Genomic DNA, 288,358 nt, shown 5'->3' with positions numbered 1-288,358 from the left:
CTGGATGTAAGGGTCTGAGTTTTAAAATGTTTAAGTGTCTGTCTTAAATCCAAACTTGCAAGTGTTTTATGTATTTCTGCCCTATTCAATTGCAACATTTCTCTAGTAGAAGAAACATCTCAGAGAAGCAGGAAGTGAATTTAACTCTGGGGTTTCTACATGGAGGTTTTTCTGATACAAGAAGTAGCAAACATGAACTTCACAGCAATATTTGGAAGCTGGGGCATCTTCTGCCTTCAGCAGGAGCATAGGGATGTGTTAATATTTTGCTCCCCAATATATTGTGCACCCTAATAAACTTACCTGAGGTCAAAGAACAGAACAGCCACTAGATAAACACAGAGGCCAGAAAATGGTGTCGCACACACCTTTAATCCTAACATTCAGAAGGCAGAGATCTATCTGAATCTCTGTGAGTTCAAAGCCACACTGGAAACAGCCAGGCATGGTGACATACGCCTTTAATCTCAGGAAGTGATGGCAGAAAGCAGAAAGATATATAAGGCAAGAGGACTAGGAACTAAGCTGTTAAGCTTTTAGGCTTTAGCAGCAGTTCAGCTGAGATCCATTCGAATGAGGACACAGAGGCTTCCAGTTTGAGGAAACAAGATCAGCTGAGGAACTGGCGAGGTGAGGTTAGCTGTAGCTTGTTCTGTTTCCCTGATATTTCAGCATTCACCTCAATATCTGGCTCCCAGTTTTTTTTATTAATAAAACCATTTAAGATTCGTGCTACATAGGGACTCATCTTAAAACTTAGAACGATAGATATAACGACCTATTGAACCACAGGCTATGACAACCACAGTCTCGGAGTTCCTTGTTAGTGTCCAGCAGAAGAGAATTACCTTGAGGAGTGAACAAAGGTAGATGAGAAATGTGTGGGCTAGAAAGCTTCTTGCCTCATATCTTGGATTTTGAAGGCTCAGCAGTGAAGGCACCTGCATGGCAGAAGTCACCTGTCTTCCAGTCTGCAGCTGCCCTGGGAGCAGCATCTGTGAACCCAGAATGAACAGCCAAGGAGAATCCACAACAGTGAATGCATAATGACAGGGTGGATATGAAGAAAATGAGATCAGGTTCCTACCTTACCATCTCCACATCTGTTGTCCAAATGCAGTAACCCCATACTGCATCCCACTGCAGGTACCTCCTGACTCTCACCACTGCTTTCAGCCTTCCCCCACTCCTATCCAAACTCAACCTCACCGCTAAAGTCATATTTCTAAAATGCAAATCTGATCATGTCACTTTTCTACTAAAAAACTGTTGCTCCCTACTGCCTACAGGCTAGAGTCCAAACTCATTAAAATGGAAGTCAGTGCCCTTGAAAAGCTGGCACTGACCCACCTTCTGGCCTCATTTCTCAATGTAATATTTCCAGACCCATCATGTTTCCTCCTATCTCTCTACAAGCCTTTGCATGGGCAGCCCTCCTGTCTAGAATTCTCTGCGGTTAGCAGAAACCAAAAGCCTAAGCTCAGACAGATTTCAGCAGTGGAACATCAGTGTGGGTTCATGTAGTGAAGAGTCTAGAGGTTGACAAGACTCATATTTGGATGAACCAATGTCTTGCTGGCATTATTAAGGACCCAGTTATTTGCCATCTGCCTTCTTTGCCTTCTGTAGTATTTATTTCAGAATTTGAGAGGATCATCTCAGAGTTGCAGGATGGATGTCAATAGAAACTATGGGGTAGAATATGGCATGTATGCATCGAGAAAAGGAGGAGATGGGAGATCAGGTTATTCTTACTTCTGTTTAAACAATTCTGAAAGTTCTTGTCAGACCCAACTGAAGTGTATTGATATCTGAGGGGAACATCTCTATTGTGACAGCAAATAGTTCCTTCCTTAATTTATATCTGATGCTTGTATCACAGTCCTTTTATTAGCACTCTGGCAACTTAAAACAGTATTTATATTGACCAATGATGTGCAGAACATTTGGTACACATTAACTATTTATCACTAATTGTAACATTAATATAGATATTGCTATCTATGTCCTATTTGTGAAGAAAATGTGAATCTGAGAAATGAAATAACTCCCACAAGGTAATGCAGAATTGATATAATTCTCTAACTTATGAATTCATATGTCATGGAGATAAAAGTATATTTGAAAACATCTACCATACAGTGGTAACGACAAAGGCACAGTGGAGAGATCCTAACAGTTACCATACTGCCTTATACTTATGGATCTCTCTTCCACATCTTAAATCCTTCTTTTAAAAGTCCCAGTTGAAATTCCCAATTTATTTTGACTAAATTCAGAATCTCTAGTGACAAGTCAGCTGGCTTATCCCTGAGTTATTCTACTCCCTGTGGACAAATTCTGATCTCTCCATATCTCAGTTTCCCCACATATCAAAACAGTGTTAATAACAGTTCATATATCATAGAGATGCTCCTGGGGTTGAATAAAATGTACAAAATCTCAAGAACTGTGCTTGAAGTATTTAAGTACCTCAGTAGGTACACAAGCCTGGGGGTCTGATCACTCATGGTAGAAGGAGAGACACGACTTCTAAAAGTTGTTTAGTGACCTCTATATAAACACTGTAGCATGCGTGCATCTGCACACACACACACACACACACACACACACACACACACACACACACACACACACACGGGGGAGAGGAAGGGAGGAGGAGAGGGGGAAGAAGGAGGAGGAGGAGAAGTCCTCAATAGATAATACTGAAAATGTACTGTTATTAATACACTATCCTCTCAGGATACTGATTGATATAAAGTAAGTAGCTGATTAAGTATATTCATAGCCACAGATAAGCAAGCTCCTTAGTGTACAGAAAACTTACCTCTTTTCCAAATCTCCCCTCATTGCCTTCTAGCTCTAAAAATAGTTAATATTTGAGTGGCAAAAATAAAACAGACCTGGTTAGCATGGATGATCTATCAATGTTGTAGACAAGACTCCATGGTGGAGGATAGCAATCATGTTGTAGCAACATGGAAATTAAACACAGTTTGGTAATCATGAGGTTTAGGTTGCTATGATATCTTCTTACTGCTTATGTGAAGCATCATCGAGATAAAATTTGTACCATTTAGTGACTATCTGAATCTGATGACTGAGAAACAAAGAGAAACTGAGGCTCATTCTCCCTATAGGTCGTCATCCAGTCTGTTCCTGTCCCTGGCCTTGATTTCTGACCTGCAAAACAGAACAAGGTATAATCAGCTTTCTCATTCCAAGAGTCACATAAGCTTTGGGGAAGAATGGCACCCACTGGGAAACAGGCAATGAAAATGCTGGCGTGGAAGGGGCTGAAGTGCCCATGGTGGGCAGCACATTACTTCTAGGGCTTTGGAATCCGTCCAGGTGTTCAAGGAAGGCAGTAAAGAGCCACACACAGGAGAACGGCAGCATATCTCTACGATAAACAGTTCCCTGATTCTGTGTGATCACACTTGTAGGAAGGCAAAAACAGAGAAACCAACCAGGACTGATTTTAGAAAGCTAAGCAAGAAATAAGAGGAGACAAGACTGGGGCTGTAACAGTGGGAAGGAGGAAAATGCATGAATATGAAACAGACTTCAGAGTAAAATCAATAGAACATGGTGACGGACTTATGTGGGATGGATGGAGAAAGCAATTGAGCATAATTCTCACTTACTTTTATCGAGCTGTGTGAACACAGTCCTTCTTTTAATATGAGAAAAGAAAGTTGGGGATAAAATAATCATTCTGTTCAGAAATCAGAACATGGAGTAGGAAAGACCCTTAACTGGTTACAAATTTTCATGTAAACACACATTTTCGTTGTCAGCCAGACATGTGCTTTTTTGTAAATCATTATATGGTCTAGTGTGGTGAATAAGGACGTGAAATTAATAGCTGATGAGAAAAACTGGATGAAGGTTCTTGTACCTGGGCAGTCACATCACAGCAAGTGTAGACACAATAGTTAAGGTGATAGGAAGATGATGTTCTAGTGAAGACAAAGTACCTAATGTAACACGAGGGGGGACGTGAGATGACGGCAAATATTCTTCATTCCTATGGAAAGCTGATATAATAATAAAGAGCAGGGTTTACATCCTCGCCGTGATATGAGGAGACAGCATCTCTAACAGAGGTGGCACACAGATAATCACTGGTCAAAATAATAAGAGGAACCAGAATGCAATCATCCCTTACTGGGAGAGGATATATATATATATATATATATATATATATATATATATATATATATATATATATATATAGAGAGAGAGAGAGAGAGAGAGAGAGAGAGAGAGAGAGAGAGAGAGAGCCAGTAGACAGGTATGGTGAGGCCAGTCAGGACCATAGACTAGCACCCTGTTACAGGAACAGGGAGAAAAACAGGTGAGGAGAGAAGTCCAGACAGAAGGGAGTAGTCAGAAAAAAGGACCCATGGCTGGCAAAGTTGCTTATCTTCTTCATTCCACCATAGTGACCAGTGGGAAGGGTGCTGTAGACAGGGGCGGCTCTCTGCAAAGAGAAGACAATAGAGGGGAAAAGTGTGGAGTAAGGGGCTGGGAGAACATCAAGATACTCTGCAGTAGGACTTGAAGGAGATCCACAAGCGTACCAGGAGGTAGATATCTGTCTCCTCTGAGGCAGAAGAGAGAAAAACAGAAGGTGTGCCAGAAACCCAGAAAAGGCATCCATATTGATGTTTGGTCTCATTTTGAAACTTATTTCCCCTTATAAATCAGTCCTTATCAATAATTCTTTCATTTTGAGTTCTGTGTAGTAAGGAGGTGTTGGGATTCTATGCTCTTTGAGGTGGGGAAAGGGTTAGGGGTGGGGATGGGGGAGTGGCGGGGTGGGGGAAGTCTTCAGGTCTTCACTTATAGGAAGGAAGTCAAAAGAAGCATCGACAGAGGCTTTTTCGGAGAGTGGAGCCTTGGGAGAGGCTCGGCCTGAAGAAGACATGTGCTGGGGGTACATAGAGAAATGGCTGTGCAAACTCATTAACCAGAATTAGTAGGGATATCGTGAATAGTTGAAAAATAGCACGAATGACAACTGGTTCTTTTCAGAAATGAGAAAATCCTGGATGCAAAGAAATGAGAGGCACTGAGGAAAAAATTGCCACGTGGGGTGTGGAAACTGTCTGAACACTGCAGCAAGGCCATACTGCTACTTCTTCCCTTTAACTGAGTGGGGAGTGCCCTTGCTCCTTAAACTTCAAGTGCTTCATCTGTGTGTAGGAATGATGGGAAAAGAAAATGGCAGGGACTTTGGAGAAGGTCATATCAACTTTAAGAAGCTAAAGGCAAACAAATTGGTACTTAAAGAAAACTTGCATAAGCAGATGTTTGCCTGCACATATGAGCTCGCACGTGTATGCTTGCATGCACACACACACACACACACACACACACACACACACACACACACACACACACACCACTGTACAGCTGACTCAAGTCATCAAGTGGCGAGTGGTTTGAACAAGAAGTGAGAGGAACTAGGGGGATCCCGAGCAAGGCTGTCAAAACCAGTGGAAGAGAGTAGAGAGCCAGAAGCAGGCCCATGGCATATATGAAAATTTGATGAGCGACTGAGTGGGTGCTGCAGATAGACAGAGAAAGGATGGGCTGCTCAATAAGTGTTGCTGGGGTAATTTACTATTTCTTTATTTTTAAAAAATGTGCACCACATAACCATACACAAAAATTAAAGTGAAAGGCAATGTTTAAAAGTGTCAAAATTATTTAGAAATTAATTTTCATCTTAAGGAAGTGGTTTTCAGTGATTAATAAGGTAGATGGCGCGTGGAGGAAAAGAGTGATAAAATTGACTATTAAACAATAAACATTAGTTCTTCCTAATAGTCTTCAAAGAAAGGGAAAGGAAACTCAAAACCTGAGTAAGATACACAGAGACATCTAGATTACAGCTACCCTCATCACTATTTTACCATTTGCTCATTATTCTTTGGCTTTTCTTTATAGATTTATCATATGCATTTGTATGTATATATTTATACATAGATGTCCCTACATAATGTACTATAGTTTGCTTAATTTTAAAATATGAACAAATAGAACCATATGTTCTTTGGGGCTGTGGAAACTTGTATTATGGATTCCCATCAATTCATGTTGGCTTAGCTACTTCATTTTCATAGTTGTATTTCATTGAACAAATGGAGCACAGTATGGTTGTCTATCTCCTGCTGGTCATCTTTAGAACTGCATTGAGCAGCTTTGTGCTGATAAACAATGGTATTGTGCACATTCTCATACACACATCCTGCTGCTCACAGGCAGTATTTCTTTATAGAAAAGGTTCCGTGGATACTTGCCAATGTGACTTGGCAATTTTACTAACTCCTCCCTGTCTTAGGTGCTGCAGTTCAGACACAACAGTCAAACCTACATTGCACAAATACAGTTTTAACACGGAGATGATGGATGAAAGTAGTTCTCAGCTAATATTATATAATCAAGGTCACAGAAAATATGATCCAAGAAATGAGCAGGAAGATAATAGAAAGTTTGTTTTGGCACACTCTCAATTAATCCTGTCCTTTTCATTCTTGCTGAGGAGAAATATCTACCCCGATGCCCAAAACTGTATCTTTTATTCCAAGCCTGAGGCGAGAGCAGTAGGAGGAAATCAAGGAAGGAGGAAAGAGGGAGAGAGCTGGCTCACAAAATTACACTGCATTTTAACACAACATAAACCTCACTGAACATGTTTCCTGCCCATTAGCATCACACCCTGCTTTCCCTCTAAGTAGTCTGCCCAAGTCCCTAAATGTATCTGGACCATGCATAAACTTCATTTTCCTCTCCTCTTCTCTTCACTTTTCACTGAACTCATCCACCCACATCATTTTCCCTCGGTGAAAGCCACCGTGCTCATCTGGAAAGATATTAAGCTCTCAGTTCTGTCTGTCACTGGGAAACATTTTCAGATATTCGGTATGAAGATTGCTGAAGAAAAACAAATTGTGTTTTCTCATACCTGCCAGAACCGCTGCGAGTACACCAAATTTAATGAAAGATTGCCATCAGGTGTCTAAACGCTTAAGCTATTCAAAGGTCGGAGACTGCCTTATCCTCTGTCACACAGGTAACACACATCACAGTCTCATACTGCACAAGGGCGGGGACAGGAAATTGCACATTGTCACAAAGCTCCTGTCCTGGTGTTCTTTTGTCCACATTATTCTGTTTTTTTAAGATATTAAATAGTCATATAAAATACAAAAATATTAAAAATATTGTACAATCCAAAATATCTTCTTTGATAAAATAGGAACTTAAACGTTAATCTTTTTCACAATTAAATGTTTTATACTTATTTGTGTGTTGTCTATGTGTGTACACACATCATGGTGCCCATGAGGAGATGAGAGCACAGCTGTAGGAGTTGGGTCTTTCCTTCTACCATGTGGGTCCCAGCAATCAAATTCAGGCCACAAGTCCTGACAGCAAGCACCTTTATCCACTTAACCAGCTTATTGGCCCATTTGCTATATTTCCTGAAATTTAATTATTTTTCATATTACTATGAATAATCTCTTAACCACAATGGTATTAATTAACCATTATGATTCTTCTTTTTGATGGAAGGTGAAATGATAAGGCATTGAAAAAGTTTCAATTTTATGAAATTACAAAGATACCCTTCAGTTTCAAACCAAATAATTTATTTAATTATCTATCATTGAATAAGTATCTACTAAGGACTAGAAACTGATAGACTCCAGAAAAGGATCAGTCAATTCAAGAGACAAAATCTAGCCACATTTGGGGTATGAATTATCTATGAGGCTCTGAGTTCAAGATGTGTAGTGAACAATAGACCAGAATACACACACAGCAGCATGGGCCTCCAGATTCAGAACCCAAAACTTCTTTCAAACAGAGTGGACACTCAGAAGACCAAGAGTCAGTGTTATGAAAATGAAACAACTCCTCTTAGAAGGATATGCATGAGCCTTCAGCTTATGCCTGAGCAAAAGGCTTTGTTTAGTGAGATTGACACATAGAAAATTCTGGCTAGCAAACAATATGGTGTTTCCTGGGCACAAGATGAGTCAGTTACTATCTACAAGAATATGGAAAAGATATGCATGCCTCTGTTCACTGAAGCCATACAAGAGCCAAGATATGGAAATATCCTAAGTGACTGTCAATTTGCAAGTGGATAAAGAACATGGCACACCCTTACACACAAGCACACAAGAATAGTATTTAGTTTATAAAAGATAAAATTTATGCCATTTGTAGCAACACGGGTGAACATTTAGAACATAATGCTGAATTCAAACAGAAAGGCAGATATTATTTGATAGCACTTAGGGAACACTAAGTGCTCAGCCCTAAATGAAACATCTATATCATCCACTCTGTGACCCAGGGAACATCACAGAAGATATGATAGAAAAACTTCAAGACACAAAAGATGAGGAGGATTGTCATAAAATACCATCTACTGGACATGCCATGGCTGTGGCCATCATGAACACTCAGCAGCTACACAAGACTGACAGAGTGAGGGGTGGAGGGATAAAAGTAGGAAGGGGACTGAGGACAAGTTGGGAACAGTAGCGTGTCAGAAGAGCAGATGGGGCTAAAAAAACAGGGGTGAATATGATCACAGTAGATCTGATAAAAGTAGAAAATAGCCAAATTTTTAAAAGGTAGTAAAAAACGGGAAATAAAGACCAATATCACATGTTTTATGTGCATATTCTAAATTTTACTCTGCACGATATAAATATGATATGAAAGCAGAAGGGGAGCTATTTGGAGAAAAGAACTAGTATGGAGAGAGATGAGAAGGTAATGACAGGTAAACATGAGCCAATATGGCTATGACATACAAAAACACCATAATGAAATTTGTTGTTTAATACAACAACTGACTAATCATTTAAAAAGAAACATACACAAATGGTGATTTAGAGGCAGATATTTGGGGAAAGACTATCATCAAAAAGTGCCAATTTATGTGTAATCCTTGTCACCTAATGTGCAGGGTGGTGACTGTCACCAACGATAATGTGTTGTATATATGATATTTGCTACAAAAGTGTATCTTATGCATTCCCTCAATACATATACACTATATGAGATGACAGACATTTTAATTAGCTTGACTGCAGCAATCATTTTGAAATGTATATCGAACACAAGTTGTGTGCCTTTAATGTGTTGATATTTTATTTGTCAATTGCATTTCAAGAGAACAGAAAAAGAAATGAAGAAAGCCAGCAGATGGAGAGTATAGTGCAGAGAAGAGAATGTAGGAGACATAAGTAGAGCTGTACCTGATGGCTCAGAACTAGTGGAATCGACAACCAACAACTGGCCCAACTTGAGGCCTGTGCCATGAGAAGGAGTCCAAGTCTAACACTGCCTGGATAGCTAGGAACTAGAAGCTGGATATCTCAGAGACTAGCATAGTACCAAACACAACTGACCAAAAAAGTCAATGAAATCATTTCTAATATTCTTCTGTACTCTGTACTCATAGATCAGTACCTAGCCCAATCATCATCATAGAGGCTTCATCCAGCAACTGATGGAGGCAGATGCAGAGACACTAGGTGGAGCCAGGGGAACCCCATAGAAGACGGGAGAAAGGATTGTAGGAGCCAGAGGAGTAGAGGACACCACAAGAACACAGCTCACAGAATCAGCTAAGCAAAGCTCACAGGGGCTCACAGAGAGTGAAGTGACACACAGGGACCCTGTATGGGTCTGAGCTAGGTCCTCTGCACATATCTTATGGTTGTATAGTTTAGAGTTGGGAGTTGGGGGGATGTATCTGACTCTTTTGCCTATGCTTTGGACCCTTTTCCTCCCCCTAGGTCGCCTTATCCAGCCTTGATATCATGATTTGTGCCTAGTCTTACTGCATCTTGTTATACCATGTTAGGCCCAGGAGGCCTGCTCTTTTCTGAAGGGAAATAGAAGAGAAGAGGACCTGGGGGAGAGGGGAGGTAGGAGAGGAACTGGGAAGAGTGGATGGAGGAGAAACTGCAGTTGGGATGTAATGTATGAGAAAGTGTGTGTGTGTGTGTGTGTGTGTGAGAGAGAGAGAGAGAGAGAGAGAGAGAGAGAGAGAGAGAGAGAGAGAGAGAGAGAGAGAGAGAGAGAGAGAGAACTGTAACTGAAAAGCCACAATGGCTAGGAAAAGGAAAACATCCCAAACCAATCTATTGTGCTCAATCAAGGAAGAAAACTCCTACTACAACCTTGTTGTTCTTATGATTTCTTCATTTTGCTACCCATACCTTCAGATTGATCAGGGTTAGCTTTTCAATATTTTCTAAACTAGCTGTATGCTCCTTACAGAAGTCAGGCCTCAGTATCTTTCACCAAGCCCACTGATGGAGACCTGGACTCTGGGTTCCAAATGTCTCCCCTCTCCCAGCCTAAAATTGCTCCATTCACTTCAAGGTAGCTTGGTAAGTAGCTCAGGACACTCCAGATGTTTCCAAACATTCTGGCTGATGAATATGTAATTGAAAGGTTCTCATGGTCAAGCTTTAACTCCCAGTTCAGCTTTGCTTCCTGCAGATAATTTCTAGGGCTTTCAAAACAAAGTGCCACAGACTGGGTGACACATGCAACAGAAATGCAATGTCTTTCAGCTCTGGAGGACCAAGTCCAAAATCAAGATGTTAGCAAGCCTGGTTGCTTTGGCAGGGCGGCGGTGGAGGGGCATGAGGAATATGTTTTTTTTTTTTCAACATCTTCTCTTGGCTTATAGGTGGCTGCCTCACCCTAAGCCTCCTCCACAGTCTCCATTACTTGTGAGTTTGACTCCATTTACACTGGAATAGAGTCCACTTATGACCTCACTTTAACTTACTTCCCTTTGAAAAGACCTTTATTCTAATAGGTCACATTCTAAGACACAGGGCTTATAATGTCAACATATAAATCTTGAGGCAACACATTAAACCTGTCACATCTTCCTTCTCTCACCCAATACTCACACTGTGTTCTGATTCTACTTAACACTCAGTTTCCAGAATGCTTCCAATGTCATGCCTTTCCTCATCTTTACACCTCTGTATGTGGCAGGTCCTTGGTTCCACACTCAGATGAGTGAACTTTTCTCAAAAATATCGATCTGAAAATTTAGGATCTCTGTAAATTCCCCCATATGCATACTTGTTTTTAAAGCAGTTCTAGCCTCTCATGTTTATGTACAACTTTCTTACAAGTAGAAATGCTGTGGTGTAGTAAGTGGCTTGAGCCCTGTCCATCCCCTGCATGAAGGGTGCTTAACTTTTCACTTTCATGCACACAACAGACATTGTGCACTTTCTTGTCAGACCATGCTGTATGGTGTTGCCTTCTGTGTTAGCCTGTTGATTTTCCTTTTAGACTGTTTTTGTTGGAGACATTTGACAATGACAAATGACGTTATCAAAGTAATGAAGAAGGCAGTGTGATGGATCATGTTGTGAGACTGTAACTTCTTCTATACAGGAGGTACTGACCAGCTATGTGATTGAAAGGAAATAAAAAGTATTATCCATTGGGTGAGTGGTTGGACTCACAACTTCAGAGTTTTCCACGACCTGTGGCATGTGATGGTACAATGTTCATTTGGGTTAAAACTACTGCTTAATTGCTAATCCTTCTCATTCCCACCCCATAAGTAATACTTTGGTGCACAGATTTTAAATTTGCATTTCAGTAAAAAACAATCCATTGGCATAGCTCATGAATAAAGGAATCCCATGGTCAAATGCACTCAATGAAAGCTAGATTCCAAATATCCCTTTTGAAGATGACAGTTCTGAAGTATCTAACAGCAAAGAAGCTTTGCTTTTGAAAATATTTCCAACATTTCTTCCATCTTAGTTCAGAAACTCTGTATTTAAGCACATGTAGATATGCATACATAATACATGTTTCTAAAATATGTATATATATATATATACTTATACATTTAATAAAACATGCTGTATATAAATTCAGACAGAAAATTGACAATCAATATATCACTGATTGAGAGAGATTATAAATGATAGATGATATGTAGATACATACGTATATGCATAAATGATATATGATACTACATTTAACTAGGCATTTTATTCTAAGATAATTGCATTCCATAAATCCTACTTTAGAAAATATTAACTCAGTAACCTTTAATGAACCTAGGTGTCTTTTATTCAAAATGCCCATTTATATTTCCTTTTATTTTAATATTCTTGCATTTTTCCTCCCTATTCACATTATTTTTTTTCATATTAAAATTTATTGGACCTCAGACAGAGTAAAAATATAAAACCATACAAAACCAATTACTGTATTGCTTAGAGATGGATTCATATATTATAAAAACAGTAACAGCACCAGGTTTACCAAGATCCAAGAGTGGTTACATCTCTGGAGGATAAAAAAAGACTCAAATGTATAAACGAATTCTTTGACTCAAGTGACTTAAAAAGGCAAATTGTTCTTTAAATTTATTCTTTAAATTGCATCATAGATACAAACTTTCAGCTGAGGGTGTAGCTTGGTGCTAGCATGTTTGGCCAGCATTACTAAAGCCCTGGCTTTCCTTCCCAGCATCCACCCAGTGTAGCTGGCACACACCTGCAATCATGGCATTTGGGAGATAGAATAAACCAAACATCATCCTTGGTGACACACTGAGTTCAGAGCCAGCTTAGGCTACTAAGGCCTTGCTCATACAATTTTTTTTTTCATATATGGGGCTGCAACGTGGCTCAGTGGGTCATAAAGTTGCTTGCCACCAAGCCTGAAGACCTGAGAATCAAACCCCATTCACATTATTACAGAGTAAAAACAAAATTCCAAACAAAATTCCATGCTAGAGATGTAATAGAAACAAGAGTGCAGAATCTTTGACAGCATAGTAAAACTTGTGAGTGTATGTAGAGATTAAATTTTTAGCACTGAAAGGAACAGTTTCCTAAATAGGTTGTAATTCGGGGAGAGCTCTAAGTTACATCTCTGATTGACAAAGATTTTGCAGTTGATGACTATGATGGTATTTTGTGTCATTGTGGCTACTCTTGCTCAATCAAACACTAACCTAGGTGATATTATCAAAGTATTTTGAAGATGGGATGAAACTCTATGATCAGTTGATTTTGAGTGAGAAAATTTGTTTTAGATAATTTCATTGTGAGTGAATCAATCTATTGAAAGGCCTTGAGAGCTGCTGTGACTTTCCTGATGGTGGGAATATTCCATCTATTGGCAGCAGTTTCTACTGAAGTCTACAAATTTCAGCATACCCTTCCTGATGACCTGCTCTGTGAAGATTAGCAGAGTTGAACCCATGAATTCAACTTGAATGAGATAATTAATCAATAGAGCCCTAACCATGGCAATAGCACATTTAAATAGGCTTCTTTGGTGTTTCTACATAATTTCATAATAATTCACCAAGGCTATATTTTTGCTGATAAGCAAAAAGAATTCTATTATCCCCTATCATTATATACAATGAAAGAAAAATATAAAAGTACTGTAAACACAAGCCTTGGCCAATTATTAGAGAAATTACATGAAGCAGGACCTGTAAACAAAGTACTTTCAAGGGTAATAATACAGTGGCATTTTTATAGAAGTATAGAATTTTGTTACAAAAAATATTCCTTATGCATCTTATAAATACAGTCCAACAATTTTGCAAATGAGGAGTTTGATTTTCTTGGGATGATTTTATCACACTCTAAAATGCAAGTATATCATAAAGGAAAGTGCAGCATTCCAGTGGGGCTCTGTTGGTAAGGATCAAGGAAGTATAATTTTCATGGAGTGTCTAGGTGATAGATGGAACACTGGGTAATTTGCATTCCCAACAAAACCTACTCCTTTCTCCACAATAGGTCAAGTGATTATGACGAAGTGAGAGAATGCTATGGAAGAACAGAAGATGTGCTTGTGTGGGAGTGTAGGGTGAATATAAATAAACATTACCTGTTCCACAGGAGAGAAATGAGGAAAATAATTCACAGTTGAGTTCTACTATATGCCTCCTCAGTGATATAGAGAGATAATGAAGTAAGGTATATATCTCATCTTATTTAATCTCTACAGCCCTCAGAGATAGGTTTTGTTACAAGAAACTCACATAGATGAATAATTGGGTCAATAACTAGTTAGGCAAGGAAACAGGATTTGAATCTAGAGCTATCTGCTATATCCAGGGTTGATGTTGTCATTCCCTACATAAACGTTTCCACTGTGTTTATTCCATCACTATGCTGCATAAACTCTTTTGTATATGAGTGGGTTGGTGATGGTAAACAATAAGACATATGTCTGAAATGGTCAAAAAATGGAAGGAACAGAACAGTTTTCTGTAGGTAAAAGTGGAAGAGAAGCAGCTCAATGTGTAGTCACATTGGGGCCTTCCAATGCTCTAACCTATACTTTACATCTGTCAGTTTCTTCTCAATGTGACAAAGCTAACATCATCTGGGAAGAGGAACCCCCAACTGAGAAAATGCCTCCATCTGAATGGCCTATAGATAAGTCTGTAGGGGCATTTCCTTATTTAGTGATAGTTGTATGAGTGCACAACCCACTGTTGTCAACACAAACCCTCAGCAGTTAAAAAGAGGAAAAAGAAAAAAAGCATGCTGAGCAAGCAGGGGTAAGCAAACCACTCAGCAACATTCTTCCATGGCCTCTGCTTCTACAGATTCAAGCCTTGAGTTCTGCCCTGACGTCCCTTTGTGATTATAAAGTATAAAAATAAATAAATCCCCCCAAGTTACTTGTAGTCACAGTCTTTATCACAGCAGTAGAAAAAACTAAGACAGTGCCCCAAAAGTAGACCTTGGTCAGACCCAACTAAGGCAGACCAAACACTTGTTATTAATGAGAATTTTGAACACCATTTTTTCATCCATATTATCAGGAAAACTCCAGTCCATCCTTTAGAATCAGGCTGAGAGACAGATCCACATATATGCTAGCCATCTGGAAGTGTCAGGCTATAGGCAACTTGATCCAGAAAGAGAAAGTGGAATGGGTTTGTTAATGCATGAGCAATACCTACTTTCCATCTTGTGAACAAAGAAAGTCTTGCTTCTTCAAAGCAGAAGTCCTGGAGAAATGCTCACCATGACCTTCAAATCCCTCTTCCAGGAAATGAAATGTAGTGAGACCCCCATCCCCATTCCCCCTTACCAGACTAGTCATAAAAAAAATTGAAGCCATTTTTGGATTTTGTCTAATATCTTGCATCTATATCATTCAGAAGATAGCTACCTCTCTGGATGAAGTTTGGGTAAGAGGTAGATATTTGAATTTTCTTGAGAATGCTTTTACTGCTATATTAATGGAGTAGTTCTTCCCTGTCACTGCCCTTAGGAAAGTTAGATTTTATCTAATACTTTACATCTATATTAATTAGAATATAGCTCCCTCCCAGGATGAAGTTTGGGGAAGAATTGGAGATTAAAATTATCTTAGGAATCCTTTTACACTTGTTTTCATGAGGTAGTCCTTCCATGCCATTGACTCTTTGTGGACACAGAGGGCAGCTGAGCTAGTCCCTCCAAAAAGCTCCAAACTAGATCAGCACAGTTAATTAACACCAAGGCTAAATATTAAAAACACTTCTTGATGTTGTTCTTAGGTTTACCTGGAGCATCTTGAATTTGGTTGGTCTGCTTTCCCAGCTTTTCACATTTATTCCATAATCTCTAGATTCTGAAAGAAAGCAATCAAGATACAAAGATGTCTTTGATAAATGTCTTCCTGCTTCTTGTTCATGTGTCGGGGATGATTTCATGCTATATTTTCTTTTTGAGTATTCAAAGATTTTTACAATGCATTAATCATCAATATAAAAGCCACCCTTCTTCCAAGACTGAAGCTAGAATTGACATATCATAAACATGAAACTGTTATCAGAATATCCATAATTGACAAGTCAAAAGACAAAGAGAAATAATGCGGGAAAGCAGGAGGGAGGTACTGACTCGGGCTACACGATGCAGCCACCTGGAAGGAAGACTTCCAGAGTCTTATCAGTGACCCTCTCAGAGATGAGTGAGGGAGAGGGAAAAGAAGGGGGAGATATATGGAGAAAGAGGAAAGGGATTGAAGAGAGGGGAAGGAAGTGAGGAGGAGGAGGAAGGTGCTGGAAGGGGTGAGGAGTGGGGAGGAAAGGGAAGAATTGAAGTCATGGAATCCATTGCTTTTTATATCTAGTAGGAACAACTTAAAGACACAAAGCTAAAATAGTTTATTTCTTGTGTTCCGGTGGAGGTCAGCACCCCCCCCACACACACACACACACCCTGCTTGCGTTTTCACAACCTATTTTGAAGTCTCAGATGAAATCACAACAGAGCAACAACAATAAGGATACTGGTATATATCCTAATGTTTAAAAAGTCATATTGTTATTCTGCTCATTTTGAAATCAGCTATAAATGGAAATTAAAAGAAATAATCCTTTCCGTGTAACCTAATTGCTATTTCAGCTAATCCTGTAAGGTCAAATTCAAATGCAGAAGTCCATTTACTCAGTCTCAAACAGACTAGGCACTGCATAGCCCCAGTGAAATTAAACACCACCAATCCTAAGAACAGAACAAAGCTACACAATAAAAATCATTTGCTTATTGTTCTTCCTGCATCATACTATCTCAAAGATATGAGTTCCTTCTAAAGGAACCAAGACAGGTGGAAGAAATAGCCAATGCCACTCTCGGACAACGTGAGATTGTCATCTCAATTTTTTAAGTGAGAGACAACATCGTTGTATGATATTCTGAACATGCATTGATTACTCTCAGGATACGCAAAATCTGCACAGTCCTTTGTTTTCTCTTTTAAAAGTGAAAGGATTTTCTTCCATCAGCAATTGTGTTAGCCTCTGGGGAACATGTGGAAAAGATAGTCCGTCAGGTCCTTTTTATTCTGTGACTCTATGCATTAGTAATTTCTGTGATCCACAACAATTAGAAGCAGGTTCCAAAGCAAAGCTACAGGTCAGCCAATAAAACCTTCAAGTAGAGGAACAGCAAAGGTTTCAAGGTTGAAATAGCAGTTGAAATGGCAAGAGAATTGGTGAGTGTTTATATACTTTGACTCGTACAATTATTTTTATGTAAAAATGCAGCTATTTTTGAACAATTCAAATTGCTTAGGAGCCTTAATTCCTACATTCAAACAGATTCAATGTTACCATAACAAGATTTTTCCGTGAGTTTTATTTAGAATTAATTTCTACCAGGTTGAGTTTCTTTTGATGGGAGCAACTTCCCAGAGCTTTGGCTCTGCTATATGACAATTTCATCTGTCTTCAGCATCTCAGCCCACATTTTCCTTTCCTTTCCGTAGTCCTTTAGACTTGATCTAAAGTCCCAGGGGAGGTACTTGCCTCATAGTACCAGGCAGAAAAGAAGTTTCCAGTTCTGTTTTGCCCTTGGACACTCCTCCGGGTCACAGGATAGCTGTGCCAGAATGCACTGGCCTATGGATGAATTTGTCTAAATTGTTTGGACAGGGCACGGCACGTGCTACTAGTGACCTGTAATGCTTGACCTTTGTAAATAGACTGCTTCAACCCCTGCCCCCGCAACACAAGCCCACATCTTCTCCACTGAACTATTATTCCTCACAAAATTTCCAGTAACCTATGAGGGCTTAAAATTCCATACTGCTGTCCCCAGTTCTCACTGAGAGGTCTTAAGCCCCTACCTTAAATGGGTCACTCAACTGTAACTATGGTACTGGCCACACAGGGGAAGACAAAAATCACATTCTGACCTCATGTCTTAAGTTCTTTTGTTCCTCCCTTCACCTCTTCCCACCTCTCTTCCCTCCTTCTCTCTCTTGGGCTTCTATGCTGTCTTTTCTGCTGCCTTCTCCTGGCCCCTTCTTCTCACCTGACTCCTCTCATCTCCCTCCCTCTTTGAATCTCTGGCCTATTAATTCTGGAGCTCAAAAGACTTTGATATGCTTCCTGGGAAACTAAATCATCCCCCTCAGTCATGTTACAGCCAGACTTCTCTATAAACTACAAACACCCTTGCCTTTTCGTGTGAAAAACCATCTTCGAAAGCCTATGCATAAACAAATTTTCTCTTTCAGCCAGACTCCTGATTACAATGACCCTAGTTTGTGGCAAGGGGACCAGAAATACAGAAAAAAATATATATACAGGTGAGTGGCTCTTTGGGGTTTCACGGGGTTTAAGGAAGCTTGCAATGTATGGTTTCCATGGATGACTGGCCTAACAGGCATAAGTCAGTGATGAGTTGTATCTATATCTATAGATAGATAGATAGATAGATAGATAGATAGATAGATAGATAGATAGATAGATAGATAGATAGAGATAGAGATATAAAGATGATGTCATTTCAATTCAATTTCACTTCAAAGGGGGCACAGATTCAATATGTTGACTACTTGAACACTGGAAAACAAGCAGCCCCCTTTATTATGCATAGTATGTATTACTGAAATCAAGGACTTTAAAATGGAAAGAGAAGAAGTATCTAACAGGCTCTAACCAAACAGCATGTAAATAGACCTATAGAAATGAAGAGTCGGTGTTCTGTTTGCCACCTAAAACCCCAAAAACTCCTCATCTTTTTACAGCAGTTTATCTCTAGAAGGGCTACCTCTTGACACAAAGTTGTCAAAACATTCTGGAAGGCACTGGTCTCCTCCCTTCCTATTTTGGGTCTGACCTGGTCTTTTACAAAATATTCAAGTAACACTATGAGAGAGCTTATGCTGGTACTAAAGTATAGTGATAGGAACAGCCATTGTGCAGTTGAGAACAGAGAATATAGAGCAAAGAGAAGCAGGAGAATCTGGCTGAGGGCAGCTTTTCATCATTACTCTGAAGAATCTCAATTGTTGAGTTTGCTCAATGGACAAAAAGAGAAAAATTCCCACATTCATGTTTATAAGTAATATAACTGAACCAAGTCTTTTTTTCAAATCCATTTGAAAATGTCTTCCTGAGGAATTTAGAGCATGTGTGATTTGGGGGAAAAGATTATCCTAGAATAATGTTGCTATCCTAAAATCTGAACCAATATCTTTTCCCAAAAAGACCATTGAACTCTGTCTAGTGAAACCACTTATTTGTGTTACTAGAAGTAGACACAGCCAGGCTGGAAGATCGCTCAGCAGGTTTTAAAAAGCATTTGCTATACCAGCCTGATTACCTGAATTCAGTTCCTAGAAACCACATAAAGACAGAGGGAGAGAGCTGACTCTCAAAGGCTATCCTCTGACATCTATGTATGAACCCACATACAGACACACCATATAAACACACATAAACACCATATACACACAGAGAGATGGACTTAAAAAAAGACAAGACAATCTGAATAAGCACAAAAATCAAAATCATATCAAGGTAATTTTTAAAGAACAATAAATATAGGTCATTCTCAAATTCCCCAAGCTGGTCACACAATATGCTTTACTGACTTACAGTATGCTAGCCTAGTTGTGACTCCTGAGGTGGCAGTAGCTGAGATGGGCTTTAAAAATAGGTTTCCTTTAATTGAATTCAAAATCAATTAAAATCCCATTAGAAATATAATTGTTGTGATATAAATCACGAAGTGATATCTTTAAAATAAATGGGGGGCTTCTTGCATTATTAATTCTCTGGATCACACAGGCTGCATCATGCTTTTCTCTTCTCACCTGTCCTGATTTAAGTCAAGGCTCCTGATATGAAAGAATATTTGCAAAAGCATGTCAGAGGCAAATGCAGACACCAGTAAAATACACTAGTCACCACCGAATATTTTCTAAGAGCGTCAAAAGCCTGCAGACATTCCCCTGCAACTGAAGACACTTTCCAATCATTCATGAAAAAATTAAGACATACTGAGTGTGCTGATTAATACTATCAACTTAACAGGACCTGGAGCATCCTAGGAGAAAAGCTTCTGGACATTCTTATGAAGTACTATCTGTCTTAGATGAATTGATGTAGAATGACCCACAGTAACTGTTGATAGCACTAACCCTCTGGCTCGAGGTTTGGACTGAATGAAAAGGAGAACATGAGCTGAGAAACAGAACCCACTGTCCTTTGCTTCTTGACAGCAGCTGCAATGTGACCAGCTGCCTCAAATCCCTGTTTCCATGCCTTCCAGTCCATGGTGGCCCCTTAAATAGTGAGTCAAAACAAACAAACCCTTGCTCACATGGTTTTGTTTTGGTTTTGTTGTCTTTTTAAAAAAAAAACAAAAAAACAAGTAACTGATACACCAAGTGAGCCCTCTAACACACACTTCTGTTCAGTCATTATCAAAGACCCAACTCAAAAGTCACTATTTTGAAGTGGAGCATGGTGGTGCACACCTTTTATCCCAGCACTCAGGATTCAGAGGCATGCAGATGTCCTAGTTCAAAGCTAGCCTGGTCTACAAAGTGAGTTCCAAGACAGCCAGGGCAACACAGAGAAACCCTGTCTTGGAAAAAAAAATGTCACTACTTTGAAAAAACATCTCTGCTTCTAAAGCTGCAGTCACTCACTGAGTTGTCAGAACAAGTGTGATCCTTTTGGTCTTTATCACTTGAAAATTGTTCTAAATGTAAACACTATCCTTGTTCACAAAGTGCAGTCCTCAGATCATCACTTATGACCTTTTGAGAACTATGGACTCTCAGGTCACACCCAGACCAGATGAACACAATCTGCAGTGTGCCAAGATGACCAAATGCTTTGCACACACATCGGTTTGAGAAGCAGTGAATTTTGTCTTCTTCCATGAGCTCCTGGCAAAAGTCCCAATATGTGAGAACTTTTTAAATAAACAGATGACTTAAAAAGTTTAAGGTATTAAAATGAATGGAAGCACAGGATCTATGAACCAAAGGCTGAGGGGCCCCCAACTGGATCAGGCCACCTGAACGGGTGAGACAGTCATTTGGCTTGATCTGTTTGGGAGGCAGCTGTGCATTGGTGCCAGGTCCTGGGCTCGTTGCATGAGTTGGCTGTTTGAATCCTGGGACTTATGCAGGGACACTTGGCTCGGTCTGGGAGGGGGGAATGGACCTGCCTGGACTGAGTCTACCAGGTCAACCCCGGTCCTCGGGGGAGACCTTGATCTGGAGGAGGTGGGAATGGGGGGTGGGCTGGGGGGAGGGGTGGGCGAGAGGGGGAGAACAGGGGATTCTGTGGCTATTATGTTGAACTGAATGGTGTTATAAAATAATAATAATAATAATAATAATAATAATAATAATAATAATAATAAAAAAAACCAAAAAAAAAAAAGTTTAAGGTATTAACACAATAATAGTCAAGTTGAGTAAGCTTTTCTGAGTGGGAGGAAGCTTTTGCTCGTGAATAGTAAGGCTTAAATGAGACATATAAAGGGCACATTCAAGGCAATCACATTTAGCTACTCAGAGTGAGTTGCATACAGTTGGGTTATGAAATGTTAGTTAATCTCAGTGTTACCTGCATTGATAAGCCAACTGGCTTCTTTACCCTTATGGACATGTCCCCATGCTTTGGTTGATAACCTCTTTGACTGGAGCTTGCATTGTGGGTCAAGAAAATGAAACAGTATTGCAGATCCGTTATGACAAGCAGGGTAGGATAATGGGGGACATCGAGCATTTTCTCTTGTAGCAGAAGGACTATGAGCTTTAATGTGAGGAACGCAATTATTAGAGTCATTGTAGAGAACAGTTCTTAAGTAGCCACTGGGTGCTTGGGGAAGCTCAGAGCCCACTAAGGGCATATGTTCTATTTGGCAGAGTGTTAAGAGAATGAAATGGCTTTGTTGTTTTGTTTTAGTTTTACATTTCTTTCAGCCAAAGGAAATTCCAATTTTCTTCCATTTCTTTGTTAATCTTGCTTTTTGGAAATCTCTTCAAAAGAAGGCACACGAAAGAAGCCAAAGGAAACACCGCGTTCAGAAAACTAGACACTTCCAGTTTTTGAACTGGTACTTGAAGCCAGGCTCTATAAAAAGATGAAGTGCAGTGTTTAATTGTCCTTTTATCAGATGGTAGGTGTGTGTGTGGGGGGGGGGAGTAAGTATCTTCCCTTCAGCAGCCTATTGACTCTTTCAACCTTGCCTCTTGAAATCTCTCCTACCATAGGAGCTGATACTGCAGGTTTTATATTTATAATGATTAATTAATTCTGCACTAAGCAATGTTCTTGACTGCAAGAATAAAATCCACTTTAGAGAGCCTAAATGACAGCTTGCCTAAAATAATTAGCCCCCATACTGATCGAATTGAAATGTTCTTCTTCAAATTTACACAGGAAATTTTCAGCAATTTAATAACAGATATTTCTGACTGTTCTAGACTTACAATAATAATGAGAAGGGGTTGACAAAACAATGGTTTAGATGGGGAGGGGGAAACCCAAGCAAAGGCTATTAAATAAGGAAGTAACATTTAAATGTGGCTAGAACTAAAATTACTTCCCGCCGCCCAGTATTGCAATCAAATACTTTGGTTAGTTGGGCTATGAACTTACATACGGAGCTGGCTGTGGCTGGATCTGGGAGGAGGCTTTCAGAATGCCATTACTGCCCTCTGGAAATATTGAAGACACCAGTGAAATATTATGTAATTGTGGCTTCTGAATGTCAGAGGTTTAGCATTTCTTTGAAACTCCTTGACTCATGCTGTCAAATTTAACTATTATCTAGTTTATTGTGGGACTTAAAAGTCTCTAAATTTAAGAGTTCTGACATAAGGTCCGTGTGACATAAGTAAATAGGAAAGGCAAATGCACGTGCTGCAGTCTCTGGGCTTCATCTATGCATTTCAGAGTAATTTCATAAAATTACCTTACAACAAGAGGCTCTCCACCAAAGCAAACTCAATAGAGTGCACGTCAGATGACAGCTTCTCTATAAAGTGACAGCTTCAGTGATAAAAGGCTTTGATGACTTACCCCAAATCCTCATTTTCTCTTCTCCTTATATTGTATTCTCTACCCATTTTGCAAATGAATTCTCAATATTTCCCTCTATTTCTCATGAAATCCAACTATTTTAATTTTTTTTAAATTTGCTTGGGGAAAGGGGAAACTAACGAGGTTTGTGTTTTGGGTGAAAAAATTACATTTCTCTTAAAGGCAAAATAAGTTGGGCTATTCTTTGCTTTGTAGATTTTCCCAGGGAAGTCCAAATTTTTACTGACAGGATTAACTCATAAAATCTTTGATCATATTTTCCTTTCTCCTATGCTGTGACAACTTTTCTCTGGTTACTGACTTCAATAATTTCTACAGCTGGAAGAATCAGAAAATCTGGCCAGTCACCTGTAGCTGAAGTTTTCACTGGTCCTGCCAAGCCCCACAGACCCTGTAGCCATTTATAAAATAATCACTCAGAAGCTTATATTAATTAAAACTGCTCAGCCATTAGCCAAGGCCTACCACTGACTAGCTCTTTCTTTTAAACTCAGCCCATTTCTGTTAATCTATATGTTGCCACGTGTTCAGTGGCTTTACCTATATACCATTACATGCTGCTCCCTGGACGGCGGGCTGGCATCTGCTTTTCAGTTCTCTTTTTCCTTCCCAGAATTCTCCTTATCTGCTTATCCAGCCTATACTTCCTGCCTGGCTACTGGGCAGTCAGCATTTTATTTACCAACTGATCAGAGCAACACATTCACAGCATACAGAGTAATATCACCCATCAGTCACAGGAAGCGCTGTGATCAATATGGCAGCCACTTTTCTCCTGTTGGCTTATGGACATTTGAGGGGCCAATGAGAAGAGAAGACTCGATGAGAGAAGGCACTATCCACCAATCCCTGGATACATGTGATGGAAAATCATTCATGACTCCTGCATGCTCCCCTCTGACCTCCACATGTGTGTGGTAATACATGTACACACACACACACACACACACACACACACACACACACACACACACACACACCAATGCACTAAATAAATAAATATAATTTAAAACATTTTCCAAAAAAATTGAGAAAGGTCATTAGTCCAAAATGAGATGTGCTATGAAAGAGAAGTACTAAGTGTAAGGGAAAGAAAGACCATAAAATAAACCATTAGTGATTTTCATACTGATTATATATTTAGGTGCAATAAAAATAATGGGGGTCTGTGGGGTTATATAAAATACATTACCAAAATTAATTTCACTTACTTTTTTACTTTAGAAATGTGACTTCTAGAAAATTTAAGTCACATACCAACTAATGTATTTTAACCCTCACCATGTGTTCATTATCCAGTCCTGTACAGCAGAAAACTTCATAATAGTTATACTTTATCTGTGGAACACACATTTAAATATCTCTAGGTGGAGCTGGAACTGAGCACAGCACCAGTTCTATAATTTAATGTCACTTCCACCTTAACTAAGCACATACCACATATTGCTCATGACTATAGGCTTGCAGTATGACAGCAAAACTAACACAGATTTACTTCCCTTGTTTACAATTTCACTGCCAGAAGTTTTGTTCTTACTACAGGTATTAACAACCTCAACTTACACATTTGTTTTCCCATTAACCTGAGAATTTTAACTACTTTACTTAAAATGGGTAATTTATGGCTTTCTGGCCTTATTCTAACTGAGACAAGTGCTAGTCTTGTATTCTGAAGGTGTCATTAAGTAAAATAAGATTTGCTTGGACATAAAAATTGTGATACTCAGCTAGTTTGGCTGATAACAAAGCTGATAACCAAGTAACTAATGGGAAAGTAGCATATACATTGTGGATACCCTGAACAAAGGATTATTTATATCCCAAGAGGGATAGAGCAATATGGCACAAGTTTCATCATGTTACTTGAACTAGCATACAAAGTAGAATGTAGAAACTGTTTATTTTGGAATTGTCCAGTTTAGGTTTTCATATTGTATCTGACTGCCAATCATTCAAACAATGTAAGCGAAGTATATAAATGCTGCTGTGCATTTAACAGCTCACAAAATATCTATCCATATGTTCTTACTAAAGAGGGTGAGCATTGGAATCTGAGAAGTATAAGTCTAGATCACTTTCTGGAACATCCTTTAAAGTAAAAATCGATACTTACCTATCATAGTTATCATAAGCAAAAAATAAATATAGTGTGAGTAGTAAAGAGCCAAAGTATTGCCTAGTAAGTTGCAAGTGAAAGAGCATCTATCTACACAGGTCAGATCTTGGACTCTATCCTCTTCCCAGATGCATAGTGTAGCCCGTTTAACTTCCATGCCTTTCTGTTTTTCACTCATTAAGTGGATTTCAATATCTGGCTTTCTAGTCTGTGGCAATGACAGTGTGGCACTCAACAAATGGAAGACAATATTAATAAACCCTTACTAAATGTTTGTAATGCTGACTTTTTTTGTCCCTCCCATTTACTGCTTACCAGGTGCCAGGGATGTTTTTGGAGAATTTCACAGACACTGGACTATTGAATTCTTCCAACAGCAGCAGTAATATATTAGAAAGTTCATAGAGATTTCACGAACCTCCAAACATAAAATACCTTCCTACCCGTGTCCCTTCGTATAGCCCAACAAAGATTTCCCACTGGAAAGGAAGTTATCACATGAACTTCCTCTCCAGAGATAATCAAATGTCTACTCACAGGTGGAGCACCAAAAACAGACCAAAGGAATCATTCCACCTAGGTCTTGCTCGGTGAGTAATAAGTTTATCGAGCTTGCTTGCAGTGTGAGTAGGGGGTTACTTACAGGACCAGGAGTGACCCCAAGACAATCACGTTACCACAAAGTCTCACTCCAGCAGGGATGAGGACTCCTCATCACTGCATAAATGGATTCTCTTCTTCAGGTAACCCTCTCCTCCTGTACACTCTGCCACTTTCCTAGAATTGTGCAGCTGGGGCAGAATTACACACAGCTGATAAGGGGGTGTAAGCGGGAGCAGCTGAGATCTCAGGTGAGGCTCTCGTGAACCTCTCTCTACCCTCTCTTTCTATAAAGGAATAGTAACAAGTCCAAACTTGAGGTTTTCTTGCTTGCCATCACAGCTCTTCTGATGAAGTTGGTAATGGTTGTTATACTTGGAGGAAAGTGTTCCATAGCAGAAGCTGAAACACTGTGTTTATTAGCCCCATTTATGGATGGACAAACTGAGCATCAGAGAGACACACTACCCAAAGCCACACAGAGCAAGACAGATCTGAAAGTCACATCAACTCTCAGAGTCACTAGCCCCTCTTCAACAGGTCTGTTACCACCATCTCCTCCTTCCTATTATTCCCTTCCTTCTTACCTCCTAATTTTTTTATTCGCTCTTGTCTCCCCCACTTTCCAGACTCCAGCTTTTATATTCTAATTATAATATTTCCCTATAATGTCCTGTTTAATATTGTGTTATTTAGATGAATTGTATCTATTTAGATGTTCTGTTTGAAGAGTTGCTTTTTAAGCTTCTTATCCATCACTGTCTCTGTGATACTACATTTGTACCAAGCTGCATATCAGGGTCCAGTGTAGTGCCCTTGGGGATGCTCCTCCTCTGGTACAATAATCACTAAGTTGTTAGCACTGAGGAGGTGCTGTCAATAAAAAGAGGGTCACAATCACCTTTCTTCTAGACCCCAGGGAGTGTCACTATACATCACAGCATTGAGTATCAAGTGTCAACTGGGATATGAGCAAGCCTAGCACTCCACATACCGAAAAGATGGACATTCTGTTCTAGAGAGGTTTTAACTTTATTTTGATCCTCACATAGCTTTTCACCTATTAAGTCTAGATCCAATCCAATGTGCTTTGTACCATGCCATCCTGTATCCCAAATGTATTTATCTTTAATAAAAGTTAAAACTCCACTATTAAATTGAAAGTCCCATTTTAGAAAAGAAAATCTCAAGAGCAGCAAATCAGGATTTATCTCTGTCCCTTGATGTTGTTTTAGATTGCACCCATGTTCTCATGCTCAACTTCTACTTGGTTCAAAACTTAATTGCAGAGAACAACTTGCCTTTTTCCCCAACACTTGAACTTTCAAAACTCAATGGAAGAAAATGCTTAGCTTCAGAGCTACAAACACAGTACATATACTATTATGAAACTAAACCTAACAAAAGACACCATCTTAGTTCTTGGTCTGTTCAGATGTTATAACAAAATTCCATGCATGTACTGGGGCATTTATAAACAACAAGTTTGTCATTCTTGGTTCCAGAGGCTGGAAAGTGCAAGATGAATGATCCAGAACATAGAGTTGTTATCTGGTGAGAGCCTATTTCCTGGCTCAAACACAGGCATCTTTAATGTGTTCCCATGGCGGAAGAAAGTTCTCCACAGCTCCTTTATTTCCAAGGCTCTGCGTCCTAACACTACCAGCCTGGGTATTAGTATTCAGCACATACATTTTGGAGAAGGCACAAACATTTGGTCCTTGTATGTGTCAAATTGTTTGGCTGATTCTGTTATGTCTATCTACTACTAAAATTTAAGCCCTTAATACACGTTAGAGGGATTATCATTATATTTCAGGACTGGAATTTTATCATTTTAAAAATCGCTCTGGGGAAGCCAGCAAAGCTCATTGAAACTCAAAGCATTGCAGATCCAAGCTTACTAATCATTCTCCATATACCTGCATCAAAGGTTTCCAGACTCTGGTCCATAAATTCTAGTTTCATTGATCCTCAATAACAGTGAATCCTTGTAAAACACCAAGGAAGGGTGATCATTGAAAAAAGCTTTTGCAAGTAAAGTTTTCTCCATATAGGCAAATATTCAGACTCTCACTCTTAGCAACTACTCTTACCATAGGTCGTGTGATTCCCCCTCCACCATTATTTGTCATATCTGGGTTCAATTATTGCCATCATTTCCATGACATAGCCAAGACAAAATGATCACTTATTGCTTACATTTACAATGTGCCAATGAAAAACAAACAGCGAATTTAGTGACCTTTATAAGAATACAATAAGCTTGAAGGAATTATGTTTATTTCTAGCAGTCACAGTCCATGCCTGAATCTTCTCTAAACACAAAGGGCAGTTATAGTCCTTCTGGTTCATCTTTTAGGGGAACCTTAGCCTTGTTCCTAGAAGAATTACGTATATTTTCCAAATGCACATGTTTGGGAATGTCTGAAAGAAAGCCATAAGCACTGTAATCATCTAGGAACATCAGTAGAGCAATGAGTCCTTCTGTACCCTACAGGATTTGTATCAACTGTATGCAAACACCAGATAATCAGGCATGACATTAAATAGTTAACTGGAGTCTGGACATAGATTTAAAACCCCTGTGCTTCTAAGTGCTGGGTTGAATAACAAAAACATTGGCTGTTAGTAACATTTCTGCAATTCATATTCATTTAGCAAATCTTTAAGAATGACACTAGATAGCCTCCAAAGAAGATACAATAGGTTTTGAAAACTTGTGTTGACTATCATTTTGGATCAAGCTAGAGTCATAAATTCAATTTGAATTATAACTTGGTGCCTGTCTACAGCTTCTACCTCTCACATCAATCAAACTTTGGTGCAAGGATGCAGATTTAATAGGAATGTGGGCTAGATGCCTCGGGAATAAATACTATGCATTACAGGTGATGTATTCCTTCCATAAACTAGAATCATTTAATTGAAACATAGATAGATAATAGATGATAGAGATAGATGGAATGATAGGTAAATGATAGATAGATAGATAGATAGATAGATAGATAGATAGATAGATAGATAGATAGATAGATAAGATGCGATACAATATAGACAGTTCTCCTATTTCCTCAGGTCTAAATCAGTAGGTTTGAGATGCCTCTTTTGAGAGAAATCATCTGGCCTGGAAGTCTGGCCTCTTCTTCATATTGAAATCATCCTACATGTTACAGGCCTCCTGTTTCCCACCTTTAAAATGTCCTTTATTATTTTTAGAGGTGTAGAAGCATGCAACATGCCCTGCGTAGGGTTTTCATGTCTCACTTTGGTGATTGCAATCATGTATCAGAAGCTACTCCACATTGCTGGCCCTCATTCTCACAGCCTCCAGAATCTTCCATGAGAGTAAAGATGATCAATGGAGACTAAAGACAGGGTATCCATCATCCCAGAATTGTGAGCTCAGGGTTGAGGTCCCATCAGGATCTCCGAAGTGGGGCCACCACATTATGTTTTCCACAGAGTGAAAAGTCCACTCCCCAGAGACTAGTCATAACACACTTTGAAATCAAACTATTGAAGCCACAACTTTCCCAGAATCCTCTCACAAATCCAGAAAGTTCTGTCATGAGGTGAAACTATCCCATGTGGGTAGTTTCTTTCCTCCCTGTCTCTTACATAAAACCAGAGTTTGAGAAATAAATGGCCACCTCCTGAACCAGTGAACATGGCTATCAGAAGTTCCTAGTAAAGGGCAGATAACTAAGAGGTTGGGGTTTTTGTTTGTTTGTTTTTTGAGTGTCCAATAGGTTCAAGTCCGGACTGTATCACTGTCAGCTGTGTGACCTTGGAAAATTTCTAAACTCTTCCGTGCCTCCTTTTCTGGGTCTATAACATAGGGACAATAAGGTAACAGTAGTAAGTACGCCTTAGCGATGCTCTCAGAACCACAGAATTTTGGCCTAAAGAACTAATAAACAGGGTATGGCTTTTAGCTATGAAACTCACGGCAGTCCTCAGAGGTCTATCATCATTCCTAATATACAGATGAGGAAACCCAGGCACAGGGAAGCAATGAAATGTTTCTAAGGTAACTAAACAGCACAAGAGAGCACTGGACAGAGATTCCAGAACTACAGATCCCACTCTCTCCCTCTTTGTGTTAAAAAATGTTCAGAACCATAAGCCTGGTTCTGAACTACCGACCAAAAGGCTAATATATTATTTCCTATTTGAGCCTTCTACATGATTAACTCCAGTTTTCTCTAGACAAAGAACAGCAAAAAAAAAAAAAAAAAAAAAAAGCTTCACTCGTCTTTCAGCAGAAGTACCTTCTGTACAGATACCCCCTACTCTAAAGACGTTTGTCACCAACGTCTAAATAACTACTGCTTCATCTCTTCCAAAACTTCCCTACCTATCCTCTCGGGATTTTTCTCCTGTGTTGTCCTTTTGTTTTTTTGTTTTTTTTTTTAATGCTCAGAGTTTAACACCACCTTCACCTTCCACTTCACTGAGGCTACGCCTCTTGCCCATGTGTTCCCCGCCCCACCCCACCCCCTTCAGACAGCATTCCCTCATGTGAGTGAGCTGTTCCCAAAATTCTGAAGCATAAAACATGAGTAGCCCGCCCCCTCGTGGGGATGCATGGAATAGTCTAAAATTGCCTGGCGAAAAATAAATCGCTCCATCCAAGCCTACCTACTCCTTTGGAAAGCTGTTCCAAAACGAAGCAGCAGGCAAGTGGGGAGCGGCAGATGACAAGACTGAAACGGGGTTTCTTCGCTCCCTAAAAACTTAGGATAATAGAATAGCAAGCGTGGGGAAGAGGGGTGAGGAAGACTCGGATTTACAAGAAAGGCATTTGTATACTCCAAATCTAGGCAAATAAAGCAAGTGGTATAAGAAAGGACACGGGAAGTAAGGAACACGTCTGTGAGAGCTGGAGGGCAGAAAGGTGAGATCATTGGGGGCAGGCCAGCACACTGGAGTCTGTCTAGAAACAGTGAGGATAAATTAAAACAATGTGATAATTATATTTAATTCGGTCCTTCCCATCAATGTCGAAACACACCAGGATAAAAGTTAGAAATCATCTGACTCTGATGATCTTTTTGCTCTTCTCTTCATGTCATAGTCCTGGGCACAGGCAAGCTTTCACCAATAGCATCCGAGACCTGCTGCCTTAACAAAGACAGGAAAAAAGAGAGATGCTTTTCCTGGGAACTGGGGGATATTTCTAAGTCAGTGCTCCCTCCAGGGTAGCTGTCAGCTCCATCTGGAAATAGCTGAAGTTACTGATCAGAATATGAGTTTAGGAATTCCTTGGTGATCTTCCCCTCTGTGAAGGGGAAAACAATGAATGCTTCTGTGTGCTTATAATACACTTTCTTATCCATTTACTTAGCCAAATGGCGTGGGAGCCCCCAGAGAATCCTGAACTTTGATGTTTGCAAAAAGCTTTACCCATTTTTAAGTCTTCTGCCATGAGATCTGCCCAGCTGTGACCAGACTCTCCCTCCTCAGCACCTGACATCACTTTCCAGTCAAATCCCATTTAACATGAGAAATTGTGAGTTCTGCCCCTGTCCAACAACCTGCTCACATAGAGAGAGTATAATATGGAGATGAAAGGAGAGATGAGGTAATTTTCTACCAGACCAGGGATGTCAAGGATCACTAGCAAGCCACCAGAAGTTGAGAGAGACGCTGGGTTGGCTGCCCAGCACTAAGTAATACATAAGGAACAGAAATTTATTTCTCATAGTTTTGGAGTTGGGGCAGTCTAAGATCAGGGTGCCTGGCAGGTTCAGTGGCCTGATGAGGGCTGCTGATGATGAGTGGTGCTGTACCTTCATGAAGGAGTAATGGGAGCAAGTGGATGTTGCACAAAGCAAGTTTCTCACTGCCATATATCCATTGCCCATAGTTATAAGCTTATAAAAACATTTTCACTGATGCATATCATGTACCATATTCTACTCCTCTACTCTACCTTTTCTATCCTGCTCTTTCCTTTCCAAGACCTTCATGTCTTTATATATGACTCTGTGTGTCTGTGTGTTTGTGTGTGTGTAAAATATCTAAGTTCCACATATGAGACTAAACACATTTTCTGATTCTCTCTTGTTTTGTTTAATACAATTATCTCCAGTAGCATCCATTGTCTTGAAAATGACATAATTACACTCTTCTTTGTGACTCATGAAACTCCATTGTGAGCTTATGCCATATTTTCCTTATCCATTTGTCTGTAGGTAGATGCTAGATTATTCCATAACGTGCTACTGCAAAAAGCACAATGATGGACATTGATTGCAAAATTCTCTTTAGCACACTGACTTCAGTCACTTTAGACATCTTTCCAGGACTGGCATAGCCGTGTCATGTGAGAGTTTTATTTTCAACTTTTTAAGGAACCTCCATACTGAATTCCATAGAAATCTTACAAGGGCTTTAATCCTGTTCACAAATGAGACACCTCATGGCCTAATGGCCTTTCATGAGCCTCACTTCTGAAGTACTATTATTTTGATGACATCTTAGTTTTTGAAGAGACATATAGCAAGCAGGAAACAGATTCACCTTCACACCATGAGAAGACTCAACCTGACTGACAGGTATTTTGAACTAGAACTTCCGGCCTCCAAAGCTGTAATAACAAATTTCTTTGGTCCAAGACCCTCATCCATGCAATGTTGTAAAAGCAGTCCCCAAACTGATACAGATTTTGGCATCAGTTGTCCACATCTAAGAAAATGCCGGCATTGTTTCAAAGAAGCAATGCCATTAAGCTTTGGCCTTACCAATTATATACATGCACACAAGCACTCTACTTGATTCAACCCATCCATGACTAGCGTTGTTCCCTCTCCTGCACTGGTATCTCTAACACACCATTTAAACTTTCCAGTGATGTTTGAGTTCAAGGAGAAATATCTTCCACAGTCTCATGCATTTAAACAACTGATTAATGGTTGTGAGACATTTAGAAGGTGGGCCCTGGCTGGAGGATGTGGGACAGTGTGGATGGGCATTGAAGCTCCACTTTGCCTTAGATATGTCCCTGGTCCTCTCTCTCCTTACTGATGTGAGCTATTTGCTTTTCCATCCTCTCTGCCATGATGAACTGAACCCTCTGAAACTGTGAGCAAGATACATCCTTCTTCCTTTCAATGGTTCATAGCAGTTATTTTTTTTTCATTTTGCTGAGAAAAGTAACTAATATAAATGATTTGTATTGCATTTGAAAGTGATGACCTAATAGGCCTCTTGGTACCTTGCCTTGCTCATCTGCTATTCTGTATGTGAGTCAGCTTATACAGCTCATTACTTCTCATCACAATGTCTTTTCTACTGATGAAAACCACCAAGCCAACTCTGACCTCACATTCTTTGTGTTAGCTGTTCACTTTTGTTCAGAATGTTCTTTTTTCAGATAGTTACACAGCTCATTCATCTTAGCTTTCAGACCTCAACTCAAATTTAAGACTCTTCAGTGAAGTTCTCACAACCACCTGACTGGAAGTAACCCTTTATGCATTCTGTACCATGCATTATTTTACTTACTACTCAGTACTTTGCTTACTGTTTTGCATTAGATAGACAACCTTATTGATCACTGTCCTGCTAAGAACTTTCGTTAGCATTTACAATATGGGTGTAAGAAAATGAATGAGATTATTGTTCTTAAGAAGCTGACATTCAAATAGGGGAAAATGAGTTAATCATGTGACCCATATTTTTTCTGGTTTGGTCTTTTTAATTCAAGATCAGGTGTAGACCTTTTTCCCATTAGAACCAGAACCACAGCAGATCAAATCTGTTTCTGCTTTCTTTACTTCTATAGCTCCATGGACTTTCAGATTTAAGTAGATTCCAGAGCTTGGTAGGTCCTTGGGCAAGTACTTAGTGAATAAATTAAAGGAACAAAAATAAGTGATGCATTTGTAACCTGGCTCAGCACACTTAAATCTCAATGGTTTTAATGTCTGAATCTCCTTTAATTCATTCATGAATATTGAAATAATTATAACAAACTTTGGCATATTGACCAACAGAAGAAATTCTGTTATTATATTTGGGGGCAGGGCATACAGCAAATAGCTAATGAATTAAACTGTGTGAGAGCAATAAGGAGTTTCTCTTGGAAACCTAAAAATTACAACTAGGTTCCAAGGTATGTTTTTAGTTTTAAACAGTATAATAATTTTGCTGGCATCATGATTTCTCTGCACTCCGATGCAGTCTCTTCCTCATAGCCCTTGAGATTTTTGTACTTAAATTATAAGTATTCCAGCACATGCTTCATCTGTAATGAGAAACTCCTTGAGGGCAAGTTCCACTTATTTGTACAAAGAATTACATGCAACCTGGTATTAATTAACTGTTGCTGTTGGTTATTTACCATTTCTTCAGCTCTATTACAGTCCTCCTGGGAAAGGAAAATGATTCACACCTATTCTTTGGCTGTCATGGCCAACTCTTTACTGCCTCACAAAAATCTCATCAATTCTGAGCACATAGATGGTTGTCAATCAGACATTCCTTATTGATGCAGTGGGACTGGTTGTGGCAGGCAGACTCTCTGATGTAGTTCAATACTCTCCACCTCTTGCTATCCCTGGACTTGTGTTACCTCCTACCCTTGACTATAGATTGGAAGAGGAGCGGCCCCGTATCATGAGTCTGACATTTCCAACCAATGTTCACCCAGACCTGAGCTCCACACCATCATGTGAATAAGCTTGGAAGTGGATACTCTCAGGTCTGCCAGCATCTATGCAAATGACTTTAAAGTAATCTCCCTTAAAGTCTGAGCCTCACAAGGACTGAAAACTCAAGCATATGTTTACCATACTCTTGTCTTGTGAGCTATGTCAAATCAGGGCAATCAATTAATGTATTCTTAGAAACCTAATCTACTGAACCTGATGCTGAACATGTGTTATCACAAGGCACTAAGTTTGGAGATAACTTATTAAGTAGCAGTTGATAGCTTCTATAGAGTACTCAGTAATTGTTCCATAAATATTTTTGAATACCCAAGTTAATATTGTCTACTCCTGTTGACAGTTAAAATACCCGAATTTGGAGACTTGAAAAAACATCTCTTTTTGCTTTATTCTGCATTCTGAAACTTTGGAAACATAAATATAGAAATCAGTAATTAATTCTTTACTCAACTAACAATTTTTGACAGCACTTTGTGTCAGAAAGGAAATGTGAAAATAGAGCCTCTGATATGGAGGATGCACACCTGTCTTCCTGCCACTCGTGGGTGTTCCCACGTCAGTCATATTAAGTCTACAATCCTGGGTGCAAAAACAGAATCTAAACGAAAATATGATCACTAGTTTTAAAGGAGTATTGAGCCAGACACACCTCGATGGTAAGTCCTAGCTGTCTGTTGACTGCCAGAGAGGTTGTAGAAATGAACAAGTCTGTCCAAGTCCTCAGTTTACTCAATAGTTAAACAAACATCATTTTATCTATCTTGCTAAGAATTTATAAGGTCCAAAGCCCCAGCTACAGACTCCAAAAGAACTGACAAAACAGATTTCCTCTTATCCACTGTGTGGCCTTCCATGATTTCAGTTTCCTGGGCCAATTATGATCCAAGGTATTAAATGAAAATTCCAGAGATAGTACATGTTTTAAAATGTGTATGGCTCTTGGTACCATGGTGGTATCTTGTTTTAAGTAATATGATGAAATGACAAGCCATCCAGCTCTGTCTCACCTGGACCTTTGGCCCTGAGTATCCATGTTGTATATGCTGCCTGCCTGTAAATTGGCTTAGTAGCCTTGCATTCATTAGGTTACCTACTATGCTACCACACTGCTTTTCTTCAAGTAATCTTCATTTTCCTTAATAATGGTCCCATAGTGCAAAAGTACAATGCTGGCAATTTTATTGCAGTATGTTGCCATAATTATTCTACCTTATTAATATTGGTTATTGTTGATATTTTACTGTGCCTAAATTTATATGTTAAAACACATCATAGGCATGCTTGTATCAAAAACAATGACAATATGTGTGTGTGTTGTAGAATATTATTTTAAGATGTGCTACATTTGTTTATGCTGTGGAATATTTGTTTACTGATGCAAAGATGTTTTGTATTCTTTTATGTTGCTTTTGTTTAACTCTGTGAAGCTGTGTTACTTTGCCTGTCTGAAACACTTGATTGGTCTAATAAAGAACTGAATGGCCAACAGCAAAGAAAAGTAAGGCCAGGCATTTATAAGTAATAATAAGACTCCATGTGATTTATTTGGGAGCTGAGTGGTGGGCCCCCAAAGAAGAGTAAAGAGTAAAAAAACAACAACATGTATGTTAAATACTGTACATGGATTCAGACATATGTTACATTTCTTGGTTGGGCCCAATCAGATAAGGGATGACACAGTGTTTTTTATCTCATTTACCACACCTTCCAAACCAAAGCCATCAATAAAAAGGAAAAGAGAAGGTCAACTACAAGGATTCCAATGAAAAGCAACTGATTCCTGTAGATGAATGAAACTCCACAGGCCGGAATTCATAACTATGACTGTCACTAACCAGGGTACATATTGCTTAATTTTTTTCTCCACATCTTTGAAAGCAGGAGTTATTTAAACTCTCTAAGAAGTTATATGTAAAACATTGCCTCACAAAACTGATACCACATGGAGTGTGTAAGCCTAAGAAATGGAAGTGGGTTAATGGAAACTTACAAATAAATAACTGAAAGATGTTTTCAAAACTGAAAGCCCAGCTGATTACTATTTCCAAATAGTATAGTAAAAGAAAATATTGGCTTTAAAAAGGTTATTCATGAAAACTTGTTTTGTAGCCATTCAAGGGCTCCTTTATCATATACCTAAGACAATTCTAGTGAGTATAGAAAATTAGTTTGTAGGAGAATCTTGTGAGGATGAGCTTAGGCATCTACATAGTAAGAGAACTGAGAAGAAGGACTAGAGTGGTAGAAAAACACAACTGACTACAAACTAAACAATAACAAATTAAAATAGCCTAATGAAAACAAGGAAGTCCCATATTTCTCCAAACACTAATGCGGCATTACCATTGCAGAGAACTGCTTACCTGTTCTCAATTATTTTTGTATTTTAACTGTCTAGACTTGGACATTTGTCATGGTTGTTAAAATTAAGTTTATTACTATTTGGCATTAAAATTATATATTATTTGATGCTTGAATCACCAACTGAATTTGTCTAACTTGGTGACTGCAGGCAAATAAAGTATAAAATAAATACTTATACAGGGAACATGGGCATTTAATACATTACTGTGAGGCATGCACTTTGTGAAGGATCCCTTCACATTTAATCTAACATTCATGAAGGTAGGAGGTTGGTCACATAACCATTAGGGTATCCCATAGAGAAGGAACCTGGGTATTTTATAGTCTCATTTTTCAAGTCTCCAAAAGCAGTAATTAAATGGGAAAAATACAGGGACAGTCAGAATGCCACACAAAAGCAAATGATTCACATTAGCATTGGTTCACTACTGAACACAGGTGCAAACTCAGGGTTTGTTTTCTGTGAGCACTGAGAGGAATCAAAGGGATCTACTGTGGGTGATGCTTTTACCACGTTGCTTTACTCTTTCCTAGCATAACGAAAGACCCTCAATCAATTTTCTCTAGGTAGCCAACTGAATCATTAGTAAGTCTTTCAATCAAGAGATACTTTCCTATGTAATGTTAATATTTTTCCTCCATGGAGGCTCTTTAATGGTCTTACACTCATGAGGACACTGCTGGATCATCTCCTCTTGCTACTGCAGATCCACTTCTTGTTTTATTCTGGGTCAGAAAGACTGGCCTCAACAATGTATTATAGATTGCCGTTTACCTTGCATCCTAGGTAGGAAATCCATGGGAAACAGCAGCAGATTCTCGGAGAGTGGAAGGCAGGGATAGTGACATCTTATTTGCCTAGTTTCTTCTCTTTGGACTACATTTTTAAGTTACTTCACAATGTGTTTAATGAGCTTTATTTTCACACAGTCAAATGCACTGCACTGACCTTGATCAATGAATTTTAGCAAATGTATACATCTGCATAACCATGACCATAGTCAAGAAAGAAATGCCTCATTCCACAAGATGCTACTGAGTTCATTCTTACCATCAGCTCAGACCATAGCCCCAGGCAACCTCTGATTTCTGTCCTTATAGATGAATTTTACCTTTATTAGAATTTAATATAAATGGAATCACAGAGTATGAATCCCCTTGTTCCACATAATTATTTGGAGATTTGTCTATGTTGTTGGTTCTATCAATAGCTCACTCTGTTTTATTGCTTTGTAGTACTGCTTTGGATGCCAGTGGCACCAGAGACCATGAATGCTGCTGTGGGTACTCTCCTAATCCCAACATACTCCAAACCTCCATTGCTCTTGTTCGTTTCTCAGCTCCCACTTTTGTGAGCATCCTCTTCATTAAACTCATTTCCTTGATCACTTCTGGACATTCTTTGGGTGACCAGGCATCACTTAGGAAACACGATATTATAACTGTATACAAACTTTTTGTTCTCCAATACCATTAAAATTTTTATGTGCCCTGACTTAGTCGGTTAGTGCTGCTATAACATAAAACTGCTTTGTGGAAGTTTATAAAGAACAGCACTTGATCGCTCGTGGTTCTGAAACTTAGGGAGTCACAATCCAAGGTATCAGCTTCAGTTAAAGGACTTCTGGTATAGCCTAACATGGGAGAAGGCAGAAGGGCAAGACTTGGGGACTTGGGAACACTTTTGTGAATCATCTTTTATAAAGCCCTGATCCCATTCTTGAAAGACAAACCCTCACGGGCTAATTACTTCTTACAGGCCCACATTTTCAAACCAGAAAGACCTGAATTCTGAAGGGGACACATTCAAGTCACAGAATTTTGTTATTCTTCATTAAGCCCCCTCAGGCAAAAAAAAAAAGCATTACCATTTTTTGTTTATTTGTTTGTTTTTTTTTTTTTTTTTTTTTTTTTTTTTTTTTTTTTTTTTTTTTGGTTTTTCGAGACAGGGTTTCTCTGTGTAGCTTTGCGCCTTTCCTGGGACTCACTTGGTAGCCCAGGCTGGCCTCGAACTCACAGAGATCCGCCTGGCTCTGCCTCCCGAGTGCTGGGATTAAAGGCGTGCGCCACCACCGCCCGGCTGCATTACCATTTTTTAATTACAAAATGCAAAAGAAAGAAATGAGAGATGAAGTAATAATAGAAAATAGGTAAGAGTACTGTCTCAAATTTCTAAATCCATAATGTCCCTTAAATTTTTAAATTTTTTTTTTAATTTTGAAATGTGTGTGTCGTTTATGGTGTGGGTATACCCACAGGAGTGCAGCATCCACAGAGGCCAGAAGAGAGCATCACATCCCCTAGAAGTGGAGTCACGGGCATTTGTAAGACACCAGAAGTGGAACCAATCTTGAAAGACTGCCCAGCACTCTTTAACTCCAAGCCATCTCTTTAGTGCTGAAGTTTGATTTTAACAGCCTAAGAAAGAGATATTGAATAATGGACACCAAGAAAGCAAACCACCCCATCGTGAGAGATGCACAGTGTGTTTCTTTCCAATCTTTTTTCTCTTTGCTGCTGCTGACCCATTGCAGCAATTTCAAATCTAATTAAATTCCCAGTTAATTTCTGTTGTCTGCCTTGTTACGCCTAACTATATTTTGCCAGGATATTCATTGGCGTTCAATATTCCTCGGAGGCATTGTTCTATGACTGTGTAAATCTGGCATCTGTAACACCTGTACCCTCTGCAGTCCCCATTGTTTGTGATCTATGCTTCCAGCGGAAAGCTCAAACTTGAAGAAAGCAAACTGAGTTTTAGCTCAGAAATTGGTCATTATGATGGCTTTCTTTGACATCCAGGGCCAGCCTAGCTTCTAAATATAATTGAAAATCAAGGGGTTTAACATTGAAAGAAAGGTACTTGACAGCTAATGGAGGGGAACAGTCACTTGCAGAATATTCACAAGACCTAACAAGGAAAATAGTGGGGTGCTCAGTCCCCACCTCTGGGCAAATTCTGAAGCCTACCCTGTTAAGGCTCAATTAAGATTAGAAAGATCAAGTAACTTTGCAGGAAGAACATAATTCCTGCAATAAGAAATGTCAAATGTGGCCATTTTAGCTGTTCTGAGTGACGGCCTTGTTATTTCTGGGGGTTTTAAGGGTAGTATTTGTCAATGGCAGTATGGCAGACTTTTCAAAGTAATTAACTCTGTGTCCAAAAATAACCATAATTGTTTAACTACCGGTGTATGAGGCACCATGGGAGAGATGTTCCATTTTCTTTGGAAATAAATCTGACTCCTTCAGTGTCTCGATTTATTTCTCCAGGAACCATGTTATTGTCTTGTAAAATGGCCCACCCCTCCCATTATCTCCTAAGTAGCAGTTAGCTAGGGAGAAAACAGTTATATTGATATATGAAGGTGCAGGCAGATGCCAAGCTAATTGATCTGAGTAGGTTAAATGGGAGAAAATACTTCCCAGAATCAATAGAGGTGCTAATTCGGCTAATTGTTGGATACTGTTTCTTTTTTAAGTGAGTGATTTTCTCAATTACTGTTTATCACATCATTTTTTTTGTCCTAAGTTTATCAGTTTTTAACTTTACCAAACCTTCTAAGATATTGGTTTCTGATCTGTCTTATTCTCAAAGTTTTTATTGCCATTCCCATGACAGGTACTTTTCATAAATATAGTGACCTTCAGTACAGAACTAGACTTGGTCTTTTTCTAAAATGACTTTAGCACAGGCAATTTTCTACAAGTGGCATCATAAACAAGATTCTCCCATCTTACTAAAGTTGATACAGCAATAAATGAAAGTCTAAGCATAGTATTTAAAGTTACCAAGGTAACCAGTAAACAAGATTAAAACTTTCAATAGTTCCTTTTCTCTTCCCTGTGACAAAATACCTCCCAGAAACAACTTAAGAGAAGGAGCATTTACTTTGGTTCACAGTTTCCATGGGAGCTTGATTCATCCTAGTAGGAAAGCCATAGCAGGGCTCATGCAAACAAGAGCTTAGAGTGGTGACTCTTCCCTTCTGACAGAGCAGCAAGGAGTCTGGAACGAAGCACCAGACACAAGCATAACTCTCACAGACCTTTCCTTAGTGACACAGTCCTGTCAGACAGGACTACCTGTCTAAAGATTCCAACAGCCGTCAAAATAAGCACTACCAGGGCTGAAGAGACGGCTTAGCAGTTATGAGTGCTTGTACCTCTTGCAGAAAAATGGAACATGATTTCCAGCATCATTGATGGTGCACAACTGCCTGTAATTCCAGCTCCAGGAAATCTGATACCCTCTTATGATTTTTATAGGCACCTGCACTAACATGCCCAAACACACAAATAAATATTTGTTTTTAAAAAAAAAATTGACCAAGAAAGAAAAACAGTGTTTATTCTGTGTCATATGTGAATCCTAGCTTTGACTCTTTAGTTTTGTGTCTTTATGGTTTTTATTAACTTTTTCTCATACAATGCAATCTGAATACAGTTTCCCTTCCTTCTATTCCCCTCCCCCAGTTCTTACCCTCTTCCTTTCCCATTTGGATCCACTCTCTTTTTGTATCTCATTAGGAAATAAACAGGCTTCTAAGAGATAACAACAAAATAAAGTATAAGATAAAATGAAAATCATCATACTAAAGTTGGACAAAACAAGACAAGAGAAAAATAAAAGTCCCAAGAAGAGGCACATTAGGAATCTCATAAAAGTACTAAACTAAAGGCTATAGTATACATACAGAAAACCTAGTGCAGACCTGTGTAGGCCCAGTGATTGCCACTTCAGTGTCTGTGACTTTATATCAGCTCTACTCAGTTGTTTTAGAGAGAACTCTTGAACTCCTGTCCCCTCTGTCTCCCCAATTCCTTGTGCCTTCTCTTCCATGGGATTCCCTGAGCTCTGAGGAGATGGATTTGATGGAGATAGCTTAGATAGGTGTCCTTAAATTGGAGTACTTGCAGAAACCAGGAAATCCAAAAGTAGGCATGAAGAAATTTCAAGAGGTGGTCATAACAGAACAAATGGGTAATTAAGAGAGAAATTAAAATAATGACGGGTCAAGTGAGTGGGGATACAGGAAGGATACCTAACACTAAAGACCTTTGAAAAAGCCATATGGAAACCTACTCTGGTAAAAGCTTCTTAAAATATATACATATACATATTTTAAAAGAGTTTAAATGAAGTTACCCTATATGAAGGGCAATGCCTCTTCTAGACATTATAGGCTATAAAATTCAGTGTCATGTAAAGGTAACTTTCCTTTGTTGGCCAGTAAGGTCCATGGACTCCTAAAACAATACAAGTTGTTGCCATTTCTCTTAATTCCCTGTCAGAACTCGAAAGTAAGATTTTATTGCTGAAGACACCATGTATTAGAGTCATACACTATGGAGATATTAAGTTGGGCTGACCTAAAAGCTTCACCCCTGCTGGTTAACTTTACAGTACTACAAGGTGGCTATGTAAGCTACTGGGGAGAAAAGTAATCAACGGTCTTACACAACTGTGAACCCTGCCAGCTACAATAATAACTGGCCTGGAAAGATGTGTTCACTAGGTGACAGTGACATAAATGTTATGGTAGTATCCGACAACTTTCTGATTGGGCTTAAAGCCTGATCAATAAAGCATAACTCAGGTCTTGTATGACTAACTGGGCCAAAAGCCCATGGTTGGATAAGTGATAGGTCCTAAGGGAGAACTTGCAACTATTGTTCTGCTAAATGTACACAGTATTAAATTACCTCGAAATACTTGTCTTTACTCATAGGTTAGTGGGACATTCATCCTTTATCAGAGAGGCTTCTTTTTCCAAAAGATAGTAATTAATGCAGAAATGCATAACTAGTCAAAGTGCAGAGAATAAGAAACTGGGGTGCTTATCCCTAAATGGGACAGCTCTATCTCACTTTCTTCCCCCGGAACTCAGGGATCATTGAGAAACCAGAAAGAAGGTAGTTAAGGGCTGCTGCAAAACAGTGTTTTCCAGATATAACACAGTTGCTGAAGTCATGGATTCACAGTGCCTGTGAAAACACACACAAGATCTACACAGGATCAAGCCAGCTAAAATATCATGCATGGATATAGAAAAGAATCGGGAGTAGCTGAGGAGGTATGGCCAACTGATTGCTGCTGAGAGAATGGAGAGTCAAGTTCTTCAGCTGATGCCTTTAATAGGCTTCTTCTGTTCCAGTGGGAGACAGACCCTATGCCCATGTCCATACTGGAAGAACTAATAGATTCAGTGGTTTTAAAAAAGAACATATTAAGTGGGGAATGAAGAGTAGTGGGTAAAGTACAGGAGGAGATGGAGAGAGAGAATAGAGGTAGATTTGGTAATATATATATATACATATATATATATATATACATATATATATCATATTCGTCTTTAAAATTCTCAGATGTTTTTCTTTTAATTCAGAAAAATAATCACCAAACTGGAGGATAAAGTATTCAAAATATGCATCTGTTGGGGACATTTCAGATTCAAACAGTAACACCACCCTACTTTAAAACTAAAAAGAACATGCAGAAGGGGGGATAATTACCTAACTTCTCAGATACCAGAGATACATATGCAAGGTTATCACCCAAGGTATTATGTAAAATGACAGATGGACACATGGTTGATGACAGATTCAAAGAGTGGGAGGGAGAAAGAATGCAGAGTAAGAAAAGAGACTTTTCATTCCCTCCTTATAAAACTCTAATATAATCATCTTCAATATTATTAGTCAGTAACAAACAGAAAAGAGCATTGAGTTTCTGATGGAATGGTGGATGAGTAAGAACAAAAAATGAATCCCAGGATCCAATAGCATAAAGGCTGGAAGAACCCAGGAGATCACGTCTTACTTTGCACATTTACAGATAATAGAGTAAGAGGCAGTTGGATAACAGAGATTACTGCAACTCAATCAATAAAGGGGAGTATATCCAATCATTATGTGTGGCATTTCCTTGAAATAACACTTAGAAAGTTCCTGCCCACCCCTACCCTTACAAATCTCTCAAACCTGCCCACTCATGAATGACTGAAAATTTTCCAAGGTGATAAGTCATTTTGTCCAAAATGAAGGATACCCTAGGGGGAAATTTACACATTAACTCTGGCTCTGCTTGAGTAAATTTGACCTAATTTGGAGCAAAGGTTTGAGTGTCTGATATTAGAATAGTACAGAATTCTTGCTGATGGCATGGAAGCCCCATCAACATGATCTCTGAGAGGGATGATTGAAGGCATCGCGTTCGGATACTTCACACCATTGCAGTTTCCTGCTGTGGCCCTGCTGTTTCTGATCTTTTGCTGGCTTTCTTCTTTCTTTCTGTGCAATGGTCCATGATGTAGCTTTGTGTGTGTGTGTGTGTGTGTGTGTGTGTGTGTGTGTGTGTGTGTGTGTGTGTGTGTCTAAAATCAGCATCAGAACTGGAGTGTCAAATATTCATTGTCATGCTTTGGCTGAAGTTTTTGGCATCTCTCCCTGCTGGACTGTTCAGAGTCATATCAGAGCAGTAATGGCAAAATTGAGCCCAGTCAGGTGCTGTGGGCAAATTTAAGAAAGGGAAGAGAGTCTCTAGGTCTTCCCCGCAAGAAGGTTGAAGAAACAACCTATAAAAGCATCATTGACACTTGAAGATTCTCCATTGGAGAATGACTGGCAGTCATGGACATTGCCACTACCACCACCACCAGCACCACTATCATCATCATCATCATCATCATCATCATCAATACCCTTAAGCTACATGAGAGCTGGAACAACTGTTTTGGTTCTGTGATTATCAGTATATTCTTATATAAAGTGAGAATGCAGAACTTTACTTTGTTCATGTTGTAGAGAAAAGAGACATAACCATGGGAGGCAGACATGGAGACAGAGAAAAGCCATCAGGGATCACTACAGAAATATACATGTCATCAGAAAACATTCTAATATCATCATCTTTTTGAGGCCAGAGATCCCAGAGAGGATTCTATTCACTATTAAACATCACAGGCATTATTATGTGTCTTATGTATGTATAGCTAAGCGCTAAGCAAACAGGGCAAAAAAAAAAGTCAAAAATTGACTCTGATGATACAGCTGATTCCATAAAGCAGCATATGATTAGAGAGGAATATGGACAGGTAGCACTGTGTTTTCAGAGGACAGAGTCGTTAAGAGAGATTCTAGTATAAATCTCTGACTAAGAAACATCCGTTGAGTCTTGGAAGTCAGGGTGAGTTCATGTGACAGGAAAACCACCGAAGATAGGGCCAAGATATAATTAATAATCCATCAAGCATTTATAACACAGTCTGATATGGTAGTCTAGGATCCCTTAGACTTTAACGCTTAGTTTTTCTCACAAATTCTCTGAAAGGTAATTGTAGATTGTTGTTAAGGACTGCTGGGGAATAGCTCAACATGGCTAGCTCTAAGCAAAGATGGGACCCCAATGGGAATAAAGGCTCAAATTGCAGCCAAAGAGGGAGGAAAAGGGGGCAAAAGAAAATGGTGATGAAATAGGACACAAAACACATCAAGTTAATGGAAAATGTTGAATAGAAAAGTAAACCAGAGTGTGGTGGATAAAGAATGATGGCAAAAGTGTACTACCACCCAGCCTCGGGTAGCTTGGTCAGAACTCCAGATTATTAATTATAAAACAAGAGATTTGACCCACTATGCACCCAACTAGTGAGCGAGGTAATCTTCACCAACATAATCACCCTCTAACTATGTCAGGCTGTGCTTCTGTCTTCCCCTAGCCCACCTCATCATGGCACTAAATGTAGAGAAGTGGAGAATGTGCCGTACCATTTAGGAATACAAAACATGTGTCAGGTCGAGCATTTGCTTGCACTTACAGTAAATACTGTGCATTAATCAGCCTCTGTAAATAGTGATCCAAAGATCAGTAAGACTTGGTCTCTACAAAGAATTCATAAGCCAGCAGTAGAGGCAAGACACGGTAATGAACTCACTGTCAAACATTAGGCAGGTGTGACCAGCAAGCATATTTGAAGAGCATACAATGGCTAACTCTAGCAAGGAAGGTCAACAAAACATCATGAGTGGAAAATGCAGGCATCATTTGGGGTTTTATGAATTGTTTTAAAAGAGGAGAAGAAACAACAGACAAGAATGTTTTGAAGTACAGCTTTTAAGTTCCTCATTCGGTGTCGAGGGAACAATGTATTTGCTAATGTCCAACTTCCTTTCTCTGAAATTCTAATTGAATCCAAAATTATATCTGTGACACCAAATCACTACCCACAATACATTGGCACAACCAGGGAAAGATGGACTATTTGAGCCTCCACTGCCTGAACAGAACAGACAAACCAATTTTACTTTGGAAAAAAAAAATCAACAGGTAGAAGCTTAACAAAGGTCATATACTATGAGGCTGCAGATGGAAATCCTGCCTCTGCAGTTACGTGACATAGTTATTACTGTTATTACAGGTAAGCCTCCTCATTCCCTTGACATTATTAACCAAGACAAACGTGGCCCTGCAGCTTTATTTCAAGGGGCAGATCACCTATTAAACCAGGAGCAATATCCATTGTCTTTTTGTAGCATTTCCAAAGTGGTCTCCTCCTTCTGAAATGTTTCCTGGGTTTTCTTCCCTTCACACTCAGAACACACACGATACATCTTGTTGTATGGCCAGATTATGTTTTGTGTAGCCCTGCTTGTTACCACTGTACCCCTCTGTGAAAAGGTACATACTTTGACCATGTATGACATCAGCAGAAAAGTTCTGGCAATCTCATGTTGGTGAGCAGAGTCAATCAGCTCTTTATGAAGTCTACACCCTCTCTGGGCATTACCCGCTCTAACCACCAAAGAATGCTCAGATCTATGAGTAAATTTCATTGAAGAATCTGAGAGGCCTCCCTGAATCAGGAGGAATGAACCAAAAATCTCAGAGAGCTTATATAATCCTACCGACATTATGTGCCTTTAGGTGACCAGACAGGAATTGAATCTGAAGTTATATTAATATGTTAACCTATTTTTTTCTGCTGGGAAACAGTTATCCTTTCTGAGAGATGATGGCAAATCACTATGACATGGGTGGTAAACTAAAATTTAAGCACTTTCATTTGGCTTATGAGATAGGATGATTTTTGCATAGAAATTTCCATCATTTAATTATACCTGTCTTACCACAATTAATTTCCCGAGTAAAAGTGAATATCATTCCCACATTCCCTGTGCTTTGGATTTATTTCAGTCCAATAATGTTACTGTATTGTCAAAATGGGAACAAGCCCCTTCTGAAGACTAATATTCATAGAACTTCACAATAGGCTGTTTTTCTTTTTAGTGCTGGGACTCAAACTAAGGATCCGTGTCAGTTAGGCAAGCACTCTATCACTGACCTCTGCCCCCAACCATAGGACAAGCACATGCTGGACTTTAATTCATTATCTTATTTCTGGTCCTAAATTGTAGGGTTAAAAGAGTTTACTACCATACCTGGTACCTATTAAGTTTTTTATTGAACCCTATGTACACAATGTAATTATGATTGAAAACTCAAAGTGGAATAATTATGTCAAGCACAACACTGTTCTCTGTTTCCTCGTGAATAGTAACCAAGGAAGTAGAGTCTACAAGAAGTTTGATACAATATAATTCTTAGGAAACGGATCTTAGGTTTTGCAAAATTCCAAAATGATCAAGGCCATACAAGAATAGTGGTCACATAATTTGGGGTTTTAATTGTCTCTTCTTGAGTTTTCTTTTCTGTAAAAAAAAAAAAAAAAAAAAAAAAAAACAGCAAAATCCTTTGCTCTTGAACAACAACAAAATAGCAGGACTCAAGATGCAATGGCATTGAAGTCAGAACCTGAACCTACAAGGGCCTCTGAGATTGTTGCTCATTCTACCTCCACTCTCACAGCCAGTCTGGCTGAGAGAGGAGGAGGTGAACAGAGAACCGCCTGGTCTGGGTGGCTGCTCTGGTCTGTGGGCAGTCAGACTGATCCAGGACCAGACCAGCCTCCCCAGCTTTCTGCCTGTTGGCAACCAGCCACCTGGAGTCTGTTCAAATGAACAAGCTGCCTTTTCTTCCTACATATTGGTTTCTCCTCCATTTGAAAACAAAACTCTTCCCCATCTGCTTGCCTCTGGGATCACCATAATTGCATGGAGGATAATTGGCGGCAACTCAATCTGAGGAAAACCCTGTTGATTCGAAACACAGTTTCAATAAACGTTTGTGTTTCATCGTTTTTGCTAAATGGGGCCTGTGTCTCAGCCAGCTCTGCAAATGCAGGAGTAGAAATTAACCAGAGGCATACGAGGAGGAGGAGAAGTATGCAACAATACTGTCATGAACCCTTTGTTTCTAAGAATTCTCTGCTATCCGGGGACCCATTGACTTGTCTGGATTGTTCCCCAATCCATAAAGCACCAAAGTAAATGATGCCAGAAGAAAGCCCTTGAATCCAATGAGACTGCCAAGCATAGGGCCATTTCCTAACTCTATGTGCTAAGCCGTGGCTTCATCTGATAACTGATCTGGTCAACTCCCATGAAACAGAAAAGACCATTGCCTTCATACTGCACACTTGCTTGCTGACACTATCACTGCCTGCTACAAAAGAGACCACTCGAATTTGTGTGCAATCTGTGAGCAGAGAATATAGTGTTGAGGACAAACCAGTCATCCACACACCTGGGTCTGAGTCCTGCCCCTGACACAGCCTATGTGACCTTGACATGTCCTATAATGTCATTTTTCCTCAGTGTCTCATCTTTACCATGAGGATTAAGATTATTTCTAATTCACAGGGATGGAGTGAATGACATCACTGATGTTCACCTCAGACGAACAGCTGATGTGTGGCAGGCTCTGGAAAACTTGTCTGTTACTCCTAAGTTTGTTTTCATTCATCCAATCCTTATTTAGCATTAATTGTCTATCAGACATTAACTTATGTGCTGGAAATTCAACAGAGGAAAAAATATAGACAATGCTTTCTTTCTCCTGAATCTCAGGGACTTGTAAGAGAGACAAACAATAAATAAGGACACGAATTAGAAATACAACAAAGAGGCTGGAGAGATGGCTTAGAGGTTGAGAGCACTAGGTGGTCTTCCAGAGGTCCTGAGTTCAATTCCCAGCAACCAGATGGTGGCTCACAACCATCTATAATGAAATCTGGTGCCCTCTTCTGGCCTTCAGGGATATTACAGGCATAACACTATACACAACAAATAAGTATATATTTTTTAAAAAAGAAATACAACAAAGTCTATGATGAAAATAAAGCCAAAGACCCCACTTGAGTGAAGACAGGGGTGTTTTGACGTCAGGCAGGTTATCCTGAAGAGAAATTGTCTGAGATGCCACCTCAATGTTTACGCATATGAAAGAGCTGGCAGAAAAGTGAGAATTGGGAATGTTCTTGATAGATTCAAGGGGGGAAGCAAAAATATGAAGCTGTAGGATAAGGAATAAGGTTAGTGGCTACAAGAAATTAAGTCAGAGGGCTTGTTTGCAAGACATTGTGGTTTCAGGTATTCCATAGATGCTCTGGATAGAGCTCCTATTGTGTGAATCAAATGTTTAGATAGTCTGGCTAATCTTAGAAGAGGATGGCATATGCAAGGCCATGCAGTCACCCACAGGAGGCTGTTGGCATGGTTCTGTTGAGAGTACGTGGTGAATTGGACTACAGTGAAGCCAGTGGAGATGGGGTATGGAGAACAGTAGGTAAGTCCCTTTGTCTGTGTGCCTCAATAGGACACCTGTTTGCCTATGCTGATCGTAGATGATTTGATTTCAGTCCTGAGTTCAGATTTGCAAAAGCCTAGATATAAACAGTGACAAGGACTGAAATGAGTTATGTCCCAAAGACTTCTTGTCTATGTGTCAGGCAAACAAGGTAGAATACAGAATGTGAGGGTTTTAGTCAAAAGAACAAAAAATGAGCTCCGTCACCTGGTAGCAGAGTCACTTTGATCAAATCCCTTGATGTCTAGCCTCAGGTATCTCCCCTGTGAAATAAACAGGTCCACACCCCACTCACAGCTCTGCTTCTCTTGATTTCAATGGCCAGACACAGATTACATCTTATTTAAGTTTCTACATTAGTTTTCTGGGATTGCAGGTGCAAATTATATAAATCGAGTGCTCAAAACAGAAGAAATATTCTCTCTCACTGTTCTCCAAGCAGTACAAAGATGAGGTAGTAACAGAACCAAACTCCTTTCTAAACCTGTGGCTATGAGTCCTTTCAACTCCAGAAGCTTTTCTTTGTTCCCAGACATGCACTACCATTTGAAGCATGACTCCAGTCTTGGACTCCATGACCCAATGCCATCCTCCACCAGTCTGTGTCTCTGACCCTCTATGGTATCTCATCCTTGCTTCTCTCCTCTCTTCTTGTAAAGAAGCCAGCCATCTTAGATCAGGAATCAGGATGATTGAACATAGCACAGTTTTAACTTGATTGCTTTTGTACAAAGACCCTATTTCTCAATAAGGGGCTCAGACAGTACAGATTAAAGCTTCAATATATCCCTTTGAAGCACACACACACCCACTTGGATTCTGATTTTGTATTTCTAAGTAAAAAAGCAATGATCAGTTATAAGTTCTAGAAGCTCTTTGAGCAAAATCAAAACTCCAGAGGAAAGAACCATAGGGAAATGAAGTAAGTTTGATGTTAAAACTAAAACTTTAGTTAGAGGTATATGCCATCCCCAGGATGTTTGTCAGGTTGGAGGGAGGTGAGGAAAAGGGAGAACCAAGAGTGAGCCAGCCATATCAGGAAAGGAAGAGTTAACCTGATCCAATTAGGAGTGACTGGGGCAGAAGGAGAGCTCTTACCAAGTACAGTTAATATTGGCTTGGCATTCGATTGCTGGGCAAGGAGTAGACTGTGTGATAATTAATAAAGAAAATGATTCATGAAAAGCAGGCTCTGGTGCTGTAGCTCTTTAATTGTTCACAGGTGGAAATCCTAAAGAAATGAGCCTGTAAGTCACTCCAACTTGTACATGTGTTTAGTAGAGGCTGGCTCTGACAAGCACCATGTTCTGAGGCAGACAAACTTGGGAATTAAAATGATTTCTTCCTGTTTGTTGTCTTTTTTCTTGCTTGTTTGTTTTAATACAAGTTCAATTTAAACCTTTTGTAAGTATGCACTTAATTTCACCAAACATAAATGGTACATAAAAATGCCAGTTTATTAATATTTTTCTCCTTTAGGTGTGGAGGAGCTAATCCTGCAGTTAATCAAGTATAGTTTTGAAATGTTCAGATGGAAGTTGGTGGGGGGTGTCTTCTGAGGAAATTAATGCAAGCAGTGTTGAATTGTGCGAAGAAAGGAAGCAGCATATTTCCCTCCATAGAAATTGCAGAGGCTTTCGAAGGGGATCAAAGTGGTAGCAAACCATTATCCTAGAGCGAGTGAAGTGCAACGTAGACTTTGAATCCATAAAGTGGAACTGACAGTGCCTCTTTCATGGCATCGAGTGCTGCCCTGCGAATTTCCCTATTCATAATTTCATCCTCACATCAAACCACATTAGCAGACATTTATTAACGCCAGCAGTGTGTCAACCTTCTAGGGAAGGATCAGTGTGTTGATAGAATCTTGCCTCTTAAGACTTGGTTTACTCACTCATTCATCTCCCCCCTCCCCCCCCCAAGTTGATAGACCCCTCCAAATCATGGTCTTGCCTTTTATATCCTTATCTCTGGTTACTGCATAATTAAAACACACGGAATGAATGCACCTAAGGTATAAATGTCTCAATTTCCTATAAAACTATGATTAAAACAAAGCAAGTGGCATTGGGGCTGAGACTTGAAAGAAGACCTGAAAGACATTTAAAACAGGAAAAAATGAGATGGTGACAGAAAGCACAGAGATAGGGAATTATTGAGTGAAAATTAGGAAGCAGCAAATTTGAAGTTATTAATTTTTTTAATGAGCTGGAGTTGAGAGGAAACTTAGACTGTCTTTAAGATTTCAATACAAGTTGGAATTCAATCAAAAAGGAAACCAGGTATTTCAGTCAGGAAAAAAATTAGGGTAGGGAAGTGAGTACCTATTACATTCCTACTGCTGGTTAATAAGAAGATCCTAGGTTGCCCCTCTATGACCAACTTTGGAATCAGCAACAAACTAAACTACCAGCCGAACTGTGATATCTGAGGGCCATGGAGTCCGGCCAGGGTCCAGAGGCTGCTGCAGTAGGAGGATAATGTTGGACAACAAAACACACGGCAACACCAACATCCACCCACACTTGCCTGCCCCAAGAAGGGCAGAGACACGGGTTCCTCTCCATGAGTACTACCCAAACATTACACCAATCGGTGGAGCTCAACTTAAACCAAGAGCCTCATCTGGAAAGGATTCTGGGAAATGCAGGTTTAATCTAGCTTTCAGCTTTTGAACTTCTCTCAGTTGAAAGGCAAAAAGGTGGAGGTATAATTGATTCAAGCCACAAATATCAGAAAAGCAGTTGCAATATTATAGTGGATGAGGAAAGTGATGGTTTAAGACATTTTTGCTTGGCAGCCATATGTAGGAAAAATTAAAGTCATTAGTCAGAGAAACCAAAATAAATTTCAAAAACAAGATTTAATTCATATGATGAACGAAGTATGAATGAGATATTTTGTTAGTAAGAAAAACATTATATCGTCACTACTGTGTGTATGGAGAGAGAGAGAGAGAGAGAGAGAGAGAGAGAGAGAGAGAGAGAGAGAGAGAGAGAGAGGTGGTGTGTGTGTGGATACCTGTGTATTCTAAGGAAACTGTCTTATGACTGATAAGAGCACTTATCAGTACGGACCAAAGAAACACTGATAAAGGAAAGGCATCCCTAGGCTCAGAAGGTCAGCCTACAGTTGTCATCCTCTGCTAGGCTGAATCATAGAGCCATCCATGGGGTTTCTGAATTAATTTGGCATTTCAAAAATATCAGCTGCAGTTTTAGGTCAAAAAAACAGTTTATATTTCTAGGCTGGGCGTGGGGGTCTTCAACCCAGTGTCTTAAGTTTGGGTATTGGCAGACTGTCATTGTAAATGTGCCTCTAATTCGATGTGACTTCAGTGTGTTCCTTTCTCTAAAACCTGCTGAGAAGCTTTCAGAATCCTTGATTGGTTTAGAGAAAGAAAAGAAAAACAATTTCTCCATTAAAAAGAATGAAAGAAAAGTGGTCTGACTGGTAGGGAGACTCTCGCTGTTTGGGAATGTGTGAAGACCCGATCTGGGTCAGTTCTTGGCTACATTTCAGCTGAGCTTCTCTCCTGCATGCCATCAAGGTGACAAAGGCACACACATTTCACATGAGCTAAAACCCAGAACCCTCGTTACAGTCTTCACTCCTGTATGTCTCAGTTTTATCCTCTGTGAAATGGGCATGACACCTACTATACAGAGTAGTGAAGATTCCTGGATATGTAAATTCTAGACCATAGTACAGTGTAGTATAGTATACCTTTAGTAAAGTTCTCTCTCTCTCTCTCTCTCTCTCTCTCTCTCTCTCTCTCTCTCTCTCTCTCTCTCTCTCCCTCCCTCCCTCCCTCCCTCCTTCCCTCCCTCCCTCTTTCTCTCCTAATTAATCAAATGACTAGAGTACACTTTATGTTTATTTCTAGTACCTGTCTATTTTCCTGGCACAGAGTAGGTTACTCAAGCCTAATGTAAGGAGATAGTTAATAATGGGATGAATAAACAAATGAATGAATGAGCAAATGAATGGACAGAAAGAGGGGTAGAGGGGTTTTTCATGCAATCATCCTATGAGCTATTTGGGGCTGATCACCGGGGCTCTGTCTGTACTGTCAGGCTGGGTGCTAATTTTGTGATGCAGACATTGGTCCTTACTTAACAAGAGAACCGCTGCTCTTTTCATTCCTGACTAAAGCCAAGCAGGACTATCCTTCTCACTGCCATGGGAGACTTGACTTGCATTTGAGATCCTAGGAGTAATTGTCCTTTTGAAGGGACTTATTTCACAGTCAATTATGCTGTGGCAGACCCAGACATCCCATTTTAAACATGTACAACATGTCCTTGAAGAGCCAAATCACTTCAACAGGATGTAGTTACTCAAAATATTAAATATCACTCAATCTTCAAAGCAACTTATCATATCATCCAACCTCTCCCATTGCAAGTCTGCCATTGTCAAAGCATAATATACAATAAAAAATAACATGACTCAAGTACCAGGCTTGAAGATGCACATCGTCAGTCAATTATGGAGGTATCTCACAGTGCCAGTCACATTCAAGAGAATCTTGTCTGTAGAAATGTTCAGACACAGTCCTTTGCTAGCCTGAATCCAAATAAGGACTTCAAACCAAATTCACATAGGGTCTGATTGGAACCTGCAAGAACCTCCATATATTTGGTAGGAGCCCCATGGCTCATGGTCACCCCTCAGGATCTCCAAGCAGCTGCTAAGCCATCCTTGAGATCATTAGTGACTACAGGAAGTACCACCCTGTGCCTGCCTCTGCTTCTAGCCCACAGGCTACAGGAGAAGCATAGTTTGGAATACTCCTGAGGAGCAGCCTGCTAGAAGAGGATTTCTCTCCCCTGGAGAAAGGAAATTATATGAGACTTTGATCTTACTTCTATTTCCTTCTCTGAAGTGAATTTATGCCTCTAGAAAGTGCCAACCTGGCAGGTCAGGCAAATAAAGGGTTCTACTTTCTAATAAAAATGATCAGAGAGAAGAAAGGACCCTGGCCTCAAGGGTCATTCTGTCTTCTCTTGTCTGGGGTGGGTGGGGTGCTCAGGAGACAGCAGTACAAGAATTTCATTTTCTTATCCTTGCTACATTCTAATTTGAAAGTTTGGCCAAATCACTTGCCTAGCTTCAGTTTCCAATCCCATTGAGTGGGGTGTTTGATGAGTGTCTCAGAGTAAAAGGAGAATAGAGGAGTTTTCACACTTGAAGAGCTTATGAGCCTACCAGGACTCAAGTGTGACAACCACTCAGTCAACTGACAACCACATCCTTTTCCAGAAATACGGACCAGATGCAACAATTGAGCAGGTCCCCATTGTGCTCTCTAGATTGTGCCCACCATGGAGCATCTGGAAATACAGATGTGGCATGTTGTCATCACTCAAAGAATGTCTGCGAAGTTTCTTGATTCCTTGAGAAATGGCAACACAAAACTACCACAGAAAAATAAAGCTAAGTAAATGCATAGTTGACCAGGAACAAATGAAAGCAATGGTGGCTATATATTCATGTCTATCATATGGAGGAATTGGCACTGATGAGGGAATAAGTGGAAATGAGAAACTGTGGAGTCTTAGGAAGATAGAAATTGTACCAAGTAGATGGTGCACCCTAAGCCTGAGAAATCTAAGCAAGAAAGTTGTTAACATTAAACAAAGCAGAAAGACCCAGTGAGGCCAAAGTTCAGGCTTGGGGAGATGAAGGGACCGATGTTACACAGTTGGGACTGCTATGATAATGGTACATGAAGAGGCTAGTCCTATGGATGTTGGGAAAGCATGTACTCATCTGTTAGAGTAAAGAGTCGTCCCCTGGATGATACTGACAGGGGGTGAATTTGAACAAAACAAACAGGAAGCAACACTTTCAGTGGTGCTCACATAGTCTTTCTTCCGCTGCTTCTCCTTGGTATGCCTTAGGGGAGAGTGACAAAGAAGAAAGGTGACTACAGAGCCCCAAAATCACAAAAGAATGAAAATCAAGGAGAAACAATTGATTAATAACTGGCACTGGAAATAATGAGGGCAGAGATGAGTGAGTGCATCATGTTTGAGCTGGGGCTCTAAAGAGACAGGAAGAAGTAGAACCAGAAGCAGAAAATGTAAACAAAGGGTGGTTGAGGAAGAGAACACATAAGCCTTTGGGATTCGCAAGCAAACCCTGAAGAGAGATTAAAGGTGACCTTGGGTGTGAGATCAGGATGGAGCACCTGAGACTCAAGTTGAAGGTCCTGAGTAAAGCATCTAGAACTGGACTCTGGTTTCAATGTAAGTGACACCAACCATTTAATACTTGACCTTGGACAACATAGATAAACCATCTGGGTTTGTTATCTGCATCTACAGAATGGGGATAATTTTGCATTTACATGATATGGCTATTGTAAAAAGTGAATGAGATAATTCAGTGAATATCTTAATGGAGTGCCTGCATGGAACAAGAGCTCAACTTTTATCTCATGAATCTATTTATACCTGTTGGTCTCTTAATAACTTGCAGAGTTGTACAGAATAAAAATGGCAATGCTTGGCCATTCTAGATTCTTTAGCCAGATGTCCATGTCTCAACTAGCATATTAAGCCAAGAAGTATGTATGACTTCTAGGCTATGCCTTTAAAAAGAATGTATTCCCATACTTTCTTTGTCCCTTTCTGTTATCTGGGATACAGATATGGTAGAGAACCATCTTGAACTTTAGAGATGAGGACAGCTTCTGTCTTAGTCACTGTTCTATTGTTTTAAAGATTTATCATGACCAAGGCAATCCTTATAAAAGGAAGCATTTACCTGGGGGCTTTAAGAGGTTTAACCCGTTATCATCATGGCTGGAAGCATGAGGGCATGCAGACAGGCACTAGAGCAGTAGCTGAGAGCTATATCCTGATCCATAAGCAGAAAGAAAGAGACTGATGTGAGATTTTGAAACCTCAAATCCCACTCCCAGTGACACACTTCATCCAACAAGGCCATATCCAATTCTGCTCAAACATTTCACCAACTAAGGACTAGACATTCAAATATATGAGCCTGTGGGGGCCATTTTTATTCAAACCACCACAGTATTCTAGAGCAGATCAAGGTGCTGGAGGGATCCTGCTTACATGCCAAGACATGGCCCATCAATTACTATCACAGCAACTCAGACTGAGTATAAGAAAGAAATAAATTTCTATCATATTTGAGACACTGTAATTTGATATGAATACTTGATCCTTGCCCTAATAAAGCTCCATTCTGAAAGGAAGGTTTCAGTATTATGAAGTTATGCCAGATGACTTTGATTTCAAGAAACAGAATAACTGAAGAATAGAAGGCTCACATAAAGGTTGATATGTTTCAAACAAAAAGGGTCTGAATGTAGTTAGGGTTCATACAGCCACTCAGCAACATCAGTGCTCTGTGTGGCTTCTTTGTGATGCTCCTGAATTCATCCTCTTGGTTGAAGATGGCTGCTATAACTCTAGGCAACTCATCTTCATACACATGCAGAGCAATCAAAACAGAGAAAATAGGAAAGGGTATGTTCTTCGATTGCCTTGTCTTTTATAAGTATCCTCAACAGGTTAATGAGTAGGTTCCAAGAGCCAGTGTGGGAAAAATACATTGAGGTCCCACCAGTGAGGGAAGGCAAGCAAACAGGAAGTGCTGATAAAGGTGGGCTCTACCAAACAGAAGATGGTAGGCTGACAACACCAACACTGATGGTTAGGCATGGGTCATTTCAGGAGCCTTTTTCATTTCCTATCATTTTCCTGTGCTTATATTAGTGACTGAAATTCTCTACTAAATACATATTTATTGTCACCTACATTTTATCAAATCACCACCTTTTATTACAGAGATAGTACAGTAGTAGAGTGCATTCATTTCAACAAAATGGCTGTAACTATTATTTAACGCATTTCTACAATATGTCAGATTCTGAGCTGAGGACATGTCTGACATCTTATCAATTTAATATAAAGCACAGTCTGAAAATGCCTGCTGTCTCCATATTGCATTCCAAAGTGCTGCATTCTAGTATAAATAAAAATAAAACAGGGTGATAGCAGGGGCTGTGAATCAATTTTCAATATGCCCAAGAATCAACATTACAGAAAGCAGATATCTTATTATCTTGGCCAAACTACGTAAAGTGTTGGTTTAGCTTTTAGCCATGGCTTCAAATTGATTCTGAAAATGGTGACAGAAACCACAGTGGAAAACTAAAACATATGTAGCATTTTCCTGTTGAATGAAGTAACTACTCAGGAAATGAAACATTCATCAAGAATTTGGTCAATTCACCAAGACAATTCTTAGAAATATCAAAATATCTCCAAGTCCTGACTTACATAAAATTTTTGTTGGAGAAGCCATTCATTTTGCCTCTTATTCATAATACATATACTGTCATATATTCTACATGTACCATTGGATGGCCTGTAATTTTGTCAAGTTTGAGAAATTAATATTTAGTAACTTTACTTATTTAATTTTAAGGGAAAGTCCTATTGTACAACCATGACTGGACTGGAACTCACTATATAGTCCAGACTGGCCTCAAACTCAGAGATTCACCTGCCTCTACTTCCTGTGTAGTTTCTAGCATGCCTGGCTAGAAACTGTGTTACATCTGTTGCTAACATAGCCTCTCAAACTCAAGCAAAAGGTTGGGTTACAGCTACGATAAAATCTACTGTGATCTCAGTGATGAAAGTTAATGGAAAAATTGTCCAATGAGACTTGGCAGATTCCACTTCACACAACATGGACAAGAGTAGTCAGGTCGGTTTAACCAGTTGTGAAAGAATTCAAAATCTGGCTACCACAATGTTTCTAGAGGAATAGCAGACTCTAGAATTATTTCTTTCTGACTTGCAAAGTAAAAAAGAATGACCAAAGAAGTATGACATATATAGACATATATACAGGTTCTACTTACAGTGAGTAGCAGTTAGTGTAGAAGCTCATACATGGTCAAAGACCTGATATCAAGGGACTATTGAGTGTTCAGCTCTAAATGAAACCCCTCACCAAGGCTCAAGGAACCACAAAGAATGTAAGATCCAGAAGATGGTGAGGAGTGCCATAAAATGCCTTCCTCTGAACATGACATGGTTGCTGTGCTCATGAGCTCACAGCAGCTTTCAACCTTCACAAGACCTGAATAATACCAAGCCAGTCAACATTCTAGAATGCATACAGGAGAGTCCACAGTTAGATGAGGAGCTCGTGACAATTGATAACTACTTGGAAAGGAAATTCAATTTTATTCAAGGATGTGGCCCCTGGGAGGTTGCCCATGCTCCAAGAGATCATCCCACACTCTTGTGCATATCTGCAGCTCTAGTTGGAAACAGTGAGCTTTGGTTAAAAAAAAAAAAAAAAAAAAAAAAAAAAAAAGTAAGAATGAATGTGTGTTGGGGCATGTTAAAAGGGTGACTAGAAAGAGAGGGAAGAGGAAGTGGAGTATGGATATTATCAAGATACATCATATATATGTATGATATTGTCACAGAACATATTAAAAATATGCAGTTTTAGAGATTTGTACCTGTGTTGTTTGCCCCCATTGCTTTGAACCCATGGGTAGGCAATACATCATGGCAGGGATTTTGTGAAGGCAGGGTGTTCAGCTCCGGGCTGAGAAGGAGACTGGCATCCCACCATCCTGTTTCAGGTAATGTCATCCAATGACATAAGAACATCCTCACTTCTTAAATGTTCTACCACCTCCCAACAATGTGAAAGGCTGAGGACCAAGTATTACACAGAAACTTTTGGAATACACTTTTCCAACCCTATGACAGCAAATAAAAACTGGATGGGAGCTTGGAAGAAAAGTAGAAATTTGTCCTGTTTATGGTTTCCTTAATAACTAGTATTAACACTTAAATAAAGTGGTCAAACTGTTACCTGTGGCCATTCAGCCTTCAAATACTTGCTCATGCTTTTAACTTCATCTGAAAACTACCCTCCTTTCTCACATCTGTCCAGATGATTATATCCATCTTATAACATGATGCACATATATGTCACTCATTAGCCAACTCTCATTTTAGCAGAATCTGATTTTTTTTTACTTCGTTGAAAGTTATTATGCTATTGTATACAGCCATAAAATAATCAGAAGGGTTCTTTTATGCTACCGTGTATTGTTTTCTTCACTGAATTCACATTTCCTTAAGATGGTAACTCTGCTTTGAATAATTTTATCAAGGCCTTATAGTGTGTAGTGGGTAATACAGAAATATCTTCACATATGAACTTTTGGTTTACAAATGTCAATACAAAGGTTCTTACAAAAAATGAAGCAATCTCTCAGCCATCAGCAAATAATGTGCTTCTGTCCCCTAAAACATAACCATCAAGTAGTTTATTAGTCAATTGCATGTCTAAAGAAATACCATGACACTCATGTGTAATTTGAAAAAATCAAAATGGAAACATCTTTGTATATGGAAACCTACTAGTTTATATGTTAATTAAAAGCCTTAGAATGAGAGTGCCCTTCATGAATGAATAATGCCAATCCCAGAAACCATTGCTTATCAAACAAAAGTACCAGTGCCAGGTGTGGAATACCTCTAAATGATTTGGTTAGAAAGGCTCAAGATGCCACCCAAATAACACTGGCTATTGAAACTGTTCTTGATTGCTCACCAAAACTAGATGGTAAAACCATATTGCTAAAGACATCACACACATTGGTTGCAAGATAGAGAGAAATCAAGCTCAAACTGAACTGGAATCTCCTTCCCTGCTCACTTCCAAACATAGTGTCAGAAGGTACTATAGAGGTTGCTGAAAGAGAAAACTCATCAACACTTCACCCAGCTGTGGGCCTTTAATGTTATAAGACTTATACGCCAGGTAAGAAGATATACCCATTTATGCAATAATGGTATAACTGCTGTGGTGGGAACCAAGGCACTCAGATTAAATTCATAACCTGACAGATTCAGAGACCCATGGCCAAACATTGGGCCTAGTTTGAGGAGTTCTGCTGAGGAGAAGGGGTTGTAGGAAATAGGGAGGTCAGGAACATCGAAGGAAAACCCACAGAAACAGCCTGGTTCAGGAGAACTCACAGTCTGAATCAACCAGGAGTCTGTATGGGACTGACCTAGGCCCTCTGCATATGTGTGACAGTCGTGTAGCTTGGTCTATTTGTGAGACTCCCAGCAATGAGAGCAGGGGCTGTCCGCGGTGCTTTGACTGGCTCTTTGGAAACTATTTCTTGTGCCGGATTGCTTTGCCTTGCCTGAACATAGGGGAAGGTACTCAGTCTTATGGCAGCTTGATATGCCATGCTCTGCTGAAGCCCATGGAGGCCTGCCCCTTTCTGAGTAATTGCAGAGGAGGGGTGGAGTGGTAGCGGAGGGAGTAGGAGGAGAGGGGGGAGGGAATGATGATGGTCAGGCTATAAAATTAATTAATTAATTAAATTTTTAAAGATAAAAAAATGATGATCTGAACCATAGGAAAAAGTTCATGCCTTGTTCTGTAAACCTTTTTAATTAAAAAAAATAAATAAAGTAAATAAATAACTTCATGACATCACTTCATTCATCACGGTCCTAGAGGGGAACTTACTGCTCTGTTTTGCTAAATTGGTATGGGACTAAGCCCTTTCTAAATATTTATATTTGTACCCGTAGACAAGTGCTACTCTCAGCCTTTATTAGAAAAGCTTCTCTTCATAGTGACTGCTGGTCAAGGTAGGAACTTGTGGCTGCTCAACTTTGATGCTAAGGACTTTGATGCTGAGAAAAGTGACTAACTGGTGCTCAACACTCAACATGATCTTTACACCATCCCCTCTAAGGCTTAGGCAACATTGTGAATGAGTGAACAGAAATGATGCAAACGTCTGATAAATAGCGAAATGGCTGACAGACAGTCTTCAGAGAATGCCATTGTCATTGCAAGGGAACCAGTCAGCAATAGATTGTGGGTGGGGGAGGGACTTATGTAGCCTTTTTTCTACCTAAGGAACTGTTAGGTACTGATGGAGACTTCAATTGTGTATCCACTGTTCAGCCACTACAATCATGCAGCTGGCCCTCTTTAAACCTGTGTGTCAGGAGGTTTTTGAAAAGGCACGGATGTGAGAAAGGGATTTGTTGAAGGAGTGACAGGGTGAGTCTGCAATGAGGGTAATCAGAATGCATTATACACATGATGAAATTGTCAAACAAAAAAAAGTTAGTTTAAGAACATCAGAAATTTCTAATAGTCACAAGACTTTTGTAAATCTTAACTTCACCTAGATAGACTCACAAATATTGCTTACAAATCTAAGTAAACTTATGAACACCACTTGGGATCTGTCTCAATAGTACTTTATATTTGATGTAGCAATTACTCAGCAAATTCTGATAGGATTCTATTTCACTACTTTAATTCTTACAAAATCCTAACATTTTAAAGGCTGAACATATCAAGTGCTCTTTTTTTTTTTTTTTTTTGATATCACCTGATGCTGAACAGCCTTGTTAGGCCTGAACAGAAATCAATAAATCACTATCAAAGAATCCCACAGCATGCAGTGTGAGACTCTATTTGATAATATAAATAACTTCTTTTCCAGAAAGTTCCCCAGAAAAAGAAAAGAAAGAGGGAAAAGTCATACAAGTTCAGACTTCCATATTCATCAGTTTGTGGAGTATGGGCCGACGGTCTAGTTTATTCAGATCAGGGAGCCCATTCCACTTTTCTTAATCAGTTTATACATCACTGTGACAAAGTATCTAAAAGCAACTTCTCGGAGGACTGGACCACTGTAGCTTCCTATTGCATGGGGTTACAGTGCATCATGGAGGGGAAGGCATGACCCCAGGAACATGCAATCAGATGGACACTGTGCATCCAGTCAGGAATGAGAGAGAGAGAGAGAGAGAGAGAGAGAGAGAGAGAGAGAGAGAGAGAGAGAGAGAGAGAGAGAGAGAGAGAGAGAGAGCAGGAAGTAGGGCTGGCTTTAAAACCTCAAGGCCCACACTCCATCAGGCACTTCTTCCTCCAGTAACTCTACCATCTATAAGGTCCTGAATAGTGCCACAAGCTGAAGACCAAGCATTGAAATGCATGACTCCATGGGGGAACACTTCACATTAAAAGCACACTACCATGAGGAAGCTGGAATAAGCTGCCTCAACTTAGCGTGACTTGGTTCATCCTTCCATGAAATGACAATGGCAAGAATAAGAGGATCAGCCTCATTTTCCTTCTAGATTGTTGAAGAGTTTGCATCTTCAACGTGCTGGGAGCTTTTGGTTGTCATTGGCAAGAGCTCTATGTTAACTATCCTGTTGGTGCTTTTGGGGTTAGACTCTAGTCCTGGCTATTTAGCGTTTGAGCCCTGGGACTTTAGGTTAATTCATCTGGGCAATGGAAATAAGCAAATCAGATGACCTACACTTTCAACTCCAACTTGGTGATTCAGTACAGATAATATATATATAACACTGGGGGAAATATGGGCAAGAAAATAAAAACGAAGCACACAAAAATATTTGACAGAAAGAATTACGACTTCTCTTTCAAAATAAAAATCAGCTAAGAAATGGAATGAGATAAAAGACACAAAATAAGAATAACGAAGAGGCAGTGTTTCACTCTATGCTCTATTAACTGGGAGACAAATTCACTGTGAATGTCTAATTCATGAAACAATAAGCATCATACACACCATTACCTGTTTGCTTGTGACTGTAATGCTCTCTGATTCTTCAGCTTATAACCACAGCCTTCAATATTACAGGACAAGGATGGAGTGAGGGGGGTTTAATGCAATTCAACATATTCCAAGGTAAAAAGCAGCCAATGAAAATGATCACAATGAGCAAGAATAAAATTATTATAAAACTGTCACATTTCTAATATTTCATATCGCTTCTGACCATAAGCTCCCCAGCTATAAAAGCAATATCTTTAACTCCCTGGTGTGCAGCAGTGATGGTTTGCATTCTTCAAGGCTTATAATGTTAAAATGCCTTTAATTATGTTCAGGATAGCTATTCGGAAGGCGTTCTTAAACCTCTCCAAGGTCAGCATCTTTCTTCTCACTGATTCTCAGATCATCATTCTCTGATTTTAGCTTCATTGACACGATGTTCATTTTATCCCCAGGAAAGAGACAATTGCTGAATTGGTCACACTGGCATCCGGGACGGGAGCAGCCACTGTCCCAAAAGCTTCCTTTGTTGGGCATTTGATGTCTCCTCTGCCGTTCTTTAGAGGTCAGCCAAAAAGAAAATTCAGATTGGGACTTAATGCAATTCAAAAGTCCGAGCACTGCAAACAGCCACCACCTTTTGGGGCCATTTGGAGACCCTGAGTACGAAGCAGATGGTAAGCGCCAGTTTCTTACAGATCTGTGTTTCTGGTGACACCTTGTCACAGGGACAAGGAAGCAGTATTGAGTTGCCAATCACAGTGTTAAGTAGGCACCTTGGAAACTGAAAGTGTAAGTCTATGCATAGTTTATTGTGTATTTAAACAAATAACTGGCTGTGCTACATAGCAATAATGGACTCTATTTTGAAAGCATTCATTTAAAAGCTGGGACCTTTAAACCCCCAAAAGAGTCAACTTTGTAGATAGCTAGTCCTGTCAGCAAGTGGCAAATGGGATAAGTTATATTTCAGGAACATCCATGCACCAAGTTCTTGCTAAGGGAACAATGTTGGAAATGTGTGTCCAGAGATTTCCTGTTCATGTAAAAAAAAAAAAAGAGAGAGAGAGAGAGAGAGAGAAGAGAGAGGAAGGGCAAAACCCCTTCCATCTACTTCCCAGAGGGCACAGAAGAGTAAGAAGGAATGTCTCACAGACAAAAGACCAAGAATGGGCTAGAATATAGATCAGTAACTGTGTGAGGAATGATTGTATTATCTTCTTAATGTTTTCAATGATAATTTTACCAGCATTTTATGCTTTTCAGAGAAATTTTCGAAAATTAAAAAAAAAAACTATAAAATAAGTTGTCCTACCTAGAGCTCTCCACCTGTGACATTTTTCTGTACTTTAACTAATTTCTTTCCCAAGGATCGTTAGGTTGTTGATTTTTCATCTCCAGCCTAGCCCTAATCACAGTATTTACTTTGTCTATTAATGGTTTAATCATCTATCAAACCAACTGAGCCGCAAAACCCTCCTACTACCCTAGGAACTGTGCTCCAAAAGGAAGAATGTGATCACACTCTTTGATTTTCTAGGACCTGGAAGAGACTCATCATTCAATAGACTACTGAAGCATGAATTGATCAACATTCAATTGAGCATAGAACTGCATCTCTTATTTTCTTCTCACAATATTTACAGTGAAATGAGCAGTTTAGCGAGTACCTCGTGCAGATTTCCTTTCAAACATGAAAGTATCTGGTTCTACAGACTAAGAATCTCCTGGTGATTCGATGTTTAAATTGGAGATGCTTCAGGAGGCCAATATTGATCAATGAGGGGCCAGGGCCAGTAAATAAACATGTCCATCTTCAATAATTGAGAAAGATGTTTCTCCAAAGATCCTAGTATGGTTGATTTCTTTTTTTTTCTTTTTTTTTTCTTTTTTTGGTTTTTCGAGACAGGGTTTCTCTGTGTAGTTTTGCGCCTTTCCTGGTACTCACTTTGTAGACCAGGCTTGGTCTCGAACTCACAGAGATCCGCCTGCCTCTGCCTCCCGAGTGCTGGGATTAAAGGCGTGTGCCACCACCGCCCGGCTTAGTATGGTTGATTTCTATCTATCCACAAACAAAAACAAAACATAACCTTGTGTTGTTTTTTAGTGTCAGCACCCTGATACCTACGCACTCACTGTATTCTCTATCCTAAAGATATGACCCATACTTGAACCTTCCTCTCAGGTTTTGCCCCATATAAACCAACCTAAACAAAGGAGAACTGCTACACATTACTATAAATCATTCCAGATATAATTTTTGAAGGTTTCATGGTATCCAATTGATATGTCTGTGTAATATTTCTGGACATTTAGGTAGTTCAAAATTTCTACTCTTAAAAATAAAACTGTGACCATTTTCACATGTAAAGCTTTTTCTTCTTCCAGGAAATGAGACTAGTGATTCAATGGTAAGAATATGGAGTTTTAGTCAGACTTACAAATTATATTTGAAAAGACAGCCATGGGCTTGTTCTTTCCATAGCAGCATTTATGATTATCTATAGGATCTATATGCATGGATGTCAGGGACCAAACATGAACCATGGAAAAGTACTAGTTAGGCCAGAGAACAAGCCACAGGCCCTAAACCAGATGCCCCCAAAGATAAAGAACAGGTCAGGTAGTATAGCAACAGAACAATGGGCCCTGACCAGTGACCTTACCACCTAGCACAACACCCTGCAGCCTCACGACTTGCACGTCTCCCTTCACCTGCACGTCATGCACCCCTTCCCTCCTTCCTGCCCCCTCCCCCTCCCATGCTATATAAGCCTTGCTGAGGAGAATAAAATTTGCACCTTGATCAGAATCCTGTCTTGCTGTCTTGCTTCATGTCTCCCTGTCCCTTTCATTCTCTCCTACAGGTGGGGCACATGGACTCAACCAATTGTGTTTGAAAATATCAGGAATGCATTCAATATGCCAAAGATATATAGAGTTTCTCTAGTCAGTATTTCCTTAACAACACAATACAATTCTTATTTGTTTACTATATACATGATATTAGGTATCATGCTTATTATGTGTCTGTTGCTGTGATTAACTACCATGACAAAAAGCAACCAGTGGAGGAAAGGGTTTATTTAATCTTACAGACCTCAAGCAACACTCTGTCACTGAGGGATGTCAAAGCAGGAACTCAAGGCAGGATTCTGGAGACAAGAACTGAAGCAGAAGTTGTTGAGAAATGCTGCTTACTGGCTTGCTCAGCTTGCTTTCTTAAACACCCACAGACCACCTACCTGCCCAAGGGTGATACCACCCACAGTGAACTGAGCCCTCCTGTATTAATAATTAATGAAGAAAATGTACCAGCAGACTTGTCTACAAAACAATCCATTAGGAGAATTTTATAAATTTAAATTTCCTCTTCCTAGATGGTTACAGCTTAGTAAAAGTTGACACAAAACTAACCAGCACAAGGATTCTAAGTATTCTGGTTACGACAACATATATAGAAGTCTATATGTTGCCGGGCGGTGGTGGCGCACACCTTTAGTCCCAGCACTTGGGAGGCAGAGGCAGGCGGATCTCTGTGAGTTCAAGGCCAACCTGGACTACCAAGAGAGTTCCAGGAAAGGCGCAAAGCTACATAGAGAAACCCTGTCTCGAAAAACCAAAAAAAAAAAAAAAAAAAGAAGTCTATGTGTGTCAGGGTTATATGCAAATATAATATAAGAAATTTGATCCTGTATAATATTCTTGGAACCAAGTCCCACAGAACACCAAGGGACAACTGTGTTATTTTTTTTTATCTACATGTAAAAATTTCAGAGGTAGGAGATCACTTTCATTTTAACTTGTATTTATTATTTTAGTGGTTCTGTTAGTAACTGTCTCTTTTTAAATAGCAAACATTTTAGAATTTTGTGAGAATACTAACTTTCTATACCCAATGACATGAGAGAAAAGTTACCCTGGGAGATGGTCACTAGGGTGAATATGGGTAGGGAAATTTCTGGGAAGTTCTGAAATGAACTGAAGCAGAGGATGAGCTCTCCAGTTTAACAAATGCAGATCCCTGCAAATATAAAGGGGGCAATGTGGAGAGATATTGGAGATCCCAGACAAATAAACCACAACACTGGCATGATGAGGCTAGCATTGAGGTAAGCATGCCTGATGGAAAGTCATGAGCAGCTACACTGCTGGATGATTATAGGTGATGATTCATTAAATTTGGTTTGACTGGAAAGAGGAAAAACTATTCAAACTCCTCCTACAGTAGATTAGGAAAAGTAGATTATTTACCCTGTATGTAATAAGCTCTAAATGAAATTCTGCAATATTGGCGATTTAAAGTTAGATATAAATTGGATAGGCTAACATAAAACCAAGAAGGGTACATGTGCCCTAAGGATGTAAAGTGCCTGCATTAAATAAAGTATTCACTATCACATTTGATCATGACAAGACATACAAAAGGCCAGAGTGCATCAAGAAGGATTCCAGAAGGAGGAAGCTATCCTCTGGGATGCAGAAATAGAAACAAAACAAATATGTGAAGAAAGAAAAGCTGATTGTATTAGTTATTTTGCTGTTGAGGTGAAGAATACTAAGTGTTCTTTTCTACAGTCAGAGCTAGTTTATTGAAAATACATTTTATTGAGGAATCACAAGCATAATACATATGTACTGTTAAATTACATTTGGCCCAAGGTTGACTCCATTTCTCCACAATCTATGTCATGAGCTATAAGGTAACAATGTACAAACTAGCTAGAGAAGAACCAATCACAATAGCTAAACTTCAGCCAATCACAGATGGCCAAACACCCAAACCATCTCCAAATTATGTAAATTCTGGGATGTTTAAGCAATTGAATTCTTCATCTTGTCATTTCTGTTGTCTGCCACCTTGCTGGGGGAAACTTTCTGAACTACTGCCTAAATCTAAGAATAGTCCCACTCATATGTCAATGATTGTTCAAAAAACAAAAGTAACAAAAACACACTCTTTAATTTGTCAAAAGAATTTTAGAATCAATAAGTTAATACTTACTGGTTGATCTTGAGTTTGTATCCAATGTATCTAGTGAAATTTCCTGAGTGAAGTACTTTGCTCTCTTTCTTATATAAATTATAAATGAAATGCATCACTTTCAATTTTAATTTCTTTAAAGTAGAATAAGAATGAGAAATGGCTGCAAAGGAATCTGAGGTCAGAGTCCTCATAGAGTCTTACAAATTTTTCCAAATCTTTCCGTTAATCTTCCCTAGGTTTAATACAGTCCTTCACCGCAAGGGATTGAAACCTACAAGAATATTTTATTAGACATCTTTGTAAGACTTGCTATCATTATTTCATAACAAAAACACTCTTATACATTTAACCAAACTAACATCTCTACAGATGGGTCATAATGTAGAAAATTATCCCACATGAACTTGGTAACAGATGCCTTTAACTTCAGCAAGCATGTTGTTTAAGCAGCAGAGCTGTGTCTGGATGTGTGCATTTTCAAACTGTGGCTAAAGTGACTTTTTTTTTTTTCCAAGCAGGGTGACAGATTAGATCATTTTGAGAAACCTCCTGATGGAAAGAACTAAAGTGTTGGATAAAACATATATGTTCAATCTTCTAAAAGGTGTTGCTGAGCTGGCACAAAAGGAAGTAATTCAGAGGCCAAAGACAAAGTGAAAGAAGGTGCTTTGTAAGATAAGAGGGTACCAAGTCCGGATTACATGGGAGGGTTTCTCTGTGTTTCTGCTGCTTCCACTTTGAGGCTTTCAAAGGTACAGGCGCTAGAGTTTATGCCTGGAGTCTTCACAAAGAAGGAGCCTATGGAGATAACCTCCATAAAGGCAGGCACACAGACCATAGCCTCTAGCAAGAATTTTAGAGAAGGAAAAGAAATGCATACCTTGTTCCTGTACTGAATGAAAAGAGAAAAACAGCACATCTGATCATTTTTACCATTAGGCATTATTACAGAATTTTGCAGTCCAAATTTAACCTTCTACTTTGACATGTCAAAAAATAAATAAAGTACATGTTCTGGGATTTTGGGGGTCATGCCTGCAATTCAAGCACTTGAGATACTAAGATAGGTAGATAGTTCAAGACTACCTGGCTAGATAGTAAATTCCAGGCTACCTTAGCCTTCAAAATGAGACACTATGAGGCTGAAGAGATGGCTCAGCCATTAAAGGCCAAGCTTACAACTAAAAGAGAGAGGGGAAGAGAGAGAGAGAGAGAGAGAGAGAGAGAGAGAGAGAGAGAGAGAGAGAATCTCAAAATATAATAATAATAATAATAAATTAATAAATAAAAAGGAAGAGAGAAAAAAACACAAGAATATAAAAATAAAAGTCCCAGTGTAAACAGTGGTCCTAAGTTGACACTGCCACCACTCAAATGGTCCAAACACGTACAGGTGCATTTCGAAGGTATGTGATAGCATAGGTCTCAAGAAATTCCCAGAAAGCACCAGGAACAATCAGCAGACCACATCTAAAAATGACAAAACAGAAACACAGAAGAGACCGTATGACAATAAGGAGAAATTGAAAGATTTTAATGGTGGAATTGAAATTATTCTTGATTGTTATATCAAGTAAGAAAATGGTTTTAAAACTACAGGTTTGGCATACGTTTAAAACAACTCAGAGATGTTTGAAAATGGGAGTGGAGAGAAAGGATGACTATATTAACATATATACATATGTATATGTATATATATTTATATATATGTATATATATATTTGTAGGAGACCTCATTTGTACTCCCATACATGAGAAATTGATTACAGTTAAACATATAATGGGCCAGTTAAACAGAAAATTGGAGCTAACTTGGAAATGTAACTGACGTGAAAGTAGATGTGGACAAATGACCTAGACTGTATCTTAAAAAGAAAGTGAATGAAAGCCTGAGAGAGGGCAAGTGACATGGAGATGAGAAGGCTGATGTCTGGCACAGAATAAGCCAGTCTGGGTGTTGCGGTTTAACAAAATAAATGTGTCTATTTTCTACACAAAGACCAACATGAGTCAGGCAAATCATAGAGAAATATTCCTATTTAAGATGTCCATAGAACTGGTAGATTGCCAGTCTCCACAAATGATCTGTAGAGTTGCTGGATGAGGGATAAAGATGAAGATTCTCAGAAGAAACAGAAATGATATCCTGAATCTTATCTCTACATCTGCTTGTCCTTCAGCTGAGCTGTCAAATGAATTGTTGTATACATAGAAGGCACTGAATCCCATCACTAAGTATTGTCTAGCCACTGGTTTTGGCTTAGCATCTAGGCATTCCAAGTGGTGTAAGCATCTTCAGACATAGTTTATCTTGGTCCCTGGGACCTATGAGCCATATCCAACAAGGGTAAACCAAGAACAAATTAATTGCTATATTATGATTCTGAAAGACATATTGAGAAAGGACATTGAGAAAGACACAAACAACATACAGTTTCTTGATATCTACTGAGCAGACAGAAATAATTGGTGGTCTTTAATCAAGTAAAGTGAAAGTCCCCCCTTATTATTAGAAGAATCTCTGGACATTAACGTCATGGTCCTTGGATCCATCTTCTGTTCAGTAAGTCTTTTCCAATTATCATCCTTGCCTGGATACAGAATGGATTTGAGGATGTTTTCATTCTTATGGTCTTTTCACGTTTTGCAGCTAAAATTCCACTTATGGTAAACTTGACACCAAATGGTTCTTATTCATAATTTTGTTATTAGTTGTTTGGTTTTTGGCAATAGAGGTTTCCTAAAAACTTAATAGACTTCTAATCTGGTTATGCAGCAACCAGTACTCTTGGGAACCTGTTTCCAGGCACAATTTACTTCTCTCTTTTATAACCCAAGCAAGCCTTCTTCACTTTCTTCTAGAGCACATGAAAAGAACATTAATGTGATTTTTAACCTGAGTATATGTTTTTCTGCCTGCTGTATTTTTTCTTTCCCAGTTCCGTAAAGTGTTTAGTTTCCGGATAAGTTTCTAAAGACTGCCTTTTTTTCACTTACACTGTGACTGTATTGTCCTAGAATAGATTACATTTTTATAATAGTCACAGGCTTGTTCACCAGAAAGCAGACTTCAGTATGGTGTTTAGTGAGCTAGATGCTTACTAGTGCATGACATTAGAACCTGGGAAAGGAAAAAGTAGGTAGCAGGTTTGAACAGAGGAAGAAACTTGTAGAACAGGTCATTGAATTCCATGGCTGTTCTCACAGGAAACTCTGGAAAGAAAATCATTCAAGAGAGCTGTCAATTGCTGGAACAAAATGTCTGGCTGCTTATGTGTCTGCTTTGATCAATGAGTATGAACCATGCCATGAAGAGTTTCCCTTTGGGCAAAGTAGCTGTCTACCGTCAAGGATTCTATAAAGACTGCCATGGTAACAGAACAACAGAGACATACACCTAGAAAATAGCCCATGCATGGTTTGGTGGCGTTCTCTTCCTCTGGATGGTTAGTGGGACAAATGACAGCCCCTACGTTGCAGATGACCTCAGAACCACAACTGATGTGTAAGGCCTCTGCTCTCCACCTGGAATCTAACCTGTGGACCTCATGTCTTTAGACCCACTCATTTTTTCTTTGCTGTAAAGTAGCTCCTCTACTCTGACATATGGTATATATATTATAGACTTGGTGAGTGACAGATCTAGAAGCACTCAATAATACTGTAAGTTGAAGATAGAAGTATGTGTATCATTTGTGAGAATAAGTCTCTAAAATGCAGTAGTAGAAAAGGAAGATTTCTAGAGAATGTACCTTAAGTGGGAGAAAGGTTACCCAATTGACACCAAAGCATCTAAGAAGGAGTACTGATAAACATTATTACATTGGGACATGTGTCCCAAAGCATGGAATACATGCTCAAATATAAATCAGTATATATTTTTCAAAATAACTGACAATCTTTTGTTATTTTTAAATTGTGTGCATGAAGGAGGGAGATTGTGTGAGTTCAGGTACCCACTGAGACTAGAGGCCTCTGTTTCCCTCGGAGATAGAGGGAAAGGCAATCACTTATTCCCAGACTACCTAAGTTGTCTCTTCATGAAATGGTTTGGTAGCAGATGCTCATCAATAATGTGCTGTGATCATTGAACACTTAGCTGTAGCTATTTTTGTGGCAGCCTTGTTGGGGAAGCACCCATAAGGAGAGTACAGTTGTTACTTGTGTTTGCCATCCATGTCTGTCTGGTCAAGGTCAGTGTAGCCAAAGATAAAGGCTGATAATATCAACCAATTGAATCATTTCGATCCCCTCTTCCAAGGCAGACTCTCTGGGATGTGATATTTTTGTAACATACATTACAAAGATCTTTGCACTTAGCACCACTCCCCAATATTCACTTCCATGCCTCTGTCTCCAACCCTTATCATTAGTCCTCTGCTTTTCTTCCTTTCTAACATCTCACTAGATATCCAGGCCATTTCCAACAGCCAGAGGTTATGTATGTACTTTTTTTTTAAACTCTCATTGACCACTCCTTAGACCTCATGGTTGATACCCAGTGTACCAATGTAGTCTGCCACATTAGAACAGTACAGGTGTTCTTTCCACTCACATCCCTTTGTCCACACTCTGTTCTATAGTCTCATACTAATGAAAGGGGAGATTAAGATATTTCTAGCCCTGGAATGTGCAAAACAATGCCTCTGCCCTGAGATAGTAGAGCATGGGACTGTATCAGTAATTTATTTTTACTGTGATAAAATTTCATGACCAAAAACAGCATGTGGAAGAATAGTGTATAGCTATAGTTCCAGAAGAGGAGTCCATAATGGCAAGGGACACACTGTCATAGGTGCTGGAACAGGAAGCTGAAAGATCACATTTCTGTCCGCACATAGGAAGCAGAGAGCAACCTGGAAGTGAAGTTGGGCCCTAAACTCTCAAAACCCTTCCTGCCTTACGTCCTCCAGCAAGCCTGCACCTTCATAATGCCCCAAATAGTGCTACCAGCTCGGGATCAATTGTTTACATATCTGACCTATGGGGTCATTTCTTATTCAAACCACCACAGGGTAGAAAAGTAATGTTTGATAGAAATAATTGTTAAGAAATTTCCAGGGCTATTTACAGACATCAGCACTCAGAATTGGAAGAAATTCCAAGGATACTAAATGAAAAGATTTCTATACTTTGATAATAACATGAAAACACCAAGCAGTGGTTTCTTAAAAGACAGATTGTCTACAAAGGACAGAAAAACTCTCCAACTGATGATTTCAGCAGCAACAAAGCCTCATGATATTAGAATAGCACTGCCAGTATAATGAGAAAATTTAAAAATTAAGTTATTATTAAGGGACAAAGTAAAGACATTTTCAGAAAAACCACTTATGAGAAGATGAAGGTTGCACTCAATGTCCTTAGAAGACATTTAGAGAAGATCTACTTCAAGCAGAGGTAAAGTGATCCCAAATATAACATGGAAGGGAATAAGAGCTTCTCCTCTTTCAGGCTGAATAGTGGGGTATCCAGCTCTCCAAGTATTAATTTTAATGAAGCAAAAGTATTTTAGTGATTCATATATATGTTTTACCAAAAATAAATGTACAAAGAACTGACTTTTTAAAAAGGTTACTGAAGTGTTTAAAATGCCTTACGTGTTAGTGTGGGTTGTTGAGGCATCCATTTCAGAGACAGAATAGTGAGTGTCAATCAACACAGCGAATAAATCAATTTAGAAAAACATGACTATGATTAAGTAGGCATCAGTTAAGAGTGGTCCCACTGTGCATATACACATCTATTTGATAAGATCTCCCTGAGAAGAAGGGAGATGAAAGAATTGTTTCTCCTGACTTCTTGGAGGTTGCACTGGCTCCTGACTATTGATAAGACTAGCTGTGGCTCCTCCATTGTTAATTCATGGCCCTGTGACTGTATTAGCACTCATATACATACCAAATTTCATTCTTTATGGGTAATATTGCTCCCTATACACCATTTTTCCATGAAAGGAGAGCAACAAGTTATTGTTTAATAAAAATGATGATGGTTAGTAAGGTGTGTATTTCTTCTAACACTACTTGAATAGTATCTGCTCAGCTCCCTGATGAAACCTGAGTAAAATAATGCTATCCATTTTAATATAATACATAAGGAGTTTGAGTACAAAACTGCCATTATCAGTATTTCTATTATCAGTATTTCTATTATCAGTAAAGAAGCTGTGTATCTAATTCTCCATACATTATGTGAAAAATTGAAGTATTATAACTAACACAATGTCAAAGACAATGTTAATACAAAAATTAACTACAGAGAAGTAGAAAAAGTGAAAAAGTGGAATTCTAAAAAAACAGACTTCAAAGAGTGGTAGGACCATATCTTCAGCCTCTGGAATGAACACATACAGCTTCCTAATGTGGTATCCTGAAAATTTCCATCCATGGAAGTTCAGATGAGTTACAGTCCTTAGTTGTGAAGATGGACCATAGTCATTAATATCATGACAAATTAATAAAAAATAAATCTCCAAAGATGTGTTCACTCAAATATCCTGACTGGCCAGACTACCCTGCTTTGTGGAAAAGAAACAAGATCAAGAGGAGAGGATGAGTGAAGCAAACAAAACCATGGATAGATTCCTTGCTCACATAGTACTTTCCTGACTCCATTTCCCTGACTCATGGTTGGTGCTCATTGACATGGTATGAGGATGATGACCATTCAGTGTGTTTTGTCACACTGCTTTTAGGATGCCAAAGAGTGGGTAGTCTTTGAGCTGAATCTTAATGGAGGGCTGGGTGCTTCCAAACAAAGAAATATTCAGCTGGTGAGGATAAATGAAGAGAAAGATTTGTTTTAGATTCCAAGGTGTAAGATAACAGGTGGCTATGAGAATGTAATGGTGGAAGGAATAAGGGTAGAGTGAGGCTAGGATATTGATTAGGTCATGTGATGGAGACTTACCCCCAAATGCTAGTATTCCCATTTTCTCCCACACAAAATCCAGAGGAGGCTTTTCTATAGACAAGTTTTGCATAGATTGTAAATCTCTGGTAGAGTCATAGAGGATGGATCTCAGGCACGATACAACACCCCAGGCCCTGTGTGTGTGTGACCATTCCAGGATGCAGGAAGCACACGAACAGCTTTCAAAGCTGTTCAGAGCAAGTAAAATTGGGGGGGAGGGGCATAAAATTGCCATACAAATCTGTTGAGAAATCTAGATTGACTTTGTGAGAAAGATCTGAATCAGTGCCTTAGGAGCCAGTTGAGGATCACCAACCTCCACGAAGTCATCAAGGAGACTCTGAGGATGATGTCTCAACAGAGCTGCCCCTCGGGGCTTAACCAACAAAATGCAGGTGTTACAGTTTCATCCTTTGCTCACGCCATGTCACAGGGTTATGAAATCACAATTGATCTTGATCTAATTGTGCGTGTGTGTATTGTGGAACATGGTAGGATATAAATAAAAAACTAATTAATTTAATAAATCAATAAAGTCATAAGAACAGTATTTAATCTTGTTAGGCATGAGAAATGCTTAATTGATTCATCATTCACAGAGTGCTTATCAAGGGCCTTGGCGACAAAGAAGCTGCAAGAGAATTCTTAGAAGGACTCACAGTGTGGCCAGAGGAGCCCTCCAGCAGGAAAAGCATCTTCAGGTAGAGCTTACTTCGCTTGGTGTCTTTCAGTGCCGAGCATTTTTCAAACCTCTGGCCCAGGAAGCTTATAAACTAATTAATGAGACTAATTTCCATTGGAGAGAAAAAAATGAAAACAAAGGAAAAGGGCTAACACAAGCCTCATAAAAACAGGAGCAAGTAGTTTAAAACAAATTGAAACTTTCATAGGATCCGAGAAGTTAACCAAGAAATATGGACTAAGCCATGGACAGCCAGGGACGGAACAGGTGAGTCAAATATACAGAAACACACAAAAGCCTGGCTTTCTGTCCATTTCTATACCTCTTCCTTCCTTCCTTCATAGCTACCCCCCCCCAATCCTTCCTTCCTTAATTCTTTCCTTCCTTTTTTTCTTTCTTTCCTCCTATTGGTATCCATTTAACCTAGAAAAAAATCCATATGCAGTATGTGTTCATGTCTACACATGTGTTTGCATGTGTGGGGGTATGTGTAGTGTGTGCAGAAGTGCATACTCCTGTTTGTACATTCCTGTGGAGCCCCAACACTATCACGGAGTCTATCTCCATTGCCCTTCACTATTTTTATTGAGGTAGGGTCTCTTCATGAACCTGGACTCACTTCTTCCAGCTAATCTAGCTAGCCAACACATCAGAAGATCCTGTGTCTGCCTCTGCTCCGGGAGGGGGGGGGGTGTCGGATTACAGGTGACTTCTTTTTTTTTTTTTTTTTGAGACAGGGTTTCTCTGTGTAGTTTTGCGTCTTTCCTGGGACTCACTTGGTAGCCCAGGCTGGCCTCGAACTCACAGAGATCCGCCTGCCTCTGCCTCCCAAGTGCTGGGACTAAAGGCGTGTGCCACCACCGCCCGGCTCTACAGGTGACTTCTATGCCTGCCTGGTTTGTATGGGGCACTTGGGATCCAAACACAGGACCTGCACAGGATCAAGACAGATGGGGTCCCAGTGCTGAGAGGGGAAAGTGGGCATGAGCTCCCATCACTAACCAAGGAGCTATCTCCGGTTGACAGCCACTTGCAAAGAAAAAGTTTTCTCCAGTGGAGGGTCACTGGATATATGAACCACACTTACAGGTAGGTCCAGTTCCCAGATGTAGGTGACAACACAAAATAATGTCAAACCAAACAAACTAGTGTAGGTCTTAGTGCTTGTACACAACCACTATGTCCACTGAGCCATCTCCCCCCAGTCCCAAACTTACAACAAACAAACAAAAATCTCAAAACCCAAAGCCTATTCCTCTTTACCAGAAGTCCAATGAGGGAATATCAAAAGTTGGACACTGTTTGCCTCCTAAATCTAGCTCCACCTATAGTAATCAGCAAATGCATTTCCCAAAGAGTAAATATTCAGACAAAATCCTGTAAGAGCCTCAAAGATTTTCTCAGCATTGAAACAGCTCATGCCAAAGAAAGAGGCACGGTGAGACCTTGTTGGGGGAATAGCAAGGATTCAAAGATGATGGAAGCTTTTTGGAGCATGTGGGGAAGGCCTGTGGGGAAGGAACGCCACAGCAGTGGGGTGATGGCTCTCCAGACGGGGCGTTGACCAGCTCAAGATAGAAACAGTAGGAAATCAGGTTGACGGGTCACTTAAGGTCGCCATAGCTAGAAAAAGGCAGATGGACCATACATAAAAGCACTTCCTGATAGTCCTTCAGAACTGTGGCTGCTAAGCAATTTTGCATACTTGAAAGCAACCTGGGTACATCCAGTCCTTCTCCCTCTAGTCTGGTACCTGTAATTATTATTAATGAAGGCAGAGGCCTGTGTATATGAAAGGAGTATGGAAATCTACAGGGTTCATTTTCATATTTGTCAACTTTTATTTGAAAACAGCAGGTGAAATTCTGATGTGAGCAACGTTTAGCCTCAAACTATCACACAGACTGTTTTGCTATCTATGTAATTACAAAAGACTGCTTTGGTCAACGCTCCTGAACACTTTTTATTGCTAATTTTGGCAATAAACCTGTTAATTAGTTAATTGTAAAACATTAGTGAATCAAGCAAAAAGAATCCATCTGTTTATAAAATTTCAAAGATCTCTTCTGGGCATAACATTTAAAAACAAGAACTAGCTTTCACTGTATTGCCTACTAACTGAAAACCATTTCCTTTGAGTATTTGTACAGTCCCCTCTCAGGGCTAAGTGTGATATTTTAATGCAGTCTTTTGCTGTACTTTTAGGCAATTTCATGAGTATGTGGTGTTGCATACAATTTGTTTGGGAAACTGCTGGAAATTAGAAAGCTGATGAGGGATATACAAGTTGTTCATCTGTAACACAGGTTAAACCTGGAAATAATTAATGAGGTAGAGACAAACAAACAAGAAATAAAATAAAAAATATAATAGCAGAATGGCATTCTACATAACAAATCAGTTCTTAAAGCACGAAGAGGGAAAAACTCAGAGAATGGCAAAAATTCCTCAACAAAGAATACCTGTTTATACCCAAGAAGGGGAATGGGCAACTTCTGAGCTGAGTGGGTACCAGACTATGAAGAATCTGAAATTCTGTGTTAAATTCACCTTCAGAGTCTTGGGAACCCACTAAAAATCATGCACCAGAGAATAGAATGAAAACTGTGCTTTGAGGAATACTTTTCATTAAACTAATCTTCTACTTGAAAAAAATATAAGGAGAATTTAAAGATCCTGAACCTGCTCTCAGTGCCTCAAAAATAAAAACACCATAGACACACCTGGATGAGCCCAGGCACCACCAGAACAGGACAAAGAGAAATGTCACCTAAGTAGAAGGCAGGTATGAGGTTCCAGTTCTCGCCACCTGCTAAATGGCTGACATGCAATGCTTTTTAAATTTGCCTTTCGTGGTTCTCTGTTGTTTTATCTTCTTGTTTACTTATCTACTTATTCATTCATTTGCTCATTTATTTATTTTTAGTGAATGGAAAAGTATTTGGGAACACACTTAGTCTGAACTTGAGGTAGGAGATATATTTAAAGTTCTATTTGTTCATAATCATTTCAGCTATAGTTGAGTTATTTACAGACACCAGAATATGAGAATGACATTAAGACTTCTCCCTACTTAAGTACTGACCTATTTGACTTCATAACAGGAAAGATGTTGGGATAGAGGTCACCATAGCAATACCAGCCAAGGCAGCTATACTGGGAAATATGTAGGTGCTGTATATGAGACAGGGATTGAAATGTATTACATAATGCCAGAGTTATTCACTGAAAATGTTTACCAATCACCACACATGGAAAATCATAAGCGGAGAACTAAATTGTGCTGTGTGCCTCATTATAATAGTGTTATAGCATTTATGTAATCTGAGGATTCTTCTATGATTTTCTTCTCAAAGCCAGAGTGATTTTTTATTACTGCTGATATTCATGGCTTTTGCTTTATATTTCATTATTTATATTCCATTAATTACATATATAATTAATTATATAATATATATTTATATTCCATTAATTATCTGAATTTTCTCTCAGATCTTTCATAAATAAATGTAAAGATTTTTTTTAAAAAAAAAGGTACCAGGTATCATTCAGAAATATCTGTGTGCAAATGATTTGTTTCTTACATGATTAAAAGTATCTTAAATACCTTTGGGAAGTGTGGTTGATGAGAGGCCAGGCCTCAGAGCAACAATACTGGGGGACCCACCGCTGCAAGCATTGTCTCTCCTATCTGTGCTATCATTATGTCCTATTGCAACTGGCGAGTTGAAACAGTGGAGGACTCAGCTGCTGAGAGGGCCCAGACTAAAGATCTACTTATTTGTAAATGAGTGGATTGTTTTTTGCCTTTACCAACATCTACTTATTTGTAAATGAGCATCTCAATTCCATCATTCGACAAACTACTCCTCTAGCCTGTAATATTCTTACTTGTCTTAATAAATATGTTACCCAATCCTGTGATTCACTCACAAAATACATACTTGGTAAGCTATGGAAATTTCCCAAAGAGATGGTGTGATGACGGGATGAAGTGGAAAGGACCCCGACAACCTGACCTCTAATTGAGCCCTACTGAGAACCAGGACCTCTTTCACTTTCATCTAAAACCCTTGAGCCCTGCTTTCCTCAGCCACACAAATAAGAAGTTGGACAAAATATCATTAGATTCCGTCTGGTTAAAATGTTGGGAAATGTGATGTTCTCAGCTGCTTTGAGGTGGGGTTGGAGGCTATCTATCTGCTTCCACCCCAAGCTAGTGGAGGCCAATGTTGCTGACCTGCCAGTTGGAGAGATAGACACAGAGTTAAAGCCCCACTGCTCTTTGGATCTCTCCTTTGTAAGGAATGAAAGGACTTCATTTCCAAAGCAAATCACAAGTCACAGATGTCATCTTTTTCTTAATTCACGGAGAGGTAAAAAGAAAATAGCATTTAAAAATATGCCAGCATGTAACATTTCATTTATTCTGTACTATCTGATTTTAGGATAAAGTTCTTTTTTTTTTTTCAATCTAGAAAGCAAAACCTCCAGGATTCATCTGGTTTACAGGATCATTTACATACCCAGTGGAACATTTATTTTATCTGACCAGAAATAAAGATGATACAACCTTCCTGGCTGAGATTAAAAATATATAAGGATGGAATATTGATAGCAATACATAACATGGAGAAGAGCAGCCTGATGATGAATTGTGGGTACTGATAAGAAAGGAATGGTTGTAGCCAAAGTGAAGCGATAACCTCAAAAGATACTGATTAATGACAATGATTTTCAAGATTGAAAAAGAACAGACAAGGATAAAAGAATATATTCAAGCATTTCAACAAAGGATGGGAAAATGTAAAGGGTAGTGTTAATTGAATTATGTGTTGTAACCAGATAATATTCTATTATACACAGATGAAAGCCACGGGTATATCAAGCCATCTAGTACAAAGATGTCAACTTGATCCACCAGGGTTATTTTTAAAGTGGCAGGTTTTAATATAAATCTGAATCTCAGAAGCACAATTTTAGTTTAATCTTCTTAATTTATAATGGTGATAAACTTAGTCTGATTGCTCATGAGGACATGTCCAGATTTATGGCAACCTTAAGATAACGGATGACATTGTTGCCTTTTACCCACATTTCACTGATTCATTATACAGAGATTGACTTCCCTTCTCTGTGTCCATAATCACAAATGGGTCAAAGAACTCTGTTTTTTCAATCTTCATTCACTCAATAAATCTTGCTAAAGTACCTCCTGTGTGAAAATACCATGCTTAAGTTCAGAGCCTAGAATAAATCAGTTTGCTTTTTGAGAACAAGAGTTTTATAAAATCCATGTTGCCATGCCTAACAAGGAGGACTGGCCTAGTGGATGGAGATTGTTAATGCTTGTTAAACTGAACGGGACATAGAGGTAAAGATCCAGGAAAGTATCCATCAGGAGAGCTAAGCAACAGCCTTGACATCTAGAGACAAGAGTTCTACAAAATGGAACATCTCTTCCCTGTGAGTTCGCTCATTTTGCCTAAGAGAGTCCCATAAAACAATGTCAGTGGGATTACTACAACAAAAGAGAGGAAGAGAATCTCATATCAAGAGGGTTTGTGTCCAAACAAAATCAAACATGTTTTCTTCTTGGAAATTGTGACCTATTAGTATTTGGCATTTTTCTCTTGGAATCAGATATAGTCGATGCATTCATCCAGTCAGTGTTGTTCTTGAGCCATGGCTGAAGCACAGGCTCTCACCTGGAAGAAATCAATTTGGAAGAGCTTCATTGGTCTGTGTTACTCTCTGGGTCCTTCCATCTCGACTACCCTTTTCCTGAGCTAACCATGTACCTGTTTCAGTGAATCCCCGTGCTGTGGACAAAATGGGTCTGTTATAAAGTGGTCCTTTAGAATGAGTGCTGGAAGAACATGGTAGGATAGCTGCCTGGCCAGTAAGCCCTGGATGTCTGTCTGTCTGCACATCCCCAGAGCCAAGATTCCAAGCATATGCTACCATGCCTGGCTTTTTCAAATGGGTCCTGAAGCACTTCGAATTAAGCTATTTTTCTAGCCTTTAAAATTATTTCTTAAAAATATGAAGAAAATTCAAGAACATGTAAGGACTCTGGGTAATTCCAACACATTTATAATCGGAAAATTCAGAGAAAAGAAACTGCCTATGTAACCAGTAGGTTCAAATGGTCTTGAATTTTTTTTTGAGCATGTCTTCCATGGTAAGCAGTTTCTAAAGGCTTCTTTGAAGATCTTTTTGTCTTTGCAGCCATGACCTTGAATCATTCCCCTTAAGCAGGTTCTGGGTTTAGAGTTATACTCTGTGCTCTGCTATGCTATTGAGAAGTCTTACTTACCTTGATCCCCCTACATAGAATAGAGCAAAGTCACAGAAATTCTGTTCTAAGATTAGATTACAAAAGGATTTTGGCTTTTAACTTTAATGTCTCATCTCCCTCTCTCATTTACCTTTTCTACAGGAAGATATGTCCATGTTGGGAGCTACTCTATGGCAAGGCAAGTCAAAGAGAGAAACTTGCAAACACCAGCAAGGGACTAAGGCTGTCAGACCAACAGACTATAGGGACTGAGTCCTGTGAAAATCCAGGGCAGCCAGCTTGAGGAAGGTCCTCACTTCTGGCCCTTCAGTGTCTTATCCCCGGCTTATAAAGGAGCTGGAGCAGGAAGCATACAGACAAATTGTATCTAAAATCATGAACCAAGAGAACTGTGAGATAGTTAATGTGGGCTGAGAACACTGCTATTTTATGGCAATGGTCACATATCAACAGATGACTCATGTACACTCCCATGAAAAATATTTGATGTATACATTCTCAATACAGTTATACTTAATTATGGATTATAGGCATATACTTCTTTAAACCTTTGTTTTATTGTCAGTAACGTTCTTATTTCCTTAATCCTCATTTTTTTCCAAATTTACTAAAGTATTGTTGACAAAAAAATTATAAATCTAAACTATACTGTTTAATGATTTTGTGCATGTATATATATATACATATATATACACATATATGTGTGTGTATGTGTGTGTGTGTGTAGTCCACAATTAAGTTTCTTAAAACATCTTTTTATTTTGTTTAGTTCTTTTTTTTCTATGTAAGATATTGTTTTTGTTACTTTTCTATTGCTGTGAAGAGACACCATGACCAAAACAACTCTTATAAGAAAGTATTTAATTGAGATCTTGATTACTATTTTTAGAGAGTTAGTCCATGATCATCATGGTAGGAAGCAGACAGACATGGTACTGGAGTAGTCTCTGAGAGCTTTACATCCTGATCCACAAGCAGCAGGCACAGAAAGGGACACTGGGCATGGGGTAGGCTCAAAGCCCACCTACTGTGACACACTTCCTCCAACACCACCACCCCTACACACACACCTCTTAATCCTTCTAAACCTCATCAAACAATTTACTCCCTGGTGACCAGGCATTCAAATACATGAGCCTATGGGGGCCATTCTCATTCAAATAACCACTGATATAAAAAATTAAGATCTACCATTTAAAAATATTTTCTAGTGATATTCTTCTGTACTCATAGATTGTTGCCTAGCCAAATTGTCATCAGAGAGGCTTTGCCCAGCAACTGATGGAAGCAGATGCAGAGAACCACAGCCGAACATAAAGTGTACCTTGGGGAATTCTGTGGACAAGCAGAAAGAAGGATTATGGGAGCCAGAGGGGCCAAGGACACCACACATAAACCCACAGATTCAACGAGCCTGGACTCAGAGGGGCTCACAGAGACTGAACTGCCAACCAAAGAGTTTGCATGGAATAGTTTGCATGCAGAGACTTACTGGAATATGGTATGTCATGGCTGGCTCATATACATGTGAGGCCTGAACTTTTCTGAAGAGAAAGGAGAAGGAGTGGATGTGAGGAGGGATTGGGAGGAGAGAGGGAAGGAGGAGAAATTGTGATCTGATTGGGAAAAAAATTAATTAATTTTAAAATCTACTATTTCAGGCAGTTTTGAACATACAATAGATATTAAGTGCAGTCACCATTTCACACAGTAGCTTCCCAGAGATTGTTTTATCTTGAAATGAAAAATTGTCCTTGTTCTACAACTTTTCCCCATCTTTCATAGCAACCATCATTGTATGCTATTTCTGTTAGCTTCATTTGTCTTTATTTCACATATTTCAAGTAACATAATAGCCTTAAATTTCATCTAGGATGTTTCAAATGCCAGAAGTTCTGTCTTCTCCATGGCCCAATGACATTTCATTGTTTATCCACCACATTTCTTTCTCTATCCACCTATGGACTTTGGTAATTGACACATTTGGGCATTGTGGATGTTATTGTAGTGAGCATGGGGATGAGAGTATTTCTTCTAGCTACTGATTTTATCTTGCTGTGCATGTAGAGCCAGAAGCAGGATTACCAGGTCATGGGATAGTTCAATGGAACCTCCATCTCTTTTCCATTTGACTGCTCCTATTTCCAGACTTATAAACAATACACACTTCCCCAGTCTTGTAATTATTATTATTACTAAACTTTGTCCTCTATTGTGGTTTATTTTATAGTTATTTGTATTGTTTGCAAGGAGAAATATAGTCTCCTTATGTAACTCATGCTGTTCTCAAACTTTCTGCAATCTTCCTGCATGGGTTTTACAGGGATGGACTGCCATGACTGGTGACTAGTAGTGACTTTGATACTTTCCATTTTAATGGATTTGAAATAATATTTCACTGTGGTTTGTAAATTTGCATTTTCTTGATGATTAATGATGATGTTTTTGTTGCTGTTGTTGCTTGTGCTTTTTGTTTGATTGATTGTTTTAGTTGGGGTATGCCTATCAACCATTTATTTATATGTCTCCTTTAAGGAAAAGGTCTTCTCAAATCTTTACCCAATATTATCTGGATGCTTTTGTTTTGCTTTGCCTTTATTATTACATTGTCTCTGTTACTTATACTTTTTTCTTAACTTTGTAATAACAACAAGTGTCGAAAAGCTCAGACTATTTACTGAAATGTTTTTCTGTCTGGATGAGAGCAAATCTATAATATTAGGACAAAATACTGTCCCAAATCATAGACATATGACAATTTTGTTTACCTGATCACTATATTCTTTTAATAGGATCAGACTATCTGTCAAAATCTTTTTTTTTTCTGGAGAGTTGATTATTTATGTTAACCATAATTTGGTTTCTCTTCAGATCATATATTAGCCTTTTACTTATGCTAACCAATAGAGGACTCGCCATTGATGTCACCTTGGAAGCCTGTGCTTAGGTCTGTAAAACCTTCAGATGTCTTGCAGAGTCTGCTCCTGTCTTAAGGGTTGCTTGGCTACTGAAAAGAAGTGCTAACAGCTGTGGGAGAAGCAATTAGTGTCCATTCTATCCTGATTGACAATTCCACAAAATGCCCAATAGCATTTTCTCTGGTTTTACAAAATGGCGACCTTCTGTTCCTGAGTGCTGGGTAGCTATTGAGTCCTGGCACAGTCATCATCATGCGCATGCCCCATGTGGTTCCCAATTAGAGAATCTAGCTTAATTTCCTTCCCCAGCAAGACTGAAATATAAAAGAGAAAGATAACAATTTCATCATGAGGTATGAACAGAGATTTCAGGCAAGCAGAATACATGAATATCAAGGTTAAGGGCATTTGATTTAAAATGCCCAGGCAGAGCCTGAGAAACTAGAGACCAGGAATGAAAGCAGAGAGATTAGCCAGAGTCTAACTATGAATGTGCTGTTTTCATACAATGCCCTCATCAGGGGGACAAGTGGCCCTTGTTATGAAGCAGGGAGGCTCAGAACAATGCCTTTCCCCAGTAAGCAGTCACTGCAAATCAAGGGCGGGAGATGGACAATGCGGACTTGTCCACATGAAAGAGAATAATTACATCAAGTATTTGCCTATCATCTGGTGACTCTTTTGATCCAAAACCAAAACAACAACAGCAAAAAACTGGAGTAACTGGGCACTCAGGGGTTATCTTCCTCTGGCTCCTACACTCCCTATTTTTCTCATCCTGGATTTCATATTACCCCAATTATCTAGGTTAGCGCATCAAGACAAAAATACTATGATCTTCCATTTTCCCTAATTAAGACTATTAGGAAGACATTTTATGCTCTTATTTTTTCTAATGAAATTCAATTTAAAGTCACTGTATCAGGTCTTATTAGCTGCTACATCATAACACACAATATTTCATGGGGGACAAAAATGCCTCAATCAAAAGTTAGATCCAAACTTCAAGAGGATGAACTGTGATGGTATAGTCATGGATCTTTGCATAGATTTAATCTTGCATTTTAAAAAGTCTTCTCAGTGTTAACTTCTAATCAATCGTATCCCCAGGACACAGAATGGCATGGAAGATCTTGAAAGAAATTTTACACAATGTTTCTTCACTTAAAAAGTATTTATAATCCATCTATACTTAAGGGAGAAGGGATATGTACTCATGAGTGCAGTGCTTGAGCAGGCCAAAGGGGACATCAAATTCCCTGGAGCTGATGTTTGTGAGCCACCTGCCATAGGTTCTAGAAATTGAAGTACAGTCTTCTGTGAGATCAAATACATTCTTCATCACTGGACCTTCTCTCTAGCCCCCTCATTCCATCTTCATAATAGAAGAATGCTAGGATTAAATTTGCAAACATTTTAAGGAAATACGAGAGGTGAATGGGGAGGTGGCCCACATCAGTCCACACTTGTAAGAAACAGTATGGAGAACCTGCACTCATGGATCCTGGAAGTATGTCCATGAAGCCAAACACAGTGTGATGGAACAACAGAGGAAACAGACATCTGTAAGGTTCAAAACATAGCAGGAGGTTGATATCAGACTTTTTTTTTAATAAACAGCTAATGGGGAGCAAGATTGCTTTTTTCTCTACCAGAACACACATCCTAGTTAATGTCAAGAGCTCTTCCCTCAGGAAATCTTTACTATTCACATGTGATCAAGAAAATATTTGTAAGCTAATTCTATGCAAAAGAAAACTGAGGTCCTGAAGGATATTTGCTGAATGCCAGAAAGTAGTGTAACAAGTATAGAACACTGTCTGCTGGACTGGACTCCAGGCTGTTAGCTTTGGCTTGTGTCTTTTAGCTGCTGATGGCTTATTGATCTGCATGCTGAGGACCACCTCTGTGATCTTGTCTTAGACCTTTAGATCTGGACTCTTCATATGTTTTTACTCATCTATTATTCTCCCCCTGGAAATGTTATAGAACAAGTCAGTCTCCTATGGGAAATCTTCCAGCTATAATTATTATAACACAAGTACACATGTCCCCTAAAGTTTAAGGGAAAGCTCATAATTCATGTAAAACTTGTAGGATACCTTGCAAGCCACTGGCCTGAACCCAGAAGTTGGAAGAAGCAGCCTCAGGACAACAGACACACAGATGTTTTCTGTGATATCTCTGGACAAGAGGCACCTTTCTCAATGATTTTCTGTCACTATGTGAAAGTGATACATTCTATGAAAAATTTAATGGCCAAACAAAAGATTATTTAATCCCCAAATGGAAGGGATTCTCAAATTGGCTGTTTTACCAATACATCTCAAAAATTTTCTTCCAGGACACATAGATGTTCACATTTCCACCAGGACTCACAGTTGTCCATCTCTCTTGGAACAGCTCAGCTTCAGCCACACTCAGCTGAGACTAAAGATAAAGCACACTGGACAAGTTGACAGTCAAGGGAGTATGGGCTTGAATTTTAGCTGATGGAAGTGAAAGGTGTCTTAAGATTTAACATTTTAAAGATAATTTGTATAAAAGATATTGTAAGGTTGTTAAATACATCATAACAAATTAGAATTGGGAATTGTTTGTGTGTGGTATATGAGTATGTAGTATATGTGTGTGTGACATATATGCATGTAGTGTATGTGTACACAATATGTGCGTATAATGCATGTGTGTATAGCATATGTGTGTGTGCATGTTCATGCACCTGTGAATGCAAGTGAGTGTATGCACATGTGGACATGGGTATGTGGAGGCCAGAGGATGATATCATATGTCTTCCTCTATTAATATCTATCTTCTTTTTTTGAGTCAGAATCTCTCATTGAACTCAGAGCTCATAGATTAACTAGAATGGCAGACCAGCTACATCTAGAAACCTAAATGCCCCTTATCTGTGATGGGGCTTTGCTATACATGCCTACACCTGCCTCCTATGTGGGTCCTGGGATCCAAATTTAAGTCTTTATGATTGTACCACAGGGCACTTTACCAGTCCACCTCCCCACCTTCTACCATTGGCATCTTTAACACTTATTGACAAAAGTTAGTTATTTCACACGCTGAAAATATCTTGTTACTTCCCTTTTCCCCTTTATTTTGTAGCATTTAGTATTTAAATGACACCATTGTTTCTTGACACATTCACTCTTGAAGTTTCAACAGCATTTGGCCATGAGACTTCTTCCATTCACCCAGAATGGAATCATTCTGAGAAAAGTGGCATCTCTGATTTCCAAACACTTGGACAGATGGATTGCCAATTGGGGAAATAAGGAGAAGCACAGAAGCACCACAGCACAGGGCTCAACCTAATTGCTTAGTTTAAACTGCTTTGAAGCATTGCAATGGGTGTTATTACATACATCCTGCATCCATCACTGTTGGAGGTCACAACTTTGCTCTTGGACACTCTGGGTACCTTCCCCAGTCTCAGGGCAATTATTCACTAAATACACTAGAGATATGTGATCATGATGGAAGATTTAAAAAATGAGAGTTTCAATGCCTAAGGTGTGTCTTCGGGTTATAAAACACTTTCAGATGTATCATGTCATTTATTTCTTGTGTCTTTGTTAGAACAAATTCTACAATTGAGAGAAGACTCGCCTGAAGAAACTGAATGACAAGACTAAGGTGACTGAGACATTCACTCAGTGAAGCTGGAAGACATGCTCGGGTCTTCTGCTTGCTGGGTCAGGGACATCATGTGACTGGTTCACAGCCAAGGCTCAGTGTGCAGGAACAGCAGCCGTACCTGGAATTTAGGAATATGAATCCTAATAACTCAAGCCAGAAATTAATCAGAAACTTCAGACTGAGCCACTGAGCCATATGTTAATGAGCTTCCCAGATGTTTCTGATGACTGTCAAGTGGGGAACCTGGCCTTTGCTAAACACCATGACCTGATAATGTGGTCACTGATGTGCATTTCTATCAAACTTTCTACAAATAATTCTGGTGGATTTCCGCTTATAGAAACACAAAATAATCCTAACATAGTCACTATGTCAAGCCTCCAGGAGAGCTCACAGCCATGAAAATCAGGGTTCAAGCTGATCCATGAATGGTAGACAAATTACAGCTTTCACTTCCTCCCTGCCCTTGGAAGATGCTGTTGCCAACATTGATTACCAGTTTGACAGGATCTAGACACACATAGGAGACAAAGCCCTGTGCGGGTCTGAAGGGAATCTCTAGGCAAGGGGACCAAACAAAATAAAGAAAGTGTGCTGAGCATAGGTATTCATCTCCTCCTGCTTCCTGACTGTGGACTTACTGTGACCAGCTGTCTCACACTCCTGCTGACATGACTACTTTGCCATGATGGACTGTACCCTCAAGGCATGAGCTAGGACAAAGCCTTCTTTCTTCAAATTGCTTTTGTTAGGTATTGTTGGCATAGCTGTGAGAAAAGCAGCAAAGACAAAAGATAAAGAAAATGATTTTTGTTTCTTGAAATCAAGATCATCTGACTAAAATTGTTGGAGTAAACACATCTTCATCCCATACAAATATTTCTCAAGATTTTTATTTTTACTCCTTTTTGGGTTTCTTCATCAATATTTTTGTCCATTTTATGGGCATCAAGAGTGACTACCTCTTTCTATTCATCACCCAGTTGTCAGTTGTAACAGCAGTTCTTTCAATTGCCTTCTTCCACAGCCATTTAGAATGTGCATGTTTTGGATTTCATGCAGAAACAGTGAAAGGAGGTACAGTCTCCCCCGTCAGATGCTCTGGAGCACTCTGCCTCTCTCCTTTACAGCAGTCATCACACTTCTAATTACTTGTTCAATGTCACTGCCTAATTACTTCTTCCCCACATGTTCTCTATTAAGACTTTAGAGGCCCTAAGCTCTGACAAGATAATGGTGTCTCCTCCACCACCAGATGGATTTTGAAATTTAAAAAAAAAAATCAAAAGTATAAAATAAGTTTAAGACAGCCAATAGAGTTTTACCCATCATGCATACTTTAGAGCTTCCATGACCTATGTCTTAGCCAGGATTTCTTGTAAAATTGCTGTGAAAAGACACCATGACCATGGCAACTCTTCTAAAGAAAACATTTAATTGGGATGAGTTGCTTACAGTTTCAGAGGTTCAGTCCATCAGCAGCATGACAGGGAGCATGGTGGCCTGCAGATAGACATGGTGCTGGAGCAGAGACTGCTACATCTTGCAGGCAACAGGAAGTTGACTGACCCTCACACTGAGGGAACCTTGAGCAAGACTTCAAAGCCCACTCCCACAGTGACACACTTCCTCCAACAAGGCCACACCTCCTACTAGGGCCTTTGGGGCCATTTTCTTTCAAACCACCACATTCCACTCCCTGATCCCCATAAGCTTGTAACAATATCATAATGCAAAATTCATTTAGTCCAACTTCAAAAGTCCCCATAGTTTGTCACAGTCTCAACAATGTTTTAAAGTTCAAAGTCTCTTCTGAGATTCATGCAATCTCTTAACTGTAATCACTTGTAAAAATCAAAATAAAAAAGCAGATCACATATTTCCAACATATAATGGCACAGGCTATATATTACCATTTCAACATGCAGAGAAAGAAGCATAGCAAGGAAATGCTGAACCACAGCAAGACCAAAAACGAGCTGAGCAAACTACAAACTCTGCAACTCCATGTCTAATGTCAAAATGCATTCCACATCTCCAACTCCATTAAACTTAGTTAACTGCAACACACTTCTGTCTCGTGGTCTGGTTCCACTCCCTGTTAGCTGCTCTTCTCGGCAGGTATGCCATGACTCTGGCATCTCTAACATCTTGGGTTCTCAATCCAGGCTTCAACTTCACAAGTTCATGCAATGACCTCTCCAGTAGGCCTCCATTCTGGGACACCCCTGACATATGCCTCAGCAGCATTCCTTAGGCATGAAGGCAATCTGCAATGAGCATGGGTATTCAACTATCTTAAGAAGTTAATCATTACATTTACTTTTGAGTACGTCTAAGAATCACTCCTAGGTTATACAGAAATCCTATTTCTAATAACTTCAGAAATTATCATACTGTTTTCATGAATGTCAGTAGAAATCTACATTTTTGTTGACAAACTAAGAATTTGTCTTTCTTTATACTTTCATTGTGTGTTTACCCTTATCTGTGAATTTCACATTTTATTTCTATGACAATAATTATCATTTATTTCTGATGGAAAAAATTCCTTAAGTCATTCTAGTAATGATGTCCCTTGGTTTTCACTTCATTTTTTTTTCTGGAAGACAGTTTTTCTGGGTATTGCAAGGATAGTGCATTCTTGACTGTATGCTCTTAGATTTTTTTTTTCAGCATTCTGAGTATATGATCCTATTCTCTTCTTAGTGCAAAGTTTCTGCTGAGAAATCCACTCATAGAATACTAGAAATTCTCTGTTTTTGTTGATTTAAAAAAATCTTCTTTGCCTTTGGATAATTTTACTGCAGTGTGGCTTGGAAAGGCCTATTTCAGCTAAAATTTATATGGAGACCTTCCAGCTTCATGGATCTAAACGGTTACATGCCTCCCAATACAAGAAGCTCTCGGTTGTTTCATTAGATATTATTTGTTCCTCCTCTCACTTGTTTTGTTTCCTTCTCTTGCTGAGTTTTCTTTTTTCTGTGTGGAAAATAGATGGAGTTCATTACAAGGTAATGTAAGGCACTCTTAAAGACTGGAGTGGACAGTGACTGAAAGAACCCTACAGAGGAAAATGCTCTCAAATGAATGGCCAATGTCTCAATGGGTTTTGTTTTTTTTTTTAAGATAATTATTTTGAACTCTCTTTCATGTAATCTATACACTCCCATTTATTTGGTGGTAATTACTGGGTTACTGTGTTCTTTTGGTTGGGCCATATATCTTTTTTTTAAATCATCCTTATGCTCCTACATTATTGACTGCACAAGGGAATGCTGTGTCCTTTTTTTTTTTTTTTTTTTTTTTATTTCGCACAGTGGCTTTCACACGGCAAGATTTGTACCCACAGATGTGCCTATGGTACCAGTCATGCAGTGTTCTATATTTCTTCCTGCTGTTGTGATAAAACACTCTGAGCAAAAACAACACAGGGAAGGAAAGGGTTCATTTGAGCTTCTAAGTTCCAGTTCATCACTGGGAGAAGTCAAGGCAGAGATTCAAGCAGGAACTTGAAGACAAGCTTGCCCGCTATTCTGCACAGACTTAGCTCTGTCCAAGAATCTGAATCCCAGCTGAGAAAGTCCAGCAGGAACCATGGAAGATGCTGCTTGCTAGCTAGCTGTCTTAACAGCCCAGGACCACTTTCCCAGGGAATGGTACTACCTACAGTGTAGCCATCAAGATAATCCCCCATAGACATACCCAAAGGCCAGTCTGACCTAGACAATTCTTCAGCTAATGCTCTTCCCTCAGGTGACTCTAGGCAGTGTCCAGTTAACAATTAAAGCTAACAGTATTTGCAAAGTGTAAGTTGCTCAGCTTCTATGTGGGTGTGTGGTGGAGTTTCCCTGAGGCTTCTTCAGTTGTCATTAACATTACAATGATTACATGTGCACATCTGCTTAGTGATATAGGCTACAGGACTAGTGATGGCAGCTTCATAATTCTAGTGGCAAGGACTTACAGATGTGGCTCTTGTTTTCCCTTAATGGAAGCCATATCAGAGGGGATGCTCCCCTATTAGAATTAACAGAGTTCACCAGCAGCCACAGTGGCTCAAGCCACAGATCAAGCTCTTGCATCCAGGGCAGGGTATTGGGAAGAGATACTATTGCAAGAACTTTCTCTGGGGGAATACAAACAAATACTCATTCACCCCAGATTGGACATCAAGCACAGATCCAAGTACAATTTTACCAAAGTCCATTTTTAAAAATTTATTGGTCTCACTTATACTGCATGTATGAAGGGTTACTTATAGGATCATAGAGGATCCCCAAACAGCCATATTCTCAAATATTTCTAACCCAGCCTGGATGACAAGTTCCCCATAGTGGCATAGACAGAATCTCCCTGCAGCTGCCCTTTCACACTCTATATATTATGACTTCAAGAGAATGAGAACACATGCAGCTTCACAAAATTATACTTAGCTTGGAAGGAGGTGTAGAAAGAAGTAACTGGAATCTCAGGTGAATGTCCAATGATCCTCCCTATGCCCTTCTTCTAGGAGGGAACATCAGCAGTCAAGATCATGTCAACATATCTGATATTGAAGGTTCTTTGTGATAGTTACACCTGCTCTGATGAAGATGGCCATGGCTTTTTGTGCTTGAAGGACAGTGTTCTGCAAAAGCTGCAGAGTCAAATCCCTGAGCTTAGGACCTTACAAAATATGCTAGCATATTTGACCTGAGTGCAAGTTTACATCCAAAGGCCCTAGTGGATATAGTTCAACACCTAAGGCAAGGTCAACATGCACTCTAATAGCTCAGAGCATCAGCTTGGCTCTGAGGACAAAAAGGTACTCCAAAGCCTTGGACCTTGGGAGCCAGGTCACAGATTTAATTGAAAACTGTGAGCAAATGGGAGAGACAGTATTTCAAGCTCTAGTGAACACACTACACTGGGGTGGCACTGGACCCTGGCATGATAAGACATGGAAGTAAATCCAGGTTCTGAGGCTGGGTGTAGCAGAAGCAAGGGCTTTGTAATGGCAAGTTGCTACCAGATACACTGAGATAACCGCAGCAGAGCAATACAATGGTGTCTCTACTTGGGAAAGGCAGGTGATCTTAACAGCACCACCTCCAAGAGGTCAGCACAATTGCATTGCAGATAGTTACAGCACTGTGATTGTTTGACCTAGAAGGTAAAAATAATAGAGGCCAGCCAAGGCACTGATGCCCTAGACTGCAAGGCACTGTATCTTCTCATGCTACTAAAGTGTGTGCATACCTTTTAGCAGAATCTGTATCTCCCTGAAGGTGAAATGCTTTATCAGCTGTGAATCCAGAAAAGTGTGACACTTTGTTGGTGTACCAGAATTTAGATTCCCTAGTGACTTCCTCCTTGTGCAGAAGACTTAGCAACAGAGTCCTCCCAAATGTGTCATTGCTCCAGGAGTTCAAGGCTCTGGGTCCTAAGCAATCAGGTGTCATCACAGCTTTTCTCAATAGGAAAGTACAGCAGAACCAAATGCTATGAGTGCTTGGCAGTAGTGGTAAGGTGCCAGTGGAAGCTCTGCTCAGGGACGGCCCATCGCATAGCAGGTGGAGGGGAGCAGAGCATCATGGAAGGAGGAGTGCAATGGCTTCTCATACTCAGAACAGAGTACATATGAGGAGTGGTGGAGCATGGGCTGGAAACACGGGGTAGTATCTGCTGGGAAAGCTCAGCTGATGAGCCCCAGGAAGCATCCTCAGCTGGGCTCAAAGACCCCATGAGTCTCCAGGAGTGAGGATTGTAAATGTCCATGGTAGTGATGGGAGCTGAGGCATCCCCTTGCTTACCTTTTCTTCACAGGGAAAAATTCCTCTAATCCCAACTTGACCTCACCTAGAGAGATGAGGAATCGGAGGTTTTGTATTCCTGTATTTTTCTTTACAGCCATCTGGGGTTTCTAGACTCTAGCCTAACTTTTGACACTGCAACACAATAATGTCATCTACAAATGTATTGGGCTATGTTCCCAGCTATCCTGGGATGCATATGGCCTGTACCTGCCAGGGCTGCTTATGATTTGTCGTTGTTTTCTTGTATATTCCTTTAGAGATTTGGGGGAAAATGTGGTTGTTGATTTTTCTTTTCTTTTTTTTTTTTTTTTTAGTTTTTTTTCTTTTCTTTCTTTCTTTTTTTTAAGATGGAGGAATGCTAGGATTTTCCAGTGAGCCACTTTATTCATGCCTAGCAACTTAATTCTTAAAGGAGGGATGAGACAGCATCTCCTCAGGGGTGCCCTGAACACAATTTGAACTTACTGGGTAGCCCTGTACCGTTACCATCTTGCAAGTGGCATGAAGACATGAGTGTATCTGTCTTGGTCACAGAATTGTGACAATGCCTGCACCATGCCTAGACCAAGAAGGCTCTTAATAAATGCCTGGTGAAGTTGGAGAGAGAGAGTAGAGGCACTGAAGGAAAGGGCAGGAATTGGTAAGAGAAGACAATTGATAAGAGAGAAAGAAAAGAGATGAAGAAGAGAAAGAAAGGCAAAAAAGAGTGCTGGAACATGGGCAGAAGATAATAACCTTGTTGGCTTCTGTCTTGTGTTATTGAAGAGAAATGCTGTGATATTGAACCCCCAGCCAACAATGAGAGTTCAAAGCATCATCTCTTTCATTGTTTAATTCTAGAGTAAATGCTGCCACCGTCCTTTAGCAGAATTATGAACTATGTTTTTATTTACTTACATGGTACAGTTCTTAAGTACTTAACATGTTGTCTTTCTCACAGAATTAGAAATATCCGTGAACTTTCAGTTCACAGCCACTGTCCACTGAATGAACAATTTGTGGGTAACACTGTGATATGTGACATTCTCTATTCAACAGTTGAACAGTCCTTAGGACTTCAGAATTCTGTCACCCTATAAAATGAATACCTTTATTATTATAGGATGCTTTCTTTTTTTTTAAACTATTCACTCTTTTGTAATGACCTATTCTAAATTGATGTGTGTGCTTAAATGGATTTCACATGCCGTATCAAAATAGCAATATTAACAATACTTGCCACAAAAAAATCTATAAAAATTACAGGGAATGTATGCATTCAATATACTTAGAAAAAATTATTTCTTTAGATGACATCAATTTTAAGAGGTATCAACATGCAACCAAGATGTACAGACTTCATTTTCAGCATTTTCTTGATAAGAAGCAATAGTATGTGTTGGTAAAACATTCAGATTCATCAAATAAGCCCTCAAGAACAGATTTATTGCACAAGCTAAAGTTGAGAAAAGGATACCAATATGCTATATAAAAAAAAAAAGACTATATCTTTAGGTCCCCAGATCCTAATGTGACAGGATATTATTATCCACTAGAGCCATAAAGCCTTTTATAGAGATATTTTCCCCTTTAGCCCTGTTATTTTAATTTGTGCACAGATTTTAACACAGGCAATTTCCCCCTGCAAGGGCTTTTCACTAATAGAATTATACTGTCTTAGCTCAAAATGGTCTTTGGTTCTTAGTCCACTGGGCTCAAAAGATTATTTTCTTGTGGTGGAGAGCTCTCCACACCGCCCAGGAGCGGACCATTATCTGCACTGAGCACCCCAATCCTCTCCATCCTTCAAGAGGCTCCACAGCTGGGCCCAGCATGAAAATGACAGGCATTAGAAAGCTCCAAGAGTTTATTTTCCTCTGGCTGGGCATCTTGGTTGCTGGATTCCCGTCAATGCCATCACAACGCATGCCTTTCAATAAAAAGTGATCCTAACAGGATTAAATGTAATTTAGAGTCAATAAGGAGAAGTTTGCCATCGGGCAGAATTATAATAGACAGTGTGATCAGAACATAGTGGATCTGGAAGGTTTTCAGGAATGCATTCTACTGTACAAAAATGAAACACAGAGGGCAAAGAAAATGTTTATTTGCTGCCAAACCTTTTCACTGGTTCTGTCTTCCATGCAAATCAATTCACAGTTTAATAAGAAGTGTGTATTGTAGTTTATAGGGAGGGAAAAAGAGAGGGAGACATTTGCACCGTAGAATGCAGAAAACTTCATTACTGATCTTCTTTATACGGATGGTAAATAAAATGTTTTTGGTTCTGCAGAACATGGAAACTGAACCCACAGAGTGCCCACCACAGAATTACATGTGATGAAGAGCAATTCTTAACCCATCTGGTGGCAAACAGTGCTTTGGAAAGTGGTCACTCTTCTAGAAAACAACCCTACATTCCCTGGGCAAGATGGATCTGGAAAAGTAATAGAGGAATTAAGATTGGGTTAGAATTTCAGTCCAGGGGAGAATGTGCCTACACTGTGAGAGGACATGGATGCTTTGTTGGACTAGCCAATGCATGCCACTCATGTAAGGCAATTGCTTTTGTTTAGATGAGAAGGATTGGAAAGTAAGACAGGTATGGAGCAAGGGCTGCTTAGCTAAATTTTTCTCCTTTCTGTTTCAATCTTTAACCAACACCAGCAAAAAATAGTAATAGTAACTACCACTATTATCATTAGTGAACTATAGACTTGGTTACTTTTCATGTATCATCTCATTTTTTAAATAACCCTGTATTATTTTAATACTCACTTAGTAGATAGTAAAAATGAAAAATATAAGTTGCTGGGGTCACATGTTCTAAAAAGTACAGAGATGAAATAAAATTCTGGGTTCCGTGTGCTTTCTTAACCATCATATCTTTCAACTGGAAGCCGAAATACAAAACTTGGATCATGGGGAAAATTTAGGTTTGGTGATTCATTTCTTGGAAAAGTACCAAACTTTAGGAGACACAATTCCAAAACAAAATGGCCTGAGTATGTAAACAAAGAGAATGTTTGGTATAGACGGTGGCTGTCTTTATAAGGGAAGAAGCTAAACATCTAGTACTCTATGAAACAGCCAGCTGGAAAGTATGGAAAATTGGATGAAGTTTCAGAGACACAGAGGAACTTATATAAAAGGGTCTGGGGTTAAACTGTATATCAGGGCAGCTGTCTGAATGTTTCTAGAAATCATTAGCCCTGGGCACTAGGCTTGAATCTCCTACATCATTGCCAGAAAAAAAAAAAAAAAAAAGTATGCTTGATATCCAAATAAATGTTGTATGGGTTTCCATACTGGATGTACTACTTGATATCTCTGTGATTGGTAAAAGTTATTTCCTCACTACCACAATTCATTTATGGGGGGGGGGGCAGGGAATCACTATAGAATATCTTATGGGACCTATTTCAGGATTACGGAAGTCATTTCACATCTGAAGTTTCAACTATAAATTCAAATCTGACTACATCAGATAGATTAAATCAAGAACTTTATACATTTATAAATTACTCACAGATCCTGAATATGACCCTAGGTAGAGAAAATATGTAGTAGGAAGATTTCCTGTGTCCCACCTGGCCCACAATTGGGACAGATTTCTCACCCATAGTCCTGCAGCCTTTTTATAATATAATCACACAGAGGCTTAATATTATTTATAACTGCTTGACCATTAGCTCAGGCTTATTACTGACTAACTCTTACACTTAATTTAACCCATAATTCCTATTTATTTTTAGCCAGATGGCTTGGTACCTTTTCTCAGTTCTGCCTTGTCATCTTGCTTCCTCTGTGACTAGTTGGTGACTCCTGACTCAACCTTCCTCTTCCCAGAATTCTCCTTGTCTGCTTATCCCACCCATACTTCCTGTCTGGCTACTGGCCAATCAGAATTTTATTTATCAACCAATCAGAGCAACACACATTCACAGTGACATTCCACAGCAAAAATACAAAATGAATAAAACCTGAAGTTACCACTGAACAAGTAAACACATGATTAAAAGTATTGTGGTTTTTATCAATTTGTTCCTGTTAAAATGGCTGTCATCAAAAAGGAGAAAAATAGCCATTATTGATGTGGACATGGAGGGAAAGGAACCCTTGAACATTGTTGGTGGGAATGTAAATTAGTTCAAATATTTTGATAACATTGTGGAAGCACCTTGACATTACAAAAAAAAAAAATAGAGCAATTTCACTGTTGGGCATTTATCTAAAATTAATTCAGTTAGTCAGTTTAACCTGAATACTCATCAATATATGAATTGTGTAAAAAAATGTATTCTTGTATTAAATGTTAAAAAAAAAGCATAAGATCTATCATTTAGAACATATGATGTGAAGGAATTTCTGATACATTTCTATCACTTAGGGAAACATATAAAGGGAGCTGAAGGACATGGTGTAAAGGAAAATAGGCCAAACACAAAAAGTTACCTGTCACATGATCTCACTTGGAGGTGAAAGCTAAACAAACCCAACTCTTGGTAGTGTGTCTTAGTTAGGGTCTATTTTTTTAACTTTATTTATTCTCTGTGGCTAACACATCATGTATCTTGATCTCATTCATCTCCTCATCCCTTTGTATCTGCCCTCTGCCCTTGCAAACCACCCCCCAAAATTAAAATAAGTTTTAAGAGAAAAGGAAATAGAGGAAAAAAAGAAAGAGAAAAGAGAAAAATCTAATCATGGAAATTGTAATATGACAAGGTGAGTCACACAGTAAACATTTTAGTCCATACATCTTCACTTGCAAGTGTTCATTGCAAAGAGTCATTGGTCTGGTTTGAGGCCTCTGGTTTCTGCTATACTATCAATACTAGGCCCTCACTGGGACTCCTCTTGAATAGCCTGTTGTTGCCCTGTGTCATGAAGATCTTGCAGCTTTGGATCTACATGACCAGCCCCTTTACATGTTCCAGAAGATTCATAGATGGGGTGAATTGGGGAGGTGGGGGAGCGGCAACTCATAGCCCTGGTTCTGGACCTGGGTGAGAGCTCCAGTGTTGCCCAAGCTAGTTCACCCTATGCACCAAGGAGCAAAAGGTGGGACTGGTTCTCTTGCTTTCACAGCCTCAGGGCAGGCTCACCCACATCTCCACCACCAGAGTCAGGTCTACTGTATTATACAGGCAAGGTGCAGGGGCCACTCTACTGAGTGCTGCATCTGGTGAGGGGCAGGAACAGCTCTCCCACTCTTATGGCCTCAGGGCCAGGCAGCTCTCCTATCTGCCACAGGTGGTGAGGGGTAGAGAGGGGCATCTCTCCCTTGCCCACTCCACCATATGGCAGATGAGGGTCAGGGCCAGGTCTCCCATACTCACATTCTCAGTGCCAGCTCACTCACACCCCCATCAGTAGAGTCAGGTCTAGTGTGCTGCCCAGGTGAGGTGCAGGGCCCACTTTCCCAAGTGCTGCAGCTGTTAAGGGGAAAGGATTAGCCCCTTCTCTTCCCTCAGGGGCTGAGAGGGGCATCTTTTCATATTCACCACCATATGCCAGATGAGGGGAGTGGGTCAGCTCTTCCTTGCTCACATTGTCCAGCCAGCTCACCCACTTACACCACACACAGGGTCAGCTCTATTGTGCTGCCTAGGTGAGGTGCAGGGTCTGCTCTCCCTGGTCTGCAGCTGGTGAACAGTACCAGTTTCCCTAGAGTTGCAGCTAGTAGGGGACAGAGCCAATTCTGTGCAGCTATGTTCTTTCCACCCTCAGTGGTAATAGGAGCCATAGACATTAACAGAGACCATGGCTACAGAAGGGTCACAGACCCAGACAAGGGTGTAGCAGCAGCCTAGGCCTGGACATCACCATGGCCCCCACCCACCTCAGTCCACTCATCATCACTTTCACCTCTTCAGATCTCCCTCTTTCCATGGGATATGAACCACCCTGTATCCCTCTTTCTCCCCCATAACCCACCTTATATTTGCTCACCATAATAGTGCCCAATCATCCAGTGACACAAGTTACCCAGTGGGCCAGTGTTTTCTCCTCTCAGCCCAAGGCAAGCTGCTATGGACAGGCTTGTGGGTCTCCTTGTCCCACTCAGTCATAATGGCACTCAACGGGGTCATGCTTTCTCATTGCTGCCCAGGGCAGGTTGCCTTAGTTAGGGTTTCTATTGCTGAGAAGAGGCACCACAAGCATGGCAACTCTTATAAAGGAAAAACATTTAATTGGTGTGGTTTATATTTTCAGAGATTTAGTTCATTATCATCATGTTGCAACATGGTGCTGCAGAAGCTGAGCATTGTATATCATGACCAACAGGCAACAGGAAATGGTCTGAGACATTAGGTATAGCTTGAGCATATATGAGACCTCAAAGCCTGCCTCTACAATGACACACTTCCTCCAACAAGGCCATACTTACTCCAACAAAACCATACCTCTTAATAAGGCCAGTCCCTATTAGTTTATGGGGGCAATTACATTTAAACTACCACAATAGTACAAGGTAAAGTAGTGGTTAATGAGGACCATCATTAGGGAGAACAAAGGGCTTGAGGACATATTAATTAGAAAAGGAAACCAGGCATTGGGGGAGTAGCCCAGTGGTAAAGCACTCATGTAGCATCTACAGAGATTTGGGTTCAATTCCCACCACTAGAAAAAAAGAGCTAGGAAGAAAAAGTCATGTACAACAGAAACACCAATTAATTACTCTAGACAAGAGAAAGTAATTAATCTTAAAACTGTAATCAGCATTTTAAAATCCTTCTTGTAGGTTGTTTTTCTGGTTAGAACAAAGAAAATGCTGGTCACTTTCTATCCATTGCATGATCGCTCCTTCACAGAGTCATTGTTGACTTATCTAGCCTTCATTACCCAAATGTCCAATAAGTCATATTGACCATTGAATCTATATCTGAGCTTTGTCATAAGAAGGTATGCTCTCATTGTCTAGTTTAGGGCTGAGAACTCCATGGTCTCTTATTCTCTTTACTCTCTGACTAGTTGCAGGCAGGACTCTGTGTTAATCACCATCTACTGCAAAAGAATCTTCCCTGATGATGGTTGAGAGAGACACCGATCTTCAAATAAAATGATGTCATTAGGAATCAGTTAAATACTATATCCACTTGGCAGAGTAACAGTAGTAGGTTCTCCCGATAGATTCTTGGCCACAATAAAGGTGCCAGGTATGAGGTTAAACTTATCCATTCAGAAAGTAGTTAGTTACTCTCATGACTTTAATCATTATTGTTCAAGTGGACATGTCTTTTGGGGATGATCATTATTGTAGCTCACAGGGTTAAAAGCTAGGCAATATGGATGATTACTTTTCTCCTCTGGTTACATGCATGCAGCCTGCCAGCGCCATGAAACTAGCCAATAAATAAAGATGAAGGACTCAGATGAGCACCAGCTTGATTTCTCCATGTTCAATGATTCAGGTATATGGGATCATTGTGGAAGAGGAGACAGAAAGATTATAGGAGCCATAGATAATGAATGACTGCAAGGAAGTAGTGCTTCTGGGTGTAGCAGGACAGTTGCACATATGAACTCATAGAAGTTGTAACAGCATTCACAATACCTGAGCAAGCTCAGGAAAGACATCTGATAGACACTGGGAGATGGGGGGCCAGTTTTCTTTAATAGCTTGACCCTTAGTAGGTCATCCAAGTGGAAAGTGATACATGGGGGAGGAGTTGAGTAGCACAAATTGTGCTTGCCTGGCTTCAAGTCGTTATGCAGCTTTGAACTCCTATCCCTCTGCCTCCACCTCCTGAGTTCTAGCATTACAAGCATTCATTACTACACTCAGCTTAGATGATATTCCTTTGACTGTGAAACAATATATGACCATCCCAGGTGACCAAAAAGATTGCCTCCTCTACATATGTACAATTAATTATCTCAAGTCTCTATCAAGCTACACAAAGTCCAGGTGATTCTTCAGAGCCACTGCATTGTGGCTCTTCAAAATTCTGTGTAGGTGAGTTTAGTAAACTTATACTGATTCAGTCACAGAACACCTCCAACTGCAATGATGATATAACACATGGAATCTTCTCTGTGCAGCACATCACTGAAGGAGCTTTGAAGTGTCATGACATGCCTACTAGCAAACAAGCCAACCAAACTAAAGAAAGTCAGCATCTTTTCTTGGGCCCATTGAAGAACTGAGATCTAGTGGAAAATGGCTGCCATGGACATTAGAGGAATAGACAGGCAGGGCAGTAAACCCCAAATTAATGGAAATCCATGCAAAGAAATTTCTGTGTGAAACAGACCCATGAAAGGAAACCTAAACAGACTCAATGAATTGCAGAGGTTTGACATAGACACATTCAAGAGTGAAACAGATGGCCCAAGCTAACATACCCTTCCTGTGTTCTAGGAACCTCTCAATACACACTGTATATTTACTTGCTGATGTGACTGTCTCGGCATTTTGCACATGGGGAAGCTGAGGCACATGGAATGTCAGGAAGTGGATGTATGTCACTTGGCTAGAACAGTTTTAATTTTTAATTTGGGTTAATGTTAGATTTACAGAAACATTCCCTCAGAACTCTTGGTGATGACAATACTGTATTTGCTGGATACCATCTACCAATTGCCATGCAGGCAAGAAGGTAAGCACTAGTCACTGAACAATACTCAGACATATGGAAAGTCAGTCCTCCTACTTCAAGAAATAACCCTTATATGGGAACCAGTGTGGGGAGGGCAGATAAGAGAATAATTACAGGGTATTGTCAAAGTGAACTTTTAGGCATATATAAAAATATCACTATGCAAATGCAACTCACTATCATTTAACACATGCTGATAAAATGTTATATAAAAACCCCACATTCTTCACCTCTCACAGTTAGGAATCATCCCTGCCCCCAACCTTAAGTAAACACTTTGATCTCACCCTCTCCACCCCACCCACTGCCTCTCTGTACACAGCTGTTGCCCATACCCAAAGGCCATGATAAGGTATGGCAGTCTTTTATAACACCATTATTTAGAGCTCATCATGCTTTAGGATTTGCACCACATCCCTCCCAGGACAACTCCAGCCTAAAACATTATGCTGAGTGATGAATATGTGTTCTCCAGGTGAGGTGTGCTGCTAGTAATTAAACAGTATTAATTCCATCAGCTTTGATTTACATTCTGAGCTCCCAGTAATAAGGCTCAGCATTCTATTTTCTTTCTGACTAACACTGAGTAATAGAATTGGTGTTTAAGGATTATCATATAAATCTATTTTTTTGGTCAGTCAGTATTGGGGAATTTTTTTCAATATATTACAAATGTATTCATTATTCTCAAGTTTGTAAAAATAATTAAAATCTACAGGCCACACACAAATTCCCAGGACATAAAAACATGACTGGCACTCTACTGCCAAACACTGAGGTTGCCAACTTCTTGGTTTGAGGCTTTAATGAGAAATTACTTCCATCTTTTCATGCACTAAAGGACTCAGGTGGAAACCCCTCCCTTCTCAGGAGTAAGGAGACAAACATTCTGCCTATCAGAATGAAGCAGCCTTGTCATTTTGTGTATATTTTTAGCAACCTGCCAATTGTCTATTTCAAAACATAAACTATAGGTTTAAAAACATAAAAAATTTTCTCAAATGTGATTATCAAGATGTAGACAAGATGTGTTCACATAACAAGAAAAAGAAAAATTCAAAAGTAAAACAATCAAGGGGGAAATGAAGGAGAAATTCAAGTTTGTCTAATCTATCACAGAGATCTGTAGGTCTCCCTTTATATAAAGCATGGCCATCACCACTATCAGGTGGCCTTCCACAATTTGAATGCCATGTCTATAGGTGCTAAGCATAATGAACAACTCTTGCTTTTTCATTTAAAGAATTGAAATTCTGATTCTCGGACAGGCAAAGCAGAACCAATCTTATTCTTAAATGCTAAGACAAACCATTAAGTATAACACTAATTGAAATACTATAGGGACTGTGAGAATTTTGTGGAGGGAAGGGGAAGTCCATCAGGGTTTTTATGTGTTCTTGTTACTGTTGTTTGTTTATACATCTTAACCCCAGGATAATTTATACTAAGTTATATGACTAATTGAGGGGCCCCACTAGTGTGGTTCACCTTTGGAATGAAGAGCTGCCCCGGAAAGCCATAAGAGGGATGCAAAAGACCGCAACTCTGGAAAGAAGCATGGGCATGTGCAATGCAAATGTTTATTTCACCTGGTAGACCAAATGTGACAGACTGTTCTATCTACAATGGAATATTAATTTTCTGGTTTTTGAAAGGAAAACACAGTGCTCATTTGTATTGTTGTAAAACTTGTGAATTTGCCCCACAGGATAAGTAATCCTCAAAGCAGCATCCTAATTAAAAGGAAAACTCAGTTGCCTTGCAAGATAATATAAGAGGGCATATAAATTGTAAACAAGATGCATGGTAAAAATGAAAAAGACAGGCTGGATTGGAAAGGAATGAAATAAGCTTTGGAAATGTGCTTCTTAAATGAACACAAATTGTAAGATAATGTCTCATTGAACAATAAAAATAACAAACCAGTGGCAAAGATGTAATAGAATTCCCCATGTATACCATTTTAATCTTAATATAATTTTCCCCAGTGCATCCATGTTTATTGAACTACTATGACCGATTCTTTCTCACTCTGTCCAAAGTTACTGAGATTGTGTTCTCCACTGTAAATAATTCCCTTATAATGAACACGAAAACGATCCAGAAATTGACCGGAGTTTATAAGAGGAAAAATGACATTTCATCTACTCACAGAAAAGGCCTTCCAAAGATGCCAAGTCTATACATATTTTCCTCAGGGAAGCAGCATGAGAGGACAGGAAATCCTTCCTGTTTCCTACTAGGTCATCAACTTAACACCTTTGTGTCTTTTCCTGTCCAGAAAATACAGAGAGGACTCCCAGGGGATCCTAACATGTAATGTGTTGGATAAAGAGCTGATGTGAGACATCCTTGGACCAGTTAATAAATATACATGTGATTTGGGCATATAGAGTGGACTGCCTCAGTTTCCCAATCTGCAAAAAGGTTAATAATAGTGTCTATCATCACATGAGGATCGAACTGCACATAGGATAGGTGTGCTGAAGGTTGAAATGAAACTCCCAAAGAAATCCTGTACCTACTACTGACTCCCACTGAAACAGCTCAGCAAACCACAGCTCCAACCAACCCCATGGGCATCTTTAACTTCTTAGTTTGCAGTGTAGTAAATCTCTGTCTCTCCTTTGCTTACACTCATGTTGGCCATTCAAAGAATGTGTTTATTTCACGAGATTTTAAAGTAAGTATTTATAGAAATACAACCAACCCAAGGCTCAGGAAACATTACAGAAGAGGGAGGAGGATGAATGTAAGAGCCAGAGGATAGGGCCCTGTATGATGAAATGCTGTCTTCTGGACATAACATGGAAATTGCACTCAGGAACTCACTGCAACTATGGTTACCTGCCCAGGACCAAGCCACCAAGATCAGTCAGTATTCCAGCATGAAATGCTAATTGGACTAGATGGCTTTGTTGTTGTTCTTTTTTTTTTTAAGAAGAAGAAAGGACATGAAAATGGTAAGGAAGGAATGGGAATGTGTTGGGAGAGTTTATGGGAGGGCAAAGTAGAGCATAGATAGAATCAAGGTACATTGTATACATGCATAAAATTGTCAATAATTAAATGTTTTAAAAATAAATAAATATTTTTTTAAAAAAAATATAATAACATGAAAGATGGAGATCATGTCCTGTTTATCACTTTGCTTTGAATTTGGTATTGCTGTGTAACTGGAATCTGGGATTTTGCTAAATATTACCCAAATACTGATTCTGGGGGTGAGGGTACAGCTTGGTGCTGGAGATTCTGCCTAGCAAACACAAAGTGATGTGTTCCATCTCTGACAATGGCATGCCAAACAAAGTAAGGCAAAGCAAAGTATTTTCCTTCCATTCAAGCTTAATTCATTTTATTATTTTCCAAAGTTCATTAGACAAAAGAAAGATATATATTTAACAAATCATGAACAAAATGTATTGTAAACACATTAACAAATACATTTCATTAAATATATTATCAGTTCTTTTGTTGGACAAAATGTATACTGTGGCTTTTAGTTTTGCTATTTTGTGCTAGATTAAATACTGGAAATTTTAATGAATCAAACACTAACAGAGATCTCCTAAGCAAAAATAACTATGCACCCAAAGTAAGCAGGTGCACAAATCTACCCTTATAGGAATAATTCTGCTGTTAGAGCCACAAGTCAACAGTGCATTATCTTCATAAACTTACCATTCTTTTTTCAGAAAATTTTTCTAAGAGTTAAAGTTGAAGTTTCCAAATATATCCAGTTTTTTTTTAATGAAAATCAATTTCTGTGACTCTCCATTTCACTATCTATAACACTTTGTAATAAAATGCAGATAACAAATAGAGATTCTCATGGCATACATTCCTAGGATCCAGGCTTTATAATCACAAAACACTGAGAACAGAGGCAACTTGAGGTTATCTGAGACAATATCACCAAAGTAGCTCTCAATCTTGCCAGCAGCAGAGGCTTCTGCAAAGGACACTTCCCAGTTGCCTTCCTTACAGAGGGCTTCCCAGGCCATTGTTTCGGATGACCTTGGCATATTCTTTGGCTGACCTGTACGGCACCCGAGGTCTAGCAGGATCTTCAAAATCAACATGGAAGAGGCCAAATCTTCTGCTGTACCCATTGTTCCACTCAAAGTTATCCAGAAGCGACCATGCACAGTATACTTGAAGGTTGACTTCATCAACATGGATAGCTGAAATGGTTTTTGAAAGAGTCATTAGCATTTCTGGGAAAGTTCTGAGAACAAATATCACTGAGGAGCACTGGGCACTCCTTTCTAGTGCCCAGCTAGGGATCTCAGTGGGGATAGACAAAATTCTTCTTTGTCTTTTTAACCACAGATACAACACTGAAATAAAGTTAGATTTGGGGTCTAATACCTATGTTGATTAGCTTAATTTAGTTATTCCACAGTATGTACCATCATCAAAGCATCAAGTCCTACACCAGAGCATAAATGAATATTTGTCACTTAAAATAATGCCCCTTTCCAGGTTTCTGTTTGACCTGAGCACGAGTTTCAGTTAAGGAGTTAAGTCACAGACAGGCATGGGTGACACAATACCCACAATCTCAGCATGAGGAAGTCTGACACAGGAGGGTGGATGCAAGTTCACAGATTGTTGGTTCTACTTAATGAATTGTAGATCATCCTGGGTGGCATAGTGAAGCCTTATCCCAAAATTAAAAGAAGTTACTTATTATTCTAATAATGTAATCAGTCATTTTGACATTTTTTCATTCTTTTGTTCTCTTAATGCACATTTTCAGTGCCCTTTCCAGTGTACACACACACACACACACACACACACACACACACACACACACACACACACACTTTCCTAGTACTCAGAAGTGTATTCAATTAAAAACACATCCACCATCACAGTATAGCTTCTAATAGCTAGAAAAATCTATTGGTCAGTTGGAAGAGATGATAGTAGCATTCCCAAAGAAGCCTGTCCCTTATATCCCCATGAGCAAACTGGTACATACATGTCTTATAACTCTGAAATCAGATACACCAGACTGAAAAAGGTGAGTACACAGCTCTGGCCATGTCTACAGACAAGTATGAAAAACTTAAAAATATCATAGCAACCTCTGTTACTGGCCACTGTAGCACTATAACAAAGACAGAGTAGCTTATAAACAATGGTTAATAATAATTTGTCATAGTTCAAAGAGACAAGAAGTCCTAAATCAAGATGATGTCAACTTCAACATCTTGTGGGGTGCTATGGATATCGCTCTGTATGAAACCAGTGCTATGGATATTGCTCTGTATGCTGTGAATGTGTTGCTCTGATTTGGTTGATAAATAAAATGCTGATTGGCCAGTATCCAGGCAGGAAGTATAGTATAGGCAGGATAAGCAAAGAGGAGAATTCTGGGAACAGAAAGGCTGAATCAGGAGATACTGTCAGCCAATGCCATGAGAAGTGAAGTGTAAAGATACTGGTAAGCCAAAAGCCACATGGCAAAGTATAGATTTAGAGAAATGGGTTTTAAGATTTAAGATCTAGCTAGCAGGAAGCCTACATCAATAGGCCATACAGTTTTAATTAATATAAGCCTCTGTGTGTTTATTTGGTCTGAGCAGCTGTTGGCCCAGGGAGGACTGGAGAAAACTTCAGCTACAGTGGGGGACTATATCCAGGTTTATTAATGGCACCTTCTTGCTGTATCTTCATGTGGCAGGAAGGGAAAATGAGCTCCTTCATATCTCTTCATATATTGTCATCAACCCCATTGATGATGACTTTTTCCTTACTACCTGATCATGTCACAAAGTCCTTACCTCATAGTACCATCATCTTGATAGCTAAGTTCTCAAGACGAATTTTGGAAAGACTCAACATGCTTTCTATATCTCCTTGCCTATGCCCTCCATCTAGACTGAGTGATGCTTCAGCCCTTTAAGAACCAAGGACAAGACTGTATGCACAAGACTTGCACAAGATTAAGCTGGACAAAATCTCAGCATGGATGGGGGAGAGGGGACTCAAGAAATCCCACCTCTAGCTGAGGAGCTATTTGCAATTGATAGCTTCTGGCAGATAGAATGTCAATTTTTTTCAGGTATATGTCCTCTGAAAGGCTATCCATGCTCCAATAGATTGTCTTAAACACATTTATATACAGGCAGCACTAAATGAATTCCGTGTTATGATAGTTTGACTATAATTGGCCCCCATAATCTCGTAGGGAGTGGCACTATTAGGAGGTGTGGCTTTTTTGGAATGAGTATGTCCTTGTTGGAGGAAGTGTGTCACTGTGGGGGTGGGCTTTGAGGTTTTCTATGCTCGGAATACCTCCCAGTGAGTCAGTTGATTTCCTATTGCCTGCAAGATGTAGCAGTCTCACCTCCAGCACCAAGTCTGTTTGCGTGCCACCATACATGATAATGGACTAAACTTCTGAAACTGTAAGTGAGCCACCCCTATTAAATATTTTCTTTTTAAGAGTTGCCATGGCCATGGTGTTTCTTCACAGCAATAAAAACTCTAAGAGAAGTGAGTTAAAATATAAAACATTGAGTTAGGAAGGGAAATGACGGAGTGACAGGAAAAATTAAGGAGAAGGGAATGGGGCTAGATTTGGTCAAAACACATTATAAATATGTGACTGAAATTCTCAAATAACAAAAAAGGAAAGAAAAGCTAAAATCATGGATCATTTGGGCCAAAACTGCACATGTACATAAATACAAAATAAATTCTCTAGAATTTATGTGTTCTCTAAGTTCATCATTTCACTCCATGCTAGGAGACCAAAGTGGGAGAAATCTCTAAATCATTTCCAAATAGTTTTCATTGTTTGGTATGGAGAATAGAGCTTATATTTTTAATTACTATTTTATGTCTCTCAGAATTTTGAGATCATGTGAATCTTTGCAAAAAAATCATATTATTTGTGAAAATCAGTCAGAAAACTGTGTCTATGACCCACTAAGAGACATTTCTCCATTTAGAAATGAAGTGAAAGGCTGGTTTTTTTTTTTAACAAGATGGCCATATCGCTCAATAAGAAGGAGAAAATGAACATTCATATAATAAATCAGATTTTAATTGCACTGGGGACTGCTTTCATCCAGAGCGAGTCCTGTAACTAAATATTTATCAAATCAAGCTCTACTCTCATTTTTTCTTTGGTATCAGTCTGTATTTTTCAAGTGTATTAAGAGCACTGTACATTTCTTCTACTATATATCTGTAGGTCTCCAAATCTTAAGAGTTGTGTTTATAGAGTCAAATACTATGCAGACAAAATATCCCTGACAGGCTATGTGATGCATGACCCCAGATACAGTTGTACCAAGAGACAAGCAACGTGTTTTGATTAGAGAGCTTTTTATAAATGGTGTAGGGAAAGAATTAAGCCAAGTTCTGTTGACGTTTTTAAATGAAATTACGCTTAGAAAATGAAAATACAGAACATTCAAACACATTAAGCCTTACAAGACTAAAAATACTTATGAGACATCCTTTCTTCTCTTATCTGCTGTCATTTGCATGTATGCCTCTGCCTTTGTCAAGTATAATAATATGGAAAATGCCCTTTCTTTTAATAATTTTTTTTTTTTAGGAATCCAATTTAAGTACAAAATGACACATCTCTGTCTAAAAACTACAAAAGCCCAATACTCAGATAGAAAACAGTAATCTCCTTTGCTTTGTAAATCAGTCTGGGGCTATGTGAGAACATGCATGTTTTCTTTCCCACTTGTAGAACTACTACAGCCCAACAAGAAAGCCTGCCAGGTACAAAGCCAGACAGTTTCTGAAAACACACACAGTCCCACTGATCGTATACAAAAGGACTGATTCATGTGCTAAACCAGGGGATAAAAATGAAGCCCTGCCTGCTTGGAAGGGAACAAAGGGAAATCGTGACAATTTCATTGTTAACTGCCAGGAGTGCAGCGGCAAGCACTAAACTGCCCGAGTGACACTGGTGGATGTCTCTGCATTTTCACTGCAGGAACACTCAAGTGGAGAATTACCTAGTTAGGTTCGGGAGCTAGCCTGCTGGAATCCTTCTCACCAGGCCATCACTGGGAAAAATTACAAAACCACACCGGAACCTGCACGCCTCTCCTCTCCCAATCTCCTCGGGAACGGAAAGAGACCATCATCACATTTCTTGTCACCATGATTTATGAGGTCCCAGATCTTGGCAGGGGAGAAAGCACTTCTGAGAATTTGCTTTCTTTTCTTTCTTTAACCAGAGTTGGAGGCAAAGTCAACACAGACCAATAGGAGTTTGGACAGCTACACAGCATGCTAGGATAAAAATGGTACCTATTGTAGAGTCAGAGTATAATATGGAACAAGACTGTTGGAAGATGCAGGGATAAAACTTTTAGGCTTACTTCCAGTTAAGCCCTTCTAGTTATAAGAACCCCACGTTAGCACTATATTCTACAGACTTGTACATTCAAAGCAACACACACACATTATATATATATATATATATATATATATATATATATATATATATATATGACTTTCTGTACATAAATGTCTGTGTATACTATACATACTTTGTCTAGAAAGAGCCAAACTAAAAAGAATGAAGGCAAACATTAACCCAAATAACCCTCATGTACTCAATATGCTTAACCAACAGCTCTCTAATTGGCTTTAAGGCTTTGTCAAGACGAAAACAATGCCTGGTACTTGCAACCTAGCCAACTGCCCATGGCTACTGTACTCAAAGGTCTTGGCAGAGAACCTACATCATAACCCCTAACTACATTCTAAATATTTGTGTCTTTATACCCACAGATAACTTTAGTTCTTCCTCCTCCCAAGTTGGAGTCTGTCTTAAGTTAAAGTCTTTATTGCTGTGATGAAAAATCATGACCAAAAACAACTTGGGGAGGAAAGGATTTGTTTGGTTTACATGTCCAAAGTCACAGTTCACTGAAAGAAGCCAGGTAAGAACTCAAACCAGGAGGAAACCTAGAGGCAGAAGCTGATACAGAGGCCATGGAGTGCTGCTAACTGGTTTATTTCTCACAGCTTTCTCAGCCCAGGAGTGGTACCACCCTCAATATCCTAAGACCTCCTCCATCGATCCACTAATTTAGAAAATCCCTATAGGCTTGTCCAAACTTAAGGAGGCATTTTCTCAATTGAGATTCCTTCCACTTAGATGACTCTAGGTTGTGTCAAGTTGACATAAAACTAGCTAGCAGAGAGCCCCATGCCCATTTTTCTATTTACCACTTCATAATACTTACATCCTGCTATTCCCTTCTCAAGCCCCCAACCTCACCTATGATCCTGTTATACTTTCCTATTCTCATGGTTACTCACATCTGAGAATTTTAAATTATGAACCACAGATTAGAAAGAACATACAGCATTTCTTTCAGGATCTGAGTTACTTCTCTCAATATATATTTTTTATATACCTGTCTATTTATTGCAAATTTCATTTTTTTCTTTAAACCTGGATAGCATTTCACTGTGCCTATGTGCCACTTTCATTATACATTTATCTGTTGAAGGACATTTAAGTTGTTTTCATGTCTTGGCTATTTTGAATAGGGCAGCTATGAACATCACTGAACAAGTATGTGAAAAATAGTGTACTCAATCCTTTAGGAATATGCCAAAAAGTGGTATAGCTGGGTTGCATGGAAGCTTTTTCATAGAATTTGAGAAAGACATTAGAAAACTCTTTGCTAAATTCCAAGGAGATAACAAAATTGCATCACTGATGTCCAAGAAAATATATATAAACAGCTGAATAAAATAACAAATATATCTAAAAGGATTTGAAAATTGAATTAATAAAGAAATAGAACTGTGGGTCTGCAGAGATGGCTCAGTGGTTAAGAGCAAGTTCAACTCCCAGCAACCACATGGTGGCTCACAACCATCTGTAATGAGATCTGGCACCCTCTTCTGTCATGCAAACATACATGCAGACAGAACACTGTACACATAATAAATAAATCTGAAAAAAAAAAGAAAAGAACAAAGAAAGAAAAGAAAAGAAATAGAACCGTGTGGTGGTATTGTGTTCCCTGAAATATTGTGCATGCTAATAAACCTGTCTGGGGTCAGAGAACAGAACAGACACAATATTCAACATAGAGGTTAGGCAGTGGTAGCACACGCCCTTAATCTTAGCATTCCAGAGGCAGAGATCTACCTGGATCTCTGTGTATTCAAGGATACAGCCAAGCATGGTGACTCACACCTTTAATCCCAGAAAATGAGCCTTTAATCCCAGGGAGTGATGGCAGAAAGCAGAAAGGTATATAAGGCATGAGAACCAGAAACTAGATGCTTTTAGCTGGTTAAGCTTTCAGGCTTTGGAGCAGCAGTTCAGCTGTGATTCATTCTGGATGAGGACTCAGAGGTTTCCAGTCTGAGGAAACAGGATCAGCTGAGGAACTGGCGAGGTGAGGTAGCTGTGGCTGGTTCTGTCTCTCTTATCATCCAGCGTTCACCCCAATACCTGGCTCCGGATTTGTTTTTGTTAGTAAGACCATTTAAGATTCATGCTACAGAACTGTAAGCTGAAATTAAGATGGAATCAAAAAATTCAATAGCCCAACTAGGAAACTCAGAGGAAAGTCTTCCAATGAGAAAGAATCAAGAAGAGGATAGAGAGCTGGGTGGTGGCGGTGCATGACTTTAATCCCAGCACTCGGGAGGCAGAGCCAGGTGGATCCTGTGAGTTCAAGGCCAGCCTGGGCTACCAAATGAGTTCCAGGAGTTCCAGGAAAGGTGCAAAGCTACACAGGGAAACCTTGTCTCGAAAAAAACAAAAAAAAAAGATAGAATATTAGGACTCAATGATGAAGTAGAGGATCTAGATGAACTAAACAAAGAAAACTTTAAAAAAAATCACAGGAAGGAAACACAGAGAAAATGTGGGAAACAATCAAAAGATCAAATCTTAAAGCTGGAAGGTGGTGGCGCATGGCTTTAGTCCCAGCACCAAGGAGGCAAAGGCAGGTGGGTCTCTGAGTTTGAGGCCAGCCTGGTCTACAGAGATAGAGTTCCAGGACATTCAGGGCTACACAGAGAAATCCTGTCCACAAAACAAAACAAAACAAAAGATCAAATCTTCAAATTATGGGCATAGACTAGAAAGAAGAGTCCCAGATAAACAGCATAGACTACATTTTTCACCAAGATTCTAAGAGAAAACTTTACCAAACTACAGAAAGACATACTCATACAGATTCAAGAAACAATCACTAACTATATAAGACCAAATAAAGACCCCGTGGCTTATTATAGTTAAAACACAACATATGTATAACTGTAAATTATTTACAGGTACAAAAGAAAACTCTAAGTCACATATAAAGGAAAGCCCACTAGAATAATAGTTGACTTTTCAGTGGAAACTCTGAAAACCAGAAGAGACTGGAGCAATGTACTGCAAGTTATAAAGAACAATGATGGCCAACCTAGGCTACTGGATGCAGCAAAAATGGCTGCCATACTTGAAAGAGAAAAATCAACTTTCCATGATCCAAACAGGAAAAAAAAAAAAAAAGAATAAGCATGGCAAAGAGACTCTGGAAAGAAAACAAATGAAGCTATAGTTTAATGAAACATATCGCAACTAAGAACATAAACCAAAAATAAATAAATAAATACATACATACATAAATAAATAAATAAATAAGACTGCAATCTACAAATGCCTTTCAGTAATAATTCTAAATATTAATGGCATTGCTTGTCTCTTAGATCAAAAGACACAGGCCAGCTGAGTAGATTAAGAAACAAAATTCACCTTTCATGGAAATGATGTGGGGGGGAAGAGAAATGATGGAAAAACATATTCCAAGCAAATGGAATCAAAGAGCAAGCAGGCACCACCACTCTAATATCTGGCAGCTGCTTTTGTCTGATAGAACTTTCCAATGTTAGGAAATGTGAAAATTTGTTTTGTTTTGTTTTCTGAAGCTCCAGAATCATGTCATGTGGAAAAGCCTAAAGTGCAATCCCCCACACAGAAAGCTATGACCACAATGTGGTAGTTTGCATGAAAATGGGCTCCACAGGCTCCTAAGGAGTGACATTATTTGAAAAGATTAGCATATGTGGCCTTGTTAGGGTAGGTGTGGCTTTATCTTATTCCACCATAATGATAATGGATTAAACCTCTGAACTGTAAGTCAGCCCCAATCAAATGTTTTCCTTAATAATAGTTGCCAAGGTCATGGTATTTATTGACAGCAATAGAAACCCTAAGTGAGACACACATTATTAGGGATAACAGTGACAGTGACTGGACTTAAGCTAGTTACTTGGAAGTATAGTCACTAATTACTCAGCAAATTTAAATATGGCTCTTGCATGAATGTACCCTGATAGTACCCAAGCAGATGGAAGGAAGGATGCACACCCAAATTCTTTTGAATGGAGGTACCAACATTCCACATCTCTAATTTCTATTATAAATATGTAAGTATAATCATACTGGATAATCAAACATAGTCAAACAGGTATAGAAAATAATTAAGAACAAGGAACCGACTGATAACACACACAAACTCACAAAGGTCTCAGTTGTTTGAAATGCTATCAGAATACACCATAGCCAGGTTTACTGAGATTAGGGCAGAGAGACGACTTTGAATGCTCTTTGGCATTAGCAACCCATAAAACTGAAGTCGGTTACCTGGGAAAGGGACGTTCTGTGAGTTGAAAGGAAACTTATTTCTTACATGCCAGTGGAGACATTGAGATCTGCTCCCAAGGCTGTTGTAAAGGTCATATGAGATAGCATGAACCCTAGCACAATGCTCAGCTAACACTGAGTTTCTCTTTTTCCCTCTATGGTCATTTGTTGGGAGAACACAGAACACATGCTGAAGAAAAAAAAAAATGACTGGGAGACAGAAAGGGCACAGAGATTTGGGATTACACATGAACAGGAGCATGACCATGTAAGGGCACAGTAATGAGACGGTTATCTGCAGTCTAAACAGAGGAACCTAGAAGAAGCCATGGCAACTGGAACCCACAGAACTACAAGAAAACAAATTTCTGCTCATTCTAAACCTAGTCACATAGACAATGAAGATTGATGGTCACAATACCTGATGGTTTTTTATATCTAACCAAGTTTGAGACTCATCAGATAGTGACATGCACCGGCATCTACTACGGTGTGCTTCAAACCTAGATTTAGGCAGCTTGAGGCCTACACATGTGTGAAACTCCAGCTAGGGAAGTACTATGCTAAGGGAAGAGTAAGTTCCATGAGGCAACTCCTTAAATAAATAAAAAAAAAAAAATGGATCACCACTGAAAGACCATAGAAATACTAAATGCTCGCTGTACCTGCATGCATTTCAGCCCACTGCTCAGTTGAAATCTATCTTCCTTCCCATTCAATCAAAGGAAATCTTCTCAGTCGCCACATAGAATGGGTTAAATAGGGGCATCCAAAGAGGGAGCGTAAGCACTGTATGTGATATTATCTGGATATCGGAGTCTTTTCAAATATAACTAAGAATCTCAAGATAACAATCTGGGTAATAGTGATCCCTGTGTGTCAAGCACCCTTGCAACAGAAGAGAAAGGGAGAAGCAATGCCAGGAAGAAGATGCAGAGGTAGAGGTGGAGACCGAAGTAAAAGGTTCGCAAGCCCAGAAATGACAAGGATTGCTAGCAGCCACCAGAAGCCAATTGAGAATCATGGAGAAAATTCTCTCCTCTAACCTCTGGAAGGGAGTACAGTTCCTGCTGACACCTTAACTTTGGAATTCTACTTCTGGAACTGTGAGAGGATATATTTCTGTTGTCTTTAAGTCACCAGGTTTAGGAGAATTTGCTAGCACAGCCGCGGGAAACTAATGCACCACGCTCTTTCATCGTGGTTGCCAACTGGGCTCCGAGTCCCAAACCACCCACCTGGTCTTGCTAGGGGCTTATGAGCATCTCTCTCAAAGTCTGTCAAAGCCAGAGAAAGAAAGCCTTCTGGGGACACAGTTTGAAGCCTATTTTCTGGCAATTGCCCACACACTAACTTTGAAAATGTGATTCTCCGAGTTTGGTTGAACAGTACAAGTTCATTACAATGGAAGGAGAGCATTAGCTGGGTAGCATCCTGCAGGAGACCTGGCACACCGGCTGCTTCCCCTTTCTTTGGAAAAATAAAGGCATCGGGATGATCTAAACCAAGAAAGATTCACAATAAGACTCTCCTCTCCTCTCCCCAAGTGAGCATTAGTAGCTGGACAGAGTTCGTGAAAATACCCAAATCACCCCAACATAGAAGGCCCCACCTACAGATAGGAACTCTTGGTAACAAGAGCCACAACTCTCTGAAAAGAGAGTCTTTGAATATCCGAGCTAATTTTTAAATATTTTATAGGAAAATGCCAATTAGCCAGAAATGAGCTCCACAGACTTCTTAATTAACTATTATTCCTACTCTTTCTATTACACTGGGGGGGGGGGTGCTGCAAATAGCAAGCAATTAAAAGGGATCATATAAAAATTCATAATTGTAAAGCTGATCTGAGACTAGGTATATGTCTGCATCACCTTCCACAATTTCTCCATCTATATTAATTACACAGTTACTTCTGCTCCAGCCAAAAGTTGCTATTAAAGGAACCAATGTTCTTCCCAGCCAGAGGAACATCAAAAGTGCTCTTTCTGTCCCCTAGTCCCTTTTCTACCCTCTTTCATGCCTTCTTTCCCTCTGGAACTTGGTTTCCTCTTCTGCAAAAAAATGGAGGTATTAGCATATCTTCATAGGATAACAGTGAGCAATAAATAAATTAATACAGATAGCTCTGGGAAGAAGGTTTGACTCCTAGCAAAGCCTAATACACACTACTCAGTGGCTGCAATTGTGGCTTTTATTGCTCTCCAAGTCTGGGAGGGTGAGGAGTGAAAATCTGTTCCATCTCTTCCTCCATCTGGTTTCCAACAGCTTTCAGAGGATGTACAGTCAGCACAAAGTGCTCAGTGCTGAGAAGCAGTGAAATTGGGTGCCAAGGGAAAACACAGCATCTGGGACAGGGTTATGCTCTGTGGGAATGGGTCAGCTGTGGGTCAGGACAAGAAGTCAGTACTGACGTGGAACTTTGGGTGATGCTCCCAGAATACCAGGTGGGACTGTAGCTCCTCTAGTTGAGAGAATAATGGGAATTAGTAGTATCCTCCTTGACATTTCTAGGACAGATGGTCAACATCTATCCTATATTTATGAAATAAATGTGTGTCAAGTAAAAAAAAAAAAAAAAAACAAGGTACAGAGTATATGATGACTTTTTAAATTCACAATTTCAGCCTATATGTAAGGAGGGTGTTCATCCAGTTATCACCCTGTAAGCATTTAATCATAGTCTCTGAAAAGTAGAATGAAAAGAGAGAGGGGACATAAACAACTGTAGCATTTCCTGAGTATTTGAATACCATCTCAAAAGTTCATTTGTATCAAGTCCATTCATCTTTGCAAAGAACCTATCAGATATTATCATCATCTATATTCTACACACAGAAGGGTGCTGATGTCTTGGTAAGATTCATACAGCAAGTAAGTGGGTTGAGACAGAAATACAAAAGGACAGTAGCAGTAAAGCCCACACGTGGAGTCTCCACAATTAGAAGACCTGTTTTAATCAGAAAGTATGGGACATGGCTAATGGACCACTTTGCTTAATGAAATAGAGCCCATGGATCCAACAATGAGCCAAGGTAATTCTTTCTTAGCAGAGTCTTACTCTGACTGGTTACCACTGATTGTTATAGTTTAAATGTGAAATGTCCCCCCCATAGTCTGGTGGGTGTCCCAGGTGATTTAGAGGGTGGGGCTTCTTGGAGGAAGTGTATCACTGTAGGAATAAGCCTTTGAATTTATCATCCCACCTACTTCCTGTCCTTATGCCTCCCTGATATATTGAGATTTGAGTAATATCCAGTCACCATGGGGCTTCCTGTCACCATGATGAATTTAAGTGCCTTCCAACTGTGAGCCAAAATAAATTCTTCCTCCCTTAAAGTTGATTTTTATCACACATTAGGTAACAACAACAGAAAGTCAAAAAGTACACTGATGGAGAATAAAGGGAGGTATGCTAGGGAAATGGACCGCAATGTGGCTTTCAGGAGCAGTGTTCAAACATATGCTTTGGAGCCAGTTGACTGAAGAAACCACCTTCACTGCTAATGGACCAATGGAAGCGGGTGCACTGTTTCTTTTGCTTCCAAAATACTAACTTTCTTTCAACCCCAGAAGCTACTTATATCTCAGCTTATGCTGTACCCTAGACTAGGCCTTACCACCACTGTCATTCTCAAGAGCTGGGACTCTGCTTCCTTCCTCACCAACATAGAAAGCTCTGCCTTTATCCAGCTGTTCACCTTTGAATCAGATTCTCCCATGCATGAATCCAACTGCTAGATCGTATAACACCCTGACCCAATGAAACTGGAGACCCAATGAAACTCATCCTGCACCTTGCAGAATTAAAACTGAGAGGTCTGAATGTCTCTGAAGTGGAACGAGTGTATTCAACCAATGCTGGGCAGCCAGAGATCGTGACAGATGTTCACCACTCTAGAACAAAAACAAGAGCAATCCAAAAGAAGGCACAGCATGTGTGGAAACTCAGATACGGAAAAGCCCATGAGCAAAACATTAAAAAGGTGATTGATTCAATGGCACCAAAAAGAATGACAGTAAAAATCACAAGGAAGACCCAAGACTAGTTGTCACCAAAACTCTAAGGATTTTGAGTTCTACTCCAACAGAGATAGAAAATCATTGAGGGATTTAAGATGAAGAATAATTTTAGCTAGTTCGCACTTTTAAAAGTTTCCTGTGACCTCTGGGAAGAACAGATCTGAGCATGGCAAGCATGGAATCAGAGCAAGCAGGTAGGAGTGATGGCATTCAGTCAGAGAGGGATGACAGAGTGATGTAAGTAAAAACAGAGAGAAGTGAGTGGCTTCCATATGGACTCAAATTAAAACACCAAGATTTAGCAGCACACTGACAATCGGTGATGAAGGAGCTATGAAAGCAAGAAATGACTTGGTTGACAACTGTGCCAATCTCTGGATTAGGGAACACTTGACAGAAGCAAGTTTTGGCACAGAAGCAAGGACAATAGAGTGAAGCTTGGTTATAATGACCTTAAGATGCTTTTCTCGACATCCAAATATAAGATAAAGGCACAGTCTATGACAGTGATTTTAATTTTAGAATCCTCACACAGAGATGGTAATTGAAATCATAACTGTTCACAGAAGTAAGAGAATAAGAAAAGCAAAACAAAACAAAATGTGGGCTTGAGGCTGACAGAATTCTAACAACTAAAGCTGAGGCTCTAACTCCAAAGCCTATGATCTCCACCCAGAAGGGCATGGGACATTGCAAATCTTGAACAGGAGGACTGTACAGAGCATAGAGAATCAGAACCACTGTGGGAAGTACATTGCCAGGTGGTGTAGAGAGCACAAGGTAGGTGGAAGTAGAAGCACCTTGTAATATCGGTCCCTTAAGAGCAAAACACATTCTTTCAGACCTCCATGAAAGACTCCACCTGCCGTCCTACATCCACCTTTCCTTTCTTTGCCGTTGTTCACAAACCCTGGCTTTCTCATTCTTCCTAGAACATGCTGAGTACATGTCTACCCCATGGCCTTTGTGACGTTTCCTTCCCTCTGCTGTTCTTTTGTCTCTGTTGACCTTCCACTCTTCACTCAAATCCATCCCCCTAACAGATCGTTCCCATTGCTCCAATTGAAATGATTCCCAAGTGCTCCATTCTTTTTCACATCTTCCTGTACTACAATTTTGTATAACTTATTAAATAGAAATGCCTTGCTTGTGCATTCATTTTCTATTGTTCATCTCAATGAGTAGATGGATGACTCCTGTGATTTAAAAAAAAAAAAAAAAAAAGGCTTTATCCTTTTTCTTCAAAATATACCACCATATGAATAGTTCTCCAATCTCCCAGGTAGATGATGAATGAGCACTTGTTGAAGGAAAAATGAGGGAAGGAAAAGAAAGAGAAGTATAAAGGGGAGAAGAATGATGTGTATAAAATAAAATGGAGAGATGGAGAGGTAGACAGAGAGAGAAGTGAGGGAAAAGGAATGAAGGAGTGTCTTGACATGATCTCAATACAACAATGGTTTCATCATCCCTACCTTGGTCATAGAATCTCAGCAAGTCTAGGATGAACAACCCACACCTCAGTAATCACTAATTTCATGTCTTCACCTCATATGTGAATCTGCCTCATCCAGTTGACACCATCTCTCATGGCAACCAATCTCTAATTCCAGTCCCTGTGTGGTTATTCCAGCTGTACACCTATTCATTCCATAGTGTATCTGCACTTCCCTGGAGCTCTCTACTTTGTGATATTTCAACAAAGCTTCCTTACATCAGTATCTGCTACCATACATCCATCTCTGGTTCCCAGTATATCTCAGAGACTCTGTGTGAGCTTGAATGTGTTTCTGGGAGTTGCTCATGAATGTTTTCCCATAATAATTCTAAAAATCTCTTGATGTTGAGAAATAGGGTTGCTGCCCTCTCCTAAGGCAAACAATTGAATCTGAATGGTAGCATTTTGTCCTTTGGTGTCTAAACTGGAGTTCCTGGAGAAAGCATCTTTCATCATATGCTCTTATCCCTTCCCTAAAATACACACCTTGTATAAAGTTATAGAACTGCTATCATTTTATAGTCCATAAGAATATTAATCTATCTAGACAAAAAATAGTCCCTTAACCAACTACAGCACCTAAACTAGACTGTAAAGTAAGTAGCCTTGAAAGAAAGCACTTGGTGTCCCATATAGAATTAACAGAGGCAGATATTTCCATATTCATGTGAAAGGCTATGTTCTGTTCTATGGTTGTAGTAAAGGAATATTGGTATCATAGTAAATGTTAAAATCATCACAACATTTAACATGGGAGCAAATGAAAATAAGAAATTTACCCTGAATGACTTATGTCTTTTCAAACTATATCTTCACAAGTCCATCTTAACTTTTTTCTTCCATTTCTCCCTTGACACAATTAACTTCTGTTTCATTATATAAGACATGTAGCTGCTTGTTTAAAATCTATCTTGTACTCCAGGCTCTGTACCCCAGGAAGTCAAGAAGTACATAGATCCTATATTCCTGTACTCAATGTACATTGCTTACAAAGAATGGCTGTATGTAGATATTAAACTGGACAGAAAGCAGTTATTAAAAAGCGTAATGACTTTTTTTACCTAAGTGATTAAATTAATTTCTAACTTCAACTTTTCTGAGTAATCAGGGGAAGATGCAGAACTTACTCTTCCTCTAGTTGGAAAAATGCATTTTGAATGCTGAGAACTAGAGTGCGTTCTTCTGATTCCTTAATTCCTAGACCAAGTGTCTTTTCAGTTCCTGGTGTCCCTATATGTATACAATGGATACTAAATAGATCATAGCTGGTGCTCCTTAAGAGCCATTGCCAGAGATGTCAATGCCACCTCCTGTCACTGACAAAGGGAAAGCAAACTCACCATATGACCACTATAATACTCAGAGTGCCTGAGAGCAGCAGCCGTTGTAATTGCTTAGAGTTGAGAAACGCAGGGAAATGAGGAACCAAGAGCAGAGAAAAGGGAACACTGACACTTCTTTAAAATGCAACTGTGTGTGTTTTCAATTTTCACATTGCTGGCACCAAGTTCAAGCCCAGGTGGGCAACACCTCCCCCAGACTGCCCATCCTGGCCTAATGCACAAGGCTTGCCAGTCTGCTTTTTAAGGACAACGAAGGACACTGCTTGGCGATGTGGCCACAAGCTGTTCAGGGAAGAGACTTCGCTCAGCACATTTCAGCTCTGGAGGAAGGCTGGGCTTCTGTCTGAGAGCCACAGAAAGTAAATAATCATGCAACTGCAGATTCATTCTGCTAGGGGCTTCTGACAGCTGCTCTGAGAGGTGGGTCCTTGCAAGCCCATCTTTCAGCAGTGAACTGACCCAAAGATCCAGGAAGCTCCAGACAGGACCATATGGCCTGGAATAAAAACATATTTCAAACTCTGTTTATTATGCATATCTTTCAAGGGTTCACTACTCTGTGATGAAACAGTGCACCTGCAAGGCTTTAATAAGCTCTCCAAGCAAGTACAATTATAAAATCGCAGACACCTGAAGACTTGGGCTTCTTGTATACCCAAACAAGCACTGCCCACTGATGACTGCTCTCATTCTTTTTAATTATATGGGTTTGCAATGTTTTGTAAGCTGAGATCAATACTTATTCAGAAAATAAAACTCATTGTAGACTTCAGAGTGAGGGCCATGAAATATTGTCCTGCCTAAACTTTGGGGACACTAACATTATTGCACACAAAACCTCACCAGTCTACCCAAAATTCAAAGAAGCAGTTCCCATGTAGCCCTTCGAAGACAGGAAAGCATTTGACATGAACTGAAGGTAGACCTCATTTATCAACAACACCCAGAGTGGGGAATGACTTTTCTCCCCAATTGGGTCTTAGAATTCCACATCTGGTCCAAATCTTTGAGAAACACAACTTGTTCATTATTTACTCAATGAATATCCACTGAGAAGCTATTGTGTGCCAAACTGTGCTGATCTAGACAAACAGGACATGTATTATCTGCCCTCAGGAGTCAGTGTTCTCATTGGGAAGACGGAGTCAACAAGAATTAGCTTGAGAATCCACAAAGATGTAGGCTATAAAAGACACTGGGCCTGCAGAGACTTAACCATCCTGTGAAGATCAAGCCCAAATCTCCAAGGGAACAGGCATTTTGAATGGAAACTTGAAAATTACGTGTCTTCACAAATTAGTCATGTAAGTGAAGGTATGCACCTTATCAGGTTGAAAGAATGTTCATGTGTCCTCATTACTAGTCTCTCCAAGGGTCCAAGCAGTAGGATGCATCTCAAGGCCTCTAATTAGCCTCAGCATGAGCAAAGCATTCAAGCATTCATGCCCAAGACTGTAAGATGGTTCTCATGACTAAGTGGCTGAAGTGAATGGTCATCATATGTCTACCACACTGAAATCAGTAACTCCCCCCCTCTCTCTCCCTCTCTCTCTCTCCCCTACCTCTCTCCTTCCCTCTCTTCCACCCTTCCTCCTCCTCCTTCTTCCTCTCTCTCTTCTCTCTCTCTCTCTCTCTCTCTCTCTCTCTCTCTCTCTCTCTCTCTCTCTCTCTCCTTGTCTCCCTCCAATCCCCAAACTGAAAATCTAAGTGAAAATTTGGAACCATGTATCTTTGTACTCAAACAATATTCAAAAGCCACAATCTGTATTTTAGGAAAGGTTTTTATATAAGAGAGTTTAGCCTAATTATTATGTAGAATGAGGAGGACGTGAGTCTTGCCTACTGCGATTTTTGTCTTCTCCTTTTTCAGTCCACAGTCTAACATTAAAGGAACCTTGAGAATCACAGAATGATTATACCCTGATAAGGGAGTAAAGCAGTAGCTAATCTGTTTCTTGTAGGCTTTGAAAGACTTCTGGCCACACTGCAGGAGGCCAGAGAACACAGGGTGACACTGGACCTCTGTACCAATACCTCGTATGGAACATGTGTCTGATATCAGTATGGCCAAGCAGAGTCTATTTCTATTCAACTCACTGACTTTAATATATCCATGATGGGGTTTTGGTTGGTGCATTAAAAAAGACACAAATGTTCCCATGAGGCATAAGCAGAAAAGGAGAGAGACTAGAGAAGGTGCAAGAGGCTGTATTTCTCTTTGAAGTGCAGAGAGAACCATCAGGCTCAGGGAGAGGGGCATCTGCAGAACTTTAGTTTCCTCTGGCTCATGGTAGGACCCTTTCAGTCTTTACACTCCATATTTTCACTACCTAAGTACTGCCATGGTTCCAATTGCAATAAATCTACCCAACAATGATCTACTTAATTATAGTCAAGGAAAGCCACAGACCACCTCTCTCACCAGCCTGCCACTGACTACATCTGAGAGCAGCTTTCTCAAATGAGAAGCGGGATGAATTTGTTAGCTCCCTTTCGGAGCTAATAAAATAGCAAAATTCCCATTTTCCAGGCATTTACAGGATGCAAAGCTCTGTTTGAAGTTTCCCATGCATGAAACACTTGCTCTTTCCTACAGCCCTATAATATGGATCCTATTATTGTTCCCATTTTACCCAATGAGATACCTGAGGCACTGTGAAGCCATTCCATTTGCCCAAGGCCTTGCATTTGGTAAAAAACTCTAGCACAGTCTCCTCTTGCAGAATGGAGTGGATTAGCAATTTGAAGAGAATGCTTGAAGGACAGCTATCTCACCCTATTTTCATTAAGTATAAAAGTTAGTCTTGCATTCAATCAATATCTATTGCTTTTCTTCCAAGCTACTGGAATACAGGAACAAATAGGGTGATAACCCTTCCTGTCTTCAAGGGCTTCTCTAGGAAAGAACAGACATGTCAAGGAGCAGCTGCAGAGCAGTGATCAGATGAAAACACTGGACTATGAGGGCAAAGACAAGAAACTCCTATTTCAGAAAGAGTGTTGGGGGAAGGGGATGCCAAAGAATGCATCTTAATCTATTTAATTTTAATTCCATTGAGAATTTAATACATGAATACAATATTTATAGCATTTCTTCCCCTCTCTACCCCCAACTTCTCTCGTGTCTCTTCCATTCTCTCTAAAATTAATGACCTCTTATTGTTATTAATATATATATTTGCATATATTTATAGCACACATATGTATATATAAATCCAATGTCTTGAGGCTATTTAATGTTGCTGGTAAGTTTATGTGTTTAGAGATGACCACTGGGAATGGATATCTTATCAGGGGGGTCACCCATGGAAAATATTGATTATTCCTTTCTCAGCCATCATTGCTTCCTTGTAGCTCTTATCTGGGGATAGGGCCTTGTGAGATTTCCCCTTTCCATGCTGGCATCTCAACTGGTCCTGTCATTGGAGAGATTTTGTTCAGCCAACCACATTTTTAAGATTTCATGGGTGCAGCTTCCCTATCATAAACAAAATATATTATTTCAGAGCAGATTTCCTGGTTCTCTGACTCTTACACTCTTTCTGCCTTCTCTTCCTGGATGTCCACTGAGCTATAAGCATAGGAGTTGTAGATCCATCTACAACTTGTTGTAGATACATTAGTGAGGGTTGAGCATGCCACAGTCAGTTGTTAGGATACATACTGAAGAGATGAACAGGGTAGGGACATTGATTTTAAGCAATTGTCTCAAGTCTTTACAGAGGCTGAACATTTCCAAGTTGCGTGGTACATAAACGGAAGACCCAGAGAAGTAAGTGGGCAAGTAACAAGTCCAAGTCCCTGACTAGGAAAACCCAGACACTCCTCCTCAGAGACAACTACACCCCCTTTACTTGGTCCTTTACTTCTTTCTTTTGAATTTCTTTTATGCCCTCAAAAGATTAGATGAATATTTTCCCTCACCACCACTGGAAAACAAGCCACTTCTCTCAGTCTATAATCCCCATATTAATTTTACCAGCAAGACCCTCACCCACACACCTCATATCTGAGGACCTCATGGCCTAGTCAAGTTGCCACAAAAATTAACAATCTTAAAAAGACATCTAATTTATTGTGATACAAAGCAGTGATAAAGATGAAGGGGAAGAATGACCCTAGGGAGGTATGTAAAAGCCATTCCATGCAGAGGCATTGTTCACAGTCCTAAGAAGTATGAAGTTTCCAAAAGCCAACCAAAGCATTAGGGGCAGCCTCTGTTCCCACTGTAATGAGTCCTAGAAGCAGACCAACCAACACAATTTTTACATCTATGAAGAGGGCCTAGGTTGGTCCCATGCAGGCTCCCTGGTTTTGTTGATATCTATGGGAGTCTGTCCCTTTCTGAACAGAAGAGGAGTGAATGGGGGCGGGGTGTAGAAGGGCAGAGGGGAGGTTGGGAAGGAAATAGAAGGAGAGAAGGGAAGGGAAACTGCAGTCAGGATGTAAAATAAATTTGGTAAGCTGGGCGGTGGTGGTGCACGCCTTTAATCCCAGCACTCAGGAGGCAGACCCAGGCAGATCTCTGTGAGTTCGAGGCCAGTCTGGTCTACAGAGCGAGATCAGGACAGGCACCAAAACTACACAAAGAAACCCTGTCTCAAAAAAATTCTAAATAAATAAATAAATAAAATAAATTTAGTAAATTTAATAAATAAATAAAAGAAGTAGGAGGTTTAGAATGAAAATTACTGGAACTACCATTTCTTTAAGTAGCTTTGCTTGAAAATAATCCTGGTAGCAGAGTTGAGAGGGGTAGTCAGGAAGCCAGTTAGGAGTTGGAAGCCTTTAGTTAAGGAAGGATATTACAATGAGATGTGTGTAAGGCTCCAGGTACCAGAGAAATTATCAAATCTACTCACTAACAAGTTGGCAAAAAGAGCTCAAGGTGACAACCAGTTTTACAGTTTTGTCTACTGTCTTAAAAAAAAAAAAAAAAAAAAAGGAAGCAAAGGATCATGTTTGACATATTAATGACCATGATCATGAAACATTACTTATTCAAGGAGGCTAATAGATAAGTGTTAGTTTGTTAATTTGGGGGTGGGGTGGGGGCGGCTTAGGTTTTTGACATAGGATTAATACAGCCTAGGCTAGCCTCAAATTCTCTATGTAGCTTAGAATGGATTTGTCTTCATTTTTTGTTTGGGGGGGGTTGGTTTATTTTCCTTTATTTATTTATATTAATATGTATATATTTTGGTATGTGGGCTGTGTAACACACATGTAGAGTTCAGAGGACAACTCTATGGAGTCATTTCTCTCCTTCTACCTTTATGTGAACTCAGGGCATTGAAATAGGCATGTCATTAGATTTGCACAATAAACACTTTTACCTCATGAGCCATCTCATCCTTACCAACTTTCAATTTCTGATCCTCCTGCCTCCATGTCCCAAGTGCTGAAATCACAAGTGTGCATCAACACAGCTGATTTGCTTCATGCCATGCTGGGATTGGAACTCAGAGTTTCAGAGATAGTAGACAAGCATTCTACCAACTAAGCCATACCCTCAGCTCTTGGTATCCTTTAAACAACTCTCAGAGATGGTAGGCAAGCACTCTGCCAACTGAGCTATACCCTCAGCTCTTGGTATCCTTTAAACAACTCTTCTAGATTGGAGGTTTCTTCATCAGCAATGGGAACACCAAGCCAAGAGGTAAAGAGACTTCCTCAAACTTTCAAACTTCAGAGAGCAGAACGAGATTGTGAACCCTTTCCAAACTCCACTGCATGATCTGATACAAGACCTGAAGATGACGGTCACTAGGATTCATTGAACAACAGGACACAGAAAAAAGCAAGATAGAAGTAGTGTCTATTGGGGAAAAAAAAGGAGAAACTGCATGCTGCAATTTCCTTTGTGGGAAGGGTCTAGGTTGACACAAACTGAAGCCTATAGTAGTTAGCCTCAGTGTCTGGACAGATCAAGATGTCCCTTGTTGGAAGCCATGCTTCCTTTAGGCTGTGAAGTGAAGAAAAACAACTGGGCACAGGCCCCCCACTGTTGAACACTGGTTTGAATGGTGAGGACAGTTTGCTCTTCCTTACCCCCACCTGGAGTGCTCCCACGAGAGGGCAATCTGGACCTCCTCTCTGGGCTCTTCCTGGTACATTCTGAAAGACAGAGCTTTTTGAATTTTCAAATTAAGAGCCACTTCCAACAGCATTAGTGTGCTAGTCTATGCAATCCCAGAGAGGAATGAACAGGGAAGGCTTGACTGCCCAGTGCTTCAAGCTGTGAAACAGCCCTCCTGGGGACACTATTCACCCCAACCCCAGCAGACAATTACTCAGAGCCCATTTAGTAAATGAGAACATTCAGTATGCTAATTGGAGCCTCTGAATGTAAACTTGCAGGGAGAAGCTCACTCCCTAAGGCTAGTTCTCACTTTCTGGTACATCCTAGGATCAGGATGATGGAGAGGCAGGACAGGTAGTGATGCAGACCACAGGCTATAGGTCTGGGATGCCTCACTCAAATGCCAAAACTGGTATTTACAAGCTGTGAGGATTCAACAAGTTATTCTGGTCTTGGTTTCCTCATCTGAGAAATGGGGATAGCAGTACCTATTCATGAGGTACTTATACCAAACATTGGGATTACTTACTGCTTGCCTTCATGATGTGTCACAATCTTAAATGAGGGAATCCTATTGTGATTGCCTGTACAATGTCCCCCATGGGCTCGAGTGCTGGAAGATTTGGTCCCCAGATAGTGGAACTATCTCTGAAGGTGTGGAACTTTTAGAAGTGAAACCTAACCTTAGGAAATGGGTCACTGAGACTATGTGAGTTTTATAGTTCAGCAACACTTCCTGTTTGTTTCCAGGTTCTTGACTATAAATGCAGTGATACCAGCCACTTCCTCCTGCTGCTGCCATGCTTCCTGGCATAATGGATGGTGTTCTCTAGAAATATAAGCCAAAATGAGCCCTCCCTCATTTAGATTGCTTCTTGTCAGGGATTTAGTCACAGCAATGAGAAATTACTAATATGGAAGCATTTTTTTAATGTTGACAAATGAAAAATAAACTTGCTCTGAATAGATAGGTCTGAATAAATTCACTCAGAGCATCTATGGTATGTCTGCTAGATCCTTCTATAGACATGAATGTATACTTTATTGTTAATTTGTACTATGTAGTTAAGCATCTTCTTAACTGCCTAAGCATTTGATAAATATTAGATATAATTATCTCATCAGTTTTACTTACTCTGCTGAAGACTGATTCCATGTTCCTGTATGACTCCCCCGATCCCAGTACTATCTAAATACTCGGTGGATACTGGTTGATAAGTGTGCATGAGTAAATTGTGATGATTTTTGATGAAAATCTGTGAGGACTGCACATTGGTGAATCAACATTAATACTCCCAGATATCAAAGCCTTAAACTTCAGGAGGTGGGAGGTCCAAGAGGCATGGGCCAGCATGCAGGATCTGATAAGGGTCTCCTTGTTACATCCTCACTTGACAAAACAGGCAAAATAGAGCATCTCAAGGTCCCTGCAGCCTTTTAGGATTAGGATGAAGTCCTAATCCCACTTGTGAGTGCTCTGATTGGGGCGGGGGGAGGCAGACATACATTCAAACTATAAGAAACTCACTCACGGAACAAAATAGCAATGAAATAAGCCACACCAGAAGTTTACAGATCTCGGGAAACACATGTGGTCAATTAGTCAATTCCATAAGCACTTCTTAACAATATTAAGGTATGTTAATACAAAAGCCTTCAGGGTCCTGACTTGTCCAGAGTTGGGCAACAAACAGTTAGCTTAAGAAGCACAATATGCCCCCAAAAGTGAACTTAAATTTAGCCCAAGTTGATTATAATTGTCACTAACTATGGGAAAATCTAATCAAACAGTTTCATTACCTGTAGAAGTGTAAGCTTTTTAACATACCTGAACTCTGTATATTTACCATTGCCAACTCTATAACCATTTTATAGGTTGACTACTTAATAATCAATGATTAAAAATTATAGTTGTCAAAGTTAATATTGAAAATAATAAATTTATAATGTGATAAAAGCCAACCCTGAGCTAGCCATAATGCCTTTAATACCAGCACTCAAGGGGCAGGCAGATTTCTACGAGTTTGAGGCTACATAGTAAATCCCAGGCCAGTGACAGCTACATGAGACCCAGCTTAAAAAAACAAAGAAAGAAAGAAACAAACAAACAAACAAAAACTTCCAACCTAGCAGCCTTGCTTAATTTTTTTAATTAATATTTCTTTTGGGGAGGTTATTATTCCATAATTTCCCCCTTCCCTTTCCTCCTCCAATCCCTCTCATAAACCCCTTGTAGCTTTCATTCTAATTCATGGCCTCTTTTTTATTAATTGTTGTTACATGCATCTATGCATATGTATGCACATATATAAAAGAACAAAAACATATTTTATCTAAAAGCAAAGCAGAGACAGCATAGCCTTCTCCACCCAGTACACACGGTATTTGAATGAAAAGCCGGGGAGTTTGTATTTCCAAGCTGTCATTCCAATAGATGTAGGGAAGAAGTGAAGTGACTCCTCATTGCCAGGTCACTGTGGAATTCATTTGGTATTTTAAAAGCAGAAGAAAACCTTGAAATAGCTTTCCTGCTTTAGCTCGGCCATTTCTGTGCTTCTGGAAACAGAAGCAAATGCAACACGAGTGGCGAATTCCCAGCTGCAGGAAGATTTAAATCCATGTCTGAAAACTGGACAATCAAATTAGGTAAGAGCAAAGTAGCCAGAAATAACCCCGTACCTAAATGCAGTTTATTCAACATTATTAACACAAATAAAGTTTACGCCTATAGTCCTATATGAGAAGAACAACTTCCCACATCAAAGAGCAATATTTTATGGTGTGCCAATCAAATTAAACCACCAGAAGCACATGGAAAGAAATCAATTCTCAAGCAAAACTTTGAAAAGTGCGGTATTCATCATGTTTAAGACAGGTTCATTCCAGGTCCAAATAAACTTTCTTCTTCCAAGGAAGGGTTGTTTTTGTTCTGTTTTGTTATGCTTTGCTTTTTCTGGGAATTTACTTAATACAACATTTTTTTCAACCTAGCTATGAAATCTTTTTCCAATCCTACATGTATAAACAGAATAAAACCCAACACACACACACACACACACACACACACACACACACACACACACACATACATACACACACACACACACACACACACACACACACATATATACACACACACACTATCAGATTCAGACAAGCTTAACTATATTGGTTTAGACAAAAATAAAACTAAATTCTTATGCTGCTAAGGACACTGAAAATTATGGTGAGAAGTGATTTTAGACAAAGCCCAGTCCGTTTGTTACCTGACAAGAGCTTCAGAAACTAATTACACAATCACCTCAGCAACCCTCCTGTGCAAACAGCAACGAAGTCATTGGCAGTGGCTTTCACAGCTCTAAACTACACATAGCTGTAAAGATGAAAACCAGTAGCCTCCAATGCAATCTTTGTCTGAACAATACACACATCAACTCCATTATCTGGATTATAGTCCTAAATGAGGAGCCTCTCCAGCCACCAATAACTCACATTGGAAAGACATAGTCAAGATCAGTCTTCCAAATCATAGACCACAATAGCCTCGTCTACAAGTTATTAGCAGGTGAACAATACAGATGAGGCAAAAAGGGATAATGCACTCCTAAAATACATACAGAGTGGAATGGGGGAAATGTAAGGTATATACAGTTTAGAACCAAAAGAAAATTTCAATTACCTAGTCTGGTCTTGTAGCTTCCAGAACCTGAGCATGTGGGAGTAGAAAATGTGGAATGCAAAAATAGCCCCACTGGCAAAGAAGAAATGAATGTACAGTGCCAAATGCCCACAGGGCTTCTCTTCATTTGTGCAGCTCCCTGGTTAATCCTAACAAAAATGGAAACAGTCAAAACTATTGTGTCAAAGTTAAGTGAAGAGTTAGCTTTTCTGATGGGAGTTTAAAATTTACATTCAGTCAAAACCAGTCAACTGAAACTTGGAAATAAGTTTCTCTGTTTTCTCTCATATTTTACCATATCTATCCATCCATCATTTATTCATTCATTCATTCACTATTCACTCAACTCAACAAATATTGCCCATGAGCCACCAAGTCCAAAACAGTGCCTTGGCAGCAGGAATCTATGAGTGAACCAAGCAGAAAGTCCCTAGGAGGGAATTGGCAACCAACAAGTATATCTACATTTACAACATGGGTGAATGATGGGACAATGGAAAATAAGGCAAGGGAACAATGTGGACAAAAAGATGGCAAGAATAGATTGAATTGGCAAATGAAGGTGGAAAAGATAAACAACAGAGACTAAACCAGGCAAGGGTCTTATAGGCTATATCAAGGACATAGCTCTTATGATTCCTATTCTGAATGAGATGCCTGGAGTATTTTTGAGAAGTGTCAGGCCCTGAATTGGCTGATGTGAAGAGTAGAGAGCTGGGGGGGGGCATAAAGTAGACATATTATTTAGGAGGCCATTTTTGTTGATGATAACAAAGCAGACTCAAGGGTAATAGAATAGGAACACTGGGGCCTCTTGGCATGTTTAAGGGGAGTGATTATAAAGGATGGCATAAAGTGAAGAGAGTCAAAGGTAACTGCATGGTCCTGACCCACAGCAATGAGAATTGTCACTCCCTGGAACAGGGACGATGACTGTGACACTTCAAATTCGTTAAGTGCATACTTAGATTCAAGATACCTATAAAGAATCTATATTAGTCAGGGCTTCTCTAGAGAAATAGGTGTGTGTGTGTGTGTGTGTGTGTGTGTGTGTGTGTGTGTGTGTGTGTGTGTGTGTTTAAGTAGATTTTTAAGTTGACTTATGCAATATGGTTAAAACAGTCCAACAAGAGATATCTAACACCTGAGTGGCCATGAATGTAGTAGCTACTTGGTCCAAGAGGCTAAGTACATCAGCTGTCAAAGTAATCCAGCAATGGCTTTCTAACACCAGTAGACTGTGCAGTCCACAAGGTTGGGCGCTTAAACAGTCCTAATCTAGCAACAAAGGCCTGGAGGGTTCCTGGAAAGGAATTGGTCCTCAGTCCATTTTGGAAGCCTAGAAATGCTGGTTCTCATATCAGCAAAGGAATCAGCAACAGCAGCAAGGTAAACTAACTTGGTGGTGCATGGGAAGGTCAAGCTAGGATAGGGTAATGATCTTCCTTCCTTTGGGTCCTTTCTCATCTAGTCTGCTATCAAAAAGTATCATCCATGTTTGACGTGGGTCTTCCCCCATCAACTTACACAGTCAAGATAATCCTCCAGTTGATGATTCCTGCTCAGATGATTCTCGGTTGGGGCAAGTTGATATTTGAAATAAACCATTACACAATCCAAGTGGAGATACAAGAAATAGCCCATCATGTTCAGTTTTCGGTATGAGGTGCATTAAGATTTCATCAGTGAGTCACAGATAAGTAAGAGACACTAGATAGATCCCTGTCTTCTCTAGCTAGATGACTGTTTATTTAAGTGAGTTTGGTTCATTTCAGAATAGAAGAGTTACAGGCAGCTAGCTATTGGCTGAATAAAATAATCATAAAAGTAGGGACACTCAAGCTTCAGGATTTATATTCAATGAGGCTTTGTGTCCTTAACCATTGGGATGAGAACCTGGGGAGAAGCTGTAGTAGGTGAGCATGAAAACTATAAGTCTCTAGAGTCCTAAAGATAAAAAGAGGGCAAGAATTTTTCACAATCAGGGACTCTAAAATCAGTTTGGCTAGACCGACACCTGTTTCTGCAGAAAATAAAACCTTTGTTTCACTTTTGCTCTTGAATTTCTTATTAGAGTGAGGGGCTTATTTCTCACAGAAATGTTTGGTAGACAGTGAAACAGACAAATCTGGCATTCAGGGTAGAGTTCACAATAGCATAATACAAATGTGTACTGTTAGCTAAATGGAACTCCATAATGCAATCATTCAGGAAGTGATCCATAATAAAGAGCATCCATGAGATAGGGTCCTGATCTGTTCAGAGGTTACAGGTCAGGCCAATGAAGAAAATGCCATGAAGAAGATGAGAAGAAACTACTGTGATGTGGAAGGGGGAAAAGGAGATGTTGCACAAATCCTAAATGGTCTTTTAATAAAAACCTGAAGCCAGATATTGGGGTAAGTGCTGTAAGATCAGAGAGACAAAGGAACAAGCTACAGTGAATTCTTACCTCATCATCTCCACAAATCCTTTGACTAAATGTCCCTGAGTCCTCACTTGAAAGCTCTCTAGTTCCTGTCTCCTCATTACAAATATGCCTTTCTCTGCCTAGCCATTTTACTTCCTATCTCAACATTCCTAGTGCTGGGATTAATGGTGTGTGTACTTCCCAAAAACTGGGGTTAAAGGTGTGTGCCACCACTGCCTGGCTCTGTTTCTCTCCTAAACTGGATCAATCTCATGTAGCCCAATGTGGCCTTGAACTCACAGAAATCCAGATGGATCTCTGTACTAAGATTAAAGGTGTGTGCCACCACTGCCTGAACTCTATGTTTAACTCTGTGGCTGACTCTGTCTTCTGATCTTCAGGCCAGCTTTATATTTTAGATTACAAATATCACCACAAGGAGATAACACAATAAGCTTTGGAATCCAAAGGAAGGGTATGTTTCAAGTAAGGATGGGGATGGGGGAGTAACAATGTTCATTTGCTGTAAATAGGTAAGGTACAATAAGGACTGAGGAATCAACATTTATTGGAAAACTGGAGATTACAGATACTCTAGAAAAAGCTATTTTATTCAAGAAGTGAAGGTAAATTCTGTAATAGATAAGTTCAAGAGAAAACAAGATGACTGTAAGTATCTAAGTGTTTTAAGAAGTGTTCTCATGCCACTAAAACTAAAACAAGATGAAAAATCCTGAATACACATTGAATCTATTTGCTCCAAAGCATCACTGATACACACACACACACACACACACACACACACACACACACACACACACACAAGATGAGAGCTAAACTTAGCAATGTAGTGGTGGGGACTCTAATGGCTATGATGGGAAATATAAGCACAATGGATTCCATGCTGGAATTTTGACTCTCTTCTTGTACAGCTCTTAGGCAGACAAACACCACTGCTATAAGTCAGTGTATACAACCTCGGTGCTATGTCCATAAGTCATGACTTCACAATTCTTCTCCTCATCTACCAGCTCTTACATTCTTTCCACATCCTCTTTCATGGTGGCCTTTGAGCCCTGGATGGGGAAAAGTTGACTGAGATGATTCATCTACAGCTAAGTATTCACAGTTACTCATGATCAGCATGTTGATCCTGTAAAAACAAGAATCATTGGCCAATTGAGAGTAACACAAATCTCTGAGTATAAATATTTAGAAAGGAGTTTAACAGCATGGCCACTTAACAAAGGTAACAACAGTAAGTCCCCCCAACAGCCTGTGATATCCAATCAGAAAGTAATTGGTTAGCCCCATAACCATCATGCCACTATTCCACCAGTGAGCACATTTTGCCAGACAAGTCAATATCAAGCATACAAAGTCTAGCATTAGGTGAGACCATTAATTTCTTTTCTCTCCTACCAGCCTGCATAGCACCATTTAGCACTATTTAAGCTAGCCAGCAGGGAAAGAGTTTCCTGGTCAATTGTGACAGATTTCTCTATGACACATATCTGAAATGAGTGGTTATCTTCAGAACTAAGGTCTTACCATCTATTTATAGTGGACAACGAAGAGTGATAGCAATACTCTGTGTTGTTGGGGGAGATTCTGGGGCTTCTCTTATCAAAAAAAAAAGTTGTAGGGAAGCATTCCATGACTGGAACTAAGATTTTCATATAATAATCCATGTCTTCTGGGACTAGCATTCTCCAACCATGCAGGGTATTCTTTTAAATATAATAATATCCTTTTTAAATATAATATATCTTCAGTAGCTCTCAAACTAATAGAAGTCTTCCTCATAGAGCCTTAGTTTTTGGCTAATCCAACACCTACTGTCTCCTCTTACTTATCTTTCTATCCCCACTTAAACTTTTAACCCAATGAATCTTCTTCCTTTTGTGTCACCCATATTGCTCTTGAAATAGTAACAGGAAAGGTACATTGAGTGTGAGGCCACTTCTTGAGACATAATTCTTTAGAAATGGGGACCCTCAACTTTCAGTAAGAGCTAAGCTTCCTCCTTCATGAGAAATGAGCCAAGAACTGGATCACTGTTCATGAATCCATCTTTATTCTTACTTCTGGCTACTGTTCTTTCTATCAAAGTAAAAACACACTCAAAGCTCTTCCACTTAGGACTGCCTGATCTCCTCACTGTCTCTTTTAGGGCCAGTTCCAGGTTTTCAGCTTGTACACACAGCCAGCTTACCCACCACATGTTCTAAATTATTTGTTCAGGCTTTGTATCTACAAAGTTCTAGACAGAAAAAAAAACCCACTCCCAATTGAGACTTCCACTGGGAAATTATCTTGTCAAATTAATGGGATCCCATAGACTTTCAATCCCTCTTTAAAGCATTCCATGATTACATTATAGCAAACAAGCCTGTGCTTGACCACTTACTAACAAACTCATGAGAAGGTGAACTCCTTGAAGGTAAGACCTGTGTTTGTTAGTCATACATTTTAAAAAGTGTTGTAATAATTTAAGAGTTAGAGGTGGAGAAAGAGTGCTGTGACACTCTATCTTCTGGACATTCCATGACATTTGTTGTCATGAACTCGTAGCAGTTGTGGTACCTGCATAAGACCTGCACAATATGGGGCCTTTCAACATTCCATCATGAGTTAAAAGGGCTCATGAGCTATTGGCAGTCAAAAGTTGCTACTAGAGGGGAAGTCACTTTCTTCAGTGATGTAGCAGTGGTAAGTTACTCATGCACTAACAAATAACCCCCAACCCATGAGTATACAAACAACTCTAATTAAACTCATGACATAATTTTTTTAAAAAGACATGGAAATAGGAGGATGACTTGATGGAAAGAAGAAGGGGCCAAAGGGAAGGGCAAGGGAAATAAGAGAGAGGAATGGTAGGTGAGTGTAGTTGATGTTTTCCTGTGTCCTGCCCAGTCTGCTGACACTCAGACCCAAGTAAACACACAGAGGCTTATAGTAATTAAAACTATTCAGCCATTAGCTCAGGCTTACTACTGACTAGCTCTTACACTTAAACTCAGCCCATTTCTGTTAATCTATATGTCTCCACATTTTCCGTGGCTTTACCTGTGTGCTATTACATGCTGCTCCCTGGATGGTTGGCTGGTGTCTCCTGACTCAGCCTTATTCTTCCCACAACTCTCTTTGTCTGCTTATCCCACATTTCCTGCCTAGCTACTGGCCAATCAGTGTTTTATTAAGCCAGTGTACAAAAGCATTATTCCACAGCAGGTAAGTAAGATAAAAATATATTTTAGACATGGACAAAGAGAGAAAGGAGAGGAGGGAAGCAAAGGGGAAAGAGAGAAGGAAGAAAAAGAAAGAATTGCAGTAGTAGTAGTGACCCTGGCATGGGTCTGATTCTCAATATGTTGGCTACAAAGCCTTCAGGAAGTTATTAGGCCTCTTTATGCTGACATTTTCAAGCAGAAAAGATGATACTCACCCTGCAGTAATACTCTTAAAGGTAGTACTAATACTATAGTACTCAATAACAGACATGTTGGAGAGACCAATTAGTCACAATTATTGTTTGAATCTGCAGAAATTAGTTCAAAACTGGGAACTTACAGCATAAACAGAAATTAATGTTTACAACCGTGATTCTCAACCTGTGAGTCATGACCCTTTCACTGGGGTTGCATAACAGATATCCTGCATATCAGATGTTTGCATAACATTAGCAAAATTATAGTTATGAAGTAGCACCTAGAATAGTTTTATGGTTGGGGGTCACCACAACATAAGGAACTGTATTAAAGGGTTGCCTCATTAGGAAGGTTGAGAACCACTGATTTACAATGTTAAATGGGGAGGAAGAGAGAGTGGTTAGATGGGTTGTTTTTTTTTTTTTTAACAAAAGGCTTATGACCATAACAATTTTTAGATGTTTTACTTTTATCCCATGAAGGGCTTACATGATAGAACATGGGAAGCATGATGCTAAGATTTTGGTAAGCATTGTTAATGCTAAAAGGACACTCTAGTAATCAAAGACAACTACTTCTGCATAGAAACTGCTTCATTTCAGACCACACAGTTCATAATCCATCATAATGAATACCACCAACTCTATTTACTCCAGTAGGCCTCCCCACAATTAAGAGGCCATCTTATAATTTGGATAGCAGTATGCACTGCTTTCTCTTAGACGTCTGCATCATCATCTTCTATAATATTGGTGAGACTCAAATGCCTCCTTCAACAATACCTTCCTGGGGAGCTTGGTGACCATTTCTAGTCTGATCGATGGAGCAATAGTATTTCAGACTTCTCAGCACTGTAGAGAAGTAAACTGAGGGCAGAAGTAGATGGCAGAGGTAAGAAACACCAGTGATGGCAAACAATCAGCCTGCTGCCACAGTTGATGATGGCAAAGATACTGAGATTGAGCAGATGTCAGTAGACAGATGGATTTAAACAGGACCTCCCAAGAACTACACCAAGACTGACTAGTTCTCCTGGTAAAGTCATGGTGAAGGTGGTCTCTTCACCATGTGAACTACAGCTAGTAAGAAGATATCAAGAGGCTGCATGGATCAAGAGTGAAAAAGACTCCTCATGAGCACCCATAAAAAGCAGTCATACAGAAGGATGGCAGTCAGTCAGGACTGGGTAGGCTCAGAAATCCTGAAGAAAGCTCATCACCCTCTAACTGCTGGGTTTGTATAATGATAGTACAGTTCTACTTATAGTTTACTGAGGAACTTAAAAATATGTTTTTCCAGAAACACTGCCTAAATTATGAATGAATCCCAGGCAGGGCATGGTAGCACACACCTTTAGTCCCAGCACTGCAGAGGCAGAAGGAGGTGGATCTCTGTGAGTTCAAGGGCAGCATGGTCTACAAAGTTCCAGGACAGCCAAGGCTGTTACACAGAGAAACCCTGTCTTGAAAAAACAAAACAAAACAAAACAAAACAAAAAATTATGAATGAATCCAGTGAAAACTTTCTATGTTAACAGATGCCTCTATGAAATTCTCTGATTAAATAACCTGATGCATATTCTCCTATTAAAGGATTAAATTTACAATAATTCAACATGGAACTTTTATAGACAATTTCTATACAGAAAGAAAAAAGGAAATTATTTACTTGCTTGTGGGCGGGGGTCTCAATTTTTAAATCATTTTCAGGACCTGGTGGTATCTGTCCAAACTTCTAGCAGGAAGATCAAAAGTTCAGGTCTTGCCTACACTATAGAATGAGTTCAAGGCCAGGCTCAGCAACTGAATGAGGCCCTGTTCCAAGATAAAAGGTAAATACAGGGCTAGAGATATTTGCATCTCAATGGTAGGGCACTTGTCAAGCATGTATGAGGCTTTACATTCAAATCCTAGTTCTGGCAAAAAACCTTTGTGTCAGATATTGACTTTTTACTTTTTTATCTCATGTATAATTAAGAAATAACTTTGTCTGGTGGAAGAGCTTTAGAATGGTGCTGACCTGTCTCTACCATTTCAGCTGGATTCCAAAGACATAACATGTCTTTTCTGAGACTGTACCATTCTTAAAAAGTTGTAATTCCAACAGTGTTCTATAGACCTGCAGTTTACTGTGCAGGTTCCTGTAACACTTCCTCCTTGTTCTGTTATTGTCATGTTTCCTGGAATTCTCTTGTAAACTTCTTTTTGAAGTTTTCCTATTTCCCATACATCTGGTTCCTATCAACAACTTCAATTTCTGTATAGAAGTCATTGTCCAGATTGAATGCAGTCCCTGGTTTGTATGAGCTGGGACTTCCTCCCATGACCCATGGTGTGGATGCAGACAACAACTGTCATCTTGCCAAATTAAAGCTAGAGTGATTGCTCCAAAAATGGACTCCTGAGTTGAGTTGCCTATTTAGAGCTAAGGCAAGAATTAGCTGGAACAGTGGGAAGACGTTGCCTTCTTTTCTTTGGTCTTGAATCTAGTGGGTATAAGCCTGAGTCTGATAGTGAATACAAGGAGACAGAGGCAATGTGTGGAAGATAGCCTGCAGAGATGCACAGGCAAGAAACAAAGAACTCAATCCCTGTGAGCATTTCCATTCCACTAATAAGAAGGGCATCCTTGAACCTTCTGCTACTTGATCAAACAACCTGTTGTCACTTAAACCCATTTCTGGTAAGTTCTTTATACTGAATGTGTTGTACCTCATAGATACTCATAGAGGATCTCAGGATATCCTGTTGGTTGAATAATTATTCAAGGTAAGACATAGCTGACCGGATATTTTGTAATATATGTATATATACATATATGTAATGTTTTGTAATATATATAGATGATTGATGATAGATGATAGATAGATAGATAGATAGATAGATAGATAGATAGATAGATAGATAGATAGATAGATAGATGATAGATAGATAGGATTTTAGATAAAATATAAGTCACTGTGAAAGTTGTCTAAGTGAGTTTTTATTTACCTATTTATCTACTTTGGTTTTTTGAGACAACGTCTCATGTAACCCTTGTTGTCCTGGAACTCCCTGTAAACAGGTAACCAGGAACTTCTGATCCCTCTGCCTCCACCTCCCAAGTGCTGAGATGACAGATATGCATAACCATACTTGGTTTTGTGCAGTCCTGGGAATCAAACTTGGGCCTTATCAAGCAATCTAATACCAGCTACATCCAAGTTCTCTCTCTATGTTTGCTTTTAATTACAACTTTTTCAACCAACATAGAGTGAAGATACTGTGCACTATCTAAGGGCATCTACATTGCACCCACCAAGGGTAAACCTGGATGTAGAGTGAGGCAGAGGACATTTGTCCTGGGAGAAGAATCGTTGCACTGCTGAATTTCCTCACTTGATCCTGTGAAATGTGGTAAGCCTGAGACAGTGATGTCACCTGTTGGAGTTTGCAGGTTAACAGACATAGAAATTGGGTTGTGAATTTGGAGTAAGAAAAAAAGGAATTAAAAAAGCCAAAAGCTTTCTTTTCTTTAGATCTTTCCTCTAATACCAGTGGATATTTCACACTGGGTTACACAAATCATCAATGTGCTAATTAAGCTGTGTTTCTCTCTGTACAGTCTTTTTGGCTTCCCTCAAAGTGATAACAAATGGATCATCATTTTTCCTTAGATCTGAGACCACAAAATGTCCACAAGGAATATACACTCATGGTAATACAATAGCTGGCCAAAAATAATAAATAAATAAGCACAGCTTTAAATATCACCCACCACAAAACGTGGAATATAGAATGTGAAATTTTCAGAGGCATGACTAATGGGGTGATTTCTATTTTTCCAGCCACTGAACGCCCAGTCCATGAACCGAGTACATATAACACTTAGACAAGAGTCTTAGAGAAAACTGACAGGTATATAGGGCATTTTATCTCACACTATGTGATTTGTGGAAGCAATCTCAACTGGAGGCACTTCAAAGGAAGGCATTAAACAAGTGTAAAATAACTAATCTACAAGTATTTATTAAGTGTTTGCTGTGTCGCTAGCCAAGCACAGGGTGCTTGAGAGGGAAATAAGAATGGGAAATCTGAGGACTTCACTGAGAACATCCAGCTGACCATGCACCCCCCTCTTTCATCCTTCTGAGCCACCATACAGGAGGCTCCTGGGTTAATTGGCTCAAAGCACAGTTGGAATGTCTTTTCTTTTAAGGAGCTCTTCACTGCCAATCTCAGACATTCTACATTTCTCTGGGGTCTACCTCATGGTCCTGACACAGTTTCAGTGACAATAGAAGCTGGTTGCAGGGACAACAACATTGAAATAAAAGTGAAAGATGAGGAGAAAAGGAAAGAGTATGAGGAAGAGAATGGGGATGAGGAGAGGGGGAAACAACAGAGAAGGGATGAGGGGGAGGAGGAAGATACTAACATTTTACAAGAGGTGAAACTTAATGAAGCACCTGAGGTATCAGAGGTCATGGTTGGGAAAGGTGTTACCATTTTTCTCATGGAACCCAACTATTCCTCTGTATCTCTTTGGCTTCCTGCCTGATGATGCAAGGTCTTCCTTCCATCACCACCTCCACCACAATGGAACCATCCACCATAAGATCATCACAAGAGCTCAGCTGATGCCAGGGCTGCTCTCTAAAATCCCAGGAGTAGGAAATAAATACCCTTCATTCATCTACAAAGTTGCCTACCTGTGATGGGCACAAGTATTACAGCATATTATATAATTTAACAAAAATCTAGTTATATTTACTATCATTTGTATATGAAGTATCCCCCAAAAGGTTGATATCCTAAAAGTTTGGTCACTATCTGGTAATACTGGGGTCATATCAGCACGAACATCATTAGCAGGTGAATCTACTGATGTTCAGAGCTGCATCATCTGTGACAGGGTAGAACCTGTAACAAGGTAGAACCTGTTTGGGAAAAAATAGGGTCATGAGTCATGAGGGCCATGACTTTGAAACATATGTAGTATTTTTTGCCTCCCTTGCCACACCCCCCATGCCTTTCTTTCTGACTCTGTGTGTCTGTCTCTTTTTCCTATCTATCAATCATCTATCTATTATCTATCTATCTATCTATCTATCTATCTATCTATCTATCTCTCACTCCTTTCCTTCCCCTCTCTCTCTGCCTTCTAGTCACCATGAGGTGAATATACATCTCCATACTCTTTCACTATGATTCTTCTGCCTTGATATAAGCCTAATCCTAAGCCTAAAAGCAATGGAGGCAACCAACCATGGACTAAAACCTTAAAAGTCAGGAGTTGAAATAAGTATTTACTTAAGTAGTTTTCTCGGGTGTTTTATCAGAGTGATAGAAAGTGGATGATGAATGTGATTACACATAAGAAGTACCTTAGGAACAGAGAAAATGTCCCAGATGACAAAGTGTTTGCCTTGCCTTCAAAGCATGAGGACAGGAGTTTGCATCCCAGAACCCACATAAAAGGCCCAGCAGATATATATGGTGGCTGCCTGTACTCTTGGTATGTGAGAGTCAAAGACAAGAGACCCTAAGGAGAGTTGAACACCTAGACTAGTTCAAAGTAGTCTGGTTCAGTGAGAGATCCTGCTTTCATTAAAAAATAATAATGATGAAAAATAATCTGGAGGATAATTGAAGAAGACACCCAACACCAACTTTAGGCCTCTACACATACACATACATATGTGTGTGCACACACACACACCATGAAAATGAAATTTAAAGTCTAGAAACATACTAGTAAGGTTTGACTGAGCACATTATGGATCCAAATTCTTCCCATCTCCCAGCAATATCTGTTCCTGTTTCAGAATTCACTCAGTGTCCCCCATCATTCAAGCCTCTCCCCCTGATAGATGCATGGAGCTTTCAGGGTATGAAACTTCTCTTTTCACTTCCAAAAGAAAGACCAAGGATATTCTTTAGTAGCTCTCATGAAAAATGAGAAATGTCTCCTTACAAAAGCACAAAACATGTCTTCTCTCATCTCTTTATCTCTGAGCATGACACTCTCCATGCTCCAGGATGACTCAAGAATAAGATTCTCCTTGATGGATGTGAGTGACAGCTTGTCTCTGAAGCAAAAGGTAGAGTCAGTCTTGTTGAAACAAAGCAGATGAAGTGGAGTCAAGTAAAATTATTCAAAAGAAATTGTGTGATGGTAACAGAAAAGGTGAAGACCAAAGGCCATGTCAAGTTTGTAACATTTCATCAAGCTACTGGTACTGACCACCAACTGTGTCACCAGTGAAGAGTACATAGGAGAGACCATTCTAATATAGGGCTGCTGAGTGGCATACTCATCTTCTGAGTCGGGCAGTTGGTAGAGTTGGAAGATGTAGTATGGAATGTGGAAGTCATGTGGAACAGCCAAAAAAGGCAGAAAGTTCAGTAAATGAGAAGTTTTGCCTGCTTGACAATTCTGCCTTTCTTGTGAGGCATGGGCTATCGGGTGAGCAGGATAGAAAATGAGAATAGACACTGCAAAACCACATGTGCATTAGAGCATCCTCCAAGGGGACAATCCTCCTGAGAATCTTTTTATGTCCTAGCTAATTAGCCAAATAGATAATTCATTTTACACTGGAGAATCCCTTTTTCCCTGAGGGGAGAAAATATTCAAGGTCTGCAAAAAGAGAGTCTCAGACTACTGTGAGCATTGCTACATATTGCCATCAGCCAGGGCTGATCCAAACAAGGACAAAACAAAGACAGATTATCCCACTTTGGGGGAAGCCCTCCATGACCCCTGATGCTAGTCTTCCCTTCATCCACTTCCAGCTAATTTCCCTATGCCTTCCCCCAACACTTAGGCCTGTAGGCAACTACTGCCATGGGCATATAGCTCCTCAGAAGACTCCTCTGTTGTTACCAAAATATACAGAGACAATCCCACAGTCTGATGGTGGCAGAACTGGGGAAAGGGAAACAAATGGCATTCAGGGAGTCAGTTAGTGTAGAGAGCAGCCCCTGTGTATAAGAGGGTGAGAGCAAACACCGGAAGAAATTCTTTCATCAGCTCACCTTCTCCCAGGACATAACAGGAGTGCTTCTGCAGTTTTTAGATGTATGGCCAGACTATGCAGGGACTGGGGCTAACTTTGCAGTGCTTTGAGTCTCTAAACAAGAGCAAGTATTGTAACAGAGCTGGGTTCAGCAGACCGCAACATCACAAAGCTGTTTGGGCCTTGCCATGCCAGAGCCATCTGGATGCATTTTAAGCTTTGCTTGTGCTTCTGTTTGTTGATTTCTTCAAAAGAGAAAAATATGCCACCAAAAGGATGTCAATATTCTGTGCCCTTGGAAATTGTATTTCAAGCCATATATTACTTAACTGACATTTTAGTTCTTATATCAGTGCTCTGAAAGTTGCTAGATGTGACTAGTCCTTGAGAAATTACATATTTAAGAAAGCTAATGGTTTTTACCTTCCAAAAAGACAAGACCATGGCTGGCCACAGGCTCCAAGGGACAATCCCAGTGGCCAATATGGACTCCAGGACTCATCCCTTTCATTTACAATCTTCCCACTATAGCAGCAGTGGTGGACACCAAAGTCAATTTCAAAGCAAAGCATCAGCCTCCACTCTATTTATGAGCACAAAAGAGATCTTTGTGTGTTGAAAGAGTATAGCTTCTTCATTCCAAGTAGCCGAAAGTCAAAACTTCCTGTAGCCTACAGAAAGTGACATGACCCACATTTCTCAGGTAATGACAGAGTCTTGAATGATTTGTCACATAGTTTGGTTCAAAACAGGACCCAGGATTCTAGTTAAGTCTCAAGTCATTTCCACCTTGCCATACTGGCACCCCAAGACTATCACAACTGTCACCACATGTGCAAAAAGTCTCGACTTAATTCTGTACTTGGTTATTTTGGGTCCTAGTCCACAATTCTCCTAACATCAAGTAGTGCACAAATTTCTACTACTTTTCAAAGACAGAACACTTGGATGCACTTTTAACTTAACTGCAGCTGCTTTTATTGGTCTCTGTTTTGTTACTATGGAAGTCTTAGATGGAGCATAGACCAAGTAGGATCTTAATAATAGCTCATATGAATACTCATCTTTACATGGTGCTCAGTAATTTTGTAATAAATCCATGGACCATTATATGTTATTATTTACATATCAGGAGTTTTTGTTATTATTTCCTCCTAGAGAACTGCCTTTCATCCTTTCAGGGAATTAAGATCATTATAAACGCCATAGTATTTTCCTGTTCACCCTGGCTGAAGGGTGACTCCAAAGTAAGCATTATGCCTAGTCATCAGAATTATGCTAGGCTAGTGTTTTGGGTTGTGTACCCACTTCTCTCCCAGTTGGCCATGCTTGCCTTAAGCCACATACAGTCAGAGTTTCCCCCGAAACAAACTAGGTAGGGTTCATATGGAGCAGAAGTTCTGGAAAACACTAAGATGTGACACCTAAGCCATCTCTGGAATGAGGTAGCTAAAATCTTTAAAAGATGAAAAGCCAGGGAATTAGAGCCAACAGAGCCTCATAGCACAGAGAAAAACTCTCTTCAATAAAATAGGAGTCAATAACACATTGGCTAGGGATAGTGAAATCCAGAGAGAAAATAGTCTAGTCAGATTAGTAACACAGGGAACTCGGCACTGCCCAATTCTATTTTCCTCGTGAATAACTTGACTGATGTTCCAGTCCAGATTGGATTTTTGTAAAGATTCCTGAGTTTGGCACCTTTGTTAGTCACACTGTGTGTGTGTGTGTGTGTGTGTAATATATATATATATATATATATATATATAAACTTTTGTTCTAAAATTTGCTTATATTATTTTCATTTTAAGAACATTTTAAATTTGTTTATGCAAGACCTAAAATGCTCATTAGAAAAATAAAATGGTTTTCAAGCTCTAATTTGCAATGTAGAGACCACACAGAGTGGAAGGATTAGCAAACCCTGACTCTACCCCTTCCTCTAGGCACTTAAACACCTGGAGTGTTTGAGAAACACTGGGAAGGCAGGTATAGCTGGAACATAAGGAGGGAGGAAAGCCAACAGGAGATAGCCTTTTTAAAGAATTTTTTTATTTCTTATTATGTGTATGAGTGGCAGGGGGAGGGTAAGTTCATGTGAGAGTAGGCACCTTAAAGGCCGGAAGGGTAAGTTAAATCCCATGGTGCTGGAGTTACAGGTGAGCCAATCAAGTGCTGGGAACCACAACCAGTTCTCTAAAAGAGCAGGATTCTCTCTTCAGTGCTGAGCCATCCACTCTTACTCCATGTAGAATGTGTAGCTATGAGTCCTACTCACAATACTTACATGTTATGCTATGACATGATATGTAAGAGGATAATCCTGGCTGCTGTAAGAAGGAGAAATAGGAATTGGAACATGGGTGCAAGCAAAGAAGATGGCTGTATGAATATAGATGTTTATGTTCAGATGTGTGAAGGGGTACAAAAGAAAGATGAGAAAAGGCAATGGTTCCTCAAGGACTTGGAGGCTTGATGCTGCGATCATATGAAATATTAGGCCAGGGTATGGGGGGTGGGTCATGTAGAGATGAAGAAAATCTGATGGCTCAAAGAGTTTACCATCTAAATGGAGAGACAGACACATTAAAAGGCACCCATAAAACCAAGTCCCACTGCTAAAGGCTTACTTTGTGCTAGCTACCAAACAATCTTGTAAACATGACATAACTCAACCCTTAGTGACTTTAGGTAGTGAATATGATTAATCTTATTTAGCGCTTGCGCACAGTCTAATACAGGAAAACCAGTAGTGGTTTAGCGCTTGCCACAACCTAAGACAGGACAACCAGCATTAGTCTAAACCCACTTCTGTCTAACCTGAAACTTGTGATCTCTACTGCTGTGGGACGGTTTGTATGTCAAATTGCTCTGATTGGTCAATAAATAAAACACTGATTGGCCAGTGGCCAAGCAGGAAGTAGGCGGGACAAGGAGAGAGGAGAATTCTGGGAAGCGGAAGGCTGAGGCGGAGAGACACTGCAGCCGCCGCCATGACCAGCAGCATGCGAAGACGCCGGTAAGCCACCAGCCACGTGGCAAGGTATAGATTTATGGAAATGGTTAATTTAAGATAAAAGAACAGTTAGCAAGAAGCCTGCCACGGCCATACAGTTTATAAGTGATATAAGCGTCTGTGATTATTTTATAAGTGGATTGTGGGACTGCGGGGCTTGGGGAACCTGGAGAGAAGCCCTCCAGCAACAAATGGCGCCCAACGAGAGGGCAAGAGTTTCCACGTAAAACCTGAGAAAAGATTCTAAAACGGAGCTAAAAACAGCTTCCTAATTGTCTCTCTCAAATGAGCAGCAGCTGCCAGTTTGAGTTACTGGTGGGTTCCTGGCGTGTGCGCTCGATCTGCAGTATGGCGGGAATGAGGCCTCTGCAAGTGGCACATTAAGCTGCATGGTGGATTTAGCCTTTGCTAGTACAAAACAAAAAGAGGTTTCTGGGCTACACGCTGCTTTGATAAGAAGCATAGACCCACTATTTCTGAGAATTGATGGCTCCCAAAGCTGGCGGAAAACGCACCACCACCATGTTGGGAAGCTGAAGTGGGTAGAGTCAGCAGCCACAGTGCCGTTTCAGGCTTAGAAGGCTGCAGTTTAAAGCAATAGGCTCAAGGTAATATAAAACATAAGCCACATAAAGATGGCTACCACACAGAGAATCTGGATTATGTTCTCTTTGATATTCGTAACTAAAGAGAAACATTTGATTGCAAAAGCTGTTGAGTTATGCCAAAATGTGTGTTTTAAAGGTACCTTAACTTCAAAATTTGGATGTAAGGATATGTTGCTTTGGAAAGGAGGCTCTGCTTTTGTTTCCACAGAAAGCCAGAGGCTATGGATTTGTTCCAGATTAAGATACATCAGGTTTGACCAGCCAAGACCACCTGAAAGGTCTCCGATGACACCATGGCCCAGATGATCCAACATCCAGAATTGTTTCAAGGCAACTGGCTCAGACGATACGGTCTCACGGACTACTCCATGATCCTAAAATTTTCTTTGGGTCCCCATAAGATACAGCGCCCCCCTCCAGCAGGAAGTAGTAAGAGAAGCTACGCCCAAATTCCCAAATATACCAAGCTGACTTTGGAGATGTGTAAAAGTTAAAACCTTCCTTTTAAAAAAAAGAAAGGGGAAGTGCTGTGGGACGGTTTGTATGTCAAATTGCTCTGATTGGTCAATAAATAAAACACTGATTGGCCAGTGGCCAAGCAGGAAGTAGGCGGGACAAGGAGAGAGGAGAATTCTGGGAAGCGGAAGGCTGAGGCGGAGAGACACTGCAGCCGCCGCCATGACCAGCAGCATGTGAAGACGCCGGTAAGCCACCAGCCACGTGGCAAGGTATAGATTTATGGAAATGGTTAATTTAAGATAAAAGAACAGTTAGCAAGAAGCCTGCCACGGCCATACAGTTTATAAGTGATATAAGCGTCTGTGATTATTTTATAAGTGGATTGTGGGACTGCGGGGCTTGGGGAACCTGGAGAGAAGCCCTCCAGCAACACTCTACTGTGCTTTTAGTCTACCTAACTCTGGCTAAAGTTAGTCAAGGAAATGCAGTAGGCAGGATGCAAGAAGTGGATGCCTGAGAACAGAAGACTTTACCTATGACAGAATGATTGTGTAATCACTTTTAATCCATAAAACAAGAAGGACAGACTCGGTGATTTCCATGGTTCTGTCTACAGAGCCCTAAAAGCCCATCATTATGAAATGCAGGTTTGCTTCCTTTCACCAAAGTGAGCATCGTTTTTATTTCTTAAGATTGAATAGCGTATAACACAATTCTCATTTTTGTACAAAGCTATTCGAAGCCAAGCTAAATTGTGCTTGCAGCCTTACAGTCTGCCCATTTTGAAGTCAAAAGAATATTAAGGGTGAAAGAATAGCAGACTGAAGACAGGTAAATGAGGGCAGAGGGGGCATATTGAGGAAATCAACCCTTTGCCATGACATAGGCAAGGGGAGTAAAATGGGGGTTTGAAAACCTGTCATCCTTCCAAAGAACTGAGAAGTTTTACATATTTGATTCTTAAACATCCTGATAGTTGACTAAAAAGTTCGAAGAAAACTAGAAAATGATCTCACACATTAATTTTCATAGCCCTTCTTGCTCCAAATTCTTGGTTTATTAATAACACACCTTCAATGTATCCCCCACTGAAAAATCAGAAAAACATATTTTCACCCAGAGACAAGAGTTACCCATACCCAGGAACACACAGAGCAGGCTACTTTCCTTTGCTTGGGACAGAGAAAGAAGATTAAGGTTAAATTCTACCTACATTGAAGGAATAATAAAAGCAACATAGGTTTTAGTCAGGATGTAGCAAGCCTGTGTTTCCTCCATCATCCTACCTACACTTAAAGTGGGTGTTGATAATGTACTTACCATGGCGCCACACTCCTCTAATTCTAGCATGAGGAAAGTGACCATAGGAGGATCTCTGGAACTTTCTGCCTAACTGCTCTAGCCAAATTGGTGAGTTCCAGGTTCTGTGAGAGACCATGCTTCCAAAAAAGTAGAGGGATTGCATGTAGCTTAGGTAATGTGTTTGCTTATCATTTTCAGGACCTGGTTTGATCCTCAGCATCACAAAGAAAAAAAAAATGAGAGGAATAAAGGAATTCAGGTAGGCACTGAAAGTCAACCTCATGTCTGCGCACTTGCACAAACACATGTGCATGCACACTTGTACATACGTGTGCATGCAAATACATGAACACATGCATACCATACATACACACAACACAAAAACACAATAATATGTAAGAATTGTATTCAGTATCACAGTAAATATATTCAATATTTAAGAGCATAAATTAAATAGACTTCATTTCATTTATAAAAATCTTGTATCTAAATAACTTCCTGGGGATTGCTGAAAATGGGACCTTTATTTATTATCATGTCTATTGTTTCCTTTAAAATATATGCCAAACATAAAAACCACATAGGAATGGTCATGGGATATGAGCACACACCCAACAGAAGAAATTCATATAAAATATTTAGTCTTCTTGATGATGGATATAAACGAAAACTACAAAGCTATACATGCAAATAAATACATCATATCAAATTAATCAAAGTGTGCTTTTTAAAGAGAACATTGAATATTTATAAAAATATAGCAAAATGATTGTCCTAATAACTGTTAAGGAAAAGAGTAATTTCTAGAAATCAATGCTTTCAGACATTAACAATTTTCTTTCTGGAACTATATCCTAAGGACATCAGCAGAATCTGACATGATTAAAAGAGAAGCATCACCCCTATAAGAACAACAAGTATTCTTTCAAGCATCCACACAGCTGCTTGCTGACCAACCGGGAAACAGATGTTCTTTCCACAGACTGCTCACCCTCAATGCTAAGGCCCAAGAAAAACAAACCCATCCTTAGAAGAAGAAAAGGGCTGAAGAGAAGTACAGAGTGAAGATATTTTTTATATAGAGACTATTGAATTTTCTGAATCTTCTTAATCTTACTTTTTTTTGTCTTTTTTTGTCCTTCTGTGAGGAAAAGATGACAGAGAAGAATTTGACAGTCATACAAGTTCTTCTTCACATGCAACACAACAGAAATACCTCTCAAATAAATCAGTTTACAAATAATCAAATTATTAAAAAACATTCAAATCTTTCTCAGGGGGTTATCTACCATTTAATAACAGCTTCACAGAAGTGAGAGAGTGGCTTGAAGTTTCTCTTAGAAGTTGCTTCTTTTGTTCCAACCTTCAGAACCACACGTCTACGTTCCAGACCAACAACCCTGCACAAATAACCACCTGCAAGCTTTTAGCCTTCTCCTCAATACTAGCTCCTCGGAGCCCTTAGATCAGTGATCCTCAGCATTGTCTGCACATTAGAATCCCCTGAGAACTCATAAAATCCCCCAATGCCAATGCAGTGCTTCAGACATATAAATTAACGTCCCTGAGGATGGAACTCGGGTGTCAGTAGTGTTTAAATCTCCCCAGGTGATTTCAGTGAGAAGCTAAAATTAAAAAGCAATGCTTCAAACCTTTGCTTTACCTGGAACAGAAAATAAAAAAATATATAAAAAGGAGTCATATGATGGTAATATTTCTCCCCAGATGATTCAGGTTTTCACTTCAACACACACACACACACACACACACACACACACACACATATAGATATAGATATAGATATAGATATAGATATAGATATAGATATAGATATTGGTTTTTTGAGACAGGGTTTTTCTGTGTAGCTTCATGCCTTTCCTGGAACTCACTGTATAGCCCAGACTGGCCTGAAACTTAGAGAGATCTGCCTGGGTCAGCCTCCCAGTGCTGGGATTAAAGGCGTGTGCCACCACCGCTTGGCTCACTTTAGTATTTTTAATTTGCCAAATTTTTGGCTTTCCCAGATCATATCCTGTTAAAATTTTTTCAGTCTGGGGAGGTGGCACAGTGGATAAAACGTGTTACACAAGTATGAGGAACCTAGTTCAGCTCCACAAAACCCACATAAAAGGAAGGTAGGTGTGGTAGCCACCTATGATTCCAGTATTCAGGAGGCAGAGACAGGGCATTCCTGGGAAAGCTGGCCAGCCAGACTAGCTAGGATCATTGAGGTCTGGGTTCAGTGAGAGACCCTGTTCAATAAATAAAGTGTAGAGTCCCTTGAGAAAGATACCCAACGTCAACTTGGGACTTCCACATGAATGCAGACATATGCACATGAGCACCTGGCCCACATACCCATGTGTGTACACACACACACACACACACACACACACACACACACACACACACACACACACATTAACATGCCATATATGGACATTTTGGACCTTGCTGACTTATCAGCCTTAGCAACTGCAAGGCAATAGCTTGGGAAAGCCGATTCCATCAAAGACCCTTCAATATCATATTCCTCCTTCAGAACAGAACCATTTCAATTCTATCTGAAGAGCAACGTTCTCAGCTGAATTAATTGTAAGGTCAATGAATGAAACAAGACATACACAAGGACACATTTGCCAAAAGAACTCACACTACAAAGAAAAGCTTTAAAGATCAGTCAAGGAGCCAGTGAAATGGGTCAGTGGGTAAAGATGCTTATTACCAAGGCTGCCAATCTGAGTTTGACACACAGGACCTACATGGGGAAAAGGAGAACCAACCCCTGTAAGTGGCTCTCTGACCTCGGTTGTTACTGCATGTGTGCCCCCACCAGCAAAAATAATAGTAATAAAAATAAAAATAATAAATGAAAAATTGCATTTTGTGTTTTAATATACTAATAAAGGTAAATATTAAATATGGAAGGCTGGAGACCACTCAGAGTCAAAATGCCTTCCAGTGTTCTACTAAGTTGTCTAAGGGTACAATGTATTCCTTTAGGTTATTGTGATTGTGCTTGGACCAGTCATGGGTGAGAGGTGCTACAGGATTAGTGGGATCGTAACACACATTTTAGCAGAGCATGTGATGCACAAAGCATCTGTGTCCATCAGCAGACACAGTCATGCCTATGCATAGGACACTGAATTTAAACCAAACTTCAAAATCCTAATGCAGCATCCAAATTGATGTGTTCCAATGTGATGCTTATTTATTAATCTTCTAAAGTGGGTTTCCATGTCAAACACTGATGATTGATTGGTACAGACTTGACTTTAAAGAATTAAGCATGCTTACTTATAATTCCATAAAGTCCCTACTTTATATCTGCCATCAATGGGAATTAGGAAGGAGGTTCAATTCTAATGCAAAAATATTTACCTTGACAAGAGTTTCACTAAATAAGGCTCATACACATCATCTCAAGCTCAGAAATCATATTTACTTTTAGCAAAACCAGAATAAAAGTGAGCTGAAGGGAAGAAATCAAGATTTTATATGTTGTGATCTCTGTCACAAAAGCCAAGCTAGAGGTTAGAGCGAATGACAAAAGCAGGAAGCAGCAATGTAGTAGTCCCTCCTATAGCCACCACCATAGACCTCAAGTCAATGACTTCTAGTTTTGCAGCAGTGTGGAGAGCCCCCATTCCTCCAGAGTATTCAATTTAGCTGGAATCTGTGATTATTTAATCAGGACCTTGGCTGAATCATCCAAACATTCACTGAAATTAGAATCCAGAGGTTATCACATCCAGACAGCAGCTGTGACTTATATATTTCCATATCCCCACAGAAGCAAGCATGCTGTGGGTACTCAATAAATATTAAGTGACTGCATATACTTGTGGAATGACCCTCCTCTGTGGACCAGACATCTTCGCTATAACATCTTTGACAGATGAGTGTCTGAGATCTGCTTCCACACCATCTATTGACAGATATCTAATGACCTCCTAAGGATGTTGCTTTCCTTATGTGGTTCCTCTGATGGTTAGAGAGCTTTGTCTTCCATTAAGCTAAAACCTGATTTGGTGTAATGGGCTCCCACTCCCCTGAATTTCATCCTTCAGAAAACACAAAATAAATCTCTTCCATCTTCTTTCTGTTCTTCTCAAGGAACTGTAACAAGCTAGAGCTTGCCAGGTTCCCCTCCATCTGAGATCACATTGGAAACAACACACTGTTCTTTTGGTTTTTTTTTTAACCATGATTTCAAATTTGAGTATTGATAACTGGGCTCAGTAAGCCCATAATTAAAGACGAGATTCCAGATATAAACAAAAAGTGACAATATCACATATTAGATTAGGAAACCTTTTAAAGAACCATATTGTTTTCTGTTCTTCCAAATTTCACTTCTAATCTTGGCATTAGATCAAGGCCCACTACATTTACGATATCAATATGCAGTAAGTTTTTGTTACAGGATAGGAAACAGTCTATGTCCTTGAGTTCCAGAATCAAAGAAGGCACAAGATCCCTTTTCTCACTGGGCTTATAATCCATGGAGATGTGTAAGAGTCAGCACAATAGGAATATAGTTTCAGATAAGTAGGCAGACATTGATTGCAAATAAGACAATGAATTTAAGCTAAGATCTATTTGAAGAAAATAAACCACAGAAAAAACAACAACCATATTTTAACTCTCTTAGTGAGAAATTAGACATCTACAAGTAGTGTCATCTACAAATTTGAAATGCATCTCCTCCACTCTCCACCCACATCATTAAGTGTCACGTGGAACATGATTAAGAAAAAAGATATTTCAGGTAACCAGAGACTGCTTACTATACTTTCTCATGTAGCATCTGATGACAAGGATCTTGCCAACAACATAATTTAAAGATTTCCCAAACAGGTGAGATTTTGTACCCTCCCATGGCGGTTTGAATGTGAATGTCTCCCATAGGTTCTAGCATTTGAATACTACGTCAATAATTGGTGGAGCTGCTTTCAAAGCCTTGGAATATGTGGTCTTGGGTAAGTATATCATTAGGAACAGGATTTGAGAATCCAAAGACCAGCACCATCCCTATTTTACCCATTCTGCTTGCTGTGGTTCCAGAGTGAACCCTCAGCCTTTGACTCAGGTCAAAATGCCTGCTTGTTGCCGTACTTCCCTATTGTGACGGCGAGGAACTCTCATCCCTCTGGAACTGTAAGCCTAAAGAAAATCTTCCTTTTGCAAGTTACCTGGATCATTGTGTTTTAGCACAGAAATAAAAACTTAACTAATATATCCACTAAATTTCCATAAACAACAGGAAAGGCATTCTCTTACCTGATGTGGAAATGCTTTGCTCCTGGGAAAAGCTGCCTTGTAAGAATAAGAACATGGATGATTGCATTTTAGTGAAGCTGGACTTGAAGCATTAGCCCTTTGGAAGGATCACAACTGACTACTTCAGTGAGCTGCAGTTCAGTTTCCTAGAGCAATGGCAAATATACCTCCCTTAGAAGACTTTCCTTCCTTGGTTACATACTGTTATGTTACCAGATAAAACCAGACAAAGTCATGTATTATACATATCCACTTTGAAGAGGCATGGGGTTAGTTAGTATTTTAGAATGAGATAAAATTGATGGATATTTCTATATAATACCACATGGTACTGTCCATGGTCCACTTGTTATTTTCTTCTCAAATTGGAGGAGGCACAATTTTCCCAGGTCCTGCATTAATTAGAAAAATCTGTATATAAGAGATGAAAACATTTTTTGAGTCAGGGGCTTCTATCCAAAGCTGGCCTCCAATTCACTATATAGTCAAGAATAATTTTGAATTTCTGATCCTTCTGTCTCTACCCTCTTAGTGATGAGATTAAAGGTCTGTGTCACTATGTCTGAATTATGTAGTGCTGGGGGTGGAACCCAGGGCTCACTCTATGCTGGGCAAGCATTCTATCAACTCAGCTATATCTTCAGCCACAGCACACATCTTTGCTTTAGCTAGCCTCTAAGCTGAAGGTATACTAACTCACATAAACTCTATGTTCTATTACTTTTGCACTGTGTAGTCTCCTCCATGTAGAACTTCAGCTATTGATTATGTAGGTTTTACCAGATACAACTCTAGAAGGCATCCGTGAGAAAATTTCTACATGTTGCCATAATCTTTATAATCATTTTCTAGAAAATAATGCACACTTTTTTTCTGAGAATGAGAGCTTCATTCCATCACAAGGACATCATGTGGGTGAGCAATTGGGCTGGTTCATAATCCCCATGCTTAAAAAGCATGCCTTTTAAGCAAATGAACTATTTAAGGATACGAAATACATTCCTGTGCGTAAAGTGAAGAAATACAAGGACCTCAAATATCCATCAGTAGTAAATGAGTAAATATGATCTGTTCACAGTCAGAATACTGATATCTCTTAGAAAGAATCTGCTGAAGCCCTAAGTTCTAACGTGGACAAATCTCAAAGAACCTAACATTGAAAATGGATGTATAGACAGTTATCAATTATGTCACTGGGCAATGTAGACTCAACTTCAGGATAAAAGATACCCCTTGATAGAGATGGAGGAAAGGAAAGAGATTTTGGGTGTCAAAAAGGCCCAGGTCAATAATAACGTATTAATGATAAAATATTGATATGAATTAAATCTGTGCCACAGTTTTATAGGTACCTGTATTTTTGCATGTGTTTTTGTAAATAACTCATTTTTTAAGTTAAAGAGAACAGAAGTTCAGCTTCATTTCCCCCCCCAGAGGAGCCATGATATTCTTCTCCTGTGGTAACAAGGTCCCAATTACTCAGTGGTTTTCTACGTTTTTCTTTTTTTAGCAAGAATCTTACTTTGAATGAATTTTTTTTTTCAGAATTCCTAATATATACAACCAATAAGAACTGAGGTGCCCTGGGGCCCTACTTTCTCAAACTCCCTCACTGCATCCTAAGAGGGTCCCTAAAGGTATTATAGAATGCAAGACTCCATGGAGTACACTGGGAAAGCTACTCATATGACTGACAGTTATTCTCTCTGGGCCCATGTCAACAATTGTGGTATGGACTCTGTGTTATTCTTCCTTCTACCCTTCCTGTCCCGGTTTGCTATCTAGTTCTTCTTTTTATCAAGAACCTAAATATACAAAAATGTATCATTTTTAATATTCGACAAAATTAATAACTCTCAACATATATAAGCTGCCATTTCTGAACTGCCCTTCCTACCATTATCTAAATAAGAAAAATTTCAATACTGCTTGTGCTAGCAAAATAAAGTTTAACATGAAAATACAAAATGAAGATCTTTTTAAAGGAAGCAACTTTCCCTTAAGTAAAGGGAAACTTTAAATTATTGAGGGTAAATATGCTTATATACCCTTATATGTAAGAATCCATTATTAGAAATAGTAATTGCTAAAGATAGGACATAAAAACATCCTTCAAAGACTGTCCAACATTTGTGTTTAATACTGTATCTCTATGACTAATGAGTCAGTATAAAAAAAATCTGCAAATAGCTCCAATTTCATGAATGGTCATAAATTTTAACATTTTATATTAACAAAATTTAATTTGTTCTGCTAGGTGACCTTATGCCATACTTAAGAAAATGTTACATTTTGGGGTATTTTTTATCCATCTATTTTTTTTATATCCTGGCCACAGCCTTCCCCCATCCACCCATTCTAGTCCCTCCCCCTCATTCCCTCCTTGCTCCTATCCCCTAATCCCTTCCTCTTCTGTCTCCAGGCAAGAAAGGACAGGTCTCCCATGAGCATCACTAAAACATGGCATAGGAAGTTGCAACAAGACTCAGCATGTCCCCATGTGTTAAGGCTGGACAAGGCAAAAATGTTACATTTTTTTAAAGAACCTTAGTCAATAAAATAGTGCAATTGACCATTTAAATATACCAAAATCAAGGTTTCAAGGGAGCTCAGTTCATCCTACAATGTAAACATAATTTACAAATACAAAACTTGTCTTCAGTCGTTGAACAGATATAGATAGTTGTGCTTTGGCTAGATGAGCAATAATAGCTGTGCCACTACAATGTCAGATTAAACGTCTCATGAAAACAAGTCAGAACATCTTTCATAAGAGCAAAAGTAGATGAAACACTGATACGGTTTAGATGCCCATCTTCAGAAAATCACAGGAAAAGAATAGACAACCTCAATGCTGGAAGGTTAACTTCCACATCTGATGCCAATCAGAAGGGATGGCCAGCAACAGGGTCTGTGATCAAAGCAATATGCACGGAGGACATTGCATAGACTCTGACTCTTGTTCAAGGATATCCAAATATTTATATCTAGAGTGTCTAACAAGCAGCAAGTCCATACATTGGTTCTAAGAATGGATAAAAGACAAATGTGAAATGTACCCATGCACCAACAGCTTAGTTTATCTGAGGGCAGAGCTTGGATCCAACAATATACAATAAGTCTTTATTCATCAGATAGTCAGGAAATGCCATGTTCCAGCTAATCAAATATTTTTTGTTAATTGTTGCCACATGCAGAAGGATTACAAATTTTTAAAGAATGAGAATAAATTAAAATACACTTAACACAGCAACTAAACTGATTATAATTTAATCTTTCTCTAATTATTCAGAATGCATTTCAGGGTCATCAGGAGGAGCATAAATTACCAGTGCTTGATGACTATGCAGGAAGTCACAGTTTTTCTAAAGATCCTGGTTAATAAAGACTGGGTAACAAAGAATTCAATGCAAAAGTTTGTATTTGGAGGACTTATGTGCTAAGCATTTTTCTGAGATATGAAATATATCATCAACCCCCATCAAAAGCAAATTTTAAGAGATGATGTACTGATGTCCATGGAAACAGAGCAACTTGTCCAGCATGACAGAGTGCCAAAGATTTTGAATACCAATCTGTCTTTAAAGGATAGACTCAAGAAAGAAAACATTTGTTACATAAAAGTATTTGTGAAAGTGCCAGCTTGGCTACTCAGAATGAACACACAATCATGGGGCCATGCTGTTAGTATGTGTAAAAGGGTTGAAGGATATTTTTGAGCCATATTCCATATAGCAGCCATGAATTTAACAATATATGTAACCCAAGAAGGGTGTGTGTGTGTGTGTGTGTGTGTGTGTGTGTGTGTGTGTGTGTGTGTATCTGTGTGTCCATGCCTCTCTCTGTAGTGTTTGTAGGAAATGCATTTGGCTTGGGGAGGAGATGCTCTCCTGTATATGCATGTGGTGTTTGTAATTCTCAAGTCATCATCCAACATCTTCCTTTACCTTTTTTGGAACAAGGTCCCTCATCAATCCTAGAACTCAGTTGAGTAGAATGGTGAACCAGCAAGAAACATGGACTCCTCTCCACCATCTTCCACCATCTAGGGCTGGGGATATAGTTGTGCAGGGCTTTCACATGGGACTTGGGATTTGAACTCATGCCATTCCACATAGCAATCACTTTACCCATGGAGCCACCTCGCAAAATTTATGAAATAGTTTTGGAGGTGTTTGTAGACAAAATGAGAAATGTTAATGTCAAAACATATTCCGAACATCTTAGGAGGAAAATATTTTCAGAAACTAGACCAATATAGCCCCTATCCACTTAAAACTCATCTGCTAATGAATCTATACACTTAAAATATACTCACTTACTCATCTTTATGTGGTGGTCCAATTCTCACATTACTATTCATTTTAAAATGTGGAATACATTTGACTGGATAATTACTTGTAGAAGAACACAGTCACTAACAATTATTTAAGATTTGGGGCTGACAGGACATCACAATAGAGCCAACCCTGTTAGGGCAGGGGTAGATGAGCCAGCCCCAAAGTTGTGAGAATGGGAGAGTTGCCACGATTTTTCATCTGTCTTGTGGCAGCATGTGCAGGGGAAAGAAGTCCTCCTGCCCCAACCCATCAATCCCTGGGGCAGGTGGGAGAGCTGGCCTGGGATCGTAAGTGTTGGAGAGATGTTCCTGACCCCCACCAGCTGCAACACTTGGGAGAGCAGGCCCTGCACCTCAACAGAGCGGCACAATAGAGCCAATCCTGTTAGTGCAGGTGTGGGTGAGCCACGCCCGAAGACGGGAGAGCTGCCCCATTTCTCATCTGTCTTGTGGTGGCATAGGCAGGGAAAGAAGCCCTCCCCCCTGCCCACCAATGCCTGGGGCAGGTGGGAGAGTTGCCCATGTGTTCATAAGAGAGGGAGAGCTATTACCGATCCCATCAGCTGCAACACTCAGGAGAGCAGGTCCTGCATCGCACCAGGGTGGCACAACAGATTCAACCCTGTTAGCAGAGATATGGGTGAGCCACCCCCAAAATCGTGAGCACAGGACAGCTGTCCCCATTTCTCATCTGGTGGACCAAATCTACAGATGTCCAGGACCAGACCCAAGGTTATGACTTGGCCTGACTGCACATCCACCCCATCTATGATCTGCTGGAGAACGCTGACCTGCAGACCCAAAGCTGCAAGATCTTCACAATGCAGGGCACCAGCAGGATGTCCAGGAAGAGTCCTAGTGGGGGCCAAGCATCGAACGTGTAGTAGAGACCAAGGGCCTCAAACAGACCAATGACTCTGTAATGAACATTTCCAAGTAGAGATGTATGGACCAAGGAGCATATGGGCATGACTTGTTGGGCCACACTGCAGCCTTCATGACAAGATTTTTAATTCCTTCCTTTTGAAAAAAATTTTCTCATTTTATTTTCTTCATTTTTTTCTCTTGAATTTTGATTATTGAGGGGGATGTGCAGGGGTGGAGGGCAGATGTGAAGGGACAGGGAATGAATGGGATCAAAATACATACATGATGTGAACAACACATATGTAGCATGAATTTTAAAAGGTCTTATTACTAAAAACAAATTTGGAGCCAGGTATTGGGGTGAATGCTGAAAGATCAGAGAAGCAGAACAAGCCACAGCCTCACTTTGCCAACTCCTCAGCTGATTCTGTTTCCACGAATCCTCAGACTGAAAGCCTCTGAATTTCTCACCTGAATTGATTTCAGCTGAACCATTGCTCAAAAGCCTAAAAGTTTAAAAGAGCTAAAGTTCCTGGTCATCATGCCTTATATACCTTTCTGCTTTCTGTCATCACTTCCTGAGATTAAAGGCATGTGTCTTTCCCAAGCAAGATATGAGATCACAAGTGCTGGAATTAAAGGTGTGTGTCACCATACCTGGCTGTTTCCAGGTGGCCTTGAACTCACAGAGATCCAGGCGGATCTCTGCCTCCAGAATGCTAGGATTAAAGGTGTGTGTGCCACCATTTTCTGGCCTTTATGTTTATCTAGTGGCTGTTCTGTTCTCTGGCCCCAGATAAGTTTATTAGGGTGCACAACATATTGGGGAACACTATATCACCTCACATAGAATAAATAAATTTTAATTAAAAAAAAACATTTGGGGCTGAGTTTAAATCCATTTTTTAACAATGGATTCCAGTTCTCTGAAAGGTTAGCTTGTACATACTCCTCCTTATCATCTGTTTTGTAATTCCTGGCTTGTTCATTTTTTCCCCTAAACTGTTATGGCTCCTGATTCACCTTCACTTGCCAGCCCTAGTAAAATTCTTCATGATTCAAATGCTTTCCTCTGCCTCTATGCATAATAGTTTCATTTGCCTCTAAAGAGCCAGTGACTACTGTGAAGGTCTTTCCTAAACAAGAAAGAAAGTAAAATTGAACTTGAGAATAGTATAAAGGAATCCCAGGATGTGATGTTTCTTTAGCTAATCTCAGTCCCACATAGGACACTTCACTGGTGAGGAGACAACCCTATTCAAAGAGATGGGTGTCCGTCACCTACCTCCACCCATAACGTTTACAGATCATCCCTAAAGGTGACTTTCTGTTCCAAAGAGGACTATTTAGATTGCCAGAACCAGGCAGATAGGTTCATTGTATTGAAGAAAACGCTGAATAGACGATGATAACTTGAGACAAAGGAAGCCTTGGCTATAATAAACTGTGTTTGAAATTCGGAGTAGAAAAGCAGACTTCCCCTTTGCAAAGCTCGCACAGAACGGCAGCTGAGCAGTGGTTCTGATTGCCACAGCTTGATCCTTCCTTCTAATTCAGGATCTTTCCCAGGGACAAAAGTTTCCTGGTCACATTAAATTTAAGGGAAGTTAATAGAACTGCACTGCCTAGCTGAATTAAATTAGGAATGAGTGGCAAAGTTTGAAAAATCATACGTAACTGTCTTAAAACTTGATAGAAAGATGGCACTGGCCTTGAAGATGTCTGAAGGGTGATGGCACCCCTGTACAGTGTCTTGGGTAGACCTCCCAATGAAGAGTTTAGATACTGATGCTCTCTACTGATCAATCCATCCAATTTCCTCTGCGAAACTCTATGGTCTGCACAGTGACTGTGTGTGACTTCAACGCAAGGTGAACTCCTGACTCTAATAACTTAGAGGGATAACTTTCTAAGGGGGGAAAGTGGGCCTCATTTCCATATCAGTGATCAGGGAAACATGCACACTGAAGGTGGAATACATGTTACCTGGAACCTAAGTCAGTATCAATAGAAACAGGGCATTGAAGAGTAAGGTCTAGTTTTATTTTCAAATGAGAATGGTGTTAAAATTCAGAGGGGCAGGATACAAAGAATGAAGACTTTTTTTTTTCTCAGACCATTAATTACAATTTCTTTGGCTTAGTTGCATGACTGAAGAAATTATCAAGAATCCTAATAAAGGTATACCTCTTCAGAAAGAATATTTAGAGGGCCACAGAGTTCTTAACCTGACAGAATTCCCAAAATATAACCTAATTCAACTCTTCTGTTCAAATGGGGAAACTGAGGCACAGAGCAACAATTAAGCAGATTTATATAAAGACAGTCTAAAAGTTTGGCACATAATTAAGCAATCTATTCCTCTCATGAGAGCCTACCTGGGCTGTGGCTCAGCTTGTCAGCCCAGCAAACTGGGAAGCTGAAGTAGGAGAATCTCAAATTCAAGTCTGACTTGAGTTACAAACTCTTTTCAAGCAGCTTGGGCAGAACAACAAATCACCATCCCCAGAACAAAACTTAGAAAAACAGTCAGCTGGCTTTGGGGAACCTGTTCCCCAGGCTGAATTACTTCACCCAGGCTTTATGCAGGGGAAGAGCTGGGTCCTACCTCAACTTGATGTGCCATGCTTTGTTCAAGCCCATGGGAGGCCTGCCCCTTTCTGAATGGAGACAGAGGAAGAGTGGATGGGGGGGGGGAGTAAATGGGAGTTGGGGGGAGAGGGACTGGGAGGAGAGGAAGGAGGGGAAACTTTGATCAGTATGTAAAAAGAAAAGAAAAACAGAGCTAGCTCACTGGTAGAGCTCTTACTTAACATGCATAAATAAGGCCCTAGTTACTAATGTCACAAAAGGTACAGGGAAGGGTATAATTAATACCCACACATAATCCCAGTACTTAAAATGTATTTTATGGAAATGAAAACATTTATCTCATCCTTTAAAAAAAATTAAAAATAACACAATGGTGATACCAATCTACTGGTTTACTGAAATTCCCAGAAGTGTTTCAGTTTCACCCCTCATCTAGACCCAATCTCCTGGCTACTCAAGCATTTACTGAGCACTTAGTGAATAGTAAGTATGTAACTCAGAATTCCAAATGGTTTGTTCTGGTCAGAATGTCACCTTCCCAAATGATAAACAAAATGTTTATGCACACCGCTTCTGTCTGCGCATGGTCACTCCTTTAATAACCTCCATTGTCTTCTGAAAAAATGGTTTTTCTTCTCCCTCTCAAAGTTTACAGTAAGCGTTGCCTTCAGGAATCAAAGTGTCTCTCAGGTAGCATCTAGTCAACTGTCCTATACAATAAGCACCTAATTGTGACAGGACAGCAGGTAAGCAAGAATCTCACGAGGCCGCTATGCCACGTGGTTCTATTTGTCATTCTGTTGAGTTTCCTCCACACAATGTCAGGTGCATTGCTGAAAAACTAAGGGAGGATATGGTTAACCAGAAACGCCCACAATGAGGGGCCTGTGAATGAACACTTAGGTCACTGTGGTATGACAGAGTAGCATGAGCAATGTTGGAATTATAAAAAGACAAGGCCATGGAGATAAAGGCTATAGTGTAGCTAGAGTTTTCCTGCCTTGCCCACAGTCAGGACAAATCTTTGTCACCTGCCAGTCCCACAGCGGCTCAGACCCAACCAAGTAAACACAGAGACTTATATTGCTTACAAACTGCATGGCCGTGGCAGGCTTCTTGCTAACTGTTCTTATAGCTTAAATTAATCCATTTCCATAAATCTATACCTTGCCACGTGGCTCATGGCTTACCCACATCTTCACATTCTGATTGTCCTGGCTGTGGCTGGCAGTGATTCCTTCTGTCTTCCTGTTCTTTCTTTTCTCCTCTCTGTTAGTCCCACCTATACTTCCTGCCTAGCCACTGGCCAATCAGTATTTTATTTATTGACCAATCAGAGCAACACATTTGCCATACAGAACATCCCACAGCACTATGGGGCCAATTAGAACAACACTGAGTGATATTGTGAACCAGCATTGTGAACCCAGAAGTTTATTTCCATACTGTATCGGGAGCTAACATAAAGACGACATTGTACTATGAGGAATGCCTCTCATAGTACACTAGAAACTTTGTTAAGCTTCCTAGGCAAGCTAGCTACCACCTGGTCATCCATTATTTCCCACAGGAGCATACAGTGGCCCAAGAGAACACTCCCTAACACAAGTTACCAAGAAGCACCTGCCAACCAAACTAAGGTGAAATCTCCTGCCTCATTCAGAGCATACTTGTTCACTCCCACCTGGAAGACCAGAGTGTTCAAGTCATTTTGAAGATCTAGAAGCAAGAAATAATGCAGACAGCTGTTGGGCTAAGAGAGATCACTCAGTGGATAAGAGCACTTGCTGCTTTTCTAGAAGAGATGGATTCAATTCCCAGCATCCACATGGTAGCTCACCATCTGTTACTTCCATCCCAGGGTATCTGATGCCCTCTTCTGGCCTCTGTGAGAACTGCAAGCAGATTCTGCACAGACATCTATGTAGCCAAAACACTCATATATATAAAATACTGAAAAATAATAAATAATAATATAGACAATTGTTTATGAGACTGTTCACTTATACTGGGGACTCTTTGAGGAACCTCCCTTTCCTCAATTCCTGTTGTCTTTCATGGTTCTTTACTATGAATATTTATTAAAAATTACCATAGAATCATTTATTTCCTCCACTTTTCTGCATTTTTGTTTAGTGTGTTTATTCTATTGGGAAGCTATATTTTCATCAGAACAACTAACTTCACCTGCTTTAGTTGAGGGTCCATTTTACAGGCGTAAAGATGAAACTGAGTTTCTGTGGACTGCTACAAAAACAGCAGGGCAGATTTGTGGGAAACACTGAGTGGTGTCAATCACCTAAATTTCACTTGAAATGAGGAAGTGCTTTATGAGAAAAAGGCAATGTGACATTTATAATAAAATAAATATGAGCTAAAGAGATGGCTCAGTGGTTAAGAGCATTGCCAACTCTTTCAGAGATCCTGAGTTCAATTCCCAGCAACCACACTGTGGCTCACAGCCATCTATAGTGGGATCTGATGCCCTCTTCTAGCATGCAGGTGTATATACAGATAGAGCACCATATGCATAAAATGAACAAATCTGAAGGGAGGGAGGAAGGGAGGAAAGAAAGAAAGAGAGAGAGAGAGAGAGAGAGGGAGGGAGGGAGGGAGGGAGGGAGGAAGGAAGGAAGGAAGGAAGGAAGGAAGGAAGGAAGGAAGGAAGGAAGGAAGGAAGGAAGAAAACCTAATAGTAATTGTAATTTTAAATTCACTGGTTCCAGGCTGGTGAAGGACTTTAATTAATATTTCACAGCAACTGAAACTAGATTAAAAACCTCAACTGAAGCCAAAGTTCACCTCAGTCTTAAGTTCTGGTTCCTGCTCACCTCAGTCTTAAGCTCTGTTTCCTGCCCACAGAGAGCTCACCAGCCAGAGCACATGGCAGATTGGGGCATCCCAGCTGGTTCCAGGCGACTCTTCTGTAGGATTTTCAGCTGTTCCTTTCATGCACCGCTCCTGTTCCATGAGGCAGTGTGTCAGGTCCTCTGTATCTCAGAGAATGGGTCTGCAAACAGCATCTACCTGGCCCTTCCCATGACAGCCACACTTGAGCAAGTCTGGTGAAATATGTCATGAAATGTGAATGTATATGTGTACATGAATGTGTGCACAAGTGTGTATGTGGACATGCGTGTATATGTATCTATGCATAAATATATGTATTATGTATAAATGTGGATATGTGTTTGTATTTGTCTGCGTATATGCATATATGTGTGTATGTATGGGTGTGTCTATGTGTCCACATGTATATATGTCTGTATGTGTGTCTATATGTCTATATATATGTATATGTGTGTATGTGTGAGAATGTGCATGTATATGTGTAAATATGTATTTCGCATGTACATCTGTGTATCTGTGTGGATGCTATAATACTAGATACTACTGAAGTATCTCTTAGTCATGGTACCAGTTCTCTACAATTGTTTTAAAACATGTTAGAAAATAAAATCACAGGATCTGACAGAGATAGATTTTGAGGGTATATCAGTAAGAAGCACTAACTTCCATTTGCACTGAAAAACACTCGGACAAAAATTATACATTTTGACCAGAGTGGTGCACAACCTTAATCAAAGTGTAAGTTATGGGACCGGGGTGGTAACTCAGTCACCAAAGTGCTTGCTGCACAAGCGTGGGGACCTGAATGTGATTGGCCAGCACCCACACAAAATACCAGGTGTGGAGGCACAAGCGTGCAACCGTAGTGCTAGAGAGGCAAAGGCAACTAGATCCGTCAGGCTCACTGGCCATCCAATCAAGAGGAGCCAGCAAGCCCCAGGTCCCAGTGAGAGACACTGCCTCAAAACACAAGGTAGACAATTTAGAATATATAAGGCTGGCTTCTGCCAATGCACATACATACATACACACCTGCACATGCATACATACACCCTCATGCACAGGCACACATACGTATGTATTCACTTACTCAACAACAACAACAAAAAAGTCATGAAGTACCCGTGTCAAAAAAGAGAACGTCAAATGTTTTAAAGATTTCAGAGGAGGAAGCCATGATGGGCTGAGTGGGACCAAGAGACCAATGTAGGCCTCCAAGGAGAAAACACAGGCCTCTCTGACGCCTTGTGGTGCTGAGCAGATGGGCACTATTACAGCGAGCAAATGTATGGTGTATTATGGGAGGAGAGAGAAAGAGAGGGGAGGGGGTTCATTTCCTGTAGACAGAGGCATATCTGAAGAGGTGAAAGCAGCGAGGAGTAGACTGAGGGCCATGGTGATGTCTGGACCTGGGCTGCTGCAGGGGCCCATGTCTGGGTCCATAACCCTGATACAACTGCAGTCTCTGTTGATGCCCATGGCTCCTGTTATCACCAAAGGCCAAGAGGATAAGGCTGTATAGAGTTTGCCCAGCTCCTCACTGGCTACAACACTAGGGGGAACTGGTCCTGCTCCTCATGGGCTGGAACACTCAGGAGATGGGGTCCTACCTCACCTGGGCAGCACAGTAGAACTGACCATGCTCGCTGAGGCACGGGTGAGCTGGCCCTGAGGATGCGTGGGGAGGATAGTTAACCACACCCCCTCGCCTGTCCTGTGGCAGTGAGGGCAAGGAAAGATGACCTCTCCCCCTTGCCCCTGCCACCTATGGTGGGCAAGGGAGCTAACCTTCTCTTTTACCAGCTGTAGCACTTGGGAAAGTGGACCCTACACCTCACCTGGGCAGCACAGTAAAGTTGACCTTATTGATGGGGGTATGGGTGTACAGGTCAGAGAATGTGAGCATGGGAGGTCTTGCCCCACCCCCATCTGCCATATGATGGTGGGGGTGGGGGAAAGATGCCCTCTGCCCCTCTGTCCCTCCCTGTCTGTGGCAGGTGGGAGAGCTGCCCCTGAGGTCATAAGAGTGGGAAAGCTGATCATGCCCCTCACCAGCTGCAACATTCAGGAGAGTGACCCCTACACCTTGCCTGGGCAACATAATAGAGCTGGCCCTGAAGGTGCAAGTTTGGGAGAGCCGACCCTGGGGCCATGAGAGCAGGAGAACTGGCCCAGACCCTTGCTCATCCCTGCCAGGGCAATGAATGCTAGAGAGCTCACCCTGGTGGTGAAAAGTCATCTGGAGAGCTGTTGGGCTGACCAACCCTGCAACTAACTCCCCAGGCCCAGAACCAGGGTTATGAGTTAGCATCCACCCCATCTATGATCTGCTGGGAAACATGAAGAACTGGTTCTGCAGACCCAAAGCTGCAAGATCTGATTGACACAGGACAACAACGGGATATCCAAGAGGAGTCCCAGTGAGGCCCCAGCATCAACACTGTAGCAGAAACCAGATGCATTGAACCAGACTTTATTTGCAGTGAACACTTGCAAGTAAAGATATATGGATAAAAGGGATTACTGTATGACTCACTGTGTCACACTGCAGCTTCCATGATGAGATTTTTCTCTTTTTTTTTAATTTTTTTGGGGGGAAGTGGGGTTGCAAGGGCAGAGGATGGATACAACAGGATACAAAGGAATCAAGATGCATGATGTAAAAGACACAAAGAATAAATTAAAATTTAAAAAAAAAAGATTTCAATGCATTCATTGGTACAAATGAATCTTTCGTTTTTGACTGACTAGGTTAAGAAGATAGCAGCTGATTTTATCCCAGTTCCCAGATGAAGGGGATTCAGAAGGTCAAAACCATGACTTCTTACAAGGCACAGCAACAGAACACAACTCAGACCCCCCCCCCCCACACACACACACACACACACTCCCCTGTTCCTTCTCAAACACTGCCAGCATCACTTCTCCCTCCCATTCACAGGTCTAAGAGAGTGCACAAGTGAAGAAGGCCGCTAGGGAAAAGAAGCAGAGGAATGAAGCAGAGGAAGGTCTGAGGTCATGGCTCAGGTCAGGCTATCTGCCTGAGTTCATGTGTGCTCTAGCAATAGAGAACACAGACACTACAAATTATTCTGCTCCTAATTTCTGAAATTAAATAAGTAAAACTACCCTAAGATCCAGCAAAGAATACTAACACTGGGTACTCATGAAAAGAACATGCCAGCAGAATATGGAAGAGACACACACTCCTACATTCATTACAGCAATATTCCCTACAGTCAACAGGAATCACCGCAACAAATACGTAGGGAGGGCTAGAGAAATAATTCGATAATCAAAAGAAGTTGCTGTTCTTACAGAGTTCCTAGCACCCACATCGTGGCTCACAAACACCCTTAACTACAGTTCCACAGGATCTGATGTCCTCTTCTGACCTCTTTAGACACTATACACACACAATGCACTTACACTGTGTGCAGGCAAATACAAATAAAAATAAAATCCTTTTTTTAAAATACATAAGGAGAAACACAGCACATATACACAATGGAAGACTACTTAGCTTTAAAAAGGAGAAGGAGGCAACCCTATGATCTGTGACAATAGGAACCTGCGGGCATTCAGTGAGATCTGCCAGGCACAGAATGACAAACCGCGTGCTCTCACTTACATGTGCAGACCTACACAGTTGATCTGATAAAAGTAGAAACGTAACTGATTGTTGCCAGCAGCCATCCAAGGTAGCCAAGCACAGGTTTGCCAACATTATCAAGGCAATCTTACATGCTACCAGTATGTCCCCAAAAGCCATGAAAACATATCTCACATGAGCCCTCTATGTATTAGGAGAAGAATAATTTCATGGGGCTAAAGTGGCATCATTCTCATTCAAGAAGTAATAAAACAATAGCTACAGTATGGGAATCTCCATCAGGTACTGGAGTCTTTATTCTAAGCTGACAATGGATTTTTAATTCGTTAGTGCTTCTGAAAGGTCAATGTATTAACTTTTGAGATCTTTCCTTAATCCTTAGGACGTTCGTGCACATTTAGAAAAATGCAGGTGCTTAACAAATTTTGTCCAGTTAAATGGGCCTCTGTGATCTGAAATTGGCATAGGCAGGTGGCTGCCAGGTCTGCGCTACTTAGGGAAATAGATGTATTTCTCCTCTACCAGCTCTCGGTGGGAAGGGGAAGAGGACGGGGGAGGGAGAATACTGACAGACAACAGCAGGGGGACTCTGTGCTCAGCATCTTGTCTTGGTGGTATATCCAACTGCAAGATTTATAACCTTCTTGTTACCATGTATCAGCTTCAACACTTTCCATGAAGTCTTCAATAACTTCGATGACATCTTGCTGAGGGGTTTTGTCATTAAAAGCCTAAAGCTGGTCATTAACAAACCTTCTCTGCAATCATCCACCGCTGTGCTAGCTCAGGCATGGATCTAACTGGAAAGTTGGGCTGCCTTGGAAACTTTCTAGAAGAATGCATTTTTATTGTGCAGAGTATATTTCTTTAGGGGAAGAATCCCAATCATTTCATCATTTATTTCTCATTATCTATGGACTAACCCTTCCCTCATAGACATAATCAAATTCAACAAACATGTGTAGCACACCACTATTTAATAGGAACACTGCTTGGGGCTAAATATATAATTAGGAAAAAACACAGCTCAGCCTTCAGAGGATTCATGCCCACCCTACCCCACCCCCCAAAAAAATTAGCCACCATTAGCAGACCCTTTTGTAATATGGTGAGAGTCAATGCAGGCGTTATATGCATCATCTTGTTCATTTGTCACTGTCTCTTGGAAGATGCATGTTCTTAATAACCTCATCTTTGTGATTAAATGACTAGAGCTTTGCCTACTTGGGAAATCAGCCAGCCAGGTGTCCATCAAAGGAGAATAGATAAAGAAAGTGTGGTGCATATACATTGTGGAATTTTATTTGGCCATAAAGACTGAAATGATGAGATTTGCAGAAAAAATAGATGATATTGGAGACCATTATGTTAAGCAAAATAAGCCAGACTCATAAAGACAAGTAGTACATTTTAGCTCCTACTCAGATTCTAGATGAAGGACATGAAGGTAGAGAGGGTCTGTGAGGGGTGATGGAGAAGTCTGCAGCGAGATGGAAGTGGGTACCAGAGAGAGGGTAATGGCATATCTATGGTGTGATAGCAGAAAGGACGACAATTTGGGTGAAGAAAGGAACCAAGAAGAGTGGGAGGAGGGAGAGGGAGGACAGTAGGGGAGAAGGTTGAATTCAAACAAAGCACCATGATACCCATATATGAAGAGGACAAGTTAGGCATGATGATACACATCTATAACCCCAGCACCAGGGATGAAGGCAGGATGATTAGAAATTCAAAACCAGCCTTGGGTCTATGAGACCCTGTAACAGAAAGTAAACAAAAATTAAAAACCAGAAGATAGGAGAAGAAGACAAGAGGGAATGGTAGAACAGGAGGAGAAATCATATGGAATTCCATTACTCTGTATGCTAATTAAAAAGCTAACTTTTTAAAACTAGGAATGCTTATAAAAAAAAAAAAAAGTTTTTCTCACCGTTAATGAGCTCCTAACTGGCAGAACCAGATCTCAAAAACAGGTTTTGCATAACTTCACACAGGTTTACCTGTCCTACACAACCACAAAAGATCAGGCCATTAAAAAGCATGGAAAGGACCTACAAACACAGACTGTACCAAGACAAGCCATGCTGGATGCAGACAGAAGTTAAGCAAATACGAGGACGAACAGGAGCCCAGGCTGGAACCACTTGCGTAAGAATTAGTTTGTGCTGGATGGAGTCTTGCCCTGAAGAATCCCCTCCCCTGGCCTCCCTCTTCCTCATACCCATTCACAGCACTAAGAATGGAAGTTTCCATCCATGAGCATTTGTGCAGGGAATTTCAAGACTGCCCACTGGCTCTGAGTATCTGCCACTGCTACTAAGCTTGTGAATAGAATAAAGACTCATACGTTGTACAAAAAGCAAGTGTTTGTAGATCACTGAACTCCAAACATACAAAAACCCATCTAAATAACTTTTTCTGCCAGCAATTTGGTTTTTTCACCCCATTTTCTGCCCCCTCAGAAGGAAATAATCAGAAGGAAATTTGCTTCTCCACTCATTTCCAGTAGGAAATAGCCAAACGGTCAATGCTTCAAAGAGTAATAAAGCATGCAGTCATGAGAGACTCTTCTGCTACAACGTGGAAAGAAGGAAAAGAATAGGAAATAATAAGTCCCCCAATGCTATTTCTCATTTTAAAAAGTGATTATACTATTTGTTGTGGGGGTGGAGATCAGAGGACAAATTGTGGGAGCCAGTTCTCTCCTTCTACCGTGTGCATCCAAGAGTTTGAACTCAGGTCTACATGCTTGGCTGCAGATACCTTTGCCAACTGAGCCATCCCATGGGCCACATAATGATACTTTCTTATTATTTCTTTTAGTTTTGAGATTATAATATAAATAATTTCCTTCTTCTCCTCCTCCTTCTTTCTAAACCCTCTTGTACAGCCTCCTTTGCTCTCTTTCAAATTCATGGCCTCTATTTTCATTAATGGTTGAGAATATATATTAATTACAGAAGTGCAGCTTGCTCAGTCTGTATAATGTTACTTGAATGTAGGTTTTCAGAGCTGATCATTTGGTGTTGGATGACCAGTTGACATGCTCTTCCTTGGAGAAGACTATTTCAACTCTCAGTACTCATTAGTTGACTGTGGTTCTTGCGGAGGGTTGAGGTCTTGTGTGCTTTCTCTCATCCACTTTGGCATGTCTGTTTTTGTTTTTGTTCAGCTCATGTGTATGCAGCCATGTAGGTGAGACTTTAAATAGCAAGAAAAATAACCTGTGATAAGAATATTTTAAGGATGCACATTTTGGAACAATAATTACCACTGGTTAAGGACCTCCAATGTGCCTGACAATGGCTTCCAGAGCTTTATGCTGTAAACTATTAGATGAGATGGAATCTTTGTAACAACTCTGCCACTGAAACCATTATTCCCACACTCACCGGTAAACAAATCGAGGACCAACAGGTTAAGCTATTTGCCAAGGGCCCCACAATGAGCAATTTGTAGATCTAAAATGTAAGCCTGGTTTTATCAAGTTTGGGTTGCCATTTTACTCTTATCTATATCTATGTTCATTAAAATATGTCCTATTTAAAGATGTTTAAATAGAATTAAACAGTGCAATAATAAAAGGTACTAGTGAATATCCTCCTACTTGCTCTCCCCATTTATTCCCTCTTTTTTTTCCTTTCCCAAAATGAGCCAGAAACATTAGCCTACATTTAGTGCTCAATAAATTGCTGTGGGATTTTACCTGGGGAGCTCTGAAAACCCTGCAGGCAGATATCATCGATTCAACTATAGTGTCATTATGTGCCTGTCCATATGCATGACGTGGACTGGGGGAGGCTTTGTTCACAGGAATCACAAAACCATCATCCATCTGACACCCTGGGTTGTTGGTGGGCCCTTACCTGCAGGGCTTCCCACAAATGTCTTCCTTGAACTGTTATTATTTTTAATTGCTCACAGGATGCTTCTTACTAGGGAAGTTCTTGCCAGCTAAGATTATCAGCTCTGCCTCCAAGGTGTCTCAGAAAAATCCATGCGTGGCTCCAGCTGGTGAGAAGCCAGGTACATGGGCCTAAGATTTCCCCAATATCACAGAACCAGCTGACCCTTTCAGAGACATGAAGAACCACGGCAAATGACCTAGGTAAAGTATGAAGAGCAAGCTTAAGGAAAAGGCCTTGTGTGAGAGGACAAAAATTACTGTTTCGGAAAATCCTCAACTCACAGATCATAGATAATACAAAAATAATCAATAATGATATTAATAACACATTCTTCCCTGTCACAGGAAAAGTTGTTTAGTAGCTTTTTGATATGGGAAAGTGCCTTGGATTCTCTGCAAATCAGTTTCCTCATCTGTAAGAAAGGAATAATTACCCAAATCACTGTTTGAGATTGAAGTGAGACAATGGCGTCAATAAAACTCTTTTTGTTCTCATCAGAATGGAGTTATGAAGAAGGCGCTTAGTAATAACTTTTATGGAGGTGAAAATAAAGTCTCTCAAGGAAATGAATAAAACAAGATTTCATGGAAAAACTAGAAGAAAAGACTTAAACACCATGAAAGAGCTCCTTCTGCTTCCTGGCTCCTTCCCTTTCCATGCACTAGCTCCCTCCATACTGTTTCTAAGCTCATAAGGCAGAATGCAGCCATCAGTGGCCCGGTATCTTGCTTTCCCACCCTCTTCAACCTAAGAAACAAGCTGATCCATTCAAGTTGAATGGATCCAGTGAGAAGCTGGGATTGGCTCCGTTCACATCATGCGATTCCATCTAAACCAACCAATTGTTTATTGACGAGGGCCGTACTCTCTCCCATTTTCCAAGCTGAACTTGTGCTAAGCATACAAATCAGGACCATGACCATCTCACAGAAGAAAGGAGACTTGCTACTGGAAAAATGATCCCACACAAAACAAATTACTAACATCTAGTGTAGAAACATATTAAAAATATTTCAGCAATACCCATCCCAAAGTAAACACACTCATGTTTGGATATTTGTCCAGAACAAATACATATTAATATATGTATTTGCCAATATATAAATGTCCAAACATTTTAAAGGTTCATATCTTTTTTAAGCCCAAACAAAGATGGTATTGTATACCTGGCATGGTGGTACATAACTATGGAGGGAAAGGTATTAGGAGTTCAAGACCAGCTTTGACCAGCAGTGAGGTTAAAGCTAGCCTGGGATACATGAGAACTTGTCTCAAAAAGACAACAAATCAGTCAATAAAAGCAACATTGCGTATTAGTTATAATGAAAATACAGAGTATGTTGTAGGATGAGGAAGATAACACATGCTAAAAATAAATGATATTTTAAATATATAATATAATCACTAGTCAACATAACATGGGGTTATGTCTCAATAAACCCACGGTTAAGATTAAAATGTTTGTACCAGTCCTAACTAAATTGTCACCAGCTAAGCAACATGAATGCCAAGGTCTTGAGTGTTCTGCCTTGTGACAGAGACTCATTGAGAGACGTGGTTCTCAGTTCCTACCTGGTGTCACAGAACATAGTACCATGGAGCATCTTCACAGGAAAACATCAAACTTCAACATTTCAGGTTCCCTTTCTACTGAGGGAATATCATTCTCTCCATTCTAAAGTATAAATATCTTAAGTTGAGGTAGTATCATCTGTGTACATCCTGTTCACTTTCCAGCCAATAATCTAAAGACTCAATAGAAAGTTCAACATGCTGAAGAATAGTAGTTTTGCTTGTCAGTCCTGTTTCTTTTTCCTGTCCTTTAGAAACCCAAATTTAATCACAATTTCTGTTCTCACATTCTGTTACAACCCACATCTCTAAATGACTACATTTATAGGCCTACCACTGAGTGTTTAGCATGAGAAATCTCAGGGATTGTATCAAGCACTTAAAATCATTTCAAAAGCCAACAAAGACGCCTTTCTATAATTAGCAATAAACAGTACCAAATTGAAAATGAAAAAGGTTAGTTCCTATTTTTGTCTCTTTTCCCAAACATGTACATACTAATTTTAAACAAGTCATTCTGGTTTCTTGTATCTATCTTCTGTGATGTAAAATCTTCATTGTTAACTTGACTTCTTTAGATTTAATGAGACAGTTGAGGCACATCTCTGGGTGTGCCTGTCAGTAGATTATCCTAGGGTTCATTTCAGGGAGAAGAACATACACCCTAAATGGGGGGGGGGAGCATCCCATAGCCCAGGGGCTGTGTGGAATAACAATTGGGAAAAAAGTAGAAAGTCATAGTGCACCTTCATCCCCTTTCACTGTTTTCTGGCTGGCCATGGAGTAAACAACACTCCTCACCCACATCACCCATTGACAAGATGTCTGGCTCATGTTCATGAGAGCAAATCAACATGGACTGAAGCCCCTGAAACCATAAGCTATAACTAACTCTCCCTTTTCAAAGTTCTTCTTTCTGATATTTGGTTACAGCAACATGACAATAACTAATAAACCACCCACAAATCTACATGGCAGCCTACCGCCCCTTCAGGATGAAACCTTGAAACACCAGCAGGCCAACAATATACCAGACTCATTCACAGAGATTATTAGAAAAGAATCTCAGAGAAGCAGAGATTGCCCTTTATTTTCAGAAGTGAATTCTCACTCAAAAAAAAAAAAAAAAGAACAAAGAAAGACACATTGTGAATGTCATTTTTGAAAATATCTTTAGTTTTGGTTAGATTATAGGAATCTGATCACTGTCTTTCAATAAGCTCCAAAACTCAGTGAATAATCAATCCACAAATGTCAGACTTTAGAAATATACCCCTTTGCATCACATTCTAGGATTCCTTTGGGTGCTTCCTGAGCAATTTTGTAGAGACTAATTCCTAGACTTTTCAATAGAATCATAATAAATAAATATGGCTGTTATGATTGAAAAAAAGGAAATTGCAGTCTCATTTTGTGTTACTTCCAGCTGTGTTAGGAGCAAGAAATAAAACTGAGGCAGTGGCAATGTTCTAAACAACAATATTGCAAGAAAAGCTGCAGGAGGGCAGACAAGGTGGCAGACTAATTAGTAATGCTTGTTATCAATGAATAATTATGACTCATCATTTGTTATCAAATATTAAAAGAACTGTCTTAGAAGAGCTGTCAGCATCATCATCATCGTCATCCTAGTCATCATTGTCGTCATCATCGCCATCACCATCATCACCATCATCGCCATCATCATCGTCATCATCATGATCATCTTGTCTGGAAAGTTGTTCACATATCTCTGTTTCTAACCTGGCCACTTAGCTGTAGCTCAAATGCTAGACTGAAATCCTTGTAAATCCTGTCAACTCATTTTTGACAGTTAAGATATCAAAATATGCAAATGAGTATGTAATAGCGGAGCAGTGTTGATGTTTTACGATATCTAATGGTTTCCCTGCCATCCTATTCTTGTTACCTTCACCTACAATTCAGGAAACGCCGAAGACAGTCACTTTTTTCTTGATTCAATTTCAGCAGAGTAGAAACTAGGCCTAATCCTCACTTTCCTCTTCTAAATACCTGCTCTCCCCTCTCCTAATTACATGGCTTTACACTAATTTACATGAATTTCAGCTTTCAAAATCAATGGTCTTTGCTGAATGCAAATAAGCACATGGGAAAATTATATTAAGTTTGCACAATTGATCTTTCATCATTTCAAATGGTACCTTTGAATAGTTCCTGAAATGTCTGTCTGAAATACTCCCAACGCTGAGTGTCATCAAGAGATGGGGGGTCACACTGGGGAAACCCATTCTCGGTGATGTAAATTACAGGGTTATTATATGTATCCTAGAACAAGAGAGCAGAAGTTTCATTTCAAACAGATGTTAAAAAAAAAAGAAAAGAAAAGAAAGCTCATAAAATCAGGTGCATTACCCTCTATCTCCTGGAAGCTACAACCCCAAAACTAGTTTTCATCAAATTGCACTGACCCTATTAACTTAATTTTCCACACACTGACCTTTTATGACTAACAATGGAAAAGCAAAACTGTGCAAATGTCCATGAAGACAGTCAAATGACTCTTAACATAATGAGAAGACAGAAATATCCTTCTTCCCATCAGCATCTGCTGATTGTCACTGCTCCTTAACCCCTTGGTCCCGCCGGCAGGTACATTTTCTATCACCCACAGGAGGGGTCCAGAAAACTGGTACCTTGAAATTGTAATTTCAGCTACCAGCATAGGGGAGATTCAGAAAACATTCACTTCTCTTTCCTTAAAATGTCTTTTCTAGCCAAAGCAGTGACACTGGCTTGAAAAATATGTCCAAGCTACTCATATAGACACAACAGAATTTAACCACACATTTTAGTGTTAAAGCCAGCTAGTTCATCCTAATGAACTCAAATCTTACTCTTCTCTTCCCAGCCAACAAATGGATATACTAACACCTAAAATCAACCCTTTTGGTGTTCATACACATGGATACATATGACTTCCCAGAGTGTAACTTAGGTACACATAGACACAAATACATCATTCATTTACCTTAATGTATTTCAGTAGCTTACGTATTCCCCATGGCACCACGTAGATCCAACCCACATTTTCCCAAGATGGATTGGGAAAGAATTCAATCTCCACATCCTGAAGGAAGCTGAGTTCTCCTTTCTTATTCTCCTGGTGCCTGACTAAGCGAGTTGTATAATATTGAACAGCAAAGAAATCAGCAGTGCCTTTGATCATTTTCTTCTCTTCTTCTGTGAATTCTGGAAGCCTTGATGATGGATAGCCTTGCTTTTCACTCATGGAGGCAATCTGGGACTTGACAAGTTCAGGATAATCACCATCAATAAATATGGGTTTTGCAAAGAGATCCAACTGGAAATTGATGGCTCTCTTAGTAGCTTCCTGGTCAAGCACTGAGTTGGGTTCTGCTGGTTCTAACCAGCAAAAAAATAATGATAGGGACACAAAACCCTTCTGTTCTTTCCGGAATAAAGAATCATAGCTATGCCAGGATCTGGCATGAGCCTTAATCAAATTATGAGCCGCTTGATAACCCCCAGTCCCAAAGTGAGGCACACCAGGAGCAAAGATACCCATGTCATAGGCCAAAAGAGCAAGAATATTAGGCTCATTTATGGTGAGCCACTGCTTCACTCTGTCTCCAAACGTCCTGAAGCAAAACTGAGCATATTTGTCAAAGGCCTCAACAATTCCTTCTGACAACCAACCTCCTTGGTCTTCTAAAGCCTGAGGCAAATCAAAGTGATAGATGGCCACTATGGGCGTCACCCCATTCCTTAACAAATCATCTATGATCTTGTTGTAATAGTCGATTCCTGGGAAGAGAAAATATAAGAAGCAAAAAGTTACTTTTAGTAGGATGCCAACATGTTTTATGAGACAGGTATCAGGATGAGTTTTATTCAAAACAAGACATATATTGTATTTAAGTTGATCAATGAAAGGTAAGGAAGAAGCATGGAGAATATCAGAGAAGACAAGATAATTAGGAAGTGATGGTGAGATGGGGAGGCAGGGATAGGAAGATAATTGCTCCAAAACAGACACATCTGAGGAAGTTGTTCTCACCTAACATTATGTTTTTTTGTGTATTTATTGAAATCAATTCCATAAGAACACAAGCTCTATATGAGGTTTGGATGTGCAATTCATCTCTAAATTTTCAAATCGTGGAATCATATCAAATGTTCAGTGAATAATAAAGATCTGTTCAATTAATAGATCTCAAAAAAAATGAATCAATTAATAGATCTCAATAGTATTAAAAAGTAAACAAAGAAAGCAAATCAAATGATTGCCTCAGTTCTTTGCCAGGCCGATTTGCCTTACAAGTCTGGGAAAACAGTTCCACTGAGTACACACAAAGGTTTAGCATCTAAGACAGGTACAGGAGGACATGCCTGTGGTCCAAAATACTTGGAAAATTTTGAGTCAAGTACATTGAGGTCAGTCTCAGCAATATGATGATAACATTTTTTAGGAAACTAAAGAGTTAAACATGTAGCCCAGAATGTGGATAAAAAATACCAAGAGTCCTCACATAGTGTGCCTCCCTAATAGAGTTCAGTCTACAATTCTGACAATCTACAAAAATACCAAGTAAGCCCTCCCTCTCAGCTGATTCTTCCTTGATGGCATGAACCATCGAGTACTGGCCAAATTGTTGTAGAGTTCAGAAGAATGCTATTAAGTTGAAGAGGCTCTGCCTCGGAAACCAAGGCCAAAAAGATATTGGCACTAGCCTCATACAATGACTCTTACCTTGAAAGTGACTCTCTAAGGAGAGGGTATGGTAGTACTGTACCTGGCTTCATGTTTAAAAGAATAAAAGGAACAAGCACTTAGAGGAGAAAAGCTGTCCTGAGTTAAGAGGTTTCAAGAGAAATGGTGTAAAATCATATGTAGTATTGCATTGGAGGCTTACTGAAAAGGAAGACCTCTTTCTTTTCTAACTTAGTGAATATAGATACAGACTTCTGCACTGTTTCACCCATTCAGTTATCCCTCTTGTTCACTGCTTAAATACATATTGATAGAAGAACAATTATATGCTGGGCATAAAAGCAGGACCCTCTTCCTCGTCAGAATTCTACAAATTATACAGATATGCTTATAAATAGGTAAACTATAGTAAGACTACATAGTGCAGATAATGTTTAGCATATTATTTTAAAATGAGATAAGTCATCCTCATCCTAAACTTGGGGCATCTGCAAGCACACTCTGAAAACAATATGCCATAATGGATTCAAGACTGAACTATGGATGCCAGCCTATTTAAAGTCCACTGACACTCTGTCACCTACTAGCCCCATGATCTTGGGCTACTAGATCTCCCTGAATTATCTGTACTCATCTATAAAATGTAGATAATACTAGTTACCTACTTCAGTAAATTATTGTGTGAGAGTTTAATCAGTTGATAGACTGAATATAATAAGAACATTCCTTAACACATCATAAGGGCTCAGCATAGGTTATCTGTCATTCTACTAATTAATATTGTTGTTATTATTAGACGAATATAAATGATCATCATAAGGCAATAGGAACAAAATGTTCCTTAAAGAGAACAGGGAGAACCAAATGTCCAAAACACCCACGGAGATACAGCCATGAAGACCATGGAAAGAAGAAAACAGGCAATGTACTCGGTTTTCTATAGAAAAGGAAGTCAACTGTCATGACTCAAATTTGGCAAGTACTCAACAACAGTTGGGAGAAAAAAGAAAAAGAAAAAGTAGAAGGCTTCAGGTGTGCTCTAACTGGAGTTGTGGCACAGGTAGCTGGGAAAAGGCTGGATAGAAGTGAGTGTCTTCTGTGATTGGTTTGGGGAGCATATTTAGCTATCTCTGGTTGGCCTTAGTTGGATGCAGACCTATGATGGAAACAAAAACTATAGAAAGTGGAAGTTGTTAGCTAACCCTAACTATTCTGGGCAGACAGCTACAGAGGTTGTGGTTTAGCTGTCTGGGCTTCTTATGTGGGTCAGAGTTTTATTTTCATATGCTGTCTGGCCAGTGTTTATATAGTCACTCTCTTAAAAAAGTCATTCCTGGGGAATGAAAGTTCAGATACTTCATCAGAAGAGGAAAGAGGATGGAGAGAAGAAAGTAGAAACCTTGTTATGCACTGGGGTATTGTTGACCTGAGTATTTTTAATCATGGCTCATTCCTGTGGGAAAGATGAAAATAACATGAGTCATGCATAAAAACTCCATGTTTTATGAACATATTCATTTGTAACTGTAGCAGAATAACTCCTTTTTTTCGAAGATGCCCATAAAATAAATGAGTGTGTTACCTTATACCTTATAGGAGACTACTATGCAAATGCAATTGAAGTAAAAACCTTGACATGAGGTTTCTCAAATGGACTCAATATAACACACAAGTCCTTAGAAGTATAAGAGTATGGCATGGGAAAAATGATCAGAAAATGTAACAATAAACAAGAAGTAGAGACTGTGCTATATGGAGAGAGACTGATTTGCCACTACTGGTTTTGAAGATGAATAAAGACACCCCTAAGACAATAAAATCAAGTAAAAGTGACCTTTAAAATATAGCCAGCAAGAACATAAGGACCTCAGTGCCAATTGTCAACAGTATCATGAACCAAGACAGAGACTGCCTCATATACTTTGAAAAGAAACACAGCACTACAGATATCTTGATTCCAGCTAACAGAGCTCTGATGTCACAGATTGTGTTGGTTTAAGTAGTTGAGTCAGTGATGGTTGATTTTTGGTATCAATGGAAAAGCAATATGCATATATATATATATATATATATATATATATATATATATGAAGCTTTCCTTTTCTCTCTCAATAAAAAAGTGTTCCAAACTCATCTCTTGACCAATATAAATCCATATTTCCCACTTTGTAACTGTAGTGTCTAAGTTGATGTAGTACATTAACTAACCTTGGTATTGGTAAGCTTTAAGCCCCTCCTAATGAACTCTTTTCATTGCCTTGTCTTGCAGATAAGTTTATTTTATTGAGTCCATACTATATATACACTAGATAGCATGTGCTTTTACTTAATTCTAGCACTAAGTCTTATTCCTATTAAACACATGAAAACTGATATCCAGAAAGCCTGAGTGTTCTCAAATGGAATAGACAATATTTAGTCCCATACTGAGTCTGAGGTTTCCCCCACAACAACATATCATCTTTCCTGTTTACAAATGTTCCTAAACCAAAGGAAATGTGACTTCTCATTAGCCTCAGCTTCTACCTACTCAGACCTGGTCATAATATCAGATCTTTTTTATTATCCTTTTATGAGAACTCTTTAATGGTAACCAATCAATTTTAATTCAGGCAACATGATAATCATGAGTTGGCATTAAATACATTTTATGTGTTTAGGTATTCATGCTCTGTTGCATAATTTATATGTAATATCCTAGAATGGAACATCTTTTTTGCTTCAGCTTTATACAGTTTACTTGATGATATAATACAACTTTTACAACTTTTCTGTGAGGTGGTAGAGTGGTGAGTGTGTGTGTGTGTGTGTGTGTGTGTGTGTGTGTGTGTGTGTGTGTGTTAATAGGGAGGGATTGAACCTAAGGTTTTTGTGAACACTAGGCAAGCAGTCTGCCATTGAGCTGTATGTCCAGCTACAGTGAGATTCTAAAAGCAGGGTACCATATTCACACAACTTAGTCATAGGAACTTAGACAAACCACTTGACCGCTGCATGCCTACAGTCCTCATTTTTGGAAAAGAGATGCTAACAGTGCCACCTTGCAGTGACTATAAGAATTGGATAAGATCATGGTTTTGAAGGTACTGAGTTTCACTTATCAATAAGACTGCTAAGTAAGATTCAGTAGCAACTAATCTTCCATGTTCTCAAGTGACCAGCTGTGACCAATCTGAAGGTCTTGACATTGAATGGTCATTTGGACTCTGTTCTGTTCCAGATAGTTAGGACAAGATTGACTATTTGAAGAAGTAAAATGTCTACAAGTTTCTCTCATAGTTAATGCCACACTTTTGCTTTAAATAAGCCCATTTCTGTTTATTTGATCTTTGAAAAGTTGGAGTAGATGTATGAAAAAATAAGCCATCTCGGACTAACTGGCATACAAAGGTAGCATGGAGCAGTTGGGTGGTGGGGCTGGCATGGCAAAGTGAGCATTGTTTGAAATAATATGACAACATCAAACACCCAGTGACAAAAATTAACTGCAAGTAGATCCCAAGGAACTTGAATTCTGAGGTGATTTGTCTCACAGAGGCCTCTCACATGCTGACTTATCTCTTCTTAATATAGCTCTTCTTTGCCTCCATCTCAGAATGAGTTGCCTCAATGTGACCCATTTAATGTGGTCTCCCAAATGCTGTTGCACCTGCCAACACAACCTCAGATCCTTGCACAACCTACCAGCCAACTCAGTCCTCTCATTTGATCAAATCCAGACTTCCCTGAGAAAGAAAAACAACTGGGCAAGGCCTTCTTTTTTTTTTCCTCAATGCCACAGAAGTCAGACACCACAGGGAATGGGCTTTTTTCCTTTGTCTCATCAGCAGTGAACAGGATTATATAGAACAGAGAAATAGGGAAACTATGTTATAAGAGAAGATAGCTACAAGTTTCAGCAAGCATGCTTCCAGTAAGACAGAGATGGGGAAGGAAGAGAGAAAGAGGAGAAGGAAGGGGGAAGAAAGGGAAGGAGGAATGAAAAGGGAAAGGGGAAAGGAAGGGAGGGATGGGAGGAGGGAAAAATGAAGGGATGGAGAGAAGGGAAGTCAGGCAGGCCAAATTATCCAACCATGAAATTATAATAGAATTTGTTTTGATCACATGTCCAACCTCTGTCAGATATGTGCTAATATTCTTTGAGTGGCAGGCACCTCTAGACTCATACCACCAGTTTCTTGGGTGGTCCAAGGACTGTTTTAGTTCCCTGCTGCTGCTGTAACAAATTGCACATGAAGTGTCTATGGCTCTGGAGGCCAGAAATCCAAATAGTTTTCAAGAGGTTTTGGACAAGATGTCAATAAAGGCACCTTCCTTTGGCAAGCTTTCAAGTACAGTCCACCTCTTTGCCTTTTCTGGGTGGTAGGGGTCCCCTTGCATGCCTTCTTTGTGGTTCCTTTCTTCATCTTCACCTCATCTCTCCTCTCCAATCTGTTTCAGTCCTCATATCCCCTCTGACTCTAATCATCTGTCCTCCTTCCCTTAATAATCCATGTGATTACAGTGGTCCCACACAGATCATCCAAGATAATCTCATCTTCATGTCCTTACTGTAAAGTTTCTCTTGCTAGCTAGTCTTCATGATGTCTAAAATTCAAAACATTACATGTTTGTCATGTAAGGAAACATTATTCAGGCGACAGTTAGGCTGAACATAAAACACAAGGTAGCTGTGAGTTAGTCTTCTTATGTAAGCCATTCCTATGAAGTACTCTTACACTTGATGTCTTAAGTGAACAAGAATTTCTGCACATATATTCACATTTTTCCCTTTCTTTTCAAGACTTGTGTCTCCTAGCAATCCCATAAAAACCTACATTTGTGGCAGATATGAAAATGCACTTAGACAGCTAAAAAATACAGAGCTATGTGACTTCAGTTGCCAACTCATTCTTTTCTTGTTAAACCCTGAAAACTTGACATTTGAAAAAGAAAAGCTATGCCAGAATCTTACTTTGTAAAATATTCTCCTGGTTTGAGAACATAGAATTTAACAAGGTTCCAAATGTCCCATAATCAAACTTTGGAATAGGTAGTCAAACAGAGAGAGAGAGAGAGAGAGAGAGAGAGAGAGAGAAGGGGAGGGGAGGGAGGGAGGGAGGGAGAGGGGGAGAGGGAGACAGAGATAGATAAAGAGAGACAGAGAGACAGAGAAAGACACAGAGACAGAGACACCTAGAGAGACAGACAAAGAGACAGAGACAGAGAGAGTGTCTTGTATTCCTGGACAACAACAGTAAGAATGTTTTGTTTTAATCTTTACATGTTCTTTGAGAAAATGTTTAAATGGGGTGGCACACAATGGCCTTTCTGAGTTTAAACCATTCCAATCTCTTCAACAGATCACTGCACAAGAATGAGCAGCTGCTTGCTGAAATCCCACTTCCTGTAAGCACCTCCTGTGCCTTCTTGTTCAGAAGAAACTTCAGATTATTCATCAGCTATGACTGAGGCCAAACACAAAAAGAGCTGTGTGTGATGGCCAGGTGATCACCAAGTGCACTTGGCAAGAGTCTGTCCTCACCACCCCCAGATCACTCAACTGGCTCCAGCAACCTTTGTGCCTCTATGTCAATGTTCCAGTTTCTCTGCCTCCTTGCTCTTGGATCACTGACTCTCAGTGTGTCCACAAACTTCTGCATGTGTTAAGCTGTCTCTCAATGTTTGATATATTGGTACAGCTTCATACTTCTTTAGCTAAAAACCTTGGTAAAAGGCAGGAGATTGTTCAATCTGTATGGTGCTTGCCTTGTAAGCCTGAGGACCTGAGTTCAGTTCCCAGAAACAATAATTTTAAAAGTAGGGTGTGATGGAATAGGCTTATAATATCAGAGCTGATGTGACAGAGACAGGAAGATCCCTGAATTTCACTGGCTAGCCCAGCCAGCCTGAACTACTTGGTGAGTTGCTGGCCAAAAGGGGACCCTATCTCAAAAACAGAGAGGTGGAGGATAATGAGCCTGAGAAAAAGCATACAATGACTGTCTTCTGGCCTCTACAAGCATGTAAATAAATGTACATATACACATACTTTTGCCTCTGTGCAACACAAAGAATAAATAAATAAGTCTTAAGAGAGAATATCTTCAGCCAGGTGGTGGTGGTGCACGCCTTTAATCCCAGCACTCAGGAGGCAGAGGCAGGTGGATCTCTGAGTTTGAGGCCAGCCTGGGCTACAGAGTGAGTTCCAGGAAAGGCACAAAGCTACATAGAGAAACCCTGTCTTGGAAAAAACAAAAACAAAACAAAAGAGAGAGAGAGAGAATATCTTCAGAATCTGGGCATTTTGGAGAGAAAAAGCAGATCATGTGTCATACAATAAGTTAAAAACCACAGTGGGTCTGGGTCAGTTTTCTCTGTAGCAAAATATATGAATATCTTCATCAAATATGACAAACCAAGATAATGAAAGAAACCAAAATAATAATATTCACATACATTAACTTCCACTTGAAATGCCCGTTTAGTTGTAGAGAAGACCTCAGTAAGAGCCCTCAGGATCATAGAGGTTCAAAGAGGGAATGGTAGGGCTGTCTTATAATCCTGGTGGTAATCACAGTTCTGAAGATTATCATTATGTTCTGTATCATCCAAGTGGAAGCTCATTGGAAACTCCACCAATGAAAAGAGTCTTGGAAACATGGAACTTCTACTTATTTCATGAGCAAAATTACAGCAGAGTTCAGGTGGTTTTGCATGGTTTTTGGTGCACTCCATACTGAGCACTAGGATTTTGATGGCAGATCTAAGCTGAACTTGGTAATAACCAAATTTGTCATCTTGGAAATTTTGAACCCAGCCTTATGCCCATGGCCCATGTTATGGAGGCCTCTCATGCATGGGCCTAATAGGAACATAAAACTGCAAAAGCAAGTGCTGTGTTTGGCACACTGACTGACATGTACTACCTGCTCAATAAAAGAAGATCATCACTGTACTCAGTGGTTTTTATGATTGTTACTGACCTTAATAAATTAAGGAACTATTTACTGAATCCTTCTGTAGCTGAAGTTTTCCTGTGTCCCAGCCTATCGGCAATCAGTACAAATCTCTCCCACTCGAGTCCCCCAAGTAAACACACAGAGACTTATACTACTTGTAAACTGTATGGTTGTGGCAGGCTTCTTGCTATCTGTTCTTATATCTTAAATTAACCCATTTCTATAAATCTATACCTTGCCACATGGCTTGTGGCTTACCAGTATCTTACATCATGCTTCTCCTCGTGGCGGCTGGCAGGGTCTCCCTCCCCAGCCTTCTTCCACCCAGCATTCTCCTCTCTCCTTGTCCTGCCTACACTACCCTTCCCACCTGGCTACTGGCCAATCAGTGTTTTATTTATCAATCAATCATAACAACATATATTCACAGCATACAGGACATCCCACAGCATCCTTCTCTGGAAGGCAGTAGACTAGATTTCAGAGCTCTTCAGACAGAATTATCTACCCTTCACAATATAAGCAATTCAAGGGATTCCCTTCCATCTTTGTTGTGAGTACATAGCACAGTCTTTTAGGCATAAGTCATACTCAATACACTCTGAGTGGAATTAAATACAAAGTGCTCTAAAAAGTAATAGTAAAGAGTATGAGAAATTTGCATGTGCTATGAGATGGTAGATGATAGATGATAGATAGATAGATAGATAGATAGATAGATAGATAGATAGATAGATAGATAGATAGATAGATAGATATAGATGATAGATATGATTGATAGATGATAGAGAGGGAGAGACTGAGAGAGAATAGAGATTAGATTATCTTCTGCTCGGAACAGATGGAGATTTTAGAGCAAAAAAAGCCTAAATGGGAGGTTAGGCCTTCAGCAAACATAATTGGGGGTTAAAGAAAGGCCATTCTAAATATGAAGAAGAGTGTGAGCAAATTCCTCCAAATGTGAAAGATGTGTATTATGTTTAATGAGTGGTGGTACCTTGTGTATTTGAGAGATTTCATACAAATACACCAGGGAAAATGCCAGCTTAGAAGGCCTCAGAAGTAAGTTAAAACTAAGTCAAATAGAACCTAGAGTGATACAAGAGGAAGAAAATTTCTTACTGAGCCTTGAAATAATGAAAACAATGTTTTTCAATTGCTGTTTTGGAAGGAGATGACCCAGCCTACTATGAGTTAGACCAAGATTTAGGAAAGTTGATGTGGATGTATTTATAGGAAAGACTGGAGGACAGAAAGGGAGAAGGCAGGCAAATCCGTCTGTGTATGCCAAAAAGTCCTTGTTTAAAATAATAAACAGGTGAGGGCTAGAAGGATGCTGAGCAAGGGAGAAGGCTAACAGCTACAAAGGCACAAAGACAGTCAAATACAATTGGCAACAAGTGAGATGAATAAAGCAAGACACTGAGCTCACTCAGAGTCAATTGTCAGAGCCTGAGGTATCATGGTACCAAAGAAAAAAGGCAGAGATGTTGGGTGAGCAAGATAGAAAAATATGGGTTCTCCTTTGAGCTGACCAACATACCACCTCTTGTTCAAAGTCAGAAATAAAAACAATCAATGATGTGCCATAATTCTACATTCAATTTGATTACTATCTCCTGAATTGCAGCAATAGGCCTCCTTATCTTGGGTTGTTCCTATTTGGGGACCTCCAGCCCTAAAGTCCACAGTGTCATACAAGCCTCTGTGGTTGTAGATACATTTCACAAGGAGGAAATAGCCAGTCTCGTGTGAGACAAACACTGCAAATTCCCAAGCACAGGCAGGAACTAGCATAATGAGTTGTTGCATGCACTAACTTATGTAGCTTACACATGGCATTATGAAGGCTCTGAGAGTGTGGAAAGTTTGGTGACATAGGGAGAGGAGCCACTCTCAGGTCATGCAATTGTCCATCCTGTGTTTATGGGATGCTCCCTATATTTTGCACTCAGAGCACTTCATTTGCTTGATCTAGTACCTCTTCTATGAGTTGCGTGAATTCTTTTCCAGGACCAAGTAATAATAAAGGGTATGTGTTTAGGAGCCATATGCTGTAGAATATGGAGTTGGCAAACTTTTCCTGCAAAGAACCAGATCGTTAATATTTTGGACTTTGTAGGCCATATGCTCTCCACCCCATCTACTCACTTTTGCCATTGCAGTAGGGAAGCAACCATAGATGATGTGTAATGAATGGCCATGGCTGTGCTCCAGTAAAACTTTATTTACAAAAACAGGTGGTGGGCCAGATTTGGTCCCCAGGCCAAGTTTCCAAGTCTATTTATATAAAATGTAGCTAGATCATAAGTTTAGATTTCAAATTTAATTGCCAAATAGGTAGACTTGGACATTTACATCTATAAAATATAATCATGGTGTCTTCCTGTCGTCCTTATTGGTTTGAGAATGAGAGAAAGTGGGTGTTAAAATGCCTAAGTAAGGCATCCAATGCAAAAGTCAATGTTTCTCTTATTTATGCATTATAAGAATAGCTAGCACTTAATAAATGTCTATGATAGTCCAGGTACTATATGAAGCACAAAATTATTCCATGTAATCTTTAATAATTCTCTGAAGTGTAAACTCTTGTGGCATTCCTTTCTACTCACGGAGAAACTAAGTCACTGAGTGATGCCAAGAGAAACGGATACACACAGTATGTGATGATGCACTGGATGCTTCAAACCTCGTCTCAACTAAGTGCGCTCCAGGGAGCTGGGGACGTAAGCCCTCTGCTGTCATTGGGAGCTCAGTGCAGCTGAAATTCTCCTAAGCCTTTCAGGTTCTTTGGGGCTTTCATAATTCCTCATGGGTGACACAACTACAAAAGTAGTTTAATACAACAGCTTTTGGGAATTCACCTTCACTGAGGTAACATCTTACCTGAATAAAACCCCTATTCCAGCCTTCTTCTTGCCAATATACCCCTCCTTCTTCCTCCAACAGTTCAAGAGCCCAGGTAAACCAAAATATTATTGAGGAAGCTAATACAAACCCATTTCAAAAATTTTATCCTATAATCACTCTGAAAACTTGTGATTTTCAAAGCTGCCCTGCAGAACAGCATGCTGGATTAATTATGCCAGACTGCAGCAGTAACCTTGAATTAAAGCTGCAACCTTCTATTTTTAAGAAACACTTGCCTTTCTGGTTGATGAAACCTGTCGTCCCATCAGGTAACAGACGTGACCAGGAAAGAGAGAAGCGGTAATGAGTCAATCCAAGCTGTTTGATACATTTCAAATCTTCTTCCCACAGAGTGTAGCTGCCACAAGCTACATCACCAGTCTGGTTCTCAAAAACTCGCTCTCCTCCCTGATGGGTGAATGTGTCCCAGACACAAGGGCCTCTTCCATCTGCATCCCAGCCTCCTGAGAAAAGAAAGAAAATGAAATGGTGTCTTGACACCAAGAGGCATATGTGGAATGTAAATATTTGTCACCAAAAGAACATACCTCATTAACTCAATGTACCATATTTATAACTTTAAAATGTGCCTTTAAAATAACATGCATGAGTGGGTTATGTGTTTAACTGTCCTTGATCCCTAAAGCTGACTAGTAGCAAATGAAAACTTATTGCATAGTGCTCTTGCATAGCAGGCTTTCATGGTTCATTATCTGAAGCTCTCTCAGCCGGTAAACAGAGGCAGTCCCCAGCTTACAAATGTCTTTGAGTTGCAAACTTTGCTGCTTTGAGAACATTACTCCTGGTGGTGACTGACAATCTTGTCCTTGCTTATGAGAGTCTGAAGACCTTATCTCTGCTGCCTACACTTGAACCCATTTTCCTTTATTTCTGACAGAGAAGTCTTTAATGGTCCAGCCTGTTATTTGTGGAAAGACACAAGGAGCTTCCACTGTTGATACTAGGATTTAAAATATGTTTGTTCGTACTTCTATTAATTCAACAGATGTTTTGGATCAAGCACTATGCCTAATGAAGGAGATTCTCAGGGGGACTATGCTGTGCACATTGTTGAGGAACTTACCCAATTCCAACTATCAGCTGTAAAAATGCTAATGTAAAAAGCCCTGGCCTTCACAGAAATTCAGGAAAGACAAATGAAAATGTATTTTCCAATTGTGAGGTAAAGTCAGAGGAGATTTCTTTCTGCTTGGTAATTTTATAAACTTAAAATTGATCTAAAGTATGAAATATATTGAATATGTGTGTGTGTGTGTGTGTGTGTGTGTGTGTGTGTATAAAACACAGAGTTGTTATGTTTTGTATAATTAAGAGTATGTAAAACAAACTATGAAGCCTGAGTCTAGACTGTATCTGAAAATGATGGATTTAGGCTAGCTTAGATGTGGAGAGAAAGGGGAAGTACAATTAGAGAGAAATACAAGGATCTTCAAGGGTATTTCCTATGTGTTTCTTCTTAAACATGACAGAAGGTATATGGATAGATGTCTATTATATAATCTATAATCCCTCTTACAAACCTAAAATATTTCATTATAATGTCTCTGTAAGAAAGAGTATAATCAAAAAGCAGTGACAAGGACCTGTAGTTGGAAGTTTTTCTGTGTTCCCCTTGGTCCTGCAGCCTCTCAGACCCAAGTAAACACACAGAGGCCTATATAAATTACAAATTGCATGGCCATGGCTTATGGCTCAATTTTCTTGCTAGCTAGCTCTTTTAACTAAACTCAGCCCATTTCTATTAACCTATATGTCACCACATGTTCCATGGCTTTACCTGTATGCTATTACATGTTGCTCCCTGGATGGTGGGATGGTGTCTCTATATCGCAACCCACACGAGACATGAAGTAGAAAACTGTTTTTGGCTCCATTATTGTGTGTTTAGAAGTCCCTTTAAACTCTTTTAGTCCTATGGAAATTTGAGAGCCCTACATTGGTATGCCAAATGTAGCCAGAAAGTATCTCTGGTCCCGCCAAGCCCCCACAGACCTGTGGCCAACTTATAAAAATATCACTCAGAAGCTTATATTAATTATAACTGCTCAGCCATTAGCTTAAGCTTATTACTGACTAGCTCTTACATTTAAATTAACCCATAATTCTTATCTATGTTCAGCCACGAGGCTTGGCAACTTTTCTCAGTTCTGCCTTGTCATCTTGCTTCTTCTGTGTCTGGCTGGTGACTCTGACTCAGCCTTCCTCTTCCCAGAATTCTCTTTGTCTGCCTGTCCTGCCTATAATTTCTGCCTGGCTACTGGCCAATCAGTGTTTTATTTAGCAACCAATCAGAGCAACACATATTCACAGAATACAGAATGACATCCCACAGCAAGCACCCTCTGGTCCTTACTGGGAGTCTATGGACTCACATGTGACTAACTGTAACAGAATCAACTGTAGTCTCCAGCTTGTTAAAAGGAGGGCATTGGTAATAAAAGAAATGATGGGAGGTAACTAAGAGGAGATGGAAGAATCACTAAAGGGTGGAGTTTGACAAAAGCAAAAGTGACTGTACATATCAAGGTTTTTTCTAATGAGAGACAGAAAGAGAGTTGATCCAGACGGCATGGGGGCAACAACTACACAAAGATGCCATTGCCACCCCTGTCATGTCCGTCTGTGGGATTAGAGAGAATGATAAAAGGCTGCTGGTGGAATAGTTGCAAAAATGAAAACATAAATTTCCAGTATCATTCTTATGGATTGACCACTTGGATTAATAAATGAAGAGTCTTAATCTGAGAGAATTTTAGCAGTGTGTGAGCTTCCTAGTATTTGTTGTTGGCTGTGTTTATAAATATGTGGAAGTATATCATCAATAGATATATGAATACACTTCACAAATAATAATACACAATGCCCCTTAGAGTAAGTTGCCTGTCACCAATTGATTTTGATAGAACATTTTCATTTTGTCAAATTCTTATATCTATAGCCATCCTATGGTTGCAACCTGACAAAGTTGTGAGTTCTCTCATGACTGTTGATTGATATTTTAAGTTAAAGAAACAGACAAAATGAAAAGAAAAAAGTTTCAGAACTTGACTCGTTTGCTCATGACACCAGTATTTCTTTACTGAGTTAGATAAGCATTTTATACAGCAGACTATTTCCTCAGTGTTCTGTGCTACTCACAATGTACCAGCCACAGATAGGAAAGGCTTGACTTCTAGCTGCATTGCTAACATTTTCTCTATCACTTACTTAGCCTGGACCACAAACAAAAAGACAAACCAGACACTGAGTTTTGCCAGATGCCTATACCTCTGGTATAAATACCTGCACTATGGCCAGTTTCAAGCAACCTATGGGGTATTATGCAATGTAGAGTTGGGAAAAAAATGAGCAGTAGCATACACCTTAAACTTCTCCATGCATAGGAAGCCACAAAATATTCACAGCATATGTAATAGTAAAATATGTTATGATTTTGTGTTTGCTGGCTTAGCTTTACTATGAATCACATACATATGAGTTTATGTAATTTTATTTTTAGTATTAACCAACAGCTCATGAATCATAACAGTAGGATTTGTTATGGACCAATAAAGGTTGGGCTCCCATCACTGATATTTTTCTTAAGCTCACCGTCACTAGCAGTAAGAGTGCCATTTGTATCTGGATCTTTGAAGTATTTCACTAGATCATACTGATCTTAGTCATAATGTTTCAGAATCATGAAGATAGAATACACCATGCCCCAATGCTCCATGTATAAAGGCTAAAAGGTACATTTTTGATACATGATCCATCTAACTTGATAATCACATAGACAGATGAAAAGATCCTGAAGAGGACCAGCTCATTCTGTATACATTACCCAGATGAGACATGTCAAAACATATGGTACATCTATGAGAAACAAAGCTTTGAATTGAGAATTAACAATTACAGTGGAAGCTTTGTCAGGAAGAGAGAGCAGGCAGCACTTACTAGGGCTCCAATACAAATGCTGCTGATTGGGTGATTTTAATAATTCAGTTTCTCCTAATTGCAGTATGTCTGGTCTGAAACTGTGCCTGTCCTTTAGTGAAGAGGACTAACATTACCATGTGGAACATATATTCTGAACCATATTCTAAATACCTATAACTCTTGGATTAAATTAGGAAATATATCTTAAATGCATTATGAATCTCACAGGAAGTGAGAACACAAAGTGAGATGGGTGAGTTATAGGCTGAGTGAATAATGACTTAGGCTTTTGTGAGGGTTTTAACATATATAAGTGTGAATGGTATTTCAACATTAGCATGAAAAGGAGAAATAAGAACTGACTGTAGTTAAGAAGTCTGGATTATATATGAAGTGGTATAATATCATTTAATGGTGACAGGCCAAAAGATATGTACTGTAAAAATCCCTAAAGGAAACACTAAAGTAACAAAATAAGAAATTATAGCTAATATACCTGCACAGAATATGAAATGAAATCATAAAACGTAACCTAAAAATACTCAAAAACTAGGAGGGAAATAAAAGACAGATGGGAGAAGTAGAAATCAAATAGTAAGATGGACCACAGACTTCATTCAGGCAGCAGCACAGACCATGGACGTAAACATGGCCTCCAGTGGCAGTATGACCCTAGGACACCAACATGGTTTCAGGGGGCAGCACAGACCACAGACATCTGCTTGGCTTTTGGTGGTAACACAGGCCTCAGACATCAACACAGCCTCTGGCTGCAGTAGGACCACAGACCAAAACATGGCCCTTGGTGGCAGTGTGGACCATGAACATCTTCATGGCTTCAGATGGCCACACAGGCCTCTTGCATCAACATGGTCCCTGGCCGCCTATTTTTTTTTTTCTAATGAGAGACAGAAAGAGAGTTGATCCAGACGGCATGGGGGCAAGGAGGAAGTGGGAGGAGGAGAGGGAGGGAAAACCATAACCAGGATATATTACTTGACAAAACAAAAAATTCTATTTTCAATAACAAAAGTAAATTTTAAAAATTTACAAAAAAATAATCAAATGTTAAATATGCAAACCTAAGGAAATCTGTGGCTCACATACTGGTATTCTGTAATTCAGATCATTAAGTTTCAACTTTTAAATAAATATAGCTAGGAGACCCTTTGGTTTGGGACATCTTAAAAAGCAGATGTTCAGTCAGTCTCTACTCATGTCAATAATATTATTAAATACAAATGAATCTAAACAACCTATTTGAAAGACAGAAATTATCATGTTGAATTAAACTGTAAAACACAACTTTAGATTAGCTATGGGAAATTAATTCACTTTAAAGAGAAATGTGAAAGAATAACTAAAGTGGTGTGATAGAAATACCATTACCCTGAAAACAAGAATCACTATATTAATATCAATGTAGATTTCCAGGTAAAAATCACCAGGTATAACGTCAGTTCTTTATATTATAGAGCTTAGTTTTTCCAGAGAATATAACAATGATAAACATAAATGCACCTAATCAGAATTTCAAAATACTGCCAGGTGGTGATGGTGCACACCTTTAATCCCAGCACCTGGGAAGCAGAGGCAGGTAGATCTCTGAGTTTGAGGCCAGCCTGTTCTATAAAGTGAGTTCCAAGAGAGCCAGGACTACACAGTGAAACCCTGTCTCTAAAAAATAAAATAAAATAAAATAAAATAAAATAAAATAAAATAAAATAAAATAAAATAAAAATAAGTTTCAAAAATACCTAAGTTAAAAATAGCAGTGCCCTCAATGTCAAGTCCACAATTATACTTTAATATTTAAAAAAAAAAAAAAACTGAGGCAAACTAGAAAAGTAGGCAAAATATGCTAATAATTTCTTCCTAAAAGAGAAAACACCTATTTAGAAAGGTTTGTTGTTATTGTTGTTGTTTGTTTGTTTCCTATGTAAGAGATCACCTGCCAGCTAAGCCTGTCAGAGAAGCAAATAGGCAGAAAGCTGGTAGGCAAGCTTTAGATCTTCATGCTACCCACTGTCCTTCAAATCCAACCCCCCAGTTCCATCCCCAGTCAGTAACAGACTACCTGTTATGTCCTCTTCTTACTCTCTGCCCCATTCCCAGGGCACTAAGCACATCCTGACAGAAAACCCTTCTTTCCTCCCTCCTGTGGACTTCCTTATCCCATGCCACCCTACTCCCAGTCCAGCCTCATTTCTAAGTATCAGTTCCCAATACCTAGAAACCCATTTTACTCAAACAACTAGTAGCCACACCTAGCAGAATCCCAGGACAACTCCCTACCAGGAAACACATAGCCACCACACTCTACTCAGAACCAGAAGAGGCAACAGAAACCAAGGAACAAAACACCCAAATAACAAATACAAGACCTGAGATGAGCACCTAAAATTACTATCATTCCAAGCCCAGATGCCTGGATGCCAGCATAAAAACACAATGACAGCCAGGACAATGTACCTCCACTAGGGCTCAGCAACCCTACCACAGTACACCCTGAATGTTGCAACATGGCTGAAGCATAAGATGAAGAGCCTAAAATTGACTTTATGAATATGACAGGGATCATTAAAGAATAAATTAATAAATTCCTAAAAGAAATCTATGAAAACACAAACAGTAGAAGGAAATGAATGAAATAGCTAAAGACCTGAAAGTGGAATGGAATCAATAAAAGATAAATCAATTAAAAAAACCTGAGGGAAATCTGGAAAAGAAAAATTGGCAACTTCAGAGGCAATTCTCAACAAGAGAATACAAGGGATGGAAGAAAGAATCTCAGGCATTGAAGACACAATAGAAGAAATGGATAAAGAAAAAACACAGTGACAGCCAGGAAAGAAAGTGTAAACTCTACAAAAAAAAAAAAAATCCTGGTACAAAACATCCAGGAAATTTGGGATACTATGACAAGGCCAAATTGAAAATTAATGGGACTAGAGGAAGGAGAAGAAACTTAGGTCAAAGGCACTGAAAATATTTTCAACAAAATCATTGAAGAAAATTTTCCTAACCTGAAGGAGACTCCTGTCAAGATACCACGTAGACTAGACCAGAAAAGAAATTAACCTCAGCACATAATAATCCAAACACTGAATGTACTGAACAAAAGGAATCTTAAAGGCTGTAAGAAAAAAGAGCAACTAACATATAAAGTCAAGCCTATTAGATTAACACTTGACTTCTCAATAGATACTTGAAAAGCCAGAGGGTCCTGGACAGACATTCTACAGACTCTAAAAGACCACAGATACCAGCCTAGAATAGTATATGCAGCAAAATTTTCAGTTACCATAGATGGAGAGAATAAAACATTCCATGATGAAAACCAAATACAAATCCAGCCATATAGAAGGCACTAAGAGGAAAACTACAACCTAAGGAGGTTGCCCACACCTGAGAAAACACAAGAATAATGGCAGACCAGTAAATTAAAAGAAGGGAAGGACACATACACCACCACAACAAAATACAAGAATAAACAAACACTACTCACAACATCATTGTTTTCAATTCCTCAATAAAGAGACACAAACTAAAAGAATGCATGTGAAAACAGGATCCATCCTTCTGCTGCATGCCAGAAACACACGTTAACATCAAGTATTCACATCACCTCTGGGTAAAAGGATGGAAAAAGATATTCTAAGAAAATGGACCCAAGAAGCAAGGTGATATATCTATTTTAATATCTGATAAAATGGACTTCACATCAAAACTCATCAGAAGAGATAAGGAGCACTATTTTATCTCCAAAGAAAAATCCACCAAGAAGACACTGCAATTCTTAACACCTATGCACCAAACCCAAAAGCACCTAAGTTTATAAAATAAACACCACTATAACTTAAATCACGCACTGACCCTCAAATACTGATAGTAAGAGATGTCAATACCACACTCTCACCAAAACAAGTCATCTAGACAAAAACTAAACAGAAATGCTGGAGATAATATAAAAAGCAAATGGACCTAACAGATTTTTACAGAACATTTCACCTCAAAACAAAAGAATATACCTTCTTATGAGCACCTCATTAAACATTCTCCAAAAATGACCACTTACTCAGACATAAAACAAGTCTCAACAGATACAAGAAAACCGGAAATAACACCCTACATCCTATCAGACCACCATGTATTGAAGCAGGATACCAACAACAACAGAAACAATAACTCAATGGAAGCTGAACAACTCTATACTGAATAAAAAAAAAATGGGTCAAGATTGAAATTAAGAAAAAAAAATTAAAGAGTTTCTAGAATTGAATGAAAAATGTATAGCCAAACTTATGCAACATGATGAAAGTGGTTCTAAGAGACATGGTCAAATCACTAAGTGCCTTCATTAAAAAAAAAAAAAAAAAAAAAAAAAAAAAAAAAAAAAAAAAAAAAAAAAAAAAAAGACTAGATATCTTGTACTAGTTACTTATCACTCACCAGAAAGCACTAGAACAAAAGGAAATCACATTCAAAAAGCGTAGATCAAAAGAAATAATAAAATTCAGGGATGAAATAAAATAGAAACAAAAAAAAAAAGAAAAAATATCAATGAAACAAAAAGTTAGTTCTTCGAGAAAATCATTAAGGTTGACAAACCCTTATCCAAATTAACTAAAGGGCAAAGAGAAAATATATAAATTAACAAAATTAGAAATGAAAGAGGGCACATAACAGACACTGAGAAGTTCCAGGAAATCATAAGGATTTACTTTAAAATTCTGTACTGAAACTAATTGTAAATCGAAATGAAATGGATAATATTCTCAATATACACCACTTACCAAAGTTTATCAAGATCAGGTAAGCAATTTCAACCAACCTCTAGTGAAATAAAAGCAATAATTAAAAGTCTATAGCCAAAAAAAAGCCTAAGGCTAGATAATTTTAGTACAGAATTCTACCAGGTTTTTAAAGAAGAGTTGATGCCAATATTCTTCAAATTATTCCACAAAATACAAACAGAAGGAACATTGCCCAATTCATTTTACAAAACCACAATTACACTGATACCCAAACCCCATAATGATACCACAAAGAAAGAAAATTACAGGCCAGTTTCCCTTATGTACAAAGGCATGAAAATACTCAATAAAATACTTGCCAATTGAATCTAAGAACACATCAAAAAGGTCATCAGTCATGCATGACCAAGTAGGCTTCATCCCAGATGCAAGGATGGTTCAACATACCTAAATCAATATATGTATTTCACCATATAAACAAACAGAAAGACAAAGACCATATAATAATCTTATTAGATGCAAAAAAAGGCCTTTGACAAAATCTGACACTCTTTCATGATAAAAATTCTGGAGACATTAAGAATACAAAGAACATAATTCAACATAAAAAAGGCAATGAACAGCAAACTCATAGCCAAAATCCCCCTAAATTTAGAGAAATTCAAAATAATTCCTCTGAAATCAGGAACAAAACAAGGTTTTCCACTCTTTCTATGACTATTCAATAGAGTTCTTGAAGTCTTAGTGAGAACATTAAGAAAACTGATGGATATCAAGGGGATACAAATTAGATAAGAATAACTCAAAAGTATCTTTATTTGCAGATAATATGATAATATATGTAAGTGACCCAAAAAGTTCACCAGGGAAACTCCTATAGCTGATAAACACTTTCATCAAAGTAGATGGATACAAACTTAACTCACAAAAATGGTAGCCTTCCTATATATATATGACAAACGGACTGAGAAAGAAACCAGAGAAACAGCACCTTCCACAATAGCCTTAAACAATATAAAATATCTTGGGGTAACTCTAACCAAGAAAGTTAAATATTTGTATGATAAAAACATTGGGACATTAAAGAAAGAAAATAAAGAAGATATCAGGAGATGGAAGGAGTTCTCATGCTCATGGATTAGTAGGATTAATATTATAAAAATGGCCATCCAACCAAAAGCAAACCACAGATTCAATGTAATACCCATCAAAATTCCAACACAATTTTTTACAGATCTTCAAAGGCAATTTTCAGCTTCATATGGAAACACACACACACACACACACACACACACACACACACACACACACACACACACACACAAAGTCCGGAATGGTAAGAGACCTGCTGATATCACCATCCCCAACTTCAAATATTGCTATAGAGATATGGTAATAAAAACGGCATGGTATTGGCATAACAACAGACACACTGGTTAATGGAATCAAACTGAAGATCCAGACATAAATCCACATACTTATGGACACTTATATTTTGATAAGGATGCCATAAATACACACTAGAGAAAAGACAGCATCTTCAACAAATGGTGCTGGTCAAACTGGATGGTTGCATGAAGAATCTATATAAATCCATGTTCATCACCCAGCACAAAACTCAACTCAAAAATGGATCAAAGTCATGAACATAAAGCTATATATGCTGAACCTGACAAAAGAGGAAGTGAGGAATATCCCTGAACTCATTGGCACTGGAAAAGACTTTCTGAACACAATACCATTAGCACAGGCACTAAAATCAACAATTAATAACAGGGACCTCATGAAACTGAAAAGCTTCTGTATAGCAAAGGATATCATCATTAGGACAAAGCAGCAGGCTACAGAATGGGAAAAGATTTTTACCAGCTGCACATTCAATAGAGGGATAATATCCATAATATGTAAAAAGAACTATAAAAAATTAGAATATCAAGAAAACAAATAATCCAGTTTAAAAATGGAGTAAAGATGTAAACAGAATTCGCAAAAGAGGAAGTTCAAATGGCTGCAAAACACCAAAAGAAATGTTCAACATCTTTAGGCACCAGAGAAATGCAAATCAAAAATAATTTGAGTTTTCATCTTTTAACCATCAGAATAGGTAAGGTCAATAAAACAAATGACTACTCATGCTGGTAAAGGTGTAGATAGAGTAAGAGGAAAGTATGCCCATTGCTTGAACAAGGCCTGCACGGCTATGCACCAGATGGGATTCTAGAACTGAAAGAGAAGTGACCTCATAATCCCATTCCTAATCCAGAAGCTATCTCCAATTGATAACCACTTGCAAATGAAAATTTAGTTTTCTACAAAGGAATCTTGTTGGGGAAACAAACTACGCTTTAGTGTAGGCTTCATGCCCAGCAGTAGATGGTCAACACAAAATGAACTCAATACTATCTTTGGAGGTTCCTTGTCTTACACTGTCATGTCATGGCTTTTTAAAGTATTATTTTGCACACACACACACACACACACACACACACACACACACACACATACACACACAAACACACAAACACACACACATTCTCTCTCTCTCTCTCTCTCTCTCTCTCTCTCTCTCTCTCTCTCTCTCTCTCTCTCTCTCTCTCTCTCCTATTACTCTACAAGTCCTATGAGCATATATTATGGCTTCCAGTTTAGTGTATTTATGGGATACCTAATGGTGTAAAAGAGGGGTCTCTGCATCTCTGTCTGTTTCTTGTACCCTTTCTTAAGCTCTTTTCCTTGTTTTGTTGGTATTGTTTGTTTGTTTCCTCCTGTTACAATGTTTTGGGTTTTGTTCTATCTTATTAGATTTTATTTTATGTTATTGTATTATTATCACTTAGAAGCCTATTTGTTTTCTAATAAGAGGTAAAAAGGGAGTGGATCCAGATGTGAGGGGAGGTAGGTAAGGACTGGGAGGAGTAGGAGGAGGGGAAATTGCAATCATGATATACTATCTGAAAAAAAAAAAAAAGAGGGGAGGAAAAGAAATAAGAAAACCAGCCAATACACCACCCTGTCTGTCCTCTTCACCCCAGCCAGTATTCCATGCCTCAGAAAAGCAGATCCCAAGCTTTCTCACTCTGGCTACGAGATGGAGTTTGGGGCATCTCAACTTAGAGTAGAAATGTCTTCACCCATAACCACTTCCTCTGGGTTACAGAATCTAAAGGCACCTGAAGGGCCAGGCCTTTGGTGATGTCAGTCTGACCCTCATTTTAGAGAAAGAAAACAGTACACAGTGAAGTAGAGGGAGGGAACTGTGAACATAGAACAGCAATATGGGGTCTTGAAACTCCTGACACAGGACAGCAGTATGGGGTCTTGAACCTCCTGAGACATGGGGAGTTTACTAAAGGCAGAAGTCTGATCCTTGGTTTTTCTCCTCCTCTCTATGTAAAACTCTGCTCAGCATGGGCTTTGTGTAGCTCTGTCTGTTAAGTGGAAGTTCTAGAAAGTTTCTAACAAGCTCTCGGGGCCAACCTAGCTGGGAAATACAGCCTAGGCAGAGAGTCAAAGATGACCTCTTCTTGGAGCATGATTCCAGTGACCAGCCCTGGGTCCATTGGCTTGAAAGAGCACATGCCTTCCAGAATGGCCAGAGTGTGGGGGACAGGAAACTGAGATTGTTTGCATTCCAATGAGCTTTTCCAGGTCAAAACCAGCACCAGGCACCTGTAAGTCCTAAAGTATAAACCAGCCCTGACAGCCAAGGCCTTTTCTCATCTAACCCTGCCTATGACTATCACCTAGGCCAACTTCTCCCTCTTCCACAGTCACCCTGCTAGATGCTCAGTTAGATTATCAAAAACTCATGTATTGTAGCCCCTACTCCTTGAGCATGGGACTGGATTTGGAGATGTGTTAAAACCATAACTCTATGAGGCTGTCAAGAGCGGGCCCTCCTTCAGTCTAATAAAATGTTTTATTAAATATACATACATTATAAATTTCATTTCAACTATTGTGAATCTAACAAAACCAACTGTATAACACATTTCATTGTTCATAGCAGGTCTTTTGTTAGTTATACCAATATCTTATTTTTTATTCCATTATTTTATTCCTCGTAATAATCCTTAAAGTATGAATATTCTTCAAAATGAGTATTATTGTTCCAATAATAATAGAAAACTAGGACAAATAGACTGAGTGACTTTCCCAAAATTGTACAGCAGATACCAATGAATATCACAATGTGATGTGCCAATCTGCCTATAGCAATATCAGCAGAGCAAATGCATGCCTTTGTTACTTATTACTTGGATAAGTATGGAAAAATATAAAATCTTCCTTTGTGAATTAGTTTTATTCAGTATTTATACTTTAAACAAGTATTACATATACATTCCATTCTAAGAAACTCACAATTTTATCACTGTCATACAAACAAATATTGGCTGCATGAAGACAGAGTTGTTAAAAACTGTGTGAAAACATGAAGCAAAAATCAAAAGTGCATACTCAAGAGTTGATACTGTCATTGGGAGTCAGGTGACTTACACAAAAAGCATATTGATGTAGATGTTTGCAGAAAGGTGAGTATTAGTCCTCACAGTAGCTAATAAGGAAAAAAGTTGATTCATGATTCCCATATAGTGCTTACAGTGCCTAGAGAAAGGAGCTGCTATGAGCTTAAGCATCAGATAGCAATACTGTAATATTCTCAACCAGAAATATTATTTATTCTTTAATAATATTTGGAAGAAAATAAAATTGTCTTTTGAATTTCCATCCTATTAAAAATTACAAGGAATTTCAACAAAAATGGGAAATATTGAGTCTCTGAGGTAGTAAATGCACTCACTGCTAAGCCTGAAGTCACAAGTTCAATCTTTAAGACCCAAATGATAGAAGAGAATGAACTCCTGTCTACATACATACACACACATACACAACATGCGCACACACACACACACACACACAATGAGAATGTCTCCTGCTATGAGATAATCCTTTTACACACTGTGAAGATTTATTGCTGAAATTGGTTTAATAAAGGAGCTGACTGGTCAATAGCTGAACATGATGAAGTTAGGTGGGAAAGGTAATTTGCGAATGCTGGGAAAGAGAAGGGCACAGTCAGGAGTCACCAGCCAGACCAAAGAGGGAGCAGGAGATAAACATACTATGATAATAAAGGTCCTGCCATGTGGCAGAGCATAAATAAGGAATATGGGTTAACTTAAAATGTAAGAGCTAGTTCGCAATAAGCCTGAGCTACTGACTGAGCATTTTTAATTAATATTAAGCCTCTGGGTGATTATTTGGCTGCAGGACAGAAAATCTCCACCTATAGTCCCCTATAGCATCAGGCATTTGAACACTTGGTCCCCATTTTGATGACACTGTTTGGGAGACTTAGAAGATGTGACCTTTGGAGGAAGTATGTCACTGGAGATGAGCTTTGAGAGTTTAAAGACCCTTGCCATTTCAAGTTTGCTCTCTGTGTGTCATGTTTGCAGTTCATGATGTGAGCCCTTGGCTTTCTACTCCTGCTGCCTGCTTCCTTTAACCCATCTTCAAGGACTCTAACTCTCTGAAACCACAAGCCCAAGAAATCTCTTTCTTCTATAAGTTGCCCTAGTCATGGTGTTTTATCACAGTGATAGAAAAGTAACTAATAGGATATGCATACAAACAATAAATAAATAAAATCTAATAAAATTTTTATTTAAAATTTTGATATTTAACATTAATGACATCCAAGGCTGCAATATATAACAGAAATTGCAGAGGTCCCACAGCTAGGTATGGGTGAGCCTCTGTGTTTTCTCTAGCTTATGATTCATATAACTTCTCTGTATTTGTTATGAAAGCACAGTTACTTTACACAGACTTTCTAATTCATCTGCAATGGTCAAAGCACTAGTGAACATGATGGATTTTAAAACATGCTGTACATGTTAGCTCTCCTCTCCTACTTTAGGCTCAAGACAGTGAACAATAACTACATATCCAAAAACCATGACCAGTTTGGGGTTTTAGCTTCTTTCTATCACATGCTATAGGCAGAAGTTGTCTGTCCCAACTAACTACTCCTAAATAACTGGCAGCTGCTTCCCAAATAACTGACTTGGAGGCTTAATATAAATTATAAATGATTGGCTGATAGTTCAGGCTTGTTACTGACTAGCTCATACAACTCAAACCATTTCTATTAATCTATGTGTTGCCCTGAGGCTCATGGCTTTTACCTCTATCCCATTTTATGTGTCCCATTTGTTCTTCAGCTGACTGGCTACTTCTTTATCCCAGTATTCTCTTTGTCTCAGGCTGTCTCATCCAATCTCTTCCTGCCTAGCTATCAGTCAGTCAGCTTTTTATTAACAATAAGAGCTAATAACATATTTACAGTGTACAAAGATTGTTCCACAGCAACACACTTTTTATACCATAGAGCACATGTAGAAAATGTTTAAACAGCAATAGTTGCACATATCTGTGTAATCAAGAATGCATGGTGTGGGTAGGGTGATTGGTATTGTGAGGCTTCTTGACTTGTAAGAAGTGATTGTAGGGCTGGGCAGTGTTGGTACATGCCTTTAATCACAGCACTTGGGAGGCAGAGGCAGGTGGATCTCTGTGAGTTCAAGGCCAGCCTGGTCTACAGAGTGAGATCCAGGAAAGGCTTCAAAGCTACACAAAGAAATCCTGTCTCAAAATACAAACAAACAAAAAAGAAGTGATTATAGATGGCACCACATACCACATTGCTGTTATTATTGCTACAACATCCTTTGAGAAGTCAAAAATGTGTGTAAGCCTCTGTCCTATGCACAAAGGAAATGATCTCAAGTAAAAAACAAATGAGATGCAGATATGTGTACAAGTGCATCATGCTTCCTCCAATGCCCAAAAGTGGCCTCATCTTACCACTGTCTTCGGGAATACTCCTTTCTTCCCATAATTATGCCCTGCTCTAGATACCTCGGATACAAACAACACATAGGACCAGAGGTATTTTTTAACATCTTTGCCTCCTGTGCTTTGAAATCTAGTCCAGGCAGGGTCCACATTTTCCTGATTCATCTGTCTGTCCAGTAACAAGGATGACATATGATAATATCATGTGCTGGGTAAAATGCTTTCCATATGCCAAACTTTACACAAAATATGGATGTTGATGTTTACTGCTTTATTGCTTCAAGAATGTACAAAAGTCATCTTCATATTTGTAAGCAAGTTATGATTTAATTTAAAGATGAAATATTCCTGAAAATCCAACTGAATGCCACCACAAGTTATTCAGTTGTGAAAAAAAATGTTTAATTTTAAAAATAGCATCCTTTAAATATATTAGGCATAGCTATTTTGTGTGAAACTTCGCGGCAGTAGTCATTAATCATTGCTTGATCTAAAAGCAGGACTTGCAACCCAAGCTGACCCAGAAGGACTCGGCATTCAGAGTCACAGGGTCAATCACCACACCACACAGGACTCACCTCTTTATCATATCATAAGAGGATAGAAGGTTCTAGAAGGAATGTTTCCAAGAGCAACATAAAAAAAATGAATTGATAAAGTATGTAATGTGTTTGAAAATATTGAGATGCCATCAGCATTTCTGTCAGCTAGGGTGGAAATGAATTACTGAAAGGATTACACAAAAGGAAGCTAACAGTGACAACAGAGAATTATCAACTCTCAGACAAAGCAAAACCTATTTTAAAAATGTAACCATAGAGCAGTGGTTACTCAGCTTGCACAGTGAAATATAAATATGTAGCAATAATTTAAACAAAATTTGTTCTTTAACCAAATTAGAAAAAAACAGAGATGTTGGCTTTGTGAATGTAATATAGTCAGTTTGCAAACAAACTAGAAGACAAAAACTTACCTTGGATAATCAGTTAATGTTGTACAGTCAACAGAAAATAAAGTAATAGTCATAAATGTATGCCTTTTAGGAACAGGGATATAAATACTACTAAAATAAGCAGTGAAAAAATTAAAATGCATAGGCCTTAGGCCACAGATACAAACTATAGAGAAATGGAATGAAACACCTTGTCTTGTTGAGCAGTATCCAGTCCTCACTGCACCTCAATGCAGTACTATGTACAGACATTACAGAGAGAAAAAACAAAGGGTTAAAGAGGACAAACTAGAAGAATGGGTTTCAACTGATGAGCACTCTTTGTAGTTCAGCACAATATGACACCCTTGGTAGGCCAAGCAAAATGCACAAAGGAACGTCTGGGTTCCCCAACAACTGGGGTGCTACCGATATTTAGTGGCAGAGGCAATAAAGAAACCTGTCAACATGAAGCAGGTACCATAAACATGAACATAGCTGGGTATGGTGCCAATAGCACCTCCACAGGGGAACACCGCTCTAGATAGGAAAATACAAATGAAAGAAGAAAACAATCTATGGCATTTGAAAATATAAGAGAGGAAACTTCCAGAAAAAAATGAAACATTCTATGAAACAATGGTAGTGAAAAAAGAACTATAATTTTGATAAATAGACTGGTTTTAACAAAGGTAAGCATTAAGAGAAAATGTAACAAATACCAACAAAAATAAAGCAGGTTAAGCAACATTAAGGATATCTAACAACAAATGCAAAGGCCATTACATTTGATATATAGTGATATTTCATATGAATAAGCTATAGTCCCCCAAAACAACTCAGGAGGCAGGAACTTTTATGAATCTAATAATAGAGTATTGAAACACAGTGATATTTTGAAAATTCTGCTGACACACATGAGGGTCTCACAAAAACTGACAGAGACTTGATTATGTTATTCTCTGTTGTATATAGGTGTGTACATGCATGTATGCATTTGTGCGTGTGTGTGTGCATGTACACGCATGCACTCGTGAATATGGGGGAGTACTCACATGCAATTTATACACATGAAAATAAACTGTTATGCAACAAAAACGTTTTCAAATGAGAGTCACAGATCATGATAAGTAAACAAAACTGAATAAAGGAAATAGAGAAGGAAAACAAACAAAAAAAATAGTAGTAAGCCTGCAAAGCACCTTCTCCAATATATCCACTCAGAACACTCTTTAAGGTTCTGACTAAATCCTACATTAAATAGGAAATTAAGACAAAATGCTTTTAAGGCAAATGTATACTGAAACTGTTTTAAGGAAAGGCAGAAACTTGAAAACTAACCACTATGGAGAGGTATATGCTTTAAAATGTGCTTTCTGGCCAGGCATGGCGACTCATCCCTGTAATCTCAGTACTTGGGAGGCGAAGGCAGGAGGATTTCAAGGAATTCTTGGCCATCTTGGTCTATACCACTAAGTACAAGTTTTAGCCAGTACTACAAAGAAAGACTTTATCTCAAAATTAAATAAAGAAGGTCTGGGGAGATGACAAGTAGGTAAGAGCTCTTGCTACACAAATATCAGGCCATGAGCTCAGATCCCTAGATCCATGTAAAAAAGTGGGCTCACCAGCCAGTCTAAATGAAACATGCTCCAGGTTTAGAGAGAGACCTTGTTTCAAGGTAATAAGGTGGAGAGTGACAGAGCAGGACACCCAGCATCCTCCACTGGCCAACTCATCATGAACACACAGGCATACGTACATCCACACGTGCATGTGTATATACCAGTGTATATACTACGTACACATAAACTACATACATACTGTACATGCACATGAATAAATAAGTCAAATAGCCTTTTCTCCAATTGGAGAGTTCACTATGCAGACTTTTAGAAGTCTCTATTTTGAAAAGAAATTTTGTCCATGTCTCACACTGTTACTGAGAGATAGCAACATTCCAGGACACCATACTACAATGGTGCAATCAACCAAGTATTTCAAGAAACCGCACAACCAGGACTTGTCCTAGACAAGTGGTACCCTCAAGGTGTATTTGCTAAGAAATGAAGTTCTTCAGTTTTTCCCAGACCAGACTCTGTCCTGTGCACAGAAATCAATTTGCTCCTGAAATACTCAAGCTCAGTCATTGATGTTTCATGCCAGTGTGAAACTTAATGGATGGGGAGGGGTACAGTTCAGTTTTGTCCCTAAGCTTATAGCTCTGAGGTACAGGTGACCACCTATAAAACAAGACTAGTCTACAGCCTTACTTCATGAGATACAATGTCCCAAACTCTTCTCAAGTATTTTGCAAGCAAAGATTGAATAAGGTAACTATTCATGTAAAATCTGTAATTCTCCTTCTGTGTGCCCAAGACACACACACACACACACACACACACACACACACACACACACACACACAGAGAGAGAGAGAGAGAGAGAGAGAGAGAGAGAGAGAGAGAGAGAGAGAGAGACATACATCTGTAACTGAAGTCTATTTACAATGTTGTCTCTTTTTAAATTAAAAGCTATCGTTAAAATTGATGAAATTAAGATGGGTATTTATTGAGTTCAGAGATTCATGAGTAATTTGTAGGCTACCAAATTAAAGGAAGTATAACTCATTTGGTTTAATGCACTTTCTTCCTCTCTTGTCTCAACCCTTCATTGTTCTACTTAAAGTACCTGCATGATACTTTTAAATAGATAACTCTTTTATTGAACTGAGATAAGTAAAAAAAAAAAAAAAAAGTAAGAGGAGGAATGATACTAAGAATTACTAAACGTTTAGTTGAGAAACATGGATGTAAGTAATCTCCTTCCCATGGAGCAGATGACCAAATGCAAAGTCAGCAGCACCAACATGAAAACATTGTTTGTGATGCTAGACCCAGTTGCAAACACTCAAAAAGAGGGCTCCCAGTTCCTGGACTGATTACAAGCATGTCAAAACTGGAGATTTCTAATGATGTTTGGGAGATGGTTCTCTTGAAGGAAAACTTGATGTGGTCATGTCAGCATGGCATGAATCCAGTATCCAGAAGAAGTCAGGAAGGTAGTTTCAAACCCTCTACCTAAGAAGGCAGCATTTATACACTCAAATAGTATTCTTTCAAAATGTGTGTGTTGAAATCCTAAGCCTCCATAGCTTAAAATATGGAGTTAATTTGTTTAAAAAGGTAGTCAGAGTGGGAAAAGGTTGTGTGAGGACAGCGTGGAAGGGACCATCTGCCAGCCAAGCAGTAAGCCTCAGGAAAAGCAAACCTGCCAACACCGCCTTCATCTTGGACTTCTAGCCCCTAGAAGAACAAGGAAACTGATGGCTGTGGCTGATGGCTCCCTGTCTATGGAATTTTGCTATGGGAGCAATCACAAGTCAATCCAGAGTTCAAATATATTACCTGGAGCTGTGCTGTGCATTCCCGAGTTTAAGGGAAGTGACAAGTGGGAGCCCGAACTTGTGACAAGTGAATCCAGAACCAAGAAAAGAAAAGGAGGTAAAGGCAAAGATAAGGGCTGGAAGAGGAAGTGGAGAGAAGTTGTAGCTGAGTCAGGACCCCTGTAGGCACAGAACCTGGATAAGGAGAGGTTGTGTGTTCATTTCACATCTCAGAATGGGCTGAGGTAATGAAGCAAGTATCATGATGTCACAGCACCTGTCCCAAGATGGCAAATAGATTTTATATTTGTTTTTTGGATCCAATGTAACAAATCATGACAAAGTTGGTTGTTTAAAACAACTGAAATTTATATTAACACTGTTCTCACAACCAGAAGTCTGAGATAGAGGTGGTGGCAGGGTGGTGGCAGGGTTGGCATCTTCTGCAATCATGAAGGATCTATCCACGTCACTTCCCTAACTTTTATATGCTGCGTACAGCTCTTATCTTCCCTTCTGATCATGCCAATCTCTCCATGGGTTATCACCTGCCCTTCCCCTCTGGGAGTTTCTTTGTTGTCTCAATTTTTTAAGATTTTTTTTTTAGGTGCTATTGGACTGCTTCTCTTGAGACAAGATCATTGCAGATTTAGGCTTGACACAGAAATCCTATTTGAAGATCCTTATAAAAGACTGAGCATGATCATGGTGGTGATTCTGCATCCCTCGGGTTGGAATCAAGATTAACAATCACAGCAGCTAATTCAATAATTCAGACAAGTAATAAATTCTTAGGAGGATAAGTAGTGAGAGGAAATGTTTCAAACCTTATTCTAGACTTGAACTTCTGGCCCCTACCTCTGTACTTGTGTTGTTTGTTTGCTGATGACTGGAGGTCTTAACTCCAAAGATTTCTGTGGCTCCTTTATCATCTTCATTAGTGCTGTATAATATATGCAGCTCTTTGTCTTATAATATATGCTTCTGTTTGTGCTGATTGCCCATAATTATTCTTTTAAGTTTCAATTAAGTCTCTGTGTTCAGTCATTTATGTATGGGATCATATTATATAGTTAGAGACTTTTCTCTATGTCTTTGCAAAGAACCCACCACTCTTCCTTCCATCCATTAAGATGCTGCTTTCCCCTGTGCTGGCTTCAGCTTCTGATTGCTGCTATACTAATGATAGATACAGTTGGAAGGATGGAAGAGTGAAATGTGGAAAACACCAAGATAATGGTAGCATATATCACTTATTGATACTCATAATAGGCATGCACTTTTCTAAGCAATTTGCATGCTTTATAACGAATAATGATTCCATTCCTTTTTTTAAATATGAGGAACCAAGGGTTTCCTTGAGTTCAAGGACTTGGAAACATTCATGGAGCTAGCAAAAACTTCTAAGCCATCTATGACCGAGCAAAGCCCTCTCTGTTCCTTTTCCGTTAATATTTTCTGTATATTAAGTCTATGGATTACTACCTCTATAACCCTAGGAAATTCATTCAATCTCCTTTATCTCAGTTTCCTCATCTACAAAATGAGAATGTCCATCATGCCTGCTCTTCCTAATTGGCAGAGTGAATTTACTAGATGTATGTCTGAAGTCAATAAATTAACCTGAAGGGAGGCAGTATATAATTGTCATATGTGTTTGTGAACTGTTGTGTGCCTGCCACTGCAGCTGTACATTATTGTGGCTGCCTCCCTTAAGGACAGACTCAGAACATCTGTCTAGTCCTTTATGGAGCATCCTTTCACTAAGCTACAAGAGTCATGGATAGCATTCCTGGATGCCTTGGTGACCAACCAGACCTGTTAGATGTGCCCACCACTGTAGATGAATTTCTATTTGGTCTCAATAAATAAAAAACTCAGAGCCAGAAATTTGTGTTACAGCCTTACAGAGATCAGGAAAATAGGGAAAGCCACCAGCCAACTTCACCTCACCAACTCTGTAGCTTCAAAAGAGAGTTTCTTCTTGTATACTCATCTTTTTTTTTTCTTTTTTATTGAGATTTTCTAATTGTTTTACATATCAGCCAAGGATTCCCCTGTCCTCCCACCCCCAACCTTCCCCTCCAACCCACCCCCCATTCCCACCTCCTCCAAGGCAAGATCTCCCCTGGGGAGTCAGCAGAGCCTGCTACATTTAGTTGAGGCAGGTCCAAGGCCCTCCTCCCTGCACAGAAGCTGAGCAAAGTATCTCAGCATAGGCACTAGGTTCCAAAAAGTCAGCTCATGCACCAAGGACAGGTCCCTGTCCCACTGCCTGGGGGTCTCCTAAACAGTTCAAGCTAAACAACTGTCTCACTTATCCAGAGGGCCTAGTCCAGTTCCATGGGGCCTCCTCAGCTATTGGTTCACAGTTCATGTGTCTCCACTAGTTTGGCTAGTTGTCTCTGTACTTTTACCAATCACGGTCTTGATATCTCTTGCTCATATAATCCCTCTTCTCTCTCATCAGTTGGACTCCTGGAGCTCTGGCTGGAACCTGGCCGTAGATTTCTGCATCTGCTGCCATCAGTCACTGGATGAGAGTTCTATCATGACAGTTAGGGTGTTCGGCCATCTATCACCAGAGTAGGTCAGCTCAGGCACCCTCTCGACCATTGCCAGTAGTCTATAGTAGAGTTATCTTTGTGGATTTCTAGGGACCTCTCTAGCACACTGCTTCTTCCTATTCCCATAGAGTCTTCATTTATCATGGTATCTCTTTCCTTGCAGAATTCTACCAGATCTTCAAAGAAGAGTTAATACCAATACTCTTTAAATTGTTCCACACCATGGAAACAGAAAGAGCATTACCAAACTCGTTCTATGAGGCTACAGTTACTCTGATACCCAAGCCAAAAATAAAACAAAGAAAGAGAATTACAGACAAGTCTCCCTCATGAACATTGATGCAAAAATACTCAATAAAATATTGGAAAGCAGACTCCAAGAACACATCAAAATAATTATCTACCATGATCAAGTAGGCTTCATCCCAGAGATGCAAGGTTGGTTCAACATATGAAAGTCTGTCAATGTAATACACAATATAAACTAACTGAAAGAAAAATAACCACATGATCATTTCATTGGATGCTGAAAAGGCCTTTGACAAAATCCAACACCCCTTCATGATAAAGGTCTTGGAGAGATCAGGAATATAGGCAACATACCTAAACATAATAAAGGCAATTTACAGCAAGCCAACAGACAACATCAAATCAAATGGAAAGAAACTCAAAGTGATTCCATTAAAATCAGGAACATGACAAGGCTGTCCACTCTCCCTATGCTTCTTCAATACAGTACTTGAAGTTCTAGCCAGAGCAATAAGACAATAAAAGGAGATCAAGGGGATACAAATTGGAAAGGAAGAAGTCAAACTTTCACTATTTGCAGATGACATGATAGTATATATAAGTGACCCCAAAAATTCAGCCAAGGAACTCTTACAGCTTATAAACACATTCAGTAATGTGGCAGGATACAAGATTAACTCAAAAAAGTCAGTAGCCCTCCTACATACAAATGACAAAGGGGCTGAGACAGAAATCAGAGAAACATCACCCTTTACAATAGCCTCAAATAATATAAAGTACCTTGCGGTAACTCTAACTAAGCAGGTGAAGGACCTGTATAACAAGAACTTTAAGTCCCTAAAGAAAGAAATTGAAGAAGATATCAGAAAATGGAAAGATCTCCCATGCTCATGGATAGGTAGGATTAACATAGTAAAAATGGTAATCTTACCAAAAGCAATCTACAGATTCAATGCAATCCCCATCAAAATCCCAACACAATTCTTCACAAACCTGGAAAGAACAATACTCAACTTCATATGGAAAAACAAAAAACCCAGGATAGTCAAAAGAATCCTGTACAATAAAATAACCTCTGGAGGCATCATGATCCCTGACTTCAAGATCTACTATAGAGCTACAGTAATAAAAATAGCTTGTTACTGGCATAAAAACTGACATGTGGACCACTGGAACTGAACTAAAGACCCTGACATTAATCCGCACATGTATGGACACCTGATTTTTGACAAAGAAGCCAAAAGTATACAATGGAAAAAAAGCATCTTCAACAAATGTTGCTTGCATAACTGGATGTCAACATGTAGAAGATTGCAAGTAGATCCATATATGTCACCATACACTCACCTTTATATGCCTTTTCTGTTCTGTTTTCTCATTGGCTCTCTTAGCCTAGCTAACTCACTTTCTCTTCCTACACAGCTCTGTCACTTTTTGTCTGTCTATCTGTCTGTACAGACCTATTATTGTTACTGGGATTAAAGGTGTGTGTCACCATGCTTGGTTCTGTTCCCTCGTGTGGCCTTGAACACACAGAGATCCTGCCTGCTAAGTGATAGGATTAAGTTAATGTGCTATCATTGCCTGACTTCTTTGTTTACTAAAAATGGCTTGCTATTCTCTCTGGTCTCCAGGCAAGCTTTATGTATTAAAGCACAAATAAAATACCACCACATTTCTCATTTTTTGTCTAATAAAAAAATTAAAAATTATAACTAATATAAGAAAAACTATAAACATTAAGTACAATAACTATATACAATATATACAAGCAATAAATACATCAACATTGTTTAGTCCATTTCCATTTGACAAATTCAGAGAAAATATTCCATTATCTATCCTATTTTGGTGAGTCCAAAATGTACCTAATTCACTTTCTATCCTAACTTATATTACCAACAGAAAACTATTTTATGATGTCTTTCAAACTTATACACTCAACACCTCTTAGTGAGTTTCTTTTCTGAATTTCTTAACAAGAAAAACTGTAACTACAACTAGCTAATCTTCAACTCCCTCAGAGACCCAAGAAGAAAATAATATTACCTAGTAAAACAGGAAACACAAACAAGTGACTTGCAAAAAACATTAGTTATGACAGAAACAGCCAGCTTCCTGGACAATCACCCAAGGTTTCCCTGCATGTTGGGGCATCATCTTCAGCCTACAGGCTTAGCATATCTGACAGACTCATTTGTGAAATAGGAAGTACCAAGGCCTACAGTTCGACCTCACATTTGGTGTGAGTATTCCATATACCAGATAAGCTTGAATTCTGCCAGTGTCCTGTCATGATTCAGGATTTTAAATTCTGGAATTTGCTGATATTTTTGGAATTTAGCTTCCCATTCTTCTTGGCTTATGAGTGGCTTCATCTCCTTTATTAAATACCAGTCTACCATTGAGAGGTTAGACTCTGTCAGCCTAGTTACTCCTTCAAGAATAACTGTTTCAGCTACTGTTCCACTGCACTCTAGGAGCCATAGGCCCACTGCCTATTCAGCTGACTTCAAAGCAAGGGGCACTGTAACTTTTCCGGATTGCAAAGCCATTTCAGTGATGGAGCTATATTGTCCTGGCCTCAGAGGATGCCTGTTGCCAAAGCTGCAACCACCTTGTCTTGACAAGGATCGGTAGTCCTTTGTTTTATGTCCTGTTTGTCCATTTTGGATAGCATACTGTCAGCAGTTGATGCAAGGGCACTTTGTTGCCCAGCAGCTAACTTTTGCCACAATGAAAATTAACTCCATATGTATTTTCTTCAGTGCCCTTACCTTCTCTGAAATAAATTGGTGCTGCCAGGAGCAGACATGTCTCATAGTCATAAAAAAAGAAGAAAAAAAAATCTATGTTATTAAAACATCTTAAATGCCACATGCTATAGATCTCTGGAGGGTTTGAAGATGAACTGTCTATCTAAAATATATCTCTGCTTGACCTTGAAAACATACCTAATGTGACTACAAGTTCAATTGTAATGTCTAACTACAAACTTTCATTTCTTCATATTCTAATAGTTTGTAATAATAACATTCAAGAATTAGCAAATTGCATTACATTGTTAAATGAACTGTATATATATATATATATATATATATATATATATATATATATATATGACTTGTATACAATATACAAAAATCCAGTCCAATGTAAAATATTTAAAACTAGTAGTTGCCTTTTAAAAGCAGATCCAATAATCTATCTTTTTATCTATATCATGTTTATATCCTCCCTTTTTTCTTTTCAGAGTAGATTCAGTAATCTACCCTTTATTCTATCATTTCTATATCTTTTTTTTTTTTCAAATAAGAACCTTAAATCTAATCTCCTACATTTAGATTACCCAAAACCCATTGAAAGACCATAAATCACCCAGCCACATCTTGGGAATGGGGGAATTACGTTCTTAAAATTGCTACCTGCTGTTTGTGGGTGAAGACATATTTAGGGGATCCTGAAAAAAATTGGGTTAATTGTAAAGTCCTGAGAGAGGTAGCTGTATCATTTGTTGTTTAGTTTCTACATAATGCAAAAGTGCAGGGCTTATCTCAAGTCCTTGCTTGAAAAGTTCATGAGGCTGGATCATCTTAGCTTGCCTTCTCAAAATTGTCCTGAGCAGTTTGTAGTACAAAGCCCATCCTTGGGTGATGTTTGTCAGCTTAGTGGTATTATTATTGTCCACGCAGAATCGTTGTTGTGGGGCCTCTTCATCTTTCTAGAGACTTAAATTTGCTGTTAGGCCTGGTTGTGATTCCCTGCAGAAAATTGATAGAGACTCCAATACAAAAACACGTATAGGCAGCTAATGAAACCTTTTTTCTAGAATTATTTAGTATTCTATATGACCATTAATATCATAACAAAAGTTTAATATATATATTAATCTTATAAATTTTGATATAAAATTTATACCTTAAAAAAGGTTTAAAGAATCAAAATAGAACCAAAGAATTGAGATCAGTTGCAATAGAATAGTCCCTTAATTTTGGTTTTCTTCTGTCCCACATCAGATGGCCCTTTCTTCTGACATGATACAGAGATTTTGTATTTTTCTTCTAACAAACTAAAGGAAACTAAAGCCTAACTTGGGGGACGTTCCCTTTTCGCAAGCTATATTTGATTAAATTAAAAGCATTTGTTAGTGGTATGAGTTAGTTTAAATTGGATGGTCATGCTGGTCAATGAACTATCAACTCTTCTAATTAAGATGTCTCTCTTGTTCAAATCGAACCTCTATCAATTTTGATGGTATCCATTGCTTTTCTTCTCTTGTAGAAACAAAAGTAAAACCTCATCCCCAGTGTAACACATATCCTGGTTTCCCTTCTGAGGTCAGCACATCTTTAAAGTATATAGGCTTATTTAATTCTATAGTTTTTTTTTATTATTATCCAGTGTCTCTCTACAGCTGTTGTTCATTTTCATTAGCATTGAGAAAATTCAAAGTTAATAGTGCATTATATAATCTACTTGTGGGAATTTTTTTATTACCCCTTTCTGTTTAATTAGGATATCCTTTAGAGTTTGATTTGATCTTTCTATGACTTCTTGGCCTGGCAGACCCATATGGGATCATAAGTGAGTTATGTATAAAGGATGTTTCCTATTCCTGATTATATCTTGTAACTGAATAAATAACAAAGTTAATTCTGACTCATCAAGGATAAATTCTGCAGTCTCAATATGTAAGACCATCCTTTCAGCATACTGAGAGTTAGTAACTATGTTGAGAGGTTCAGAAAAATCCATTAATACCAACAGAATAACATACAATTCCGATTTTTGGAATGAATTATAAGGACTTTGAACCACTTTACTGAAATTTTCTGACTTGTAACCTGCCTTTCCTTCTTTGTTTGCATCTGTATAAAATGTACAATCTCCAGATATGGGTGTTTCCCAAACAATGTGAGGCAGAATCAAATCAGCTCTCTTTATAAGTTGAATTCTATCACTTTGGGTATATTTGTTGTCAATCTCTCCCAAAAAAATGACTGCAAGCTCTTTGACAAGGTTCACTTTCTGCCCATAATTTGTCAATTCAATCCTTAGTTAAAGGTACAGCAATTTCTGCTGGGTCTATTCCTACTAATTGACAAAGTCTCAATTTTCCTCTCAAAAATCAAGTCAGAGATCTTTTCCACATAAGCTTTTAATTTTTTACTTTGTTTATTTGGTAGAAATATCCATTACAATATAATTTCTTCTCTCTGTATTAAAATTTCTGTAGGAGAATGCTTAGAGGAGAAAATAACTAAAATGCAATCCAACTTTGGATTGACATGATCCATGGGTCCTTCCTGTACTTTCTTTTCTACCAAGGCCAATTCTTTCTCAGCTTTAGCTGATAATTCTCTTGGACTATTTAAGTTCTTAACACCTTCTGAGGTTTTGAACAAATTACTCAGTTCATCATTTTATGCCCCAACAACAGTTTATAAATGGGAAATGTCTCTGAATAATCTTTGAAAGTCATTAAAAGTCTGTAATCGATCTCTCCCAAATTGCACCTTTTTGGGTCTAATTTTTTTTGTGGACCTATTTTATATGCTAAATAATTAGTAGAATCTCTTCTTTGTATCTTTTCAGGAGCAATTTGTAACTCCCAACAAAGCAAGATTTTCTTTACTTCTTCAAACTTTCTAAAGTATCTGCATTTGAATCAGCTGGTAAAATATCATTCATGTAATGATAAATTATAGATTTAGGAATTTGTTTACATATTACTTCCAATGGCTGCCATACAAAATATTGGCACAGGGTTGGGCTATTTAACATTCTCTGTGGGAGAACCCTCCATTGAAACCTCTTAACCAGCTGAGAATTATTGTAAGTAGGCACCGTGAAAGCAAACCTTTCTCTGTCTTTTTCTTGTAAGGGTATTGAAAAGAAACAGTCTTTTAAATCAATAATTATAAGAGGCCATCCTTTAGGTAACAGAGTAGACAAAGGAATTCCAGATTGAAGAGAGGCCATTGGCTGAATTACCTTGTTAATTGCTCTTAGGTCTGTTACCATTCTCCATTTACCAGATTTCTTTTTAATAACAAATACAGGAGAATTCCAAGGGCTGGTTAATTATTCAATATGTTGAGCATTTAACTGCTCTTGTACCAACTCTTCTAAAGCCTACAGTTTCTCTGTTGTTAAAAGCCATTGCTAAACCCATACAGGCCTGTCTGTTAACCATTTTAAAGGTAGAGCTGTTTGGTGCTTTTGAAAGATAAGCAGTTGTTTTGCCTTGTTCTTGTACAATCTGGATGGCTGGTGACTGCTTTTTATCTCTCCTAATATTTCTCTCAGAAATATATGTTAGCTTATTATTTGTTTCTGATGTTGGAGGAATGTTAATCTGGGTATTCCATTGTTGTAATAAATCACAACCCAATAAATTCATAGCTATTTTAGCCACATATGGCTTTAATTTTCCTCTGTTCTTCTGGTCCTATACATTCGACCCATCTTGTGCTCTTTTTCACTTGAGGTAATGTTCCAATCCCTAACAGCTGAACATTTACCTCCTGAAGAGGCCAATTTGGATGCTAAAGCTATGGTGCAATTATTGTAATGTCCAGACCTGTGTCTATAAGACCTTCTAAGAGAAAGTCATTTATTAGTATTTTTAATTTTGGTCTTTGTTCATTTATAGAAGTTTGCCAAAAAAAAAAAAAAAAACATCACTTTATGGTTTCTCCTGAATTTCTTGTTCTCTCTGCTATAGCTGTTCTATCATATTGAGCAGTCTGATTTATTCCAATAGGCATGTGGTTGTTTAATTGCTCTGAGAAGGGGTTTCTTCTATGATGGCAGGAAAAGTCTGAACAGAATTTGCTATGGGGACCTGCATGAGGCCCCTCAGGGAGTTTTCCAATGGCAAAGTCAAAGGATTACCTTGTCTATCCCTTGTTGATCTACATTCATTGGTCCAATGTTTACCCTTACCACACCTTCTGCATACTCCAGAAGGGAGGGACGTTGCCATTTTTCCTTGAATAAACATTATTTCTAGGAGTGCCCTGTTTGCACTCCCTCTTTAAATGACCTTATTTACTGCAACTAAAATATCTGACAGTATTATTTTTCCTCAAAGCTTTTGATATCACCTCTCCTATCCACATATCGTCATGGTCATTTGACTCAATATTGTCTCTGATCCAGTCCTCCAAGAGTGCCGATCTGGCCTTTAATGGCCTGAGCATTCTTTTGCATGCTGCATTTGCAATCTCAAAACCCAAAGTTTCAATTATTATCTGTCTAGCTTCTGAATTTAGTATCATTCTATTTACTGCTGAAGACAGTCTTTGTAAAAAATCTGTGAAGGAATCTTCCAGGCCTTGTATAACTTTCATAAATGATTCAATTTTCTTCCCTGCTTCCTCAATTCTGTCCCATGCATTCATGGCTGCCATGTGGCATAGAATTATGGTTTGGTTATCATATAAACATTGTCTTTGTATATAAGTTTAATCACCTTCTCTGAGAAGGTGATCCTGGGAAATTTCCATACCTCTAGTCCTACATTGTTGTTCTATTGTTTTAGCTTTCTCTTTAAACCAAGTTCTCCATTGTAATTGTGCTTTGGTGTCTAGGACAGCTGTAATTAATTCTTTTCAGTCCTAAGGGATAATTCTATTACAAGTTGATCACAAGTTTAACATCTGCTTTACAAATGGAGAAAGCATGCCATATGATACTATAGCTTCTTTAAATCTCCTTAAATCTAACATTTCCACTAGAGTTCAGTTAGCTTGTATACACCCTTGAACAGGTAGTTCCTATAAGGTTACTGGACAGATTAAGTTTGGTTGTTTGAAAACAGACTGTCTTTCTGTAACTGTATAATTCAGTCCTGAAATAATTTCATTTTTAAATTTTTCTGCCTGGGTCTGAATTTCTCTATATTTGTTTTAACAGGTTTTTCTAAAGTCAATCCTGAGTTAGGTTCACCTTTAAATTCTCCTGTCGGGGTCTGGATTTCTCTATGATTCATTTTCACAGGTTTTTCTAAAGCTTTTATCTTGGTGCTTAAATTGACCAATCTTTTTAGTGTTAAACTAAAAATGATCAAACAAATAATATTCATAATTGATGTTACATACAGCCCATCAACATTAATTATCCTCTTATTTAATTGTTCCATTTTCAGAATGCCTAATGTATTATCCAACAGAGACCAAATTCCTTCCATGGTAAAAATATTTCCCACTTTTTTAATGTGGGAAAAATTCTCTTTTAACTAATTTCACCCTTTAAGATATTGTAATTGACTTAACAAGTCTGTTGACTGCGTAGAACAGTAGAAGTCTGAGGGAGTATTAAAGCAGCTACCTGGTGTGGTGGCATTCCAAAATGGGAATCCAGTGAGAGCCCATCACCCACCAGGAGAAAAAGAAAACCAAAAAGACTACAGCTCTGTCCAAGCTGGGGCCCACAAGGCCACAGGCAAGTGGCTTTTTGTGAATTTCTGCTCCACACACCACATCCTGCTCACACGTATCTGGATCCCTCTAAGATTGGTACTTCTCCATCTCTGACCTCTCCACACTTTGAGAAGAACACATATTCTGCTCCAGAGCCTTGAGACAGATAAAATGGCCCCAAGTACAAAACCCAATATAAAAGTCCTCCCAAAGTGCCACAGTTTTTTTCAGTGACCTTTATTTCTTTTTTAAAAAAAAAATACACACATGGGGGTGGGCAGAGAATGAATCCTCTGTATATATGTAATATTTGTGAATATATATATATATATATATATATATATATATATATATATTCACAACAAGGAACAAATATCAATGTTTAAAAATGCAAAAGGTACCTACATTCAATCCTCTGCTGCCCTCCACAAAACTTAATTAAACCCTTTAACTCTTTCCTCCTCTGCTATTTGAAAACTACAAAGTGCTAGTGATCTGCAGCTTCTTGCTGATGTCACATGAAAGAGGAAACACTATTAGAAATCCCAACTCCTGGAAATTTGCTAGCCCAATTCCAAAAGCTAGTCAACTCCGAAATTTACAGGTACTGACTCAGTTTGCACTATCTTCTTATCAGGCATGAATTACTAGTTTTCATTGCATGATACAATTCAGCCCAAACATGGACTCTGAGTCTGTTCTAGGAATTGGGCAGAGTATTAATTCTTTTACTCAGTAAAATATGAGCACCTTGTTTTAAATAGTCTTATTTTGACATATCCTCTCTGGACTTCTGGTGTAATTTGACAATCATATGATAGGCTAATAGCATTGTTTATTGTTGGATGGGCTTTGGTTTTGTTTTTTTGCCAGTGAAAAATTATAGTATGTGGGGGTAAGTGGTTCTTTCTCTTATCATTGATGAACTACTGTGATGCTCCAGATATGAGGCAGAACTCTGGGTTTAAATCCTAGGTCCCATTTTCCAAGAGAAATTAGAAAGGCTGGCAAGGAAGTGAGGGGGTTGAATATTTGAGGAGCCTTACATAAAGTGAGATGGTTTTGACTAGATATTATACTGGAAGGAATTCTGAATCCCCCCAACTAAGTGGGCAAGAATTCGGGACTTATCCAAGCAGGAATGTGAAGTTATAACTCCTACATATAAATTCATTCTGGATCATTTAAGTTCCTTGAATCTATGTCCATTTCTATACAAGGAGCAAGTGTATTTTCCTTGCAAGATTTTGTAAGGATAGGATAAAAGGATAAAATGTCTGACAGAGTGGCTAGCAAACAGTTCTATTTTAAAACTGCTATTATTGTTATTTTTCTGCCATTGTCATGATGGCAAGCTTTTTCCATTTATGTGGTGTGTGTGTGTGTTAGGTTCTTAAGACCCTCATTAGTTTCACAATATATTTACATCTTGGCCAAATGTTAAAATTCATTTTATAATAGCCTATATCAGGCAATTGTATCAGAAAAAAAAATTATTTTCAAAAATCAATAGATCATAGAAATTAATAGCTCAACTTGAGGTAGTACTGAGTCACAGCCCATTGCCTAGGGAGAGCAGCAGTAACCATCCCACACACAGCTCTGAGCTTAGTACAGGTGGGGCTCCAGGTCTTTATATGCTGGAAGTTGCAATGCAAGTGCTTAATTACAAGAGGTAGAGTGATCTGAAGCGTCACAGGGAGGTCCTTTGGGCCCATTGTCATGTTCATGAATTCTTTGGCTGAAGCCATTTGAATTACCAGTGACTCAATCTAAACAAATGGCTGCTGCTCCTCTTATCTCCTGTCACCTCTTTGTGTTGCAAAACTCAGTAAGATCCATTAAGTCCCTAGGAATCCTTTACAGCTATTACATTATTATTTCTTTGAAGTTCAAATTTCTCCCAATAAAGTTGTAGAAAACTGCTATGCAGATGGTAAGTAAAACTCTTTTTTTAAGACAGGACAGGGGATGTATATGATCTGCAGTTTCAGCCTGAGAGTCCTCAGAGTAAGCCTATGGATGAGAGACAATCATTTCTTGTAGGTTTTAGGTAAAGATATCATTTATGCTTATTTGTAGACACAAAACTCTAAGAAAACATCACTTACCATCACTGCCTCAGGCTTTAAAAATATTTATGAGGTTGAAATCATTACCCAGAGGAGGACATTTCATTTCAATGACATAGGTCAGGTGTACTGGCTAACACCCCAGATGATATTGATGTTCCTTCAAGATTTAAAATAATGTTTATGCCATTTATTTATTTGCTCATATAGAGAGAGCACCCATCCTGAAGAATCAGGAACACTGAACAAGGTTTACATAAATCTGACTGGTTTTTTTCCCCTGGCCATTTGGCTCAGTCTGCTAGACCATAAATATTCAATAATACTCTACAGTGACAAAGCATCTTTTATGCAAACATCACTAAGTACATTATTCACCAATATTACAGTCTCCTCTTTAACCTACTGATAAAGTCACAGAAACTAACTGACTTTCTTCAAGGTCCCACCACAAATTATTTATTTTGTCAATCAAAGCCCAGGTGTCTTGATCTTTGTTATAACTAAGCAGAGAAACAAACACACATACACACACACACACACACACACATACACACACACACACACACACACACACACACACACACACACACACACACACACTTAGGCACTTAAGCCAATGACCTACACTAAATATTTCTAAATTGAATCTATTAGGCAAAATGTCTTCCTTAAAGATGTTAAATGTTGTGATGCATCCAACTGAATTTTATAACTTTTGCTCCAATTTGCCCAGGGCCAGTTACCATTTTCAGAGCCCCAAGAATGACCTATTTTAATTGAATCCTGTTACAAACACTTAAACTTTCACACTCTAATCAAATCAGGTTTCTAAATAGAAATTAAAGTTGGAGCAGAGAAATAAAACTTTCCATGGGAAGGTCCACTTGAAATAATAGCACAACCGTGTGAGAACATTAAAGCAAGCTAAAAGCTGGACAAGCACTAGTAAGACTCAGAGAAGCCACAACAGTTCATGTTACCCAAGCAGAGGGAAATAGCTTCTACTATTCTTTACCCCTGCCTCAAAATGTTAAGTAATGCTAATTAAATATAAAAAAATTAATAAAATATCAAAAATGGGAAGTTCTTTTGAAATCCCATAATTCTCTCTGTGACATACGTAAGTATACACACACACTGAACAGAACTCTGGGCTCAATATTGGCCATTGCACCAGTTATGAGCCTAGGGAAAAGAAATCACAGTATTTACATTGAGTAGATATATCTGTGGGTTGGTCACAGCCACTATTGGTTGTAGGTAGCCAGCTAAGGCAGAGCTATTACTGCAAGATATAAACAGGTGACTTTAAATCAACAATACATCCCCAGAGACCTAGTCATTTCTTTTTTAATATCACTGTAGTTGCATTCTTTCTTTTCTCTTTCCTTCATGTGTAAAGCATGCACGCCAGCTTCTCTTGGCTCCTTTCTCATTTTCTTTCATTGCTCTCTGATAAAATTATTGCTTATAAAATATCTCCCTGGTAACCTCTTCTCAGAGGACCCAAAGTAACATTCCACCCACAATAATGATGATACTGCTGAAATGACAATGATGGCAGTGATAGTGGTTATAGGAACGATGGTGAGAGAGACGGTGGTGATGGTGATGGTGATAATGATGATGCTAGGAGCTAGTGAATATAGTGATATCGATGTGAACATGGGTCTGGGGAGGAAAATGATGGCATAAGAGATGGTGATGATGGTGTGACTGATGAGGAGGAAGAAGACAATGGTAAGTGAGATATGATAGTGACAAAGACAATGATAGTAGTATGAATAGTGATAACAATAGTGATAATGGTAATAGTAATTTTGATGATGGTATTAATGGAGAATGACATGATAATGATAAAGACGGAGATGATAATTACAATAGTGGTAATGGTGGTGATGCTGGCTATGGTGATGATAAAATTATAAGAGTTATGAGAAATTGAGGCCTTTTTAAAAAATCTAATCTTTTTTTTTTGCTTTTTTTTTTTGGTTTTTTTGAGACAGGGTTTCTCTGTGTAGCTTTGCGCCTTTCCTGGGGCTCACTCGGTAGCCCAGGCTGGCCTCGAACACACAGAGATCCGCCTGGCTCTGCCTCCTGAGTGCTGGGATTAAAGGCGTGCCCACCACCGCCTGGCCATAAAAAAAAAAAAAAATCTATTCTTTATACTAAAAAAATTGCCTGCACTGTTTCGTTACCTTTGTAATAAACAACCAAAGATTTGTGTGACTCAACTGAGGGTCGCATAAGAAAATGAAACTACATTGCTCACAAGTGTGAGAAAGTCTATATATATATAGCATGGAGGTCCCTAGGACGACTGTGGCTTATAATAAATTTCGGTTTTACTCAATTATTGAAAAAAAAAATAGCCAAATGAATGGAAACACATGAACTATGAACCAAAGGCTGAGGGGCCCCCAGCTGGATCAGACCCTCTGAATAGGTGAGACAGTTGATTGGCTTGATCAGTTTGGGAGGCAGCTAGGCAGTGGGACCAAGTCCTGTGCTCATTGCATGAGTTGGCTGTTTGAAACCTGGACCTTATGCAGGGACACTTGGCTCAGTCTGGGAGGAAGGGACTGGACCTGCCTGGACTGAGTCTACCAGGTTGATCGCAGTCCTCGGGGGAGGCTTTGCCCTGGAGGAGGTGGGAATGGGGGGTAGCCTGGGGGTAAGGGGAGAGGGTGGGATGGGTGAGAATAGGGGAACCCATGGCTGATATGTAGAACTGAATAGTATTGTAAAATAAAATAAAATAAAAAAACAAATGTGAGAAAGCAATTTTGGCTTTTAGCTCTCCTATGCCTGTAGAAATACAAACAGTGGTGCCAATAATCATTCCTTTACCTCATTTTTCAAACTACATGCATATTGAAATTCTTTCCTCTACTCCTGTGTGTGTGTGTGTGTGTGTGTGTGTGTGTGTGTGTGTGTGGTGTCATGTACATACATTTGTATGTATGCATTTATATACTTGATGGATATATCGTTTTGTATGCTATGAATATGTGTTGCTCTGATTGGTTGATAAATAAAGCTGTTTGGCTAATGGTGAGGTAGAATAAGGTTAGGTGGAACATTCTAACTAGAGAGAGAGGAAGGAGAAAGCCAGAGCAGAGGAGACGCTGCCAGCCACCGCCAGGAGAAGCAAGATGTAAAGATATCGGTGAGTCACAAGCCGCATGGCAAAGTATAGATTTATAGAAATGGGTAAATTTAAGATATAAGAACTAGATAACAAGAAGCCTGCCATGGCCATAGTTTAAAAATAATACTAGCCTATCTGTGTTTATTTGCATCCAAGCAGCTGCAGAACCTCTGTGGGACCAGTGGGTGAGAGAGATTTGTCTGGACGGACTGCAAGCAGGAAGGAGCAGGAAAACTTTCAACTACATATACTCATCCTTGCAGGCACTTGAGGAGGCCAGTGTGAAGTGTCATCCTAAACTGCTTTTTCACCTGATTTTGTAATATAAAGTTTCTTACTGAGTCTTGAATTCAACACTTCAACTGTACTGGCTGACCAGTGAGCCCCTAGGATCTAAACTTGCCATACTCTACTTTTTGTGTGAGTACTAGGGATGTGAACTTATAGCCTCATGAGAAGTACATTACCCACTGAGTCATCTCCCCAACCCCCACTCCATCTGTTTATGTTAAGAGTCTGCAGTATGGCCATCCTATTCTCTATCTAGAGACTTATTATATAGTTATGGCTGACTCAAAGTAGTATTTGATGTCAAGTCTTTTGTAAGAAATTAAATTTAGCCTAACATGATGGTGCACACCTTTAATCCCAGCAGTTGACAGGCAGAAATAGGCAAAGCTCTGTGAGTTTGAGGCAAGCCTGGTACACACAGCAGCTAAGCCAGCTGGAGTGAAAAGAAAATGAATTTTTATTTGAATACACCCCAAATTTGCAACTGCCCACCTTTTTTGTTATGTTGAATAGGACTGATTTATTCATTCAAATATTGTTTGACAAGTTATACTAATAAAGTGCTTTTCAGAATTGTGTCACACATGTCAAGAGCCAACACATTAACTCTGTGGTTGATTAAAAACTGGTCATTGGCTATTAAAACAAACAAAGGGCAAGAAAGTGAACCAAGGTCAAGTAACTAAATAACTTGGACCATTAAAGCATCCAAAATTATAATACTATGCCTCCAATTCTAGGATTTATTGACACTATTAAATAGACCACTTAGTAACAAGCCAATAAGAAATTTTCTAAATGAAAGAATTGGTATAATAAAATGCACTTTAAAAGATGTACATCCCATAAGTATCTTTCTAAGAATGAACAGTGGCTTGGAACTTTTAGCAGCATGCTAATCCAAGAACAGGAAAGCCTGATGACAGCAATGGTACTTAGAATAATTTAAAATTCCTTTGGTTTATAAGCCAAATGATAGTCCCTGAAGTCCCCCCAGGAATCCCTGAGTCAGTCTTCAGTCTTGACAGATCTCTGCCAGTGCCTTCAAATGACTCCCTGAACACAGAATTTTCTGGTGTTTGTTCATTTTGGATACCAGTTGTAGTAACTACAGATCAATTCTACTCTATGGCAACTGGCAGTATGAAGGAGTGTTCCATTTGCAAATTTAAAAGTATCTTTTTAAATAAGTATGCATGCAAACAAGAAGACTCTGCATGTTTTGCAGAGATGATCTTACCTTAGCAGCATCCCTTAAGCAAATCACTTGACCAAAGTGCACTGGAAAGGAAAGTTACTAATGTTCTTTGCACTGACTCATCAGCCTGACCTACTCAAACTTCTACCAATATGGGAATTTAGATTGTGGTGTGAGAAGAAATTGTGTTGTAACATATATACCAAGTACCTTCATTCTGAAGATACTAGAAAAATTCACTTTACATTTTTTTCTAACCTGTACAAACCTTACCTCTGAGTTTTAAGTAGGCAAGAACCTGAGTCCCTACATGTTGTCTTAATTTCTCAAAATGTACCACCTCTGCAACTCCTTTCTTGAATATTACAACTGAGAAGGTTTCTTTGCCATTGAACTCATGTGTCTGCACAAGTGTCTGTGTTGGAAGACCATATTGTCTAATACTTGAGCAACTCATCACATCAATTCATTCTTCCTGTCGCTAATGACTTGTGAAACATTGATCCTGTGAAGCCTCTGTAAAATAAGCAAAGTATGTTTATGGTTTTAAAAACCATGCTTCCGGGGGCTGGAGAGATGGCTCAGTGGTTAAGAGCACTCACTGACTACTCTTTCAGAGGACCTGAGTTCAAGTCCCAGCACACACATGGCAGCTCACAACTGTCTGTGGCCCAAGATCCGACATCCTCACATAGTCATACATGCAGCAAAACACCAATGCAAATAAAATAAAAATAAATAAATTATATTAAAAAAACAAACAAACATGCTTCCTAGAAATGAGGGATGTTACCACGTGGGGAAGGAGAAGTGAAAAAAAAACTGAGTGGATGGGACAAAATACTCCCCAGCTCTACCTTAAACCACAGAGGCGCCATCTGGGTCACTCATATACAAGAATTCTGAGGTAAGTCTTGAAAACTCTTACCGTTAACTTAAAATATATTAGTCACTGAGCTAAAATATTTCTAATGCTCTCTCTAAACATTCTAAGATTCTTTTAAATTGTCCTTCCATGTGGCTTCTCTAAGTTTTTCTAATTCTTCTACATCACTTAATACTGACACCCCCAAACTTTCTCCTCTTGTTTAGCTACACAACTTCATTACAAGCATTCTCTCTCAATCCTGACTTCAGTCATCTGCTTCACACAATGACTAGGTGCAACTCTAACCTGAAAAGAAGACACAAATCTTCAGCTTCCTCCTAGACACTTCCTGAGAATCCCAAGTATAGTAGCTGAATGTAATTGGCCCCATAAGCTCATAGAAAATGGCACTATTAGGGGGTATGGCTTTATTGGAGTAGGTATGGCCTTGGTGGAAGAAGTGTGTCACTGTGGAGGCAGGCTTTGAGGTCTCATATATGCTCAATCCATACCCAGTATCTCAGTTCACTTCCTGTTGCCATTGGATCAATATGTAGAGTTCTCTGCTCCTTCTCCAGTACCATGTCTGCCTGTGCATCACCATATTCCACCATGATGATAATTGACTAACACTCTGAACTATAAGCCATTCCAATTAAATGGTTTCCTTTATAAGAGTTGCAATGGTCATAGTGTCTCTTCACAGCAATAGAAACCCTAACTAAGATACTGAGAGAATGTCAAACCCAAGTTGAATCTGTAACATATTTATCATCCATCCAATCTCCGAACATGCTTCTTTGGTGGACTGACTCCTAGTTAGCTTCATCAGCCAAGCAGATTATCATAAAAATCATCATATGACACATATTAGTCTTTTCCTATATCCTCCATGCCCCACAGTGCATCATAAACATGTCTTTTTGCTTCTCCATCAATGATGTCTCTTTATCTTTTGTTGTGTCCTTTTTGTCTCATCCACTTAACTCTATTTTAACACAAATATTAAAAGTTCTTATTAATAAAAACAAACCCAGGGAGCCAGGTTTAGGGGTGAATGCTGAAAGATCAGAGAAACAAAGCAAGCCACAGCTAACCTCACCTCACCAATTCCTCAGCTGAACTTATTTCCTCAAACTAGAGGCCTCTGTGTCCTCATCCAAATGGATCTCAGCTGAACTGCTCCTAAAAGCCTAAAAGTTTAAAAGTCTAAAAATTTAAAAGACCCTCTAGTTCCTGATTTTCATGCCTTATATACCTTTCTGCTTCCTGCCATCACTTCCTGGGATTAAAGGCATGTGTCTTTCTCAAGCAAGACATGAGATCTCAAGTGCTGGGATTAAAGGTGTGTACCACCATGCCTGGCTCTGTTTACAGTGTGGACTTGAACTTACAGAGATCCACACGGATCTCTGACTCCCAAGTGATAGGATTAAAGGCTTGTGTGCCAGAATTTTCTGGCCTCATTGTCTAATCTAGTGGCTGTTCTGTTCTCTGACCCTCAGATAAGTTTATTAGGGTGTACAATATATTGGGGGACACAATATCACAACAAAGTATCCATCATAATCATCTACCTCATCTACAGGGATATCCTGATATATGTTCCCAGGCCCCCCTCTTTCCAATATATAGAACTGATCCTGTTATTTCCTTTGATTAAGAGTAATTTACTGCTACCAAATACCTACTGCACATGACTCTCACACTAACTCATTAGCCAGGGATGATGAGCATCAATGTATGTATTCTACCCACTTAGCTTCAGATCCTGACATTCACCCAGTTATCAAAGCATGAGCTAAGTGCAAAACGTCATCTAGGATGCTTCTCAAAGCTTGTACATACCCAGATGCTCTTGCAAGTATTCTCCCTATGTAGTCTTATATGGGGCTCCAAATGATTAGAAGAACTTTGAGTGATTTACATACATTCTAAAGTATTTAAATTCAAAACCACTTCTAGGGGCATGACTATATCTTTCCCCAAATGTAGTTCAAGGATTCATACTTTCATGTCCTATCTCAAAAATGTTTCATTTGCCGATAGTCACCTCTTGGGTCATTCCCTGAAAGCTAAACTAAAAGCCTTGCTCCTTCAAATGCAAATTCACCACCACAAATGATCTCTCACACATTTCACTCTTGAATTGACACTCCTCCAACCTCTGCCCCAATAGTATGTTTATTATTAAACATTGTCATGTCATATCATATTTGTGTGCCTGCCTCCTTCCCTTAGATTTTATTCAAATGATCTTTTTATTCACCTGTTTATAACCTCTATAGAACATGTTTAATTGGCATAAACTAGTAACTATACATCAGCAATTTGAATAAGTAGTCATAATTCAATTTAATTACCCATCCCTTGCCAAGGAAACCAGGTTTGTTTGTTTTTTTTTTTAAACATGAGGAACAAACATCTTCTGTATCATTTTGTATCTTTTCTCTCCAAACAAGAGAAAAGTCATTATTCAACAACAAGCCAACCATGTCATGGCTTTAATGTGGCTGCATCTGGCTTTTATTTGAGCCATGGAGAGAATAGTGGAAGTATCCTATGAAAATATTTAGCCTCAGATGTGTAATGTCTCTATTAAGGACTTCTCAGTTCTCCCTTCAGCAAGCCAGCTGGGTAACAGAAATTTCTGGGGGCCAACATGTGTCAAGTCCTAAGCAGGAGTCGAACCAAAGACTATAGTATATTACTTATCACTTGTTCCTCCCACATTCTCTTCACACTACACCAGAGGCAAAAAGCAAAGTCCTTCCTCCTGCATAATTTCACTCTGTGAAAGATCAGTAGTGCCCCACACTCTGTTCCATCGTCACTAGTGTGGGCCCCTGACTTGGGACTACTTCCTAGCCCTGGATAATAATTTATGAGACGTATAAAGTAATGGGCTATCAAGAGAAAATGTTGCATTTTCTAAGTTCCCCTGCTATGCATCTGCATGACGGACTGCAATAACTCCAAGAAAGATTTTTGTCTTTAGAGTAAATAATGTACTTTTTCCCCCAAGTCTCAAAGCCTATATTTAAATGATTATTCATAGGTGCTATGGGAAACTTTAAGCTTTAGCTTGGCAAATCCCAGTGTAAAACGGGTAATGTTTCATAAGCCCTGTTTATGTGTCACCTGCCCAGGAACTCATCATTGCCTCTTACATTATGCTCCTAATTCCCAAGCCAACCTCTGAAATCTATTTATCTCATTATGCACCTGAAGGGTATTTTGTGGCACTGACTCCCATTTACAACATTGTTCCTTTGAGGAATTGTCCCTTAAATTCCCAGTCTAGTGGCATGTAGACACATTTCTACTAGAATTCAGTGGTGCATGGGGAAAATAGGAAGATGAGCACAAGAAGCAATCTTTTTATTCTTAAATACACATTCCAAAAATGACCTTCTCTAAATGGCCATTGCTCATTAGGGGTAAACAATTGTAGCCTGTTCTATGGAGAGAGATTTTCTGAATTTGAAGTGTCTCGTATGCCGGCTGTTCCCAAGATGAAACATAGGCTTGGTTATAAGATTTGACATTGAATCTGAAGCTGTCTGACCTCCTATCTTTATTTTCGATTCTTCTCATAACTTCTTTAAATGTATATCGTAATTAGTATTCTGTAAATGCCTGCATCATAGAAAATATTTTTGTCTTGAAGCAATTTAAAAGCAAATATATTTACAGTTTTGAAATGTAAAATGAGTTATTTTGAAGTAAAAGAAATTCCTTTTTTAATAGTTAATGTAAAGAATTTTTAAATCTCATTTATTTTACCAATCAGTTCTGCTTAAAATTCTTCAGCCTGGTCCACTCTCAACTGTCCATGCTAAGGAAGGGGGATCAGTGACCTGGATAATCTAAAACAGCAGACAATTTTAAAAGCCCTTGTATTTGGCCCAGGCATACTTTACAATCAAACTTTGATTATCTACATTAATGAAAGGAAGAGCAGACACCTTGAGAAAGATGCAACACCAAGACAGTTTTGCTGCACTAGCTTCAGGCATCCCAAGGAAGAGGACCACAAGGTGTAATGAAAGAAAAACAACAGGGTCCCAGCTGTCACCAACAGAGACAACCTATCCAAAATACAAACACATGGTGACAATACCCATATAACCACTCAGAATAATAGTAGTTATTGTTGGAAGCATGGAGTCATGATCAAAAACCCCCAGATTAAAAGGCATGATGCCTTAAATAAAAATTGATTATTAGGGAATGGCAAGACGGTTCAGTGGGTAAAGGTACTTGCCACCAAATCTGATGACCCAAGTTTCTTAAGTGGTACTTAAATGGTAGAAAGAGACAAATAACTCTCACAAGTTGTCCACACACACACACACACACACACACACACACACACACACACACACACACACACACACAATAAAATGAAACATTTTTAAGGAATCAATTGATAGCTTGTAGTTAAAAATACTACTTTTGAGGGTTTGCTTAGCACAAGAACCAAGCTTCCCACTATCACGACTAAGTTGCCAGGGATAGGCTTGGAATAGTAACACAGAGGACAAACCAGAAAACGGATGTGAGACAGAGCAGAAAATCTGGGCTTGAAAATGAGAACACCTGGACCTTTGTCCTCTGCATCTCTTTACTCATGCCAAAGTGAGATGTGCATTCAAGCAAAGAGAACAGCATGTGCAAAGGTACAGAGGCATGAAGGTCATGACATTTTAAAAAATACGCATGCTCCAGTTTGGTTAAAGAATAGGTAGCAATAGAAAATAAACAGAGAGGAAACAGTGGGGGATGGGGTTCATCTGAGAAAAGATTATAATTTTTTTTTTCTGCCATGCAAGTTCAGATCCTATAGAAATAAAAACACAAGGTTTTTTAATGATTATTAAAATAGAGAGAGCACAGTTTGACTGCCCTAAACATCTGATACTACTGAACATCTTTAATATTTACATGAACTGAGATTGGCATTCTTACTATGCCCATTTTACAAACAAGGAAAGGGTGCCTTACAAAGTGTAGTTATTACCCAAGATCTCACAACTGGTAAGTGGTTGAGGTAGGGTGTAAATGCAATATGTACCACATATTCACAGCTGTGATCTCCTTTAAGAATAAGAAGATGGCAGAACTGTAAGAGAGAATGATGGAAGCAACATACACAAGAGATCAGAGGGGCATGGAAAGGAAGGAGGGAGACTAAGAGGAGACGATATACTCTAGAATTAATGGAAAAACTAGAAATCATGAAGAAAGGAGGCATAAGAAAGATGTTTACATGAGCCAGAAACAAAGCCTGACTAAATTAATATGGGCATAAGAGGAAAGATTTTGCATGAGCTGCATGCTGCTGGCTCTGGGATCTATTGATGTTTTAGTCAGTGTCGAAGAGTCACTTTATCTTGTGCATCCATGAACTTAGCTAGACAGCAAGCCCTGTGAGATGGGGAATCCCAGGAAGGGACAACACAACTGATACCTTCTTTCTCCAGCTCAGGGCTGACATGCATCCATTCAAATAAGCAAATACCCAGTCTTAACTGAAGGATTTACTGCGGACAAAAGAATTCGTGAGCAAACGTGGGCCAATATGTAAAGCCCATACTTCAAATAAATTACTGGGATATCATGATTTGTTTCTTGTTTCTCAAGGTTAAGTACATTGACTCTCATTGAGCTTTCTGTGTAACATCCTCGGCACAACTATAAAAGATAAACAAGGGAACAGGGAATGGGAAGAGTGAAAATGCAAAAAAATGCTGTATCGTATCCTGAAAAGGAAATTTTATGTGTTGTGAATATATCTGTAAATATCTTAGTAAAGGTAAACCTGTTTTCAGACCATTGCTATCCTGGTACAAAAACAAAACTGTGTATGCCTAAAGCTTCTGGAAATGAGCAGGGAGAGACTGAAAATATACGTGCCAAAATTTAAGATTCTTGTCTGGCCAGTATTCACCTGAGTTTTTGCTGTATGATTTACAGGCTCTACAGTTAAATTTTTCTTAGAATAATTGTTTTTGCAAAAACAAATATGTAGTCAGAATGTATCTCAATCCCACCTGGCCCCACAGTCCTGCAGATGTTTATAAAATAATCACTCCAAAGCTTATATTAATTACAAACCACATGGCCTGTGGCTTCAGCTTCTGGCTTGCTAACTCTTTCATCTTAAATTAACCCATTCCTATTCATCTGTATGTGGCCATGTGGCTATGGCATCACTGGTCTGCTTGTTGTTGCTCCTTCAGCTGCAGCTGGCATCTCTCTTGACTCCACCCTTTGTCTCTCTGTATCTCTGCTTGGATTTCCCACCTGACTGTAAGCTTTCTTGCCATATGCCAAAACAGCTTTATTTATTATCCAATGGGAGCTACATATAGTCACAGGATACAGAAAGACTATCCCACAGCATTTCCTCTTTTCTGTCTTAAAAAGGGAGGTTTTAATTTTAACATGGCAAAATTATATATAACAAAACAGTTATCAAACAAGAATTACATTTACAATATCTAGTCTACTTGTATTAGGAAAAATTAAAGAAAATATTCTATCTTCTATCCTATATTTGTGAGTCTAATGTTTTATATCTAATTTACCTTTTATCATGATTAAGCTATAACTATCGAGTCTTCAACTCCATCAAAGACCGCAGAAGAATATAGTATTACCTGAGTAAACAGGAAATGCATTGCAAGCAACTTCCATAATTCTAGAAATGACAGAGACCTCTGGCTGCCTGGACAGTAATCCAGAGTTCCTCTGTAACATTGGGGTATCTATCTTCAGCCTATTGGCCCAGAGTCTCTGGCATAGTTTTTAGTGAAGCAGGAAATTTTAAGGACTAATTTACCCATTCTGGTGAAGCTTGTCCGTCACCTCTCCCTGTGTCCTCTGGCAGTTTCTTCTGTGAAGCAGAAACCTGAAGACCATCTGGCCTTGCAAAGTTCAGTGGTCACCTTCCTATGAGTCCTACATGTCCAGTTTATACAACATACTGTCAAGCAGTCCAGACAAGAGCAGTTTTGTGTCCAAATGGCTAACTTTTGCCATAAAGAAGCAAACTCCATCATCTTCTCTGAAGTAATTGGGGCTGCCAGGAGCAGACATGCCTTACTGTCCAGAAAAACCTAAGTTTTTAAAACATTTTAAATGCCATATTCTGTAGGTCTTTGAAGTGTTTGAAGATTATTTATCTCATTGAAATATATCTTTGTATACCTAAAAAACTTAACTATAAAAACAAGACAATAAATTTGATTATCATAGATGACTATTAATCTGTACTTCTTAATGATACTTTATAATTTTAAATGAGTTGCAGAAACATAATACCTTAAACAAGAGTAGAAATATACATACAATATAATAAAATCGACCTTAAATTTGTATTAATAAGCCAAAATCCATACCAGTGTAAAGTATTTTCAGATTAACAGTTGTTTTTTGGATTAAAGTAGATTCAATAATCTACCCTTTTTCTTATCATTTCTATATCCTATTCCCCTTTGTTCTTTTAGAACGAGATTGACTATGACCAATAACAATTTGTAACCAATGTCCTAAACAAAGACAAACATCCATAATCTATTTTGGGGAAGGGGAGATGTGGGCATAGTCCTCTAGGCTACTTTGTGTTGATTGTGGGTGCTGTTAATCTTATGGAGATACTGAGAAAATTCAAGATAATGATCAAGTCCTGGGAAGACCAGCTATAACCCTTGTTGACAGATACCATCTGTCAAGGTTCAGGAGGTCTGACTTGATCAAATCTGATCCATCTTAACCCGGAACAAATCCATAGCCTCTTGCTTCCTGTGGAAAGCAGAGTCTCCTTTCCAAAGTAACATATCTTTAGACCCAAATTTTGTAGTAAATATACCTTTACAATATGTATATTGGTTTACCTCAGCAGCCTTTACAATCAAATGTCTCTCTCCAGTTAAAAATCTCAAAGACAATATAATCCAGACTCTCTGTAATTTCTATCTTCACATGGCTTATTATATTTTTATATATTATTTTATTTTTTAAGACTTTATTTTGTTTTTATGACTATCTATGTCCTTTCTCTTCTCTCTCTCAAGCCTACGATAAGCAAGCATTCAATTCAGATTCCTGTCAATACAAAAGGATGTACAAGAAGAAAATTGGAACTTTATGAGTAAATACCACATAGTCAGTAGTTATGGCAATGGCTACTTTTCAGAATTGCCTAGGAAGCCAACTAAGAAACAAGAGAACTTTTTTCTGTCTTGTTTTTTTCTTTTCTTTGAGAAAGGTCACAAGGGTAGAGGAGTGGACTGGGAAGACTGGGAAGTCAGGGTGCATTATGTGAAACTCCCAAATAATCAATAAAAATATTATATTGGAAAAAAAGAAAATTCTGTGCATTAAGAAATAGAGGTAAGAGATTATGACAAATGACTGAGTAAATGATCCCAGGGACAAATGCACAGATCTATGGCCTCACTCAAGACACACTGACTGACCACCCACCCCCAAGCACATTTCCCCACATTAGCTGAGTTTTTTATTTCCTACTGTTAGACTGTCTGAAGTTCCATTATTGTCTTGTTTCCTTTGTTTGTTCAGGTGGCTGTAGTAGAGCAGCAGAATCTGAATAGCTGAAAAGCTGTGGCCTGGGTACCAGCTTGCTCAGATTTGAGGGAGGTCATCTTTCTGGTTCAAGGGGAGTATCTTTGGGTTGAGCTCTCACTGGGCAGAAGAAAGAAGTCAGGCCTCTGGATTTCTTCTATAAGGCAGACAGACCATCAATGAAAGACTCACACTGATGACTAGAGTATCTACCTACAAATTTAGTAGAGAAGCTAGGAAGATATACAGATATACAGTACCCCCAAAGAGATATACAGTACCCTCAAAGTGTAGGCCAATAAAATTTTTAGAACTTGGGTGCCTTAGTGCTGACAGGAGACTGATATTGGCAAAAAGAAGAGGGAACTCATTTTGTTCATTAATTTTAAATAATACCTCATTGCTTAAGAAGCGCTCCCATATGTTAATACATGTTAATAAAGACTTATACATAAATGAATATTATATTAAGGTCTTTATTTATGTTAATAAAGATTTCAAGTTCATTACAGAGTGGAACATACATATTTAATTCTTTTCCCTCTCACACTCCATTGAAATGACAGTAAATAAGATCCACAACTGAGCTTACATTAAAAAGGTCCCAATAGAACATCACATTTACTCAAGTACTTCTGGAAAATGGAAATAAAACCAATTCATCAGAGAAGCTAAGACAAAGGACTCATGGACTCTAGAGAAAGCTGGAGAAGATTGGAAAGCTTCTGCTTGACAACCTCTGAGGCAGTCATCACAGGGGACAGCAGAGTGACCTCCCATCCTGGTAATTAATCCAGGAATCATCTGTGCCACTGATGGCCTGCTGGGTTCACCTCCTCCATCAACAAGACAATGCTACCTCTACCCCATGTGCATGTCCTAAGAGATGCTTCATGAGAGTGATAGATGTTATCAGGAAGGATTATATCATGCATAATGGGGCAGGAGAGAGAGAGAGAGAGAGAGAGAGAGAGAGAGAGAGAGAGAGAGAGAGAGAGAGAGAGGCAGCAGCGGCACAAAGGTAAATACAAACTTTTTAAAGCCATCACATGCTGTGGGATATTCTGTATGGCAAATGTGTTGCTCTGATTGGTCAATAAATAAAATACTGATTGGCCAGTGGCTAGGCAGGAAGTATAGGTGGGACTAACAGAGAGGAGAAGAGAAAGAACAGGAAGGCAGAAGGAGTCACTGCCAGCCACCACCAGGACAAGAAGCATGTGAAGATGCCGGTAAGCCACAAGCCATGTGGCAAGGTATAGATTTATGGAAATGGATTAATTTAAGATATAAGAACAGTTAGCAAGAAGCCTGCCATGGCCATACAGTTTGTAAGCAATATAAGTCTCTGTGTTTATTTGGTTGGGTCTGAGCAGCTGTGGGACTGGTGGGTGACAAAGATTTGTCCTGACTGTGGGCAAGGCAGGAAAACTCTAGCTACAGTCACATCTGACAGTTTCTAAGATCTAAATATTGGTTAGCTCCTCCACATACGTTGTACCATCTGTGAGGATTGACTGTCAACCCCCTCAACTAACAAACAGAATTCTGTTCTTTGCAGGCATCCCTGTTCTAGTTGATGATGCCTATCTAATTTAAAGGAAGTCTAAATAGGCTGCTGCGATTAATCAGCATATTAGTTCATTCATAAATATCTTAGGATCTTCAGGCACTGGATGAAAACAACCAACATGAAAGAACCAAAATAAGTGAAACTAGGAAGGGAATGTACTATGGTCTACACCTGTAATACCAACATTCAAAAGGCTGAGTCAAAAGGAGTTCAAAGTATCAAATTTCAAGCTAGCCTGCACTACACAGCAAAACTTGTCTCATAAAAAGTCTCACAAATCATAAACTTTTTTTAAAAAAAATAAGTTTTTTTAAATTTTTTTCCTCTTGCTGTTTTTTCTTTTTATCCCTCCTCTTTTCTTTTTTCAATCTTCTTTTTCTTTTTTAAATATTTTTTGCTATTTTATCTTTTGCAAATTGACAAGTCATAGTTAGATGTATTTGTGGACTATAAAGTGATGCTATGATCTGCAACACTTTCAGGGATGAACCAGCTAAGTATTCCTTCAAATACTTAGTTTGTTAATTTGAGAACTTTGAAATGTACATTCTTGGCAATTTTGAAATGTGCAGCACTCAGTTTTCCACTATATTTGCCATGCTCTAAGTAAACATGTATTATTCTTGCCTAAGTCTTTACCATCATCACCTCATTCCCCCTACTCCTAAACCTCTGCAGCCACCACTTCCCGCTCCTAACCGTTCGATTGTGTTAGATCCCACAGTAAGTGAGAACCTGCAGCATTCTCTTTCCATACCTGGCTTTTTTAATTGAGTATGTGATTGTCCATTTCTACCCATGATGACAGGAGTGGTTTGGTTGTGTTTTGTTTTGTTATGTTTTTCATTTCCTATTTAAGGCTGCATGGTGTTTTATCGTATACAGACACCATGTTTTCCTGGCTATTCGTCTATTGGTGAGCACAGGTTAATGCCACACTTGGCTTATGGGAAACATTACAGCGAACATAAGAGTGCAGATTTCTCTCCAACAAACTTATCTCAAACTTTAGGATAAATACCCAAAAGCGTAGCTGCTAGATTGACAACTTAATTTCCACACTAGCAATATTAAAGAGTCATAAGGATAACAGTATTCGAGAAACAAAGCATGACTTTCTAAAGAAAAAAAAAAGGCAACTAAATAATTTGTTCCTAAAAATTATAAAACTGATTGGTGCAACCAAATACTTAATAGAGGGGCTGGAAAAAATGGAATGAATGCAGCTAAATTCCCCCATACTGCTAAGGACATTCATTTGGAAGAAAAGGTTGAGGAAAGTAACCCAGAGAAGAATCACAAAATGTTAAGAGTCTCCAGTGTTCCTACAATGAAATAAGCAAGAGGTAGGAAGACAGGTGGGCATATACTACACCAGACGAGCAATTTGCAGGTGAGACATCTGAGGCTCAAAGAAGCTAGTATTCAGTGCTGTACAGTCTGTAAGCAGTCTGGTATGCTGCTGAGGCATCAGTCATTCTCTGAACTCAAGGCTGAAATTCAACCACCATCATAAGCACAGACCCAGTTGCCCCACCCCCCACCCCTGCTCTGGCTTATATCTCCTAGTCTACACCTACTCTTTGTATCTGGCATGAGGTTTGTAAGTGGATATCAACTGATGCACATTTGAAGGTCATTATTGCCCGAACCTACACTTTTTTCCATTGTCAATAACATGGTATGAACAAAAAAATCAGTAATTTGAGATTTTTGTGGATCTCAAATTTAAAACCAGAAGAATAAAATAAAGATTATGCCATAGAATGACTCTGAAACCTGCCCCACAGGCTCATGTGTTGAACTCTCAGTCCCCAGCTACTTGTGTTTTGTTCTTTTGGTTAGGCTGTGGCATATTTAGGAAGTGGGACTTGGCTGGTAGAAGCACATCACTAGGTGTGGGCCTTTGAAGGTAATGTATGTCCCTGGTTCCCATCTGGTTTTCTTTGCTTCCTGGCCAACTGCCATGTGAGCATGCCTACACCTTAATGGCTGCTGTAATGCTTTCTTCATCATGGTGGACTGAAATCTCTCTGAAACTGTGATCCAAAATAAAAGCTTTCACAAATGAAGCTGCTTCTATTAGGTATTTTGTTACAGAAGCATGAAAAGTCAAAGTTGATATGACAGAAACAACCTCTATTAGTTAAACTATGGTAGATTTCATGTGTAAATTTTTCTCTTCTTCATTTTCCTAATGCAACAAGAGGTAAACACTCAAAATTTGTTTACTTTTTTCTTTCTTAGGTGACCTGAACAAAGAACAGCTCTATCCAGCAAGGATTATTCCAGAAAAAAATACAAAGGTGGCCACTCACCTAATCCCAAACAGAATCTTTAATTCAAATTGGTAGAAAATTTGTCATGAGGAACATGACAAATAGTTGGATTTGGTTGAGCAGAAAAAAGAAAACAGGAAGCAGAGTTTGTGCTGGCATTTACGGCAGGTAAATAAAATGTGCCTCTTGTGTGGACTCACTGAGTTTTTAAAAGGAGGGGGAAAGAAACAGTCAGTATAGACTGGTCATAAACTTGACCTAAATCCTACTCATATAACTACCCTGTTCATTCTCCTGCTTTTAAAATGTAAACATAACTTCAAATCTCTCAGCTACAGGATTCTATCTTTGACAAACCAGAGTAAGAAATAGTGAAAGACAAACCCGGGTTTCTGCAACCATGAAACCAAAGTCACAGTTAAATCAAAAGTAAACACAACACGGACACCAGTGCAGCATGAACGACTCATAATGACACTCATAAAGCTGAGGCCTTTGCCTTCTTTAGAACCACAAACCCAGGCCCCACTAGGAAGCCTTAATGGTCTAGTTTGGGGCTTGTAGGGTTTTACAGAGCACACTCACCCCTTAAGAGCCTTCTCCAAAATCACCTGCAGTCACAAGCTTCTAAGGGTCATAGAATCAGGTTCTAAATGTCATTTTCACAGATCCTCTAGGGCACAGAGAGGGAATGAACATGGCATCACTGAGCTCCTCGCAGCTGTCTTCCTTACCTGCCATCCTGCCCTAAAGAGGACAGACTCAGCCTCGTGAAGGGTTAAAAATCTTGGCGAGTTTTCTACGCTTAAAATGATGGCAAGTCTCACTTCAGTATGTAAAATGATTGTCTGCGTTTTCTTCCCTGTCTCTTTACTCCAACAAATACATTTTATAGGCCGTGCAATGTTCTTTACAACTCACCTAAAACGCATAATTTTCCTCCTGCTTATACCACTTATTTATTATTTATTTATGAGATTTATATTGTGCCTTCCTCCAAAAGGCCCAAGGCACTGCACAGCAAACCATTATATAATAAACATTAAACTCTTCTTCAGAACCATAAACAGTGAAGTGGCCAGAAGAGAGGCAGAAGGAATAAGAGGCACAAGAGGAAGGCTGTGGTTCTGGTGAAATAGATAACCAAGCCACAGATATATTGGGAAGGGTGATGGCAAGGCCAGGCCCTGTGCCTCTAGACTGACCCCACTTGCAAAGATTCTGACACTGCCCTTGGTTCCAAACCAAAGATCCACAATATCTCAATTTTGAGTGCAAGAATCCCTCATAGCTCCCAAGAGAGTGAAGACAAATACACCTACTCAGACAGTCATGCTTTAAAAATAGCCGGGCGGTGGTGGCGCACGCCTTTAATCCCAGCACTTGGGAGGCAGAGGCAGGCGGATCTCTGTGAGTTCGAGGCCAGCCTGGGCTACCAAGTGAGTTCCAGGAAAGGCGCAAAGCTACACAAGAGAAACCCTGTCTTGAAAAACCAAAAAAAAAAAAAAAAAAATTGGTGGAAAATAGATATGAGGTGATGTTTCAGAACAAAATCATTGAATTGCTAAATTGTTTTCACAAATACCATTGCTCAATGGCTGTGACTTGCAGAGGTCCCATAAGCTGAAGTATAACAAAAATTCAAAGAGTTCCCAAATGAAAAAGTGATGAGCTGAACTCAGGTTTTAAACTCAGGCCATGCTGATCTGGGATGTGTCCTTCCTGCATGTATAATTTAAACAATGGTGGAAGATAAGGCTAGGTTCTCTCTCTCTCTCTCTCTCTCTCTCTCTCTCTCTCTCTCTCTCTCTCTCTCTCTCTCTCTCTCGGCAGCTGCTCAAAGAAATAGTAGAAAACATGAAAGGCGTGGGGAGTGCGTAATTTATAGTCAAAGCAAGAAATAAACATTCCCACTAAACGAAGCAGATGATGGTGCTCTGCTTACCAGTACAGACTGGGGTGTGCATAGCAGACAGAGAAAAATAAATGATAGTATTTTGTGTTAATGTGAGCATTTGTGTTCGTGTTAATGAGCAACATGCACTAGGCATTCTGTGCTCCAATTACATATGCTCACCCAGACAACTTCTATAGGGTGAACATCACGAGTTCCATGTTCTACAATTAAGGAAACTGAGAAACTAGTATTTCATCTTCCCTTGTTATGATAAGAGTTTTTGAATCCTGACTGGTTCAGGGAACAAGCCAATTCATAAATCATTTCTTTGCTCAAATAAACTCTACTAAGATCAATTTGTCTAAAGTTTCCCTTTTAACAGATTGTAATCAGAGGAGAGATCTGAACTACATATACAGGAAGCCCAGAGAAGCACCAAACATAGTTTTGAAGGACCCATCCGATCCATTGATATTTTGCAGCATATGAGGTCATGGGTGAGTTCTCTATCAAATTTGAGCTTCATAGACTTACGGTTTTTTGAGACCTTTAGCCTTATTTAAACAACTTTTTACTAGACAGAATCTAGGGAAGGATTAAATAAAATAACTCAGTTAAATCCAACAAGACTCCTCAAGACCATATCTTTGGGAACTGGAAAAATGGCTCAGTGGGTAAGAGCACTGGCTTCTCTTCCCAAGGACCTGGGTTTGATTCCTGCCACCCACATGGCAGCTTATAACTGTTTGTAATTCCAGTTCCAGAGGATCTGTTGCCCTCTTTCCATGAACACCAAGAACACATAGGGTATATGGACCTATGATCAGGCAAAACATCCGTACACATAAAGTAACAACTTTTTTTAAAAGAAATTATCTTTGGAAAAACAAGTCTGGAACTATATTTTTAGGAGTTCTCTAGGTGGACTACAACTGCATTGTCAGAGTACCTAAAAAATAGATACCTTTTTTAATAAGATCATTTTTTGTAGTGATTAGGAGTCTTATTTGCCATCATACCCCAAACATCATGACCAGATGGACTTTAATACTGATGGAGTATCTTTATTGCCTTAAACTTTTAGTTGTTTGAGTTGGATAAATTTTTCTTATAGACATTCTTGATTAGAAGAGTACTCTTATTTCTTATCACATTTTCCTAATGTCTACCACAATATTCTCCCCAATTAGGTTGTGTCTACTCAGGAATCACAAATGCAGTATCCTTGGTATATCAAGTGGCCTCACTGTGGTTAAAATAGAAAAAAAATGTGGGGAAGAGAGCATAAAGAAGCTTGAGAGATGATTCACTGATGAACAGCACTTGCTATTCTTGTACAAGATGGGGTTTCAGTCCCCAGCACCCACATGGTGGCTCATAACCTTCAGCTCTGGGGACTCCAAATGCCCTCTTCTTACCTCCTTGGGCACCAGACATGCACGTGGTTGGTACACATACACTCATGTAGGCAAAACACTTATATGCATAAAATAATATGAAAATCAAAAAAAATTTAAGACAAAGAGTCATCCAATTAATTTGACACTGGGAATTCTGAAGCCAATGCGGATACCAAACAAGTTCACTACAATGGTGACCATGATGGAAGTGCCAGGGTTGATGTGAGCTTTCAAGACAAAGAGGCTAACAAGGAAGGAAGACTTAAAATCAACAAAATTTCACCCGGAGCTCTTTATATGCAAAGAGAATAGAAATCTAGCTTAAATGTAAATGAACTACAACCTAACTTAAAGGGTATTTTTTTAATTGTGGTTTTTTTAATTTTAAAAAACATAATAAAGTACCATGTATTTTGCTGAAATCCATTTCTCCTTTCCACTTGCTCCCTATATTGCCCTTAAATTCAAGTCCTTTTCGTACACACACACACACACACACATATACATATACATAATATACATATACATATATATACACACACACATATATATATGTATATATACATATATATATCCTACTGAGTTCAATCAGTGTCATGGGCATCCTATCAGGTGGCTTATCTCTAAAGAAAACTGAGTCTCCCTCCCGCAGCAGCTTCTGACTCCATGACTCAACTAGGGGTGGGCCTTGTGAGCCCTTACCCATCCCTGCTGGGATGCTGACCAGTGTGGCTCTGTGCAGGTTATGTGCAGCAATCAGAGCTGTTAAGAGCTCTGTGTGTACAACATCTCTGTCAGAAGGCACTAAAATAGCAAAGCCTGGGGCAATCTTTGAAGCCAAGCTGTCAGTCAAATCAGAGGCTCCAAACTGTAAGACATGGGTAAAGGCGACTGCTGAGCTCTGCCCATTCAGTGATTGCCCCATCACTCCCTTCATCTGCTTATAATCACTGTGTGCTCACATTACTACGTGAAGCTCTCTGAATATGTACAGCTCTGAGGACTGCCCGATTCATGAATCCTTTCTTTATTCAGATAAACTCTGTTAAATTCAATTTGCCCAAATTTTGTTCCTTTCCTCTTTACAAGAAGAACAGAGGAGCTGGGCAAACAGCTCAGTGGTTAAAGTAATTACCCCTATTATGGAAGACCTGGGTTTAGTTCCCAGCATCCACATGTTGGCCTACAGCTGTCAGTAGCTCTAGTCCCAGGAGATGCACAGGCAAGGCACGCAAATGATGCCTAGACATGCATGTAGTCAAAACACCCATATACATAAAAAATGAAGATTAAAAAGAAGAGAGAAGTAAATAATTTGTCAAAACCACAAAGCTAGGAAGAAGTAGAGGTGGGTCCCGCATCTGTGAAGTCTTGCTCCAGAGCCCATCTTTATCATCATAATGTCCTGTGTGTCTAAAGCCTAGTTCCACTTACTGTATTCCAAAGAAATGCCACCTCCTCCCTAACCTGTTGGGCCCCCCTTCCAAAGAGAAAAGGAACAAAGATCATCTCCTTCACTGTGAGAAGACACCCTTTCTGTAATCCACCTGACCTGGTGGAAAATTATCTTGAATCTAAGAGACCATTCAGGGAAGATGTGACATGGGATCCCTGCTGACCAGAGCATTCTCACATTCTTCCAAAGGACACTTAAATCATAGCTCTTATCCTCCCATGGAGATGCCTTGGACATGGCAGTCACAGCAAGAACTCTTCTTTACAGGTCTGGGAGATAGCAGTAAAAGCTTCTGGGACCAAAGGCAGCCTTGTTTGTGCAGAGATAAGCCTGTCCTCCATTCAAATGGCTCCCTTCTCATCCTTTCAGCCCTACGTGAAATAACACTGATCCTGTGTCACTCTCTAGCCTTCCACATGACTCCACACGGCAACCGATGGGCAGTCCAGCCCTTACATAATTAGAAATTACTTCATTGGCTGATCTGTTACCACTTACGTATTATTAGTTTTCTCCACACAATGAGGAGAAATCTGATCTCTGTCATTTCTAAAAAGGAACAGCTCAGACTCAAGAGGTCAGCAGAGCCCTGCTGCTACTAGGACCTCAACTACGAGCCTTTCCCACCTCCTCTCAGTCCGGGGTGGTGGCCACTGATTCTTGGGGTTTCTTAGTTTATAGCTATGTCATTCCAATTTCCACATTTATTGTCACATGATTTTTTTGTTTTTGTTTATTTCTTTTTTATTTTTATTTGTTAATAAAAATTCTTTTCTTATTTTTATTTGTTATCTGTTGGTTGGTTGGTTTTTTTTGTTTGTTTGTTTGGTTGGTTTTTTTTTTTTTTTTGGTTTTTTTTGTTTGTTTGTTTTGTTGTTGTTGTTGTTTTGAGACAGGGTTTCTCTCTGTAGCCCTGGATATCCTAGAACTCACTCTGTAGACCAGGCTGGCCTCAAACTCACAGAGATCTGCTTGCCAAGTGCTGGGATTAAAGGCGTGCCTGCCTGGCGTTGCATGGTGTTCTTGTGGGTCTCTTCATGTGTCCAAACTTCTTCTTTGTATTAGGATTTCATTTACAGTGGATCAGTAGAGCCCTACCCTACTCCAGTACAGTATAGCTAATTGTATCTTCAAATGGCCACTACTAGCCTCTGGGACTGTCAGAGAACAAATTTTAGTTGCTGAAGCCTCACAGCATGGCATCATTTGTTACAGCAATTATAGAAAGCTACAAGAAACATTTTACCTTTGTTTAACCTAGGGTTTCACCATATGCTTCTATGACCAAATAAACATTTTCACTGTGGTAGCTGTTATGAACTTTTCATTCTGCCAGGCAGCGATGGTACACACCTTTAGTTCCAGCATTCAGAGGCAGAAGCAGGCAAATCTCTGTGAGTTCAAGGACAGCCTGATCTACAGAATGAGTTCCAGAGAAACCCTGCCTGGAAAAACCAGAGGTTGGGGGGGGGGGTGGAATTTTTCATTCCTCAGCAGGACAAGAGGATACATGTGTTTTAGAAAAGTAAATCCAATTTTTCTGTTTTAGAGATGACCAGATCATGTGTGTGGCAGGTGTGGGCATAATGGCTTCATGCCATCTGTCGAGGTTATAAGTGGAATGGAGTGGGTAGCCATTCTAGCTTTGATCTAGAAGTTCCAACCCCCATTGAGGCTTCAGTAATGGTCACGCCTACAAGGCGGGGCCAAGAGAGGACCCTGAAGACTCAAGATCTGGATGCATGGGCTCTCTTGGTTCATGGACCCTGGACGCTGGAGATAGACTGAGCAGTGTTCTCCGCTGGACTGCGCTACACCTTTTCCAGACCCTGTAAACTATTTCTTCACTTGTAAGTTACCCCACAAAATAAACCTCCCTTTTAACTACGTGGAGTGGCCCTAATAATTTCACCAATAGTGGAAACTGGCACTGAGACACCAAGCACACTTGGACTTACCATTTATACCTGGTAATCCATTATTCCACTTATATGAACTAACCCAAGAAGTGGGTGACATGTTCAAGGTAATGCCTAGCATTGGCTCCCTTGGAACAGAGCAGAGCATATTTACCAGCTAACGAAGAGCTCTTGGGAGGAATTTTCTCAACACTTCCCTAGCCACTGGGAGAAAACATTCTTTTCTAAACACATGGCAAATTTGTTCCAGAAGCCAATCAGGAAAGCAGCTGATCGGATGGGAACTGACTCCTCAGGTAGCTAGGACTGAGTGCAAAGCAGCTGCATCCCATCCTCATCCCTCACCCGCTGCCACTGAGGAAGGAGTGAGGGGATGTGGCCTCCGCTTCTGTCTAAAAAGAGACAGTTTCATTTATAGACGTCTGCGTTTTTCTTCCATTTTTGCCTGTTCAACACTCCACCCTCCTCCCAAGGAACGCAGCATCCACCAGAAGTATCCATCCCAGGCCCAGTGAGGGAGAAGCATCTTCCCCTACCTTCCACTTGATAAGCGGCAGTGGCTGCTCCCCATCCGAACCCCACAGGAAAAGCCATGGCTGCAGAGATACAATTGTCCCCCTCGGCTAACAGAGCTAATGGGGAGGTCCGGACTTCAGCCAGGGGAGTTGAGCAGCTGTGAAGACCAGTGACCTCTCACCCCAGACCCAGAGCCTCAGAGTGCAAACACAAATGAAAATAAGAAGAGCACTAGGCCGGAGGACCCCACTCAAATGGCCACAGCTGTGACAAGGCTCAGAGTCCTGTCGTCCAAGATAAGGATTAGACTTTCTTCTCCCAGCTCACCCTTGTTCTTAACGGACTTGGACTGCCCTAGGTTCTGACCAAGTTAATATTTTCCCTTTTAATGTAGTACATGGACATGGCTTCTAAGTTATATAATTCTCCAAGAATACTCCTCTAACCAATTTCTCCCAATCCCCCCTTTGTGTGTGTGTGTGTGTGTGTGTGTGTGTGTGTGTGTGTGTGTGTGTGTGTGTGTGGTGTGGTGGGGGTGGGGAAGGAGGCAATTGAAGATACTGGTTGATGGCTTTCTGGCTTCTAGCACGACTACAGAGGGTATGATGACAACTGAGTTGTAAGCTTGTCTTATCTTTTTCCTCTTTGCTCCCCAGGCCTCTTTTTCTGAAATTGTACAGCCATCTGTCTAAATGTGGAACATTTCTACCATGGATAGAGCTTGGCTGGGCACACCATAGTAATGTAGATTGCTATTAACAAGGAGACAGGGTGGGAGGGGTGTCCTTTGGGACTCTCTGAACCAACCTGCAACTTTTCTTTAAGCCAAAACAGTCCACGATTAAAAGTTGATTTTTAAAACATTCTTGGGGAGAAAGAAGTTGGGCACAGAAAAGTTACTGGTTCCATTTCCTCAACTCTGAAGTGAGTTGTTCTCTCCGCAAGGACAGGAATATAAAGAGTGAAAGGATGTACCAGCAGGAATCCTAACCCTAAGAAGAAAGAAGCACTTACATATACATAGAAGATGGGAAGACGCTTAAGACATTTAAAAGAGGGTAATTGGAGACATAAGATTGAGCAATGAAGTTGGAGCTATTTAATCCAAAGAATTACTCAGTTCTGGAACAATCTTTATAAACCAAGGGTGGGGAGGGGTAAATAGTTTCATTATGGAGCACTAGATGGCAGTGTTGCAATTATTTAGGCTTACAAATGGGTTAAAACAAAATTGAATGTCCCAGTGTTCTGTCTGCAACAGTCCCTCCTGACTCCTTAGGCTATTCCAGAGTTCCTCTTCAGACAGAACAACATACTGCTCTGTGTTCCACAGTCTATAGAGTTATTTGCCCCCAAACGCAGAACTAGTCTTTCTCAGTTCTGGTCCATCATTCCACAGATCAATCTCTTGCTTTTCAGTATCAACAATTCTTTATACTCACAAACATGATTGAGGTTTCAAAGGGCTTTTTCTTCAATGTGGGATATGTATGGCTGTATACTATATTAGAAATTGAACCTGGGAACTTTTTAAAGCTGTTTATTATCGACTTCACTTAAAGTAATGGAAACTGGAAATAGTGGCCCATGCCTATAATGCCACCACTCAGAAGACTTGAAGTGGAAGGATGGAATGTCTCAAGCCAGCCAGAGCTACACGGTGAATTCCAAGACAGCCTGTGCTACATATGGAGACTCTATTGCAAAATAAATAGTAATGAAAAGACTGTTGACATAAATAATATACTTATTTGAAAAAAAGTATTTAAAAATATAGTAAGAAAAGTGTACATTTTACATTTTTTTCAAGGCTCCATCACGTCTCTCTGGTAGAAACAACTAGATGCATGTTTACTTCTTATGCAGTGTGCTATATCTTGGAAAATCCAGTGTATACTCCTAGAAGCATGAGAGATGAGGATGAAAGAAAACCACATAGTAATATAATTATTAAAATGATTTTGACCTTGTGGAGCCCTAAATGGAATTGAGGACCCCAGGAAGCCCATGAACCATATTGTGACATTGTAGACCTAGAGAGATGATTCAGTTGATACAGTATTTACTATGCAAGCATGAGGACCTGAGTGGGAATTCTCAACATCCATGTACAAGCTGGGAGGAAGAGGAACAGCCAACATACTCAGCTTTCACTGAGTATATTCCCAAAAGTACTACTTCTTGCTACAGGGATACTTGCAAGATCAAGGTTCAGTGAGAGATCTTGTCTCAAAGGTAAGATGTAAAATCACAGAAAGTTATCCAGAGTTAATTTCAGGCCCCCAGACAGGAGAGCCTGTGTGCATGCATGCATGTATGCACTCTCTCTCTCTCTTTCTCTCTCTCAGGCCTCTCAGTACTTTCTTCCTGTCCGTTTCTAGTACCTTCCATTGCTACCCACTATCTCTCTATCCTTCTTGCCTTTAGAGACTTTGCCTTTAGAGACTTCATTAGTGATTTCTGAGCTATGGCTCTATGACTCTAAAACATGAATTTTCAGCTACATCTTAGGGAAGCAAGAATTGCTCAATTCCTCTACTTTCTTTTCTTGTTTTTACTTTCAAACTTTGTTACAAAATCATTATAGCTGGGTGGCAGTGGCCATGCCTTTAATCCCAACACTCGGGAGGCGGAGCCAGGCAGATCTCTGAATTCGAGGCCAGCCTGGTCTACAGAGCAAGATCCAGGACAGTCACCAAAACAACACAGAGAAACCCTGTTTCAAAAAACCAAAAAAAAAAAAAAAAAGAAAGAAAAAGAAAAGAAATCATTATAAATTTAAAAAAACACCCATAGAAATTAACCAGATGCAAAGATTATACAACTCAATGTACTTTTCTACAGTTAGAGTAGCCATTTGAAACAGAAGCTGTGTAGTTTCACATTGGATTTTACACTTCCACTATCTAATATAATTTTATGTACTTACCATGGCACAAAATGAAAAACTCCTAATAGACTTAGAACTAGAGAAGCTATTAGCTTTATATCTTCTTTCACAACTTATGTCCATTGACTGTATTCAGTTCTTCCTCATCCCCTTACATGACTTTAGCCTTTCTTGTTCTCTTCCCACATACGTATTTGTTTATATATGCTTAAACATACACACACACATGTTATTCGCTAGATTTTTCATGAGAGAGAGCATACTTTGTTTTCTTTCTGAGATTGTATGACCTCTTTCAATATTAGACATTCTAAGTCCACCCATTTTCCTGGAATTTTTAGAATTACATTTTTAAGTACTGAATATTATTTACATATATATGAGTTACATTCAACTCTATAAAGTCATATATATAACATTCTCATTATCCATTCATCTATAGATGGACAAGTAGGTTGTTTCCAATTCTTTGCTATAGTGAATAAAACAGAAATAAATAAATAAATTTGGGGTACAAAGATCTCTGTGGTAGGGTATGAGATACTCTGGCTATATGCCCAGGAGTGAAATAGTTGGGTCATATAATAGTTCAATTTTTACTTTTTTGAGAAATCTTCAAACTGGTTTATTCACTGACTGTATGAAGTTTACACCCCCACCAATAGTGGGTAATGGTTCCTTTCTCTCCACATTCTCTCCAATATTTGTTGTTAGATTTGTTGGTGATAGCCCTTCTGACTGGAGTAAGATGGTATCTCAAAGTAGCTTTAATTTGCATTTCCTTGATGGCTAGAGATATTGAACACTTTTAGAATAATTATTGGCCACTTGTGTTACTTTTTTTTTTTCTTTTTTCTTTTTGAAAACTGCCTGTTTGGTTTTGTCTATATATTTGCTTGGCAGTTTTACTTTCTTGGTATTTAGCTTCTGCAATCTTAAAATTCTAGACATTAGGGCTGGAGAGATGGCTCAGTGGTTAAGAGCACCAACTGCTTTTCCAGAGGTCCTGAGTTCAATTCCCAGCAACCACATGGTGGCTTGCGACCACTTGTAATGAGATCTGGTGCCCTCTTCTGGCTGCAGGGACACATGCAGGCAGAATACTGTATACATAATAAATAAATAAATCTTTAAAAAAAAAATTCTAGACATTAGCCCCTTATCTGGAGTGTGGCTGGTAAGGATGTTCTCCCATTCTGTGGGCTATCTGTTAATGCTGATGATTTGTTGTATGGAAACCTCTGATTTTCATGTAGTCCCATTTGTGCTGTTGATGTTCTGTTCAGAAAGCTCTTTCCTTCCCTAGTCTCTTAAAGGGTATCTGCTTTATTCTAGAAGTTTCTGGTTTTAAATTAGGGTTTTTGTTCTATTTTGAATTGGTTTTTATACAAGGTAAGATATAAGAATCTATGTCATTCTCCTGCAGGTAGAAATCCAATTTTGTAGCAGCTTGTGTTGAACAGTTTGGTTTTTGTTGTTGATGTTGTTGTTGTTGTTTTCCAATGTGTGTGTTTGCTTTCTCTCAAAAATTAAGTAGGCATAGCTTTGTCATTTTATTTCCAGGTCCTCTATTGTATTGATCTTTTTTATTTTTATGCCCATATTAGGCTGTCTTTATTACTACAGCACTATAGTATAATTTGAGGTTGGGTATTGAAATATATCCAGTAGTGTTCTGACTAATTATAACATCTGACTTCTTTGGCTATTCATGATCTTTTTTTTCTGTATGAATCCTTGTATTGTTTTTCTGAACCTATGAAATATGACATTGGAATTTTCATAGGTATTGCATTAAATCTGTAAATCAATTTTGATAGTGTAGCGATTTTCACAATATTAATTCTGCCAATCAAGGAGGAGCACGGAATGTCTTTCTATTAGTCCTGTTCACACAGAACGAAGACAGTATCACTTCAACAACTCATTCAGGAATCAACACCAAGTTTAACCAGTACCCTAGCTAAATTTCATGCAGATATTCCTCTAGGAAGAGGCATAGGCTCAGAAGAAGAGGAATTCAAAACAAACCCATTTCAATGGATCTGTTTAACAAAGCATCACAAAACATATGGCACAACCACCATCCATGCCCCATCACCAACTCCCCTAGAAAGGAATCCAATATTACAGAGATAGATGAAATGTCTGAAAAAAATTTAGAGTCTTATTGCATAAATGAATTAATGAATACATAGAAAAATCAAACAAACAGATGCACTAATTAAAGTAATCTATCTAAGACCTTGACAAACTAGTCTCCAAAATGAACCTAACAGTTGATGAATGGAAGGTGAAAGGGGAATGAGCCAGCAAGCAGCATTCCTCTACTTTCTTTGCAAGAAAAGAATTCTGACTTCATTGCTTCATCCAGAGTGACTGAAATCTAGAGTTATTTAGAGCCCTTCTACCTCATTTCATGATTTAGGCTTTATGAAGACCAATTTTCAAAAAAAATTCATGATTCTATTCTCTATCTCCTAATTTTTCTCCCTATTGGTTAATATAAAGACACCCCTACTCTGAACCCACCATAGTCCATAGTCTTTTGACTATGGAATTTTCTGGGGGCCGGGGGTTGTTTTGGGTTGGGTTGGGTTTTTATAGTGCTATGAGCAAACTCAGCCCTTGGACATGCTTCACCGCTGGGCCACAATGCTAACCCATTGACTGTATCACAAAATCACATTGATCTTTCTGAGATCCTACTGTCTTCCCTCTGGCTCATGAGCGTCACCGGCTGCAGTATGGTAGCTAGGAGACCTCCGTGCCCTGGGAAATGCTGAGATTGGTGTGTTACTTTCTCGCTGCTGTGCCCCCAACACCTGACACAAGCAACTTCAGGAGGGAGGGTTTATTTTGGTTAATGGAGTAAGGAGATACAGTTATCATAACAGCTTGGTCTGAGTGAGCATGGGTTATCAGTGTAGTCTCTTCTCATCTCTATGGATTAAGAAGCAGAGAGAAATCTGGCTAGGGCCTGGGCTGGCCAAGCTAATAACTCTTGAGCCTTGTTCTCTGTATCCCTACTCTGCCAGATAGGTTCTATACCCAAAAGGTTCTAAATCCTTCCAGAACAGGACAACCATCTTGGGACCAGGTACTCAAGCATGTGAGCCTGTGGGGGACACTTCACACTCAGCTCATAACAAAGCTATAAATGCTCTACCCTATCAGGTTAAAAAAATTAAGTAATTTCTGTTTAATTCTTTGTCTATAAACTGTTTTTTTCATGCAATATATTTTGATCATATTCTTTCCCTTTCCCCAAAAATTCTGTTTCCTGAGGAAGAGTTGATCTGTGGGAGAGAGGAGGTTGGGGGAGGGACTAGGAGGAGTGGAGGGAAGGAAACGGTAGCCAGGATGTAATGTATGAGAGGGAAAAAAATCTGTTTCCTAAACTGTAAAGCAAATGGTCTTGTTTTAAAATAAAGGGTTGGCCTTATAAATCTTAGCCTCCTGCTGGAATTACTGAGCTTCTGAAGCTCAATTTTTCCATTCTTATGTATGTATTTTTTCCATTCTATGTGTATTAGCATGAGAGCAGGGTTGCAATTGAACATTAATTTGTCTGTTTATAGCAGAGGTGCCTAGACATCAAAGCCAAACATCTTCCTCTTTCCATCTGGACCCATTCTCCAACATCATTTGCCAGTTCTCTGGTACATACATAGCCCCAGGACTGTGTCCTGGGCAGTACAGTCAGGCAGGATTTGTGTACAGGGCTTCTGTCCTGATTCAGTACGTGATGACTCATGATTCATGCATGGGTCACCATTCATTCCCCTTTCATCCTCTGGTTAGAGATACAGACTCTACTGGAAGATGTCAAGGTTCCTGTAACGCCTGGGCAGAAGGAGACTTGCACTGTAGAATGGAGCAAAGACTCTGTGTTGACCACCCAAGCAACTTTAGTACGACACCATTAATAAAAATACATTTTCACTTTACTAAACCACTACAGTGAGAGAGGTGCTAATAAATACTCTGAATAATAACTAGATTTCATACACACACACACACACACACACACACACACACACACACACACACACACACGGAGTGTAGGGGGTGTGTCTGAAGGTCCAAGATGCTTCCTCCAGCAGTGGGTCTTTATCAGTAAGAGGGGAAAATGAAATGAAGAAGAAAGTGGAAGAGAATGAGGTGAGAAGTAAGAGGGGGACAGCCCTCCAACTTTGGTGCAGTGGAATAGCCATCCTTTATATTCTGCATGATCTGCTCAACACTGACCTAAGAAGGCACACTGGGATGAAAGTGCTTTCTAAGCAGCCCCAGTGACTCCTATTAACCATGTGCTATTCCTCATTTTTCAATAATTCTAATTGTAATTGTGAATCTATTTTCCATAAGGTTTTCCAGGCTATCTCACGCATCAACTTTATTGCTTTAGCCTGGAATTACATAAACTCACTGTGATAATATCAGTTTCTCATGCATGGAAATGCATGGCCAAATTAGTTCTAATGGTATTCTTAGTTCCTCAGTAGACAGAGTCCATCAAAATATGGTTGGAGGAAGGAAACCAATAATGGTCAACTTCAATTATGAGAATCTGATTTTTATGATGCACGTAGGTTCATTTCTAAGAGCAGAAGACAAAGACATTTGCTCAGCTGGGCTACCTGGATTCCATTAAGCTGCCTCTTGGTAACAAAATCTGAATTTTGTTTGCACTATGCAGACTACATGCTTCTCGAAAAGCTGACATAGAGTCCCACCCAATAACTCACTCTTTCCAGGGACTTATTTATGTCCATCTCCATATCTCATCTTATTGGTTATGAGGATTGGATCAGACATGGGTTTGACATCCAATTCAAGCATTGAGATGCCAGGGAAAGTCCACCTGTGTCTAAAAGACATTTCTCCTTCCACTGAAGCTTGGTTTGGGGTGTTTGTTTGTTTGTTTGTTTGTTTGCTTGTTTGTTTGTCATACTATTCATGCTATGATTCGGTGAAGAAGTGCTCCACAGACATTTCATAGACATAAAGAGGGCCAGCTTTGGGACATACAGAACAAACAGAAGAAAGACCATTGCAGGATCCATGAATTCCTTTACGGTTCAGAACTTTCTGAGTTGGGCTTTCTGTTTCTTACAAACAAAATTTTCAAACTCGGTGTGTGTGTGTGTGTGTGTGTGTGTGTGTGTGTGTGTGTGTGTGTGTGTCTGTGTGTACTTTATGTTTATAATCATATAGTTAACCATGAACAACATGCATTTGAATGTCATGGTTTAACTTAGATATAAATACTTTTTGTTTCACAGCTATTGGTTTAATTTTAGAGATTCCTATTTTAAAAAGCTTACAGATGAACTGCACAACTTTGAAACACTGAAAGAAAACTAAGCAAAACATATAAAAAACTGTGTAGACAAAAATCTACTTTATCATTATTACTATAAAATTTATATTGATCTATTATAAAAGGCTAAAATCCACCAATACCCATGTGGTCAAGCTAATCTAACAATGGCTGTCTACCCACGGAAAGTCCAAGAATCTAGTAGTTGTTCAGTTTATGAGTCTGAATGTCTTCACTGGTCTTGAGTATGTACTGGAATTCTAAAGAAGCAGGCCCTAATGTTAGAGAAGGAATGAACTTGCCGTCACCAGTGAGGGATTGCTGGCAAAGAGTACAACTTCCTTTCCCGGAACCCTTTAGAGAGGATGCCATTAGAAGTTGTGTCCCAGATAAAATGTGGATCTTCCCACCTTAAAAGATCCACACTACAGGTGAGTCTTCCTACTTTAAAAGACTTAGTTAAGAAAAATCACTCAGGGGTGTACCCAGCTTCTTGGGCTTTAGTTAGTTCCAGATATAATCACATTGACAGCCAAGGATAGCCATCACAAGCTGCCTATAGAAATACAGGCACCATCACAATTGTAGAAATGAAAACCAAAGTACAGATGTAACAACATATCACAGCAGCCTGAAACTAACTGCAGCATGCACCCTACCAGTGTGATCATTTCTGCTTCCTCTTGTTGCCAGTGCAGAGGCAGCAAGTGTCATTGGGAGTCTACTGAAAACACCGTGACACAAATTGCCCCTACATGAGCTGCTCTTCTTCCAAGAAACTGCGTATCACAACAAAAAGTGGTTTCTCACTGTCTTTGCATGGTTTTCAGCACTCCCACCAGACACAATACCTGTTCACAGACTGTTTTTTTGCTGTTCGTAAAGCTTTTGGTCAATAGCAACTTACTTAGTTAGGTTCCTAGGGAGACAAGGGTTATAACTGAATTTTCTGCTACTTTCAGCAGTTGACATCCCTAACCCCCATGTCATTCAAGGGTCAGCTGAATACATGTTATATATTCACTGTCTGCCCAAGCCTGTGTTTTGAGTGGATGTTCGTAAATGATTATATACACATGTAAGTTAGAGGTGTGTGTGTGTGTGTGTGTGTGTGTGTGTGTGTGTGTGTGTGTGTGTGTGTGTGTGTGTGTTTCTTGTGGGGCAGGCAATTCCTTCTTTTCCATTTTCATTCTGTTGCTGTGGGCAACACAATGACAAAAAGGAACTTCCAAGAGGAAAGAGTTTATTTGGCTATACTTCAAGGTCACAGTCCACCACTGAAAGAAGTCAGGGTGGGAACTCAAGCAGAAAGTTGAAGGCAGGCTTATTTCCTCTTCCACACACCATTACCTCTGACCAAGAACTCCCTTCATAGCCAGAGTTGCAGCAGGAACCTTAAAGAATGCTGCTTACTAGCTACCTCACAGGCACATGGTCACCTCACTTTCTCATACATCCCAGTCCCACCTGCCAAGGGAATGGTACTACCCACAGTGGGCTGGCCCTTCTGACATCAATTAACAATCTAGGTCATCACCACACAGAAATATGGGCAATCCCTCAACAGATACTCTAGGCTAACTAGGACAGAGGCTGGAGAGATGGCTCAGCAGTTAGGAGCACTGGTTGCTCTTTCAAAGGCCCTGAGTTCAACTCCCCGCACTTACATAGCAGGTCACAACTGTTTGTAACTCCAGTCCCACATGCTCTCTTCTTGCCTTCCTGGTCACCAGACCTATGAATTGCACAGACATACATGTAGGCAAAACACTAATAGAATAAAATAGAAAAAATTTCAAGCTATCTAGAATGCCCTCCCAGAAAAATGAACTCTACCTTTCTTAAATTCTGGCCCAATCTTATCAACCTGAAAGTAAATGGGGCGGCAGTAAATGGCTATGGTTGATTCAGTTACATTATTTACATTTATTCATTGAAGACTGCACAGTCTTTAAGATCCAGCACAAAAGAAACACAAAACAACAGCATTATATCACTCAACATCTCACACAAGAAACAAAGACAAAGACCATCCTGCTATATAATTAAGGATTTACTAGTAAGTAATTTTCAAAACAACAAAAAATGGTCTACCCATCAAGGTGCTGACAGGCTGAAGCTAACAATGGCATAGGAGCAATCACAAATCCCTCTCCAACAGCAACTCCTGGGCTTAGAGCTCTCATTCTAAAAGGCAGTGAGTGGAGACAGAGCCTTGGAATTCCTTTTGGGGACCTTCCAACGAACACCCACAGCTGTGCGATCAAGTTCCAACAGTAGCACACTGCAGGACATTATTTACAGTGCAGCTGCCAGAGGCTCCATCCTCTTTATCTGTGCGACTCAGATTCATCAGATATGTTATTCACACAGACGGAGTTGGAAACTCAGGTCGCCCTCTTAGTAATACACTGTTCCCAATACAATCCACTCTTGTATTCCTACAGAGTATCTGAAGACATGTTAAACTGAGCTGGGATTAGGGTGAGGCAAGTAGGCGCCTAGGGGGCAGAATGTAAGGAGGCACTGTTGTTGAAAAGAAAAAAAAAAGTTGCTCAAGTTCAAAGGCCTTGCTCTAGAGGACAAACTGGTTTGATTTCCAGAGTGTTTGTGGCAATGAGCAGGTGTGTTATATGCCTCGGGACTAGACTGTAGCTAATCTGTTTAAATCCCACAGGTGTTTACACATTGAGAGGATCTTTGATTATTAATCTCACGTAGAGTCAGAGTTGGGGACTTCAAAAGGGTTTTCTGCCCACAGAAAACCAAAGTGTTGTTTCAGAGACCCACATTCTTAAAGAGAAACAGAAAAGAGTGGAACTGGGGGGAAATAATATAAAATTAGAATGAAAAGGAATGCAAATAATAAAGCAGTTTTATTTTATCGGTTTAGTTGACATAGGCTAGCCTTGAAATCCCTAGACAGATGAGGATGCCCTCCAGCTGTTGACACTTACCCTCACCTTCTCAATACTCTGATCACTGGTGTGAGTCACCATACCCAGTTTTACAAGATGCTGGGGATTGAACACAGGACCTTGGGTAAGCTAGGTGAGCACTCTACCAACTGAGCTACATCCCCAGTCCAATACAGCACTTCAGACAAAGCAGATTGGAAAGCATTATAGCACTGAAGCTTGTGGAGTGTTAGGAGACCCTGCTCCAATTTTCCTTCCTGAATCCATACCCAGAGGCTGCCCCAGGTCTGTGATGGTTTTCAAATTCCTCTCTACCTGCCATATGCCGCCCACCTCTAAACTGAGCTGACTAAAGTGCCTTTGTGTATAATGTAGATTTCAACATACCTCCATTCCAGTGGACTCTTCTCTATTCCCAGACAATAGAATTCCATCCAGCCCTAAAAGCTCCAGATGGATCCAGTGACCAACCTTGTTTCGATCCAATATCGTTTATCTGTAGCCTGCTCCATGTATCTAAACCACAGATTGCTCTGGAAATTCAAGCTTCCGGAAGAGCTTCCAGAAGTCAGCCACGCGGGAATGATCTTTTTCCTTCTCCCTCTGCTCACACACATCACAGGGGTTCAGTTCACAAGCTCGTTTTTGGTTTGGGAATTTGGTTTTGTTCTTTATCATTCCTGGCTTTTTAAATCTCTCATCCTCCTTTGTTGGCTCTGCTTCAAACTTGCTTCTCTCTTAGTTTGGTTTTTAACTTACCTTCCATGAACTATCAACTTACCTTTTAAGATCACGTTTCTCCAGTGAGCCCCTTGCCTTGTGTTTCCATTGTCTGGTGTATGTCCCTTAGCAGTTGCTTAAAATGTGTTTAGTGGGCTGTCTTCTTCTCAATTCACTTACAACTTCTCTGAACACAGGAATTGCTTTAATCAGACAAACTCAGTTTAAATGTGAAAAGTTGGTCCTTCGCCCCCCACCACCTAAATTCATCAGTCCATTCTACACATTTGCATGGGGGATATGCCCAGAGAAATGCTAGAAAAATAACAGTAAGCCAGGGAGAAACCATGTCTCTGAGCATGTGGTCTGGGTGCAAATCTTCTTCCAGCTTACTAATTAAAGCTCCCCAGATGCCACACTTGGAGTAGTTTGTGCTTCAATGGTTTGTGTGCTAGAAGCTTGGTTGGTGTGGTAGTGTTGAGAGCTAATGTAAACTCTAAAAATATGAGCATGTCAGCCTGGCAGTGGTGGCAGATGCTTTTAATCCCAAACACTTGGGAGGCAGAGGCAGGTGAATCTCTGAGTTTGAGGCCAGACTACTCTACAGGGTGAGTCCCAGAACAGCCAAGGCTACACAGAGAAACCTCATCCCGGGGGGCGGGGGGTGGAATAAACAGCAAAAAACAAACAAACAAAAAACCCTGAGGTATGTCAATCCCAGCATGCAAAGAAAATAATTGACAGTTGTAGATGTAACCAACCGTTTTATTAAATAAGAAACACAGAACCAATGTAAAAGAGAAAGCTGAGAGGTCAGAGCTCAGAGCTAAAATCTCACCCTTCCTCCTACATGCTCCTAGCTTCCTGAAAGAGACCTATTTCTTGTCTGTCTGTCTTTTCATAGTCTTTTGTTCTGCCTTCTCATTGGTTGTAAACCCAAACACGTGACTGCCTCGTCACTGTCTGTATGTACAGCCCCCCAGGTCTTAAAGGCATATGTCTCCAATGCTGGCTATATCCCTGAACACACAGAGATCTATGGGATTAAAGGCGTGTGCTACCACCGCCACACTCTGTCTATGGCTCTCACAGCTCTGACCCCCGGGCAACTTTATTTATTAACATACAATCAAAATCACATTTCAGTACAATTAGAATACCACCACAGACAGTGCCTAGAAGGAAGTGACTAGATTGTGGGGGCCACAATCCTCAGAAGTGATGAAGGTAGGTTTTTGAGGGACCTCAGTTAGTTCCCACAAAACTAAGTTATGCAATGAATAAGCCTGGTTGTTGAAGCTCTCTGGTTTCCTGTCCCATCATGCTTTCTCTTCTTCACATGCCCTCAGCATTGCAACACCATGGGATGGAACCAACAGTGTCATCAGATCTTGAATTTACTTCCTTCCAACGGATGAACTACATAAACCTTCATCTATTACCTGGTCTTAAACACTTCGTTATAGCAACCGAAAATAAATGTTATCTTTGTTTTAGTAGCATCTCATGAATTTCCCCAGATTTCTTGAGGAAGAATATGAGAGTAGATACAGAAATATCTAATTTTCCTAAATGTTTTGCTACCATTTCTTTGCCAACACTTTACAAAACTAGAACAGAGAAAGGAGCTGGGGAGGGAGAGGAGAAGGGAGAAGTATAGACCAGTATGGAAGGCTGCCTTGCTTGCTGCTCTAGTCCATCAGGCCTTATTAGGGAAAGGAGTCATTTGAAAGCACTGGATATAGCGGATTTGGGGCTTTTCAATTCAGGACACAGACACCAAGGATGTTCTTCAGCAGACTCCATAGAAAACCTACAGCTACTTAATCTTGGCATTGCTGGTATAAAGGTCCCTCCATCCAGTTTGGAACACTGGTGGTGTCCCTGTCTTCTGAAGACAATACATTCCAAGTAAGGGAGAACTATGAATTAACTCGTGATTTCTGACACCCCACCAGCCTTCAGCTTAACATTTCTGTTTATAGCATCTGAATCTGTACTATAATCAGTCCACTTTAGGTATTTATAGAAGTTCTCATTTTACATGTGGGTTTTACAAGTTTGCATCTTCATTAATGATTTCTTATATTAGTCTTGATACGCGATGAGCAAAATTCATACAAAGCAGACAATGTGTTAGAATCTTTCTGAAACCAAAATGAGGCCATAGATAGACCATGGCGGTGAATCGCTGGGTGGGAAGGGGTGAGACGGCTCATCAGGCAAAGTTGATCATCAAGGGTGCCCAAGCTTAGAGGACCTCAGTTTGATCCTTGGATCCCACTGAAAGGTACAGGAAGAAAACCGACTCCACAAAATTGTCCGCTGACCTCCACATGTGTGCCATGGCATGCACATTCACAGGCACACAACTGTATTTTTTCCCCCTTGGGAATGTGTCTTGTATAAAATAAACTTTAAAAACAACAACAAACTCAATGGGAGGGAGCACATGACAAATTAAGATGATCCTAAAAGTCTTCCTGTTTCTGTGGTCAAAGCTTCATTGAATAGGCAGTCATTATTTATACGTGTAAACAGACACCATAAAGAACGTGACCAGAGCTGGGGGCTGGGGCAGCAAAGTTTCTGGGGATGGCAGAAAGCTTGCCCTAATGGCAGATGTGTCCTTCACCAATTCTAATGCTCAACTAAACATGACATGAGAAACAAGTTTTTGAAGGGCCAGGAGATCATTTATACACATGTGGGAGGAAGTTGCAGATGTTTCAAAGCATGAATGTGGGGAGCTTTCAAAGCGAGAAGGGAGCCATATTTCAGTGTATTTTCCCTGAGAATACTTCTATCCAACTCCAGCAGAAGCCTCCACACCACTGGGCACAGAAGATCAAAGTCTGAAGGAAACGAAGATGTTGGAAACCAGGAGAGATGATGGAGCCACAGAAAGGAGAAGGCTAAATTTAATAAAAGGGCCCACTTGCATTGTTTGTTTTTCTGGTTATGTTTAACTTAGGAAACTGATGCCAGTTCTCTGTTCGCCACCACGGTAGAGATTTTCCTTCATAAACACATTTTCAAGTAAATACATAACATAATATAATACATAACATGTAGTAATAATTCAGAGTAAAGTTGTAACATGGGTATCACAAAACTATGGCAAGATTTCAAAGGTAGATTCCAAACATCTGAAATTTGTGGCTGCTCTCAGCTAAGCCTTCATTTTTTCATCCTTTTAAATCCTGGGCTTATTCTCTTTCTATCTTCTGTGCACTCTGACAGGAAGGGGGAACTTGGCCATGGCCATTTTTTGGGGGGAAGGCAACTGAAATTCTGTTTTCCACCTGCAATTGGTACCTTTTATTTTCTGGAATGGTGAAAGGCAAGGACAGGGACGCAGGTTCAGGTATCAACCATAAAGCAATGGCTCACTGACTTGTGACACTGGGGATTGAACCCAGGGCCTTGTGTGGACTAAGCAAGCACTCTTCCACTGCTTCAGAGATAAGATCACTTCTGTCCTTTGGATACAGGCATCGAGAGAGGGGCCGTCACTAAAATGAGGACCTTACAAGCTGCTTTGGGAAGAACAGAGGCCAGAGAGGCCATCCTAGGTTTGCTAGTGTCCATAATGGGAGACAGATTTGGGTAAGAAGATGAGTCTCAGCCCTCAGCCTCTGCTAGTTTGTCAAGTGCCAAGTTATATCAGAAGTGAGGTTAGTATGTCCCAAACCACATCATGATCTTAAGATAAAGCAAATACTGAAGCCTTGAATTCATCCATTTGCATATTCTAAGGAGTATTTGCTGCTACAGGCTAGCTGAAGTCACATCAAATAGGCCACTGTAGCATACGGACTATTTGGAGCTAAGGTATTTTAAAAACAACCAAACAAAAAAGATGCCCTGTACACTCTGGATAAAGAGAAAAAAAAGCATGCTCATCACCACAGGGACTGGGGGAGCATTACCACCATGTAAAGGGGACTTGCCTAAACCATGACAGAGAAAAATTTCTTGTCACAAAAGTCCAGGAGGGGAAGGCTCAGAAAAATTTGCACACAAAAATGGGTAAGTTTAGGGCCTGGAGAGATGGCTCAGTGGTTAAGAGCACTGGCTGCTCTTGCAGAGGACCTAGGTTCAATTCCCAGCACCCACAAGGCAGCTCACAACCGTCTGTAACTCCAAGATCTGACACCTTCACATAATACACATGCAGGCAAAACACCAGTGCACTAATAAGTAATTTTTTTTTTAAGAAATGAGAGAGTTTGACCTTCTTTTAATTGCCACTCTTTGTCCAACCTGTTGCATGAACATGAGGTTCTGTGACTACTTGGGTCTCCATTTTCCTGAAGATCCATACGCACATGTAAAAACCTGTATACTTTTCTCTGGTTGGACTATTCTATGTGAGTTAATTTTCAAGTCCAGTCGAAATTCTAGGAAGGTAAATATAGTCCTTTTAGTTGGATAATATATAGAAATGCATTTAGCTCAAGGTCCTAAAAGCCAGGAAGTCCAAGGGTACAGTTCTAGCAATTAGCAAGAAAGGGCAAGAGTCAGAGAACAGCCTAGAAATGGTGCAGAAGTCAGCTCTTTTTATCCAAAGTGTACTCCACGATAGCCACCCCAGTCTTATGGGAATGGCACCAATCCATCCACAAGTGCAGCACTCTGGTGACCTGATCATGTGCTAAAGGTCCCACCTGTCCACACTGTCACATTAGGGGTTAAGTTGCAGAGCGCTTTAGGGACACCAACAAACCATAGCAAAGGCAAAATGTTGCCCCCTCACCCCCTGCAGCTAAGCTCTAGTCCCACAGCACAGTTTGAAAAGTTCCTTGTGTGCTATTGCTCTGAAACTTTCCTTGGATGCTAGAGAGAGAGAATCAGAAATGATAAAAGTGATAGGAAAGACAACTAAGGACATCACTCAGCCCCCTTCTAATTTAAGGCATACAGATGTTTCTTTTGGAAAGACAAAATACCAGCGAGTGTTGGTATATCCATTTTTGGCTCTCTTTCTCCAGCTTGTGTGCAGTTCTTGTTTTATTTCTGCCTCTGTTATTTTGGAAACCTCAAGACTTCAGCTAAAAATAAGGACTTTCCTTTTGGGCATGATGGCTAATGAATATGGCTAATATTTAGTTTGGATTAGTGCCACCCCCTTTTTTTTCTCCCAAATTAACTGATTTCTAAATCAATAAATAATTGCTTTATAATCATTACAGCATCAGTGGTTAACAGGCAAACGTTTAAATTCCTCTGAATTCACTTTATTTCTCTACAGTGTCCATTCATTCTGTTTGCTTCTGGTCTACTGCACTGTGGCTGTGCTAATATGATTTTTTATTTTTACTTCCTCTATGGGTTTCTTTACTCCTCCCCTCAATGTAATTGTACATCTGGCCTTCCAAGAACTTTAGGATCCTGGATTTTGTAGCAATAGACAACAGTACACTCACTAAAGACCTTTTCCTTTCACAGAATTGTCCATACGCATCTCTATAAAGAATAAAAAGCTTCACACATTTTAAAAATAGTATGATTTCTTCACCCGTTTTTGATGGCTTAAGCAGAACTGTCAGTTTTGTCAGGCTAGGGGATAAAAACCATTTTTATTTGCAAGGCTCTCCGCAAATATGCTATGTAGGCTTTTATAGTTAAAAATGCATCATCTCCTCCAAGTGTAAATATTTTCCTGGGATGAGAAATGCAATAAAACCACAGGTCCCCAGCCTTTGTGGCTGGTACAAACAAGCCTCGCTTTCTGAGCTTTCAGTCTTTAAATGCGACAGCCACGGGTTTTATTTTAAAGGTTATACTTTGCATTTCCCCCTCAAACGTGTTTGCAAGATTTATTCCCGGGTGGTTAAATCTTTCCAGGGCTCTGAAGTCACCTGCTAGGATCGGCCCCACTTTACATATGGGAAATCACTTACAGGAGAGAACAGTGTTCCCTTTGTATCTCTAACCACACTTGGGCTCAGCCTCACCTTCACAATTAACTGAGTTTCCAAAAATCATTTTCCTGGCCTGCAATAGGATCCTCTTCTTCTCTCGCAAAGCAAAATTGCCTTATCCCAGCTCCACACTTTAGCTTTTAAATATCCACAATGCTTCTACTCTTCTGGTGGATGTAGCTGAGCCCTCAGGAATCATGAAATAACTTAAAGGCTATGCAGCTGTAGGAGAAGTTCCTCCCCCATCTCCTTTCCATATGTAGTGTGTACATATTCTTTTACTCAGATTTATTCCAAATATGTGGTTATTGAGGTTGTGATATGTCTTCATTTATGTCTGTGTCTTTACAAATGCTCCATGATAAGCACATGTTGTCTATGAAAAGAGGGTAAGAGTCTTTCTCGAAATGAGACCATATAAGGAACATACAGATTTTACAGACCTGCAGCAGACCCTGATCCTAACTACTACTATTCTTCAAAAGCAGGCTGTGTACATTCCTGTCCAGCCAGCCAGAAGACAGGAAGCACAGCACTACACAGGCCTACTGTTCAAGCTGAACACTTGCAACAACTGTTTTGAATGGCAGCAGAAATGCATTGAGTAATAATGTCACAACTTGCTGCCAATCATTTGAGGCTAAATAAAGAAAACATTCCAGAGGCTCTTGCCCTTCTTCTGTCTGGTCTTTCTTTGTCCACTTTAATATCTTTTTTTAAGCAGTACGCTTGTAGTACAGCTGTTCTTTGTGTCATGTGGTTTAGCAGTTAACAGCCCACAGCCCCTTCCCACTCTACCATGGTCAAGTGGAAGCAAGCCTTCATTCCAAATCGTAAAAATGTAGAACTAAAAGGCCCCATTCATGGAGTTTTCAGAAGACTCCTCCAAGTCACAGAGCCTTTTGAGAGGGAAATGAAAGTGAGAGTCATTTAGGACGGTGCCACATTTATAAAGAAGAAGAGCCACGAGCCATGGAGCTGCATGCAGACACAGTGATATGTCAGCAAAACCACAACTCAAGTCTAAGTTTGTACATTCCAAGTCCTACATCTCATTTCAGCATTCTCATCCACTTGAACATACAATCTACTATTACTCTAGTGAGACAATCACATGTTTAATCTTAGAGTCCATATGCCAAAAGAATTTCCCCTTTTCCTTGGTACTTTAACTTGCCAGGACATCAGAGGAATCTCTTTCTGTTTTTTCAGGCGCATACTTGTATTCATTCAGCAGTTCTGCCTTCTAATCTTTGTATAGACAGCAGTTGCCCAAAGGCCAGAAAATTGTATCCCTAACCAGACTCTTTACTCTGTACTTTTGAAAAAGTCTGCTTTCTCTGTTCTTGCCTTTTCCCCCAGTATAGAAGTAAAAAATAAAAAATAAAAAGGCAGAGAGAGAGAGAGAGAGAGAGAGAGAGAGAGAGAGAGAGAGAGAGAGAGAGAGAGATCTGGAAGTTTGTGTTGTGATGGACTTGGCACTGGGATTAATAATCAGGGTGGAGGAAGCCCAGCATATGTGGCACACCCAAGAAGAACTGGTACTACATTGACTAAAAAGGTAGTCAGCCAGGCCTGTAACCAAGAGGGACATTATAAATGATCATCATGTTCAGGGCAGAAATGTCTTGCCAGCATCAACACAGAAGCAGAATGCTGTCAATCCACTTTGTGGATTCACCATTGAACATTATACTTAAAAAAGAAAAAGAAAAAGCTGGATGTGGTAGCACACACCTTTAATCCCAGCACTGGTAAGGCAGAAGCAGGCTGATCTCTGTCAGTCTGAAACCAGGCTGGTCTACACAGTAAGTTCCAGGATATCCCAGAGCTATAGAGAGAGACCCTATCTCAGAAAGAAAGAAAGAAAGAAAGAAAGAAAGAAAGAAAGAAAGAAAGAAAGAAAGAAAGAAGGAAGGAAGGAAGGAAGGAAGGAAGGAAGGAAGGAAGGAAGGAAGGAAGGAAGGAAGGAAGGAAAAGAAAGAAAGAAAACATTTCTAATTAATTTTACATAATTTAAATGATCTGATAAAAAGAAGCCCCGGGATCTGGAGTGATGGCTCAGCAGTTGAAAGCACCGGATGCTCTTTCAGAGGACTCGGGTTTTATTCTTAGCACTCACATAACAGCTCACGACCATCTGGAACTCCAGCCCCAGGGGATCTAATGCCCTCTTCTGGCCTCCTCAGTCACCAGATATGAACATGGTGTATAACATACATGTAAGCAAAACTCCCATACACATATAAATAAAATTAAATTAAATTAAAAAATAAAAAAAATAGATCAAGCAGTCAGGCATGGTAGTGCATGACTCTAATTCTATCTACAGAATCAAGTTCATGGTCCACCTGAGTAATTTAGAGAAATCTTGCCTTAAGATTTAAAAAGTGGAGAGCCAAGAATATAGTTCAGTAGTAGAGTACTTGGCCAGCATCCACCAAGCCCCAGACTCCATCCCCAATGAATCTGCTTCAGATTATAAATTCATATGAATAAGTTTAAAATCCTGAAGATAACTTGTCTTTGACAACGTAAGAGCAAATAGAAACAGGAGACAGACTGGTTGGGCATCTTCAGGAGCAGAAAGTAAGTAATTCTAGTTTTTTACCTTATCCAGGAAAATGACTCTGGTTCTGTCCTGGTCTGAGACAAGAATGTCAGAAGGGATTCTAGTTCCCAATCTGCTTCCTCCTTATCTCTCTTCCCCTAAATGAGCAAGCCTGCCTGGCAGCTGTCTATATGAACAGGACAGAACTGTCCTGAGAGGAAATCCATTGACAACCTCACAGCTAAACAAACTCTACTGAGTGTCCCCACCCCCACCCCCACACCACACTTCCTGTATGATACCCCATTCCCTGCTGCAAGTCTTACAGAAAGCCTGTAGACTAGCAGTTTGGTGGTATCCCATTTGTAGGCACATGATCTTGATACATGAGGGCTCTGCCTTCTTTCTTTTAAGTCTCATTTGTGAAACTATTGTACATTCCTTTCTTCACTCATCCTCCCATTGTCTATGAATCTTATTCTTCTAGTTCAGGAAACCAGAACCCAGAGGTGACTGACTTCATCTCTGGAACTCTAACTTTTATAACCTGAAACAAGAGAGGAAGCCTCTGAGGAACTCAAGGACACTCCGCTATTTCCTAGTTCAATATCTTTTTTCATCTTTCGTAAGGGTTCTGTCTGGTACTCCTATGACAAAGGACAGATCAATAGAAGAGTATGACAGATTTATTTCAAGCTTCACATGGCAAAGGAAGCTTCTGGAATGAAGACTCCGACACTCAGTGTAAACTCTCGTTTCTGTTTAGGTTCATCAAAGAATGGGAATCAGGCAAAGAAGACTATGAGCTGATGCTAACAGACTGAAGGAGAACTTGGCATGACCTATCCATTCAGTTTCTCCTAGACTTTTCCATACAGGATCCCTCTCAATGGGAGTCTTTTAGGAGAAGCAAGGCAGTGTTCTTGGGTTGTGGCTTACTTTGGGAAAAGGAAAATTCTAGTTTCTATGATCTGCCTTGGGAGGATTCAGAATTCTGGTATCTAGAAATCACTTATGGAAGGAGGTGACAAAAGGAAAGATGGGATAAAAGAAGGTTGGGGGAGAGTTTAAAAAAAAAAAAAAGAATGGAAAGACCTTAGTTTGGAGTCCCATCTATTGTCTGAACCTTAGAGTGTTCAACATAACACAGGCCATACTTTGGTGTACTGGATTTTACCTACCACAGTAGGTAGGGAAAGCCATGTTTCTTTAAGTGAGTAGGGATCAGTTCCCACACTTTCAGTACCACTGCAGGGTGAACCTCCTGCCCAGGACAACTCCTAATTCCGGAGGCTTGTGCTACAAGGTGAGGTTTGTGTAAATGTGTTATGAGTTTCCAAATCAAGAATGAATAGCCTGGGGCTTGAGACATGATTCAGTAGTTAGGGTACTTGCTGATCTTCCAGAGGACCCTAGTTCAGTTTCCAGCACTCATACTGGGTGGTTCACAACCACCTGTAACTCCCATTCCACAGAGTCCAGTGATCTCTTGTAGTCACCATAGGCACCTACACACAAGTGGCATACAAACACAGACACATGCACAATTACATAAATAAAAAATGAAACATTTTAATGGTCATTTGCATCTCTTCTTTCCTTCTTCATAGATACTCCAGTAATGAATTACAGCTATTTTGATGAGTTGGGAGATATTAGAAAAATAGACATTGACCCATGTTTTTCTCCAAATACACTGAAGATACATAAAGATTTGAGTTCACAATGCTCAGACCAGGACAAGTTTAACTATTGTCTTTTATCTTAATATTTTCCTTTTCTCGTACAATCTGATAAGTATGAGGGATGGAAAGGGAATCAAGACAGGCTGGGCATTGTGCGATCCTAACACCTTTGCCAAAGTAGTTTAGCCCTTCCTTACAATAATCGCAAAGATCAAAAGTCTCTTGTCTCTTGCTAAAGATTTTTTTAGAGAGAGAGAGAGGACCAGCTAGGTTATGGTAATCCCATAGATTCAAAGAGAAAGACTACCAACCTAAATCATAGCCAAATTAATTAGAGCAAGCTTTATTCTTTATTTGTGCACATGGGCTGTCTCTCCCTAAGGAGGGGTTCAAGAGATCAACATTGGACACGGACAAGGGGAAGATAAAGATTTTATAGCTCAGAGCTATGGGGCTTCCATAGTTATAGGATTTGGCAGGCAAATAAGCAGGAGTCACAGAAGAAAAACATAAGCACAACAAGTTGGTCATAACAACCTCCCAAAGCAAAGGCATGAGTGCCATTTTCTGGAACAGGCAGTACAGAAACATTGCACTTAAAGCTACAGGTGGGGCATAGCCCAATCCTTGAGGAACAGAGTTAATCATAAACAGGAATGAACCTAGTTTGTCTTTCCTATAAGTTTTCAAGGCCAAAAAGGCAGTTTAGTATATGCATTAAATAATTTCTTCAATTCAAACCCAGACTAGAACTGGGACTATGGTTGACATTGAAACCTATTAGCTTGGCCCGAATTATGATTCTTCCTTAAACTGCCAAGCCCTCAAACATGGCATCCAGTATGTGAAGATTTTGGCTCTCCACTTCTCTGCAAGAGGACAAATGTTGAGCCCCACTCACTCTGTCTTTTGGAATAACTAAATTCCTAGAATAAACCAAACCAAAATCACCTTCCCTTTTTTTCAATTCAGGCAAAATACAGATATTTCAAAACCAACCAACTCAACAAAACAAACTAACAAAAACTATTGGCTGGGATAAAAAGAAGATGCTTAACACATAAAGAACTCTCTCTCTCTCTCTCTCTCTCTCTCTCTCTCTCTCTCTCTCTCTCTCTCTCTCTCTCCCTCCCTCCCTCCCTCCCTCCCTCCCTCCCTCAATCCCTCCACTAGAAGAAAGAAAAGCTCTTGGTCTTGTAGTAAATGTTGCTTATCACTGAATTTACACACCACAGCACAGCAGGAGAGAATACCTTCCTTTGAAGCTCTGACTTCCTGAGTTTCTGACACTCTCACTTAATAAGCTACCCTCCTGTAGATCACTTCCTTTGTGTACCGAGGCCACAAAGGCTCAGTTTCTTTCCACAGGTAGATGTTAAGCTCCTTAAATATGTGGGCACCTTACATTATTCACCAAGAAGTTAAGCGTGCATTCCTCTGACTCTCACTGAATAAGGCATGCTAAGTGGGGAGGAAGGACCAAAAGATAGGGGATGAGGTTTGTGGAGAGGGTTGGGGAACAAGCTGTTACTTTTCTTAGCTTTCTCTAGCTCTGCCACAGTTTTTCAATTCCATTTTCAACGAGCTGTTTCTTTCCTTTTCCTTCTCATCTTGATGCCTCTCTGAATCACTTTTAAATCAGGCCTTAGTAGACAAGTGCTCACCCATAAAAGCACTGCATCAACCAAATGGGCAAGCCTAGGTCCTAAGACTTCAAATCTTGTGATCTGTTCAAGACTATAATTACCCTAGAAAAAAAGTGACCTGACAAGCTGGATCTGATATCCATGGTCAGCTTCACAGGGGTGATCAAAACTGCTTTTTGCTGTGATGGTACAAAAGGCACAGAAAGCAGAACTCTAGTTGTTCTCCTCCAACTATTTCTTAGGGATGCTTGCTGCTTCCTGTCTACACTGAAGAATGGTGGAAGCCATCCTGGAATTCACTTTCCACTTGCTTTCAGTGTGCCCAACACAGGGCACATAGAGAATGCACAAAAGGATTAAAATGGGACAAAGATACTTTTGACAAGCAGTAGGAAATCTGTCAATTTGAATGACTGCTTTCAAAGAAATCACAGTATAGAGTGGCACAGTGATTGCTATTACAAACCATTGTTATGGACATGCAGCTAAGCACAGGATAAATCTGTTGTCTAGAAAATGCCACTTCTTTTGCATCAAGAAGATTAACTGAAAGGCAGCTGGGCTGAGATAACTCCGGTGCCTTGGGTTCCTATGCAAATAAAGAAAAAAAAAAACCAATTTGATCTACACAGCAAAATGAAGCTTAAGTTCAGCCAATGAGATGGCAAAAACCTTTAGCTAGAGACCTTCCCCTAACACACCCTAAAAAGATATACCAAACATAGACATGCCCAAACACCCTGTCCTAGCCAAATAGGTCATTACCTTGTTTCCACACCCATCTATAAAAGGCCACTATGCAGAACAGAACACTGCTCCCACCAGCCTCCCAGCCTGGGCTCCTGGTGTGTTACTTACCCGCTGAGTCCATTCCTCAGACTTATGTTCTCTTTTAAAACAATCGAGTTCCCCACCCACGAGAATCAGAGTTCCATCCCCAGCCCTCATGTAAAAGGGCGGAAGTGGAAGCCCACGTGTGCAATCCAAGGGCTGTGGGTTAGAGACAGGTGGATGCCTGAAGCCTCGGGCTAGCCAGCCTGTGAGCTTCACCATTAGTGAGAATCCATTTTAAAAATAAAGTGGAGAGGGCCAGCTAAATGGCTTGTAAAGGTGCCCTCTGCCAAGCCTGCCAGTCCTGATAACCTGAGTTTGATTCCCAGAACTCACATTGTGGGAGGAAAGAAAAGTTGTCCTTTTATCTCCGTGTATGCACCAAGGCAGGTACCCACCTAGACTCTCTCTCTCTCTCTCTCTCTCTCTCTCTCTCTCTCTCTCTCTCTCTCTCTCTCTCTCACACACACACACACACACACACACACACACACACACACACACACACACACTAAATAAATAAATTAATTAAAATATAATTTTTTTAAATCTCCAAAAATAAAGTAAAGCAGAGTGCAACTGAGGAAGACACACGTACCACCTCCAGCCTCCACACACCTTACGCACACATGCATTCTCATACACATACACCACATATGTACATACACACAAAAAGTTGAGGATGAGTTTTGTGTCAATGTCAGCAAGACAAAGCAGGATATTACTGTCCTTGACTCACTGTATAAGTGTTCATGATGCTCTGTTTAGCTCTGTGTTTCACAAACACAAACAAAGCTCTGTGCCCTCCTTAAAAGGATTCCAACTGATTCATTGTAGCACTTCACTTTCATTATTTTTTGCTGTTAAAATACTAATTTTCTATTCACTATTTAAATAATTTGTATTTTATCCTATGGCCCCTAAAATTGCCTATGTTTTTAAGTGCTTAATATGTATCAGACACTATTCTATGTCATCTAATTCTTCAAAAACAAACAACTACATAAGTGTTCCTCTTAGGCACTGCACCTCACAAATGAGAAAATATCAGGGGTGTGGACTCTACCCAGGGCTTTCAGCCGGAGAACAGAAAGGAGAGATTGAAACAGTTTTTTCTTTCCCCAAGCCCATAGTCTTTGATTTCTATGATTCAGCATTTTTCTGAACAGTGTGGCTCTTTTTCCCACTAAACCAAATGGAAGCAATGTGTTGCTCTAATGTGTTCTTCCATAATCCAGAGCCTCTTGTCTAGCAGTTTCTTGCTAAGTATTTTAAAGGCAGGTGGGGAAACAGGAAAGGAGGGGTAAGGAAAGGGAGGGGAGGAGCAAAGAAAAGAGGAGCGCAAATGGTGGGTGTTAAGATTGGCATGATTATAAGCTTCTCTCCAAACCTTCTGCTGCAGTCAACAGCACCCATTTCCCATTCCCAACTTCCTGTTGGGGGTGAGGCTGGGAGGTGAACCACAATACATTTCTAATTTTCTGCATGGATGCCTTAGTTACTATTAAGATATTGTCAAAGCGAAGTAATTTCAAAGAAGAGAAGCTAGTCTGATTAAGAACTTCGATTAAGATTGGCTTTTGAGAAAATATTAAAAGCTTGGAGGAAAAAAAAAAGAGCGAGAAGATTAAGATTGGAAGCTGTTAAGGGACTCACAGATAACAAACACAACAGCAGAAGATACTGTGGCTCTGTAGCACAGGACAAAGCCCTTCCATCCACATCGTCTTTTGTGATAGCAATCGCAACAAGTGTGCATTGTCAACCTGTTCAAGACCACATGTACCCTGGTAACTCTGATCCTAATAAGCTTCAGGTTTCAGTTCAGAGCCTGGGGATCCTCTGTTTCATCACGCCAGTCACCTCACCTTCTCCTGCTGAAATTGTAATTATAACCCACGAACTCTAGCCTAGTCTTGCCCCTTGAGATCCTTGGAATTAGCTTCTTGTTACTTATAGATTTTCTGAGACCAAAGGAACCATCTGTAATGGTTAATGGTGATTGTTGACTTGACAGGATCTAGAATCACTTCGGGAGATCTATGGATGTGCCTCTAAGGGCATTTCCAGAGAGGGTTAAATGAGCTAAGAAGACCCACCCTGAATGTGTGCAGCCCTGTTCTATGAGTTGGCGTCTTTGGCTATATACAAAGAAAAAGGTCAGCTCAATACCAAATCTTTCTCCTTTATGATGTGGATACAATGTGACCAGTTGCTTCAAGCTCCCACTGTTATGATGGGGGCATCATAACAGTTTGTTCCCTGGAACTGTAAACAATTCTTTACACCCTACTTTAACTAGAGGACAAAGTAATTCCATTCTTAGATGTTCATATTTCCTTTAGAGAAATGGAAACTTACATCTACCAGAATAGCCCAAAACTGAAAGCAATCCGAAACCCATCAAATTTGCGTAGCTAAACAAAATGTGACTTTTCTGATATTAGAATACTAGTTACTAACCAAAAGTACACCATGGATGAGCCTTTAGAAGCATTATGCTTAGTGGAAGAGGCCAGACATAAATGACTGTAAATATCATATTCTTTACATAGAATTTCCGGCAAAGCAAACTCATAGGAAGAAAGCAGGTCTTACAGTCACCAGGGACTAGGGTTGGAGGTGGTAAGAGCCCAGATAGGCCCAGGGGAGCTGTTTGCATTGATAAAGATGCTCACCAGCTGTATGGTGGTGCAGGCTGCACTGCTCTGTAAATTTCCTAAAAGTCATGGAGTTGAGCGGCTATAATATGCAAGTTTTATGATATGTAAATTGTACCTCAATAAAGCTATTAAAAAAAAAAAAGAGTTTCATGAGGCATGTTAAAAAGGCCAGCAGGACTAGAGTATGATTGCTATCACACACATTTGGTAATAAATACAAAAGGAAATCTGAGGATGTGATTATCATCCATTTTTTTCATTTTATGTTTATCCCAAATTACAGTAATGTACACTATCCCATGGGTGAAAAAGACACCATGCTAACAGATGGCCCAAATTTCCTAATTTGAGAACAACCTCCTCCACTGGGATTTTCAGTATCCTGAAAAAGCTTCCACAGTTAATTCTAGAAGTCCATGTGTTTGTCTCATTAGACTTATAAACTGAACTCTGAGCCAGAATTCTCTCATAGGCTCAACTGTGTTCATCTCATCATTCAACTCACTCCATTGTATGCATACAAGAGTCTTAGATAAAATTATGTCATTTTGATGATTCCACCTATGAGCTAAGTGTTTTCATAGCCTCACTGGAAACTAACAATGAACAATATAAGAAAAATAGTACAAATATATGAAAATAATTTAAAATTTTAATTCTGTTTTGGCTGAGAATGATATGATACGACAAATCATGACCACCATACAATTTCAAGAGGCAGCCTGTAAAAACCAAAGAAACAAAAATGAACAAACAAAAAACACACCATTATATTTCAATATTCTGACACCATCTACTACAAAAGAAGCCTCTCTGATGAAGTTTGAGAAGTGCACTCATCATCTGTGGATACACTGATATGCCATTAGAAGTCAATTAATACTATACCCATTTAACATAGTAACAGTAGTAGATTTTCCTCCAAGGTCCTACGACTGTTTTAGCCAGAGATCCTTTTTTATTTAGTTATTTTTATTTCATGTGCATTGGTGTTTTGTCTCATGTATGTCTGTGGAAGGTTGTCTGATTCCCTGGAACTGGAGTTAGAGACAGTTATGAGCTGCCATGTGTGGCTGGGAATTGAACCTGGATCCTCTGGAAAAGAAGCCAGTGCTCTTAACCACCAAGCCACGTCCCCATCCCTCTTAGACAGAAATTCTTGACCCCAGTAAAGATGCCAGGTAGGTGTTTCAGCTTGTGGAGTAGGCCTTTGATCCAGTCAGGAAGTGGTTGGTTACTTTCATAACACTCATGCCACTACTGTGCCAATGGGAATGTCTTGTTAGGCTAGTCTAACTGTAGCTCATTGAGTTCACAGCTGGGTAAGATGGGTGATTATTCTTTTCCTCCAGGGAGCATTCATAGCATCTTCCAGCCCTGTGAAAGTTAGCCAGTAGGGATAGCACTTCCAGGTGAGTACCAGCTGGACTTTTCTGTGTTCTGTGATTCAAGCACGTGGTGTCTTCAGCAAGAGTCTTACCATCAAGTTTTAGAGGGTAACCAAGAACATCTGTATCACACCCTCTCCTCCTCAGGGATCACTGCAAAAAGTGTAAGAGCCAAGGGCAGCAGAAGGCAACAAAAGCAGTATTTTCCAGATACCACACCTGCAAAATGAACTTGGAGCAGTTGTGACAGCATCCACATGACTGGCATTAGCTCAAGCCAGACAAGTATCTCAGCATGGAAAGGCTAAATGGGCATAAAGTCTTACCTGTAGTCAATGAGCTGCTATTGGTAACAGATAGTTGCTGGGAAAAGAGAGAATTGGTTTTCTGTAATGGTTCAGCTTCCAGTGGATTGGATGACCAAGCTTCAGTGGAAGCCCATGAATGCAACAAAGTATATGAGCAACATCAATTGTACTTGATGGGCTGAAATGGCGGCGGGGGGGGGGGGGGGGGGGGGAGTTTGGTGACCAGAGAAGAGGATTGACTCCAAGAGGAGTGGGGAGAAGAAATAAACATATTCAAAATACAGTATATGAAATTTGCTGTGGATATCGTTCTATATAAATAAAACACTGATGGCCAGTGACCAGGCAGGAAGTAGGTGGCCAGGCAGGAAGTAGGTGGGACAAGGAGAGAGGAGAATTCTGGGAAGCGGAAGGCTGAGGGGGGAGACACTGCAGCCACGCCAGGACAAGCAGCATGTGAAGACTCTGGTAAGGCACAAGCCAATTGGCAAGGTATAGATTTATAGAAATGGGTTAGTTTAAGATAAAAGAACAGTTAGCAAGAAGCCTGCCACGGCCATACAGTTTATAAAAAATATAAGCATCTGAGTGATTATTTTATATGTGGATTGTGGGACTGCGGGGCTTGGGGAACCTGGAGAGAAGCCCTCCAGCAACAGAAATTCCCAAACCACTAACAACTAATTATTCCTTTGTAACAACTGGAAAGCCTGTTTTCAAACTGAGACATTTAAGACTTGGAATATTGTTCCAAGATCTGAACATGGGAGGCTGCTGTCCTTGGCCCTTAGTCTCTAGCTGTGACATGGTACTTTCTTCCTACCACCTCTTGCTTCATCCTGTTCCAAAGGGCTCGTGTTAATATTTGTAAACACCATGCTAGTGTACTCATATTTCCATCTACTTCCACCTACAACTGTCCCCAGCCTTTACTATAGACGTAAATACAGAGAGATGGAATTTGCAGACCCTGGCTGGACCACAGTCTGCTAGAACATCAAGGTCCTTATCTACAGAAAGTAGCATATGAAGTCTGTCTGCTGTAAGTGAGGTTTTTCAGGAATATGGACTGTTATCTCTAATGACAACCCGGGAAACCAAACAATAACCCCGATGAGTCCAGAAGGTCAGACAACATCTCTCCTTTTTGTCCCTACTTTCAACTTTGGACAAAGTAATAAAAACCAAGCATCTACTCTAATTCTATTACCCAGAATGCCCTGCTGATAGTTAACCCGACTGCAGCTTGCCCAGACAAACAGCCTCCATCTGTGACTAACCTGAAGCATCCCTTTTCTACTATGAAGCTCTCTGAGTCTTCTGCTACCTTCGAGTTTTCAGGCAAAAGGCAAGTCATCATAGCTGTCCCCTTTGCTGCTGCAGCTCTGGATGGCTTTGCTTGTCTCACTGCACACACTGCCATGCAGCTGACCCTCAGACATACTGACATGGAAGCAGCAGAAGCCTCTGAGGTCTAAAATGAAGAGATATAGGATACACGCAGACAATGGTGTCATTCTGGAGCTGATAAGCAACCCCAGCTTCATTATGCTAAGATACTCAGTAGGCACTTGTCATTTAAGGCCTGACAGAAAGCACCAGAAAGAGGAGCAGATCAGTCTCTGTTCCTCTTTGGGTCTTTAAGAAGTAGGAGACTGGGTTTCTCATGAAACCAGAAGGCTAGATACCAAAATTAGTTTAACATAACTTTAGGATAACTTTAACTACACTGTAATAGAATTCTTTGGAAAGCTGTAGAATCCTCCTGTCTTTTTGTGGTTTTTCTTGCAATTATCATTGCCTATGACCTAGAGACTTCTCCCCACACTGATTGGCTCTGAACCTGAGCAAGACTTCACATCCAAGCAGTCACTGTTCCAGAACCTGGAACCAGCTGAGGCCTGAGTGGACAGAGTGCCATCAGAAATGCTGCTCTGCACATATGACCTGTCCCTCTGTCCCTTGCCTTACTTTGGCCCAGGGGCAAAAAAGAAAGAAATGAGCCAATGGTTCCCTGACTCTCTCCTACTCCTTCCAGCCGCCCTTAGCAACACTGTTCCTCAGAGGGGAACCACCACTGATTTAGGTAGTTTTGTTTTCAGCCCCCAAGCTCCATAGGACCATGAGCAGGTTAAAGAGTAAACTTCTCTTGTCCTTCTAAGGAACAATAAGGCAAGAGGGAGACGTGTAGTTGGAGGGAGGCTGGGGATTGAGACTAAGCACAACTCAGAATATGGTAAGGACAACACAACACTTAGACCAATGAGCAAGCAAGGAGGTCTGTGGCTTGAAAACTATTCAGAGGAAACAATAAGGTTAAGGGTCTTCTTACCTAGCTGACACAGAAAAAATTGTACTGACATTGGGCTACACAGACCGAGGACAGAGGCCATGTCTAGGCCTCCTCAGAAGCAGGCCTCAAAGAAGCGTATCTGAAGTTGAGTCTGAGGAGCAAAGCATTGCTAAGATGATATTAATGTCCCTTCTCATCCTGTGTAGTGTGCTCAACTGGGCAACTATCCTCTCCCCCACAATCCTTGCCCCAGTCCATGCAGCCAAGGGCATTCCAATCTTCTCAAGTGATGGGGCCAGAAGATGTGTGTTTAGTGCTATAACAGAATCAGAGAGTGGGCTTCGCTGCCTGAGCTATAGGGCATTGTGCAAGTCATCTTTCTTTGTCTAAACTCTATTTCCTCATACATAACATGAGAACACTGATGTCTGATTATTGAGCATCTAGGAGAGACAGTGTAAACACCCAGCCTGGCATGGATCTGAGGCTCCATAAAAGCTTCAGCCTGGGGATGTTGGCTCACTGGTGGAGCAGTTGCCTGGCCTATGTGAGGCCTGGGATTCAGCCCCTACCTAGGAAAGCAAAACCAAACCAAACACATATAAAACTGCTACTATTACTTCTGCCAGATAATTCTGGTTATGGGTTCTTCTTTGTTTGTTTATTGTTTCTTTGAAGACAGGGTTTCTCTGTGTAGCCCCAGCTGTCCTGAAACTTGCTCTGTAGACCAGGCTAGCCTAGAACTCAGACATCTGCCTGACTCTGCTTCCGGAGTGCTAGGATTCAAGGTGTATGCCCCGCTGTGTTCCACTTCTCAATATTGTTATTTCTACCTCAATTAATGTGACAGTTTGTACATTTACGTAGCTAGCTAACAAGAATTCTAGCACACACACACACACACACACACACACACACACACACTACATTTCAGAGCATGTTCTGGCCTACACAGGAAAAATGATAATGACACCCAATGGGTCTTTTCCATTTCTAATTTCACTCATTCTACGGTCCTGCGATTACTATAGCCAACTAATCAACTAAACATAATTATGCACAATTCCAAACATATTATGAAGTAATAAGGCCTTTATTTTTCATTGTGCCCTGAATGCCTGTATCATTAGAGATGTAGAAGCAGAATTTAATCTGGGCTTACTGAACAGAAAGTAAGAGGAGCAAAATGGAAGACAAAGAGCCCTAGAATGTTCCTGTTGGGCTTGAAATAGAAAACCCCGTGTCCACTCGCAGCTGCCTGATCGATCACACACAGTACTCACCACGCTCACATAAGTATTGTAGGAGTTTATCCTGCATCTCTTGAGAGCACACACATGTGCTAGGCCTCTGTGATGGAATGCAAATGATCGTACAGGAGGTTCTGGGTTCAAATGCCTCCCCCACCCCAGATAAAGAGGAGATACATGCCAATGATCAGCGCTTCAGGAAGAACTGACCACACCTTTGCCCAGACCACCGGAACACACTCTGACCATCCCCACATCCTGGTAAATGGACCTAAAGCCACAGTTTTCTAAGTTCAGACTTGGAAATGAAAGTGAGAAAAATAATGTCCTGAGTGTATTAATGAAGCACAAGGCAGAACACAGGTTTTACACAGCACTGATAATGTCGGCAGCTACCATTACGAGAAGTAATGGACACACCATGTCCTATAATCTATAAAATAACCAGCGGGAAGAATCGTTCTTATCTAGGGATGAAAGCCGGTACAGTTCACATATTGAGCCACACGGAAAGAAGTTATGCATCTTATCCAACACCCTCAGTCTATACCCCAGTGGAATAGCTGCCAGTATATGCTTTGTGGCAAAATCCAAACAGAACAAGAAAGGAAAAAAAGAGCAGAAAAACCTCATCCTCACCACTGGTTTGGAAAGCATCTTAACAATTCTTGGCTGAATAAGAAACTAAAATATGATAATGTCAAACTCTGCCTCCGAAAAATGAACAAAACCATAAGTTATTTGAAATTCTGGAGGCCCTGTGTCCCACTGTTTCCCCTACAACTGACTCTAATTTTAATCAGTACAACGCAAGACTATCCTGTGTCCTCCCAGGTATCTCTTCATATTTGTTATTTAAATATCCTGGGAGAGCAATGAGCATAGCTTCAAGTTCATGGCTCTCTAGATAAAACCACATATGAATTTGGACTCCAAATGTTGTCGCTTCTATTTTACCCTATACAAATATACATTAAATCCTAACTGACTTCACGAGAGCGCTGTTGTGAATAAGACAGAACAATTACAAGTATGCAAACCCCGCTAGCTGGGGCTGGTATTTCAGGCTACAGGAAGGAATCAGTTTTTTGCTTTTATGTGTCTCCTATTTTTCTCTTTGAGGTTATAAGAAAAAATGTTGAGTTTAGCGGCAACGATAGGTTACCCTTAAAAGGAATATTTATCAGAGAAAATATTAATTGGCTGCTAGAAAGCAGCCACAAGAATAAAGGGAAATAAATGAAATGAGAGATTAAAGCTAGAAAATGCAGCTAAGGGAGATCGGAATTTCCTTTTATGCAAGTGGGAGCTTGAATGCAGCCGTTCATTTTCCCCAAATATCTAAGATGTTTAGATGAGCAACAGCGTGCCAGGAGTTTGCCAAGCATGCTATGAGACCTTTTTCACCCGTATCCTCCTGACATCATGTTTTAATTCTGCCATGAAGGTTGTGGATAGAGAGGTAGGAAGTATATACATATGTGTGAACAGGCTGACTAGGTGTGGATGGAAGCAAGAGGCATAAAGAATAACAATGCAGGTTCCTGGTAGGACAGAGGTTGGGTAGAAAAATCTCAGGAGAATAGAGCAAAAACATGGATACAAGCAATCCTTCCCACCTCTGAAATTCTGAACTATTGCCTAATAAAACCCCAGAAGGGGAGAACCAAGGATCAAAGAACCGGACACAATGGAAGCAACATTTCCTTTACTCTCTTTTTCTTTCCCCAAATCTTGTCTCCTTCATTCTCCTCTACCCTCTTCACCCTGCTCAAACATGTAATGCTGAGAGCGTTGGGGCGATACAAAATTATTAAAAGTGCTTTCATCTTGGTAACTCTTCATTACACTTTTCAGCATCTGTTTATCTCAATTTGGGAACTTTGACATCCAAAGGTCTCATATTTAGTGTGAACTTCATTATTAAAAATAATAATGATCCAAGTTTATTGAATAGTTAGTATATGCCATGTACTATTCTTAGGGCCCTTTACATTTTAAATCACACATAACCCAACTACATTACTGACATGATCTGCTTGTGTCCATCCCCAGACAAAGTTCTTAGAATAAAATTATAATTCCCAAAGTGATGGTATTAGGAAAAAAATGCCTCTGGGAAATGATTAGGTTGTGTGTAAAATATCTTAGGGTTTTTGTTGTTGTTGTTGTTGCTGCTGCTGCTGTTGCTGCTGCTGTTTTTCTGTCCATGTGATAAATAAAATACTCTGGTAAAAGCAACATATGGGAAATAGGTTTATTTTGGTTCAAGCATATAATTGAGAAGTCAAGCCATCAGGAGCTTGAAGAATCTGGTCACATTACATCCACAATCGGAAAGCAGAGAAACCGTCAATGCTTGCTGTTGCTCAGCTCCCTTTCTTCAATTACACAATCCAGTATGCCAGTCAGGGAACAGTACCACTCACAGTGGCCGGGTCTTCTCACCTCAGTCAAGATAATCCCCGACAGGTATTCCTCCAGGCCACTCTCTCAAGTGATTCTACATTCTGTCAGCTAGTGATTAACATGACCATCGTAAGAAGAGTCTGAAGGGCTGGGCAAATTGCTCTGCTTTTTTTCCACCATAAGAGCACACATTGGAAAGATGCCAGCTATGAACCAGAATGGAGGATTTTTACCAGACACTGAATTGTACTTTGATGTTGTACTTTCCAGCCTCCTGAACTGTGAGCAATAAAATTCTGTTGTTTACAACCCACCCGCTCTATGGATTTTGTTGCAGAGGCCCAAACAGATGAACACAAATATTGCCTCAATTTTATAGGTAAGAAAATTGAAGGCTAGACTTTCCAAGCATACAGTCTAGGATTGTGTAGCTCTTACATTGGTAGGCAGAGATTCTAGTTCTAATTCTCTGATTTCACAGAGTATTTGCATTTCATCACTGGTTATGTTATCAATATTCTTCCCCTCCTTTCTCTCAATCAAACTTAATATCCTGTCAGGATATTAATGAATCAGGCTGTAGAAAGGTCTTAGATGGTGGTGACAATGTCAGCGGCTCTATTGATTTCCCTACCCTTCCCTTTACCCTATTATCAATAGGAAATTATAATAGGGTCCAACCTAAATGTCTTGTTCAATTGCTAACTATTAAGGGCACATATCAGTGAGAACAAGGATTTGGGAAAAACTCCAAGAGCATAGAGTCATCTCTAAGTTATCAATGAATAAAGGAGCCAGTCCTTGCTCACACCTAGGCAGGAGGAATCTGTAAATGGACTCAGTACTTCCCAGGGAACCCTCAAAGCATAAATTCACATGCACAGTGTTTCACAGAACAAATGGGTCCTAAAAATTCAGAAGTTTCCTATATCTTAAGACGCTGTTAGGAATGAGGAGAAGCAAGACACAATTGGGAGATAATATGTATATATAACACAGAGATCAGGCAAGAAATTTCCACACAAAACATATGAAGACTTCTTAAGTTAGGGCTCAGCTTTACTGAGAGCATAAAGGCACTTGATGTCTGATGAATCAAGACTGATGACCAGACTCTATTCCTGAAACACACCTAAAGGTGGAGGGGAGAACTAACTCCACAGAGTTGTCCTCTGACCATCACCCATGTATTGTACCATATGTGTACACATGCAAAAACCATACACATAGTAAATAATAATAAGTTATTATAAATTAATAATAAATGGCAAATATTCAGTTAATTTTCAATAGGCAGCAAAAGTAAACAAATACCTCACTAGAAAAGATTAATAGAGCTGAGAATATAGGCCAGTGTGCTTGCCTAATGTGCTCAAAGGCCTAGATTCAATACTCAGAGCTGCTTAAAAGAATGTGTGTGTCTATGGTGTGTGTGTGTGTGTGTGTGTGTGTGTGTGTGTGTGTGTTAAGTGTAAGTATAGTGTTTGATGTTAATAGTCATCGTGGAAACAAACACCAACATCCAGTAAAATTCAACTGCTACATAACCAGAAGAATGGCCAAAGTAAGAAATACTGAGACTCCAAGAACTGACAAAGGAGAAAGAAAGCACATTGTCCCTACAAAGAATTGTATAAAAATACATAAAATCCATAAACAAAAATAAACATACATAAATCAAAAAATAAAAACACATAAAACCCCAAACTAGAAACAAATAAATGTTCATTATATTTTATTGCATATCTCATTGTAGTTTCTTTTCTGAACAATATTTGTATCTAAAATTCTAGTTATATATTTAAAAATAATATCTGGAAAAAAATATATATATACACACACCTAGATTCAGAAGTGAATGGCAGCACTGGTAAAGTGGTGTGTGTGTGTCATTACACATCACACTTGTGACTAGTACACACTTGTGAGGCCATCTTGGCCTCAAAGAAACACTTAGACTCCTTTTTAACCTGCACTACTGAAATAAAAGTAATTTGGAGCTGGAAAGATGGCTCAGTGGTTAAGAGCACTGGCTGCTCTTGCCGAGGACCCAAATTCAGTTTCCGGTACTCACATTGCAGCTCACAACCATCTGTTACTCCATGGGATCCAACACCCTGGTCTGGGCTCCACAGACACCGAGTGTGTGCATGGTTCGACTACACACACGCAGGCACTCACACATATACATAAAACAGAAATAAATAAATCTTTAAAAAAAAAAAAACAATATGTTCAAATATCATACTCCTGCTAATGGAGGGCAAGACCAGCATAAGCAGATCATGTGAGCAGAAGAAATTGAACAGGAATGACGGAATTAATTTACTTGGAAAATCCTTCTCTCCCATAGTCTGAATGCAATAGTTTCTGGTTTCTACTGTGACATTTTTATCATCTATCCTTTCCCCGGCTTCTCTCTGTGATTCAGCTCTTACTTTCTTTCTTTTTCTTTTCTTTTTTTTTTTCTTTCTTTCTTTCTTTTTTTTTTTGTTTTTTTTGTTTTTTTTGTTTTTTTTTTGTTTTTCGAGACAGGGTTTCTCTGTGTAGCTTTGCGCCTTTCCTGGATCTTGCTCTGTAGACCAGGCTGGCCTCGAACTCACAGAGATCCACCTGGCTCTGCCTCCCGAGTGCTGGGATTAAAGGCGTGCGCCACCACCGCCCAGCCAGCTCTTACTTTCTTTGATACTTAGGAACCAGCTCAGTGTTTGGAAAGGTTGCAAGTGGCGAGTGAAAATCCTTTTCCTACAGTAAAAGAACTCGATGCGCCTCCGTTTTTATAGGAACAAGCCTTGGTGTTGCACTCAAACTCATCCTTCACATTGCCAACTCCATAGACTTGGAAAGCCCAAAATAAACATGTACGTTTACCATGTTCAAACAAATACAATAGTTATTTAAAGGTCATATGAAAATCATAGCTTCACTTAAGTGTTTTTTATAAATAATCATTGATTACAATTAAATAAATAATTTTTTCCTTTTAACATTTAGATTAATTCACTATTTTAGAGATACATAGAAAAACCTAGTTTTTTAATATTTGTTTTGCTTTGTACTTCTGATGAAAAATATATGAATTTCAGGGCTGTCTATGCTAACACACACCTTCGATCCTAGCTCAAGACCAGCCTGGTCTATGTAGGGAGTTCTAGGATAGCCAAGACTACACAGTGAAGACTTCCCTCAAAAGAAAAATCCCAAATAATACAACAACAAAAAAACCTCACTGTGGTCATGTTAACAAGATTTCATTCCTACCCAATTACATCCATTTGTTTGTATATTTGTGGGCTACTTTAGTGCTGTAATAGCAGAATTAAAATTAAATATCTGCTTCTGTTGATCATTACTGCCAGAGGAACACAAATTATGTAAAACTTTGATTATGATAATTATAATCAGTGATTTTGCTGGAAGTCAGGAAAAAAGGGGATTATGAAAGAAACATACAATTTATAAATTATGGATGTCTTTATTATTGACCCATAAATCTTTGACTCATGAACAGAACATCCTGCCATTTGTGAAAATAATGAAATCAATCAGCTTTGATGTGTTTTGTCAACTTTCAGTCTTCTGAAATCCCTGGATTTATACAGTTTTTCCATTTTGCCATTATGAAGCACTGTTACTCAGGGAAGGAAGTTACTACACATCTTGTTCGATGACTCATTATTTGATCTGTACCTTGGAAATAATTAGACAACCGATATCTAGGTCTTCTTATACTTCTGCCCCAGGCTCTGCACATGTAGGGGAGAAAGGAGTTCCCATAGACATGGAACCCCAAGACACCTGCTTCTTTACAGCAAGAATCCCTAGGTTGGGGATTTGTGAGCCATTCTTGTGCTTTCTCTGTTAGGACAGGTCTCCCATTTCTCTAGAGAATGATAAGCTGAGAGAATGCCTCTTCACTCTTCTTTTAGTGCCCACGTGTGTCTCCTGTAGTTCACACAGGTACCTGCTGAGGGAGGGTAGAAATAGAGCTGAAGAAAGGTTTTTTGGATTTTCTTCTTCTTTTTTTTTTTTTTTTGTATTCCATAAACCAAGTAAAAAATAAATCACTGTATACTAAAGACAAGGATTGCTGACTTATGGATCTCCATCAATATCCTCATCCAGGATGTAGACAGTATTGTCCATCATTCTGCAGAAAATTCCAGTTCATATCTCTTCTTCCTTCTTCTCCAGTGCAAGGCCAGATTTCCCCAAGCATAAGACATCAAGGCCATTAGAAGGAATCACTCTACCACAGCTCATTATTCTTTTTTCTGGCAGTTGTTCTCTTGTCTTTTACTGTGCTTGTTTGTTTGTTTGTTTGTTCATTTGTTTGTTTGTTTTTGAGATAAGGTTTCCCTGTGTAGCCTTGGCTGTCCTGGAACTCACTCTGTAGATCAGCATGGCTTCAAATTCAAAGAAATCTACCTGCCTCTGCCTCCCCAGTGCCAGAACTAAAGGCATGCACCACCACCTCCAGGTTTTGTTTTATTATTATTATTATTATTTTGGTTTTTCAAGACAAGGTTTCTCTGTGTGGCTTTGAGCCTTTCCTGGAACTCATTCTGTAGCCTAGGCTGGCCTCAAACTCACAGAGATCTGCCTGCTTCTGCCTCCTGAGTGCTGGGATTAAAGGCCTGCGCCACCACCGCCTGGTTTAAATTTTTTAATATGCATTATATTTTGATATTCTTTCCCTTCTCTCCACTCCTCTCTCTCTCTCTCTCTCTCTCTCTCTCTCTCTCTCTCTCTCTCTCTCTCTCTCTCAGAAAAAAAATCAAAACAACCCAATAAGTTAAAAAAAAATAACAAAACAAAAGGTGCACACACAATAAAAACATGGAGTCTAATTTCTGCTGGCCAACTACAGCCCTGAGGTTGTAGGGCCTACCCCAGAATATGATTGATATATCCAGTGACACTCCATCAGAGAAAATTGATTTTTCTCTTTCTCAGCAGGTGTCAAGTGTAAATACCTTTTTGGTTAGGGGGTGGGACTTTTTGTCCACTTCCCCTTTTGCCATGATGGGATTTTGCCAGGTTGAACTTGAGCAGGTCTCTTAAATGCTATCATAATCTCTGTGAGTTCATATGCACATCAGCTCTGTTGTGTCTAGAAGACAATGCTTTCTTAGAGGTGTCTTACCTCTTTGGCCTTTAGAATCTTCCTGCCTCCTCCTCCTCCTCCACATAGGTCCCTGAGCCTTGAGGGCACATTCTGTTTAGGGCTGAGTGCTTCCAAGTCTCTTGCTCTCTGTCCACTATCCAATGGTTGG

General features: G+C 39.5%; 1 protein-coding gene and 2 long non-coding RNA genes across 6 annotated transcripts in view; 1 reads left to right on the top strand and 2 right to left on the bottom strand.

Annotated features, from left to right (window-relative positions):
• LOC143267604 (uncharacterized) overlaps positions 1–16,257 on the bottom strand; it is a 17,283-nt gene extending 1,026 nt beyond the window's left edge. The window contains exons 1-3 of the long non-coding RNA XR_013042899.1: positions 15,620–16,257; positions 3,074–3,183; positions 1–995 (exon numbers count right to left, since the gene is read on the bottom strand). The exon at positions 1–995 is cut by the window's left edge and continues 1,026 nt beyond it. This is a non-coding gene — a long non-coding RNA (uncharacterized LOC143267604). The remainder of the gene's footprint in view (positions 996–3,073; positions 3,184–15,619) is intronic.
• Positions 16,258–105,992: 89,735 nt separating this feature from the next.
• Positions 105,993–248,609, bottom strand: LOC102928098 (cytosolic beta-glucosidase). 4 transcript variants are annotated; one of them, XR_013042898.1, is made up of 6 exons: positions 248,298–248,608; positions 190,184–190,411; positions 178,393–179,189; positions 177,566–177,689; positions 155,663–156,073; positions 105,993–107,051 (listed from the first exon to the last, which is right to left on the bottom strand). XR_013042898.1 is itself a non-coding variant. In XM_076546278.1 (5 exons), the coding sequence occupies exons 1-5, from the start codon at positions 248,353–248,355 to the stop codon at positions 106,849–106,851; spliced, it is 1,410 nt and encodes a 469-aa protein (XP_076402393.1). In that variant the 5' UTR covers positions 248,356–248,606; the 3' UTR covers positions 106,178–106,848. The 4 variants fall into 4 exon arrangements, 3 of the variants coding, with proteins under 3 accessions (XP_076402396.1, XP_076402393.1, XP_076402394.1); XM_076546278.1 differs by lacking the exon at positions 155,663–156,073 and having other exon boundaries at positions 106,178–107,051; positions 248,298–248,606; XM_076546279.1 differs by lacking the exons at positions 105,993–107,051; positions 155,663–156,073 and adding an exon at positions 172,755–173,124 and having other exon boundaries at positions 248,298–248,609.
• LOC143267603 (uncharacterized) lies at positions 238,291–244,823 on the top strand. Its single transcript, XR_013042897.1, has 4 exons — positions 238,291–238,469; positions 241,058–241,257; positions 243,354–243,483; positions 244,177–244,823. It is a non-coding gene; the product is annotated as an uncharacterized LOC143267603 (long non-coding RNA).
• Positions 248,610–288,358: the final 39,749 nt, after the last annotated feature.

Source organism: Peromyscus maniculatus, chromosome 10, assembly GCF_049852395.1.
Source record: "Peromyscus maniculatus bairdii isolate BWxNUB_F1_BW_parent chromosome 10, HU_Pman_BW_mat_3.1, whole genome shotgun sequence".
Taxonomy (NCBI): domain Eukaryota; kingdom Metazoa; phylum Chordata; class Mammalia; order Rodentia; family Cricetidae; genus Peromyscus; species Peromyscus maniculatus.
Note: the sequence above shows the minus strand (reverse complement) of the source record. Positions and strands in the feature narration are given on the sequence as shown.

Excerpts from the sequence above, each read along its gene's own strand:
- LOC102928098 (XM_076546278.1), bottom strand. The coding sequence starts at position 248,355 with ATGGCTTTTCCTGTGGGGTTCGGATGGGGAGCAGCCACTGCCGCTTAT. Across the intron at positions 190,412-248,297 it reads TGCCGCTTATCAAGTGGAAG|GAGGCTGGGATGCAGATGGA; the intron begins GTAGGGGAAGAT and ends TTCTTTTCTCAG. Across the intron at positions 179,190-190,183 it reads AGGTTTCATCAACCAGAAAG|GAATCGACTATTACAACAAG; the intron begins GCAAGTGTTTCT and ends TTCTCTTCCCAG.